Source organism: Corapipo altera, unplaced genomic scaffold (assembly GCF_003945725.1).
Source record: "Corapipo altera isolate COAL_440 unplaced genomic scaffold, ASM394572v1 1, whole genome shotgun sequence".
Classification (NCBI taxonomy): Eukaryota; Metazoa; Chordata; class Aves; order Passeriformes; family Pipridae; genus Corapipo; species Corapipo altera.
Genome location: NW_020884873.1, coordinates 14,626,154 through 14,914,511, shown reverse-complemented (window position 1 = coordinate 14,914,511; position 288,358 = coordinate 14,626,154). Strand labels below are relative to the sequence as shown.

At 42.0% G+C, this 288,358-nt stretch overlaps 1 protein-coding gene and 2 long non-coding RNA genes across 4 annotated transcripts; 2 read left to right on the top strand and 1 right to left on the bottom strand.

The window, feature by feature from the left end:
• The first annotated feature begins 80,903 nt into the window (after positions 1-80,903).
• Positions 80,904-86,175, top strand: LOC113958967. 2 transcript variants are annotated; one of them, XR_003531664.1, is made up of 3 exons: positions 80,904-80,914; positions 83,701-83,923; positions 86,083-86,175. It is a non-coding gene; the product is annotated as an uncharacterized LOC113958967 (long non-coding RNA). The 2 variants fall into 2 exon arrangements; XR_003531665.1 differs by lacking the exon at positions 80,904-80,914 and adding an exon at positions 81,308-81,361.
• On the bottom strand, positions 82,001-107,846 carry ISX (intestine specific homeobox). Its single transcript, XM_027667614.1, has 5 exons — positions 107,675-107,846; positions 99,941-100,183; positions 88,022-88,173; positions 83,797-83,913; positions 82,001-83,127 (listed from the first exon to the last, which is right to left on the bottom strand). Exons 1-5 carry the CDS (start codon positions 107,844-107,846, stop codon positions 82,891-82,893), a joined length of 921 nt encoding a protein of 306 aa, XP_027523415.1. The 3' UTR covers positions 82,001-82,890.
• LOC113958961 lies at positions 99,629-222,561 on the top strand. The gene is made up of 3 exons (XR_003531663.1): positions 99,629-99,863; positions 100,014-100,147; positions 222,287-222,561. It is a non-coding gene; the product is annotated as an uncharacterized LOC113958961 (long non-coding RNA).
• Positions 222,562-288,358: the final 65,797 nt, after the last annotated feature.

Below are 288,358 nucleotides of genomic sequence, written 5' to 3'. Positions count from 1 at the left end.
AAATTAGGAGTACTGTCATTGCTGTGCAGATACTACCGTGTTTGAATAAAACAGGCGACAAGGTGAACTGTGTGGATCAGGCCACAAAAGGAGAAACAGCCAGATCTGACACATCTGATGGTGAGTCTAAGTGGAAAGAGTCATGAGAAGTTTGCAGGGTGCTTGTCTGCCAGCTTTCTGTCTCCAGAGAGTGCTGGTCCAAAAGAATCTCACATCTCATGACATTGCCATGAACAAAAAGGAAGCCCCTATCACATTTCGCACCACATTGATCCTGCTGGTTCAGTGGCATTCACAGTGGCATCCCTGGTGTTTCCAGGGTTAACAGATGTGGTTGTCCTCATGTGGATGTTGCTTCAGAACTGTGAGGACTCCCGTGATAGCCCATGTTCCTCAGCCCAGCTTTGCTCATGCCTTACACAACTTGGAGGCCTCCAATGTGCTTTCCCCTGAGCAGCTGCAGGTTGCCACCACATCCTCACCTCCCACAGCTGTGGAAATTTCTGGGGTCTATGCTGCTGTGCAGGAGCAGCTTGAAGGAGGACTGGCCAAGTCGCTTGGCCTCCCAAACAGCCTCTATATGTACTCCCTACAGCATGCCAACTCACAGAGCATACACAGAGCACCCCATGAGTCCCATCTGAAGACTCACAATGTAGATGGTGGGAAAGGCCAGTCCTGAGGGTGAGCTTGCAGGCTGGTATCTCCTTCTTTGCCCATGTCAGTGCCTTGGGATCAAACCAGTAATTGAACTACTGTGTTGATGCCTTCACTGCTTCAGTTGTGAGCTTAGTACAAATCATTAGATCATTAGTACAAAGCTGGATCATGATCAAAAACAGACTAGTTCTCTCTGCTTCAGGCCCTGGGCCCCTTAATTTGTGGCTATGGAGGCTGCTAGTCACAAACTCTTCCTGCTGTGGGACTATGCTGTATTATGTCACTCAAAGGGAAAAGAGGGGACAAGGGAAGTGTTGAATTCAGAAGGACTGTTGATTTAATATTTCAAAGCTTTACACAATACTCAGGCAGGGGTCTGTGTAGACTCCTCACTCTAACTGAGAGTTTAGATTAAGAAAAACAAGCTGTTGATTCTTTGGCTCAGGTCTTGGGTTGTGCAAACCAACAGGGCATTGATTTATAAAAGATGAGAGTCCAGGGCGGTCTGGAAAGTATGAGTAAGCATACAAAAAGATTTATAAGAGTGCAAAAGGATAATGTTTCTGGTCCTTATTGGTTTCTAGCTGCTTAGATATCACCCATTTCAGTTGGTGTCAGAGGATTAATAACTTTGAGAATCTGCCATCTTACACATCATTTAAAACCTCCTAATGGGGTTAAAAGAGCACAGAAAAATTTTCTGAGGTTTTGCATACCTCAGCACCCGTTACAGTCTTTCCAAATTCATACAGTCAAGCAGACAACACTGGCATGTGTAACAGTGTTGTGAGAAGGAAGGGAAATGTCATGGTTTGTGGTAAAAAGTGACAGGTCTAAGACACAGTGCTTTATGAAACAGGATGCAAGGTTGGTTATTTGAACAGGGAACTAGACAGAGAGTGAGGAGTGACACTGAAATAGTGAGTGTTGAAGTGCAAAGGAGCAACATGCGTGTCAAGTTGAAATCTTCTCACTGTACAAGAAGTACCAATACAAAAAAAAAATCATTGTCTATGATTTCAAGCCTAATTGCTGCTCCTTGAGGGCCTCAGTATAACAGTTTATTATCGATGTAAAAGCAAGAGCTTCCTAGAAAACATGTGTAGTGGTTTGAACCTTGTTTTCCCCCAGAGGCTGAAAAAGTGGTAACCCCCAGGGGTGGAAACCCCTGGAAGTTTTGGAGTTCTGTCCAATGAGCGCTCCTGCAGAAATGTAAACATATCACAAGCACCGGAAGAGAAGAGTTGTAGTTTGGTTGTTAGAAGAAGTAGCCATGTTGTGGTAGAGCCACGAGGAAAGGGGCCCGGAGCCCCTCGGGGCCTCTGGGGCCCCCCAGCCCCAGTCGGGGGCTACAGAGACAGAGCAGAAGCGGCGGCAGTGTCCAGAGACTCTGGATAAGAGCCAGGACAGATAAGAACTGAACCGGAGGAAGCAGCAGAAGAGAGAGCCCGCAGCAGAACTTTGGAGTTCTAGGGGTAGGAACTGTACCAAACCCCCCAAACTCCTTGAGACCTCCTGAAAGGAGGAAGATGATGGACTCTTGCTTGAAAGAGCCTTGAAGTGCTACAGCACTTGCAGAGAGGAGCTGAGAAGCTCAGGCGTCCTGGGAAGCTGGACCGGGACGGAGAAGGAATGCGGGAGGGTTGACCTTGGCCCCCCTCGCTGCTGCTGCTAAGCTAGCAGCCTTGAGACAGAACATGGAGCTCTGCAAAGGGGAATTTGAATCCCCTGAGGAAAGGGACTGCCACGAAGACCCCTGAGCTTCGTGGTATGACGTGGTGACGCGAGCTTGTCCCTGCTACGCAGTCCACGGAAGAGAAAGACCCTTGTTTTGGAGACGACGGGCCGAGGGGCCTGGAGACCCCCTTGTGTGTATTGAACAGAGATCCAGCTACAACAATCCAGTTACTGCTGCATGCATGAGATGAGGAGACCTGCTGCCCTAGAAGAGATTCCTGCCCTGAGAGACTGGAAAGGATCTGTCCTTCTTTCCCTCCTGGACTTTTATTTGGAGGGGAGAAGAGATCTGATCCATTGTAAATACTATATGTCATGGTAGAGATAGTTGTGATTTTGTGTATAATGTGTTATAGTATTTATTTGTACAGTCATTGTAATATATTCCCTTTCCCCCATTCTGAGTCTGGTTGTGTTTTGTCTGGAAAAACCCATCTCACATTAGGTTGAGATGTGGGAGGGGGGATGGAGCTAGAGAATTGGATTTTGGGCTGTGTCAAACCCTGACAACATGGTTGAACAAAATTTTGAACTTGAAAAGCTTTGATCATAGGGATGATTTTTGTCTACTTCAACCCAGCTTACTTAATGTATAGAATAGCTCATGACAACATCTTTAACAGTAATAGTTTACAAAGCTGTTCTTTACTTTATTTGATGGTCCATCAGGGAGAAATTAAGAGTCAGTTAGCAGTGCAATGAAATGCATTCAAATGCAACACATACCACATGAGTCAGCCATGCTGCAAGTTATAAAGAATATCACACATTGCATTTGAATAGCTGCATTGTCAGGTCTTCAGAACTCCAGGAAGTTTGCCTTCAAGTGCTGTCCTGCTCTGAAAAGCAGGATCTAAAAAGCTTACTCTGTGGCTCCATGTTTATTCCATTGTTCTAGTCCTTATCAGATCACAGTGCTTAAAAGAGATCATAGAATCAGAGTGGTTTGTGTTAGAAGGGACCCTAAAGCTCATCTTGTTCCAACTCCCCTGCCATGGACTTACCTTCCACTAGACCAGGTTGCTCAAAGCCTCATCCAGCCTGACCTTGAACAATTCCAGAGATGAGGCATCCACAGCTTCTCTGGAAAACCTATTCCTGTGCCTCACAGTAATTCGTTCCTAATGTCTAATATATTTGTACTCTCAGTTTAAAGCCATTACCCCTTGCGGTATCACTACATACCCTTGTAAAAAGTCCCTCTTCATCTCTTCTGTAGCCCCCTTTAAGTACTTAAAGGCTGCAAAAAGGTCTCCCCGCAGCCAATTCTCCAAACTGAACGATCCCAACTCTCTCAGCCTGTCTTCATAGGAGAGGTACTCCAGCCTTCTTCAAAGGAGAGGAGCTCTACATGGCCTCCTCTGGACTCACTCCAACAGGTCCATGTCCTTATTACATTGAGGGTTCCATAACTGGATGCAGCACTCCAGATGGGGTCTCACAAGAGTGGAGTAGAATCCTCTCCCACAACCTGCTGACCACAATGCTTTTGATGCAGCCCAGGATATGGTTGGCTTCCTGGGTTGCAAGTGCACACTGGCATGGAGGGATGCTTCCTTCTATTCAAGGAAGATGCTTTTTCCTTCTATTTCTCAGCTCAAGATGGGATCAGAGAAGAAAGAAAGATTGTTCTTCCATGTCAACTCAAAGAGGGTAAGTGATATATGAATGATTTAATCTCATTATGTTTTCCACTACACTTGATTTTCTCACCAAGTAACACTGCTACTGGAGCATTCACCACAGAATTTGCTTTTTATTGAAGCTAGTTTTACCTTCTCTGTCTGCTGCCATTTAGTTTAAATTGCATTGCAAGTAAGGCAGCTCACAGATCAGTTGGTCAGCTGTGGTATGGCCTCCTTCTTTTGGTGTCTATTCTCAAAGGTCTGTCCAGTCTCAGACTCCTGGGGATGGATGAAAAATGCCATCAGACAGCAAAAGGTCTGATGAAAGGGTCTGAATCAAAATCCCTGGCTTATAGATGAGAAGGGAGCCAAATGAAGTGAGACATGGAGTATTGAACACATCTGTCAGAAACATCTGTGAGAAAAGCTGAGCACAGTTTTCACTGCGGTGTGATGCTCATTCCTTTTCAGTAGTTGCCGACTGGGTCTCCTGGGTCTTATCTAGCTTTCCTAAATAGCTGACTCCTACCCTTCCTCTTCTACTTTTATGCAGTTTTTCCTCTTATTTCAGGAGGCAGGCGCAGATGGACACAGATGCTGAGATTTAGGCCCTTGTGCTCAAAAGAGGGATCTCCAGGAGGCAGGGGACAGAAAAGACCTGGCAGGAGGAAACGCACTGGGAGGTGTGAGCCTCCCAGCACAGTGATCTTAGAGTTTGTGCTTTTTGGGGTGATATGTTCTACCTCACAGTCTTATGGCTGGGGTATTCTCAGGAGTCTCTTCCTTTAATCTCTATGAGCACTGAGCTCACTGTCAAAGGCTTTTTTTTCAGCTGTGCTATTCAAGAGTCTCTCTCCACCACTCAGAAAGATTTTGTTCACTGGCGTATTGGGACATAACAGTCTCTGACCCTCTTTGTCCAACCTGGCTGGTCCTACAGTCAGCCCCTTCATAATTCACTCTAGTAAAGGCAGCGGGACTGGAACCTGATGGGTTTATGAGCCTTTTTTATTAGATTTGTTTCCATGGTAAAGCAAAGTAACAAGTGCAGATCCAGTGAATTATCCACCTGAAGACATGACTTATAATACTTATGCATCCAGTTTCTCCTGACACGCCTGTGGGTCTCATGGTCTGCTCTGTAGACAGTCTTCTAGGAAATGCTGATAACGAGCAATCTTTGCTTTTCCCAATGCGCTTGTTTGTTTTCTTCCTAATCCACTGTACAGCAAGGACATGATCTCATGTGGGGTCCTATCTACAGTGTCTTAACAGAAAAAACTACGCTTCCTGTTTTAATTAACAGTGAGCTTGGCTTTCCTTTCCAAAACGCAAGGATGAATTTTCCTTAGCTGTAGCTGCACAGCTTTTGCTGACTTAGAGATCAGACAGGAATAGGTGCTTCCTACATGATAGGAAGCACCCAGCTTCCTTCAGGGTTCCCACAGGTAACACCATGGGGAGAGAATAGAATGAACTGCTTAAATCCCTCCATAACATCTAAGGGAGAGGAATTAACTCAGACATAAACAGTGCCTTCAGATACAAGCTACTTATCTGAGAGCTGAGCAGGGGCTTTCTATGGGAACCCCTTAGGAGGCACTCCATCACATGCTTCCCTTCCAAAGCAAGCAGTCAGGTGGTGAACCCTCCAGCAAGAGACAGTGATACAGCTTAAACTAACCTACTTAACCACCTCAGCAGCCTTAAGCAGGTTGTCCTGGCTATTGGCACTGCTCTGACACAGGGAGTCCCCGCCCTTGCTGTGTTGCCTCACATCCACAGACTTGATGGTCAGCTGGGGTTCAAGGACTGCTGCCTTTGCCAGCAACCCCAGCTGCACATGCTTGAGTTTTGCTAGTGATGCTTCCCTGCCCCCATGCTGGCTGTGAAATGCATAAATGGCCCTTGATGGTCTCCATCGCTGTCCTTGGGCCTTGACGAGGTCTCATCCTTGTGAGTGGCTGTAGGTTAGCAGATAGGCTAGTAGTAACCTAGTAAGTGGAATTCACCTGAGAGGAAATAGTCATAAAGAAAAATAATTATCCTCTCATTCAAGGGCAGTTTAGAGGAGGGTGGGAACAAAGGGTAGTTTCCTCCTTTTATATCACTACAAGAAAAACAGGGAAAACAGAACCTCTGTTCTACCTAAGCATCCAGAGGGACAAGTGGACGTAGTGGGGGCAGAGGTGGCAATTCTTCCTTCCCTATCCCTATTCACTGTTAGGGACCAAAAAGGGGGAGGATAGTCAGTGCCTGGAGAGGACACTGCTGAAAGCTGAAAAGGTACTGAAAACCTGCTGGGAGTCTGTAAGAGGCACAGGAGGAAAGGAGAAAAGTGAATAGTTGATGATGACTGGAACTAATGAGACCTGGGTTGAGTCACTCCAACTGAAAATTTTCCTGTGGTTGGGGCATTTATAAGGTTTCTTGTCCATGTGGGCTGTCTTGAGTCTAATAAGCTGTGAGTTCAGCCTGCAGACTTTACATAATTTGGGACACAGGGACTCTGTCCTCTACTCAGACATCCTCTGTTTTTTTAATGAAAATCTTTCATTTATGCCTGTCATGTCAGTTAAAATGAGCTAAAATTGTCCAGTGAGCTCAAGGTATTGAGGGAAGGAAAGGCAGACAACTGGACAGGCAAACACACGTGCATTAACTCCTCTGCACAAAGCGTAGTTTTGTGAATCCCATTTCCTTAGAAAATACTAGATTTTTCAGCAAGTAGAAGACGGACTAAAACACCCTGAGTGCCTTGGGAATGTGAAGGACCAAGAAAATGGGATGCTCAGTTTTTATTGTCCAACTTCCATAATTGTTCTAGAGGAGAAATGCCACACATGATGCCTGAAATCTTCAGCCAGCATCTACCTCCAGCTTCTCCCCTGCAATTATCTTCTAAAGGGAAGAAAATTGTTTTCTGCTCTCAGTCTCTCACTGCTGCTTTCTTCTTCTTCTCCTTTTTTTCCATAAACATCATGAAATCATCACTTGAAAAGAGGAGAGAGGGAGAGATTAATTAAGAAGCTTGTATTCCAGTTTGAGGCTTTCACTGATAATCAGAAACTGCTTGAGTTGTGCTTTCAGGGGTTTGTAATATGAGCAAAATCTCTGGATAGCGAGACAGGCTGTAATTAATTTCTCTCTCCAGGACGATTACAGATATAAATAGTAAAACAAAGACAGACAAATATCAGCAGAGGTGCCACGTTGCATGTACTCCATCATAATGTGGCTCAACAGCAGATTATTTTCTACTCAAGGTCAGTGGTTCACAGCATGAAAAGGATATGGCACAGGATTTCTAGGAGGTCACTCATCCTGGCCTTTGCTAGCACAACACCTGGTAATCATCACTTTCAGCCACTTTTCCAAGTGTCAGGTATAGAAAGGAAACTTTCTCTTCTCACCCCATCCCTGCACTTTCAGAGACCTGTCCTTTGGAGAGCTGGCAGCAGAAACTAGTTAAACTGGGGTAGTTTGAGCATCAGTGCAACAGTATTGTGGGAAGCAGGAAGTCTTAGCAAGGAGATGAAAGGGAAGGATTGTCAGAAGCCTCTAGCTGCTTTTCAGTATCTCAGGTTTCATGGAAAAAAAAATCAGTGCCTTGCTGCCAGGGGTCTGCAGCAAATTTCAAAAGAAAGAACTAGTGTAGTGTTGCCGCACTGAAGAACTTTGCTGGCAGCCTGCAGAAGCAGGCATATGAATGACACTGGTTTGTTTCAGTAGGTGACATCTTCACAGTTAGCCCTGACACTTCTAGTGTCTTCAACATGAAATTGCTGACCGAAGAAGCCTGGGGAGAAGAAGGAGAAAGCTTGGCTCAAAAGAGTTCATGTGTTCTCAGACAGACCAGTGGCCTAGGCAATGCTTTGGGCTACATGCTGTAAGACACAAGGGGGCAGGGCTATGGGAGAACATGTACTTGCTTTCATGTCCTCTGAGGATGGAGAGTTGTAATGTTCTGGAGGTGTAGCTCTTCTATATGCCACTCGATATGAAACTAAGTGAAAGTCAGTGAGATAACAGCCAGCTCCTTCCTAGAGCTCTTTGTTAGCAGCCATCAATGTTCTTTCAAAGAAGGTCAACAGCATCATTGACTATTTTATAGAGAAGGACAATGAAGCAAGAGAATACACAGACCAATGCACTCACAGTTTCTGCTAGCAACAGATACTGTGTTTTCCATGACCCATACTGAGCTCTAATCCAAAACTATAGCTTCTTTTAAGGGCAAAAAAGTCCAAGAGAGCTAAACTATGAGCAGTTTCCAAAGCAAGCTGATGCCATAGCAATGAAAACTGCTCCTGTTTCTCTCTACAGACTTGCCAACGGCAATATCCAGCTCTGTGTGTATGTTAGTAGTAGGAATGAGGGGATAACTCACTTTGAAAGCTTTCTTCTGGAGTTTATGTAAAGTTTTTATCAACTTGTTCTTGCACTGACAATCTGCCTAAAATAAAGGACTTTGCTTTGAAAACAGAGACTCAAGTATCTACTTTTAAATAAGCAGAAAGGAAGCAATAGTTAGGGACTGGCTGAATAATGCAACAGGCTCCCTTGTAGAGGAGAACAGGAAGGATCGAGGTGATGGTGGGTCAGAAATCATTGTTTGTCAGGTGAAGAAAAATGTAGGAGATATTGAAAGGTCCAGAGAAGGTCAGTGAAGATGGAAGTGTCATTGAATTTACAGATGATGAGAGATTGCAGGGACTCTTTAGCCAGAAATGATGACTAGTTGGAGGGAGACTTGTCTGCGACATTCACAATGATTAAAGATGGAAAGTGAAATTGATTGCTCCTTCTTTTCTTTCCTTTCTTTTTTTTCTTTAAACTTTGTCCTGCAACATGGGAACAAGGGGTCATTCACTGAAATTAAAGGGCAGGAGCTTTAGAGCTGATAAAAAGAAATTTATTTTTTTTTTAAAAATGCTGCATGTAATTTATCCATGGAATGTATTGTCCCTCTCCCTGAGGTCATGGATGCCAAGGCTGTGGCTGGATTTTAAAGAGGCTGGACTAATTTCATAACCTTTTACAACATTTGTGGCTACCTGAGGCAAGGCAAAAATGGCAGGTATTGGATCATATGCTTTGGGGCAAAACCTGAAAAATCCTAAGGCAAGGTGGACATCTCCCTGGACAGCTCCTGTCAGAGCATGGCAGGCAGCTGGAGTGAGTTTAAACATGCCCACCCTTGTGCACCACTCTTTTGTGAGGGGTCTCTGTCTCTGGAGTCACCTGGAGGGAACATGGCTTCTCTCACTTCCAGGATGGGATCTTAAAAAAAACTCACCTTCATAGTTGCCCTAAGCTATGAATTAGTGCACCTGTGCCTCAGTTCCACCACTGCCAACCTCACGCTGCAGCAGGCTGCCAGGGCAGAACATGGCTGCAGAGGCAGTGAAACAGCATTTCTACAGCCAAGGAGTCAGCCAGGGTGGAAAAGTCACCATGAGGTCTGAAATACCACAAGGGACAGATGAAAAAGATGTTAGTGATGTACATGCTGCTTTACGAAGCACTTGTGAGAGTCAAACATTATTGTCATACTGACAAGATGAGCCTTCTGTCAAAGGAATATATACCAAGCCCAGTGCTTGGCTATTGAGGTCTCTCCAGACTAACTGGGGTCTGTGTTCAGAGCTGAAGCACGGATTCAGCTCTCACATTCATTTGGCCTTGCCTTTTCTTAAGGAAGGCAGCAACCATCATGTTTTGTACATTGGAAAGAGATGGTTTCATTATTCATTGGCCAGGAAACTCCACCTGCCTGGGAAAATAGTGAACAAAGAACAGATAAAGTTGCAAATCTGCTGTGACATGAGTTCCAGGGTGATTATGCCAATGATGAAGGATTTGCCATTTCTAGAGCTGGGCCCTAAAGATAAAATTAGAGCCTTCTAATGTGCTATAGATGGTGCACTCAGAGGAAATCATGGGCTAAGGTTTAAGTTCTGGGGACTGGGATATGGTTTTGTTTGCCATTCTGTTTTCAAAGGAAGATGGTGATGGAACACATGCAGTTATTTGAAAGAGAGCTTGCCCTCTGGCAAAACACAGATTAGAGAAGCTTATTAGCACTGGATTCTTCACTGGAAACATCAGCGGTCACATTCCTGTGTCCTGGAGAGTCATCAGACATTTCCAGTCTTAAGGGAAACATAGGGCTCTTAATGCCCTTTCCCAGTATTTTCTGAAGTAGGGATTTCATGTCAGTGCCTCTAACATTTCTTTTCATGCCAATGATCTTCTGGCTACTCTTCTTTTTTTTTTACCACAACAGCAACCATGACTAATAGCTGAGGTTCTTTATTGCTCTGCTGTGCCACCAGACATAAGTTTTCCCACCTCACCAGTCAAAATGGGATAGTGTCATCCTATTGACAATGCTGTCAGCTCACTAAAATGTTGCAGGATGTCCTCCCAGTGACCAATTTGGCTGGGCAAAGCTGTTATCTGTGTGGTTTCCTGTAGACTTCTGGGGTAAAATCCCTCTTCAACTGCACATTCTTTACATTCTGATCTTATCAGGATAGCTTCCTGATTACTTCCATTAAAATAAGTAATCCCTTGTTCTCTTCTCTGTCACTTCATCCTTCATGTGTATTGTGCGTGGCCAGCTGGAGAGGATGCTTCAAGTAGTGGTGGACTGTTTCTCAAACTGACATAGAAGAGCAGACTTGTGAATTTTTTCCAAATCCCCAGACGGTGCTCTCCACTGAGATTGCTGTTGATCAGGTGGAGCTCTTTTCCATCTGGGCTACAAACATACACATATACGCAGAGGAAGGATTATTAATAATGCAGCAGTGACTGTGATGAACCATGATAGGTGGTGACAGAAAGTGAGAGATGAATACATTCAAATCAGCATGCTTGGCAGGTATATGAAATATTATTGTGTTAGAGAGGGGACCTTTAGCACTATAATGCCAATACCTCAGGCAAGAGATTCAGCACTGATGCTGTCAGTCAAATTTGATTTTTCCTAGGTTCCTTTCACCCATCATTGTGGTGTAAGAGCTCCTTTTATCAAGCAATATCACTGGTGTATGTCACAGGTGGTTCTTTCCTCTTTCCTACTTTTGTAGTTCCAGGAGAAAGAGAACAAAATTAAAACAGGCAAATAGAGAAGGAGGAGAGTGGGTGCATCTGTGAGACCTGTGTTAGAAAGAGGAGTGCATGACACCACAGGCCGCTTAATAGCTCTAGTTAGATCCGCAGTGCTAAAGCAATTAGCAGATGTGAAAGGCAGGGAACAGGAGAGATTCCACTGCAAAGAGGATCACCCTCATGTAAGCAAATGCAATAACTTTTTGAGACCATGAAGAGAAAATGTAAGGTGAAGTTTTTCAAACAGTCTGTTGATCAGGCTTCTGCTTTTCTTGATCCTTTAGACAGGAAAGGATGAAAATGTTTCTAAATTTGAGCCCTGCCTTCACCATCCAAAAGGCATATTTTATCTCACAGAAAAGCGTAATGTCCTGCTTGTCTTCTTTTTGGGCATGGCTCCCTTTTTTCAGCCTGAAGAAATCAGTGCTGAAAAGAATGGTATGGTTGACAGGTCCCTTGGCAATCTGTGAATGTTGAACTCTTCAATGAAGGTCACACTAAATGATTTGTGGATGATCCGCGTGCAGTTAAACACGTTTGCACATAACGCTTATCAAATAATTCTGATTTTTGCATGTGCAAAAGTCTTGATGTGTTTGCAGGCATTTCATGATCAGAAGTAAGAGCCTGAAATTTGCCATCTTAAGTTGTTCCGGACAGAATAATCAACATGCTCTGCTGTGCCCTGTGTTTGCACCCTCTGTTCTGTGCCTGAATTATAGATAGAGGAGATGCTCAATGCAGTTAACCCTTCCCACCTGGGTGTTTTAAGAAGCCAGTTTTCTCATTCTGCACAGCAAGAAATCACAAAAGCAGACTCACTGAAAGATAGTTTGGGTCTCGGAAATTAGGAATGAAACTGGCTCAGATACAGAGGAGGTTGGGGGTGACCAACTTTTTAGGCCATTGCGCTGGTAGTGATGTTGGGGTTTTTTAGCTGATTTTACATGCAGCATTCATACTACACCCAGCTCTGTTCTGAGAAGAGGTGACTTGGCCCGGGCTGGTTTTGTGTGAACCACTGAGCTGTGCTGGTTCATGTCTCCAAAGGCCACATTCAGATGTGTGCAAAGAGAGGAACCAGTGACCTGGGTGAGGTTGGCACTGCTGCTTGTCACAGGTTGAGATACATGGAAACAGCCATATAAAATCCTCTGCAATCCATAAGCCTCTGTTTTTGAGATCTGTGCTTTGTCGACTCTTTAGTCACAAAAGAAACACTAGCATCTCATGTATGAGCAGATTGGACACTCTGGCCAAGAGCTTGGGCCAGACTGGGCATAAATTGCTGCTGGAGACTGGGAAAGCTGGGTAAGCTAGTCTCCCAAAGTTGCAGCCTGTAAAGTACATCTAGCCCAAAGGTAGAAAAAACTCACTTTTGGACAGATGTATAAAAAGCACTAAGATTCAGTCAAATACAGAGATAAAATCCTAAAGTTGCTACACAGGGGCTTTGTTGTTTTGTAATTGTGAATTCTGCAGGCCCAAAGACTACAAAACCTCTATGTTTCAGCCAATGCTTATGGTATAACTCTTTAAACTGTTGACCAAATCAGATCCTGAGTGGACCTATCTGCAGTTAGACTTTTCTGAGACGTTTAGACAGCAAGGGGGGCTCACTGAAGCTTGTGACTCAACAGGAGGGACCATGACCTGATTATACTATAATCCACTGTAACAGATGATAAAGCTCTTATTTAGATATTGCATTGGCAACATTTAGATACTGTATTAACAATAAATCTAATCATCATCATCCACATTATCACTGTGTCCTACTTCTTGTGCCTGGCTGAGAACCCTCTCTCCACTACTCTGCCACAGTGTCTGACTCAAACATGAGAATGGGGCTACAGTGTTTTAATCCCTTTCCCATCACATCTGGGGATTTGGATTACCTGCAGCTCCTGCACTGCTATGCCTCTTTTGTGGATATATCCTACAATTGAGTTGCACTTGAATGTTCTCAAGTCTTGGCTCAAGAACCACAGGGTGGTTGCTTCCAATTAAAGGCCAGAAGCAGAGACATGGGGTTAAATGTCTTTGTTAAATGTCTTTGTTAGATGTCTTTGATTACTCTAGCACCTGTACCAGTGCTGGTCAGTAACTATACAACAATCTAGAGTAGCTGCATCTCTGATGGACAGGATGAGACTCCCTGAGAGGGCAGCATCTGTTCCCTGGATTTAATCTGTCTTATTTAAAAAGAGAGGATGGCAATCTTTAGGGCTGTTGACTTGGCATATCACAGGGGTCCTATATGCAAATGTAATTATGCATATGAAAATCCCTTGAGAAAAATCAAAATAATTCTTAAATTGGCACACAGAATATACTGTTAGAGGTGGTCAGCCTGCTGGCCATTGCATTTCAATTACCTTTACGTTCAGTTGGTGCCACTGAAGTGATTTTCACTAATTAGTGCCAACAACTGACAGATACGTTTTTCCTTTTTGTTTTCTCCTTTTCAAAACTGATTTTAGTGCTGATGAATAGTGGCAAAGTTACAGTTCTGCAGCCTGCAGGGTTTTGTTCAGCCAGGGAACTAGTCCTAGCATAGTATGAGCAAGGGATGCTTTGCTTAGGAATGGATGCACTGGGGAAGCAGGAATCAGTCAGCTGCATTCCTTTTTTAGCGGTGTGGTGCATGTTCCCAATGTTGGGGTTGGAGTGGCAGCTTTGTGAATTTTCACAGCCCTCTTCCAACTACATGAGGCACATTTTGACTTTCCTAGTGAAAGGCAAAATTTTGGACTGGAGGGAGTAGGTGGAAGGGGATTCTACACTCGTGCTCTGCTCAGGCACTGTTGTCTTGTACCTGACTGTGGTAATGGAGTGTGCATACAGTGTGCTGTGGAGTGAAGAGAATCTTTTTTCTTATTTCAGAGGCAGCATTTAATTGAGTTCCTTATATTCTCCTGGCTATCCTATATAGCACATTTCCAGGGAGTGAGGTCATGGAAATGTTGCAGCCCAGCTAGGAAGGGTCTGTACCTGCTTTCATAAAGGCTGCTCCTTGTGCCTCAGGCTGTATTACAGAATCATAGAATCATTGAGATTGGAAAAGACCCTTAGGATCATTGAGTTCAACTGTTAACCTAGCACTACCAACTCCACCACTAAACCATGTTCTTATTATTTGGATGGGAATTGTTGGTGCTGATGTCTCTTTGGTGCACTCTGATGGACTGGGTAGATAAGCCTTCCGCTTGCTAATTCCCCTTGCTAATGGGACTGATAAAAATCAGGTTGCACAAAACACAAAGCAGCAGGTAGGATAACAGTGCTTTCAGCCACTTGTCATGGATTTGGGCACAGTGACACACAGAACTAGGCTATGGTCCCTTCTGTGCCCTTGTAGGCAGGGGAAAACAGAGACATCAAGTCTGGACTGTGTTTCTTGGATCGCTTGAAGCACAACCAAACGATATACTGGATGCAGGGTCTTCAGGACAGGCCAAATGGTCCCATGGCAAAAAAGAAACAAAGTTCCAATGCTTTTGTACAGCAGCACTTTCCATCGCCATGAAGTTGCTCAACACATACTAATGAATGACAAGGGCCAGTTACCTCAGTCACCAGGGATGCCATAAACAGCCTTGCTGCTTGCATCTCATTCTCTTCTTCCCACCCTGCCACCTCTCTCCCTGAAGCCCTAAGAAAGAAGAGGAGGAAGGTGGATATTTATGAGCACATCAGGGAGAAACAAGTAGCAGGTGTGCTTGAAGCCATGCTTGTCTTGTGACATTTTGTTATCATAATTATTATTTCAGATGCCTTTGGAGTACAATCAACAGTTGTCTCCCCATGAATGTGCTTAGTAAAAATGTCTCAAATGCATGAGAGAATCCATTTATTGCTTCTGTGTTGCAGGAAGCTGAAATTACTGCTTAAATAACCTCTCAGTTCAAGTGAGGGTAAATCAATGCCGACCGCGGAGAACAAACAGTGCAGATTTTACTCTTGCAACCCAAAGCTGCACACCATCACAATTCATCTGATCTTCTGATCTTGCCAAATGAAAATGGAGGTGAATTATCTGTCTTTTTCCAGCTGGTATCCCTATGATGTGGACAGGAGATGCATTATTACAATAGTTTAAGGATTTTTTTCTCTTCGGTTGCCTGCTTGTACATTGAAAAGGGAATAGGAAAAAACATCCTGCTGTCCTGTTTAATGTGCTTGTGTATATTGTCTCTTGCTTAAGGTTTCCTCCAATGAATCATTTAAAATCATATTAAGCATCTGCTTTCTCTGTTAAATATTTCACATGATTATGGACTGAATATTGCTTTTAGGCTTGCCTAAGCCATCTTCCTGAGTCTGAGGGGTTATGCAGTGGCAAATGAGGTCAAGTCCTTGTCTTCTCAGTTTTCGTTGTGGTATATTCAACATATGTGAGTTGAATATATCACAATCCTGCTGCATTGCTTTGCTCTAACCCTGACAGAAGCAGTGTAAATACATGATTGCTTGTATTACATCTTTACGGCCAACAGAGGGCTGGTGCCTATTTAGATTGGTTTTGCCAGAATATGGTAGAAATTGGTCTGGGATGCTGTATTTTCTGGGTGCCAGTCTTCTACAGTCATGTTCATCTCATATTTACCATCTTATGCTCTTTGAGGTCCTTGAAGTTTTGAACCACTTGTCCAACCATGTAACTTGACATATATTTAGCCATGAATTTCACTCTTAAGGCTGGAAGTGTCAAGAAAGATTTTTCTCTATTTCTGAAAATATAATGAGTAATAGTAGATTATAGCATTCTTGTGTGTTGGACTTTCACCTTGGTTGTTTTGCCAGTTTGATTCCTACAAGTCCAGAAGGACAGTGAAGAGCATAATGTAGAGGTCAAGCCTTGTGTAGACAAGATGCCTACATGTTCTAGGGATATTCCAGCACTCTGGGGTTGTCTGTGAATAAATCTTGCTTCCAGCTGTTTGCTTCAGCTTCGTAAGGTTTCCAGACCTTCATAAGATCCTTCAAAATGCAAAAGAGTCCTTGAAGTTGTTGATGGGATGATGAGTCGAGGAAGCTCATCATCTTCCTGACAAGGACCTTTTCTAGAAGAGGCATTTTAATTCTACTGCATATTGGTGCAAGAAGTGGAGGGTGAAATTTATGGTCTGTCATGTGCATGAGTGAGATTAGCGGATCTTAATGGTCTCTTCTCTGACTTTAAATTCAATTTCCCATTTATTTTTCATTAAACTTGGGTTGGGGTGATTTTAGTACTCATTTAAGCAAGGGGTTGAAAATGTGGGATATGATCAGGTGGAGAGGGTCTTGGTAAAAACCCTGGAAAAGCTGTTTAATCAGCAAAAAGTTTCTCCGTGTGATCCAGGCACTTGGAGCTCACTTGTTTGTGACTAGAGGTCACAGAGAGGGTTCCCACAAGTTGTCTTGTGGAACATACTGTCTCTGATCTCCTCTGCTCTGACAGCAGAGCTACAGAAAATTTACAGAGGAAAATTTACAGGATAGAGAGAGTTTTAACCACCTCCAATTCAATTTAAAGGAAAAAATCACTCTGTGGATACCATCTACGTACTTAGCCCTCCCCCCCCCCCAAGAATCTTGAATTAGTAAAACCTGCCTCGAGGCTGTTGGATGATCTTAATTAAACTAAATTAATTATTTATTCAAATAAAATAAGACATTCCAAGTCTCTCCAGGGAGGCTGTAAGAATAATAATGCCTCTTATTAGAAAAACATGTGAAAACCTCACACAAACTCAGTCCATTTAATTTGTATGGGATCCTGTTTTCTTAAACTCTTCAAGATTCAAAATAATGAATTTTCATTTGTGTATGGTAGGACTCCTCCACCCCTCTCTTACCATTGCCCTCTTCCTATTTTGTGCTGTGGAACTGCAAATACTAGGCAGACATTTCTTTTCCTGAGAAGCTTTTGGCAGACTTTACACAAACTTTTAAGATCATTTATACAGACTCGAAACCAGCAATGCCAAGAAGATATTTCTTTTCCATGACACACTGTGAGTGATTCTTGCATAAAATTGCCAAGCACTTGACAAAGTCATAATCACTAACTAATGATCCATAATGCAATTGCTGTAATTAGTAGCATTATTGATATTACCTTACCAGAGTAATTGGACTCACTTAACCTTTGTTTGTAGCAAGAGAAATTGGGATATTGATGCTGACAAGGACTGATGTCAAGTGGACAATAAAGTCTGTACAGCAGTTATTTGCTGAGATGCCTGCAGCTTGATCTCTGCTACTCACCACAGCTGTCTGATTGGTTTGGAGCTGCAAGAAACCGGGGCAGCGGAGAGTCCTTCTTCCACTGGATTCTGCCCAAACCTGTCAAGGCTGTGCCTTGACTGAAAGGTTAGGTGTGGTTCAAGTCCCACGACCTGTGGATTAAGCCTAGTGTGTGCACATTCTTCATAGGAATAGTCAGCTGGAGGTATCTGCTGGTGGGCAGAGCTGGAGTGTACTTGGCTCTCTCCAGGGAGGTGAGTGGGGCAATGCATCCCTGCAGTGGCCTGGACCTAGAGGTACACTTTCAGGGAATGGCAGGGTGCTCCACATGCTGTGCCATCTTGGGTGCTCTGCCAAAAGCTGGAGAGCCCTCTGGTGAGGCTTGCTTTTTCCCCAGCAAGGAAATGAACCGAAACCAACCACACATCAGATGGCAACAGCTCTAACTGCTAAGAGACTGGGCTGGATTCAGCGTGTTGTCATGGAGGAAAGGGCTGGCTCAGATTTCACTGTGAAAACAGCAGCCAGAAAGAGGAGTTTACTCAGACAAGTTGGCTCCACAGAGGGGGTGGAATGACAGATGACAGATGATGGCCATGTGGCACAAGGAGCAAGCTACTTTGAGCTGAAGTCCTGTAGTAAAGCCTTCAGGGAAATCAACATCTTTCTTTTTTTAATGACTGCAATATATTATATTGTCCTCCCCCTATTTGTTGGAATAGGAAACATCCACCAAACCTGTCCATCTGTGCACAGGCTGTCCTCTCTGAAGGCTGGTGATGAGGATAAACACCACCTCTCTTCCCACTGCCCATTGCAGGTAGGCTGGATAATCATGATGTTCCTCTTGGCTTTGTACCTGTACAATTCATGGCTTGAATAATAATAATATTTTCTGGAGAAAGAAACCATGTCTTATGGGACTCCTACCCTCCAGCTGGAGCCCCATTTTGAAGGGTGCAGCAGGGAGAAAGGGCAGAAGCTTTGAGAGGGGTTGCTGTGGAGAGGTGCCTTTCACCTCAGCAAAGCCATCCCTCCCACCAGCTCACCCCAGGGCATTGTAAGGAGCTCCCAAGCTGCACGGCTGCATCCAGTCTCACAGAGCCTCACAGGGCTGGGTGAGGGCCAGCCGATGGCTCTGTCTTCCTTGTTGGGCCAGCTACCTTGGTGCCATTCCAAAGTTATCTCCTAATTAACCTTGACACAAGCCTTAGCTTTCCAAAAGTCTGCTGGACCTCTGAAAAATTCAGTTTTTGTTCTGATGAGATGTATTCAGATGAATTTCAGCTTGTCAGGGCCAACAAACAATCTCAGTCCCTTAAGTGTACAGGTGGATACTTAACTGTACTTGTCCTCTTCATCATAGGGAAAACCTGCTACGTGCCAAAAAAATTAATTTGCTCATCTTTATAAAATGTATTTATGAAAAAAATCTACAAAGGGGAAATTAGATTGAAAACTGACTCCAGGCACCACTTAGTAAGAATTATTTCATGCCAGTATGTGTTAAATTCAATATCTATTCCATTCATGCAGTGTAGTTTATTAAAATGAACAGCATCTCAAATATGCATTTCTGCATTCAGTTACCTCAGCCTAGTCTTGATGGATCTATTACTGCTGAAGGATACAAATTTCTGTCAACTGTGAGAGAGTTTGTGAACATTTGATGGTGAAAAAAAAAAGGGGACAGTTGGAGGCATGAAGTGCCTCAGCCTAAAATTAGCAGTGAGAACTAAGCAGCAGGAGACCCACAGCAGAGCAATATATAGTTTGTCTGGGGCCTTTCTGGTGACAGAGCCTGACTGCCACATCACTGCTAACATATAGTTTATTGTGAGCATTTTCCACTGATAGGGAGGCATTTTCCTGGGGCTGTCTCAGGAGGTGCTGGAGCTGAGGTGCTCTCAGCAGCCTCTAAAAACATCCTATATCATGAGGGCTTGGTTTTGTTTGAGGCTCCTTCAAACAGCCTGGTGAGGTTCCTCTCCAACCCCAACCACATCTTTATGCCACCAGCCCTGCACCAGCTCTGCCCCTGGGACCCTTCTGTTAGCAGACACCTCTCCACCCCCATCCCCAGCAGCACCTCTGGCCAGGTCTGCTCCTCCCCTCCAAAAACAAGGCTGTCCCTACTTCTCATCCTGACCTCTGGGTGCCTGTCCAGCACCAGGCAGCTATGCACCCAGCTTTTTGTTTCTCACACCATCGGGCTGCTTAAAATGTCCCAGTGACTAAACTGAGTGTGTAATGGACTCCCAAGGGGCAGCTGTCATAAAAATCTGCAGCAGTAAACATAGTCCAGAGGGTCTGAGCAAGCAAATGAAAAATAACTAGGTATGTTGGCATATTTAAATGGGCCATCTTGGCTTCTCTGTCTGTACGCATTTCACTTTTCTAAATTTCTTGCCTCCACCTCAGATATTTTGCTATATTTAGCTTGATAACTAGCCGCATTTCCAGTAACCTTGCAAAGCATTTTGAGTTAAATGAATATGGAAGATCCTACCAGAAATAGTATGATGTTATCTTGTGTTACACACAGGCTTATTTTTCTGCCATTTTCCTTCCTGAGGTGAAAAAGCTTAAAACACATATGTGCTTGGTGGTTTTAGAATGCAGCCCGAGCACTAATTATGTGTGTGAGCTAAGTACTTCCATTAGCTTTAAAAAGAGGAGAAACATGAGGCTGAAGGAGGAAGAGACTTGCTAAAAAAGTCAGCAGAGAGTCCATGGCAAAGCAGAGGTTGGAAACATGGAAGCTGGTGTGTTTTAAGTCTGGTAAATCAAAGCTCTCATTAGTACTATATGCCTGCACTGATTCACATGATTAGAGATTTTGCATCCACCCTTTCTGGTGCACGCTGAAGCCCTGACTTCAGAAAATCGAGTGCTTTGCCCCGGGTAATAAAACCATATGTACTCCAAACCGTTAGCCCTCATTGGAAAAGTAGTGCAGGGACTGTGCTGGGGGTATGCTGTTACAGCTGGGTTGTGGTACCTGACATCTGTTGCACTGGTCAGCTGCAGCCAGAGATGCGCTGTGTGCTGCAGCACACCTCTGTGAACTGACTCACTGAGACAGCTGGAGCTTTAGCCCCATAAATTAGGAGTCCCGCAAAATGCTAGGCAAGGACACAAATCAGTGGGTCATTCCAGCACCAGAGATGTCTTTAAAACTAATCCATTTTTGCCGGGGTTAAATCTTCCCAATCAGAGGCAGCCATTTGGAGCCTGGCTTTGTCATACAAGACTAATTGACAAACCTCTGCACTATAATATTATCCCTGTCACCCCACTGAAACACAATAGTAACACTGGCTTCTATAAATCACCCTGATCTTAAAAAGGAGAGTTAAATGAGCATTGCATTATAAACCACAAAGCACATTCATCACTCTGCTACCAACCATAAATATGACAAGTACATCTATCAATTCAGCACCTTTCTTTCAGGTTTGCGTACATGGACATTAGTAACTTAATGGCTCCAGAAAGCTTTCCCTTCCTAAATACACTGAGGAGTCCAGTCTTTCATTTACTGCCGTTACTAGATGTGGAGCTCAACTGTCTATAGCCATATTGCTGTGCTGGGAGCTCCTGCAAGGGAAAAATCCACCTCTTTGGAGGGTGCATCTAGAGTAACCCTCTTGGAAAGAGTTATTCATGCTACTACACTGCTAGTGCTTTAACTGTACAAACTGTGGCAACAGAAGGATGTCAGTCTACTATAGCCATCGAGCTACGCAAACTAGAGAATAGTCTAATGGAAAAAGGATAAACAGATCTAGAGATAAGTTTTCAATGATTTGCTGTCAGACTGTAAAGATTTATTGAGTAGGTACTCTGTGTCTCCTGTAATATCATGTTTTCATTAAAACAGCTTGGTGGATGGCCTGGGGAATTTTTAAATCTATCAGATGAGCGTGAGCTGGGAAGAGCTCTACACAGGTCTGGAAGGCAGGATTTGAAATGGCTAATGGGACTCTGAAAAATAGTATATGGTTCAAGGAGGAAAACCACCAGTCGGAAGATTGCTGGATCCTCTTCTGGACGCACTGTCACCACACTTGAAGATTCGAGTTCTGAGCCAACTGGTGACATACAGTGGAAAACATAATGAGGGAGGAAATAGTGAAAGAACTAGGCTTAAATGAGAGAAGAGATGATTGAAGGCAGAGATGACAATGGTTTCTAAATGCACAAAAAGCCATAGTGCAGAGAACAGGAATACATATTTTTTTTCCTGCCTGCTTTAGTGAGGGAAAGAAATAATGGCCTTACATTGTAGAAAGAGAGATTTAGGTTCGGCAGGAGGACAAAACTTCCTGACAGCAATGGCAGAAAAAGCAGTGGAGTAGGTTGCCTGGAAAGGCAGTGACATCATCGTGGGAGGCTTTTAAGAGCATACCAGGCACAGCAGACAGTGCCTTTTGGAAATGGGGTGAACAAAATGTTGTTCGAGCCCTTCCATCCCTGTTTTCAAATTCTGTGTTTGACTAGCACTAGAGCTGTTAATCCTGTTTGCTCTACAGGATGTAACAATCAATGCTCTGTCTGCCCATTTTGCCATGTGCAGTTAGATTTTAGAGGAAGCAGACCTAGCAGTTTCCCAGTTGCATCTTTTCTACCTCCTGCTGAAGAATGGGTCCAGATGAGTCATCACATCTTCCTTCACTTCTCTTGATCCCTCGGAGCGAACAAAAATGGAGCCCAGCTCAACCTTGCTACTCTGAGGGTAACAGATGGACTTCAGAAGCAGCACAAGTGCAAAATCTCATGGAGGCATTGCTACTAGAGCACTGAGCACACCCAGAAGCAGCTTTTAAAAGTCAAATCTCGGGCACTGCTTTTGGATAGAGCAGCTGACAGCATAAAGACTGGCTGTAAAATATCTAATCCTCCAAAGAGAGTAAAGCTAACAAATGTTATGCTAAGCCCAGTGTACAAGGATCCTGCCACAGCTAGATTCTGGGGGAAGGGACTGGTAACTTGGGATGTATGGAAGTGTCACTAGAAGAGTTTTGAGAGAAAATGTCAAGACTTCATATCTCTAACTTGCTGCCTGTGGTTGTGAGGGTCTGTGCCTGATGCTGTGAGGCTGACAGTGTTCTTCCAGATCATCAAGTCTGAGACCCTATGACACTGGTGCTGACCCCCAGGTCCCCTCCTGTTGTCTGGAGGGGATATTGCTCCCTTTCTGTCCCAGCAGCCCACTCCCACTTGCATCCAGCCTCTGTAACACAGACCACCAGTTCAGCTGTAGCTCCCACAATGTGATGTCACTGTCCTGTGGATTGGCTTAGCCAGCAGCAGGATAACGCCTTCATGAGCCTGGTTGGGAAGGGGAGAAGAGTGGGGTCAATCCTCTCTGCCTAGGTCCCGCACCCTGCATTAAATGGGACATTTTGGTGGGTCTTTTTCTCCTCACCCATAAAATATCTTTTGTAGCCAGCCTGGAAAAAGCAAACAAAGAAACAAACAAAACCTAGCAGCTTTCTTTCCTCCCCTTTTCCCTCCCCAAACCGTGTCCATAAGCAGATACCTGGAGAAGAATAAGTACAGGGCAAATGTATGTGCTGCTCCTTCTAATAACATCACTTGTTAAATGATTTAGGTCAAGTCAATACACAGAAATCACAGCAATTGAATTAAGTGGGTGCTGAGGAAGCTGTACGTTTATTCTGTTTCAGTCAGTGTTGCTCCTGAAGCCCAGGAAAAGTTTTTAGGGCAAATCACAGGTAGTCATTCCAACCCAAGCTGAGGGCAGTAGTGCAGATGAGGAGTTGGTGATCTGGAGTGGAGCTGATTCCAGGGACAGACAGGACCTCGCAGCTGAGCTGAGAGTATTTGAGTGTGTCTGGAACCTGTGAGAAGGGTGTTATTTGTATGTTTCTTGGCCTGATGCTCTTGCTCGTATGCTGCCCTTTTACCCTCCTCGAAGACAACTAGCTATGAAAGGGATTTTGGTGCTTGTGCTTCACTTGCATGTGTGCAGCTTTTAAGCGGGTTAACTCATGCATGGACTCTAAACTTCCAAGAGCTTTAGGGATAGTGAACTTGCCTAATTACTTTGTCACTCTTTAAAGCAAATCATGCCAAAGACACATTCAGCATGTTAAACCAAGCACCCTGAATGTTTAAAATACAAGAATTTAAGATTTCTCTTCAAGCTTAATCACAACCCTTCACACTAGTCCATGATGGTGCACTCATTGATTATGTGATCACATGCTATTTTTTTCCAGATGCCCTCGTACATTATTTTTCATGACTAAGTTTAGTAACCAGCTGCTAGCAAGCTACAAAGGAAAACATAGATGGGAAAAATTGATATTCAAGTGGTTTTAATAGGCCAAATCTGAGCAGGTGCAACTGGGCACAGCAAATTCTGCTGCTGGAACTTTGCTCCTGCAATATTTCCAATCTGTGATGTACAGTACAGAGCTAAAAAGGCTCTTACAAGCCCCATGGAGGCTTTTTAACAATGGAGAGGGATAGGAAACTTAAATAAGGACGTTGTGGGGAGAGGTAGATGAAATGGGTACAAGGATTTGGGGAAAGAAAAAGGAGTGTCATGCAGTTGCTCTTCTTTCCTATGACCAGGAGTAGCATGTTGCATCAGGCAGTACTTAAAGAGGAAGAGAGTAAATCCTTCTCAGAGGTGTAACACTTTGCATTAGGCTCATTATGAAAACATTGCCTCAAAACAAATCTGAACATAAGTTAAGTTAACCACTATAGCCAAAGTTTATGGCTAGCACACAGCTCTTGGCTGAATAATGATACCAAAGCATATTCTTTTTGTTTTAAACAAGGTCCAAATAATTATGGAGGTCTGTCTTAGAGGAAAAATTGACCAAGCTTAGCATATCTTAATTAGCTTCCATCTTCCCAAAGGAAAAAAAATTAAATGAGATGGTATACTTCTTAATTCAACATACCAGAAAAGACCATCTTTGAATGCCTGATCTGTTATAGATGCGTCACGTTTTAACATAACTCAGCCTGGCTTAACACATTTTGACAGGCTATCATAACCTGCTGTGGCATGTTAAGAAGAAATAGTCATCCTTTTGGATGGGGCTTTAGATCAAATAATATTGATATCGAAAAAAACTGGGGAAAAAAAAAGAAACCCTTACAAGTGGATTGTAGGAATGAGATGTATTAGATCAGCTATTTGTCAGATGGTGTAATCTGACGGTCCCAGTGGTCAATGATGTGTTTTTCAGTAGTGGTGTAACTCCTGTCAGTATTCAGTTGTTAGTGTTCCTGAAGTGTGAGAGGTGAGGATGCTTAAATAATTAAACTAGATAAAATCTAGCCACTTTCAAAACTCTACACAACTATTTCTTTGCTTTGTGTTGCTGTAATAGGCATTTCATAACGATCGTAGAATGATCAGGTGTTTGGATGGCCACAAAGTTGTGGAATTAACAGTCATACCAGAGGTCTCATCTGGCTTCAGCCATCCAAAGATTGTGCCTGTGGTGAGTATTCAGTTGTTGATATGCTTGAGGTTGGCAGTCTCAGTCCAAGGCACAGTGGTGGCCAAGTGTCCACAGCAGAGCAATGAACCCTTGGAGGAGCACTGAATTTGGGGTGTCAAGGTTTTGGCCGCGGATCTTCCTAAGCTGGCTATGAGAAAGCTTGGTAGTTACCTGTGCTGCTTTCACTACCTGCAAAGCACTGCATTGTTCCTGCACTTCTTATAGTGGATTGTGACCAGATGGGGACAGAAAGATCCAGTCTTACCACTAGAAACAGTCCCAGGAGATGCTTAGTGGTCAGGAGCAGGCAAGATGGGAGGGTTCCCTCAGAGAGTGCTTTCCTTTTGTCTCTTTTTAGAACTCAGCAGAGGGATTGAGTTTTCCAAGGGATGCCACCTAGACGAGGTCCTCCAGCCACAACTAGGCTGGAAACATTTTTAGAATTTTTGTTGTACCCTTGAGGAAAATAGCAGCATGAGTTCTTTGGCCTTCTATGGTACAAATCTTAAGGCTACTTGGAGGCCTTCATCATGATGCTGTGAAATAGGCTATCCCCAATTTATAACTAGGACATCTCAGGCAGAAGGCAAGTCAGGTGGCATGGCCAAGGGTCCCTGGGAAGCTGGTGGTGGGATTTCAAGGCAAGGAAGCCATCCTCACATCTCATACGATGCAGATAAAGGCTCGTTAGTCATTAACTGGAGCTTATCGGAGCAGATGGCACTGCTCCATCTTCTTCACCAGGAGCCTGCTGCAAAGCCAGCAGTGACATTGGAAAGGCTCCTACTTGCATGATGGGCTCTCGGCCAGTTCTCTTTGCTCCGCCGCCAAACGTTAGGGTTTTTTTGCAGTTTTCGATTTCCTCTCTCTTCACTTACCCCCATCAAGGGCTTGGCTGAATACAGCAATAAGGAAGCAAGGAGGGTCAAGTTTATAAATGACTGTGGGAAGTTTGGTTTCCATGGCTGCCAGCAATTACTGTGCAGGCTCAGATGAGTGGAGATTACAGCCCAGGGCTGCTATTTTGCGCGCTGGCAAGACACAATAACAAATGACAAACTTAATTCACTGCTGCAGCAGGGAGGAGGCATCTCACTCTGTGAACCTGGGGCTTATCTTACAGGAGAAGCAGCTCTAAGTGGATTTCTCCTTTTTTTTTCTGGCTGTGCTGATGCCAGCTAATGCATATTCTTCAGTCAGTAGCATCATTTCACCTCAGAGATCTTAAGTCTATTAGTCAGCCACCCTTTCTATTTCTGGACCTGAGAAATGTTAAGCAAATAAGAAAATTCAGCCCCCAGAGTGGGCTTAGAATTCAGCCTTATTTTTTAATTTTTTTTCCCCAAAGTATCTGATGAGCTTTTTTCTAATTGAAATACAAAGTGAATAGTTGCTTGGCCAAGATGCAGGGTGGCAGCTTGCATTCCACAGGGGCTGGGAGTTCATATCTCTCCAGAACATTTCCACGTGCTGCCTACCATCAATACAAATGCCAGGGACTTTTATTTATAAGATTACATGTCCACTCGTATGGAGCCATTTATTACTGTTAGCAATCAATTAATAATATACAGCCATCTGTACTAGCTCAACTTGGTATCGTGGCTTAGACCACAGTAAAGGGCAGTGCAAGGTGTGCATTAGTATTCCGAGCAGGAAGATTTCAAGAGAGCATCTCCAGCAAGTTTGAGTCTTTCCTGGTGCCTCTGAAGCAAAGGAAGCCATTTGGGGCAAAAAAGAAACTTTGCAGTCTGCTCAGTGCTGAGCAGACACAGTAATAGAATGTACAGCTATAGAGTGAGCTGGCACTGAGGCAGTGCATTTCAGCTGTTATCTTAGTTGTTGCTGCAATGTCCTGGCAAGCAGACAAGTAATGTTCCTTACTTACAGGTACAGGAGATAAATACTGGGAGTAGAGTTATGCATCAATGACCAGTTTCAGAGCAGATATCACTCAGCAAGTAGCTACTCCACTGAAATCAATGGTACTTTTGCTATTGGTGCTTTCCTCTCTGTTGGATGCCAAAAGATGATGGTAAACCGAGCAGTTTGGCTCTTGCAGTCATGCCTTGAAAGGCAGGTTTGAAAATCCCAGGAACGTTATCCTGGATCTTCTTTGGAGCATCTCCACTTGATCAAACTGTTTCTTGAGCTGAGCAGTCTGGGTTTCTGGTGTGGCTGCACCAGCTTCAAAGAAAAGATGAAATTATCTCCTTATTGCTCTCAGAGGGGCCCTGATCAGGTATTTTATCAGACCTTTTGGTGATAGCATCACACTGGATATTTGTGCTTGACTAACTGGGGTTCATAAGTCATTTTTCAAGACATTCCTGTCTGTTACCTGAACTGTAGGTGTCATCTACATTTTCTGTTCTTAGGTATGTTTATGTCACATATGACTGAACTGAAACATATATAGTTCTAGAATACTTGTTGCTCCAAAATTACCAAGAAATTTCAAAATTGTTTGTATCAGTGACATTTCCTCACAGTTTTGTACTTATCAATCTTAGTATGATAGATTTTAGTTACAGATTTGAGTAGATCACAGGTATGAATGTAAAATACCATCATGCCAGCCACCTCCCGCTGTGGGACCCAACCCATAAGACAATTGCGTGATGACAGCTTTCTGGTTTCAATCATATTTTCAGAGTCATCAGTCACTTTAATCCATTTACTACATACTCTGCTGGCTTTGTACTGTTCCAGGATTAAAATCCAACTAGTATGTGGTACCAAGTTGAATGCTTTGGAAAATCTTAATTTTTTTTTTCATCAACGCCCTTGACTTCATCAAGTAAACTTGCAATCAAGGCAAAGAAAGATATTAAGTTCATTTGACAGGGTCTGTTTTCCATAAACCCCTGCTGATGGGCATGAATTATATTCCCCCTATTAGCTGCTCCATTATTTTACCTGGGATCGAAGTCAGCTTGACAGGCCTATAATTACCTGGGTCGTCTCCTTTACCCTTTTAAAATATTAGCTCAACACAAGATTTCTGTCAGTCTTGTGGAAATTCCCTGCTGCTCTATGAGTTATGGAAAATTACCCTTCATAGTAGAGAGCTGTAGCCAAAGCAGCACAGGACAAGCCTGTCTTCTCGCACTCCCCATCACCTGCCATACTTAAAAGGTGTCCCCCAGCCTTGCTGCTATCATTACACGTAGTCAAGAAGGTTGGACTTTGACCACTTGCCCCGTTTTCATGAGCACAGGACCCACTTTCTGCCCAGCACCACTACATGATGCCTTTCTTCTGCTCTATACCATGGCCCTGGTTTTCACAGCATGGACTTTCAGGAGCAGAGCTGGGGTCTCTGGCAGAGCCATGCCCCTGGGGAGCACATCCCAGCTGTGGGTGGCAAAAACTAAGGACATCCCATTTGTGGTGGCTGGGCTGCTGGGACCCAAGAGGTGATGGTGTGTCTGTCTGCCAGCTCTGCCTCCTGCCTGGGGAGAACAAATGGTTCCTCTTTCTACGCTGAGTCTCCTGGCAGGCAAAACAGGGTTGGCTCTTTCTTGGCAGGGAGCTTTGTGGTCTGTACATGAGAGGAGGTAAACATGAATACATTCTTTGTCTTCTTTTTTCTTTTTGTTTTCCCTTCTTTTCCTCCACCTTCTCCACAATCTCTTTTCTGCTTCTGCCTGCTTCTTAACCCTCGTCTTTGTCTAGGTTTCTGTTGCTGTTATCATATCCAGGCAGGGGCTGTATAAAACAAATGCGTATGCGCGTAAGCACGAGAATCCACAGCCTATTGGACCACATGATGAGTGCTGTGTCTTTCATGCTCTGGAGCTGTTCTTGTGCATGTAGGCTGCAATTTTAACCGATGTCAAGGTCCCCTGGGTGAGAGACAGATATCTTTTAATATATAACTAAAAATTGGCATGAATAGCTATAACTTCTGTAAGGAGGTAAGCAGATGTGCAGGGAAGAGTTCATAATCAATAATATCAATAACATCATAGGGCAAATACACAAACTCCTGCTCTCTCTATTTATGTGAGTGCATAGATCAGTCAGCATATACAGACAGAGCAAGAAGGTACTGAAAAGGAGCATCCATGTCAAGCTAGGCTAGATGTAACACAGAGTTTAATAGCTGATTCTTTTTTAGGTATATATTTCAGTAGTGTACCATCCCATCCCAAAACCAAGACATTTTTATAGCAAGGTTCTCACAGATTCCTTATGCTAACATCCTTCAACTTTTTCTCTGACCTGAGAAAAAACAGATCTAGAATTCATAGAAAAAAATCTCAAGCATTAATGGTTATTTCTTCCAAAAGTGGTTGGAGGCAGGGAGAAAGGGTAAAAAAAAGTTGTAGACCAAGAAATTAGGAAGGAAATATGTCAACATAGAATTTTTCCTCATGGGCTATTGAAAAGGGACATGGCCAGTACAGTAGCAGCGAGCGATCATCCTGTCAGGCCACTGAGGTGGAAGAGACACAGAGAACTCACTCAAATTTATGAGGACCCATGTAAGATGCTAAGCACGACTTGCATTTGGATATTAGTTTGCAGGGAAGTGATGTTTCTCTTCCCAACACAGGCCCCATAGAATAGTAATAAGGAAACGTTAAGGACTGGAACCAGCTCAGGGTTATTTTATTAGTGTATGTGGTTATCAGGCAAAGCCTAGCACTGGGGATCCTGTTACACACCACTGCTTCCCAGTCATTACTCCAAGCTTATGAGAGGAGCACATTTCCCTCCTGGGGGACTCCAGATAATTGTTGATTTGGAGGGTGAAGATGAATGGCAATGCTGAACCACTCACACACACACAAAATGTCAGACTTCACTTCCCATGTTTTAATGTAGATGCTTCAAGAAGAGACTGAGTCATTGATTTCCCTCTCCAGGATGAATCCTAAAGAATAGGTAGGCACTGACACACAATTTGTTTCTCTGTCTTTCTGATAGCAAATAAATGAAGCAGCACTGAGAGTAGTGCTGAAGCCACTCATTGACCATGAAGCACCCACCCTGGCACACGGTGGTGTGCGCATTAGGATAATGACACAGTACACCCCAGAGAAGGTGGTATTGTAGGATTAACTCTTACTTGCTTGCAGGAAAATAAGCCTGAGCTGAAACTGGAGTCTCTTGGTAACTTCACTCCCAGTCTGAACTGAGGGCATTGGTATTTAATGAAGACATCGGAAGGTAGCAAAGTCTTAAGACTTGGCACACCTGACACACCTGACACACCTGTCCTTATTAGCATTGCTTGGAGAGGAAGTAACCACACTTAAAGCTCAACGTAAAATTTGTTGAACTTATTTGTAGCTCCCCATGTAGAGCAGACTCCAGAAAATTTCTGTAGGTGCAGAGATAGATGACAAGGCCGAAATACTTTATCTGTGCAAAATCCAGGAGCACAGGCAAGTGAGTTCATGTAGCTCAGGGACTTTGTGGAGGTCAATTGGGACAAGAAATTTTATTTCCTTTCTGGACTGAGCAAGGAACACCTGAGTCCAGTCTGTTATGACAGCTCAGCTGATGAGTAATAATTTCATTTCTGGTGGTTGCTCTGCCACAGATGTACTGCAGATATACTGCTCATCCCAGCACTGCTTTAAAGGAGTGGGAATCAGGACACAAGAACGAAAGAAGGGAAGAAGGAGATTTTGTTCGCACCTGCACTCCCTGCAGGCAGTGGGGTACTGGCTTATCAGTGGTTCTTCACTGGAGAAAGAGCAGGCTTTTGCCTTTTCAGATTAGATGAGCACTGCTCAGTCCAAAGGAAATTATCTGATTTTAAGAATTTCATTTCTATGGTATTGCTCCATTCCCTATATTTAACCTCCACTTATGGGCATCAAAGCAGCAGTGGCCTTTTTCTGTCACTAGCACATCCCAGCATGTCCAGGGACTACTTTGGCCCTCAATGAAAGGGAAATCAGCAATAAGCACTCTCCTGGCAGGCCCCAGGAAACTCACATGCTGCCAAGGCTACACAGCTACTGGTGTCCAAAACAGTCAATGTCTGCCTGCTAGCCAGTGGTCTCTGCAGCACAGACATCTCCAGAAGGATAAGGCCCATCTTGCCCATGGTAATTTTATGTCAGGGACTCCTTTAGGTCAGGATTAACTCCTGTTGGAGTAATATCCACATATGCTGCAGTATCTGCATGCATGACTTGTGTATAACCCTAATTGAGCGAGTGCTTCTTGTAAAATGTGCAGGCAAGGGCCAGTCCTTCATTTCTCAGGTCCAGCACAGGCCCTTTAACACTTGCAGCATGTGTTCAAAACATGAAGTCCAGCAAGATATTCACTTCTACAACTATGGCTGACAATGTAGTTCTGCATGTTGAGGTTTGCAGAGCCCTGGAGTTCTTGCTGCCCCACAGTGGAAGTGCAGGAGTGATTCCTGCTGGTCCATCACAGTGACCTGGTAATGACAGGGCAAGGAGGGAGGAAAGATTCTCACTACCCTAAAGCAAACAGCAAAGAAAGACTGAAAAATTGGGAAAAATAATTTGACAGCTTGTCTTTAATTACAGAGCATCAGCCCTGTGCATTGACCTGGACTAAACAGAGTGGTCCCTCTGGGGTACAAATGTCTTTTGCTCTCTGTGCTGTTTGTCTGGGAGCTGGAAGGGATGTCAGTAAGTCACCAGGAAATACCATGTTCTCGCAGACCCTGAGGTGCCTTAATTTTCATAATAATATTGTTTTCTTCTTAATTATTAATAGTCTTCCTAGATGAAAATAGTCTTTAAAAATGTAGTAAGCAGAGATGTTCTGCCACGAAAGAAAGAAAAATATAAAATTTTGTCTTGTAGCTGCCTGAAGGCTGTATCCCAAAGAAAGATGAAGGAGAAAGAATAACCTAACAAATAAGACATTGGATAGGGACTTCAGGAGCCTCATTGCTCTTCTTGACTGTGCCATGGGCGTCCACTGTCACCTCTACTCCCTTGCTGCCTAACTGTGGTGCAGAACAAGATGTATTTCCCTGGTGTGTGCTTTCTTTCGAGGCTTTAATTTTCTTGCTTCTGACTGCAGAGGAGGCAGTAGTCCAGGGGATTGGTGTCACATAGGGAATTTAACTTCTGTTGAAATACATATAGTAATGTAAAGGAGCATTGATGATGATAGAGAGAGGGTCTGGAAAACAGATGTAACTGCATTTGGGGAGAGGTGGGTTGTTTCTAGACATTTTTCAGGTGATGATGGCTGTTACCAGTCTCTAAGACAATGTTCCAATGCTGTCATAAAAATAAAACTAAGCTCTAAAGGTGAAAAAAACAAAACACCAAAATGTCTCTTGGCTGTGGTCTCAGACCAGTTCAGGTATGCTCTGAGAAAGAGGATACCTGACTGCAGCCCTCTCCTTTATTATCCCCTACAAGTCCTTTAATGCTAAGATCCATGTGAACCATCAAAGAGCCAGCACAAAAATTATCCTTAAGGGAATTCTGTGCTGGTATTATTATTTGTACTAGCCCAGTAACATGGTAGATAGCTCTCAGACTCCCCGTAGAATACTGTCTGCATGGTTCAGGTAGGGAAAGCAAGGCAAATAGCTTAAGCAATTTATCCCAGAAAGCACATGGGCCAGGAGCAGAGTGGGAGCAGCACTTGGATGGTCCTGTGTGTGTGCATTCCTCTGCACTGGCTGTTTAGCAATGCAGTTTGTCCCCTTAAGGGGAGCAGAATTCCCTGCTAGGATTGTTTAAACCTGGCAAAACTCATCTATTCCAAATGACTACCCAAAGTAATCATTTACATGCAACCGAGTATTGTCTCAGAAGTAATTTACTACTGATTACTTCTCTAATGTGCATGCTAGTCGTATGCAGCTGCACAGCATTACATGATAATCAGCCCTGCCCTTCTGAGGGGAAAGCTAACTAGCTCGACACAATCCAGACCCTCTTGCCAGCGAGAAATAATCTGATTATTCTGTAAGATTATTGTTTTTCCTTTGCAGAAAGTTCTGATCCTTCTGTTACATCCAAGGACATCCATCATCCCAGCATGCGTGAAGCAGGCCACTAGGTGGAAGTGTTGGCTGAGCGAGCTAAGGAGATGACAAGCTAAATAAGACAGAAGAAAGACCTGGGTTCCTGGCTTGCTTTCCGTTTAGGAACATCTGTACTAGCAGCCCAGCCTCACACTTGGTGAAAAGCACCATTGGTGAAGGCACTCTGTCATTTTGATAGCGCATTGCTGTTGAATAAAAAAAGAAATAATACAGAAGTTACAACTTAAATTGAGATGGCTAAACACCTGACTGAGGCAGCTCCATAATAGGGAAGCCAATTTCGCAGAGTTCCTGTTGAGTTCAGCAGTTGTGCAAAAATACAGCTGTTCCTTTGAGTGCCTTAAAAATATAAAAGGAACCAGCATAACCCCTCGGCTTTAGGGATCAGCCTGTGGCAATCCTGGCCTGCCATGTTCTCCTGGTACCTCCTTACTCCCTATTTTGCTGCAAGTTCAAAATTCTGGGGAAAACGATCTTTTCTCCAATGATCAGACAGGTTTGGCTGGAGAAGGGCTGGCACATTGATCGATCGGAAGAGCTGCAGAGGTGTGATGCTTCCCTGACCCCCAAGCCTTCTTGAGGTAAAGGAGGTGACCTGGGGATGAACTCTGCCTTTGGCAGTGCAAGGAGGATTGGTCACAATAGGGAGGGGGCCGTCCAGTGTGAGTGGTGTGGGGTTGTCCGGGCACAGATGGGGACTTGTCGGCAATGTGGCAGCTTGACTGCTCCCCCCTCAGATGCCAGAAAGTGCTGCTAAACCTATGTACCACGGTGCTTTCTTCCTCTGGGATATCTCTGAGCACGACTGACTCTTTTTGCTTCTCTTAAAACGCGAAGGAGAGGGGCAGCGGGAGTTTCTTAACAGAGAGGGCAGATTTACCAGTGGAGGGAGGTGTTCCTGCATAGGAAGCTGCTGCTTTACCTCTGTGTTTACTCTCCCAACAGTTCCCACTTAATTAAAGCACTCCAGCAACAATAAATACTTTCGGTGTGCGGTCTCGCCATGAGCTGCCTTACACAGCGGGGTTCACAGGGCTGCTGCATTTCTGTGCTCTGCGGTGGCTGCCCGGCACTCGCCATACCCACGGTTTCTCTTCATTGCCTTTTTAGTGTGCCTGAGCATGATGAGCTTGTGCCTAAAGGGGGCATAAGTGAATCTCCAAAGGATGGTGGATTAATTTGGAGAATGTAGTACATCTCAGTGTACATGGGTATGCATACTGCAGTGTGACAGCTCTGTAAATCCTCCCGTGCAACCCACTAAAGTGGAGGACAGGATGCTGAGAGTTAAACAATGGCTTTCCAGCAAGAGCGCATCATTGCACGCTTGAAAGAAGATGGGGATGATGAAAATAAATGAATGCCCTTAATAGCACTCTTCTTGGAGCTCTGAGGAAGAACTGTAAGTTAAGAAGACAAACTATGGAGTCTCAATCATATGAACCTTAGGAGGACTCATTCAAGTAGGAATTATCAGGTTCCTATGTGGCAGACAGGGAAAACCTCACTGCTTTTTTTGCCTTAAGGGTTGTTGGTTTTGGGTAGCTCTTTCAAAAGAGAGTCTTTCAGGGAACTGGGCTGTCCTTGCCACTGCAATGTCCTAGCCTTCCAGGCACTGAAGCTAAGCCAGGAGGTCAGGGCATCCAGTTTTTGGAGACTGGAGCCTCCAGGTTGCTTCTCAGAGCAGATGAACTGTGCTGTTTCATACAACAGAGAGGTGATGGGTTGGAATGCAGCTAGTCAGCTAATCGTGATACAGCTAGGTAGTATTTTGGATCAGTGCCTTTTTTTCCCCCTACATGCTTCTGTAAGTCAAAGCAAACTTTAGATTAGCCCCTTCAGTTCTTCAGCCCCCCCCAATGTTGGGAGACACTCCTTAGAACATATTAATATACCCCTTCCCAAAAATTTACTTTCTTCATGCTCTTTGTATTTTTGTAGTATAGCCCTCAGTGGATCTTATAACACATTCATTACTTCTTAGGGGCCACACATAGCAGCCAACGGCTGGAGGGAGCACAAAAGAAATGCCTGTCTCTCCATACCATCTTCTGTGCTTCTCCATAGACCATCTGTTGAAGCACAGAAGTGTCAGGTACCAGACTTACTGCTTATCTTGCATGTTGTAAGATGTTGCTCCTTGGACCATCATGGTCTGGTTCCTGGTGGCAGAGCAAAGTACCTCTTGTTTTTCCCACTCTGTATGCCTCGGAACCCCCAAGAAAGAAGGTTGCTGGTGCACCACAACTGGCGGCCTGCAGTACCTCCCTAGCATTGGTTTTATTTTACGTGGTGCTGTAGTCACTGAAAAAGTGATAGCTGCTGCTAGCAGAGCAGCAACTGCTGTAAGCAGAGAACAGCTTCAGGGCACAATGAAAGACATCAACCCTCAGCCCGCCTTCCTTCCTTTGCTCTGTTGAGAAATGCCCTGTCTTGACAAATATGCCACAGTGTAAGCAGAGCTAGTGAAAGATTTGCAAAGCTGAGAGCATGTATCCCTGAATTTGTCCACCTAAATGAGGCTTGTGATGCCCCAGATCTCTACAGAAAAAATTGAATCTCAGCTACTGCAAGCCTCAGATTATTGGCTGAGAGCATATATTCACATGATACCTTTGGAACTGTGGAAATCCTGGAAGTTGAAACAAAGGCTAAGGCATCCCAACACTGGACACACTAAATAACATGACAGACCATTATGTAATGATCCAGGAAAAAAGGTTCTGCTCCTGTAGTGGCTTTGTCAGAGCCTCACCACTGAGGCCTTGTGAATATAACTTTGGCCCAAAAGGAGGGAAAGGCTCCTGCTAAAGGTGCACTTGTGGCCCAGCCACTGACTTTTTCCAGCTGAAGATCCACCCCAAATGCCTGAGTTTAGTGTGCTTTTTCTGCTCCCCAAAAGCAAATTCCCTTGTTTTCTGAAACAGCAAGATTAATACTTAGTGCTTGCTAACCATTTTACATGTTCAATGTGCTATACAAATATTAACTAATGAATCTCATCATGGCATAATTAAATCTTATTTTACAGTGATTGAATGTTATCTTACACTTTATACAATACTGTAATTACAAAGATAGGGGGGAAAAAAGCCTAACAGATCTAAGAGTCAGAACGATTGACAGTTTTATGGTTCCTTTTTTCCTCTTTCCTTGTATCCAAGATGACTGGAGAATCCAGCACAGTTTTCTGAAGGCCAGGACTTGTGAGGAAATTAGTTCAGAAGATGAGCAGATCCCAAATCCTGTGATGGTTGATTTTTTTTTTTTTCTGGAGAGGGTCTTTTCAATGCTGTTGTTTTTCCAAGTTCCTGAGAGATCAACACAAGTCTGAGCCTAGTTCAGCCTAACTCTCCCATTTCTCTCTGAAGGAACCAAAACTAAATGCAGGCAGCAAAGAGTACTCCTTCCTCTGATCCTGATCCCCAAGGAGGGTTTGCTTACTAAGGACAGCCCACTGCACTCCCTCCAGGACCCACCGTGGGGTACGCACCTCTACAGTACCTGGCCCTGCAGCTGCCGTGCTCCTTGGCCTCATAGCAGCCCTGGAAAAGTGGATGCCAGGGTTTTGATGCAGGGAAGTGTGGATCAGGGCACTCAGACGCCCGAGTTGCTGCTGTGTGGGGTGGCCTGGTGGCAGCCCCCTGCAGCACCCACCCATGAGAAGTGACCAAAGCAGCTTGTGTTTGCAGAGACCCCTGCCTGCTGCTCCCCAGGATGGAGCAAGGGAACAAGGTGTGAGAGGGGGAGTGAAGATGGTGCATGAGAGGAAAGGATAGACTTTGGGGATCACCCTCTTACAGCCTGCTCCATGTTATGTCCTGTCATAAAGTCAACATCTGACTCAGGGGTTATGAAACTGCTTTCCAAAGGGAATTTCTTCCTTATCTCTCCTACATTGTTTGCTAGGAATAAAGCTCTTCTGAAGCTCTCTTCTGGACACAAGGATTGCTCTGTTAGCACAGAGCAGGAGGGGCCAAATTGATGTTGCCAAGGCAGAGTATTTGCTCTGAGGTGCCTTGCATGTGAAATATGGGGATGGGCTGCAAACTCATTTCAACAGGGCAGCAAAACTGGGAGTTCCTTGAAGATAAAGCAGCCCCAAAAGGCCAGTTGGACCAGGCTCTGCTTAGCACAGAACACAAGAAAGAGAGTACCTGGCTCCAGACAACTATCTGGATAGCCAGAAAACTGCTCTGCTATGTTTCAAGTATCCAGTGCTCCCAGGAGAGCCAGAGGTTTCTGGGATGCTGAGAGCTGGTGTGACTTCCACTTACCAGAGCTTCTAGAGACTCGTGACTCTGTGCTAGCAGCTGTTTTATGGTGGGCAAAAGGGTCCATCAGCAGACTGGGCGTGTGGTAGGCAATGTCAGCCACGAAAGTGAAAGAAGGACACAGGTGGTTGCAGGAGGGCAACAATACTAATTCAATCTATGACAGAAATAATGTTAAGAGGAAAAACTACAGGATGGAAGATAAAGAGGATGCTGAGTGTGATCAAACAGGAGTAGGAGCAACTAGTGGTGAGGATTGACCCAAACATTTGCTCTTACAAAACCCAGTCTAAGATCTTGCTGAGAGACAGGTGACAAGTAGCAAACAGGGGAAGCAGGCAGACAAGCCCTGGATGGCTTCCTCCTCTGCAGGATGTGCTGACAGCTGTGGTGAGTGGTGAGCCTTCATCCCTGGGGCACTCCAGGCATGGCTGGTGTAGGCAGCAGGAGACAGTGCCCACTGGATCTATTCCAAAAGCAGAAGAGGTCCAGCTGCATCTCAAAGTCACCTTCAGAGAAAAAACATGGGAGTAACTTGAAAAGGAGCCTGTGTTAGTGGGGCTGCCCTGATGCTAGGGGCAGATCAAACCCCATTCAGGGCTTGAATATCCCCATGTGCCTTAGGTTTGGTTAGGTTTCCTGCTGTGCTGATGAAGACACAGTGGCAATGTTCCTGGGAGATGTAGAAAGGGATGTAGGTGCTTGCAGTGCTATCCAAGATGCCAAATCAAGATTTCTCTCTCTCTATCTAGGAACAAAGTCCATGAAATGCTCAGCATTTTAGCATGCCTGTTCTGCAGTGGATTAGTACTGGCAAAGCTTTTGTTATCCTGTTATCCCTGGCAGGTTGTTGTTTGTTTGTTTGGTTGGTTTTTTTTGTTGTTGTTGTTTGTTTGTTTTTAATTTTTTTTTTTAAACCTAAATATCTCAGTTATAATCATTAATATCTGAGTTGGCTTTTGTGTGACCTGATAGCCAAGTGCAAACCTCTTGCACCTCTTGGAGCACCGGAATTGCTTTTTGAAACAGATTATATGCATAAACAATAAAATATCTTGCTCTGGGAAAGTGACCAGTGAGCTCCTCCATCTGGCAAAATGTGGCCATCTCTGGGGAATTTCGCAATCCCGAATGGATCTGGCATCTAAAAGACTGGGTCATGCTCAGAGTCACCCACACCCTTTCTGAGGGGAGAGTTGGAGAAAAGGATGAAGAGCAAAGTGCTGTTCTTCTCTGGGGGGCTGGTGCTGGCTAGTAATCTGCTGGACCAGCTTATGAGGGCTGCTTATCTTCTCTCATTTCTCAAGCTTCAGTTTCTAAAGGACTGGTTTCCAGTTGGCAAAGGGAGCTCCAAGCAACTTTGGTTTCATTGGTAGTCTCTGAGGGTGTCTAAATAGATCCCATGGTGCCACAACAGCTGCTAGCTGCATGGTCACCCTATCCCCTTTGTAAAGGGGGTGCCTCTGCCCCCTATTTTTCTCCTGTTAGTATGGATCCGCGCTGGGGTCCTGCTAATGGTGTAAGAGGACTGTCCAGTAGCCACTGTCACCATGACCCACAGTGACCTTGTTCTGCATGCTTCTCTCAGGCAAAGGCCAGCAGATAACCCTTAGGCAAGGAGGTAACCTTTTGTGCAAGGGTCAACTGACACTCCAAGGTCTCTTCCTGGCAGTTTTTAAGCCCTACTGGACCACAGTGGTGTAACTGGAAAAGCATCCCTCTCTTCTGGACCAGGCTGCCAGTGCTGCTCTGGTGGTTGTTCTGCAGCTTGCATGACTGGCTGGGATTGCCACATTACTCCTGGGCTGTACTCCACCCCTGCCCTGTCAGGCATATCAGACATTGTCCCTGGCACACAGTGGGCTGAGGAGATGCCACCAGGACATTTCTGCTCCTGCTTCCCATGGACCTGTAGACAGCCCAGGTGGCAGTGCAAACTCCATGGCAGGACATTTTCTGCAGGAGGGGTGCACTGGGCATGCTTAATGACACTTTGAGCACCTTTTCCATAGCTTGTAAGCCCCCTCACATGTGCCTCCAGTAACTCTGCTAGCCTCTTTGTGTGGCTTCTTATCAACACTGTTGCATGGCAGGGAAGGTGTCTGAGCTCAGGTTGCCACCCAAGCCTTCAGGTACAGGGACAAAAAGAGGGAGGCTATATCCCCTCTCTCACCTGGGATGTGAGCTTTCTTCCTGGGTCCCCCTTCTCTCCTCAACAAAAGCTCTGCATGATTATGAAACTGTGACAGCAGACAAAAAAATGTCGACTGAGGGAGAGAAGCATAGTGGGCAGCCACATATTATCACAGTTAATCCCTTGTAGTTTTTCCCCAGTGAGAATTTGTGGCTATTAAATAGTGTTAAAAATTGCCACAGGCTGTGTGTGGGGTGCAGAGGGGGGATCAGTTTGCTTAAGACCAACATTGTCTCCCCACTAGGGATCATTCTGTAATGCCTGATGAAGGACATGGTAGTAGCTCTGGCATGAATTAGCTGCAACCCCTCTGTTAACCTGTGCTATCCCACAGAGATGATAGTGCAATAAATAATCAAGCACATCAGTGCATAAACATGCTGCCTTCGCTCTCCCCAGGTCCTATTCCGGTGGAGCAAGCATTGTGTATTCCACACCAGGCTAATCATGGGGAGGAAATCTGCTGCAGACTGGAATCTCATCAAAGCAAACAACAGCAATCTCAATGAATTGCAGCAACCCAAGTGTCTGCTTTAATCACTCACTCATGTGTTTCCTTCAGTAAAATAAAAGAAAGCACAACACATGTAAACTTGATCGCTCTTAAATGAACAGTTTAATCCTGGCATGGCTCTTGCTTGTCTGCAGAAGGAAAGGGGATTGTTTTTACAGACAGGCTTCCAGATGCTGTAGCACTGGAGCTCATGTTGCATGCTGAAGGGTAAAAACATAATAACCGATGGAGGGCAATAATACTAGGTAAAAATCTGGTGCCAGGAAGCTTAAAAAAAGGTTATATTGTAAGTAGGATGGACTGAACAAGTGCTTTGGAAATCAGGGAGTGTGTTACTGGTGCCACACGGGATGGCACAGTTGCAGGCTTGGGTAATGTTGAGGTGTCATCAACCTTTTCCTTCTGGAAGTAACAATTAAGGCTGTTGTGGAGAGAGTAATTTAGAAACAACAGAAGCTACTGCCTAAGACAATCTACCAGCTCCTCAGGCCAAAGACAGGATTCATCCAAATTATTCTTTTAGGTTATCTAGACTTTGATACCTGCTCTTTCTACCACTGGGGTGCATTGGAGAGTTTCTAATGAAACAGAAATTACATTTTTTTCCCCATGGAACTTTGATTGTTTTACGTGCATTTACAGTCCTGCTGCACTTCAGCTCATTTGAGGAATAAACGCACAAATCCATTCCATCACCCTCTCCCCTTCTCGCAGAAGAAATCCAGAGCATCTCTATTTCAAAAAGTGAAAGTTGGACTTTTTCTTTCAATAGCCTGTAATAGACCCATATATTATTTCATTTGCTATTTTGTCCCACTTAACCATCATTCCTCACTTTTCAGAACCTGGAAAATTATTTGGTTTGATTCAGGATTGTGTTAATAGATTTACCTGAGGGCACTGACATTGACTCTAGTGGTATAATGCCTGATTTACGTCCTGTGTGAGAACAGAACCAGGCATGCCACCTCTAATCCTAAATAATTTTCTCACTTTCATATTGTAATATTGATCTGTCCATTTCAAAGCAGTCGAGGCATTCATCTTGTTATCAGATTCTCACAGGAGCACAAGGCTATGTTCAGTCAATAACTTCTCAATAAATGCTCTATTTTTAAGCAAAAAACCCACCCAAAAGCAGACAAACAAAAAGAGTTAATCCTTAGATTTGACTACAAAACAAAGCTAAGTTAATAAACTGTAAAATAGTATGGAGCAACGGGGCTAGATTTCCCTATATTCATGTTGGTTTTAATTAGTGATTTACCCTGGGATGAAGCCCCTGAACTCAGCAGAGCTTGCTGCTAAATAAGATGTTATTGAGCAATAAAGAGGCCTGACTTCCCACCGTGAAGCTCTCAGTACAGATGAGCATATGTGTCCCTTGGCCACTCGTATTAGGGAATGAGGAATGTGGATTTAGGGAGAGTGAATGGTATGTGGGTCCATCCAAAGGAATACTCCCTTTTTAAACCTGAAGCCCTCAAGATCTCACCAGCTTCAAAGATAATTTTTCCAGGTGTAAGCAATTTGAGCATCCTAGAAACTCTCTAAGTAGCTGAAGCAGCCCAGTGCAGGTGCTGAGAGCCATGTTATAGGCAGCTGGCTGGAAGGAAGGAGCCAAACAGGGCATGCACAGACACCTGACACAACGTACTGAGATGCTTGCCACTGACTTCAGCGGGATTGAGATTTCTCCTCCCCCGTGGTGCTGGGCATCAATTGTGCTCCTGGGCAAGTTGCATTGAAACACGGGAATACAGCTCTCCCCCCTCCAGCTGTATCATGGTTGATGCAGCCTAGTACATGGTGGGTTTAATGCCCTGGTAGCTTCTCTCTCCACCTCACTTCTGGCTTTTCTGGTGTATTTGATCATGCATTACTTCATCTTAGCCACACTCCATTACATTTTTTAAATGTTAATCATTGCAGGTCTAGCAGTCCTCATAACAGATGGCGAATTGACCTGTTTATTCCTAATGCTTTGGGAGAAGGTGGAATAATCAGTAAAGATATTTATGGTGAAATATGGTTTCAGCAGGGTGGGACATAGTGCCTACATTTGCAATAGTAAACCAAACAGTGCACAGAAACACTCATGGATATTGGCTATTATTGGCTATCCTGTTGGAGACTTCTCAAGCACACTGCTGGCCTGTGCCAGCTCCATGTTTGCCTATGGGATTACTGGGCATGTTTTGGGAACTGGGTAGTTTCACAGACAATTCCCCTGAGGCATTTCACATACAGCTGCCCTTCTCTGAACGTGGGCAGAGCATTAGGCAGCTGCAGGCTGCTCCGTGGCACTTGGCATAGGGAGTGTGTCCAAAGAAGGGCAATGAACCTGATGAAAGGTTTGGAGCACAAGTCTTATAAGGAGCAGCTGAGGGAGCTGAGGTTGTTTAGCCTGGGGAAAAGGAGGCTCAGGGGGACGTTGTCGCTCTCTACAATTACCTTAAAGGAAGTTGTACTGAGGTGGGGATCAGTCTTTTCTCCCAGCTAACAAGTGGTAGGACAAGAGGAAATGTTCTCAAGTTGCTTCAGGGAAGGTTTGGATTAGACATTAGGCAAAATTTCTTCACAGAAAGGGTTATTAAGAACTGGAACAGGCTCCCCAGGGAAGTGATGAAGTCACCATCCCTATAAGTGTTCAGAAAACTTGTGGATATGTCACTCGAGGACATGATTTAGGGGTGATCATGGTGATGATGCTAGGTTGACAATTGGACTTGATAATCTTAGAGGTTTTTTCCAACCCTAATGGTTCTATGATTATGTGATATTCCCAAACCCTGATTTGCCACTATAGCTGTATCCAGTGACCCTTTCACTCTCCTGGTCACTCCATCTCCCTTCCATTTGGACTGTTGTAGGAAAGCATCACATTTCCAGCATCACATTGCTGGAAAGCACACTCATTCCAGCCCTGGAAAAAAGAGTAGTTTATGTTTCCAACACAAACCTTGCCCCTGAGGGCTTGGCTTGCTGTAGTCAGGTCATGCACTGACATTGGGCTTGCTTGAGCTGAAACGCCATGAGAGTTGACCTGAACACCATCATCAGAGAAGAATTAATACCAGGTTCAACAGAAACATCAAGAGCCCAGGCAGCTGGTGCATGGTCATTATGCTGGGGATGATGTTTTGGTACCAGAAGGAGGTACTGCAGGATCTTCTTCAAGATCTTGACCTCATGTACACTAAATCTCATTCAAAAGGCAACATCTTCCATGATGTAATCCCCTTTAAAGAGCAGACAACACTGGGGTATCTCCAGGGGAGAAATGCATCAGACAGTAATGGACAGTGTGATCCATGAGCTCTAAGGCTGTTGCAAGAGTGTTAAAAAACAAATCTTAACTATGTTGAAAGGGTGTTATTGCACACCAAGGCACTGGTGTTTCTTGGCCACCCCATGCCTGCTCCTCCCAAATTGCCAGTCCTGCTCCACCTATGCCACTTGTTGAGATGTGCAACCTCATGACATCTTGCTGGTAGCACCTACAAAGCTGATAGAAGTAGAACCCTAACCCTGGCCTGCTGGTTCCATGCAGAGCTCCCAGCATAAATAAACATGCTTGTCTAAGATATTCATCACGTCTTTTTTTCCATGAAGTCTTCTAGGGCAGTAAAGAAACGTGCAGAAAAAAAGCAGTTTTTTAAAATAACTTAAGAAAATTTATCACATATAGGTGGTCAAAGTTCCAATGCTACTCACAAGGAATGGTTAAGTATCTATGAAAACCTCTAAGAAATTAAGAACTGCCAAGAAATACATGCCTTTTAACTCACATGCTTATGGTTGCCATAGTTATATCAGACAGCAATTCACACTTTGTCCTGAGCTCTCAGCTCCACTCCAGGCTCTGGGAGGACCTCTGAGATGACCAAGGCAGTCACAGCAAGTCATTTAGCAAGGAGTGCAACACATCTTCTTCTCAAGAAAAAGGACTGAATGAACAGAGAGGCCTTTGTTGCACTGGCCCCTGTGTTCCAATATGCACTGTTTGTGAGGACATCATGCAAATCTCAGAGCTAAAGCCCGTCCAGAAATGCAGAGACTGTCATTTCATTACTTCAGTCTGAGCAAGACTGATTTCATGCTACATTACCTTTCTACATGCTGCAGATGTAATTCTAAATACCTGTGCCATTTGCTCTGCACTACATGCTACACACGTGTTGGAAAGTAGGTTATTTTGCTGACAGTTTTGAGAAGGCTGTAGTTACAGCAGTGCTCCCGTTTGAGCAACACCTAGTGAATAGGGTACAATATATGATCAAACAGCCTTGGCAATCCCTTTTCATTAGTGGGAGTAAATGTTTGACACTGCATCAATCTTCTGCTCCCTCTCCTCTTCCTCTAGGAGTGCCAAGTCATTTTAAAGACACATTAAATTGCCAGAAGACTCCCAAAGAAAGCCAGTCAGCTCGCTGCTCGTTTGGATAAAGTTAATTACAGTGAAAATTAAAATCTACGGTTCTTGATTGGTGTTGTTGAGACTTACAGAATCACATTGTCCTTGGGGAGCTGCCTGCCAGCTCTCCTTCCTCCCTCCCTCTTCCTTTCTTTGTTGTTCTTTGTAATTGTTTTGTCGCCTTTGTTGAGTGTATCTGACCAGAGGCTGAGCTGCCAGGGGCGTGATGTGCTGCTGCCTTGCACTGCTGACTGAGAGCAATGTGGAAGTGCCCAGCCTTCATCACCATTGGCATGACATCTTGTCTCAGTTGCTGCCTTGAGATAGGACAGGGGGATTTTACAAGGAGAGAGAGAAAGTATGTCCTGGGACTGATGGTAGTGCATGGAAGGGGAAAGAAGAGCCTCCACAGACATCAGTGTTGCTTATGAGCCACACCTGCATAAGTGACTTCTGGCCAGTCCCAGGACTGCTCTGGAAGAGTGGTCTAGCTACAGACTTTATTATTTATTTATTATGGTACTTTTTATTTTTTATGATACCTAACACCTGCATTTCCCCAGCCAAGGTTTCCATTCATAAGAACAAAATCAATTACAAATGGTTAATAAAAAGGATTTGTGATGCCAAAGAATGCTGACTGTCATGTGGACTAGTCGTGTGTGCTCTCTCACTGTTTCTTTAGCATCTCTCCCAGGTGGAATCGAAGCATTCTGGGCAAATGCTTGGAGGGGAGGAGAGAGAATAAGCTTGCTCTGTGCTGACATGGTGTCCTCAGCCCTTTCCTGGACTGCTGAGGCCAATGTGCTCAGCATCCGAGTACTTTTAGAGAGGGCTGGTGTGAGAGGTGTCAGAAAGGTGAAAGCAGTACAGCACTGCAGAGAGACATGAAGGCCCCAGCATGTGTGTCTGATGCTGGACCTTAGCAATGACCAGATAAGTCACAGAAAGTAAAATTTCCTCTGTTTTAAAAGCATAATAATTCAATACCTTCATAAAAGATCACAAAAAGATGATTGCTTATCAAGTGGAGAATACAAGAACACAGTCACAAATGCATTTTGGCTTAATTGGGTAAAAGAATGTTAATGACTGGTTTTGATTGAACAGTAAGAATAATTGATTTTAAAAAAATACATAGAACATTCAAAATTCTGGAGCAGAAATTTCTGAAAAATTAATAGCCGGGCATATCCCTTAAAACTCCTCATCAGGGTTGTCTGTCTAGGAGCATATGGGATTTGTCATCCCATCTATGAAGTTTAGGATACTGGGTCATATGGAGAAAATGTGGATCAGTGTGCTGACACATATGTAACATATCTGGTGGTTTTACAAATTCTGAGAAAGTTAGTTTAAAGTATATTTTTGACTTAATACAGCCTTGCCCAGAAGTGCCATTCTTTTTATTTAAGGCTATTGCATGGAGGTGCCATGCAGACATTAGCTGCCTGAAAGCTCTTCATCTCTGCATTTCCCTGAGCCATATCTAAACTCTGACTCTTATGAGGTAACTCCGTGCCATGAAGAGAAGGTATGTGCCTCAATGTGCATGTGTATGAAAGTGGGGCTGCTCAGGGCCAAGTGGTAAGAAGGCGAGAAAGAAGAAACAATACTAAATTCAGAATCAAATTCATGCTGCCTGAAGCCAAGCTTGTTCTCTGGTGGATAAGAACACATCGGGGGATACAGAGTATTTGTTTGGCATGTGTCTCCAACCAGTAGATAAAGGCAGAGCTGCTCAGAATCACTGTATTGTAGATTTTCAAAGGGAAAAGCAATGTCTAAAAGTGCAAGGAGAGAGCAACACAGGATTTCTTTAAAGGGAACTTAAAGCAACCAACATGAAAGCAAGTACTTAAACTAAAAGCAGTTTCCTCTGCCAATTGATTTGCTCTTTTCTCCTTGAAATTCCATTCAGAGACTTAAAAATCACTGCTGACATTTTGCAGAACATCTCCACTCCCCTCCTTGCCCACCCTGGCCCTCCCTTGTGCATTAGGACATGTAAGAATTAAACTGACACAAAAAAAAAAATAGCACCTTGAGCAGTTTCCAGGCACTTCAGGGGCTGTATCCTGACACAGTGACTTTAAACTGTGCATAGTGGAGGGAGGAAACAACTCGGCAGTGACGAAAAGCCATTGGAATAGAGGGTGATTGCTGACTCAGAAATGATTTTGTGCACGCAGGGACAGAGGTGACAGCCAGAAATGCTACACAAACTTGACTGAGTGGTCACACCAGGCCTGCTCTTGAGGAGCAGGTTTTTTGCTGTGTCTGTCTGTTCTTGTTCTTGGTATTTGACTTTTAGCACCTAATTCTGTAGAGACTCCTCCACTGCTTACTCTGACTGAAAGTGTTCCTAGAGTAAAGCAGTTTAATGAGCCTCTGTCCTGTCTTATTTCTCTGAGGGTTCATGCCCTCAGTGGACTAAAACCAAGCAGTTATCCACCTCACCAAGCCTCTCTGGGACACAGCCCTACACACTGCAGCCAGTATCCTGACTAGCATAGTTGTCTTGCTCCTCCTTTGCTGGAGATGACCTGGTGTCAGCCCACAGAAGCAATGTAGACACCCCCTCGTCTTCTCCAGGTAGGATAACCCATATAGGCAGCAACATATTGGGCTTTTGGTAAGCCTGGACTCAAGAGGGTCCTTGGTACCTAGAGCTACCCCTTCATTTCAGGTGTGGCCTTAGGGGCTTTAAAATCATCCCGGGCTTATAAAATCAGAGACTCAAAGGGAGCTGCTGTTCCCTAGTCAATGAAGCTGTCTTGTGAATGGGAGCCTTTCACTCTGTGCTTCCTCTCTCCCCCTGCGAGAAGTGAAGATGATAATAAAATGTGAACATCAAACCTTGCTTTGTGGAGTTCTTTGATCCACAGATGGAAGGTTATATAAATGCAAAGTGCTATCATTATTTATAAGGAACACACAGTCTACAGCTCCTTGCAATCTGGTGCGGTGCAAATAAACAGGAAGGCACAAATTTAGCATGATGACTTCACTGCTGGATCTAATAAGATGCAAAGACAGGCTGGGAAGATGTGAGTTTGTTTGAACACATGATGCTGTTTTACCAGTAATTGACAAATACAAATTATGAAAAAAGAATCTGATGTGCTGAATTCACTGGTGGTGAGAACTGATCTGACCCCTCTTAGTGCAGCAATCTCTGAGAGTTTGCATCAGTTTCATTTCCCTTGTTATCAAAGCCTTACTTCCAGAGAAATTTATATTTTAGAAGCTGACTGCTTTCCTTCCAGGTATAAATTAATGTGGTTAAAATGACTGTCTTAAACCAGTGCTGACTTAAAAGCTGGTATTTTGTGCAGTTGCAACAGGAATGCATTTTAACTAATGGCAGGCTGACAGCTTCAGAAACTGAAATCCAGGAGTTATGCTTAAGAGGAACAGGTGGGAAGCCAGCTGTTCCTCTTCTGCTAGAAATGAAAGAGCCAATTCCTGAGCTTCTGCCTGGCTTTAGGGAGCAGCTCTCCCCCTCTATCTGTCTGGTGCTGTGGGATCCCTCTTTTCCCTGTTTTGACCTTTTTTTTGTTTCCAGTGTGTAGGCGCAATACAGGAAAGGAAATAGGAGCTCTCTGGCAATGTGCCTCAGTTCTTCCTTGGGGGGATGCCAAGCTGCTGGAGGAGGGGACCAAAGGCTCACATCTTGGTTCCTCTGGGACCCAGATGCTGCTGAGATTTCTCATACCTGGTGATCGGTAATTTGGTGCAGAGATTGAAGGGTGAAGGCTGTGGGTCCCCTCGCTGGCTTTGCTTTGGATGCTGTGAAATCCCTGTTAGGCAACAGGGAAGGCAATGCTGCCCACAGTGTTCTGTGGCCCACCTGTCTCCCTCCTCACTGCTCTGGACAGAACCACTCCCAGCAGTGCAACCCAGACTGCTCAAATTACCTGCCCCAGGGAGGCACTGGCTGAGGGCTCCCTCTCCCTGCAGAGCTCTTTCTAAGCCCCAAATCAAATTAAAACACAACACTCTTTGCTCAGTGCTGCTGGGGGATCGGGAGCTGCGCAGGCTGGGTTTGGAGCTGTAAGTGGACTTTGGCGGCTGCTATGAGTTGATCTGGTTATGGGGCCGTTTTACAGCGCGATCACACCAAGCCCATTTGGACCAGCACTGCCTGGAGAGACGAGGTGAAACAGAGGCAGGCACATTCCTGGCATGGCAGTATTTCAGCATCTGGCTCCAACCCCCCACAGAGCACATTCAGGGATTTTAGGCAGGAAGTCAAAGTACAGGGGCTAAGGGACCTTGGTTTTCATAGCACATCTTTGCTTAGGATTGAGAGACAAAGGACAGGTAAGAGGGACCTGCTCAGGTTTACCGATTGGCCAGGCAGGCAATGGCCATCTTATTTTAAAATCTTGTTCTCTAATGCTGTACTCTGTTTGCCCTTTGGACATTAGGCAAAGCATTGCTGTTTGCACGCTTTTCTGAGCATCTGCCTTACTCCCTCATGTTGCAGGGATTTACTTGTGTTGAGCTCTGCAGGACCAGGCAACCACTGATGCTCACCACTGCTACCAAGGGCTCTGGCTGGAGCTGAGACTGGGAGGAGGAGATGCCTTTGCCTGTCTCATCCACCCCTCCAAACAGAGGTGCAGGAATGAGTTTTCATGCTAAGCTTCCACAGGTGGGAGAAGGAGTAGGAAGTTCAGCAAAATTTGTGACTTTGCCTGCTGTTATCAACACTGAGAGAGGGAACGCATTCAGAGATGGATTGAACATCAGGTTTGCTCAAGGAATGCTGTAGATGCAGAATGAAGTATTTCCCAGAAACTGAGGAGCACTTGGACTCAGGGCGTTTGAGGGACTTCTGACCAGCTCCATGTATCTTCTATGCCAAGGCCACTCATATAAGGGATAAGAAGCAGCATGCTTGGACTATGCTTGAGCTGGATGGATACTATGGGTTTTGTGAAGTGATGGTCTTGTCTTTTATGGAAGTGTATGTTCTCTGGATTTTGTGTTGTGCTCTGGAGGAACGAATGAGTCATATATCCAGAGAAGAGACACTTTGCTTAGTGCTTTGATGCACAGCGTTTCAGGACATATTATGTGGAAAAAAACCTTGTCTGATCTTTCAATGTTCATTCTTTATCTCTCCCTCTGTGTCTCCTGTTCAGTGAATAAGTACTAATACTTTTCCTGAGTATAGGACTAGCTGTCAGCATTCCTCAGAGTTTTTCATATATTATGTGTTTTGCACTGTACATATGTTGCATTTCCTGTGGAGGTGTTTTTGCTTCTTAAAGCCCTTTCGATGGGCAGATAGATACTACAATTTCAGTGAAACATGAGCTCTTGTCTCTTATGGCGTCCTGGATGGCTTCTGAAGTCATTGCTCTGGTTAACTTCTCCACTTCCCTCAATACTGAATGATGCCACAGTACTTGGGCTGGGAAAGGACATTGCCAGCTATAGCTGCCCGGAGATATCTTTGTGTACAACAGAAGGTATCTGCCAAAAGGTCCTCCCTTAATCCAGAAGTGGATGTCTGTAATGGCAGAGACCAGAGCAGGGTACTGGGTGCCTCCTATGGGCGAGGGATAACCTGGGCTATACCTATTATATATTCGCCCCACTATCCATAAATCCTCTTTTTACAGCTCAGTGTTCTCAAACAACCACATGCTTTTTCAAAAGGAGAGAGTATATATAACACAATGGGCAGAATCACAAATACTTCTGCTGTTCTGTGAGAGCTGTGATGTGACTGGAAAGTGTGTACAAAGTGAGTATAACAGTCCTCTCCTGCTGTTATATTTTTGTTTGCTGTTCAGCTGGACTGAAATCTGGGAACATCATCAAGCAGAGGAGGGTGGAAGTGTCACAGAAGCTACTTTCATGCTTCACTGGGCATCAGCTTGTGGAGAAGCACCTGTGGAAAGTGGTATCTAGTATGCTTTTGCCTGCTTGCTTGCTTGTTCTTGTCAACAAGCAGCAAGTTGAAATGAGTGGTATCTGCATTCGGAATTTCTTCTTGTTGCCAGTTAGCAGGTCCAGCAATAGAGGGGACTGGAAAAAAGTGGAATATATCTCCATGTCCTCCGGTGTACACAACAGTTGAATATGCAGCAGGGTAAGCAAATCCATGGAACAGCTTTTGTACTGTTATACCTGGGCAAACTGCTTTATCATATGCTAAGAGTAGGCTTGTAGACACATGGCATCAGTTGTAGCACCTTGCACTGGGGCCAATTAACCCAGAATACCACATGATGCTCCTCCAGAAACATGTTCTGGGCAACTTTCCCTGGAGTCCAGGAGTCTCAACAAGCCATTTCTGCAGTGGAATGACAACTGTAAGGTTGCTAGTATTGGCACAGTCAGAAGAGGGGTGCGTTTTACTGCTGCAACATTATGTAACTACCTTCGCCTCACAGGATGAATCCCTGAAGAAGTTCTGGTGAAGTCAGTGGCTTTATAGGAATTGCCCATAGTGTCAATTCAGAGGAGGAATGACCCTCTTCCTCTGTTGGGAGGGGACACCCTTGTTTAGAAGTGGTAGCGGTGTGGCAACCTCCCACACCAGATGGGGATGACAGCAGCTCATCTATGTCAGGCAGGGCCAGTGGTTGCCTTCTGTGGGTTTGTAGCCATCTCTAGTGGAGATTCTCAGTCTGGGTTATTCTCCATCTGCTACTACCAGTGAAAGCCTCTTGGTCAAGCAGTGGTGCCTCTTCTCCTTCCTCTCCACCCCTCATATCCCTCTTTGTTGACTGCATCCATTCAATCTTTTTCAGTTATCTGCTAATCTCCTCACAGTCACTGTTGAGCCAAGATAAACATATATTCTTTTATTTTTTCCCTTGTAAATCAACTCTTCTGCCCCTTTCATCGTTTTACTGCTCTCCTCTGAACTCTGTTCGCTTTAGGCACATGTTTTCTGCCTGTAAGATGCTAAAAGCAGAATGTAACCACTCAGCTCTGGGTGTTGCCTGGCTGGAAAGGGCTATTACCTCCTGCAACACCTCAGGGACATGAAGAAGGTGACCTGCTGGTGAAGGACCTGTAAAATGCTGTCGTCAGCTCTGGCTGTTGCTAGTCAGGCAGCTACCTGCATCCTCCTGGGCTAGCCGGTGCTCTCAGCCTAAGAGGTCTCCTTTCTCCACCTGAGGCAGATCACTACAGGCAGAGCAAAACTGCTTTGCCCACTTCTGCTGCACAAGGTTTTCACCAGAGCCTGTTGCAGCACTGGTGCTCAGCCCTGTCCCACTGCCAGCACTGACAAGGGAGGCTACAGGAGAGAACAAGCCTGCATTTCATAGCAGTGACTCCTTGCCTTTGCCTGGCTGTGGAGGCAAGTTCCACCAGCTTTTTGTCATTGTCATAATTCATGGCCAGCTTGCATACGAATTTTTTATGTGTCACTGCCAAGCCTCCTTCAGTTTCACTGTTTTCTTAATTTTCCTTCCTCCCTTTACATATCTGTTGTGAATCACTTATTTTTTCCCCATTCCACATTCCCTTGCATTTTGCATCCAAGGGGGGAACTAGTTTCTTTCTCATTTCAGAACACAGTCTCTCAGGGTGTGTAGGTCTTCCTTCCGTCTCCTGCTTTTCTGCTACTTGCAACAGCTGTCACTTCAAGACCTAAAGAGCAGAAATACAAGTAAGGGAGAATCCCCAAGAGAGCAGTAAGACATGGCCAAAGTAATGAAGCTAAAAGGCTGGCTTTGTACACTGGGCAGCATTAGCACAGGGCGCAGTCGTGGCTCCTGAGGTACTATCACGGTCTGTTGATGATGGGATTGTAATGATGTCTCTTTCTGTGGGGCTGCTCCACTGTAGCTTGTCTGCTTAAGCTCTGTGAAACGCTTTTCTTCATAAAAATAAATGTTTCTAGTTAAAGGCCGTTGTGAGAGGACACAGAAAGTCTACCAAGTCAGCTGCACAGTTTGAACCATATCTTTAGAGAAATCCAGTGCAAGGGGTTGGAGATGCTGGGCAGCTGTTTGAAAGCTTAGTTTTCTGACTAAATGCATCTGCTGCTGATGTTTTGACAGCTTTCAAAATAAGATGGCGCTTGCAAATATCCTTGTCTCTTAATGCAAAATCTTTATGGATGGCTGTATCTGAAGGAAATATTCCCTGCAGGTTATGGTAGCAAATGATTGCTGATTTGTGAAACTCACGCTCCTGATAAAAAGTGGTGGGTAGGTGGGGCTCTTTCAAGTCTTTCTCCATGGAAATTTGAAACTATTCATTTTGTAGTCCAAATGTTTGTCCCTGAGCCTTCTGCTACATTACAGCTGCATTCCAGCTAACGCCAGCAAACTCCCACCAGTGCCTCCTGGGCACAAGGTCTCCCTGCCAACATAAAAAATATCATGTCTGCTGCCTTCAGAGGGCTTAAGTTGTGCTGCCTGGCAGGTGACACCACACCTGAGACACAGTTGGTGTAGTGATTTAACACCAGCTGGCAACTAGGCACCACGCAGCCCCTTACTTACTCCTCCCCAGGTGGGGTGGAGAATCAGAAAGAAAAGATAAACCTTGTGGGTTGAAATAAGAACAATTTAATAATTGGGGGAAAAAATAATAATACTAATAATAAATACTTATATTACCAGTACTAATTGTAATGAAAAGGAGAGAGGAATAAACTCCAAGAGAAACAAGTGATGCACAACCCAATTGCTCACTACCTGCTGATCGAAGCACAGACCTTCCCTGAGCAGCCATCAGCCCCTCTTGGCGAACTCGCCCCACTATATATACTGAGCATGATGTTCTGTGGTATGGAATACTTCCTTGGCCAGTTCAGATCAGCTGTCCTGGTCGTGCTCCCCCTGAGCTGCTTGTGCAGCTCCTCACTGTCAGATCTTGGGAAACTGAAAAATCTTTGGCTTACAGTAAGCACTACTTAGCAACAACTAGAACATCAGTGTGTTATTAACATTACTCTCATACTAAACCTAAAATACAGCAGTGTACCACTTACTAGGAAGAAAATTAACTCTATCTCAGCTGAAACCAGGACACTGTCCTTTGGAGAGGGAACAGTACAGCTGCCTCTGAGATCAGGATGTCTCCAAGTCAGTGTCATAGTCAACAGGCTGATGAAATAAGAGATGAACAGCACCTAAAAAAGTGGTTTAGTGGGAAAAGTAGGAGGAATTGCTTATTGGCAGTCACAGCAGCTGTCAGGTGTCGTACACAGGACTGAGCTCCACAGACCAGACTAGTGCTGAAGTAAGGTGAGGTAGTTTATCTTTGAACTGGTGTCCTCCTGCAGGACTCTTAGTACCTTGATGGGCCCTCACTGGCAATGTAAATGGACATGTGTGCAACAGGCAATGCACACATGCAAAATTACACACCTGCAAAACTATGAGCCACGTATGCTCATATGTGAGGCATTGCACGACTGATCAGATTGTCGATGGAAGGTAGAGGTCTCTGCTCCACTATTACCATGACACAGCAAAGAGGTGTCTGCAATGCTTGGGTGACTTGATACTCTTCTGTGATCTCAAGGATTTGGGTCATATTAAGCCACTTGCCTCAGTAAGTGACAGTAAGCAGGGCAGGCTTTGTGGGAAGATAGTTTTGGGTCGCAGAGCCTGTACAGGACAACACATATTACAGCTTCTGGTGCTCTAAGTATTCTGTACATTTTTAGAAATGCAAAATGAGACTTTAAGATTTTATCAAAGCACTTATTTGTGCTTTATAAAGAGTCAAGATAGAGCTATATTTTGTGTTTTGTGGCTATACACTAATTATTTGCTACTTATTTGCAATGCTGCTGTGGATACCTTTGCTGTTGTCCCAGGTATTCTTCAAAGACAACATCAAAGATGGGACCTGGCCACTGAAGCACCAGCACATCCTTAAAATGGCCCTGAGGATTCTCCCATTTTTCTGATGACAGTGCTATTGCATATTAGATTGTGTGCTGTACCCACAGCCCTATTAGCAGAATGGGGCTTAATTTGTTTCTCTTGGTAGCAAGTCAGAGCTGCCAGAGTTAATGCTAAGCTAATGCCGAGTTCCCCACTCCGTCTGTGACAAAGCACCTAGTTGCTACTGAATTTCCAGAGAAAGATGAAAAAAATGTGATGAGTAGGGGGAGAAAAGATGAAGAGAAAAGGAAATGTAACTCATATTTCCTGCATGAAGTTCAGATCACTGCATTTGAAAAAAATAAATCTACCTGCTACAAAAGCATGCAATCCCCTGTGAAATGGGGTATGTATGTGTGTGGCTCCACATTCCTGGGTTGGTTTAAGAGATTTCTCTTTACCATCAGTGCCTAGCACACACTGGTAACAGGTTAGGCATGTCCTTTTCTTTCAGAATTGGAGCTGTCTGGGGAAGACTGAATGGAATAATTGATTTTTTTATCAGACACAATAATTGAGGAATAATGGAAAAGGAAAGCTCAGAGGAAGAAGGGCCTGGGAATTGTGGTAATACAAAGGTGAGGAATCCCTTGGGGACAGATCATATCAACTGAAGTGAAAGAAATATATAGGCTTTTCTGTCCTTCTGGCCTCTTGTAATAGCAAAATTAAGAGGAGAGCAGGGAGTAGGAAGGGAAGAATAAAGACAGCTTCTTCTCTCATTCATTTCACTTTCACTTTAACCCTCTGCTGTCTTGTGCAATTGAAAGCAAAGTGGGATGTCCTGCCCCTTTTCCTCTAATCGATGGGTTAGGAAACTGTAATGATCCTGAAGAAAATAGCAGTTCAGCAGGTTGAAGGCTGATGGGGAAAAGGCAGGCCTGGTGAGCCTGGATTTGGGATTTGGAAGATGCCAGTTGAAGAATGTCTAGTAAGAATAAGCTCATGCCATCTCCTGAGAATCATTTGAAGAAAGTTTGGATGGTCTGCACCAAGCAAAGAAACCTCCCAAACCTAGATAAATGTCTACAAAACATCAGGAAAACTTAGCAAAAGCAACTGTCAATTTGCCTGTGCTCTGCTGCCTACAAAACCCTTCTAGTGATTTATGGCACCTTACAGTATCCCAGATCATAAAAATGCACTGTCTTCCCTTGGGGAAACTTGTCACACCGAGCAGTACACTATCATTGCCTGGAAAAGTTTTCTAAGACTTTATAAATTAATTTCTTTCTTTATCCCTTCTTATGTTTCTCTTCCAGTAATTTTGCTGTCCCTCTTTTTGTCTGCTTGTCAGCAATTGTCCTACTTATTTTTAGCCATTGCTTAGTGAACTGATACAAACTTTGCTCTTTCCACCTTTTCTTGTAATTAGATGTCTCTATTCAGGTAATCAATTATATATTACTGTGTCAATAGCTTTTGAGTATTGAAGTGTCCAGAACAGAAAACAATAGTTTAGGTGTGACGTCCATAGAGAAAGAAGAACATGGCTTGCTGCTGCATAATGTATACAGTGCTTCTGTGCACAAACGAGGGGGTTGCATTGTCTTGCCAAAGTCATATGCAATTTGCCCTCTATTATAGCCCTTAATGTTCCAGTGTTGCAGTCCTCTTGTTCCCATTAAGCACCTGTGGTTTGGGTTATTTTCCTCCTCCCTCCCTGATCTCCTCAGATAATTTTATTTATTTATTTTTTTTGCCAAGCTTAATGTTTCATTCGGGTAATTTCTTCCTGTTGTTTCCAAGTTCTCCAGTTCCCAGTTTGTTATTTCTCCTCCTTGGCTGCCTTTGAAAGCAAACTCTCACATCCTCTCTGCTCTTTCCTCCAAACTGTTCCAGATCTTTAATGAAGATATTATTAAAACCAGAATAAACAATGGAACAATAACAGTCTTGCTGCAACACCCCTCCTGATGTGCCCCTTACTGGGCACATACCACCAGGCATGGCTTGCAGCCAGTACTCATGCTTTGTCATGTCCACATCTATGCCCTTGTGAATTTGTTTTGCCACTGTAAGAATTCACAAGTTACTCTACAAAATTCTCACCTTACCAAGGTGGGAAGAATTGCATCTGGTGCATTTCCTTTCTCCATCATAATAATTTTAGCAAATGTGTCAGGAAAGCAAGCCAGCATGATGTACTCAATCATTTCCCATCACTCCTAGAGCACAGTGCTCCTGTATTCCTTGTTTGGCAGTCCACTCGCTTTGCTTGTGCTCCTTAGCTTTGCTTCAGACCATTTATCTCCAAAACTTTTCCCAGTTCCTCACAGACCAATACACATCCTTAACCTGTGGTGTATGCAACCCTTTGCAGTTCCCTTCCAAGCTCATTGCAGTTTATAGGACCAGAGCCTCAGCTGCTATAAATTGTTATAGCTCCACAGAAATCAATTGAGCTATGTGATTTGTTCATCAGCTGGACATCTGGCTGGGATTTTATGGAAGACCATTTGTGTGGACAGCAAATAGGGCACTAAAGATCCCCAGGGCCAAGTGAGCTTGGGGAATGTGGGAGGGTAAAAAAAAAAGAGAGATTGTAGAATAAGTCAGCTCTAGCAGCCAAAAGACCTGGAGGAGAGCCAGATGAGACAGAGAAAGCCATCAGCATGGACTTCTGTACTCTGAAAATGCCATTAATGTACTCGCCGCAGATGTCTCTAAGCTCCTTATTTTGATGGTCCACCTAATTCTTACACAAGTTCTTTTTCTTAGTATTGGGTCACCTCCCATTCTCTTGTATTTCAACAGTATCTTTCCTCATGTAGCAAGACTCTTACTGTACAAGGTGCTGTAAATGCACAAAAAGACCAAAAACTTATCCTAGAAATCTGCACACCACTTGCCACCAGTAGATGCAGTCTGGGAGCAGAATACAACTATCAAAAAAGAGCATGGGCAGCTTGATAGGCTGTGATCCTGGTCCTTAAACGTTGCAAAAGTTGCCTCTGTGGGCCTCTCCTTTCCAAAGAGAAAAATGGGAAACAGGAAAACACACCAAAGGGAGAATGGTCTGAGAAGATGTCAGGGCTGCCCGGTGCATAACCTAGCTGCTATTTGTGAAATCCCATGGCCACTCTCCTAGTGATCCATAAATCACTCAGATTGTCCCAACTGGGCCACAATAACTCACTGCATACCTTCCCTCAGCTCAAGACAAAGTGCCCTTGCTGAGCCCTTGCAGGCAGAGGTCTGAGCAGATCTCAGTGCCCTCCAGCTTGCTGCCAGCCCCATGTACCATCAGGCAGCTGCTGGTGACCCTGAGTAGAAACTCTTGCCCTGGAAAGGGGCCTTTGCTGCTCACCTCTAAGAAATAGTTTGCCCTTGAGACGGAGAAAAGCTGAGGCTTCTAGCAATCATTAGGAAAGCACTGAGGCATATAAGCTGTTGGGTTGTTGGTCATTTGGGCAGTCCCCAAGAGGCTTTTGTGTGGATGAGAGGGTGAGAAATGTGCCTTACACAACATGTGTAAATGGTAACCAATTTTTCTTTTTTTTTCTCTTTTTTTTTTTTTTCTCTTGAGTGCAAAAGGCCTATAAAACAATTAGAGCTTAAAATTGGACTCCTGGCAGAGAACGAGAGAGGGAGTTTATGCCTTGTTAAGTGTAATCAGTCTGGTGATAAGGGGACAATTTCAGCTGTGTGAGATATAATTACATCATAAACTCCACATTACAAACAGGGCAAGCAGAGGTGAAAAGGTAAAGAGGGAATAAACTATGAAGCCCTTTGGTGGACGTGGCAGAGGAGACTCTTCTGGACTCTATTTCCCAGAGAAATTTCTCCAGCTGGACTGGGAGCTGTGAGCTTGCAGGAAGGGCATGCTGGCACCTCAGGGCTAGTGCCTGCCATCATTCTGCTGGGCAGCTGGATAGAGTGCCTTGCCATGGCCACACCTGAGGTTTCACATCTGCCAGCTGGAGTGGAATCTTACTTTGGGCAAGTTAAATATTAATAATGTTTCAGAAAACAGACAAACATTTCTTTGTGGCCTGAAGCTGGAGGAGACCATCTGCAGCTTTGCTGCCAGCCGAATGTAGAATGACAGCCAGCTTCAAAGAAAAGGGAGGCACAAATAACCCTCCTAGGTGGTGGTGGTACACCTAAGGCTGAGGATGCACAGCCTGTTAGCAGGAACAGGAGCTACTGCACAACTCAGCACCAAGCTGGAAAGGACATGGCTGCCTGAACAGAGCATGGTGCTCTGGAGCCCACAGGCCCTAAATCTCAAACAGAATCCTCAAGCTGTTCCACCAAAAGAATTGTACTGCAGACCTCAGCGCCAGTTTGTCCCTTTCCCAGGCTACCTGTGGTAGCAGTGGGAAAGGGTTTCCCACCTCCATGCAGGACATCACACTGGACACAAGGAAGGGACCAGGCTTGCCCTGGGTATTGACTCTGGGTAGCCCCATCAGGGGCCAAATCTCAGAAATGCTCCTCAGAGCACATGTGGCTGCTTGGGTCTGTCCAGGAAAAAATGAGAGACATAAATCTGGTTTAACACTAGCTACTTTAGGTAAATACTTCTGAAGTGATGTTTTGAAAGGAGGAAAACAGAGTAATGAAAGAGAAGCAGCACACTGGGGGAAAGCGGCTTCGTTAGAGAAGTTTTTGGAAATGCAAGATTTCTCAGATCAGATACTTAAATTATTGACAAAAGATTAAAATAATGTTGGGAAATTCTTCTTTCATGGTTTTCTCTCTCAGAAATAGATGGGTGTTTTTTAAAAAGTTGTTTCAGAAACTCTGCTCCCCATTTCTGGTTTTGTAGCTAAAGACCTGATTTATAGACTAGAAAACTGTGTCTGGGTCTGAGATCAAAAGTTCTAGTCTTTTCTTGTCACTGGCATGCTTCATGGTATTAGATAAATCACTTAACCTTTCTGTGACCTACTTCCCCATCTGTAAAATGAGGTTGATAATCATATTTGCTTACTTCACAAAAGTGTTAGAAGAATGAATTATCACTGCTTTATAACCATTTATATCTCACTCTGGGGCAAAGACTGCTTTTTTTCCCCCTGTGCTCATGCAGCAGCACAGGAGTCATGCTCTGTAATGGATCTTCATAAGTTCTATTATGATATAGAAAGATAAAAATTAAATATAGCTTTTGACAGTGCAGTAAACAGAGTTTGCAAGTATGAAAAACACAATGAGTTATATTAAAAGAGCAAGGGATCCTTTTTTTGGTGCTGAAGGAATGATCAATTAAGTATAATGATAGCATCCTGAAATACAACCCTACCTCAAAGTGGGTAGTGTAGCCCTCCTCTGGCAGCCACTCTTCTGTAAAGGACAGAGAAAAATGATTAATGTTTATACAGATCCATGAACAGATTATTATTACTTAGAGTACTTCAAGAATTTGGACAAGATCAAGTTGCAATAGGAGCTTTACAAGTCCAAAGCTGGAGACAGTCCTCACCCCAAAGAGCTTGAGGATAAAAGAGACAAAGCGTGAACTTGAGACAAACCATGTCAAGAGAAGTAGAGATATGTATGTTCAAGGACATGTAACAACCTCCAGAGATGGGGATTCCCAGACTGATGTTATTTTAAGTCATTTATGTCACTGCTTCAGTATGACTATGATTCATGTGCTGTTCCTGTGCTGCAGGTCAGCTTTATTCACACAGGCTTGGTATTACTAGAAACAGACAAAAAAAAGAAGACTGGCCAATCTGGAGAATTAGTGACCATGCAGACAACTGAGGAAGGAGGGAATCAGGGAAGTTTGAACTGGCTTTTGGAGTGGAGACTGTCACCAGCAACAGTCAGCGCAACTTTGCCTAGTGCCCGATGCCGTTGCTATGGAAGAGACTTTCATACATCAATCAGGACTGAGTCAGTCATAAGGAAGGAGCTCAGTACTTATTGACATATTACATTCAGAAGGACTAATTACTCCCTGGTGCTGTCTACAAGGAAAGACTTAAGCTGCAAGTAACAACACAGTTTCATGGAATGGCAATGAAGCAGCTTGGATTAAACCCTGCTGTGAATCATTACTGCCACAGCTTTAGCATCAGACTGATCACAAATACTCCGTGTGAAGTCTGGGGCTGACATCATTAGGCATCTTCCTCAGACATCCCCCTTATGGAACTGGCTCAGTACTTTCTACTCATGCATGACTTCTTGGACTGGCACAGAGGGAGTAAGCAAGGTTCCTAGTTCATGGGCAGAGAACTACAGCAGAGGTAGATTAAAGCTATGTCTGTGCTTTGGGACACAGAAGTGATTCCTAGCTCCTGGCTGTGCCGAGAGCAAACTCACAGAGAATTGCTGCTCTCATGTCTAGGCCACTTTGTCACCCTCCCTTGCCTTTGGGGAGGATAGTTTCTGTCATTTTCCTGATTGAGCAGGGTCATAATTTCCAATGAATTGTAGGGACTCTTCTCAGTTTGGCTTTCCAGAGGGTTTAAGGAAGGTTCACCACACTGGAGGATGGGCCCTCTGCCTTCCATGCCAAAGGATGAGATGAACAGTTGGGTCTGTGAGAGAAACACTAACCAGAGAGGACCTCATGGAGTACTGGTTAAGCCTCGTGCAGTCTGAATGTGATCACCCCTGGACTGTGAGCCATCGTGAGACTGGTAGGACAATCCTTGGTGTTTTTCTGATAGACAGCCTTGTGGTAATAGGCTATGTACCATCAGCACTTCTTGGCTGGAGAAAAGAAAACAAAGAGCAGGCTCAGACAGAGGTAACCAGTACATTAGGGCAGACTGTGGTGGGATGCACAGATTGTGAAGGAGGGTTGGGAAGTCCTCAACATCACAATCACTGTCAGCATCACAGCTGCATCCCAAGGCACAATGCTGGGTCAGCCCACAGGATCTTCCCGTTGCCAGGGTCACTGTGGACAGCCTGGTGACTGCAGGAGAACATGGCCTCCATGAGAGCATGATGAACCCTATCCATGTCTTTCACTGTCAGCAGGAGGGTGTGGGGGTAGAAGTGAAGTGTGAGGCTGTGTAGGGAAGAAGGGGAGATGGTGAGCAGTGATTGCTCAGGTTTCCTGCAGTGCTGCCTGATCCTGAGGCAGGCTCCAGCTGCCAGATGAGGAAGAGCAGGTGCTACAAGACTGCATAGGTTCTCCAGTCATGCCATCCACATACAAAGTATGCCTATCTGCAGAAAATTTGGAGGGAAACAGTTTTGTTTGCATGCTTGAAAAAAAATCCCCAAAGCCAGTGAAAGTGCACCATATTTTTGTCCCCATTATTCCTTGCCCAGCCTGGGTACACCTCTGCTTGGCATTGTAGGGATGCCCCTGGGACAGTGCTTGCATCAGTATTAGAGACCTCTCCCGCATGTGTTCCCTGTGCTGTCCTTTTCTGTGGGGGAAAAAACAAAGAAATCTCTTTACACACCAAAGAAATCTGACAGTAACTGGAAAAGAGACCAAAAAGTTGAAACCTACCATCAGTGTAGGAAAGGATGAAAGAGAGAAATTATGGCACTCAGTCCCGACACCACTATTTCTTGGCAGTAGATGAGTGCCTGTACATCTCAGATAACTTCCCAGAGAAAGAAAGTGCAACCAGAGCTCAGGGGAGAGGAGTGAGGAGCTTGGAGGCAAAGGCCCCATCCTTCTGCTGACCCCTGAGGGAAAACTGATGTCCTTGCCACCCAAACTGGCACATTTGACCAGCTTGTCTCTCCATGCTTTCCAAATGGCCTTGGCAGTGGATGGAGAGCTCTGTCTCTCCACCCTGCTATCTCAGATGAAATCCCTGTCTGCAGGAGGCAATACCTCCAGTAGCAGGGCTGAATCTGACCACAATGCCATTGCTTTGTTCCCTGTGCTGCTATGTGATGGTGAGAAATCATGTGTGGGTTCCATCAATCCCAACTGGACAAGCAGCCCAACAGTCGTCTTTTCCCAATTTCTAAGTACTTAGTCACATTATCTGAGCATACCTAGTGGCCACCTAATATGTGTGTCCAGGCTTTTTCATGCTTGGAAAAGGAAATATTTGACATACTGTTTTGACTGTAACTGTTAAAAGGAGTCTGCCTTTGGATTGAAGCAAAACCCTAAGAAATCCTTAGAAAATCTCCCAGCAGTGTCAGAAAAGTGACAAGAGACTGAAGCAAGGGCTTAATAATGGAGTGACTCTTCCAATCAATTGGTGTGAGTTAATTAATTAATTGCTGCAGTTGCAATGACATTCCCTCTGGCTGAGTAATCGGGGAAATCAGCCACCTGAGGCTCTTAGGGAGTTAATTGCCTTAAACTTTGTTAAAGCAGAATGATAATACCATTTAAAAAATGCTATCAATGCACATTTCTTGTCTTTTGGGACCTTGCAAACCAATTCTTCATTTTGCAGAGCCAAACCTTTAGAGTTTTACTTGGAACAACTGAGTAATGGAGACAGATGAGGTGGAGAAACAGGGAGCACAACTGTGAAATACAAGTTCTCTATCATCTGAAACAGGAGCCATGCTGATGAATTTGAAATACCCTGAATCACTCTCCAAACTTTCAGTGTCCATCCAGACTCCTGTCCTTTCTTAAGTGTTTTGTCCAGCAGGGAGTGGAGCTTCCCTACTCTCTTGGAGTCGTGCTTCTCTTTTAAGCCTTGTATGAAAACCCTTTTCTTTTGTTCAACCTGATTTTATCTTCAAGAAGTGTTGGCAGAAATAAGAGGACTATTCTGGGAAGAGCAGAAACCCTCCTCCCTCCCCTTTCACAGTTACCTATTTCTCAGGTTGAAGCTGAGCTTCTCTGTGCTTTAGACCTCCCTTCCAAGTGAGCCTTTTGAGACCTTTGGAGGACAGTTGGTCTTCAGTCAGTGGAAGTGGATATTTTTGGCTGGAGCCCCTGCAGACATCTTTTTAAGGAGGCAAAGTGGAGGCCTTTGAAAGATGTCAAGCTGTCCTGATACAAAACTAGCCCTGTCCCAGCAGCGGCAAAATCACTGTCAGATGAGCGAAGGCTCAGCCTGTCGTGTGTCTGGCTGTCTGCCTCTTAGACTGGCTGTCACTTCTGCTGTCCCTGCAAACCCTGCTTGTTTGTCTGTGGTTCCAACATGCAGTGTGCTCCAGGCAGCCACCTTTGCTTCTCCTGCCTGGGGCTCCCATCTGTACCCTGCAAGGTTTTGACTTTCTGCCGAGTGATGGAGCAGGAAAAAGAAAATTCCTGCTTGGACTTCAGCACTCTGAGGGCTCCCTAGCCAGGGCCTGCTAGAAAACTCTTGTTGATATTTCTGATTGGAAACAACCCACAAAAAGTGAGCTGGAATAAAGAAAGCAAAGGAAGGAAACAGATTTGTCCGTCCAGTGTTCATCATATGAGAGATAGTGAGTCCATGTAGAAGATACGGGCATTGAGGACTTGATATCAGTTCCCATAATTTTTGTCACAGTTGTTTATAATGGCTATTTCTTCCTTTTCCTCATAAAACTCTTTGAGTCCTGCTGCTGTAGCATAATCTTAGGGTTTGTTAAAAATGAAGAGAGAGCCTAGCGCTTCAGATGACGGAGGAAAGCTAAAAATTGTTAGCCCTACAGCCTCAGAAAAGGGAAAAAAACCACGAGACTCGTGTTATAAATGATACTTTTAAACATTCCAGAGATTTTATAGGGCCATAATAATAATTTTCTTACTGCTTGAGGTTGGCAAAACTAGTATTTCCTTCCTTTACCAGGATTAAGGATTCCAGGTCTCGGCGGTCCTTTTGAGGAGATGACTGGGGGATAGGTGTCTCACATCTTCCCGCTGCAGCCCTTTCACAGGCTCCCAGTGAGGAATGCTGCAGTTCTTAGATGCAAACCGCCGTTTTCTCCCTTCTATCTTATCTATCAGTCACTTCGTGTGTGAGCTCATACACATATTATTAAATATAAATACAAACCCCAAGCACACATTTTTATCCTTAAGTAATAAAACCTAATGGAAGAATTTACAGTCATGGGTTATAAAGCAATAATAGTTGTAAAATCATTTAGCAGGGTTCAAATACAGGTGAAAGGAGAAGTTCAGAAGTTCAGCGTCTAAATATGTATCCTGGCAGTTTCCTATGATAAACAGCAAATCCCCTAATGACACGGTACCAGTAACAAAAGCCCAGAATTACTCTCAGCCCTCCACTTGTATTTTTGAGTAGATGGCTTGTTCAGCTTTATTACTTTTTGAGCATACTTTCTACAGGTCAAGTTATTCAGTGGGTAGAAGTGAGGACAGGCTGAAAAGGTCACTGCATAGTCAACAAGAACCCAATTTCTGTACAGTGCCACTCCAGCCCCATGAAAAGGGAATAAACTTCGCACTTGAAACATAATACACATGATAAATCACAGGTGGAAACCACTGGAATTACCTGGAGAAAAATTCCCGGTACAAGCAGGCCTGGGCACTATTTTTATTGGCCCCTCCAAGAAGACTTAGGTGCTATTGTCATTAAAATGCTTACACGTGCTTATATTGCAGTTTCTGCCATTTCTAGCAAGCAGCAGTTTCTAGTGACTGCTTACTACATGTAGCTATTGTAGGCTGAGCAACAACTTTGCTAAATGTCTTCACCATGCCAAAGCATAAAACACGTGCTCTGTCCTTAAGAGATCGAGTCTGTTGTTTATTGGTGTAAGAATGAAAGCAACTAAAATCTACACCCCAGGAATCACATGAAGCATGTCAGGTGGCTGACTCTAAACTTTAGGTCCCTCTCGCTGTGTTGTACCAGCCCAAAGCACTGAGACGGGAATGAGGTAAGAACCCCATAGCTGTTGTTAGCTCTGCTTCTGCTGCTGCAATACTTAACATCCCACCTGAACTTTGCCCTAATGATGGAGGCAGATAATAAGCTATAAGGTTGCTCACTGGATAAGAAGATAACTTTGCCCTATGCTTCATTTCGTAATTATTTTTTCAAAAACAAATTATTAGAACGTGTGAGATGTACTAAACAGATTGTACCTTCTCTCAATAAAAAAGGACTCGATTTCTTCAGCAAGCTAGCAGAAAGAAGATAGCTATAATACATGCAACACAAGAACTTTAGCATTTCATGGTCTTTGGCACTTTTTAACTTCATTAACCTTGGTAATCTAAACTACTTCCAGAGAATCAAGGCCATGGTCCCAAACAAGTCCCTATTACTGGTATATGTGAAGAAATATTGTCACTTCCTCCAGACCAATCAAACACTCATGTTTTTCCTGAGAATTTAAGAGGTTCCCTGTCATAATAGTGTGCATAAAACATATCTAAACGTCCAGTGCTCTTATTGAAACAGGCTGCCATTTTGTTGTGATATTTCCACACCCTGGGATGCCTGGGGTGCTGAAGCAGGCAGCCAAACAGCTAATCCCCCAGCAAACAGCTCATTAGTCCTTCAGCTCATACAAATGTATCATTGTTTCCCATGTTGTCCTCTGCACTAAGACGGCAACAGGGAACAAGCTGCTCGGAGAAGCTTTCTGGTGGGGTACCAAGGGGATTTAGGGAACACCATGGCAGAGGCCTAGACAGAGGCTTAGAAAAGTGCTGAAACCTTTCACTGGCCAAAATGAGGATGGTATCCATGTTTTTCTTGCTTTCCCATGTGGCCAGGCTGTTCTTTCAGGGTTTTGTTTGAAAAAAATATCAGAGAAAGCTTTAGTTCTTGTGGCAGTAAACACATTAGCAGTTTTACTTTCTTTTGCCTGTTTCACTCCCTCTGTCTTTTATCTGTCTTTCTTATGCTCTGTGCTGTTTCTTTCTTCTTTTAGTCCTAACTCCTGGTGTGATTTACTTTTTCTCTGCCCAGCTACTTCCTCAAGGACAGGTTACAGAAAGTAAGCACGGGGTCACCGGCTGGAAAAAAAGGGCATCTCTGTGGATTGCCCCTGTGCTGCACCCAACAGAGACCTCTTCAGAGAGTTTATGCAGTCTTTTCTGCAAAGAAATGGTGCTAGACACAGAGCAAGCTTGAAAGGCCAGTTCTTTGGAAGGCAGGGAAAGTCAGCATTTTGTCTGCCTGGAAGGCCTTGATCCCTCCCTCCATCTGCTGTCCTTCATTACATGTCAGTGCACCTGGCTGCAACACCTTTGAACATTGTTTGAAGAGGATCACCAGCTGAGAGACTCATAGATCAAGAATCACTGCCTGTCTGGGATGTGAGACTGGTGGGTTGGGCTTTTGGTGCAGCAGGGTAAATCTAGACAGTTTACTGGAAAAAGTTCCCAAGCCCATTTTTCAGGGTTCAAGTGGACTGAACCATACTGGTACTGACAGAACTGTGTCCTTGCAAAGCAACAGAGTACCTGGCCCTGCATTTGTCAGGGATGTGGTTAACCCCATAGCTACTTGCTTCCTGACATTAATTATCCACCTGTGGTTTTCCCCTCTTCTTCTCATATATGCCTTTACCTTCCTTCAGTAAAGTTTTGCAGCTGACTACAAGATTTGTCAGTGCAGTCAGATGCCCTGAGACTGGACCCTGGGAGAAGAAGACAAGCAAAACCAACCAAAATTTTCATCCCTCTGGGATTTCCAGGTAGCCTCTTTTCCCCAGGTGAAGAGTTCCACTTTATAACAGCACTGCATGAGACAACTCGGACAAAACAGTTCCTCCAGCTTCATATACAGCCAAGAAGAAGCACCGCACACACAATGGCTCATGCAGTCAGGGCACATGTTTACAGAACAAATTTAGCATCGACTGAAGCAGATTAACAATTGGTTACAGAATTTTATTCCACATCCTCATTGTCCCCTAGGACATCATGAGTCAGTGAGCAAGCTGTTGACAGCACAAGAGATCAGACCTTACCAGCCCAGCAGTAGCTCTTATCACTGTGGGCGTCAGAACCTGGAGGTGGAGATCAGTGATGCATACTGGGGCTACTGACATTGGTGTTAGGACTTGATGGGGCTTTAATTCCTAGCCTGACAGATGTCAAAGAAGGGGGACAACAGATTGGCAAGGAGAAAACAAGAAAGCATTATGGGTGGGAGAGCAGATACCTAATCCCCTCTCCAAGGCTCTTTGTGGCAGATTCCCAAGGAAGCAATTTGCAGTGGGTCAGTTTAACCCACAAAAATTAGTAATCAGGAAAGACTCTGCATGGGATGGTTTAGAACAACTAAAATATGGAGCCCATGTTTTTGCCTGACCTGCTGAAAGAACCTGAAGTTGTATCTAATAATTGAAATTAAGTGCCAGCCACAGCACCTTCAGGGGGCCTGGTATACTGATAAGTTAAAAATACCAGGTAGATGAATGCAAATAACATCACATTTATAGCAAAGGCTAAGAATATAGTGCTGTTTCTAAGGTAATTGAAAAAAATACCCCTTTCTTTATTAAGGAAGGCAACAAAACTTTTCTTATTGTGTAGACACAGAAGCAGAAGTTGGAAAAGTTGGTTAGTTGTTTGCGCTAAGTTGAACTAACCAAGTTGTTACTTTGTCTAAAAAGAGTGGTAATGTTTCACACTTGTCCCTGAAATGGCATAGCAGTAGATTCCATTGTGACACTTGAGGGTTAAACCTTTTTATGGGCCACCTTATTTTCCCTTATTTAGCTCCATGCTCCATTTCAGCACCACTGACACCCAGACCAGGTTATGACCTCCCTCAAATAACGTCTTGGAACTCGGCAGCTCTTAGGAACTGTAGTTGGTAATTGTGCATGAGATAAGCTGGTTGGGAGGCTAATTGCTGCTAAATGACTTGATTGTCTCATACAGACAGCAGGAAGGTCTCTCTGCTCCCATCCCACGTGTACAGTGCAGAACTGGGGTCACGTAGAGGTGACTGATTAAAAAAAGTAAATGCAAAGGCTGCTGGCCTGCCTAGACAATCAGATACCTGTTTCCAGTATATGTGGCTAACTGGCCGCCTTCGGCTTTTTAATAGGCTGGTGCTTCTCAGAGGGTTTGGGAGGCGCTTTCCCTCAGGAAAAGGGAAATGGACATGGACACCAGGCACTTCCTCCAGCTCAGCCATGATCCCCAGCCTCTAGGGAAATCTACATTGTTTATATTTTGCAACCTTTATTTTGCAACCCTTATTTCTCAATACCCTGGCACTGCTGAGGAGCTTTAAGTGCAACTTTGTGTGGAGTGTGTGGTATGTGCAGGTCGTTGCTAAATTGCACTTTCTCCTTAGCACCTGCTCTGCCAGCTGGGCTGATGGGGAAGCTGGGATTCTCCTGAGCTAGTAAAGCCTGTGCCCTGAGAAATTGATGAAATGAGCTTCCTGTTCCCCATTTGCTCACCTGATGGGCAGAGCAGGGTTGTACTGTAAGCTACAGGAGCAGACATCTCCTGAGGAAGCAGAGAGGCAACTAGCTGTCCAGTTCCATGCACTGGCTTGTGTGTCACCTCTTTCACTATAGGGAAGTGGCAAGAAGCGGCAGGAGCAGAGCAAGGCTCTAAGGAAAGGTCACATCTTGTAAGTGGTGCTGCTCAGGGAATGTAAAAGCAAGGACTGGTGGGATTTGTGTCACACATAATGCTATTCCTGGTAGTGCTCAGAGTGTGCGACCTTGCGCCAGACTTCTCTGATGACTGTCAGTCCCCTCCAAGCATTTTGCCTCACCATATGAGGTATTTTGGAACACCATATGTCAAGAGCTAGGAGGACTCTGTGTTTGGCATGTGTTTCTTGGTGTGTGATGAGACACATGTGTTGCATAAAATTTCTGCTTGCACTGAGGGGCAAATACCAGACTGAACAGCCCTTCACATGGCAGGAAACTCAAGATGTGGGGCAACACATGGTAAAATATTTCTTTTGCAAAGGAAAATTCCACCACTCATGAGACTGTGGTTTTGTTTTATTTCTCTGTGGCATTTTTGACTGACATGTGAGCATTGCCACTGCAGTGGGCAATGCAACCATTGCTTAGAGCAAGTGTTAAAGTTATTATGTTTTTTAGATCAATTTTGCCACAAAGGAAAAAAGTGATGCAATAAGTAAGATAAATCTTTAGTCTATATTAGGATAAATGGGACAACGCTTAGATTAAACTCTGTTACTGAAGCAGCATTGATTCCAGGTGGAAGTTGCAGAGCTCAGCAATAGGAAGGCAGCCGTGATGCCTTCGGTTAATGAACACATTCCTGCTGTCATCAGCCCAGGCGCTGCCTTTACACTGCCCAACTAATAAGAGAGAACAATGTTGCTTTGAGTTTTTAATATAGTCTCCACCTAATGTGTTGCTTCCATCTGAGTTTGGCTTTGAGCATCAGGTATTTTTTCAGCCTCAGAAGAGAACTCTGGGACTTTGAAGCCATTCCTCCTTAGGAAAAAGAAGCCATTAGCAGAGATTTGTGTGGGAGTTTGCATGCACACAGGGTGGTGGCATTCTGCTCATTGTGATGCTGTGAGATGTGGCAAGATAAATCATTTTAATCACAGAGCCAGTGGAGAACGTTTCTTTTCCCCCTTAGATTTCTAGATGACCCAGGTGTAACAGTGAAAAAAATAATCCCTTGAAAGGACATGTACCTGTTTCAGTGGCAAGATTTAATATACCATAGGGTGGAAATATATGGGAAGCATCCGTCAATGTGTCAGCGTCTTAAAATGAGGAGAGGGAAAAATAAAGAAAACAGCCAACAAAGAAACCCCCAAGTGGGCAAAATGGAGTTTGTTTAAGAAAGACTATCCAGAAAGGACATTGCTTTGCTTTTGCTTGTATTTCTCAAGCCATAAACTTGCTTTAATATCTCCTTGTTCTATGCTAACTTCTCAGTGCTCCCAGGAGACTTGGCCTGAAATGCTAATTTGCAGCAGGGAAATTCTGTAACCTTTGTAGGAGACCCTGAAAGCACCTCAACCTGTTTCAGGTACTTTGACTATTACCCAGTGAAATAGTGGATGCCCCATCCCTGGAAGTGTTCAAGGGTAGGCTGGATGGGGCTCTTAGCAACCTGGTCTAGTGGAAGGTGTCCCTGCCCATGGTAGAAGGTTTTGGACTAGATGATCTTTAAGGTCTCTTCCAACCCAAGCCATTCTATGATTCTTTGATTATTTTCTTAGGTGCGGCAGCTCTCTGTGGAGAAAAGCTAAGCTAAAGCAGTGCTGTGTAAGAAGGCACAGAGCAGTGGGTGGTAGTCCATGTCCCGACCTCCTGTGCTTCTCTGGGGAGCCCAAGCACTTGACAAATGCTGTCCTCCATTTTCAGGGATTCTTGCCCACATAATGGTACCAGAGTGAGGTCACTGTGAAAGCAACTCAGAATCCAAATTGTGTAAAATGCTTCCAAGTTTGTGTAGCCAGCTGACTTTCTTGGTGGATGCACACTGCCTTTCTGTAGCAAAGAGCTGGTAAGGAGAAACTCTTTCTAACATGCCCACCACTCCCTCTCCCATTTTGGAGCTTGACTCTCTGGTGAAAGGATTCCTTGAACAGGGTGATGATGTCCTATTAAAGTGAATAAAAACCTGTTAACAAGAAGCAAGATCCTTTGGGGATCAGCCAAGGAAAAGGACTTGATTTCTGTTCAGAAGTTTCCGTGATCTGGACATCACCAGAAAGTTTTCTTCTTGTCTTCTATTTAAGTAGAAAAACTCATCATTGTCAATAGAGAAACTCTGAGGCCTACCTAACCTTCCCAGAGTTTTTTCAAGTCAAACTTTATTGGCACATGTGTTTCAAAATTGATGGCCCATGAAGGGAGAGATTTTATTCAGTCCAAGAACAGGTGGGAGGGGAGTAAGAAAGGATGCGTGTGTGACACAGGCATGCACAGACAGTGTCCAGGCAGCCCTCTGTGGGCTATCTGGGAATTCTCCCCCCACTCCTCCCCATCAAGGGTAGGGTGCTTTTGGTGAGGTGCAGCTCCTGGGCTAGTGTGCCCAAGTAGCTTGCAGGCTGAACCTGGTGGAGTCTCACCAGGTTATTGCTCTACACTGGCCAAAACTAAGCATACCTTGACTGTCACGCCAGCTTGCTGTGAGGTGATGTTTAGCCTGACTAGTGCCAGTGCTTCGTGCCGCATAAAAATGTTGGCATGCCATTTGGCTATTTTGGAGCTGGAAGAACAGGTTCTGTCCCTGGGAGATGTAATCTGTTTGATTTATTTAGCGAGTGAGCTCCTGCTTTTAATTTTTTTTTTTTACACTGGGACCTTGTAATGAGTTTAGTGAGTTAAAATCAGATTATCAAGGGTGGCTCTTCACTGCCAGCAAAACAGAAAAAAATTAATCAAGAGTTTCTTGTCACCTGCTAGAAAATACTTTCCATCACCCCTAGGGAACTGTGCCTACTGGAGACTGTGAGTGATTCTGGAAGCAGCAGGCAGGGAAATCACTTATTTTATTAGCTATATTTTGCAGCCCAGTATGTTTGTACAGTAAATAATATTTTGCATAAAGTCACTGGCTGATGCTGTGCTTTTTATCATGGACTGCTATTTTTTACAGCTGCTCTTTTAAATGTCAGCACTGAGCAATTTTTTGTGTCATCATCTGTGCTTACATTGCTATGTGTAGCAATATAACTGTTCCAAAGCTTTGTACTGTGACAGGGGTGTCGCAGTTATTTGGGAGAGATGGAACCACACTTTGAACATTTTTCACTTTTTGCAAGGCCACATTTATGGTGTTTGTAAAATTCTGTGCGATTTTATGGCGTTTCTAAAATAACATCATTTTATGGCAGTTGGGAAGTGCTGTGATTTCAATGAAAAGTGGACTACACTGGTTTCAATGGGAGAATTTTCCAATGCCACTGAGGGATAAAAAAACACCCCCAAACTTTCTAAGCATAACAGAAAACTTTTTGAGGACAGCAGCAATTAAAGTGTTTTCTGCTTTTAGCATTTAAGTGATTATTCTTCTTGTGGTAAATAGTATTTGCTACTTTGTATGACATGTATGAGAAAAGAGTGCAGAAAGAAAACTTCTGTAGTTAAGAATTTTAGTAAAGGAGAACCTCAAGGAAATTACATATTTATAGTCACACCTATATGTAAAGGAGTAATCATGTTCAAAGGCTGCCAAGTCCCTAATGCTGATAATGGTAAAATTTAGTTCTGTGCAAAGGGCCAGAGAAGGAGCTGTGGGGCTTGTCTCTGCTCAGTATCCTCCATGTTAATTTGTCCCTATTTGCAGGATGTTAATGCTCCTGTTTGTCAGAATTAAACATGAATGTCATTAAATACTGCAGTCATTTTTATTCTTTGCAGCTGTGTAACCTTCAGTAACTATGGACAACTCCCCTCACCTCCCCTCCCCTTCTTGCAGGCTTCGCTCTCAGCCATAATTGGAGAAAAATCCAGAGAGGGGCTGGAGGTAAGGTTTGTTAGAGCTGCTAATTAGCTGATGCCATCACATCAGAATTACAATCCAATTCCTTGGAGGACTCCAGGGCCTCTTCTCTCCAGCTTGGAGACAGATGCCAAATTTACCCTCAGAAAATAGGGGCAGATGATTAGTGCTGACACTCTCCAGCTCTGTCACTGAACTGTCTGGCACAGGGTGGTTGGTTTAAGAGTCTTGGCTGGAATTAAAATTTTCTGTCAAGGTTGCTTTTCTTTTATTCTTATTTTATTTTATTAAAAAGATTCCCAGACTAATTCAACTGAATGGGAAATTTGATGAGGGAAATTTCCTTTCCAGGGCTTCTCATTCTGGGAGGAAGGGAAAAACAACAGCAGCTTTGCTGACAATAAAATTCAATTAGAGTTGAACTAACATTGATTGTTGTGATTTCATTTGTGTTTATCTTTTAATTAAGCTATCCTCATCTCATTTTTAATCTTTTTAAAAATATTTTTCCCCCCTCTTTTTTTACATGTGATTCAGGACCAGGTGTTCTGTGACTGAATAAAATACATAGTGCTATATCCCTTATTTACCATGCTGGATGGTGAAGACAGCCTTCTAAGATAAATACTGTTAAGATACTGAGGACAGTATCCAGACCATGCCCGATATAGGTAGGCATTGTGAAGCCATAGTTTTGTGGCCACATCTTGGCTGCCTGAATTAGTCAATCTCCCTATAGACTCTCTGGAGAGATTTGTGGAATCACAGAACATGATGAGCTGGAAGGCACCCACAAAGATCATTGTATCCAACCCATAGTCCTGCACAGGACTATCCCCAATAATTACACCACGTGCCTGAGAGCATTGTCCAAATGCTTCTTGAACTCTGTCACGTTTGGTGCTGTGGCCACTTCCCTGGGGAGCCTGTTCCAGTGCACAACCACCCTCTGGGTGAAGAACCTTTTTCTAATATCCAACCTAAACCTCCCCTGACACAACTTCAGGCCATTCCCTCGAGTCTCACCAGGGAGAAGAGATCAGTTCCTGCCCCTCCTCTTCCCCTCACGAGGAAGTTGTAGCTTGTGCTGAGGTCTCTCCTCAGTCTCCTCTTCTCCAGGCTGAAGAGACCAAGTGATCTCAACCACTCCTCATACGACTTTACCTCAAGGCCCTTCACCATCACCTTCACCAACTTTGTTGCCCTCCTTTGGACATTCTCTAAGAGCTTAATATCTTTCCTGTATTGTGGTGCCCAAAGTTGCCACAATATTCAAGGTGAGGCCGCCCCAGTGCAGAGCAGAGTGGGACGATTCCCTCCCTCAACCGGCTGATGATGATGTGCCTGATGCCCCCCAGGACACAGCTGGTCCTTCTGGCTGCCAGGGCACACTGCTGAGGTATACTTGAAGTCCAAAAGCCCTACTACTGAAACATAATCCTTCTCAGAGATGCAAGCAGTCAGCAATGATGAGAGTATTTGACACCACCAGCTCTGATGGTGTGATCTTTGCCACTGCTGCAATTCCCAGGTGAAAAGACACAGCTGGACCTGACATCTGTTGATCACAGCTTCTGTTCACCAGGATGTGCACCCTGAGTTTTCTCTGCCTTGAGGAAGACGGGATGCACAGCTCTGGTATGGGGTAAGAGATAATCCCTTTTCAGACTGGGTCATGGTGTGGGCAGGAATGCATAGGCTGTGGAGACGGAAGGAGAGCAAAAATCAAAGAGCCCAAGCAGGATCTAGTGGTCTCCTGGGAGAAGCAGGACTGGGTTTATCCTCCCTGATCACATCTTCTCCATGGAAAATGAAGACACAAGGTGAATTTTGGTTCTAGTAAATACTTATGCTGAGTAAGAAGCAGTTATTGTGTCACAGTGCAATAAGACATTTCCTGGGCTAGTGCTGTGTGCTGCAACAGATCCTACAAGAGCTGAGAAGATTTGGCTTCCCAGAAGAGGAGGTATAAATTTTCATAGCTCCTTCAGCACTATTGTTCATTGTAATGTGAGTACAAATTTAACTTTATTAAATCAGCTTTTCTAAGGTAGCTCAGCTAGACGCAGAAAATATGAGACTCTACCACATGCTGTTGTTTTCGTAAGGACAGCAGTTTTAATACTGGAAAGCAATAAATCGCCCAAAATGATAATAAGTCCTGGAATGCTGTGCTAATGCTGGTCTGCACCTGAGCAACTCTCTGTGCAACATCAACAGACCTCTGGCTGCAGTTTTCTTCAGTGAGTAGGTACATTAGAGGTGTTTTTTTCCAGCATACATCGATCTCTGGTTCTGCCAAAGATGATTGATATTTTCCTGTTGATAACAAGAGGGACTGAACCAGACTCCCACAGCCAGACTCACTATCCTTCCTGGAGCCTTTCCTAGTCCCCAGTAACAGAGAACTGAGCAGTGGACTTCTACAAGATACAGATCAGAAGGCAGTGTTTGCCACATAGTGCTCCACATATTTAATGACCGTTCATAGGAAATTGCTTATTTCATGTGTAGTTTGTGGGTTTCAAGAATCAGCAAAGACTTGTGATGCCTGGGGACTGTTTTGGATATTTGGGGGTTGAAGGTGGATCTGCTTTTTGCATAAGACACCTTGTATCCACCTCAGTCAGTCAGTTCTCACAGAGTCTGGGGTGAAATTAAGTAGACTTGTGAGTACTCAGGAAGGCGGGTGCTTGTACAGGATGAGGTGATATTATGATTTTTTTGTTCTGAAATAGGCACAACAAGGAGATTTGGATTAAATGTTTTGCACAGAGGAGGAAAAGGAAAATCTTGATCCTGAAGGGTTTCTGGTAGCTGGGGAGGCACCACAACTCTCACTTGATACAGCTCTCACAACTTCACGTCACAAGATGATGCCAAGGACAGAGAGACTGCTATTGAGAAATGGCAGGATGTTGGGTTATTTTCTTGAACTGGATGAATGCACAGGAATAACCTGATAAACACAACACAACATCAACATGGAATAGCATATGCTCAGAACATCCAGTGCTGATCATCTGAGTACTCACTGATACTGGGCTGGGTGTTCATTTGGAGTTTGATCCAGTGTGGCTGGTTTTGCTCCTGCTTTCTATTAAATAAGCAGTTTTATCAGTGGAATTTATCTTTTGGTCCAGTAGACTCTAAACAGTTTAATTCAAGAAATTCACACAGACATGTATACACCCACATTTACAAACACACATACACTCATTAGATACGGCTATCTATATATTATTCTATTACTGCTTCTCAGTAACATATGATTAGGTAATGAAATGCCTCCTAGTTTGGTTAGTTATTTTCCATTAATTAATGTAAGTTTACAGCTTTCTGTTCTGGATGGCACAGAGGATTCTTGCTCTCCTCACCATACACCCCTCTCCAGTGATGCTCCACACAACACCACAGGCAAAAGCTGAGTAAATAAAAAGCCATTAAGGTAGCTAAACTGGGCACTGAAAAGGGTAAGAAACCTCAAAAGGGTGGAGTGAATTCTCAGCTCTGCCCTCTTTCATGCTTGCATTTTGTCAGTGTCCTTAATTTAATGATTGCATCATACTTTTTAACCTGCAGGATCAGATTTCATTGGATACACAGGATGGCAGGACTCACTGAAAAATAGCCTTCGGTAGAACTTGTTTATTCTCTTTTTTATTAATTATGTGCTTTCAAATCCCCTTAGCTGCTACCTGTTCTGGTGGTAAAATTATTCCCAGCCTACCGGGCTCTCTCTGGGGATGTCTGAGCCCCATAGACTCACATCCTGCAAGGTAAGCATTCCCTATTTTGCAGGTAAGAACTGAGGCACAGGCTGGCAAGAGCTGGGAGCACTCCTGAGTTTGGCACATCACCATCAGATTTTGGGGATCTTATTTTTGCAGGCGGGCACTGCCAACTAGTGCTATAGTGTGATCCAGCCAAGGCAGACGTGGAAAAGGCACCTTGCATAAGTGAAATCTGCAGTTTAAGCCACTAGCTGAGCTTCCCATAGGAATAGGTAGAGCCAAATCTGCCCCTCACCTTGCCTCAGATCAGCTCTTTGTTCCTGTGCAATTCCAGCTCCATGAACCCACCAGCATCTACTCCAGTCACACCTCTCTGGCTCCCCAGCTGAGTCTCGTCACCCAGCCAGCCTCTCTGGCCTGTGCCAGTCTTTGTCCTATTTCCTGCTCCAGCCACAACCCTTCCCTGCCATCCCACCTTCCCTATGGAATGTTCCTCCAGTACTAGGCTTGCTCCACTGACCTGATCCTGTGTTTGAGGTGGTGGGGCACTCAAAAATCAGGGAAAAAGGGCCTTGGTGGCTTTCATGAGAGTATGGGCCACATGTTGTTCACAGCAAAACAAGAACTGAACTTGTGGGAGGAATTCATGCTGAACCATCAGAATAAGCACCCCTAGGGAGCATCGACTCCACAAGAAATGTAATTGCTATAATCTGAAGGACACAGAATAAACCTGTGCAAACCAACAGTTTTCAAAGACTTATACTTTGGCCAGATGACAGTAGTTGGTGACAATTATGGAAAAGAGCAACATAAACAGGAAAGGCCACCTCTCTACTAGATTTCAAGCTCCTGCTCCAAGTGCTGTTCTCAAAAGGGTACCGAAATTTTGTCACTGTGAATAAAAGGTTCCATTTCGCCAGCCTCAGGGACTGAATTGCTTAGATTTAAGGCATTGGCCTAAGGCAGACAGATAACACAGAGAAATGTCAAATTTTGAAAGTTAAAATTTTTTAAAATTCAAAATGTCTGAGAGCAGGGGGATTACACTGTGGAGTGCTGTAAAATGCCATCAATAAAAGATTTTTCAAACACTGGCAATGCAGGCTCAAATTTAAGACCCCTTGGTGGGGACCTGCTTTTCCTTAACTATAAGAAAAATAATCTTGTCATATGATAGACTCTGAACATCAGACACTTATCTGCTTCTGCTGCAGGCAAATGAAGGAGAAAACTCCTCCTGGGTAGGTCTCTACATCAGCAAGCATTTCATGGCAGTGAGGAGGTGTTTTTGCCCTGCCAGGTGCCCCTAGAAAGAGGGTGCACCTATTCCTGCTTGGGAAATCCTGACGGCATTGTATGGGACAGCCGTAAGTTCAGAGCAGTAAAAAGAAATTAGGCGAGGGAATAAAGCAAAAGTAGCGGTGGCATTAGTCCTGTTAATGCATGGGGGAGACAAAAGAAAAGAGGTAGGGAATAGCAAGGCTTCAGAGAGTGGAAAATTAGTGACAGACAAGGTTGATATTGCTGAGAGTCCTAAAAGTTTTCCTAGCCCCAGTAGTCACAAACAAAGTAAAGGCTACCATCCTAGAGTCAGGACTGTGCTTCCTGCAGAGAAGCAGAAAAAGTGTTAAATTGGCTTTTCCTATTGTTGAGAACAGACAAAATGGTTCTTTTCTGCTATGGAAGCATTCAAAACCATTAAAAGCTGACAAGGCCTGGGGTCTGTAAGGCTGTAAATAGCAGCATCTATATTTAATCAAAGATGATGAAGGCTTCAGTGAATTTTTGTCCTATAAGCTCAGCTTCAGCTGTGTGACAAAGACAAAGAATGCAATGGCAAAGAACATGACTACGAGAGTTTCAAAATGCAGAAAAAAGGGGTAACTACTACAAATTCTTGGCACGTGGTTGCTGGCTCATACTTTTTAATTCTTAAACAAGCTGCAGATTGTTCAGGTGGCTGACATGTACTGCTTGATATGCTGGTTCCAGAAAGGATTGCAGTGCTAATGCAAGCTACCCCATGAGGGGACATTCTCTCCTTGAAATGCCCATGACATTATTATATATATATATATATAATGGCTATTGGAGTAGTGAATTATCTACTGCTTTGAGACAGATTTTTTTTTCTGCAGCTGATTAAAAGGAAAATCTGTTTGAGTTTCCTTTTGAAGCATTTAATCTAAACCCACCTTGTGACTATGACACCAAGTTCATTTTTGATCAAACTGAAGTCCTTTCAGAATCTCCAGCTCTGAAGAACTGAAATTAAAGGCATTTTCCCTTCCCACCCTCTCCATTCTGCTGAGCTTCAGGAGATCAGGGGGTGAGTTTTTATTGTTAGCCACTTGAAAAAAAATTGTTATATGCAAGTATCTTTGGATAGACACTGTAAATAATGGATTTCAGCAAAAGCAAGAACATGTCCTGGAAGAGAGGTAAAGTTGTCCCAGGAACAGAACAGGTTTGCATGAGGGCACAAGAAGGGAGGAAGTGTCACAAGAGCCCTTCTTGGGAGAGCCAAACTATCCTGGTTGGATAAAAGCCCACCTGAATTAATTCACGTACAATTATATTTTGAATTAAACTCTTATTTACACCCAGTGTTTTGCTTTGATCTCCCTGAGATGCACAGACATGGGCTCATTTGGTCCCTGAGCTAGAATTGATAGCATTTTCTCATAACAAAAATAAACCAAACTATCCAGGGGCAAAAAAGGAGCAGAAGAAAATAGAAGTAGACCCTTAGGTGAGACCTATAATCCAGCCTAAGGGGCGATGTGAGGTAACAGAGGAAGGACATTTTGCAGTCACCTAGTAGAGTCAGGTCAGGGCACAGAGTGGGAAGAGCACTGAGAGCTTAGTCGAAAAGCATGAAGAACCAGATGTTTGGCTGCTTTAAATCAGAGCTTTTTTGACCCAAGGTCTAGTGTATACCTGTTTGGAATTGCAGAGCAGGCAGCACCCTCTCTGCACGCTCTCTTTCTGACTGTGATCAGAACACGTGGCAATCACAGGGGTTAAAAAAAAGAAGAAAAAAAAAGAAACCTCTAAAAGTAAACAACCCCCTCCCAACTCCCACTGTTTTTTCTAGCCATCCCCAACAGAACAACAGCAGCAACCATAACAGAAAAGATTTCTAGATGCCCCTGGGCTCTCTAACTGTCTTTTAGTGAAAAGTCAGTGTGAAAATGGAAATCAGGACTGTAAGCTAGGGGGAGAAATTGTTCAGGTCACAAGGGGTTTTAGGGAAGATTAAAAGTTGAAACTGTCATATGGAAAATGTAAGTGGAATATCATGGGAAGCTGTGAGACTGCAGAGGGGTCTCCCCCAAGGGGGCTGTAAATCCTGTCATTTGAAATCAGATGAGGAAAAACCTCTGAGCATCTACCACAAATAATGGCCTCTCATTTTTGTCAGGTATTGGGACAAGACGGGGCTCTCCTGTCACTCTTTTCCAAGAAGCTCTTAAGCTAATATGACCTGGTCCAGCAGATTGTGGCAACAGCCTTCCAGGATGTCCATTGACGGGGACCACGTAGCTCCACACTGTAACCTCTCATTGCCACTTCCGAAGTGATTCGGATACGCCAAGGGAACAAAGCGTTACCATGACTGGATTTGAGCCTGAACTGAATTCTCTGCCAAGCCCTTTGGATAGAGATGATAACCCCATGTTTTGGTTTCAGATGTAGGATGAGTCAGCTAAGAGGTGGTCAGGGTGTTTCTGGCTGGGACAAGTGTAGCACATGGTGGGAGGTCACATGGACCAGTTCACTCCAAGGCAGTACAACTGGAGTCATATGCCAGCAGTGAGAAATCTGATATCTTTTTTTTCCGGCCACTTGCTCAGGGAAAACACAGACTATTACTCTGAAGTTCGGATGAAACTATGACTACGTTTCTATACTCAAGTCTTGCTAGTGTGTAGTCAGCTTCCTTAGATGACCTGCCCCTCAAGCAACCCTTTGTCAGGTTTAAGATACATTTTCTCAAAACAATCATATATATCTGAAGGGCTGTGGAGTTTAGGATGTCCCAAAGACTGGTGTGCCCAACCTGACATTTTCTGGAAACATCAGAGGATAAAATAATATGAAAGTAACATCCTAACGACCAACACAGCCATGAAAGAAGTGGAACTTCCTTACTTCTTTCTTGGAAGATAAGTAGGGGATGCAGAGTAAGGGAAAGATGCCACTATTAGAATGAGATATGATGAAAGTCTAAAGACTAGGAGATGCTGGGGTATAAAAGGGTGCCAATGCCAGAAACTGCCTCACTTCATGTTAATTTGTTCTGGCTGCACCTCAGAATAAAAGCATGAAATTGGTGAAAAACATGGCAATAGTACTAAGTTTCTCTAGGATTTGACCAGCTGCATGTGGAAGAAAGTGCTACACATATCCTGAAACCTAGATTTGCTTTCCAGTGGGAAATTTTGAAATTTCATAAACAAACAAGAAAGCCCAAGCAAAATTTGTTCTGCATCAAAACAAACCATCCAAATATTGAATCTGCTAGCAAAAAAGGAATTTTAAGACTTTGAGTTTTCAATATGAAGTTACTTAAGCTCTACTTCTCACCTCTCTCATCCAAAACAGGGATTCTAGAGGACTTTGGAAGCATGAAGTGTCATATTCTGGGCAGGTGTCATGATATGTAGGAACCCTGGCTGTGGCATTGTCAGACAGACATGGGAGTGGACAGAAAGTAGGCAATAACTCTGGAAAGCTGCTTGGTTTCTATTAAAAGTCTGATGGAATTAAAACGCTCCATATCCTGACCAAGGAAAATGTTCAGGTGATGATCTCAGAATCCTCCTCCAGGCTGTCACAATGCAGGTGCTGGCTTGCATCCCTGGTCTGTTGTGCAAAGAGTCATGCCTGTTAGCTTTAGATGATTACCATGCCCATGTCTGTTTCCAGATAATCACTGCATAGGGCCTTTTCACATCCCAGATACTGCACTAATGTGTGAATTGCACCTAACTTAGAAACCTTAGTATGATCACTTTTTCTTCTTAAAAGTGAGCCCACCTTGACTTGGATGTGAGTAGCTACAATGCAGTCATCTAAAGTTGCATAAGGTGAACACTACAACTGATTTGTGTTGATTTTAATCAGTTAGATGCTTAAGCTCTTTGTTGGAGCTGAAGTTTAGCCCTGTATCTGACTTGACTGTCCTTCAGATGACAGATAAAATGACAGGGATGAAGATGATACATAGTCCAGATCTAAGCAGGTATGGGAAAAAGGTCTTGCGTAAGACCTATAAAAGGAAGGACACAATATATCTAAGTTCTGCTGAGCAGTTGTGGCCTGAAGAAGTGAAACTCATAGAGGATAGAAATTACCTTTTCCCCTGCAATGATCAGCTACTTCCTAGCTTACGGGTCTTCCAAACCTAAAGTGCTTGGAAGGCTGGTACCATCCAGATGAGAAGAAAGCTGTGACCCACTATGTAACTAACAATTAGTGGCTATAGGAAGGCATTAGACCTGACAGCTGCAGTCTGGCTGGAGGGATTTCTAAAGTAAGCAATCTATTCAGAGGCATTAACCCATCTGCACTCCCATGTGCACAGGACAGCCTGCCCAGCAGACCACTGGGTCACAATTTTCTTTTCTCTTGGACCTGTCATGAATGGCCACCCTTACAAGTGATATTTCTGGGAAGAAGACCACATTTTAATGGCTTTGTTCAGTAGCTTCCCCTGTCAGCGTGCAGTTTGTGCTGTGGACACAAGACAGAAGATGGTGTAACCAGTACTTTCCAACAGTGCCTCCTGTGAAAGTCAGTGGAGGTATTAGCGGAAGCAGGATTGGACCCTGAATAAGCAGGGGAGAAAAAAGCACCATATGCTAGAAGGAGATGAGTATTATGTAAATAATAAGGCACAGAGACATTTTGTAAGTGGGCAGGCCAATCTCATTATTTATCTACAATTAAACTAAACTGTGGGGTCATATCATCCTATTACAGCTAGCAGATTAAACTCAGGCTGTCTCTTTTTGTTATTGTTTCTGATGGGGTTTTGGAGCTTTCTTAATTCAGGTCAAAAAATGAGAAGCTTCTTCATAAGCATTTTAATTAACCAGCTGAAGAATTCTCTTGCCCCCAGAGACTCACAGTACCAAATCCAGAGCTCAGACTGTCATATTTCAGCTCAAATTGTGCTTGTGCCCTTTTATTCAAGTCAAAAACACAGACAGCAGATCAAACCCACCCTCCTCCCTCATTGACTACTTGGAAAAAAAAAAGTATCTTGAAAGTTTGATTTTTGACCTAAACATGTTCTTTGCAACCTCCAGTCCATGAGGACCAGAATGTATGAGGAAAGCGACCCAAATCTGCAGAGTAAAGCCTTTTGGCTGGACCTTGGGGCTGTGTACACTTTATCACAGGCATCTGTCCTTCCCCAAGCCATCATCAGTGCGATAGGTCCAACGTTGTCTCATGGCTGAGTCCTTTTGCAGGGCTGCTTGGTGCACTGTCCGCCCTGGGGAGAGGCCCTCAGTTGAATGGTTGGGTTTCTAGGGAGCGTGCTGCTCCTCAGGCAGATGAGGAGCTCCTTCCTGGTCTTTGGTGGCTCTTGCCCACATTCTCTAGGTCGCAGCAACTTTTGGTAGCAGTCTTGCAGCATGCTGACCTTGCACCACAGCCACCCATCATCCCAGCAGGTTTGTTCGGGGAGAGGAATTGCACACCTCCAAAATGGGTGTGGGGGAGGAAGGCACGCCCCCAAAGTCCCCCACTCCCCCACATCCTCCTCTATGTGGAGCTGGCGCAGATCCTGCTCCTTTCCAACTTGTGGGGTAGTGACGAGCCGTAAGGGGGAAGGACATTGAAGACCAAGTACGGTTTTGGGAAGGGCAGCAGCTCCATGTGGTGGGGAGAGAAGGAGAACGTGCTGGGCAGCCAGGCAGTTGTCAGCTGTCCTTGCAGCGGTGAGTAGTATCCCATAGCAGGAAAGGAAGCAGAGAGCTTTCTTGGCATCAAGCTTGGAGCCTTTCCAGAATAAAAACGTAGTTTCAGGTGAATCAATATGGACTTTTATTTAGATACAATTTACAGTCAACCTTATTTGTTTCCCTGGTGCTCAGTAATTAAGAAGAAAAGTTTAGAAGAATAGACTTCCTAAAACCTGGTTGTGTGTGTCACCCAGGGAGCAAGGCAAAATACCCTTTTTTCTAGCCATGAAAAAGCTCCTGTCAGGAAAAGAGCCTGTGTGCCAGCCACATAATATTAATAGTCCTGGACATGGCAAGGGTCAAGGGCAAAAAGTGGTGGTCAGCCTTAAAAGGCTGGATGTTTTAAAGAGATACTGTCTGTTAAGAAACATGGCTTTGTGGCTGCAAATGTCTTATTTTCTCCTCTTCAAAAAATTTCTGATGATAAAGACAGTTTGAATTAAAGTATGATTTATGGAGAAGTGATTTACAAGCAAAATGGGGAAGGACTACCCTGCAAGACACCTCATAGCATATTTACAAAACGGGTTTAATATTATGAAGAAATGTGTTATTTGACCAGATTTGCTGGGATTTCTTGTCATCATATTGCCATTTTTGTTTTTTCTAGTCCTCCTTCTCTGGGATAGTCCCATGTGAAGTGATTACCTGATGAAGGATAGCTCTCCCTCCCTCAGTGGCTTTATACATAATGTTCAGTACTTACTGTAAAATCTGACTTGGGGGCAGGAATGAAATCAACTTCTGTAAGATGCTGAAGGCCACCAAAGTTGCTGAATTTTTCATGTTTCCTCCACTTTGCTCGCTGATTCTGGAACCAGATCTGGATAGAGGTAAGAAAGAAAATTAACAGAAATTAACAGAATATGAAGGAGAAACTGCTCACAGTCAGCTACTTTCCCTACTCTCTAAATGATCGTCATAAAACATTGACATACAGGTCAGCAGAACCAGGGGTTGAATCTAATGGAATATAGTGGGTTTGATGCAGCACCTTTCACACTCTTCATAGCACATGGGATCTCTGGACTATCATGACAGACTCTTTTCTACCACAGCTCACAGAAGATCTAGAATCACCCTAATCAAGGAAAGAGACTGTTGCAGCTCTTACAGGCCTCTCCTGGGAAAGCAGATCCTTCTGTGGTCAAAGCTGTGCAGTAGTCAAGGCCCATGACATTCTGTTTTCCCTGTTTTCCACAGGAGGTGTGATATGTTGCATGACAGGGCTATTTTGTGCTGTTTCCACATGAATAGACTGAGAAAAGATCTACCTAGATGCTTTGCTGGGCTGCAATAAAAATGTGCCACCAGTGGAGATGCAGTAACAGGGTTCTTCCTATATTTAACTGGTAGCATTTTGAAATTCACATAAGGGAACTAAGCAAAAGACCCAAGGGGATCACTCAGCAATCTATGTTGTCTGCCATCTCTTTTGCCTGAAAAACAGACAATTTTCTCAGGGGAGTTTCTTTCATCCGTTAGCTGGTTTGACCAGTCTGACTTCTGGAAGAGACATGCAAGTATTTGTTTTGAACCAGCAGTAATGCACCTTGCTGTATTGTTGTGAAAAGTTGAATTCCACTTCCACTGTAGTTTCTATCTGGCCAAGGGACTGGCTGTTTCAATGTAAGCAATTGGTTCACATGAACACAAAGTGTTAGTGACCAAAATCAGATGCAACTGGATATAAATATGTATGTATTTTAAACCAAATAATGAGCAGCTCAATTATTTCTGCATCTCTTGCCCAGGAAGTAATGGGAATGTCAGGAGCCCTCTGCTGTGTTACTGATAGTTAGCAATACCTGAGGTCATTGAAATGACAGTTTTATTTATCCGGGTTTGCATGTGTTTGAGAACTGCTTAATCTGTATGTACTGCTCCATTCCCTTTCTACCATGCAGGAGTTATGTGGTGGAATAGCACCACTTAACACTGACAAAGTGATTGAGGGAAATGGAGAGATGAAGACAACATTCAGCCTCTGAAGTGCTCCTTCTAAAGTCTGCACACAGGATAAAGTTCTCGCTTACATTTTTTTAATGAAGGCAAAGCTTTCAGTCATTCTCAGACCAAACTGTTCTTTTCTGCCCAACCAACTCTGCAACACGCTTACCCCTAACATGGTTTCTCAATGCCCACTTTTCCAGTGTTCCTGAGCTATGGCACTGAGACAGAGCACAATATTCCCATGTGTGTTCACAAAAGTCACACCAGGGGCAAATGACAGAGATTTCACAAGACTCATTTACAAGAACTAAAATAGAGTGCAGAGGGAAGGTGGCATGCCCCATGTTGTAGGAATGGCTTCCATTTGTTTTACTAATTATGTAGTTCAAATTCATCTTTGTGTCAGTAAATGGTTCCTATGACATACCACCTTTGAAATGTTGCCATGGGACACCTGTTGCAGACCTAGCTTTTTGTCTACTAGCACATGCCATTTGATCTGCTCTGTTTTCTTAATCCAAGCAGGTTGTAGGACCAAGGCAAGATCTTCACAGTGCCATGTCATCAATGATATCAATTACCTTAATAAACCAAATACACAGAATCATAGAACAGTAGACTGATTTGAATTGGAAGGGACCTTCGAAAAATGATCTAGTTCCAACCCCTCTGCTGTGGGCAGGGACATCTTTCACTAGATCAGTTTGCTCAAAGCCCTATCCAACCTGACTTTGAACACTTCCAGTGATGGGACACCCACAACTTCTCTGGGCAACCTATTCCAGTGTCTTGCCAATCTCACCATAAAGAATGTCTTCCTTATCTTCCTAAATCAACCTTCTTTCAGTTTAAAATTGTCACTAATAATCTCATCATAAAAAGATGACTTTGGCAGCATCTTTTTTTCCATAAGCCAGTGTACTCTTCATTAACAGAGACTCATATCATCTTTTTCACAGTTTTGCAAAAAATCAGTGTTTGGCTGACAGGTTGTCCTGTTTACCCTTTAAGTACTGAAACAACATTACATGTCTTCAAGGCCCTTGGAACGTCCTTGTGCTCCCGGACTGATTTAATGTTAACACTGATGATCCAAAGTGCTTCTCAAGTAGCTTCTTAAGAACTACTGGAGATAAGTCACTTAGATGTCTATACTTACAACTGTAGCAGCTGCTGTTCAACGTCGTCCTTACAGAAAGTGTTACCACCTTACCTGACATATGTCCAAAGATAGAGCAGAAATTATAACTGAACATCTTTCCTATTTATGCCATATCCTTGACAGTCCTACTTTTTCGGTAAAATAACAGATCAATATAATTGATTACTTTTGGGTTTGTTTTTTTGTTCTTAATCAAGTTTTATTGAGTTTTTGATCTAGAGTTTTTCTGACCAAAACTTTGGCCTGTATCCTCCTGCTTTGCTTATTCATTTTTTTAAATTTCTTGTTTCTAATGTTTACTCATCCAGCATTCTTCATTTTCTCTTGTATGTAGGCATGTACACATGCAGTGATGTAATTTCATCTATTCACTTAAGCTGTTTCACAGCAGTCATATCTTTTTTATTGGTTGGAGGACACAAGCTTTTTCACAGTTATAAAATGTTTTATTTGGTTATCTGATTGTTGTTCGCATTTTTTCCCCAGTTAAATTATCTTTCTGAGGTGATTTGAGTCATATTGTTTTACCTTTGTGAGAACTATTATTTCCAAATACCAAGAGCACATGTGAATTCTCAGCATGCTATTTGGTTTATATGTGATAAATACAATCAATCAAAATTATAACAACTTGTAACTTGCACCTAAGTTACTGCTAATTTTCGGTTCTGTGGCTGATTTCCCTTTAGCAGCTAAGATGAAGTTAAACACAGAATTTCCTGTGCCGTGTGTAACCCTATCTGAATTGGTTGTTTGCCATCTGCAATTCATACGTCGGGGACTTTTTACTTCCTTCATTTACATTTCAGGTTGATGTCTCCCATAATAACTCCTTTTAAAAACAGAAAAGTGCCCTGTTCTTTCCTGTGATTCGTTGTTCTGTTGGGAACAGTGGCTGGTAGCCCGGCTCGTGCCTTATGCCATCGGAAATGCATTGTTGGTGCACTGATATCTCTAGTAGGCATATTGTGGCTATGCAGTTCCAATTCTCCCTGTCACCTAACTATGAAGCAATATCATCATGGTTAGTCTACAGCCTCAGGCATGTCATACTCAATAAACTGCTTCATGTTGAATTTTGATTGTTAGAGTGGGATATATGCATAGAAGTGCATCAATGATTCTACAATTATGGCAAGAAACTGCCTTGTGAAAAAATCATCTCAACAGTGACTGATAAAGAACACCAAATGTCAATACTCAGGGGTATGTACATTTTAATGTAGCAGATCTCATATGCAGTAAACATCTGGGGTCAATTTTTAGCTCAGTCAGCAAGATTATATTACAACTGAGGGAAACTGGATTACTTTCTGTGCACTGAAATTACAACCGGGATATTTATATCCTGTGATACCAAAATACAGAACACTAAAGAAAGCATTTTCATTTGGGCAGCTATTTCCACATTTTTTGAGACTCTGTGGAAGATGGATATGGATGAGAGTTTGTACTGGATGATTATTAGCCCGTACACAGTTGATAAATTACTAATAAATATTTTCATAAATGGCCACTCTGTCGCTACAGAGTCTGACAGGTTGCTCATAACCATCGGCAACTCCTATTTGCTATGCATTTAGTATGTTTAGAGCTCCTGCTAACCCTTTGATTAATCCCATTTGGTTAGTCACAGTTGGGTGACAAATACTTCTTCCCTATTTGTAAAAGGAGAACAGTGATACTGGCCTTGTCTGTAAGGTAAGAGAGAGGTCACGTAATTCATTAGCATTGTCACCCAGGCATAAGCTATTAAGAATGTACTCTGAATAATGAATTGCTGCAGTGAACATAGCCTTTAGGAGACACAATATACCTGAACTCTGGCTTCTGGGAGGTTTATCTTTGCTGCCAGTTGATTGCGAATATGGACATCTGGGTAGTGAGTCACTTGGAAAATCCTCTCCAGTTCCTGGAGCTGCTCAGCTGTGAACGTTGTCCGGATTCTCCGTTTCCCTTTCCTCTCAACTGTGAAAACAAAGAAAGGTGTATTGCTTTTTACAGGAACAACCTACAGGACTACAAGAAGATTCAAAGAGCACATTGCACAGGATTACATTGATGGTTCTTGAATATCTCCTGTGAGGGAGATTCCACAGCCTCTCTGGGCAACTGATTGCAGTGCTCAATTACCGATCCCTATCTTTTCCTGTCATACTGATCTTACCAAGCTTTCCTCCAGCTCTGATGTATTATTTTATTGCATTGTCACTCTACAGATTTGGATGAATTTTCTCCTCCCAACAAGATCAAAGAGTTTCCAAAATGTGTGAATGTTGAGGAGGGAAGTCAACCATTACAGACTGACTCACCACTGTTCTCTTCCCATACCATTCCTTCAGCAGTAGGGATAGCCAGCAGTTTAACTTTGCAGTTATAAAGAAAAGGTATTTTTCTGACTATACCATTGTGGTGTGTGGACTTTCTAAACAAGCTTAACCTTCATAACTTAACCTTAAAACAAGGCCTTAAAACCCATGGGGAAGTTTGGGTGTTGTGAATTCCTCAGGGGACTCGTAGACTGCTCCATTCCTTCACCTGCTGTGGTATGACCATGCTAAAGACATCCCTCAGCACTCCTATACTGTTTTGAAAATGCCCTCCTACACCAGGTGTTTTATTTAGATCATGAGCTCTGTGTGACACTTGGTGTAAGTTAAAATAAGGTCTAGGTTGCTCTGAAATGATGCTGAAGGGCTGATGTCTTTCAAGGAGGAGGGGAAAAGAGCAGCAGAAGTGAGCTCTAAGGCAGCTCATCTGCGGAATGTGGAGTGCAGTCTTGTCCCAAGGCTGGAATCCTCTCTGATGCACAAGTGGAATATCTTCCAACTGACATTGAATGACCAGCACAAAAAGCCATGCCCCAAGTGCAGTGAGTCACAGGGTTTCTTCCACTGAGCTTGGAAAACTGCAGCCTGGTAGGGGCATAAAAATTCCGATATCATCAGTGGCTATGATGAGTTTGCTATTCAGTGACCTGAAGCAATTGTCAATGAAACCTTGTTGCTCAAAAAAATAACTGCTTTGAATAACTGCTTTTGGTCTTCCATGGTCTGATGACAACTACCAATTCATACTATGTAACTAGATGCATACCCTTCCTAATGGGAACAGTTAAACAGCAGTCCCTCAAAGAAACTTTGTGCTTTTTTTTCCTCCCTTTTTGTTCATTTATTAGCATATGCTTTTCCTTTTGAGGGCTAAAACTGTGAAAAGGTAACTAAATGTCTTGGCCAATATAAATTGGGCTCTGTGCCAACCAGAAAATGGCATTTTTCATCTCTAATCAAAACCTCATCGTGACTCTGTTAACACAGAAAATAAGGAATAAAAATTCTGTCCATTGACTTGGTGGGAAAGAGTCTGGGACACGATACCACTACGAATATTTCATAATTTCTAAACCTTTTGGGTACTTTGAAAGGAAACCAGTCATGCAAGAATAACTGAGGAGTGTCATTTATCATAAACACTGTCAATACTACCTTGTCTCAGAAACAGCCTAATAAAGCTGATGTCCAACACAGTTAAATCCATGTCATTAGGCTTTCCACCAGACTATCAAAGTCTACTCATTAAACTGCAGCACTTGCTTCAGCCCCCAGAGAAAAATGTTATTTACATTGAATCTTGCTGGCACTATTGGAGCAGAGATTTGAAATGAGAAATATTTTTGTGTGTTTATACTGAAGGTATGAATGGGCACTGTCTCCTAAGAAGCCCTGATTACATCTACTTCAACCTTTCCAAAAGATGTCCGTAAGGGGGTTTATTGCTGCATCTAGTAAAGGGAAATATCAGTGCTGATAGTATGAATCTCAGGACACTACATCCCCTGTAGATATGATAGGGTTCATGGCTCATAATAGTGTTTCTTGTCTGGAAGATTTTCACCTCACACAACTATGTGGGGACTGGCTTCCATATCCTCCAGGGAGATACTCCAGAGAGGTAAGATTGAGTACCAAGATGGTATTTTGTCAAGCATATTATGTTCTATCATACAGTAGTGAATCTCTCTGCTGTATTTGTATCAATACTATTTATGGTATCTACACTGCTCTACTACAGGGCAATTCATGTAGTAGATCCTCACAACAAGTGAAGTTTACCCTGACCTTGTCACAGTCTCAGAAATTTGATGCCTCCCTGAGATATCCTGTATGTCTCTCTGAACACTGAGCTGAGTTCCTGCCTCTATCCAGGGCAGAAGACTGGCTCTACAAACCTGGGAGAAGCTGCAGTCTATCTCTGGCATTTCCAGAATGAAGCAAGAAATCCAAGCTCAAAACTGTGACCAAGCGCCTTGTCCCTGTGGTCCCAAGCATACAAAAATGTCTGGGATGCTGGCAGGGTTCTTGTCCTGCCACGTTTTGTATGCCCAGGCAGCCTGTGTACCTTCTAGCAACCAGAAAGGCTTTGGAAGAAAGAGAACAAACCTGCCTACATCCTGGAAGTTTCTGAATTAGAAAAAAATTACCCCCACTACTAGATTAATGAACTGGATTATAATTTCATGACTCTGCAAAGCAAGAAAGAAACTACATTTCTACATTTTAGAAATGTCTAAATTCATTTAGACAATACATGTCTACATTTTAAACCATAAGATGTCACATCAAATAATAATAAAAAGGTGTAATTTAGTATTCTATCAGAATACAAAAAACAATGATTTAGTCCCTTCTGCCTCATACATTAACCAGACTTGGTTAAAAGAATTGGGGTGACTGAACTGAACCATGATGGGATTGAAGTAAATGCCAAAGACTAGCTGGATCAGACCTCGTTGTGACAGGCACCATGCAAACAGCAACCATTAGTTCTTGTCTTAGGCAGGATACTTGGTACACAGTTTATTGGATTAATCAACCTAGACAAATTCAAGAAATCAGTTGTCACAAACAATGCTATACCACATCTGCAGGGCTCAGGTGTGGAATAAACTCAGTAGTGAAGATCACGAGTTTAGAAGGAGCTGCAAAATCTTTGCTGCAAAGAGTACAAGAGAATGAGAAGGCAAAGGCTGTGCACAGCTGGTGTAAATTTGGGAAGCAACTTTTAGCTGAGCTGGGACACCTTATGGTACTTGAGAGACAGATCCACTGCCTTGAACCACACAGTATTTTAAGCTGCTGGAAATGGGATGGGCAAGGTGTCTGTCAGATAATGGCTTACTATATTCTGTGCCACTACCACCTAAGGAGCATCCAGGACTAGAGAGCATGGCTTGAGAGAGAACTGGCTCATGAGTTTCTTGTGTCTCAGATCAGTTTCTTTGGTGTGAAAATGACCTGGATAACTTGGTGATGGGCAAAAGAAACTCCCTGTCAGTTCACTCTGATATCTTTCACATTTTTCCTTCTTGAAAGGTGAACTGTTTTACAAACAAAACTCTTACATAAGGGAAGGGTCTACACAGTGCTCAGAAGTGTCAATCCTACTGAAACCAGACTTTTCAAAGCCAAAATTCATCAGATTGAACGAAATACAGTAACATGAGGTCAGTTATGGTCCAGTAGAGACTGAAGGACAAACTTTGATTTCAACTAGAAATGGAATTAAATTGATAACAAAATAGAAAATAGAAAAAAAAGCTTTTGCCAGTAGGAGATCTAGAAAAGTGTATTTTTTCTATTAGTAATCAGTCATTCTATTTTTATTTTTTTAAACTATTAAGAAATAAAAAAAAATCTGAGACTCTGTGTTAACATCTGCTCTTGCAAGATGAAACTTTCTCTGACTGTAGCTGTGATACTTCCCTTTGCCTTGGGACCTTAGCTTAGAGATCCCATAGCAAACAACAGCATTCAGAATTACAGTCTAATAAAGAATGTGGGTGGAAGATATAAGACTAGAAAGTGTTGGAAGTGTAACACTGGCTTTTCAAATGTGGCTATAGAGTCTCTGGGGAAATAAGACTCTGTCTGAGTTTCCTGAGCTATTTTTTTATGTAAAAGCTGGGGATATTCAAGTGTGCTTTTATGCTCTGTGAAAGTCATTTGCAGGTTAGCTGACTGCTGAAACCAAGCTTGAAAATACCAGGCAGCTAAATATGTCAGCCTTTTCAGATGCTTAGAGATACAGCTGTCTATACATTGCCTTGCTGTTGACATTGGAAGGGCCAGATTCTCCAAGCTGATAAAGCAGTATAGCTCCTTTAAATTCAGTAGCAGCCTCATTTGTCCTCTGCAGATCTGCTTTCTTACTAGGTCAGACTTGGAGCAAGTTGGGACATTTGAACTTTGTAGAAACAGAGATTCGTCTTGAAGGTGCAGAGTGGATGGCTACAAGTTGCAGCAAAGAAAATTCTGATTACAGAATAGGAAAAAAATGTTTTCATCATGAAGAGAGTCTGACATGGGCCTGGAGAAGCTGTGATGTCTTAGTGCTTGGAGATATTCTGAACTTGACTGGACAAAGGCCTACGCAATCTGATTTAAGCTGGCTCTGCATAGATTAGGGGTTGGAAAAGGTGGCCTCCAGAGGTCTCACCCAACTTACTTTTTTATGTGATCTCTGACCTACCAATACCCACATAGGGTAAAGCCACTCCATCATTTCTTCCCTAAAAAAGTAAGGGAGTTTAAGTCTTTAATACTATGCACAACTCAAAGAGTCTGATTTGCAATTGCTTATACACACAGTTTTAGCTTAACATATAATGGCTTATTTTCACTGTCCTGTATAACACAGTTTCAAGATATTAGAAGCAGGAGTAAATCAATGCTGAATACTGAATGCTTGTGCATGTCTGCTAACATTCACTGTTTGCTAAGTAGAAGTTGTGCAGCTGCAACAATGCCATACTTGGGGCAAATTTCTTCTGAGCTATAACCTGTAGTAGGCAGATAGCCTATGGTACACCTTGCACTACTGTTTCTCAGCTGCCCTGCATATCTGAACCAGCTAGAAAAATGCTATCTCAGGGAGATCTCTGCAATTGCATTCCCCATTTGCACTTACCCCTTTAGCAGGCTAAGACTGTTTCAAGCCTACTTGGTCTCATTACATGGGTGCATACACTGGAGGGATAAGGAATTAAAAACCCAGGAGAAAGGCTGGAAGTCAGTGCTGGCACATATTTGCTTTGGAGGAGGTAAACCAGATAGGTGAAAACTGGTGCAATCCTGTTTGTCATTTCTGGACAGGCACTCTCTCATGGTACGGGATAGCCAGATCCAAAGATTTTGTTTCTTCTTTGACAAGGAGAAAGCAGTTACATAAGCAAGCAAGTGGCTTTAGCTACACATCCTCAGAAATACATTTTTGTCTGTGCAACAAAGTTGACTGTATCACTTGTTTCTCAGAAGCAAATTCAGGTGTGTTGAAAAAGAGCCTCATTATATCTGGTTAAGTTTTGTTTTCTCCTTCTTGCCTTTGAAAAAGATGTTTCTCTCTCTTCTCTTCAATTAGATATATGGGTCTCCAAGCTAGCTCCTTTCTGTGGCTTTTCTGAACGTGGTTATCTTGTGGTGACATTCTGCCCATGACAGACAGCCCCATAGAAAAAAAAACACAGTTGCAACTCTATCAAAGGGTTATTACACAGTACTGATGGTATCAGGACAAAATGTTGAGTACATGTGCCCATGGTATTCCCTTTCCCAGTTAAAGAGGTGGTTTATGGCTTTCAAAAGAGCTTGTGCTGCAATATTTAGCTGGGGCTATTGCAGTGTGGCTAATCTTTATTAAAGTGGTTTTTCAGCCTTTGTTGAGAAGCACTAGCATAGGTAGAGAGACTGATCCTAATTGGATAGGTACAATGTGCTCCAGATAAAGCCTCCTGCTAGTGAAATACAGCATTTAGCACACAGCTGCTGACTGTTCAGGCATTGCCAAAGTTAAGAGAGAGAAGCACAACTTGAACTTTTAAAGTCTTGACTTCCTCCCTTCAGTCCACAACTCCTTGACAGAAAGTTGCTTCCACCTTGGTGTTGAGAGCAGTGCCTTAATCACTTGACAGCAAGACTGAAATGCAGAGAGGTACAGACTTCAGGTAGTGTGAGCAGCAATGCTAAAAATATCAGGCCAGAAACCTGTTTAGGCAAGCTGAACAGTGGTGGCCAAGGGAGTTCCTTAGTCTACTTGTCAAAGGAGTTGGCAAGGAGTAGACAGTATGTATGAAACCATTCATGCGAACAGTTTGTTGTGGAGGATTGTGCTCACCATCAGTCTGAGTCCCTGGTGAATTTAACCTTTCTTGTCTGCCAGCAAAGTGATGACAGTGTTTACAAGTCCTGCTGCCTGAAATGATGTTGTGCATAACTCTGGCACAGCCAGTGGTCAGCAGAACATCTGAAGGATGAAGCATGCAGGCCATGGTTCGAGGGGCCTCAGCTGACAGGGGGGTGTGTCAGTTTCCATCACCTGAATATCAGAGAATCATAGAATCGTTAAGGTTGGAAAAGACCTCTAAGATCATTGAGTCCAACCATCAGGTCTGTACCTAGGCTGAAGAGCCTGCACCTTCTTGAACTCCTTCAGGCCAAAGTAGATTTGGGGTACATGTGTACGTTCCCCATTCTGCTAAATCTCAAACTTGAAATGTACTTTCAGTGAATGTTTAGCCATAGTCAAACTTCATCTTAAAAGAAGTGGCCAGCCTAAACCAATAATGGTTCTCAACAAGGAAAACAGGTTCCCCACCACTCTTTCCACACTATCTGGTCCAACATCTTTGTGAAAAACCAGCCATTTGACCAGGGAGAAAGCTGAGCTTATTGCAGGTTTCACAGACAGCCTGTTTTCTACTTTATTCCTGCTCTTTGAGGTTCTTTGCACCTGCAAACATCTAGACATCAATCAGGCATGCTTATTTACATCCCTACCTCAGAGTCTGTCCTCCAAGAAAGCGTAACTCCGTCATTATTTTGGTATGTAGTTTCTGCTGTTCTCCCTTTAAGCATGAAGGCCTTGCTAATACAGTAAGTAAAACACCTGCCCTCAATTTCAAAGAACAATAATTAAAAGTACCATATCCCGGGGATGTAATGAAAAGTTCTAGGACAATTTAAGTGAAGCCAAGTATTCATTAAGACCTTTGAAATAAACTTATCAAGATGTGCCATCAGCTTTACAAGTGGTCACGTTACACAGATTTGACCAGCAGGAACAAATTAACCTCTGAGTCCTGTATAAGGTACCCTTTGGATTCAAAATTTCCAGAAAAGAAGAGACTGCTTGAGGAAAGCATTGAATGCTAATATTTTCTTTAACTAAATAAAAGTCCAACCCCCAAAACCATGAAGAAACAACACAAATGAAATTTATGATATCCCCCAGCTGCTGACAGCTTTGCTTTATTCAGCGCTTACTTGTATCAGTGAGACTTTTATTTTTGAAGGGCAGGAGTAAAGGATTAAGGTTTTGTGCCTTTCATTTAATATCCAGGGTGTCCTTATAAACAGTCAGTCTTCAAAGAGGGAGAAAAAAAAGGACCAGCCTTTAACAATACCTCAGGTAAACCCACCAAAACAAGGTCAATGGTCTGGGTCATTTCTAAATGTATATAGAAGAACACTGCACTTCAGAGACACAGGGCTGCAGGGGCTATTCACACAGATAAACAAAAGACTGGTAAGACAGCTAATGGCAGCCAAACTATATATATAGGCATTCATTTTTTTCCCTTCTGCTTTTCCTTTTCATTTAGAATCCTTCTTTTTGTTCTGCAGGACAGTGGGATGCTTGTGCCCTTTCTTGCAGTCCCATTGGCATATTCTGGGCAGCTGATATTTATCTGGGACTGTGATTATACAGTGCTTCATTATCTCTTGGGTGTTTCAAAAATGCATTAAGATAAGTCAGCATATTGGGGAAAAGACTGTTTTGTGAGAGATAAACCATGCTGTTTCACAGGGGTACATGGATTTGACCATATTGTCCGCAAGTGAATTTATGACTTCAGAGAAAACATGAACACTAAGCTATACATGTTTGCAACTAACATCAGTACAGAGGGAACATGATTTACACTGGAATTTCTCCAGAACTGAGATTATCTCTATACTTTCCATTGTCTTTATGATAATTGCCATCAGAATTTGTCAATATGCTTTGGGATCACAGATGCTACCATAACAATAAAACAATTAGATTAATAAAAAGATCCCTGACCTCCCAGTCTGCATTGTGCAGAGGATTTTCACTATGGTGAAAATACTTAGGTGACGTTGACTATACTTAGGTGACGTTGACTCACTATGGCAGCCTCCTTTACAGCGAATAATGAAGACATGAGCTGCAGGAAATAACACGAGTCCCTGAACCACCTAGGCTTCACAGCCAGAACCTCTCAGTTTCTGGTGGAATTAGGAGCTAGTTCTGTTTATTGAAGCGTGATCTATCCTGTCCTTGAATTATTGCTCAGAGAAGGTATCCCATAAGACCAGATAACCACCAGTGTCTTAAAGTGATGCTGCTGTCTAGCTTGTCCAAGGCACTGGTTGTTCCCTTGCTTGAGCAGAAGGCTGGAAACATTACCCATGTGCAATGTTGGGCACATTGACCTACTGCCTTTGGATGTAAATATTTACAGTGTACACACACACAAATGTATGCAATCAGACCCGTATGTGTAAAAGACATTGCAAAATAATTGTCCATAAGGATTTGAACTAGGCTGGGATCTGTTAGGCTCCAGTGCTTGACTGTTGTGAACTGGTCAAGTCCCAAGGACATCAGTGAGAAAAGAGAACTAATTAAAAGGAAAGTGGGAGCTCAGGATTTGGGTGTTTACATATTGTTGAGATGCTGAGCGACTGCCACAAGAGTTTGCCCTGCTTTAGCAGCAATGGTGGTTGCAAATACCAAAGTGGCTGCAATTACTCATCTCACAGAGAGCTGGCCCAAGTAGAGTCTGTACTGACAGCTCAAAGGCCTCCTTTAGAATGATCTCCTTCTAAAACAGGTTTTATCAATGCTGTTTCCCAAGAATCCAGGTTTTTCAAAAAGGTTCTGCTGAGCTCTTCATGAAAAAAGCCACACAGGTGAAAACACTCCACATTGAGGACGAAGGCTCCCAAATTCAAATGAGGGCTTAGCAAAACCAAATGCCACTGTCAGCATGTCTCTAGTATATGAGAGCTCTTCTCTTTTTTTTGCTTACAATGCAGTCTCTAAGTTCAAAGTACAAGAGGCATTGCTCCCTGCAAATGGTTTGTGATAAGGGCATAAATCTATTTAGCTTAAATGACACTGCATTTCTAAACCGCTTAGTGGCAGAAGCCATTTTTGTGGGAAAACCAAATTTTTAGGGACACTTTATTGTTACAGGGTTTCCTGGAAATATGCTCCAAATTCATGCTGTGGGTCACAGTCAGGGTGTTCTTGTTATCTCAGACCACCTGCCCATGAAGGAGGCTACTGTCATAGCCTCCTCCTCACTTTTCTCACCCTATCAAAAAAATCACCAAAGTCCAGCCCTCCTTCCTCCAAGGTGATCGTATAGTGTTCCTGATTTCTTCTGTTCCCTGACGATTAAACAGATGTGTATGCCTAGATGAAGCCCAGTGCCCTTCCTCACAAATGCTGTAGGTGTTTTATATAGATAGAGGTAGGCTGAGAGAGGGAGGTGAGGGAGCACCCCGCCAAGGGCTTCTGATGTCTTTCATATCAGGAAGGTCTCCTGCTGCTGAGGTTGGTGCCGTTCCCCTGGGTGGTTGTGGGCATCCTTGGCGTGGCTGTGAGGGAGATCCTAGGGACACTTCCATGGCATATGCTATGGGCATTTGGTACTGCGCAGGTATCTTGTCAGAGGACCTGTAACCAATCTCTAGCTACCATGCCGAAAGTGCGTCTGAAGCACCCAAGAGCTGATAGACATGTAAAGAGAAGTTAATTTGCTATCAGCTTGAGCTGTGAGGATTATAGACTGCTTCCAGGGATGATGCAGTCTACCCGTCCTGCAGGTACTGCTGATGATTTCATCAAGGAAAAGTGACACCAGCCACAGCCAGGGGCAAGAGAAAAAGATCCACCAGCATTTTCCCCTAATGTTAAGTGGAAGAAGAAGGTTGAAGCTTAAGATGCTGTAAAGACCAGCACTATAACCAGGCCTCCAGCTCTCTGCTAAGAATGACACAGTGCATGAACAGGATCTGAAACATCATTGTTTCTGCACTGCGGGGAAAATGCCAATCCAGTTCTTTAGGATCATCCCTCCTTCATCAGCCAGTTTCTATCAAAGGCTCTATAACTGCGGGAACCAGTAGCCTAGAAAATGGCAGATCATTAAACCTCTGCTTGGTTTCAAAACCCCACTGCCTCCAGGGAACAGATGGATTTTGTTTAAAATGCCTTTGAAATATAAGTTGTCATTGAAAGGGTCTGCTCATCTTGGCTCAGTTTTGTGCAGATAATTACATGCTTCCTCCCCTGCTTTACTGATGAGGCTGATACAGACCATGGTGCTGGTCAATGAGGCTAAGTGCCAAGTTGGGACAGCCACCTCCCAGCTCTGGTGTGATACTTGTAGCTGGGGACTCCCTCACACATGAAATATGGTATTTTTATACTCAGAGGCAACTCTGAGTGTCAGATACATACAGCCCTGGCTCTTCTGTGAGAAGGCAACAGGATTTTGCCCTGCTACCATCAGCTACCTGCAGCTTACAGGGCAGAGGGAGGTTAAAATACCCAGTTATCTTACAAGGCTTCTCTCTGCATCAAGATTGATGGCTGCCTTGTGCAGGAGGAGGAGATGACAGCAGCTTGTCACAAGACTGATGTATACCTTAGCAGCAGCAGCAGAAACAAAGCTTTTCTTTCAAATGTATTTCACAGAAAGAGTTGTTTCCACTGCCAGCTTGCAGAGTATGGAGCAGGGATGATGTGTGGATCTCCAGGAAGCCAGATGACTAACCCCGCATCTATGGTAACATGAGCCCATTAGTAGTTTTCAATGCACTTAAATGAAACTCCTTTTTTTTTTTTTTCTGGAGTAAATAATAACAAATTGTGCAGGAAACACCTTTCTGCTGCTACTGAAAACCTGTTTTCTGGAGTGTAGTATAAACATCTCTGTTTACCTTTCCTCAAATTCAAAGAACTTAAAGCAATTTTTGTCACATGTTACTAATAAATTGCTGTCTGAATGTTAAGAACTTGTCTTGTTCAGGTACCATGTATCCTGCTTAGCCTAAAGTCTCTGTGCAACATATTGGAAAAGGTTATTTGTACTGTCTAGTGCTTTGGCTGAAAGATAGACTGCTGTTTGTTGACACATCCTGCCAGATCTATGCACATAAACAGTTTGCCTGTGTGCGTGCTGATGACCTCTCCATCACCTGTACAGTGGGTCCAAGGTGTACAGAACACATTGAGCTGATTAGGCACATTCAGCAGCCACTCTCCCTACGTTGTGCAATGCACATTTACCAGGAAATGGGCGTTGCACAACCCTGGGAGTAAGGCTGCCCAACATGGTAACTCAGTAGATTGCCACCCCAAACAGGAGGGCAATAAACACCCAAAGCAGTCCCTATCACTAACGTTGGTAGGGCTGGCAGGCCAGAGGTAGATCTTTAGCTCAAAAGGTGGCTCTCCAAGTTTTTGATGGCAAGAGTGAAGAGTTACCATCGCTGTGACTCATCCAGGAGCTACGACCATCTACTGTGACTCAGACAGTGGAAACATTCTGTGATGTCTGTTGCTAGGTATTGCAATGTACATAATTGTAAAATAACAGGTGTGGTTTTTCTCTAAGAGAAAGTTTGGATATAGAGGCACTCACCATGAAGTGGGTGGTCCACTGGGAAATCACACAGCTGCTCTTCCTCTTCTTCATGTTTTCTTTTGCCTTCCAGGTGTTCACGTCCTATGTCCTCACCCAGAAGGGACACTGGGCTATCTCTAGGTCTTCCGCAGTGAGTTGCCTGCACTCTCTTTGCTCTGGCAATGGGTGTAGCACATGTGGTGGAGAGAAGCATTTTGGCTGAAGGTAAGTCACATTCTAACCGACTCCTGCTGCTGGAATCTGTGAAGGACACAGCACAAGACAGCTTTCAGTAAAGCAACCACCATTCAGCGCAGCTTCTAGTTTGTGTGAAGAAAATGGCCTAGATACTGTACCATTCTAACCCGATCATATTTAAAATGGCCTCAATCCTTCTGCACATCAATGCCAAGATTACCCCATGTTGCAGGGACAGGATCCCGGTGAATTTGACCACTAAATCTAGCCTGTTCTCTGCTTCCTTCCACCTTGAAACTTTCAATGATCCTCATGGGAGATTTTTAAAAAAGGACTGTAGAAATAAGGAGACATGACCAAAGGATCAAGAAACTTCAGCTTCTCTGTCAGTATCCAAATTAGTGGTTGCCTGTTCTGAAGAACTCAGAAATACAGTAGATATGGAGCTGCTCTGAAAATCTGATGGTAGGATTGTTGTGGAATTTGCTGGATGCCAAATGCTTTTAAAAATATGGTCCTTCCCTAAATCTCCCTGTAAGTGCATCTATGCTATAGGAAAATGGGCCAATGAATAGGATAAAGGTCAGTGTCTGACCATCAGTTTGGTCTTCATCCAGCTGCCTGCTGCTCTGGTTTAGGCATTGGACAATTCTAAAGGCAGCCTTTGCCCAGGCTCTCAACATTTCCATCTGCTTTTGTGACAGGTGACACTGGTGATATTTGGGAAGGTACTGACAGCCAACTCATCTTCATGAAAGCACCTGCACACTCTTGTTGACAGGACAAACAAGAGAAGTACATACTGGCCCATTTTCATTAAGTGCAGCTGTAATGTTAACTTAGATTTGAGCATGGATGTTATAAACAATCTCTAAGGTAACCTCAGCAGCAACCAGTGATGACATGTGCTAGGACACCTGCAGTTAGGAAATTGGTCACAGAAGCCACAATCTTTCTTCAGCCACAGTGTTGCCTTACTGCTGACAGCATTATCTCAGTGTGTAGCAGGGGCACCTCAAAGATCTTCCAGATTAGTTTTCTGCCCTCATGAATATGGTATGAGTTCTTATTCTTCCTTGTAAACGGACCTTGCAAAGCCATGCACTGAAATATAACATGCTGGGAAGCTTTGTGGTTCAAAGTAGTGGCTGTCTGTGGCTGTTGGCATCCCAAGAGAAGTATATCAAATACTCCCACTCTCCACCCTCCTTCTTTTCTATATTAAAGCTTTGCCATAAACCCCAATGCTGAATTCTTTATGTGCTGCCTTTGGTAGTTGCAATCAAAGCTTAGGCTTGACTCTTCAGAGACAAGACAACTGTGTTTATGCTGCTTTAATGGCAAATCTAGAATTTGCTCTAGTTTTCCTCCATGCCTGGATTTCTTTGCTTGGAAAGGCAGTCTAAGAGGCAACACATAAACATAACATACCCATTGGGGAATTTTAGTTCCATGGTTTGTGAGACCCTGAAGCAATTGTGACAGTACAGGTTTGTCTTCTATTACTGCCAAAGAACATTAAAATCTTGATGCTATAAAGGACTGCACTCCTGAGCAGTCACACACACCTACATTCTGGGGTTTGTGGCACTTGTGACTGGTCCCCTCTGCCCTCTCATATCTAAATGGAAGCAGATGTGAACCATTACAGGTAGTACTGGAAGAAACTTCACTTTTTAATATACATTTTACAGATATATTTTATATATTTAAGTTGTCATATCTGGCGTTGGCAAAGCATCTAACTTTTTAGACTTGTTGGAAGTTAATTTTCTGAGCAAATAACAAGTTCTATTTGTAACCAGCTTAGGAGCAATGATAAATATAACATCTGGAAACAAAGCACCCAATTCCAATCCTGCCCTCAGTAAAAGCCCACACAATGGGAATTTTATAGAGGATTGACACTGACATGAAGTTATAAGAGCTCTGAAAATTAGCCAAAGCCTCATGTAAATACAGGATGGTTGTTCAAATGTTATCTATTCAAATCATCACCAATCTTTGAGTAACCTTCTAAAGATGATTACATATGTCCAGCCATGCAGATCTTAAAAACCTGGTATGAGGCCCACCTCTGTGTTTGAGGCATATTGTGCAAAATTGGATTAACTTAATTCCTTTAGTATCAACTAACTTTGAGTTTTCTGGTGAGAAAACAGGTGAGGTTTTGACCAATATTTCTGGGATAAAGAAGAAGGATAGACCTGGGAGTGGTCACAAGCATGGGGCTTCGGTTAAATGATTTGCTCAAGAACTCAGAGGATATCAGTGTTGGCATAGGTTCTTAGCACCCAGGATTTCTATCTCAGTAACCCATCCCTAAATTAAGGACTACTTGCATTCCTTTGCTAAATGTGATGCTGTGAAAATTAATATGTTACAGAATTGTTGATGCTTATATCCTACAGTAATGCAAAATGTAAGGTACGCAAGCAAGGTGCTCTTATGGGGAGTTATTAAAGCTTTCTAAGAGTGACATTATCATTTTCTTAATTATAGAAGACTTTTCACATGTCTTCATCCTTCGTATACAACTTGCCTCCCCAAAATTTTTCTCTGAGATGTTCACATACCCCAGTGAGAGGGGTAAGAGCATAACTTATGTATGAGCATGGATAGAGTAATTACAGACCGAAGTAGGGAGAAGAGGGAGAGAATGGAAAACAGTTATAGATAGATGGGAAGATGCCAATGTCTTTGTGAGTTGGTGAAAAGGAGGTGGAAAATCTGTTGTTTGAGACTGAAGAAGCAAATTAGAATGGCATGAACCTTAAGGAGAGGCTGAATAAATCAAGGAGGTTTTCTGGAGGACAAGACTGAAGGTAGATATTACCAAGTTTAAAGCACATAGCTCAGAGTTAGGATCACTAAGGTCTAGTCAAGTTTTCATTGCAACCTTCTCTGGTGCTTGTTGTCCTGACCAACTAAGAAGATTGTTGGAAGTCGTGACTCTTTAGGCAGGGAGCTCTGAAAAATACCCATGAACTGGCATGGGGTAAAACTTCCCTCAGGGAATGCAGTTTTGTTTTGTTTTGTTTTGTTTTTCAGGGATGGCAATAACATTTCAGCTTAGCACAACATGAGATATTTGTTGCTGTCACACAGAAATGACTTTGACTTGTGGCTCAAAATGGTCTCTTTGCCTTGACTTTCAGTTGTATAGAAAAGAATGGAAAATTTCAGGGAAGATAGTAGGGTTTCACTTTGGAAGCAGTAGGTTATTTCAGACGACATAAGTTCCATTTAAGCCTCACTTTTGTTTTTAACCCAGGTGTATCTGATGTGTGGTTTTTCCTTAGAATAGGTGGGGTAATTTAGTGGTATTGGCCAGGTGGTATCTGTTCAGTTAGATTCCTTCAGCTTGTTTCCTCTTTTGTGAGTGGGAGTACTGGTGGAGTACTGCTAAAAGTGAACAATCACAATATTGACATTTGTGTGTGAAGCAATGGTCGTATTCCTATTAATTTCCACATCTTTAACATAATGGAGCATAACACAGGCAGAACGACAAAATTACTGTATCTGTTACTGCTTTTACTGTTAATTCCTCATCCCAAACTCTCCCTGACTTGATAAAGGACCTCCTGCAGGCGAAACCTCACTGGTAGAAACATCATTTCAGATGTACTTTCAAGTACATTGAAATCACGTTCCTAGGAATTTCAGAAGAATGATTTTTTTCTGAAATAAACCTGATATTCTTCTCTATTTTAGATGAAAGAGTTGGGACTAGGGAGGAGATCAGCCCTTGCTAGGTGTTTATTTGGGTCCATTGCAAAGGCCATGGTTACCCCTTATAGCTATTCTGACAAAAGTATGAGAGGAAAAGCATAGACTGCATACTAAAATGTGTCCTTGTTCATTATTTGTTTTTTAACTTGGTAAGAGTCTTTCAGAGATTTCAGTAGGTTTCAACAACTGGATCTCCAGATTGTCCAATAGTTGTGCTTGTATAGCAAACTCCCCAATGTCTAATACTGCAACTGGGAAGCCAAATGCTTCAGAGAAGACTGCACACTCCTTACTCCAAGTCCCACTGGAATTACACTCACAAAAAATGTGAACTTAGAAGTCAGGCCCAGAGATCTTCTCATATATGATCAAGTCCCACCCCAGCTTCCTATGAGAGGTTGGCACTGTACATCACAACATCCTTTTTGTCAGAGACTCGTAGAATAATTTAAGTTAGATGCAACTTCTAGAAATCATCTGGTCCAGCATTCATGAGTTTCCTTGGGAAGCTTTGTCTATGCCCCTCATTTAGGATCATAAGTTGGAAAAGGCCTCTAAGATCATTGAGTCTGAACATTAGACCACTGAGTCCAACCATTTCTGACATTCTGCATCTTCTGTTTCTCCGGTCCTACTCATCTCCTTGGCTCATAATGGCTAGATTTAGACTTCAGGTGTGATCTTGATACGTAGTCTGTCTACATCAGATGATGATTCTTCGGCCTCAGTATTTAAATTACAGTAGCCACAAGTATGTATGTAGTACCATACAGTTCTCATATGCCATATGGATCTTCCTTCCTCTCATATAGATCATGGTTTTGGACAGATACATACCACAGGGGATGTGGGAAATGTTCTTAAAATCCATAGTGAGATATAACTCAGCCCTGACCTTTAGTACTTCCTTCTTTGCTGCAACCGAACTCTTATGAGAAAGCAGCTGAACTTGTGTCCCATCTGGAATTTCCAACAAATTCCCTAGTTCATTTCAGTTCCCTGACCTTGGCCAGCACTGAGCCATACTAGATATGGCTGACTATTTACACAAGTTGTTTAATGCCACTGTTATATGGCATGAAGTTAAACAACTTTGATGAAATACGGCAATTATCCCTAGATGTACAGCATAGGGTATTGTATTTCTGAAATAAATAAAACTTACCTGAATAAATCACATTTCTGTTCAGAAAGCAAAGGGTAATAAGCTTAGGTATCTCTTTGATGTTAGTAAGAAACAGTGAAAAAGTTTCTCATTCATTCTCTTTTTTAAACATCTTCGATCAATTGCAAAAGCAAAGTACAACATTTTTGAAGATTTCTACATCTTTCCTGTTTTCTCACCTCCAGTAACAGTCAAGTGAATCTTCAAGTGTGTATACTGTTCTCATTAGGTAACATTTAACATTGTCTTAAGTATTTTAATCCAACCTTGCTTTCTAGCAGGGGTGAGAGGAGTCGTCATATTCCCTTGGTACAGCTAAGTCTCTCTCTGTCTAGGTGATGAAGCAAAGTTAAAGGCAAGGCCTGGTGGTTCTGTTTACATTTCTTTCAAGGTGAAAAACTGACTGTATGCTCAGGTGGAGCAATTTGGGTTGAGGCTGCACTGGAAGGCAGTAATACAATCCTAGGAACCTACCGTGTCCTGCATACAGATTTGTCAGACCTCGTGCTTGGAGCAGCGCGCTTAGCCAAGACACGGAGTGAAACTGGGCTTCAACATGTTGATCCTGAAACAGACTTCATATAAAAATGTCCTGTCTCTGCCGTGCTTCTCTGTTCCCAGAGAAGCGTCTCATGTAGTTAAAAAGCAATTCTATGGCCTGTGTTATGAACAAGCACTGACTGAGTTTTCAGTGATGTTATCTGTCTCACTTTGGAACCAGTGGCACAAAGTGACTGCTGTGGGCCCTCAAGAAAGGACTTTCAGCTCACAAAAACTCACTCCTACAGCTCACACCAACATTTCTCCCCCTTCACGATGTGGCACCTGTGTTCCTTTGGCACACAAACCCCACTGCATTTGCACCAGCATCAGCTTGTCCTTGTCCACCCCTACAAACTACCAAGCTCTTGCTTGTACCAGGACCAGTTGTCCGGTTCCAGTCTGTAAAGGCAGCTTTAGGAAACCTCTGAGCACTCTAGTTCTCTAACAGTACCAGCGGTGAAACAGCCAAGCAACACTTGCCCTGGCCTTCAACAATCTTGTCTATCTTTGAAACAGCCCTTTCTTTGAGCAGGAGGCTGTACCTTGAGAGGTTCCATCCAACCTCAATTACCCTATGGTTCTGTGAAAAATCAGCAGCATGCTATCCCTTTTCCCCATACATAGGTTTCCATGGAAAGCTGCAGCTACTGGCACAAAGGCAGCAGTCAGATACTGAGTCCCAATGCCTGGGGTTTCCCCAGCTGTGAGATGTGTGGTGAGCTGCCTGTCCCATGGTCAAGAGACGAGTCTGTACAGAGTAAGTGAAGTTATCCTGTGTCAGAGATAAACAAAAAATCTTGTGCAAAGCATAGCAGTGTTAGGGAGCTCTAGTCCAACCGGTGACTAATGTTACACTAGTGAGTACTTTCCTTCCCCATTAGGTCTTGTTTGCTTTCCAGTCCAGGTCAGTATCCAGTTTAGACATAAAAGGAGATGAAACTATGCAAATAGACAATGGTTAGTTGGACTGACAGGTTTTTGGAAAAAGACTCTCTCCCTTACTAATGGGTGGTTCATTCAGTGTCCTGGGAAATGGGGTGCTGGGACATATTACAGAAAATAAAGTGTAGCATTTAGCTTTGTTGAAAGCAGTTGAGTGAGAGGTGAGTGAAAATTTTCTCTCAAAACTACAGGTCATTTTTCATTTGAGTGGATGTGTTTGTATACATAAAACATATCCTTTTCATGGAAGATGTAGATTAAAAAAGAAGAAATATTAAATCCAGAAAATGTTGGGTATCGGTCTTTGTTTAAGGAAAAAAAAGAGACTATCTCTCTTGTTGACTATTTCAGTGGGGGTAAATGTTCACTCTAGGCCAAACTCAGCTAAACTGAGAAAACTGAAGTCAAAAAGGCTAATGCAGTTGCTGCTTTGCTCAGATCAAAGTCATGAAAGTTTTCTACTAGCTGCTTTTATTTAGTTCATGAAAGAACCTAGTGTCCATGATGATAAGCAGAAATGATTAAACATACATACTTTCTCTTTTCTTGTTCCAGCAACTGAGTTCTAAAACTGCTTAGCTACCATCACCCTTACAGATCATTTCTCCTGCTTGGGATGAGTGGTCAGATTTATCAGAAAAGGGTGCTGATATGAGATTTGGCTGTAATTCCAGAAAACAGTTAACTCTTGATATAAGTGAAACTCCAAAAATTCCATTAAGTCTTAGCAGTTTTAGGCTAGTTTCCTGAATTTGAATACCTGTCCTTACTTATGACAGGTATTTATTTGTCTATCTTTTTTTAATAAAATGAGTACTGTTTTTTAAAGGGAAAGACACGAGCCTGTTGTATTTGTTTACAACAGGCACTTCTCACTGTTATTGAAGACAGCTACCTGCAATAGCTGTTCAGGTTGCATATTCACCTCTCCAATGACAGTGGGGCTTTACAATGCACAAAACCACAGAGCCCAGTCTACTGTGAGGTTGAAAGTACATTATTTTTTTAAAGATTATTTCTGTATATGTAATGAATGGCTTGTACCTGATTAAGGAAATACCAGATTCCTACAAAAGCTAAGGAATAAAATTTCTACATAATCAAATCTGACAGCTCTAGAGGTTAGTAAGAAAGGAGAATTTTCATTAAATGTTATAACTGGTACTTACCAACAGCTAGTGGTGACCCTGCTTTTAGGGATGGAGATCTCTCAGTGTAGTTCCTTCTCTTCCTGGTTTCACTGCTTAGGACAGTGCTGGCAGAAGGTTTCTTTAAGATTTCCTCAATGGAAAAGGACAGGCTGGGCTTCCCCTGTCCAGCACAGCCCCGGGGGTCCATCATATTCCTGCCAAAGTGGCTGTGGGGCAGAGAGTCCTCTCCTGCTCTCCTGGCTCTCAGAGCACCCTGAGGAACATGCAGCTGGGATGGTGCGTGTCTCTCCCCACCCATGCCCGGGTGACCTGCTGGAGCACTGGGAGGAGAGACGAAGGCAACCCACAAGTAAGCACACACACCTGCTCCCCTCTGCTAATCAGGCCGGAACCAAGACCTGCACTCCTGTGTCTGGGGAAGACAGTATTAGAAGTGGGGATTAAAAGTCTTACTAACCCCACCCACTGCCAAGCATTTCCCCTACCACTCAGATTTACAGAGCTCTGAACAATCACATGGCCATTCCAGGAGGAGGTGTGCTCCTTGCAGACCCAGGTGAAAAATGCCCGGGGAAGGGTTGCTTCTTGCTGGTAAATCCTGTCTGTGGGGCAGTTATCTTCCTTTTACGCTTTCAGGCCGAAACCTGCAAAAAGCCCACTGGATTTGCACCATGATAAAGTTAAGAAATAATTGGCATGACAAATATTTATGCTTTGTGTCACTTACTAGTGAGAGAGACAACCTGTAAACTTCTCCTGCATACAGCTAGGTGTCACATATGAAAATCTCCCTCACAGCAGTTGCCAGGTTATTCTTCAGCCATCCCTCCCAACCATCAGCTTTGGTTCAGATTCTCTTCTACTTTGGAAACCCTTTGAACTTTCCAAGCAGGTGCTTTTCAACGTCATCCAATCTTATCAGTCAAAAAGAAAAAAAGAGATGACCCTTGCAACAGGTGTAGGAATCAGAATTAGTGCCCTCTACCTCCCACCTATGCAGATAAAACATTATTTCATTTCTATCCTGAGCTGTGAGGCAAGCCAGCTTGATAATCATCCCACCAGTTGCTTACGCCTCCCAGTTAGGCATCCACTGCAGGGGGAGAAGATTTCCGGGTTAATGCTGGTGAATACCAGCGATTCCTCTCCTGAGCCACTTCTATCTTCTTGTTAATTTTTATTTTGAGAAGAATGTGTGGTTAGAAACACTCCTGTTCTTTCCCACTCCCTCCCCCAAGTGGCTTTTTTGCCTTCTTTGGGGATTGCCCCTCACCTTTTAAATTGCTAAAGTTGCCTATCTCTCTCCTGTTGGTTCTCCTCTGCACCTTCCTTATCGGGCTCTTATAATTGTATTGGCAGGCCCTGCCTTATTTGTCCAGTGAACTGACAATTCTTGAGCTGATATCCCATCATATGACCTTTTCATGGAGTGGAAACCAAAATTACTGTGTAACCAGGGGGCAATAAACCACACCTGATAAGATGAAAGGCTTTCGGCTTTTTCCAGGTTCTAGATACTGGAAAAACAGTGGGGGTGGTGGGGAAAAGAACAATAGAAGAGGTTAAAAATGGTGCAGCCAGTCGTGATGAAGAATATTTAATTATCTGATTTTATTAATCAAACTTCTCCCCACGCAACAGGGTAGAAAAGCAAGCATCTTTCAGAATGATGACATTCACGGGGTAGAGTGGGAAGTGTTTTTCTCTGATCCTTTTGCATCCCTCTGCCGCTTTTATAAAGGAGGATCTTGTGCCTTCATGGTTGTGTGATGAGGCGGCAGCTGTTTGTGTGGGTGCAAAAGGTCTTGTGGCCCTCTCCAATAAGTAGGGAAATTGTTTCAATTAGTGCCTCTTTGGCCAAGCTTTGTCCTCTCCAACTTTGCTGCTGGTGTCTGTAATCCTGGCTGGGCACACGAAAAAGGATGTCTTGCCCTTCTTTGCTTGGGCAGAATGAGCGAGTGGGTAATTTATGGGATGAGAGTTAGGTAAGTGTGCTATCTGTATACAGAGGGAAGGGAAAGAAAGGTACTCTGAATCTACACCCTGGATTAAAACTGCCTATTTAATAATAGGTTTCCCCTTTTTTCCTTGTGATTCCTGATTCAAAGCCCATTAAAAAGCACGAGGAGAAACCTGGTGTATTCTTTTGCAAATGCCTTACTTTCCCTACTGCGTTTGCCTGAGGCTCTAAAAAGGGAGCCACTCTTCTTGGTTTTACTGGCCTCCTACAGAGCAAGGGCTTCAAATCTTACTCACTTCTCAGATGTCTCGAGAGTCCTTGACCCAGCCTTCAGTGTATTAATTTAGTATATATGACAATGTCTGAACTCCCTGATGTTTACTGTGCTACCTATTACCTGGAAGTTTCAGGCACAGCTCTAGGGACCTCTGTTTCATAAGTCTCCCTGCTGTCCACTTTTCCAAAGGTGCAAGAGTGAAACTCATGGATTTATCTGCTTCAGTTGTTAAATGAAGCAAGGCCACATTTTCCTTTGCAGTGGAAAGCTTTGGCTTTGGTTTGTTATTAAAACTTATGTGTTCAAGGAGCTAATTTCCTGCTACGGGGGGGAAGGAGGAGGATTTGACAGGAAAGTCTGATAGGTCCCAATACTCCTAATGAGGCGACTCATATCTTTGGGTAAATTAGCTGGGTAAATTAGCAAAGAGAGTCTCAGGGCAAAAAATACACCTCCTATCTCTTGTCCTTGCCCCAGCTCCACTTTTACTGCGTTAAACAGACACTGTTTTCAAAGGAAGAAACTTAGCCTTCTGGCAGAAATACATGTGCTTTCTTGTTGAAAAATTTCTGAAGTAAAGAGAGTTGAGACAGACAGATTCCAAGTTTTCATCTCAGTGATGAAATGATCACACTGGAAACACATAGCCAGCATATCCCCATGTTCAGAATGTGTGTGCTACCTGTCTCCACTGCCACCAACTTGCTCTGGGCAGGCACCTGCTGAGACAATCCTGTAGTCCCATGTCACAAAATCAAATTGTGCATGTTTGTATAACTATTCTGTCTCAGTCTGCAACTTTAAACCTCCCTGCTGCTCACAGCGACAAGTTGATTTTCTCTGCATGTTTAAATTAGATGCTCACATGCAAATTTACAACTTGAAAGCATCTTTGTGAAGGCTTTATTTTTGTTCTGTCTTATTATATTGTTCTTTTTTATTAAAACTGAAGACAATGCCAACTGAGAAATATATTTTTCTTCTTCTATATGGGAAAACAAAACAAGCACTAAAGTAGGAAACAGGATAAATAAACAGGATAAACTCTTGAAAGGGGATTTGAAAGCAGCAGTGTAAGGTTGCAGAAATCCCATGTTTCGTGTACAGAAGTTTCTCCAGAAAAAAATGTAGTTCTGATATCAAAATGTTTAAGTAGTACCAAAAGACTTGAACGTTTTAGTATTTTTAATACAAAAATAAAAAACCAGTGATAAATACTATTAACTAAAAAAAAAAATTAAATACTGTCTTTAGAATGACTGCTAGTTTGGAATTTCTTTGCTTTGTATTATGTTAAAATAAAGATGAGTGGCAAAAAATAGACGCTTGAAATGCAAATGAATGTTTTTCAAATTAAAATAGTTCACCTGACCCCCTTTTTCAAATGATTGAGTTGCTGAAATGTAACAAACTATTTATGTTCAAAACAAGAAATTATTTACTTTTAAATTACCAGAAAATGAAGAAGTTATTTTTCTGCCAAGTTCTAATATGATGACTTTTGCATGGTAGTTTGGGGATGTTTTTATATTTCTGCTTGACCTGGAAACGCAGATGACTCTCATTTGTTACAATTATTTGCTACCCGTCTAATTTATTCTATAAATTCCATGAGGCAGGAAACATATCTTCCTCTGGGATTGCTGAGCTCTGAAGGCAACTCTGTACAGCAGAAGGGAGCTGTCTAGAACAAAATCATGCCATGTTGATTTTCTCAGCTCATCCTCTCTGTGCCAAGCAGACCTAGAGGTTTACAAAACCTCTGAGATTTTTAAAATATTGAGTACTTTCAGAAAGTGAAAAACCCTGGATGTATAGACTTTAAATCAACGTGATATCAATACTTTGGAGTTTTTTGTCCAATAGCACCCATCTCAAATTGGAAGAAGAACTGTGTTTACACTGTCAGTCATGGAGCAGGACTGTTCCTACCCCACTGGTCTCTTTCACTAGATAAAGACAATAACAGGATGATATTCCACCTGGTGCCTCTCCTTTAATCTCCCATTCTCAAATGTGACTCAAAGTCAGAGCTGTCCAGTGTTTATGCACAGCATGGATGCTGCAGCTCACACCACCTCATCTCTGAGGGCTTGTGCTCAGTCAGCTGTTCAGAGCAAGTCAATGAGCTCGGGCAGTCAGAGACACCGGTCGTTGCCTGTGATGGTGCAGCTGCAAATTGCCCACAGCACCTCTGGATCCTCATGTCCCTGTAGATTGTCTTCCATCCTTTATGCCTTACTGGACTCCAACAATCTCCCCAGTGACATCTGAACTGCTCTGGTCGTCTCAAAGTTCAACAGCTGGGAGTGATCTAGCATAAAGCCCATGCAGCCTGCTCCTGGAGTCCCTTTCACCTCAGATTTATTAGCCCTGTTGTCTCTGCAGATTTCTCAACAAGCTCATAAATTAGAAATATTAATAAAAGGGATACTTTAGGTTTAAACTGATAACATTTATTATGATTTTTTTATGGCACAGTTATTATCAATTGACATTTTAAATGGCATCATAATCCATAAAAGTGAAATGGACTCAGAAAAATATTTCTCCCAAGCCAAAAATAATAGCAACAGCAGCAGGAGTGCAGGAGAGGAAGGACACAAACAGTTTGAGCCCAGGTCATTGATTTCATACTTTGGAGGAGTTTTTTAGCAACTTTGTCCTCTGCTTAATCCATTCTTATATTTTGTAGTGCTTTTTCTCCCCTACTGGGCCCCTCATGCCCTTTGTAGAAGTTTTTCTATAAAAAATCTTTAGTTAATCCATGATGGGGAGCATTTTGCTTCGAACAGAGCAGGAGCTGTTATACGTGGGAAGGGCTGGAGACATCAAAGGTTGTCCTTTTCATAACAATTCAGACCTCTCTGAGCAGCAATTGCCATGGAGAATTGTCCAGCATGGCTATAAATTAGCTTTATTCTTGTACTGTTTGGCTGATGGAAAGTTAAAAATAAAGAAGGATGTGCTTAATGAGGTCCACACTAGCAAACATGGGGAGAACAACAATTCTTTCCCCACCTACTGAAGAAGGCTACAGAGTCCTTAGGTACTGAAATAAACCAAATTCTCGAGTAAAAAAAGGGGGAGGAAAACCCTAGGAATCAATAACAGAGTGAAACAGAAAGTCCATGACCTGTAGCTCATTATTTCAAATTGGTTGTAGTTTGGTAGCCAATAAATGTCCATACTGACGCATGAAAATGAACTTCCCATGACCCAGAATGGTTCATCATCACCCAGATGTGGAGAAGGCACTGAATCCTCCTTGGAATCACTAGGGCTATGCTGAACTGCTGTTGTTTTGTAGTGGCACCTGCTATTAAAGAATTAGGTCTTCACTGCATATTCCGTTATGGAGTTGCCCAGCAGAAGATAATCTTTGAAACAGTGCCATGGCAAGCTGTCTCATTTCCCAGTGAGGAAGAGACTGGCACTTCCAAACGGGCAATGCAAGCTATCCTCAGGTAAATGCCAGAGAGAAATGTTCCTTGCATCCTTCAGGATGCACTTCTCTCCCTATATTTAAATTAATCTAAACTCAAGAAGTTTAGATTAATTATCTAAAAGTTAGATGAATGGAGTACAGTACACACATCTCCCACTCCCAAACTGATTATGCAATGCACAGATTGAGAGTGTGAGACTGACTTTTTTTTTTTTCCTGTTTTTAACCACATGTGCACTGGACTGTTTTTTTCCATGTGTTTATGTGAAGAAAAGGCAAAGACAGACCAAGTGAGCATAGCACTCAGGCAGAAGTCAGTGAGGTTTAGCTGACCATCAGTGTATGGAAAACTCTCCTGTTATACTAATGGGGTGGAGCTGTCAGTTGTTGTCTCATTCCTGGGAAGACTGAATTCTCAGTATTGCCTGGGTACAGTTTCATGGAAGTAGCCTTCTCATGCTGGACAGATTTTGAGATTTAAAGAGATGCTCCCACACCAAACCAGAACAAAAAGTCAAACTCTCAAGGACTCAAAAAAGAAATTTGGGGTTTTTTTAGTACATTAGTCTCAGTTCAGTAAGAACATTCCATTTTGATAATGTTTTGTCTTGCTGTTGAATTTTCAAATTATTTTTCAACCATAATTAATTAATTTTTAAATAAAGTAGTAATCTCAGACAAGAAAAATTATCTTTTATAGACTATTGGAACAACATGTTTCAAGAATATGAAGTAATTTTTTAATTTTTTTTTAAATAGCAGTGAATCCAAACACCAGGCTGCTGATGTAGTGCTCTGTGTGTGCAGAGCAAACGCACCTTTGCCGCTGACCCAGTTTCCTGGTTTCAAAGATGAAACTGGAAAATCAGCTGTTTGCAAAAAAAAAAAAAAAATTTAGGAAAAGTTGTATAATGTATGTTTGTCCTAAGCCTTCTGTCTGTCCTGATTGACAGGAGGCATAGTTATATTATATTGTCAAACCCACTTTTTTCAAAACCTTTTCCTTTATTCATGTAGCTACTTTTCTCAAATTCAGCAGTCCAGTCTCTGCGGTATCCTGGAAAGCAGTTACTACATAGATAATTTATGTGGGAATAAAGAAACTCTATACTGCATGTGCAAGAGGGTTTTTAGCTGTCTGGGATGGTCATGGTGTGTACAAGTTTGCCTTTCTCTAAAATTGCTTTGATTTCCACAAGAAAAAAGCACTACTGTATTGTAAAGTTCCCAACTGGCTCTGACACCAGGCAACACCTTCCAGATGACACGCTTAGTAAACAGTATTGTGAAACACTGCTTTAGTTGCCACTAATTAATTCAATGTTCAGGTTGACAGAGCCAGCATTAGAGGATCACTGCTTGAACCATTTCTGCCTCTCAAAGCCAAGCAGGAGAGGGCAGCATGTCCTGTGGGATAGCACTCCGGGGCTGTGGCAGCCCAGGTGGGGAAGCAGGAATAGTCTTACATCCTCATCTTTAAGTCGAATCATCTCCATGATAAAAAGATGTCACAGAGTAAAAAATGGTATTCTTATTCACCTGATTTGCATGCAAAGATTCTCCTTCAGTTACTTGACACAGTAAAGCCAAGAACAAGCTTGATTTTTCCCATAGATGGGTTTCTGTAACCTTGCAGAGTGGGAAAGAATTACAGAAGTAGAGTAGAGTCACATAGAATAGAATAGAATATTTTTATTAGAAGGGACCTACAATGAGCATCTAGTCCAAATGTCTGACCAACTCAGGGCTGAGCAAGTTAAAGCACGTTATTAAGGGCATTGTCCAAGTGCCTCTTAAACACTGCAGCATTGACCACTTCTCTAGGAAGCCTGTCCCAGTCTTTAGCCACCCTCTTGGTGAATAAATGCTTCCTAATGTCCAGTCAAACCTCTCCTGGCTCAGCTTTGAATTATTCCCATGCTCCCTAGTACTGGACACCAGGGAGAAGAGATTAGCACCTTTCTCTCCAGTTCCCCTCCTCAGGAAACTGTAGAGAACTTACAGTATCTATAAGGTAAGACAGTAAATTAAAATCAGTTAAGGACTGGTCTCTAAAGTTCATTTTTTAGGTGACTTATTCTAGAAAGCACAAGAGAAGATGAGAGTTTTCCTGTGTTCTTTAAGCTTCAGTCTTCCCAGCACCCAGACATGCAGTTTTAAAGAAATTAATAATGGGGAAAGTTACAATCATGTCCTCAGAGCCATACAAAGGGAGTCCCCAGAGGAGAATAAACTCTTGTTGACAGAGAAGTGAAAGCAGTAGATAAAAAAAGTCTCGGTAGCAGGAGATTTTGGGCAGGAGCAAGAAACATCAACAGAGCAGACTTCAGATAATATCCTTGTAACCTGTCCTGTCGACACATCATCTTCGTCACTGCTAAAATTCAAGTCAAACTCCGTGAAGAGAGAGTAAAAGAGATTGCATTGTAGCAACTCATTAGTTCTGCTTACAAAACCTGGGGAAAATGTCACTTCCAAATTTAGACAATACATCAAAATTTCACCCTCTGCCAGGGACAGTCATGACAAGCTGGCCAGATGGCAGAATGGCAAAGCAAGCAAACAGTCTGCTGAGACCCTGGAAAATCTTGAGAGAGCACAGACTAGAGAAGGAAAAATATCACCTGCAGGCACACAAAGGAGACGTTCATCCACTTACTGAGGAGGTACGAGACCCTCCTACCTGGCAGAGCTCTTGTATTTCCCAGGCTCCTTCCCTCCACTTCGGTAACATTGCAACTTTCCCTGTCCTATCCCTGGGGATACTGAGAAAATGATGAAGTCCACAATATTCCTAGGCTTTCAGCATTTTGTTTTGTTTAATGGGCTCCAGTGGGAACTCTTATTAATCCACTCCAGAGAGAATAGCTTTTTGATTTTGTTGCTGCTGTTGTTGTTTGCCCCCTTTTGCCTGAGGCAGGTCATGAATTATGTGCCTGATTTTTTCCTCACTCCTGGACTTCTCTGTGATGTCCCATGGGGACCCATTAAGAGCTTCCTTGCTGCATCCCTCTAGAGAAAGACCAAGTGCTGAAGTGGCAGAGGCAGGGGTAGAAAGAGGCTCTTGTGACTCAGGGGATTACGGGATCTTTGGAAGGCAGGAGCAAGTCACCATTAGGGTTTGGAAAGGGGCAGGACATCTCCAAAGCTACATAGGCACAGGGGGTTCTGCTGGGGAATTGAGTTGCATACCAGAATAAATTGTCCTATTATAGGGCAAAAGTATGATTTGGGTGTTTTTTCTTCTGAAGTTGCTCTTTGAGTCGTGGTATTTCCATTCACGTAGTGGTACAAGAACTCAGACTTCAGGGAAATGAACACTTCTGACCTGCAAATGACTGCAGATCCTTCTGTGATGTAGCCCATGAACTACACAAACTTGAGCCAAAATTTAGCTCCAGCTGCTAAAGCTGTCTATGCCTTTGGGGCAGAAAAGCCCTGGTTTGGTTCCTCTGAGTGACATCTAACATAGCCACTTTAACAGGTTTCAAATAAATTTCCTACAAGAAGCCACCTCATGTTTTTATAACCACAGACATTTTAAATACATTTCTGTATTTTCTGATGTGCCACTGACACAGGCTATGAAAATTGTTTGGGCTATATATAGTTGGGCTTTTTTATTTTCTCCCTTGCAGTTTGTCATAGGAAAGCAAGATTTCTGTAGTGATGTGCCCACCTGGTATCTTTTCAAGTGCACTGTTTGATTTTTTTCCATAAAATTACATACCAGAAAATCCATCTAAAGAACCTTATTATCTGAGGCTGCAGAGTCAAGGACTGGAAAGCTAAGGCAATGCCAGACTTGAGATTTCTTCTGCTCATACATTAAGAAGCAGATGCAGTAGGACATATTAAAAACTTTTATAGACGGGTAGACTCCTGCAGAAGGTGGGATGATCTTTCTCGAGGCAGGACTGATGAATTACCTGAAAAGTGACTCATTTGCATGAACTCCTTCTTCTTCAGCTGTGGCCTCCCACTCTGTTCCTTGTGCTCATTTTGGCCCACTGTCTGTATCCTCTGCAAGTCCCAGTAGGTACTAAAACCATAGTGGCTATGACACAAACCATGGCACTGTGATACAGATGGAGAAAGAGAAGGAGGAAGCAGCAGATGAGGATTGTCCAGTTCACACAACTTCTGAGGGGGAAGAAAGGGCATTTTTTCAGGCCAGAAAGGAGGAGACAAGAGCCCTCAGGTAGATGACCCCTTCCTGTGGTTTACTCCCGGCTCATTAAACCTCCTTTGGTGATGAGCTGTCAGTCACTGGTGAGGCACTGAAAAGGGTCACAAAAGTAATGTTATTTTCTGATCCAGTAAATAATTTCACAGCCTACTCTGAGGAGCAAATGAAAATTTACCCCCATTACACATCAACATAGTGCAGAGCAGTTGAGCTGTGTATGACCAAAACAAGGCGCTGAGGAATCCCCTGCGCAGCCAAAGAGAAATCTGGACATGGATCTGTGAGAGTTGTTAGGGGTAGCTGGTGAAGGGTCTGTCTCTCTCCCCCCACCTCTGTCTACACTAGTGATAATGTAACAGGACAGTTAGTTTCCTTTCTGACTGAGTACTGAAGCTTATTTGCAATTTATTTGCCAAAAATAAACACAAATATCTGAAATATTCCATTTAGTTGTCTTATTATGGGAGTACGTTTTGAAAAATGAAAACATTTTCAGATTGTCAGTGCTCTTATTATGGAATCCATGAAAGCTGAGTTTTTAAAAATGAAAAATCTTTTCTGTCTTCTTTATTTATTTAGGGAAAAAAAAAAGTCCCTGTAATTTCCTTTTAGCTTTAGGTACAGCCCTTCCCTCTGCTGGACGCTGACAGCAGATTCAAGCAGATGTTGCTCTATCCGTGACATGCAGGTTTTCATTTCCAGCTTTCCTTCATGGCCAGGAGGGCTAAAGGCATTTCTTAATAAGGAAAGCACAAATGTTGTTGACATCAAAGCAGAACTGGAGCCCCGGGCACATGCCTGTGCATTAATCTGTCCTGAGCATCATGTAGATTTGTTCCTCTGGATCTGCAAAGGCAGGTACAGCCTTGTGCTTTATCCATGGGAACTTTCTTGCAGACTACATACTAATTGCCATCTCTGTACTGGTGACATGTCTAGGTGAATATGCAAGACAGTCACTGCCAGATTTGGCAGGATTTTTTGGTAAATACTTTGTAGATTTTTTTTACATGGTAGTACACTAATAGTAGAGGTGAAAATGAGATTGAGAATCAGCTTATTATTACCCATCACTTTTTATTTTAAAGAGTAAGTTTCTATTACTCTTTTGATAAACTATTAAGAAAATAGAGTGTGAACTCACATTATTTTTACATCTCCACATCTGCCACATTTAAATCAGTGCTTAGTTACTTGACTAATACGTGTCATGTTACTTGACTAACAATAGTGACATGGGAAGTATGTCTAGACCCCACTTCATACTCTGGCATTGGTTATTTAGAAATTGTACTACATAAAACCAAACTCTAGTGCCAAAAAATTTGAATGCAGCATTCAAGCATCCTCCTGCTTATACCTGAAGACATATGGTTTCACTTAAACCAATAAAAAAATTTATGAGCCCAACTTGACTCCCATAAAAGTCAAATAAAAAGTTTCTTTGGCTGAAATGGTGGTTGGAACAAGCTTGTGGCATGTCTGTATTTTTTGTTAATACAAAAGTGTTAGAACTACCAAATGTATCTAAAATATTAATTTTCTGAGACTGTATTTTGAATTCAAAAGTTCTGAAGATGCACATATTTTACTTGCGGCTTAAGAATATAATAGAAATATCACATTCCAATAAAAATCCACCTCAGGCATAACAAGCTAAATGTCTAAATATTCAGTTTGCTCCACCTTAATACATCCCAGCTACACAGCAGTAATAAAATTGCACAAACACACATAAACACAGAGTCATATATAGCCAAGGACTTTTTTTCTCTTGATAATGCAAGGTAGTAGTGACACAGATGGCATAACACAATTCACAGAAAGGATTAACACAGCTAGCACTGAATGCATTTGAACCAGTGTGAAGGAGGATGCAGCAGAAAAAAGGATGCAGTGAGGGACTATGTCAGTGCAGACCTGTTCCTGACAACATCCAACAGCAACAATGTTCCACTTGGGATGCTGCAGCACCATGTTGGTGTCCTCTTTGGATGTGAAAATAGTATACTGGTTCATGTGGAGCATCCACAGGTTATTCTGTGCAGTTAATATCCAGCCTAGATAATGGACATACAGAGCATCAAGAAGAGCTGCACCATAATCTTTTTTATCACCTGCTTCACCTTCAAAAAGGGCAATCTCTGCCTTCCACAGAAATCTTTTGACTAAGAACGTTTCACCATTTGTAACTGAGCTAATAAAATTCAGAATACTTCAATTCAAAGAGAGTACAAATATCCTTAGTGTGTGGACCCTGCCAGACTCCACTTTTTAAATAAATATTAATCCAAGTTGCATATTTCTTCTATTTGCAGCTGCAGCAGGGAGAAAGATGAGAAAACAACATCTTAAATCTCATGTACAAGCTGGTTGCTTAACCTGGTTCATGCCTGCCCAATTTGCAGTTGCTTTTTAGTGCTAATGGTCAGCTTCTCCTTTCGCTATTGTTTTCACAGTGAATTGTTGATAAATCTTCCTGGTGACATTTTAGAAGACCAAATACACAGAGAGTGGTTTAAAGACACAAAGAGATACAGTTTGCATAAGCTTGTGTCTGTGAGGAAGCTGTGGAAAGTGCAGCTTGAGAGTGTTTTAATTTGCTTCCTGAGAGAGAAAGAGAATGATATCAAGGTGGGGTTTTTTTTATGTAACAAGCCAGGCTGGATGGGGAATTGAGGAACTTGGTCTAGATGAAGGTGTCCCTGCCCATGGCAGGTGGGTTGGAACCAGGTGATCTTTAAGGTTCTGTCCAACCCAAACCATTCTATAATTCTATGATATGCTTAGCCACACTCTTCATGACAAAAAACAACTAAAAAATGATCTATGTAATTTTATGATCCATGTAGTCAAATTTCCTACCTGGGGTACTGGCTGAGTATCCTCTGACCACAGCTCAAGTACTGGATTCAAGTGCCCTAGAGACCTTTGCATGTGGAGAAAATAAGGTTAATGCCCTTTCTGCACTCCACAAATAGACCTAGTTCATGGCTGAGAAAAGCACTAGGTTTTGGATCACAGTAATACAGTGCAGTGGGTGCATTTGGAGGAGCACAAACAAAAGGAGTAAACCTATCTACAAATTGTGCTATGTACCTGATTCATGTGTTAGTTGGCCTGGATTATCAACCTGGTAAGGTTTTTGCTTTTTGGCTTACAATTGCAACTGTTACAAAGCGTTCTGATCAAGGCTGATTTAATGAGTCTTTTAGCACTTGAAGTTTCACCGAGGCCAAATAGTACACATGCTAGGTCAGAGGAAAAGGGAATGGCTCTGTATCTTCACAGACCCTCTTGCACATCATGGCTGCATTCAGCCTTGCAGTGGGTCCTTTCCTTGCAGTCCAAGCATATGTCTTTTGAACCAATAGTCTGCAGTCATAAGTAAAGGCTGTAAGCTTGGAAACATGCTCCAATCTGATGGAATTTTCTACTATTGTTGATGCCAGTCATATTATTCACTGACTTTGCATTCTGTGCTTGTTTAATTCTCCAAAATGTAGCTTCCAGCTGGACTTCTCAAGGCACTAGACAGAGTTTGCAGCTCACCTCTCTTTAACACCAAAGAACTTCCTTGTGCTGGGTACTGTAAAAGTATAGAAGAAGGAGACACTTGTCTGGGGAAGATGAGAAGTATCCAATTAATGGAGTGATCTTAAAAAAAAAGTTAGAAAAATCTTTTATGTCTTCATGCTGCTCTTGGTGGAATTGGGCTGTGTTGAGATGAGCTAAACTGTGGCTGTACTTTAAGCAGTTGTATCTGAACTTCCTTTTAGGCGCATCAGGGCATGTTAGCACTATGCAGTTCAGAGATGTACAGGCTGCTTTCAAACATGCTGCCTCCTTCACGTAGAGCTGTGCTGAACTCTGCTGTACTATGATGTTGCTTCTAAGTCCTGTGTAACTATTTGAGTTAACACAGACTCCCAAACAGGCTACTTAATCTTGTTCTGTGGTGTGAGCCTGAGGAAGTAGGGTTTTTTTACAGCACTGGCTTTTGCATCAACACACAGTGCTTCCACAGGTGAGGGAGATAAACTCCCCCCCCCCCCCCCCCCCCCCATTCTCATGCCTTCTTTCTGAGAAAGTGAAGAATTATCTAGAAAGCTACTTCTTTTTCAGCTTTTCTGAGTCTGCACTCTACAGCACACACGGCTGGTCTGCCAGCAGTTAGCAGCATGCTAACAAAAGCACTGAGATCTGAGTTATGGTAGGTTCCCAGCTGAAATGCTCTACCCTGGTAGGGTCCTGGGCTCCCCGTTCACTAGTTATACCTCTTCAAGTCCTTCAGTTAATTTTTCTTCTTTCACCTCTCTTCGGAGAAGATGTGAACAAAACAGTAAACAGGAATTTTCTTTGTTTCTTCCCCCCCGCCTCCCCCCCCCCCGTAAAAGCATTCATCTCCCCCTGTTGCTGGGACGCACATAAATCCTAGAGGGCCATGACAGTGCCATGGCTTGGGAAGGTCTATGGCAACGAGCGCAGCAGGGAACGATTGATGGAGTGAGCAGGGATTTGGGACCGTGCAGGGCGGCCGCCGCCAGAGGGAGTCGGGCGCACGGCCGGCCCGGAGCCTTCCCGATGGGCTGGGATGCGCCAGCCGCGCCCGCCCAGGGCACCGAGAGCTCGGCGGGCGCCAAGGGCTGAACCCCCGGCGGGGCGAGACGAGCTGCTTCTGCCGACCCAGCGCAGGAAGCAAACTAAAACTGTTCGTCTCGCCTCCCCCCTCTGGCCTGGGACTAGGAGGCCTGGGTTTGGGAAGGGGAGTTTTAGTTTAGAAAGAAGTTATGGATGGGCATAAGTCTCCACGAGGAGCAGGGGAAAGTCACACAGCCTAAGTACCCCTGAGATACTGGACGGTTTGGCGACTGTTGATCTGGGGATCTTAGAAGGTAGGGACAGTTTCACAGAAGAGGATGGTTGTTGGTATGGTCCCACAGGCACAGCATGCCTCTAAATACTCTCCTTGGAAAAGAGGTTGATAGTGAATTGGCACATCCAGCTGCTGACATCACATTATTTACAATAGTCACAGCTAAAACTGTTTGTGAAGGCTTGAAGAAGGAGCTCAAGAAACTGAGTGATTGGGTAATAAAACAGCAGATGAAATTCAGTGTCAATAAATGCAAAGTAATACACATGGAGGAAAACAACCTTAACTATACATTCACAGTGATGGACTCTAAATGAGCTATTACCACTCAGAAAACAGATTTGGGAATCATTACACATAATTCCTCAAAAACTATCAGCTCAAAGCTAGCAGTGGTCAAAAAGACAAATGGAATATTAGAAATTATTAGGAAAGAAATAGATAACATAATGAAAACATACTTTTTGTTACCATGCAAATCAATGCTGTGCTCACATCTTATATACTATCTGCAATTCTGGTCTTTGAACATAATAAAAAAAAGTAAGAGGTAGGTGCGGAAAATATAGACCTAGAAACTTCACAAAGAAAATTACAAGGTCCAGTGGAGGGAGGGAACAATTTATTAGACAGTTGGTTTAAAAGAAGCACCATAAGTTTTCAAGAGACAACACCACTGCAGAAGTCATTGTCACAGGAAATTTTGAAAGTCCACATGAAATTAAATTAAAACAAAAGCTGTTGGCATTAGGTCAAAAAAAGGTTGTATTTTTCAAGTGATGTAGACACAACTAAAAGCTCAGGTAATAACACACTTTCTAGCTGCTGGAAAGGCATGGGGATAATCACTCTATCCCAGCCCTGCTTCTGCTTGTTTTGGGGTTTTTTTATCTGTTGGGTTGCATAGACCTTTGCTTTTAACCATCAAGGCCATACTTATATCATTGTCCTGAAGATAGAGAAATATTTTGGTCCTAAGAAAAATCAGTGATAAAATTCATTGATTTCAAGAACAGGAAAACCACTTCTGCCTTTAGCTGGGTCATGTCTCACTGTGTGAGGTGTTGCACTGATTGAAGCAAGACTGAAGCAAGACTGCTGGCACAGCGTGAGCAGTTTATAACAGGTATCTTTGAGCTACCCAGAAAGCAGCAGTAACTGCGAGTGGGATTCACTTCAACTTACTTTAGCTGATGTTGCAAAGTAGGTGATTGTTCTTTAGGCAAGTGAGGTACTTCTTCCTGTCACAGTGTGTCCACAGTACCAGTTTTGACAGAGGAAACAAAGACAAATACATATCATGTTCCCAGAGAAAAAACCGACTGAAACATCAGGAGCATAAGTTCATCTTGCCTGCTCTTCAGCACCTGAAATAGGAAATTAAGATGGTGTTTGGACACCTTGAGGTAAAGACATCAGGGGAGAACATAATTTCCCTGAGGAAAATAAATGTGATACTGTTTGCCTTTGGAATGTAACATGCTTTTCAGGTGTCTCAGTGACAGAACGAGTAAGCAAAACCCAGAAACAGTATTTGCATTAGAAGCATGAGTATTTCTATTTGTTGCTGGATTATTAAATAGGGATCCCAGTTTAGGTCATTAGTGAACTGCTGCAGAGCTGTAACTGCTTTTCCTAGCCAGAGTTTTATCCCTTTCTTTTGGAGAAAGACCTTCTGCTAGTGAAGAAGCATCACTTCTCAGAACTGGGTCCTGCCTACTGGAGTAAGCATGTCTTAGATTAATAGCAGGCAAAACCAGAGCAGAATATTGCAGAAAGCAATACAGAAGAAAGAATTCTTTAAGCTGTATGTTTTAGGATGGCAGGAAGGAAGATGTCTAATCTTTTCCAGGAATATAGATTATCTTTTCCTTTTCTTTCATTTTAAATTTACTTATGTAGTTGCTGATCTCCAGTTCTTCCCCTTGCACTGAGTTTTTTTCTGTTTTCAAGAGAAAAGGTTAATGAATCAGAGACTTTAGCAGTAATGAAAACCTAGTATGTTTGTTCCAGAAATACTTTAAAAATGGAAGACACCATTTCAAAATCCTGAAGATTTCGTGGTTTAGGAACATCCCTCTAATTCTCTCCAGATCTCAAGCCTTATATACCTTATTTTTAAAATGGTCAATCACTGAAATTTTTCCATAGAGAAGAAATATGTACATACACATATGTATGTGTTTATAAGCAGAGAGAAAAATAAAGAGATAATCATCTTTTCAGAAGTGAGTACATAGGATCTGGCAGTCAGCTAGTTTCTTTGGTATGTACAATTAACTCATATTAATTATCATGCATTGAAGTGGTGCTTAGCAGCTGCCAATAAAATTGAAGGTCCCTTGTGCTGTATCTGCACAAACTGAGGAAGAATCCTAGCCTTGAAGCCATTAGTGCTTAACTAGACGAGAGAAGCCATGGCAAGAAAGAGGAGATGTCTCCTCTGTTTAATTTCACTTAACTAGCCTCACAGTTTCTAATGGAACATTTACCCAAAGCAGTGCTTGGTCAGAGATACCTGACCAAGCCAGTGTCTCAAAATGTTCCAGGGCAGTACTGTGCAGAGACGCTAGAACAAGCCCCAGATCCAAAAAAAGCCTCACAGATGTGGTGCTAGGCTCTACCAGAGTCCCTCCTCTGACCCAAACTGGTGTGGGAGAGCTGCCAGGCTGGTGTGGCTTTCATTTCCATAGCAAGTCTGTGGAGCACTGGGAGAAGAACCATCACTCATCTTGCCTTCAGTCACAAAGACAACTAAAGTGGCATGGCTGAGGGCATACAGAGGGGCAGCACTAGAATAAATTACAGACCTGCCTAAATCTTCTGAATGAAGAGCTCCCAGTCCAGCAAACCTTATTCACGAGTGTGGTCACATCTGATTTCATCTATTTACTGTGAATGGTGCACTGTCTCGGGAAAGGAAGCCTGTGTTTCTGCAGTGTATGTTGATTTTGGCAACACCTACTGTTTCAGTACAGTTTCTGGGTACTACCTTTTAAGTTTTTAAAAAAAGAAAAAGGATTACCATTAGCGCTCAGTGTTATTTCAATATGATGGTAAAGTGTGCATTAAAAATGCATAGGTAGGTTAGATACTTAATATTCAACTGGTGTTCTGGCACAGTCTGAGGGCATGAACTGTAGCCAAGAACATATGGATTCTTAAAACTGTTTCCTGTGCTAAATCTCAGCATCAGCCTGTCCATAAGTAATGAGGAGAAGGATGATGTAAAATAATGATATTGTTAAAATACTGTCACCTCTCCCTCCCCCACATTTTTTAAAGAAATATATTGAAAAAAAATTCATAATGCACATGCCCATCTTTCTCATGTCTTTCTTTCTTCCTCATCCTGATGGAATCAGTGCTCTATATTACTTCTTAGATTCAAGAGATTATGGCAATCTTCTCTGTTTTTTCATTAGTTGAGCTGATTCCATGCAAAAGCTGTTTAAGATTCATGAGTGATTTTGCCTCTGCAAAGAATAGGAATGCAGCTGAAAGAGAGAAAAAAAAAGGTTTCCAATATTCTAGTCTGACCACAGGATACAGATGAGAAATATGCACACGATTAACTTGAAATAAAATGGAACCATTTCTTCTTCAAGACTGTTCCCACAAACTGAGGTGTGCTTAGCTTACTGCATCCAAACCTTTGCATCCTACTTCTTGTGCACAGGTATACTTCTGCTTTACTGGGTCTCTACAGAGCCATAAGCTCCTGACAATTTTCATAGATCTTCCTCAATCTTGGACCCTTGTGGTCTGTTGTTTCTGTGGCCAGACCCTACTTCTTCAGGCCAAAGTTTCTTATTTTCTCACACCAGAAGACTCACAGACAGAGCACTGTTTTGAGAAACTGGAGAGAAATGAGTCCCCTCTCTGCTCACAGATGGGCTACAGATGCCATCATATGTGGGGATGCTCTGTGGTTGCCTGAACAACTTTACCAGACCCTGGCAAATGGTGAATTTGGGTGTAGATAATTCCTGTACTTCACACCTATCTGTAGTTCCCAATTCACACCTCTCAGTGGATGCAGAGATAATTTTAACTGTGTGATTTTAGACTGATTATCATAGATATTGCAGGAAGAAAAGTAGAACTAGTAACAGGATCCCTGCTTCAGTGGGCTTATCATGCTCAGAGGTGCCAGTTACAGCAGTTCAATGTAGCACAGTTCAATGGCTTTGTACCTCCTGATCCTCCAAACATCTAAGGAGCCTGATGTAAATGGTTTGCATACCCTGGATTTGCTCAGGAGACAACAACTGCAGGCGCTGTATAATGTCAGCTGTTTCACACTGGGATTTGTTTACTAAAACTGTTTGCAAAACCCATCTCCCTTCCCTTCTGGTTTTCCCATACTATTTCTGCAAGGTATTTGGAGCAGGACTGTGTCATTGAACATAAGCTAGTCTGAAGAATTACCTTCAGACTTGTGTTTAGGCTCACGTGCTTCATTACTTTCTTGGACTAGGGCCTTAGCTTCCTGCAGTCACCAAGTGAACAACCCTAACGTGAAGCCAGTGCCAACTTTGAGTGTCTAAGCAACAGAACTGGCGCTTTGTACCAATGTTCTCTTCTTCATTAAGAGAGATGATTCAAATATCATTATTTCTTGAAAACCATCCAGCCTGTAAAAAGATTCAGACACTGTTGATCAAGTTACCATGGATTTCTTTTGAGACATTCAACCTATTAAGAGAAGGAATGTTTTGTCTGAAATGTTGCACAGAAACCTACCAATAGAAATAATCACTTCCTACCTTTCATCTTTTGTACAAGAGTAGAAGTTTACCATGTTCCTAATTACAGTGAATTAGATAAATTTATCCTAGAAAATGAAGCCATTCAGAGTGATAATATTTTCTGGAAAAGGAAGAGCAAAATGGGCTTCAAACGGTGAGTCCAGAATAAAAGGCTGTGAAGATGGGCGGACATGAGTCATAAAGGAGGGATACTGTAGGTATCCTTCATACCGCTGCTTAATGCTTTTTCTTCTTGGAAAAAGGAAATTAGTAATGTTGTGCACAGACAGCAGAACACCTTCTTCTGAGGACATAATTTATTGGAGTTTCTTAAAGAACCACTTACTACTTCATATAATAGGGACAAAAGCCTTTGAAGCACCCTGGAACATTCATGTTCTATTGACTGCAAGAAGATTGTTTCTACTTTCTAATCCTTCTCCAGAAAGTTTCCAAGATGAACTCTGCAACATAATTGTAACCATAGTAATAATTTTGTTCACTGCTGGTTCCAAAGCAAAAGAAATGAGGGACTGATCTAAGAAATTGTATATAGGCTTTTGTTCTCATTTGCAGAAAAGTCTTTTTACAAATTTTAGTAGTGTGGATTTGAGGTGGATGCTGCCACAATCTAAGAAAGTGGGGAAAGAGGAGCAACCATTCCCTAGCCTGTGGCTAAGAGAATACATGGCATCCAGTACAAGCTGTAAGCAGAGCTATAGCCCCATCAACTCTTCTCCTTATTAGTCTGTCCCTGATGTAACAGCAAAGAAAAGTTGTGCAAAAATAGTATTTGCTTTCACCTTAAGGTCCACTGTAAGGGTAGGGGAAATTAAAGTCAGCGTTTCTATGCATAAAAGTGCTACTTATTGCTATAAACTTTTGCACTGTCTTCTTCAGGGTTATGAGGCGTAACTGTGCCCAGTAGCACAATTGCAGAATCTCTCTCTGAAGTTGTCTGAGGTTTCAAATTGTTTAAATCCTTCCTCAGGTTATGAGATAAGTTAACACAAATATCACCCTTTAATTCCTAATCTAGAGAACACTGAAACTGAGAGAAGCCCAGATTTTGCTAGTCTCTCTGAATGCAGCAAGCTCTGGGGCAGAATACTGGCACTTTCTAACAGTCTCTATTACACTGCATTATTGACTGAGGTGGGATGACTGAAAATGATAATCAAACAGCTGCAGAGGACAAGTTGAGGGGAGGTAGAGGTGTCACATTACTGTGCCTCACAAAGGAGACTTTGAGATTCATTATTTAAACTGCTATGTTCCCACAGGGATTCAGGGAGGATTATGACCTGTCCTTGCTGAGAGCAGGGTGACTTTAGTTAATACTTTCTTGATTTGGTTTCTCACTGTCTGCACTTCCTCCCACACCCCAGCTCTCCAGCCTGGTCCACAGATTTGGATGGGGATTCCCATCTTCTCTGCAGCTGAGCTTCACTTGATGAGAAAGTTGCTGGGATGCCTCATGCACCACTGGGCACAGCTTCCCAGGGGCGGGGATTAGAAAACTGGGGTGTGTCTTGCCCAGATGCTACTATTTTGTCATGTCACCATTTTAAGACAGTAGTATTATTAGCAAACACTGCACAACAGCATTTTCAAGCAGCTGGAGTTAAGCAAGGGGCAGAGAGGATAAATTCATCCTGAATAACCTCCCAAATGAGAAGGGCTACAAAGTTTGCTCTTTAGAGCCACTGACCCAAAGAGAACATATGTTGCAGGTCCAAATGCTGCTTCTCCAAACATAGTAGAAGCAGTGCTTATGGGACCAGTCAAGGTTTTTGAGTTATGTGTGTCATCCTGGTATTTCTGTCACATATCTGGCTGGGATTTCCTGGTTGGGAACACATCAGATATGGGGAGCTAGACACTCCCTGGTTGCATCACAGCTGCTAAAGGTGTATCTTGGAAGCAGCAAAATAATGTTTTTCTGGACTGATTATGCTAAGCAGTGATACTTGACTAGAAATTTTTGTCTGAATCCCTAAAAAACATCAAATAAACAAGGATTTCAAAGGTTACTTGTACAGTACTCCCAGGCAGAGGAAAGAAGAATGTGCTTCAGGTACTATGAATGGGTGGCAGCCATTCTTGAACACCTCCATTCATTGCAGGTGAGACACCTCAGATCAGTAGGTCCAGCCTATGGGAGTTACCCGGTGTAGATAATCCAGCTGGGGTTGTTTTTTCCCATCATGACAAAATGATTTATTAGGCCTGAACTGGTACTTGACCTTTGCTCTGCACCTGAGCTTCTTAGTTCTCTTCATCAGCTCCCAGGTAGCTGCCGGATGACCGTTCATCCTTGCCTTGCTGCCCAAAGACTGGTGCCTCAGGGTGACAATCACTACTGCCACCTCCTGTTTAAACCACTTAGATTAATCCAAATGTATTTGCTGGGCACAAACTAACAATGCTGACACAACCTTTGTGTGGGCTGGTTCAAAAGGATGCTTAGAAGTGGGAAAGTGTGGGAAGAAGAGGACAGAGGACACCACAGATGAACAGCTGCAGTGGCAACATGCAGCAGCACAAGTGGATCTGAAGGAGCTTGTTTGTCCACAGCCTCTGAAAGCAATTAGACTGGAGCCTTGGGGAGCCTGGCACATCTGAGAATAAATGCTACTAAATAGGGATTTGGATATCTGCCTTTATTTCCATATTGTAACATTCATGAACTTCTGTGTGCTGTGTAATCATTGAAGATCTGGATGCTTTGATTACTGGTAGCAGCTCCTTCACCAAATGCTGCATCTCACTTGAGAAGACAATAATGTTGATTTCTAAGGTGAAGTAGGGGGAAGGGTGGTTCTGCTGTGACTTCCATCAATACAGAGATTCCTTTTCTTCCAAATCATGTTGTCTAAACTCAAAATGACACAAATTTTTTGAAGAATTCAGCTTTGAAACCAGCTTGCTTTCCTCCCCCACCCCAGTTTCTGAATTATCCTTACTTTCCTAAGGTGCCCTGTGAATGCTGTATTTGAGAATACTCATTTCAGTGCATCCTAGGACTGTGTGAAATGCAGCAGCCTAAGATAGTGGTCCCTGAAACACTTCTACACAATGAATTGTACTGTGATGAGTTATTTTGTTGTTATCTATGATACCTAAGTTCATAGTCCTTCACTGAGGTTTGTGAACTATTCATTACTTTATTTTTATATTATTTCCTTTAGGAAAATGCAAATGTTTGAGAAATATTCCATAGGTCTGAAGAACATTACTTTGGTTGTCTTTTAGAAAATAATAATTTAACAAAATCAAAGGGTTTTTTAAGCTGCATCAATTTCATCTACATCATCTGGTATGAAATTATTTCCATCAACATGATGGAAATGTTTTGGTTAAGCACTGTCAAAAGAACTTTTAGCTTTAGACTAATAGCTAAGCTACACCGTTTTGGCTTTTAATATTGAAAGCTCATCTTGGCCTGCCATAAAAAATTGAAATTATATGGTCAAAATGGCACTATTTATATAAATATGATCCTTTTCCAGTTTACCTGTAGTTGTGGTTACACTGTCCAAGATGGATCTGGACATACTTTTCCCAGAAGGGGGCATATAAAATAACTTCACAGGTTGGACATTCTTCCTCTGGTTTGAACTCTGATGTCAGAGCCTGACTGATGAATCACATCTTAAATATACTGAACAAAAACATGGAAGACAACTGCTTGCAGGTTCCTTAGTACCTTGAAAAGGTGATATAAATTTCCTACCAGTCATGCAGACATCTCTGCTGTTTCTTCAAAGTTGCTATCTATGATATTCTCATCATCATGTCTGGTCCAGTTCTTCCACAACTTCAGGCATGGTGAAGTGGGTAGCCTTTACCCAACCCTGTGTGCACCCATGGGAAGCTTTATTGGACAGTGGTTAAGCAGTCTCCTTACAGCACATAGCAAGACTGGCTGGAGACCTGTCGAGAGCTTGACCATACATGGAAACCTGTCCTCCCACTGCCTTCACTGCCTGCGACCATTTCTGTCTTCCCTCAAGCAAAAGTCAAAGGGACTAATGCTCTACATCCTTTTTAAAATTAAGAATGGGCAATGTTACCTATATTTATAAGATTCTAGGCCATTTTTATCATTTCTCATGTAGCTATAGTAAATTATTTAATTGTATGGCACCTCTTTGCCCCTCACAGCAAGCACATAACACTTACTAGCTGCAATAGGAGTTATGTGCACATAACTGTGCAAGAAATGAATATAACCCTTTGATTACAACAAGGTTATAAGCAGCAGGAGTCCATTATGATTAGCAGTAAAATGAAGAACTTTTCATAAATCATAAATGCTACTTTATAATTTCCATTCCTCCTTATCTTTTTCTCTGTGTGCATCTACAAATTTATATTTTGTCCTAATTCAGGCACTTTTTGTGCAATTCTCCCAAAAGCTGTTATTCATTATTACCCACAATGAATTTTCTGAATCTTTCTTTTTCAATTTCCAAAGGATCAATTATACCAGCAAGAAAGTAAAAATTAAAATAAAATAAAAAAATAGACTAAGAACAACAAATACATGAAAATCACTCAATAATATTTGCCTGAATTGACTTTCTGCTTCTCTGCCCTAGGGCTAGATCTGACTTGAACATCATTTTGCATCCTTACAAAGTCTGCCACATCCTAAAGTCCTCATATTGCCAAATGGCAACAGGGGCACTTAGTATCAACTTAGCCACTCCAAAGCAGTACAAAGAGTAGAGGGAAGGAAGAAAATGCTACCAGCAGCTGTATTACTGCAACTACTACCACGGTATCTGCCTGAGGTGGTGCAATGTGACACCTTTTCGTTTGGTTGGGAACTTCTATTCTCAAAAGGTATTTTCCCTACCATCCTGTCACCTAGCAGTGATTCTGGGAGACCATGGTTTTCATAACAAAAATGAGGGATGCGGCTCCCGTACAGGCAGGGTCTGAGATCCCTGGTGCCCGTGAAAGCTTTGGGGCAGTGTTGGAAGAAAGGTGCAATGGTCCTGAGGTGAGGGCGGGACTGGGACTGTCCCTTTAGCTACAACTGTGCATTCACAGCTGTCAGAGGTAGGACAGTGGACTAGGCAGACTGAAGCTCTACTGTGTCAGCTCCCGTATTTCACATGTATCTGCATGACTTTGAAATTCAAGCCAGTGTATGTGCTGTACAAATGGCCAAGAATTATATCCTTTTTTGACATTACAGAACACATATATTTGGAGACATCAGGGAATCAAAAAGGAACAGAGAAAATCTTTGGCAGTTCAGGTGGAGTTACACATTTCAGCAAAGAAGGCAGCATTTCTCTCCTGACATAAAAAACAGACGAAGGTAAGTTGTTTTTCTCAGGATCAGATTTAGAATTATATCCTCTAGTATTATGTGCTCACTGGTCATTAGAATGTCTGTTAAGCTTGCTGACATTTCAGTTGTTTTTTCATACCCGCTTTGGTCCTGGTTGAGAAATCAGAGTCTGTGTGTGGTTCTGGAAAGTGGCCATCCTGTGTTTCAGTGACCAAGCCTTCTTATGGAACAGATCTGCTGCCACAAGGAATCACATTATCTTCCATAAAAAGTTAAGAAATAGTTCCTACCAAATGCTGTGTGGGTTCATACCAAGCAGCAGGTACAATATCAGCTTGAAATAGGGGAGCTATCATGAAATCAGAGGGCTAAGAGGCATGTTCAGCTATATGTATACACACTCACGGATATAACCTCAGGATACCACAGTGAGTCAAATCTTACTGTGGTTAACTGTGGCTGTGACATGTGTAACCACATACCTGTCCACATATTGCTGTCATTTTGCACTGTTTACCTTCTTACCCCAAGTGTTCTCCATAAGATTGACCACTTCCCATTCTGTTGCCTGGAGGTTTTCCACAGACTTCAGCAGGTGTAAATTAAGTCTTGTGACTAAAGAAAATATTCTAGCTAGAAAAATGCAGCATAAAACAAAACAAAAAAATATTTAATTCAATTTGAGCACTAACTAAATGTAGTTCAGTGTGAGGACGAATATTTGTTTTCGGTGGTGGTGGTGGCAGTCTTCCTGAGAGGTGGAATCGTAACTTTCCTCTTGGAGTTAAGGGCACTGGATTTTTGCTTTTTTGTTAGACTTCGTCTTCCAAAGAAGCTCTTGCAACACAGCAGTGACATGTGCTTGAGTTGAAGAACATGGTTTGTGATGATGGAGTCTCTTGTTTCGTGCAGCAAAAGCCATGAGAAAAATCTTTGCATTTATCACTTTAAAGTACTTGCAAGATTATAGCAGAATGATCTCACTGTAAAACCAGGTAAGCCAATGCTTACTGGTTCTTCCAACACCTGCAAACACTAGTGCCTATATACTTCTTGTGCTTCAAAAGCGAATGACAAAAAAACCTGAAGTTTTGTCAAGTTCCTTCATATTTTGTGACTTTTATTTGGCCACTTTTTTCATTCTAGAAATGTCAAAATCCCAGAATCAAGGTACTATATGCAAAATGATGTGTTATTTCTATATTTAGAAAACTACGGTACCAGGTATTAAACTAAGTGACAACTGTCTATACATTTAGGATGGCAAAACGTTTTTTATTTAAAAAATGTATTTTCCAGTAGTTGTAGCTTGACATACCCACCTTCTAGGTTAAATTTGCCATGCTTGGTGAATAGTTTCAAAAAGTTTACATACAAAATGTTCAGAAAAGTATTTTCAAGTGAGAATGAAAAGCAGAATGTATTTCTCCCATTACACCTTGTAACCCTTTCCAACAACTCTTATGGGCAAAATGGCTGACAGTTGAAAATTGATTTGCCATGGAAATAGCTGTGCCTAGGTCACAGTGCCCAGCCTTATTGTGAAGGAAATTGATTTTTCTTTAGCTGAGATATAGATGTTTGAAAATCACATACCAACCATGCACTGTAAAGGCTTTTCCTTTTCTTTTTTCTTTTTTTTTCCTAATTTTGCCTTACAATGCTGATCTTGGAAAGACCTGTAGAAATACTTAACTTTGCATTCTCTGAGCAGTTCTAACAGAATGACCACAATGTATACAGCCTGTGTGGGGAGCAGGTCTTTATAAAATAGGATTACATGCCTCTTTTTTTATGACTGACATACCCTGTAACTAATCTCAGTGCATAATGACCTGGCTACATTTCAAATGCATAGACAACTTAAAACTTGTTTGAAGGACCCAGACTCACAGCAAAAGAAACACTCTTCCCAGGGTGTACACACTTCTTTCCTACTGCTGTGATCTATAGGAACCATATACTGAACAGGGAAGAAAAATACTCCTGCATTTTATTCTGATCTTTTTTTGGTGATTGAACGTCATAGATTACTGTAATTATGGCCACTGTTTGCTGCACTCTGAACAGGGTGCAATCTAAACTGTGGGAGCTGGAAAGCTCTAGTTCAGGATGCAGGTTGGCTTCAATAAACAGCCATCCCTCTCCTTGTTCTTGAAGAAGTATTTGGCAGTTGATCAAGAGATAAACATTTTCAATTCCTACGCTGAAACTGGAACAGCGAGCTTTTAGGCAAGTCTGGTTAAAAGAGTAACAAAAAGGCGTCCAATCCCACAGCTATTAAAAGCGATAAGGAAGCTGCCCGCTGCAGGAAAAAGTCTGGGACACTCTTTCTACTGGGCATTGCCTTCCAGTCTTTGAGCAACTCTTGCAGGCATCTGCAAAAGGATGTAGAGACAAGACATTAGCAACAGACATTGAAAAATAGGTAGTAAACAAGGATGTGCTTAACAGACCACTGTTGAAGAGCCTACATGCACATCCATGCATATTTTTTGTAAGAGCTCTAGAAGCACATATCAGAAGGTCTGTCAGAGCACTGCCACTCAGTCAGGGAATCTGAGCAAAGGAAAGCTATGTATGGTTTCCATTCATGTGTTGCCTCTGCCATTCTATGGCACGTCCTGTAACAACGATGGACTTGTCTAGAGGTGCCGAAGCCAGCCAGTTGCCATCTGGATATCTCCACAGTGCAACAGCACATTGCAATACAAGCTCTGGTTTGAAAGTATTTGAAAGTATTTGAAAGTATTCAAACCACATTAATGTGACCAAGCTAATAAGCTCTGCTTTGGGAAACTGTTACCTTACATTTCAACAACTGTTTAAAACATCCTGCCCACTCAGGAAAATTCTCTAATCAGTGGAGTAGAGAGCAACAGTGCTCATACTTTTTTGCTGTCTGACCTGATGACTGACCATTGCCATCTGCCTCATGGCCCATGCTGAATAAGATTCGAGAAAACCTAAAAGATAGGCAGGTTGTTAAGCAACTCGAATGTTGAAAAAGGTAGACATGAGTCTGTCTTTACTAAGCAGGGAAGCAAACTCGGTTTTCCACTGGGAAGAGGATGCCCCAAACCCATCACTGGATATGGGCAAACTTTCTGTTCTCCATCCTTGTAAAGTAAGAATGGGAATACCTTCCTTTAATGCTGGGGAGAGCTCTCTTATTCTCACAAATGACAGGACACCCCAAGTGCTAAACCAGCATAGCCACACACTCACTACATTGCTCAGTCTCTTATTCAGGCTTCTCTGACATACCCACCCCCTCTTCCCAGGAGCCATAGTGCTCATGGACCCTTAGCACGGGTTTTGGATGCTCGTCTGGGGATACCAGCCCAGAAGTTCAGTGCTGCAGCTGCTATGACCTCTCTGGGTTCTGGCCTATAGAGCCATAGGCAGAGCTGAGCATGGAGAGCCATGTGTGAGCTGTCACATTCCTGACTCTCATAGCAACTTCTAGGAAGGAAGAGTGGGAGATGGGGGCGAGTCTGTGGAGATGGAATAAGTCATGATAGGACTGTGTTGGGCATGAATAAGGCACATTTTTCATGATTTATAAAGGGCCATTTGTGATCCATCTCTCAGTGCTTAACTGGAAGGAAAAGCGTGGGTGCATTACAGCACATTGGCTCTCAGCTGGCAGTGGAGGCAAGTATTAAACCGTTTTTGCCTTATTACAGACAGTCAGAGGGCTCACTGGTAACAACACCTGCTTATCTCAGCAAAGAGGCAATTGTGTACTGCACACATATCATTTTATCCAGGGTCTGTGATGACTCAAGGTTCCTTTCTTGCAGCTGATGGCATCATTAGAAGGTTTCTGCTCTGGATTAGAACAGGAATCCTGCAAGGAATAATAGCCTCATGATTCATAGCCTCGAGTTATTTATTTGCTTTGTAAAAGACTTAATCTCTTTGTAGAGAGATCAGGGTGAGGCTGAGTTTAGTGCAGAGGCCACAAACAAGAGTTCAAGGGATGAGAGGGTGAACTGGCAGTGGTTGAGGCATGACCACTTGTGGGACTGGCTCCTTGGGGCAGACTTTAAGCAAGGTGTCAGCTTTGTTTGGCTCTAGGGAACTTACTACCTGCACCTTTTACCAGTGCACATTTTCCACCAACTTTGAAGAATGGTGAAGTGAGTTGGCCTTGGTCCAGTTGAATTTAATCACTCATAGCTCCTCCAATATTTCCTAGGCTCAGTGAGTTGCAGAAAACTGTCGTTAAACATGCAAAAGCAACACTTAGGTTTACCCTTCAAGGAGGGAGAGAACATATGGAATTAGCCCACGCTTTGTGCACTGCTGCACTTCAGAAACTGGATTAGCATCTCTTTTTTCAGTTGCTAGTCTGGCCTGGTAGGTTTGTTAATTGACTAGTGTTGTTAGCATGGCAAATATATCAGTGTGTTACACTGAATGCATCTGCAAGCATGATCCTAATGTAATTTTATACCTTCTGATACTTGATTTCTAGTAACTTCTAGTAGATTATCAGCAATATTTGGCTTCTGACATCACCAGTGATGTTGTACCTGTTACAAAGATGGTTGTTTTTCGCTATCTCTCAGTTTTCCATCACCACAGCCTCCCCTTGCTATACATCAACATACAGTGATTGTGTGATAGAGTGTTTGGGTTTGTGGCCTTACTTCATGCCATATAACTGTGGAGACATAAATATCAGCTACAAAGGCTTCAGAAATAATAGGTTTTTTACCACTGAAAAATCAGTAGGAAATACACAATTCAGTTTTTACATGACAATAAACTCTTCCAGGTATGCCGTTCTGAAAAAAAAGAGAGATATCTTTTTTAACACCAGTTCTTCTATGTTTGCAATTTTATATTTTTAATTTGAAGTGAGAATGCAAGCAGTAAATAGTGATTCTCTTCTAGAGGGAATAACTGCAATGACACTTTTGGAATTGGAGCTAAAGACTTATTTTACACTATAAATGGAAAAAAAATGGAAGGGCAAAGAAGTCGGTTGTAATTGGCTCATGGATTTGCAGTTTCTTAGCTCTCTGTTTTTAACTGTCTTTATAAATATATATATGCACTCGTGTATATGTATTGTTGTGAATTACTGCTCTTTCATGGCTTCCTCTACTCCTTCTCATACTAGAGGGAAAAAAAAAGGTGTAAGGTCAGGCATCTTGTTGACAGGAAAGCCACAGGAGAATCCCAGCCTTCCACCTAAACTCTTCATTTGAACATCTTACATAGTTCTTCTTGGGGCAATGGTAGTGATGCAGGTCTAGTGACAGTGCTTTCGAAGGGAGCTCTGGAACAGCATTTGAAGTTAGAATTAGTTTGGAGTCAGGTGGGTTAGATTTCATCTGAATCTACAGGCTGCAGTAGTCATCTGTGCAATTCCCTTATTCAGCACTCATTTCCAGTGTGCAAGAAATTAGGTTTATTTCTTTGACAGCTGACCTAGAAACTCAGGGTCAAGTTATCCTGCTTATATGTAGAGTTTTATATTGCATCCATTACTGCAGCCTCCAAGCAATTTTCATGTGAAAAAAGTAACTAATTTCCACACAGACTTCAGGGGTCCTCTTGCAGTTTCCTTTTTGGGGTCAACACTGCACATAAACGGCTGTCATCTTTTGAGGGAATGAGGGCATGAGGGGACAATAAAGGTTTTTGTGCTGTTAGTGTCAGTGATGGCAATAAAATTGCCTCCAAGGAAAGCATAGTGACATCCCTTAGAGACCCCCAGGCTTGGGAGTGCACTTGTTCCCCACTTGAACAATTTCCACAGAGACTTCCCTTTCATCTGAGCTGTTTTGTTGTCAATTCCCAGAGACATAAGCTCAGAGGAGCCCAGCTGTCACTGGAGGACACAAATTGAAATTTGGTCCTTCATGGAGCAGGGATTCAATCTTTCAGCTTCTTTGAAAAATGAGACTTTGAATTGATGTCAGAGGCTATGGAAGAGGTAGAGAAGGGACTATAGCAGAAGCTCTGCATGCCTATTGAGGCTCCAGCCATACAGAAGGCAGCCTTTTGTCCTGTCTGGAATTGAGTGACAGCCTTAAACTGGGGCCCAGATATGGTTTCTTCTAATAATCTATGCCAATACTGATAAATGCATAGATTGGATCAGCCATGTCCACTCCTGGAAAGAAGAGATAAAGTTTCCTTGCAAATGAAGAAGAAAAAAAGAGAAATTTTAGAAATTCATGTGACTTGGTTGCCCAGGTTTAGTGAGGATTCTGGTGGGACTCTGGAGCTTTGCACCACCCTTGGCCAATGAGCTTCACCAATGGAACCTCTCTCAAAGACTGTTTGGCCCTGAAATGCCAACAGGTGAGTCCCTTTAAAACAGAACTGCGTCAGGTCTGTGAAAACTTTTCTCTGCAGACTGGCACAGACTCTGCAGGTTACAAACGCTCCAGCTGTGGCAGGAAATATATTACCAGAGAAGCAGAGTGTGTGTGGGTTGGTGGCGAGACTGACTCTCGTGCCTTGAGTCCAGCTGCTGGGGTGGGAAGGGGGAGGCAGAGTAGACACTTGCCAAAGGCCAAAGACTGTTAAGTGTGTGGTAGCACAAGGAGAACCCTGTCTGGGAAGTCTTTTCTGAATCTGCGCGTCCCTCACAGTGTAGACGCCACTGTAGGCAGGACATTCTCCTGAATGTGAGAGCAGAGGGTGAAAGATTTTGTCCTGGAGCTTCTTGCCCTGATTCCTTCAGCTCTTTTGTAACACAGGCAGCTTTTTCAGGGATGCACGCAAAGAAAGAGAGCAGGCTATAAGAAAGAAAGTGGAGAAATGTCACCGTATGCTGTGGGGAAAATAAGGCAAATGTCCAGGCCAAGGAAAGCATGAAGATCAGGATCAACAAAGGCTTGTCATCTAAGCATTACTCCCAAAACTGGCCATAGATTAAGCAGCAGAAAAAGTGGCAAAATTAAGGTGAGAAAGTACCATTATTTGTATGAGGTTGAAAGTATTTGAGCAGAAGAGATCCTGAGGGAAAGTGGATATGAGATGAAAGAAGCGTTGGTCTGGTGCAACACAGGCCATAGGTTTCCACTAAGAGTGTCCTTTTGAAGTCTGACACCTCATGCTGAAAACAGGTGTTACAGAGAGACGTTCAACTTGACTACTGAGATGGAGAACCCACCGTTTCTCTGGGTATTTTGTTCCAGTGATTAATCATCTGTGCTCCTAAGAAGTTGTGCCCCATTACTATGTTAGATTTGCTGGACTTCACCTTCTGGTAATTAGTTCTTTTTATGTCTCTCTCTGCTAGATTAAAGATCCCTTTTGTAGCCAGTATTTTCTCCCCATGTGGGTAATTATACCCTGTAGCCACACCGCTTCTCAATCTTATTTTTGATTAACTGAAACAGATTGAGCTCCTTAAGTCTTTCCCTGAATGGCAGCAGGCTCTTTCATTCTTTCTCCACCCCCAGTCTTTGAATTACATTTTGCATCTCTTCTTTCCATCCTGACCTGTTTTGTGTTACCTTTGTAACAAAAGGGTGGTAGAATACGTTCTTCTGTCAGCAATGCTCATAGTGGGTCATCAACCATGCCAGAACTTTTAATTTTAGTATTTTTACAGTAAGCAGTATGCTATCATGTTTTGTTTGAATGTTACTACTTTTCAGGGTTTGTTCTATGTCTGACACAGACTTTTATAAACTTCTGTATTGGCTTTTGTGTGGCCAAGTTCTGGTAGAGGAGAGAGGGCTATAGGTATGGCTTATCGGAGAAGTTGCTAGAAGCTTCCTCCATGTCCAGCAGAGCCAATGCCAGATGGCTACAAGATGGACACACCGCTGGCTAAAGTTGAGCCCATCAGCAATGGTAGTAATGCCTCTGGGAGAACAGAGTTAAGAAGGGGGAAAAAAACCCTGTGCAATAGAATTTGCAGCAGAAGGAGTGAGAATACGGAGAGGAATAAGTCTGCAGACACCAAGGTAAGTGGAGAGAGAGGGGTAGGAGGTAGTCCAGGTGCTGGAGCAGAGATTCCTCTGCAGCCCGTGGTGCAGACCATGGTAAAGCAGCTGTTCCTCTGCAGCCCATGGAGGTCCATGGTGGAACAGAGATCCACCTGCAGCCCCTGGAGGACCCAACGCCAGAGCAGGCGGATTCAGAAGGAGCATATGGGAAGCCCACACTGGGCCCTGGCAGGACCTATGGCCCCATGCAGAGAGAAACCCACACTGGAGCAGGTTTGCTGGCAGGACTTGTGACCCTGTGTGGGACCCATGCTGGAGCAGCCTACTCCTGAAGGACTGTATCCCATGGAGGGACCCATTTTGGAGCAGTTCATGAAGAACTGCAGCCCATGGGAAGGACCCATGCTGAAGAAATTCATGGAGGACTGTCTCCTGAGTGAGGGACTGCACACTGGAGCAGGGGAAGAGTGTGATGAGTCCTCCCCTTGAGGAGGAAGGAGTGACAGAGACTAATTGTGGTGAACTGACAATAGACTCCATCCCTCAACTCTCTGTGCTGCTGAGGAGGAGGTGGTAGAAAAATTGAGGAGTGAAGTTGAACGCAGGAAGGAGTGGGGGTGGGGAGAAGGTGTTTAAAGACTTGGGTTTGTTTCTCATTACGCTACTCTGATTTTGACGGGTAACAAATTAAATTAATTTTCCCAAGTGCAGTCTGCTTTGCCTGTGATGATAACTGGTGAGTGATCTCTCCCTGTCTTTATCTCAAACCATAAGCCTTTCACTAGGTTTTCTCTCTCCTGCCCAGGTGAGGCGGTGAGTGATAGAGCAGCCTTGGTGGACACCTGGTGTCCAGCCAGGGTCAACCTGCTCCAGCTTCACTGACAACCCAGGGCTCATTCTTTTAGTTTGTGTCAATAATCAGTCTTCAGGTTGTGATATGGAATTGCTCAAGCATCAGACAAAAAATAAGTTAACAATATTAACCACAGTAGTTTGAACACAGTAACTGTTTTCTATTCCATTTTTTATACATGTCATCTTAAGGCTTTTGTTAATACATTACCTTCAAATTTAGAGGGTGTCCAGGTGCAGATGAGTCACTGTTGCAGACACATCATTATTTTTTGGGATATCTTGCCTTTGGAGTACTGAATTTCAAAACTTTAATGTTTTACCAAGCCAAAAGGCTTATGCTAAGGTATGAAAATGCAGTCATCACAGTCAATGTTCTTCAGGTAAACCTAATCTACAGCAGCAATCACCTAATTCTGATATAATTAAAAATAGACAGGAAGACAGAGAGAAAAAAAATATTCTGACTAATATATTTTTTTATGGTATGTGCTGAGGGAAATATCAGAATAAACCAATTTAAGCATGGTTAGGAGCTTAGATCATATATTATTTCTTTCTGTTTATAACACAAAACGAAGGAGTCTTTCTGCCAAGCTTGTCTGATTGCTTGTGACAAGATTTGGAGGGATGCCTTTAGAACAAATGGAGGTTTTTCTCTTCAGTGATCCCAGTCTGGGTGCCTCAACTGGGCATCAGTGAAATGTGACACAAAGCTCCCTTGATCACAGAGCAGCCTTCTGAAAGAGGGCGAGATGAACAGTTTGGAGACAGGGCAGGGGAGACACCTCCACACTAAGGAAAAAGAAAAGCTGTGCTGTGCATCAGCTATGCGATATCTGCCATAAAGCCCATCAGGGGCTGTGGTTGGTTGTGTCAACATGATAACCAGTCACTCAGGGCATGTCTCCACAGAGGGGGGCACAGGGAAATGGGAGCCTGCTGTGAGGTGCGGGGTGTGATCTCTTTCTAGGCCAAACCTGGTGAGCTCAGCTCAGAGCTGGAGCTAGGACCTTGTCCTAGGAGTTGCATACAGAAACACAGAGCAAGTAGAATTACTCCCCCACTGTACAGATGGCAAGTTGACACACAGGTGGCAGTGGCCCAAAAACCCCCAGTGATGGTATACAAAAAATTTATGGTCAAGCAGGGCACTGAATGAGAATCATCCAAGTTCCACACAGGAGATGCTGGAGGGGTGGGAGCGGGATGAGAGGGGAGTGGGGAGAGAAGAATGTCAGGAGCAGGTGAATATCTTGAAGTGACCCCAGAAGACACAACAAAGTCAGCAATTGGAAAGGGACTGAGGACATACAGACAAAGCTATTCTGTGCTTAATCAGCTTAGATGCTCTCTTTATTGTGAGACTTACATATGTATATATATCATATATTATGTATGTGAGACTTGTATATGCTCCAGCCTCACGAGCACTTTTAGGACCACAATTAACTCCCCTAGTTGTCTAGAATTATCAGACAATAGAGGGGACAGGGAAAGAAAGAGAAAGAAAAGAAAACAAGGTAATGAAAGGAAATGAAAAAGCTCTTTGATTAAGGCCTACTTTGAATAGGATGTATTATTACTCTAATACCTTTACCATAGTAGTGGGCCTTTCTCAGGCAGGAGATGCTAGCTGGGACAAAACATGTGCAAAGCTGGTTCACTTCACAATGTGGATTCTTGCCTAGTAGGGGCTGAACTCCAGCCATCAAATGCCTTTCAACTGGAATCTCCGGTTTGTCTCTGAAATATCAGACAACATTCATCCAGCTATGCTGATCTTGCAGGTGAAGCTTTTTACTCTGTGAGTCTAGGAGGGCTATACCAGGACCCCTTCCCTTTCTGTGGCTAATCCAGTGCTCCCATAGGTAGCAGATTCCGTGAAGGAAATACAAACACTACAAGGTTTCTGCAGAATGGCTTTGGAAGGGGAGCACACCCACCCCTACCTCCCCAACAACCTCCCTCTAAACACAAGGAACATTTCCATGCCTTACTCTAGTAAGATGAGAAGCAAGGTTGAGTTTACAATGACTGTGGTTGAGCATCACCAGCTTGCTTGGGGTCTAAAGGAGATCATTGCTGAGATGGATTCTTGGAAACTGAGTCAGATCTACCTGGCATGAGCTATCTTATAGCAGGGGGAAAATTGTCATTAATACTGCAACTGCCCAAGCCTGGTGACAAGAGAGAGACTGTTGTCTTAGTCATTTTCCAACAGGCAAGAAAGTGACTGTCAGCTATACCAACATCAGGCACGAAGCAGCAGAGACTAGGATGTAGGGAAACAACAGTTGATTTTCATGAGCTCTGAGAGAGAAGAATTTTTTCAGCAGGATTCAAATGAGTCCACAGAGCAAAGGGCAAGACCCTCAGATAACAAGCTGTTGGGTTGCAGCATCAATATCAGCAAAATAAATTCTCATCATCTGACCTTACCTTCCTATCTACATTATCTTTCCTATCTGACAGATGCCTTCCCATTAAATGAGAGCAGGAGAAGGAAGAAGGCAGAAGCAGCCAGGGGTGCAAACTGCACCTGACTCAGACCTTCCATGCTAAGAAGTCACTTCTCCTTCTGGATAGAAAAGGGTATTCTCGCTTTACAAATGACAACTTTAAAAAGCTTTCCTTAAGTCACAGAGCAAACTGTGGCCGCAGCTGAAATAAGCAGCAGCTTCCACTTGGCTTTAACTGAACACTTGAGCCATTATTATTAAATAATACTATTAAGGGAAAACCTAGATGCCCTGGCCTTGACAGGAGATCTATTATGTTACATTGTCTGGTAAGTTTATGACAAGAGCTGTAATTATTTAAGGGCTAAGTGGATGAAAAAGAAAAAAGGAAAAAGGATATATTCTTATTATGAGCTAGCTAAGGACTGTCTTGCCTAAAAACAACTTTTGCATAACCGAAATTTTGTCATGAGAAATTTCAAGTTTGACAACAAATTCCAGCTTCCCACTGAGAAAATGCAAATGACAGTGCTAGAGGTGCCTGCCTGGCAGGCATTTGTCAACTTTGTTTTCTGTCTTCAGGGATGCAGTGGAATCAACAAGAGCCATTTTGACAGGCAAAAAGTCAGCAAGCCAAACAATAGAATATAAATTCTGTTTTAAATATTCTAATAAATATGTGTGGGGGTGATTCCTACCTAGAATTTCACTTCTGTGGAAAGCATTTGAATCTAATTCCTCTCTTCCAAGTACTCAGGGAGTGTAACAGCACTGAGCTTTGTGTACAGTGAAGTAAGTGAAGAACTGGGACACAGAAGAGACTGCAAACCAGGATTTCCCAAGTTACACTGGCTGCTGTGCCTGACCCACATTTTCAAAGATGTTTTGGAGCTTTTATCTGAATACCAAAATAGCCAGTCACATCTTAAAATGCAGAATCAGAAAATAATAGATCAATTTACATCAGAAGGGACACTTCTGGGAGACCAACTACAAAATTAGATGAGGTTGCTGAGGATCTTATCTACCTGAGCACTGAAAATCTCCCAGATTGCACAGCTCCTCTGGACCACTCTTGCTGTGATTTCACCACACCTATGGTAACAAGTTTTCCTTATATTAAATTGAAATTTCTGTTGTTGTAAATTGTGACTTTTGCCTCTTCACCTTTTGCTACATGCCCTCTTTAGTATCATAGAACCATAGAATCATTTAGATTGGAAAAAACTTTTAAGATCATCAAGTCCAACTGTTAAACCTGTACTGCCAAGTCCACCACTAAACCATGTCCCTAAGTGCCACATCTACATGTCTTTTAAATACCTCCAGGGATGGTGGCTCCACCACTTCCCTGGGAAGCCTTGACAATCCTTTGGATGAAGAAATTTTCCCTAATATCCAATTCAAATTACTGATAAAGATATTAGTCCAAACTGACTCCAATACTGAGCCTGGGGGAACATCAGTAGTGACCAGTTGTCAACTGGATTTAGTCCATTCACATCCACTCTTCGGGCCAAAGAAGAGTAAACCTGCAGTAGTAGTAGTGGTCATGGAGATGAATTAGATCCTCTCAGCCTTACCTCATCCTGGCTGAAAAGTCCAGCTCCTTCAGCCTCTCCTTATGCAACCCCTGACCATTTAGGTGGTCCTCCACTGAATTTTCTCCAGTTTGTCTGTATCTTTCTGCCCCAAAACTGGACATAGCACTCAGATGCAGTCTCAAGACAGTTGAGTAGAGGAGAATAATCCCTTTCCTGGATTTATTTGGGCAGGGCTGTTTAATGTACAGAAGTAGGCTGGAATGTTCCTTAAGAAGGGGTGGATGAGTGAGAAGGTGTCAGGAAAAAGAAAACAGGTCTGACTTGTAAGAAAGTGTCCAGGAAAGAAGTCCTTATACCACATCTAACATAATATAAAGAACAGAGTTGCAAAGACAGCAGCAGATGCTGCATTGCTCTGTACATTTTCAAAAGAGATCATCAGGAAAAATCGGAAGGGAAAAATAATCCAAGCTTAAGTGCCAGCTATTCAGAAGTAGATGTAGACATTAAATGAACCCCCCATTTTGGCTCAGAACACTATTTTAGTGCAGGACACTGCCTAAACAAATGTAGTTTATGATGACTGCTCCTGTCTGGTTAACCTTAACCTGATTTACAGGTGTGTAATTGTAATGGGTTGACCCTGGCTGGATGCCAGGTACCCACTAAAGAAACTCTCTCACTCTCCAACTGGACAGAGGAGAGAAAAAAAATCAGCTAAGGATTCATGAGTTAACAGCTGGGAGAGGTCAGTTACTGATTACCTTCACAGGCAAAACAGATTCAAAGTGGGGATAGTACTTAAATTTATTACTAACAGGATCAGAGCAAAAGAGTGAGAAGTAAAATAATCTTAAAAACACCTTTTCCCCACCCCTCCTTCCATGTTCTCCCTCCTCCCCCCAGTGGTGCAGGGGGACAGGGAATGGGAGTTATGATTAGTTGTTGTTTCTGCTGCTGCTCAGGGAGAGGAGTCCTTCCCCTGCTTCTGTGGGGTCCCTCCCATGGGAGACAGTCCTTGATGGACCTCTCTGTTGTGAGTACATCTCACAGGCAACAGTTCTTCACAAACTGCTGTCCCGTGGGTCATTCCTCCATGGGGTGCAGTCCTTCACCAATGAGCTGTACCGGCCCGGGGCCCCCACAAGGGCCACAAGTCCTACCTGGAAAAAACCTGCTCCAGTGTGGGCTTCTTTCTCTGCTGGCTGCATGTCCCCGGCAGGACCCTGCTCCATCTTGGGCCTCCTACGGTGTCACAGCCTCCTTCATGCATCCACCTGCTCCAGCATGGGCTCCTCCAAGGGCTGCAGGTGGGTCTCTGCATCCCGATGGTCCCCCATGGGCTGCAGGGGCACAGCTGCTTCACCATGGTCTGCACCACGGGCTGCAGGGGTCTGGAGCACCTCCTGCCCCTCCTTCTGCACTGACCTTGGTGTCTACCTTGTTGTTCCCATGTTCTCACTCTGCTCTTCCCTGGCTAGAATTCTTTCTGCCCAATACCTTTCTGTTCTTAAATATGTTATCACAGAGGCGTTACTATTACTCCTGATTGGCTTGGCCTTGGCCAGCAGCAGGGAGCCCATCCTGGAGCCAGCTGGCATTCGCTCCACCAGACAGTGGAATCTTCTAGCAGCTTCTAACAGAAGCCATTCCTGTAGCCCCCACTCCCAGCCACAGAAACCCACTACAGTGAGATAACAGGGAGTGGAAAAGTAGCATCACTTATTAAGTCTATCATTCCCTATCAGGTTAGCAGAGACTAATCACTGTGACTTTTATGTTCTCTGCGCCTTAGTTTAAAGTCAGCTCTTTGCACTGTGGTGTAAGTCTACAAACTGTTAATCTCTTCATGATGTGTATTCTTGGCCAAAACTGTACAAACCCACCACGGTGGTTTACTGCGGTTGAACACATCAACCTTTTCTCAGTAGCCAACCATTGCTTTACCAGTGACTCCAACAACATGTGGGGAAGTGGCACTAAAAGATGAAAAGCACAGGATTTTCAGGACTGTTAGGTGGATGTGAAGCTGATAAGAGCCAAGAAAGGTTTTAATAAGCGGAAAAATGCAAGAGTGATAACAGGGGCACAGGGGCAGGGAAGGGGAATGTCCTAAAAAAAGAATGGCCAAGGCCATATATGCAGCATATCATGCTCTCATACTTGCTTTTCCCCCTTTCTCTTTACCTCTCTGTCTCCCAAAGACATATCTAGCCTAATGTTTGCATAGAACCACTGCCAGCAGAGAGCCCTGAAAGGTCAGGCCAAACCAGCACATCCCTGGAGTATCCTGAATACTCTCATGTTTTTTTTCTAGGCTGAATGAGAGACCAATCCATTATTAATCTTTCTGCCACTCCAAGATTGTTCCCTGCAGTATATTTTACAGTGCTTTGTCCAGTCTGGTTTAAAACATCGAAGTGATGAGACTTCTACCAGTTTACTTGGGGGAGCTATTTTACAGGCTAACAGACATCACCATTAGCACTATTTCTTGTCACATGCATCAGCAGCTCTCCCATAAATAATTGCTAACACCACAGCTATTCTACAGGCCTAGGGAAGGCAAAGAAATAGAAACAGGGAGTCAATATTCACGTGAATAAAGGAACAGAAGGATAATGAAAATGTCTGTCTCCTCTGGGAACATATGTTTTTTAGTTGGGTTATGGACACTTGAATAAATGACAGAGAGATAACCGGTTACTTCCACACTAATCCCTGAATAAATGTAAGGTAATCTGAGAAAGCTCAGGCACAGTGGGGAACTGGGATGCTCAGGCTGCCAAGTTCAGCTGTGCCAGGATCTAGCAGAGTTGGCTACCAATGTCTCCATTCCCCTGTAAGGCCACCCCTAAGTAAATTACCTCACATCTGTCATGGGGTAAAAGCATAACTAGGAGAGTTACTGCAGAGCAGTTTAGAGAGTTCTGTGTTACTGATATTGCATTAAGGAAACGAACATACGACCCAGTGAGTAATGTCTTATTTAGTGTATCCTAGATTCTTTTGTTGAAAAGCTATTTTCTGCTCTTCAAGTTTTTTTCCTTCTACAGATATCAGCACCTGACAGAATGGTTGAAGCTTTACACTCCTGTATGCAGCCAGGTCTGAAGTGTTCTGTGTAAATGAAAAAAAACCCCGTCCCTCTTGGCCTCTACTGGCAAGTCAACATCTTTGGTAGGCCGCAGTGTACTGTACATGGTTAATAATTCAGCACTGATAATGGCTGTGACACTGGCAGATACTTTTCAAACATCCTCACTGCAATATTCCAATCAAGGTCCTTCTTTGGCAAGAAATTCAATAGTTTAACTGTAACGTACTAGGTAATGCCACCTTCATTTCCTCATGTTCCTTTGATACATGTCCATGTATCTCAACTCTTTAATAAAGGAGACCCACTGAACACATTTCGCAGATGGCATATCTCTTACAGCCCCCCACTGAAACAGCCCCCATGAGTGGGCTGGTGCATGCAGCACTGAATGACACACACCACGACAGCTTTAAAGGCAAGGTGATGCCTCTCTCATAAAAACTAGTAAGATTTTAGGGTCTCTGGCCTTACACAGAGGCTATCTGACCTCAGGACACTGTTCTCTCTTTTGATCAATGTGGAATGGCTCCTCAACAGTTTTCTTGTAGTAGAATCAGTCTAGTTTAAGCAGTCCTGGAGCAAGGTTTCTCCAGAGAGCTTCTTTCACATCTTACTAGAAAGGAAGAAGTTTTTCTTAACATTCAAACTTCACAGGTTTTCCTTCTCTGAAGTTCATCCTATTATGCATTGCCCCATTGTACTAAGCCTGCACAAGTCTCTTCCTCTTGGGATTTTCCTTGATTTTATTTGGAAGTGATTATCATATCTCCTCTTAGTAGTTGCTTTGCCAAGATGTACATAGTTTGCTCTTTTTCCATATCAATCAAGCCTTTCCAGTACCTAAAAATAATTGTGCCTTCTCTCTGAACTCCCCCCAGATTTTCAATATCTTTCCAATGATACTGTGCTCAGAACAGCTCAGGAGATACCATCTGCATTTGCATCTGTGTGGAGCAGCTTCTTTGTTCATTTACTGTGATGCAGAGCATCTTCAGCTGGTTTGCCCACCATGGCCCCATGCATTGCTACAGGCCTGGGGAGGAGTGGCTTGACAGCTGCTCAGCAGAAAAGGACTCTTGGGTGCTGTGTGACAGTTGGCTGAACATGAGCCAGCAGTGTGCCCAGGTGGCCAAGAAGGTCGATGGCATCCTGGCCTGTATCAGAAACAGTGTGGCCAGCAGGACTAGGACAGTAATTGTCCCCCTGTACTCAGCACTGGTGAGGTCGCATCTTGAATTGGTTTTGGACTCCTCACAACAACAAAGTACACTGAGGTGCTGGAGCGTGTCCAGAGAAGGGCAATGAAACTGGAGAAGGGTCTGTAGCATAAGCCTTATGAGCAGTGGCTGAAAGAGCAAGGGTTGTTTAGTCTGGAGAATAAGAAGTTCAGGAAGGACTTTACTGCTCTCTACAACTACCTGAAAGGATGTTGTAGCCAGATGGAGGTTGTCCTCTTCTTACAGATAACAAGTGATAGGACAAGAGGAAACAGCCTCAAGTTGCACTAAGGGAGTTTTAGATTGGCTATTAGAACAAAAATATTTCACTGAAAGAGTGGTTAGGCATTACAATAAGCTGCCCAGGGAGATGGTGGATAACCAAGTCTGAGAAGCATTCAAGAGGTATCTGTATGTGGCACTTGGGGATCTTGTTTAGAGGTGATTATGTTGGTACTGGGTTTGTAGAACTAGATGAAGATCTCTTCTAACCTTTGTGATTCTGTTATTCTACTTCCTTCCATTGTGACCCTTCCAAGAGCCAAGGGAAAGGAGGTTTCAGTGCTGGAGAGCTGTCAAACAGGTAAAAAGTTCCTCTGGATATGTCATACCATGATTCCCCCTAAAAACTTGCTCCCTCAAGGAGCACATGCTGCCTGTTTCTGGGAAGGTACTGTTTCTTCCCTGCTTTAGTCAAATTTTTGGTGGCAATCCTGAAAAGTCAATGATGCAAAGTGTTTATGCAGAAAATGAAAACTAATTTGATTTTTTTTAACCTGTATACCACACTATGAAATCTTTTCTGATTTACTTATTTATTACTTAATCCAATAAGAAATAGATCTGTGAATCATGCTTAAGTGAAAACATTCAATTACCAAGGCCCAGTCCTGAAAACCCAAGCATGTGCTAAGTTTAGCATCAAAACGTGTTTGATATTATAGGAAGAACTATCAAAGGGAAAATACAAATATGCCTTATTATGTTTCTACCACTATTTAACAAGAAGTTTTCTATTAGGGCTGAAAGAGCAGAAAATGTTTTTGGCTTCCACCACCACTGCAATCTATCAAGTAATTGGTCTGTCCAAGACGTTAATTCTTGGTCACTAATTGCTGATGATATCAGAAAAAGAGAATCACAAACAGAAGACATAGGCAAAAGAAAAAGATGAGAAAATAACAGAGGAAAAATATAAAAAGAACCTTCAGGTTTGTTAAGGTTTAAACACTCGTAAAGAGGAGACAGAAGAAAACACCAGAAGAAGACAGTTGCTGCAACATGGGTAGTAAAATACTTTGCCTAATGACTGATTACACAGTGCTGTAGTTCTAGTCAATAAACCAATCCTCCTGGGTCAATTTGCTTTTTGTTTTTTCAGGTTTGCTTTTAAACCTTTAACATACAGTTAGAATTCATCACCTGAGATCTGTAATTAAGACTGGATATATTTTCAGGAGACAAGCTCTCGCACAGCTTAGAATACCTGGCTTCTTATAGGAATCAGTTTTTGGGGGACCTGTGTTGTGAAGGGAATTAAATTAAAGGGACAGTATGGCATCTGATGCCCTTAAGATGTATAACAGCTATTCTTTCTCAATATTTTCCCCCAAAATATTCCAAGCAAAATCTAGAAGCTGCACTATTTCTTTAAGAAAAAAAGAAAAAAAGATTTATTCTCTGTCCTTGCACCTCACTTTTTTCCTACATGTTTTGGGTTTTCCTTTTTATTCATCCCTGTTAGGATTTGAAGCTCTCCCCCAGTTCAGCATTAAATGTGAATTTCATTAATGAGCTGTTTATTTTTCTTCCAGACCAATTAATGAGGGTGATAAATGAGATAGGACACAACACCACTCCCTGTGGCACCCCAGTAGCTACCTCCCCCAAATTAAAACACTGCCATTTATCATTACCATTTGCTAATGTTCTTTCCGCCAATTTGTAGACCCCGTGGCAGTACTCCTACTGAAGCCAATCTCAATTAATTATTCAAGTACATTCATAGGAGATGCAGTATGAAATACTTTATGGAAAGCCAAAATGCAATATACCAACTGAATTTCCAGTAGGCACTACTACTTTAATTCTTTTAAAACCTTTTATATCTGTTTGTGAAGATTTATTCCCTTATTATTTGTACTTCAGTGGCGCCTGGAGGATCCAACTGGGCTGAGGACCCATTGTCATGTTACTAAAATTACATTACTAAAATTTTATCTCCAGCTGTTTAGGGATTCTCTTTCCTCCTCCTGTCTCTCTTATTTGTTTCATTTTCACCCCAAGGATAGAATTTAAATTAATGGAACTGTAATTGCCAGGATCACTGACAATTCCTTTTTTCAGGAAATCAGGTACATTTTCTATATTTTGCATATTTGCTACTTCCACTTTTTCTCTTTCAAAAAACACCTTATTATGAGTCATGTTTGCATGAAAACAGGCTTCTCTCTCTTTGCCTCCACCACGTATCTGCTCCTGCTGTGTATTCCCCACTGGAGTCGGTATCACTGATAATCCTGTGCCTGAGCAGTCTCAGTGAGTTGCATGGAGATGACTGATGTCACACTTGGAGGATTAAGTAGGGAATAAACAGCAGGAGCACAAGAAACTGAGACCCCATCTTGTCTATGCTAGAAAATGTCAAAGACAGATTTGTAAAAGATGTCATGGTGCTTCTTGATACAAAAAAGAAGACCTCTAGATGCCAAACTGAAAACAGACATTCAAAAGGTGGAGAGGAATGGCTGTTTCAACAAGTCCTATTATGTCCTGAGCCCAAGGGCAGATGAGCTGTATTAACAGACCTCATATGCAACTTTAGTCTGTGAAAGACTCACAAGGAACAACCTTGCCAGTAAATTTACAATTTAGTAACTTTTTCTTTTCTTTCAAATAAAGGTTATTAGATTCTTCACACTCTTCCCTGGTTCCCTTTCCTGGGACAACCTGCTAGCAGTGTCTGACAGAGACTTCATCTTTCCTATCATCCAGGAAAGAGTGCACCCTGGGCTGGAGAATATTTCAAGGAAACACTGAAGAATCCTTTCCTTGGTCAAAAATCAGAGCTTGGAGGAAATATTTTAACCTGCCTCCTAAAATCACAGAATCAATCTGAATAAACTGATTTTTCCCTCCCAATCACACAACAGGAGTCTTCCCAGCACTGCTGAAAGTGTCCCATCTCAGTGTTCCTTCGTAAGAAAGCCATTCTATGGTCTCATAAAGGCACAGATCAGCTGCACTTTGAATTTTTGTTAGATCCTTTATCTGTCACAAAACAAGGACAAAGGTTTCCATTCGCACTATGTTCCTAGAGATGCTGCAGAGCCAGTTCCTTAAGCAAAGTACCTAGTGCTGTGATGTCATGCTCCTTCACAGTGCTTGAGGAAAATTAGCTAGTCACCCGCATCTTGCGCAATTTAGAGCTCTAAGCCACTACTGGAGTGGGAATCAGATCTCAGTCCTAGGCCATCCTGACTCCTGAAATGGCCTGTTACTGCTTCTTATTACTCCTCCAATAAAAACAGAAATATTTCATATGGCAGGTTTCACAGAATATTCTGAGTTGGAAGGGACCCACAAGGATCAAGTCCAACTCTTAAGTGAATGGCCCATACAGGAATCAAACCCATGACTTTTGCATTATTAGCACCATGCTCTAACCAACTGAACTAATCTCAGGGTCTAACCCTCTCTCAAATAAACCTTATAATAATCAACAGCTGTTTTTGTTTTCCCCTATGCTGACAATTATGTGCAGGCTACTGCCCAAAGGAGGTCAGGTCTTATTTTAAGCTCTATACCCAGTAAGTAGACTTGGGTTTCTGCATCTAAAACTGAGTATCATCTCACCCCATCTCAGCAAAATTGTGGATGCCCCATCCCTGAAAGTGTTCAAGACCAGGTTTGAGAGGGTATTGAATAAGCTGATCTAGTGAAAGATGTCCTTGTCCATGTCAGGAAGGTTGGATTGAATGACCTTGAAAGGTACCTTTCAACCCAAACCTGTCCATGATTCTGTGATTAAGTTCAGGTTTATTTTCTGTAGAGGAAATCAAAATAGAGGCATCTGAATGTGAGCTACATTTAAGAAAACCTCTTAACTTATTCCCCACCCAGGGCACGCAGTTAGAGTAAACCCGTTTCTTTTGATGCTGTAAGCGGGATATTTACCCAGAGGGGTTCAAAGCTCGTTTGTGCCTGCTTCTCTCTAACCCTGGTATTATTCAAGAGTCAATAATCCAATTCAAAACAATGCAGTGACAATGAGGTGGAATTGTTTTAATGGTGTTTACTTGTTCTTAATGATGTGCTGTGTCCCGTCTCCCTGTTACAGACAGAAACAGATGATAAAGAAGGGGGAACTACACAGTAATGCAGACAGTAAAATCAAAGAAGAGACACTCCTGTCGAGATGAAAGAGAGACTCCTGCTAGTTCCTGAAAACTCACAAATGTAGGATTTTTACTGCCACAGTTGAGGTCTTTCTGCCAACAAGGACCTAACTGTAAAACCAATGCAAAATTTCCCAATTCAGAGCAGTTCAGAATCCTTTTCAATATAACCATTTTATCCCCTAAAGCATGTTTTTTGCCAAACCAGGATAATTCTCTACTTCCTATCTCTTTTTTTTTCACATTCTTTCCAGATTTTTTATTCCCAAATGTGACATTTTTCCCCTCAGAGAAAATAACTGAAAAGGGAATGCACTTATGATCAATGCCTCAGGAGAGGAGGCAAAGAAGGAAAGGAATGGAAAATTGGTCTCTGCCATGATTTACAAAGTCTCAAAGTTGTTTTAGTTGGAACAGTTCACCAGGTCACAGTAAGCCAGATGCTTTGTGAGGGCCTAGGTTGTCTTTATAGCCCCACCATAAACCTTCCTCCAGGGGTGTGAGGAGAGACAGAATAGCACCAGTTTAAAATCTCTGCTTACCTGTTTTGGACAGCTCTGGAAAGACAACTGGAAAAGAATTTTGTGCGATGCAATGTTCTTCTATCTTCCTATTTCTTTAAACATACTGCATTGATATTGTGTCTGTATGGTGTAACAACAGCTTCCTCTATCCATGAGGGATCCTGGCTTCTCACAGACTTGTGGCCAGCTGTACAACCATGATGATTGTCATTGTTGCTTTGCCATTTTTGTGCTCTATTCATTATTTACCTGTGACAGCTACTATGGTCTGTGTGCCAGTGAGTCTGAAAACCTTCTTCCTGAAGGGGAAGCAAGAAGGATTTTTGAGGATTTTTGTGAGGAGGGTGGGATTATAAGAAGCTGCCTGCATATGAGAAACTGTAGTGGGCAGCTGTGTTGTTGATCTTGCTTGTTAAACATATGCCTATCTGGGCTTGTAGTTCCAGCGAAGCTTGGTTGCTGGTTTGCCAGCAAGCTGAGAAGTGTCAGGTCTCACAATGCTTTTTACTAATGTTCTGGGAAATACTGGGAAGGAGCTGTTGGCCACCATCTCTGTGAGTGATGTATGTGGAGAGGTTTTGGAGATGAAAAAGCAGGATGTCCTTGGCACTCTCCCCAAAATAATCCTGGCAATCCACTGGGCCAGGCAGATGTGAAGAGGTAATTCTGTTTGGAAAATTATATACATAAGAGAATTCAAAACCATCAAGACTAGAGAAATATCTGGAAGCGATGGAGTCTGCCTAAGGGAGTCCCAGCTTCTGATGGTGTACAGGAGGGTGCTCACAGGAGGGTGCTGAGGAGCATAAGGGTTTGGAGGACACATCCTGACATTATGAGAACTCTTCATCCTCAAGTGAAGCAAAGTACAAAACCTAGAAATTGCCAAGTTACTAACAAATGCACAAGGGCACACATAGAAGAAAGTGAAAAGTAATTTTATGCATACGTCTACCTTAATACTAGCAGTTTAGGGAGATATGATTATTTAGATTTAAATTAACATAAATACATAAAAGATATATTGGAAATCTGCTGGAAGAAGAAGCAGATGGACAATGTAATACCAATTTGAAAAATTATACTGGAAAGACAAAATGCGCTCTGTAGATGAAGGGATGATACTATGGCCTGAAAGAAACTTTGAGTCAAACCAAATTAACAATCAAGCAAACCTTGTCAACAAGCAATAGAAATCCTACGAATCAAACTCCAGTCCCACATAGGCAAAATACAGCACTAAGGCTGCATTACAGACTGCCTGATGAAGATGATGATAGAGATTGACACACTGAAGGAGATCTAGGAAGGCAGGAATGAACAATAAAAGAAGATTATAATTGCCCTCATTTACTGGGTAAACTTAACTGTGGGGATTGATGTGTGGGCTGAACTTTCAGACACTGAAAATTTCTTTTTTTTATGGAAGCATGATACAGGGAAAAGAGAAGAGGAGAAGTCCTCACCAATGTGCAGGTGACTGTTACAGAGCTGTTGGGAACAGTGACAGTACTATATGTCCAACATAATCATTCCTCCTGCAAGAGAGGAGAGGTCTACTATTGTAGAGATGAATTAAAAAAAAAGCAAAAACAAAAGACTAACTACACACAAAAAAGGGGTCTTGTTATAAAGAAGCTAAAATAGTGGTTAAAATATAAAAATCTTTTATTGGGGGATAGCAGTAAAACTGTTTATAGATGTCATCATGGATGATCATAGCAAACACATACTACCTATCAATAAATTTTAGAGAAAAACCAGAAGATAACAGGGAGCTTTATTAGGAATAAGAAAGCATCATTCAAAAACCACAAAGCTGTGTCCTACTAAAACTGAAAAACTAACAGAAAACCCCACAACCAAGCCATAATAAACCCTAAAGGAACAACAGTCTGAGAATGCTGAAGTTCAGTAAGAGGCACCAAAAAGTGAACAGTGAAAAAGCAGGCACACTAATTATTATGCAAGGCCAAGAAAAGATCAAGGAGCAGAAGGCTTCAAAGACAACAAAATTATAGCAGAAAAGCCAAATTTTACCAACTGCACTAAAAATTAAGAGCTTGGGGAAGCTTCCACGAGAGACGTTTTCTGGTAGGGGTTCAGCTTTCCATGTTGACATGTACGTAGTTGATATCTGGTGGCTATAGTCCACATACACTTCTGAAAGGCATTCTACAAGGTCCTCAGCAACAGAAATCCTAAATTGTCATGGAATAAGCAAATGTCTTCATGTGGACATGTAACTAGTCATAAGACAGTAAAGAGAGCTATAATTTTTTGTAGAGAAGATTGTTGTCAGTGAGCTTCACACAGATCTGTATTCAGACCCATGCTGTTCATGTGTGCATAAATGACCTATAAAAAGAGAATTAATTGTGAGATGTTTGCCAATGCTAAATTATCCTAAGTAACAAAAGACATGACTGTGAAACACTGTAAAAACCACTCAGTACAGCCAGCAACTGGGCCTAAAGTAACAGCATTAGCAGTAATGCATTCTGGGGGAAAAAATCCTAGTTTTACATATATAATGATGGGTTCTGAGCTGCCTATTACCATTAGGAATGAGATCTTCAGGCAATAATAGATAACACTACAAAATGTCAGTTCAGGGTACAGCGGTTGCCAAAACCAATCACGAACTTAGAAACTTTGAGGATGGGATAGCAGTCAGAACCAGAAATATCTTTATCCCACTAGGAAATCAGTTGTGCACCTGTACTTTGGGGACTCAGCACAGCCTGGTCTCTCGATCTCAGAAAGAACATAGCCGAAACAAGGAAGGGGCTACAAAATCTGTAAAATAATCGAAGTCATCAAGTAGCTTTTCCTATGAGCTACACAAAATATACTCACCCTCTTCAACCTAGAGAGAAGACAATGGTGAAAAAGCGTAATGTAGATTTGTTAAACCAGAAAACGTAATGTATATTTGTTAAATGCAGGAAGCATGGGGAAGTCTTGGTCACTTATTGACAATGTGATAATATACTGTAGAAAGCAAACAAGTACTACACCTTATGATGCAATCTTTCCAACCTTGGTGCCTACCAGGTGTTATTGAAATTATGTCCACTAGTACAACCATTACAGTAGAATTAACATTTACTATTTCAGAACTGCTTGAGATGAAAACATTGTATAATTGCTGACATGATTTTAGATGATATGATTTTATATCATAAAAGCACACAACATAAATAACTTAGTAAGTTCCCAAACCTGTCTATCTATGCAGCAAATTGGATTGCTTACCTGAGATTTGGCTTGTGAGAAATTATACGGTTAAAAAACATTCAAGCAACATTGTAGAAGGAACCGATATGTTGCAGTGATTTATTTCATGGGCTGAATTGCTGGAAATCCAGCCAAGCTGAGCTGTAAGCATTCCAGGTTGCCAATTACAGGTTAAGGCCCACATTACACTAGTTAGTTTGGTATCACTTTGCATTGCACAGCTTCCCATTGCAGTATAAATCGAGGCAAGATAGCAGATGCCTATATGGTTCATTGCCTGGTTTTGCAAGGGCACAGCTGGAAATTGACTCTTCTAATACAAAATATTCAGTGCCTGAGTTTCATAAACAAATCCATTGGCTATACTTGTTTTTAGAGGATTGAGAGTCCAATTAAAGTTTCCACAGAGAAATGTACCCCTGCATGTACACACACATAAAAGTGCAGACACACACCTGCACGCAAACAGAGAAAATCTGGGAGATTTTCTGATCCCTGGGATGAATTTGTTCTATGTCTTTTGTGCTCAAATAGCAGGTAGGTTATACTGGACATACACACAAAGGAGAAATGTAGTTCCAGCTGAAATAAACCTTTTAAAGTACTTGGAAATATGAGTGATATCTGCAAGAGCATTTGCAATGGCTTAAGGCAAGGGAACTGGAATGGTGAGCTTACAAAAATGAGAGATGAGGAAGTCAGAGTCAGCAATGACTCTTACAAAGTAAGTCTTATTGGAATCCATGTTTTAAACGCATCATTTTATAGATAGAAAAATGCATGTCAGGGAAAGCCATTCTCCTGCTGGTGGTTACAACTGCAGCAACTGAAGTCAATGAGATTCACTTGGTATTCTGCAGCAGGAGACAAGGACTCCAGGGTCTGTGGTTCAAGTTCTGTGCGTGGACATTCTACCTGTGCTGGAAGGACTTGACTACAGGCTTGTCAACCTTCCCTAAAACATGAGTCATGGCTGTTTCACATTCTCCCATCCGTAGTCGCTTGTTCAGCCCTCTGGAAATATCTATAAATCCAGAAGTGGCATTGCCATTAACATATCATATGCTCTTCCATCTACCTACTTTGTTTGAAATATTCAGCTGAGCCTGATATAGAAATGATTCCTCCTCCAGGTCCTCAGTTAATCATGACCAGCTGGGTTGAATGCTTGTGCAACCCCAACTCTTGTAGAGATGATCCTTGTATTTGTGGGGAGATAGAGAGAGGATTCCAGTCCTTACACAGAGTGTGTTAAATAAACTAACCTACTGACTCTGAAGGCTCCAGCTAACTCAAGGCGTGGGCTCACATTGGAACCCAGACTCCTCAGCTGACAATATTTACTTACAGCTGGAATGTGGCAACTTGCTCTGTAGGAAAGAAAATTAAGGCAAAGCTTAAAAGTGCTCCAGCTCTCCAGCCTCACAACTTCATACACAGTACTGACCTGAGAATTTAGCTTCACACAGCTCTCAAACCTTATAAAAGTCACGCTGTAATCTTCTTCAGATAGACGCTCAAATGTCAAAGACTTATACTAGTGGTCACAAGTGGGCAAACAAAGTAAATAAAGCCTGTCTTGGAAGACCCTGAAGAACAGGCTCAGAAGAACAAGAACAACCTGTGAATACTGTCATTTCACATGGCAGCGCCCAACAGTCCTAGGAGAGGCTGTGTACTTGGCCCCTTGAGTTTATATGTACAAAAGGCTTTACAGGTAATTGAGAGAAGTAGAACCGTGAGCTTCATCTTTACATGATACAATTTTTAATGAGATTATTAGGGAGAGAATACTTGAATAAAACCCTAAGATCACATGTCCAAAGGTATCTGAGCCAGAATTGTGAAGGCTACAAGTAAGAACTGTGTGTTTAAAATACTATAATTATAACTGCAAATTGTACTTCAGCCCAAGGCTTTACAGCAAAGCTGTAAAAAGTAAAATCAATTTTAATCTTTAAGGGCACTTTGCTACATTCTTTTTCTTTAAGGCTAAAACCAACTAGGTCAGTCCAGGTAGGAGCTGAAAAAATATGAGCTCTTTCTCCCTGAGCAATAAATATTATCTTCAGTATCAAAAGCTGGATTGCTACCAAGTACACTGCATGGCTCCTTGGGGAAGCTCAGTCCTGGGTCTGAGAATCTATCAGAGCTGAACAAAGCATCCAGGGTTGGGGGAAAATATTCTGGATCAATAGAGAAGAAAATCTCTCATCCATGACTTTCGGTGATTATCAGGCAGCAGGAACAGTTACTGTTTTCTTGATCTTAATGTGGGTTCATTGCTCTCACTGTGGATGTACCCTTGGATGGAAGCATTGCTTATATGACACTACTGTCTTGGGGTTCTCCCTCTTCATATCCCAGCTTAGGGCAGCTCCCTTGACTTGAATTGATGGTAACCCTACCATTACACACTGCAAACCTGCTAGCCCACGGTACAATACCCTCTTTCAGGATCAGTTCTACAGTGAGGGTCACAAAGCTGAGCACAGAGCTCAGTGCTTTCTCTCTGAAGTTTCTCTCTCCGGTTTTACACTGGAGATGGGGAAGCAGGAATGTGGACATAATTAAACTTCTGTCCTGTAGCTTTCATCCCCTCTGAAGATGGGGGTGTTGCTATGGCTTCAGGAAAAGGATGGACATCCTTATTCCCTTCTGCTAATTCTTTTGTCTTCTTTTACTCCAATAAAAATAAAAATTTATTCTCAAGTTAGAAAGATCATATTTAATCACAATAAGTATTTCATAAGCAAAAAGTCTTCCCATGCTCAGACATGATTATTTGGGCCTCCGGTGGCCTTTCAAGAATGCACTTGCTGGTAATGCACTATTATTAGAGTTGGTTGAATAATGTTAAATGGATAATTTATTTAACAAATGCTATGATTTTTTAAAAACAAATTATTCATTTAAAAATATTATTCACAAATATAGGGGACAGAGTGAGTTATTAAATATATTCATCAACTAAGTTTTTCAAGTTTTGCAATGTATTTGAATAAATTATTCAGTGTATTCATTATTCATTGAGTTCTAATTATTATTTTAAACACTTAAATAGCAATATTAGTGCACTGGCGTAAGTAGCCAGTGACAAAAATGACAGGTCTTCTGATGGATTAAGGCATGGACTAAGGCTGGACTAAGGCATGGTAAAAATGGGCTTCACCCATACCGAAAGGGGTGATTACTATTAATTTAATGATCTTTCTGTTAGAGATGACAGATTTGTGCCTATGCTCCTAGTTCCAGGAAGGGTAGAACTTCAGGAGATTTGTCCCCATACAACTGGGATAAACACCTTGTTGACAATCAACAGTGCAAAGTGCCAGGTCTCACACTTGGCTCAGAACAACCCCCTGCAGCACCACAGGCTGAGCACCACAGGAAGAGTAGCTGGAAAGCTGCCTGGGAGAAAAAGACCTGGGGTGCTGGTTGACAGCAGCTGAACATGAGCCAGCTGCGTGACCAGGTGTCCAAGAAGTCCAATGGCATCCTGGCTTGTATCTGAAACACTGTGGCCAGCACGACCAGGAAAGTGATCATTCCCCTGTACTCAGCATTCGTGAGGCTGCACCTCAAATCCTGTGTTCAGTTTTGGGGCCTTTGCTATAAGAAGGACATTGAGGTGCTGGAGCGTGTCCGGAGAAGGACAATGAAGCTGGTGAAGGATCTAGAGCAAAAGCCCTTTGAGGAGCGGCTGAGGGTAATGGGGTTGTTTATCCTGGAGAAAAGGAGACTCAGGGGAGACCTCGTTGCTCTCTACAACTACCTGAAAGGAGATGTAGCCAGGTGGGAGTTGGTCTCTTCTCACAGATAACAAGTGATAGGATAGAAGGAAATGGTCTCAAGCTGCCCCAGTGAAGACTTAGATTGGATACGAGGAAGAATTTCTTTATTAAAAGGGTTGTCAAGCATTGGAATAGGCTACCCAGGGAGTGGTGGAGTCACCATCCCTGGAGGTATTTAAAAGAGGTGTAGACATGTCACTTAGGGATGTGGTTTAGTGGCAGAATTGGCAGTTCTGGGTGAACAGTCGGACTCAATGATCTTAGAGGTCTTCTTCACCCTAAAAGATTCTGTAATTCTGTGGTTCTATTGAAATTAAAACTGGTACAGTAATGTCAACCTGAGTATGCCAGCAGCCTAAATTGGCAGCTTGGAGGACTCTCAGTGTAGCTCTTGGAGTCTAATTCCAAACCTATGGCTTCAGGAGCATGTGGTAAGAAGTTTATTAAACTTAACTGCCTGGGGAGACTACTGCAAATCAGTTTCTATTGCTTTCAGGGGATGTGCTGCAGGAAGTAAGAGTATTCAGCCACAAACTGTATAGCCAGAGACATCACAGAGCGGTAAGCTGACCCCCACCATACCTGCCCCTAGCACTGCCATCTCACCAGGGCATTGAGCACATGACCCCATAAAAGGCTGGGGGAAGAGTGGGTTGTAATACAGCACACTTGTTGTCAAAAAAATATCAAGGTTTCTTTTATTGAAAAAAAGCTCTTCTTTCAAAGAGATGAAAAGCTATGCTTTGCTTTGGAATTCTTAAGTTCTTTTCTACTACTTTAGTGGGGAGGAAAACCAGTTTGATAGAGAAAAAGGAACCAGAAATTGCCATGCTGTACACTCGAAATGGGGCTTTATCACAAGGAGGCTAAAATTCTTCCCAAGGCTCATCTTTCAAACCAACACCTGGTAAGATCCATCCTTGTTTTCTTGAACTTTCTGAAAAGAAGGTCAGTTCTTCTGAAAGAACAATGTAGTTCATATCCAAATGAATTTGAATGGAAGATACAGAAACTAATGTTGCGAATACACATTTTTATTTTTCAAGGAAATGGTTCTCTTCCTTGTTGTTTTCTCGTGTTGTCTGTCGGCATTCATTTTCTCTGATTTTCTATCACGAATGAACACATGTACATGTATGTGGACATACTGTCCTCTTTTCAGTGTTCCCCGTCTTTCATTTTGCTATTAATTGAAGGTTAGGACTGTGAAGTAGCATCTGATGTTTCTAAAGTGAGAAACTATGGCACAAATCAGGCTTAAAAAACTATTTTTCAATGACATGGTGCATATCTGAAAAACCCAAATTGTAATTTTTGGAAAGTGCCTTGTGAAATAGTTTGCGCTAAGAGGAGCTCTCTCCATGATCCAGCACATCTCTCCTGTGTCCCAGTTGGGGTAGGTCTTATTATAACTCTGACTACAGAAGGCAATTTACTTCAGATGAGACTGGAAACTTAGAAAGGCTTCAGGGAGATGAATTGCCTCCACAAAATGCAAATTCTATACCATCAGGAGTCACCTCTCCCTATACATATATATTTATTTATTTTCTAGTCTGAAAGCTTCATGCTAAACATGAACACAATCTTTGAGCACTGAACTGTAACTCTTCTGGGCTGCCTTCTTGTTGATAAAACTTGAAAAAGCAATTTGCTCTCTTGGGCCTATTTAAGAATTTAAAGTGCAGAAAGGGGAGGGGTAGAAAGACAAGCCACATTCTTTTATCTCTCTCAAATTCCTGCCTGGTTTTTTAAGAAATGAGATAGAAGGGGAGGGGTGGGGAAGGGGAGCCAAACACACACACACAACCACACCCACACCCCCCCCACACACCTGTGCACACAAACCCCGAAGGAATGACAACATTTCCCTTCCTCCTGCATTGTATTCCTGCCCCTTATTTTACAGGAACACTTCCAGCCATCACCTTGGTCTCCAAGAGGAGAAGCAGGGCAAATATCAGAGCTTGTCCCGAACTGTCTGCAAAGCTGTGAACTACAAGCTCAGCGAGAACAGACACCCCTGCCCTGCTCCCCTCCTGTCACACCCATACATACGACAAGTCCCAGTATTTTTTGGGACAGTTGTTGGAATACCTTGGTTGTCAATCTCTACAATGAGGTAGAAAGGAAAATAGGATTTGGGAGGATAGGACCCTGAGGACTTCTGGGAAAAGAAAAGGCTCCACTACCTTTTAAAATTTATTATACTAGAAGGGATTAAAGGACATTGGAGGCTTTTTAAAACCGCTATGTTACGCAGAGCTAGTGCAGAAAAGAGTCGTGGGCTTCCAGTGGATTCTTCTGCGCTTCTTCAGCCCAATGGGGCCTTCAATCAATAGCACAAAAAACTGCCATGCACCCAAACCTGAAGTCTCTCTGTAGCTGGACAAGAGATATGCTCCTCTCATCTTAACAGTTCCCTGAAACTTCTGCACCTCTATTTCCAGCTTTCTGTCAGGGAAGAAGTTTCCTGCCATGGAACAGGACTAGGACAGTTACAAATATTCCTCTCACTTGTTGAATGCTGTGGTTGTGCTGGAGTGTGAACCTAGGTTCAACTCCCACATCAGGCTCCAGGATTTGGGTAAACACACTGACCTTGATTCAGGCGATGTTACAGACACTTCATACATAATAACAGATATCATGTTGCTCTAAAATTGGTGGATTAATACCCTGAAGAAGCTCCTTTGTGTGAGGTGACTCCAGAGAGACAAAGCCAGAGACGCCTGCTCTCTGGAAACCTTTCCTTTGAAGTGTTCAGCACTTTAAGGGAATCTCCAGACACTGTTTCTTGTGCCAGAGACCAGAAGGGGTACTCCCTGAGCCAACAATGCTGCTACTTCTGGGGTTGCACTGGACATCCTGGCCAACCTGTCTGCTTTTATTTTAGACACCTGATTTTCCAAGAGACACTTCTTTAGCAAAAACAACGTAGGTTCTGCTATACAAGCAATAGATGTTCAATCTGCATCTAGACCAATAATTACCCTTGCTTTTGCAAACAAGCTGGTTTTGTGTGCAGATGGTGTGAAGTGGGACAGAGGGGCTGTGCCTGTATGAAACGACAGGAATTGGCATGACTGCAGATGGAGAGCCAGCCTGTAGAGGGAACAGTGATTCATGGCTCTGTTTCACATTGAGTGCATCTTTAAGATTTACTTTTTAATATAATTTACAGCCAGAATATAAAAAGGAAAAAGAAACACTGAAACCCTGAGAGAAATTCATTAAGCAGCATAAGACAAGTGCACAGCTTAGAAGGAAATATTACAAGTGCTCTTTAATGCTTCCCATCCATTTGCTCTTTCCTTTATTTAGGAACAGGGATGGAGAAGGAATTTTACCTGTATTATAACAAACTCTTCGGAAGTAAGCATTCTGCACAGGACACAGAGTCCCTGCAGGCTTCCTTTAGGACCTAGCTTTTAAAACAAAGCAAAAAAGCCTTAATCCAATGGCATGACACCAATAAAAAGCCCTTGTGATTATCAGGGTTAATCTCAAATGGCACAGAATTGCCACCTGAGACACAAGGTCTTGCCTTGCATTTTTTCTTTGCATTGGTACTGTATGAGCAGGCTGGAGGCAGTGCTCTGGGGCATGTCCTTCAACCCTCCAACTTGAGATCACTTTTCCTTATAGCAGACCTCTCTGAAGCCTCATACGCTTTGTTAGCTTCCAAAAACACCAGGATAAATGTTCTGCCTTGTACCTCTCTCCTTCATGAAACAAATGCTAGAAGCTCTAGGAGAGATATTGCTTAAGGCAACTGAATTGGCTAGTACCTTGTGACTATTCTGTATCTTAAAACTCCTTTGGAAAAAAGAAAAATCAGGTAAATTAGAAAGACTACAGAAGGGTAAATTATCTTTTTGTATACCAGCCCTCCCACAAAAGATGGATGCTGTGTATTTTAAGGTAATGCTGCCAGAAAAGTACAAGGAACTCTTCTGTGAACTGAAAGCATTGCCAATATATTTTGTGAAAAGGATCTCTTATCTGGAGTCAATACCTGAATGCCTGGACCTTTGGGGATGAGAAGTGGCAGTTGAGTAATGGAAGATGAATTATGGCAACTAAAATTAAAGGGTGATCTAGAGAAAGAGATGCAGTGAGGAGAAGCATGATGTTTGATGAGTTCTCCAGCTTCCCTTTTTCACCTTCCTGACCATTACAAGATCTGCTTGATCCACAAGGCTGGTGCTCCAACTCTTATTAGATCCTTCTGCTGGAACATCTTTCTAGAACCTGGCACCTCGTTGCTGCTTTGGAGTGCTGGACTCCACTCACAGCCATCATGCCTGCTGCAAGTAGCTCTCTGTAAAAACTAGCTTGAAAAGAGTTGAAGACTTTATCCCCTCCAGTCTCAAACTAATTATTATGGAAGTTCTACAAATTCTTCTCCCACTGAGATTTCATCATATCTAGTGTGCTGCTCAGTCACTTTTTTTTCCTTCTGCTGGTGTTATCTTTACTTCATCTAGGATATGGGCTCACTCTGGTATGGGATCTGTGTGATTTAAAATTACTTCTTTGTCCATTATGTCAGAAATTCGCAAGTCATTGTATGATAATTTTGGCCTGATAAACCTCAAGTACACTTGGGTTTTAAAGAAATCATTATATTCATTTGAAAGACTGACTAAAAGCATCTCTATAAAACAACAACATTCAAAACTAGATGAGCCAAAGCAAAACTGTCCAACAGAAAGGATATGAGATTACTGCTGAGTGTTCACATTAAAATCATGAATACTGAGAATTGAAATGCTTAGGCTGAAACAAGGTTTTCCAGAAGCAGCCAGACCTGGGGAGAGCAGGAGGATATGCCAGCTCATGATTGACTTCTATGGAGATGTAAAAGGCACAGAGACAACAGCTGCTCATATCTAAACACAAATTAACTGCAGCAATGCTGAAAATAGTAGCACGGAGAAAAGTGCTCTCAACCTTCCTTTTCAGCTCCATGTTTCCCTCCATTTCTTCCCTTTCAGATGAAGTGCTTTCTATGCTTATACCCCCATGCTGTGCAGGATACAAAGAATATGCCACATGACATGTTCCACTCCATTTCCCAGACATGCATGTTTGTGCACATCATGTCTAAATGTCACCTTTCCCTACCTCATCTCAGGCCAGAGCATTTGTGAATTTCACTGTGGTTTGGCTTCTTCATCTGACAAGACTTAGATAACTCAAGGCAGTCTTGAATCAGTGGAAAGGCAGATCCACAGTCCACACTGACAGGCAGAGATGCCATTAGTAGGAAGGCCATAACCTCATGCTGCCCAGAATTGTGGGTGCTTTTGGGGAAGTCTGATTTTTTTAGAGATACACCTACTAGGAGACAATATATTTCAGTCACTCTGTTGCTCTATGCTAGTACTGAGACATCTGAAGGTGTTTCTCAGTCCTACTGCACTTTTAGGATGCCTGATCTACTCTACAGATACATTCTTTTGAAGCTCACATGGATAAATGGTTCACCTGATAAATAGCAAAATAGTCCTTATTCTGGAGCTGTACTTGTTATTCATTAATAGTAGATGAACAGCACCAATATATTTGTGTCTAAATTGTTCATCACTTTTACTCAAATGGTAGTGAGGCACTGAAAGAAGTTTCCCGGAGAAGTTGTGGATGTCCCATCCCTGGAAGTGTTTGAGCCCAGGTTGGATAGGGGTGTGAGAAACCTGGGCTAGTGGAAGGTGACCCTGCCCATGGTAGGGGATTTGGAACTAGATAATCTTTAAGGTCTCTTCCAAACCAAACCATTCTATGATTCTATGATCACAAAGGAGTGTGTGCAATGTTGGCTGACCATGGTAAGGTGTATTGAGCAAGAAACATGCCAAGGGCAGCTTCATGTTTCAGTTTCCCTGTCAAATCATTTGGAGCAACATCCAGTTCCATTATATATGTAAGGGCAGATCTCAAATTTTGTGGTGTTTGCGACCCTGTGGCCATGATAGCTGATTCAGAGTATTCACAAAATATGTTGAACTCTTTGGTACAGAGTCTCTCACTGTTTAGCACAAAGACAGGGAACTCAAGGCTCTACACCTACTGTTTGCAATAGGGGAAAAGACTGTATAAAGCTGAGTGGTCTTCTGACTCCCCCTGCACCTGCTCAGTGAGTTTGAAACAGGCTTTTAAATTACCTGAAGGAGAAGAGAAAGCATTTCATCCTCTGAATTTTAAGGCAAGTAATGTCTAGAGAGTGATAGAGAATTTTTACCCTCTGTTTAAACACTTTTTTTTTAATATAAGCATGAAACATGGGGTTAAATGAAGAAAGAGAGATTCACATCCTGGATTACACAACGTCTCCACTTCCTGTAGAGGAGTTCAGGTCCCTGTCCAGCTTGGTTCACCAGAATTTTGAAACTGTATTACATCCCAGATGAATGAACAACTAATGGGATTATTGAGCTGATCTATATTTGGATAGTCTCATCCACCTGATGAATATAGCTTTAATCCTAGATTTAATTCTTTCCAAAAGAAAGTTTTGTCAAAAGCAATACATTTCCTGAAAGCTGAAGTTCCACAAACCTATATTTGCAAGGAAGAATCAACAAAATATTTTGCTGGGTTACTGTTGGAGTGAAAAAGTAATCATCTACACTAACATTCAGAAAACATTTGGTAATTCAGTGAATAAGGTAGTAAAAATAACGAGCAATTGAACAGGAGGATCCTATGAAAAACTGCAGAGAGAATTTGCATATTTGTTTTGGGTTATCTTTACAACCTCTCTTAGTATAACTCAATCAGCTCAAATCATCTCTCCAAAGAATGCCTTGTCTGACAACCACATCAGAGAAGTGGTTAGGTAGTTTTGCATGGCTGTGCTATTGAACTGAGCCTCACATTGATGTTAGAAAACCAAAAAAAAAAAACCAAAACAAAACAACAGAAAGAAAAGGAACTGGGAGGCAGGTTTCTCAAAAGCGTCTGCACACAGAACAAAGAGGACTGCAAGGCAATGCTGTGTACTGCACAGAGACTGGTAGTGAGGCGTGATGTGGGTTAAAACTAATAAATAAGAAAAGGCACATGGCAAAAGCACTACAGGCAGAAATGAAGTTCAGTTCTTTTCTGCATGTCTGCAGGATATAAGTCAGGAGTGTACATGGGGTACACATGCTGAACTCTGAGATTATGCACAGCAGTCCAGTAGCATATTTGCTCTGCTGCCTGCTGGCCTGGATCATAACCTGATGATGTGAGTTTCCAGCCCTAACATCATCCATGCATTTGCCATGGCTTATATGCCTGATATTTCTTTCCAATAATAACTTCCCTTTAGGCACGGTTATTAAGACTTCCATCACTGTGAAATAGCTTCTGTTCAGTGAGGCAGGCTTTTAATGGGATGTGATGCTGTATAGCAGTTTCATCTACTACATTTAAGAAGGTAAATGATGGATTGTTTACTCCCCTAATCTATCTAATTATGGCAGCTTACAGAAAATCAGAGAGAAAGAATTTTTGCCGTAGGTGATGCTGAGAGAGATCTGAGAGCATGTTGATTTAAAAGGCCATAAAGTACTGTCTAAAATAGATACAGAGTAGCTTGTTGATCTCGCTGTAAGAGATAGCATTGATAATTCAATACCCCCTGGGAGATGGCCTGTTACCAGCTTCTCTAAAAATTTCTAGTTTCTTTTGTCTTCCTTTGAAGGGTGGGTAACTCAAGAAGAAATCTGTAGAGCTGTCCTTATAAAGCTACATCCAAGTATGGAAGGGAGAAGACGTGGAAGGGGAGTTGCTGCAGTAAAAATAGAGTCATGGACCTGAGGCGTACCTGAAGAGCCACACAGAGTATGTGCCTCCAGCCTGCTGCCACACGAGCCTTCTCCCATGCCCCTGGCTCTGGCAGCAGCAACGCAGTAGTACAGCAACCATGTGGGGGAGCATGGCCTTTGATTACCTGCTGACACCTCCTGGTCACTCTGCCTGTCACAGAGCAGAGGGCGGAGGGCTGGTGCTTCTTTCCTCACTGATTGCTACTGTGAGAGAAGAAAATGGGGTGTTCTAAGGGCTCTGTTGCAAGTACAGCATCATGTCTGTAAGGATATCTTGCCTTGGTCACTTAGTTGGGTGTTTAAGGAGGTAAAAAGACTGCCTGAAACTTTTTGCCAGGTATCCCATGAAGACTCAATTCTGTGTGGATTGCTTGGGATTTTGGGCAAAAAAGTGTCTCTGCCTCAGACTCTATGGGAGATGCTCTTGTGTATGGAACAACCTATTTCAGTGAAACTTGTCAGACTGAGTGGGTTAAATTCCAGCATTTTATTCAGAATTTGTTGGAGAATGGAAGAGGAGAAGATAATCACACAAAGCACAGTGACATAAACTTCTAATAGGAAATCAGACAAAATACAGCCTCTTTTAGTTTGCTACACAGACTGCTGAAATTTCAACTGTATGCATCATTTTCGTAGAATGCTGCCTTTTCTGCAACCTTACTACTTTCTATACTACTACCATTAGCAAATCCTCTAATTTGTGAGTTTATTTTCTTATAGTTATTGTTTTTGTATATCTCAAAATTTTAAAAAGTCTTCTTTCTTCTCCCCACGCCCTCCCACTGCCTTCTCTTATCATTATTAACTGAGATCAGGTGCTTTTAGAAATAATTGCATCTAATCATCTATAAAATAATTAGTAATTCTAATAGAAGCTGCCTGTGTTGGTTTTCATTGGGGTTCAGGAGAGCAACAAGGTAAAGAGTTTGACAATTAAACCTCTATTATTATGTTCTCCCCTTTACATTCTCGGTTTAATAAATCCTTCACTGAGGAAATGGATAGACTAGAGCTCATTTGAGATGAACATCATGAAGAGCTCAAGATTAGTTTTTCATCAAGGTGACATGGGGAAGCAGCAATATAGAAAAGATTCCTTCTTCTTGCAACCCGTTTGCCAGATGGCCTGCCAGACACAGATACCAGACCGAGAGAAAGAATTGCATCTTCTTGTAAATCAGAACTAAAAAAAATATGTAGTCTGTTGAGTATGTGTGTGTAAGTCCCTGTTGTTACCAGGGACTGAAATAAGGGCTTCCAGAAATATAAGCAGGAAGGGCTCCAGCATGCATTGCCATATGTAGCTCTGAAATACTGAAATGAAAACTCATGCTAAGTGTGTAGCAACCCTAAGATGTGGATATTGTCTTTCCCATTCAAAGGCTGCAAGACACCAGCATGTCATTGCATAGCTTGCAGGGCAGTTACAGTGGTTTCCCTGTGCTTGTGAACCGGGATGGAGTGCAGGAAAATTTTGCTTTTAAGCAGAGCTATTAACTGGGTTAGGAACCTGTGTATATCAATAAGGCTGTAGGCGTTTACACATGAGCCCAAAGCACCTGTATGTCTGAACTTAATTGCACTTGTGGAATGTGATGATCTTTCTTCCTCCTCCCCTTCCCCAGTCAGTAAAAGGTGCTTTGAGTGCTTTGCAAAGCCCCAGTTCAGGAGTCACTCGTTCATTCTGCAGACAGTGAACCCTGTCATCCCTGTCTTGGTGATGCTGTATCATCATATACTCCCCTTTGACCTGAAGGTTTTATCCCTTCAACCACAAATTTTGAAGTTGGAAATGGCATGAGAAAGTAGGGACAGAAAGGAAATGAAGAGACTCACTGAAGTTCAGCTTTACAAAGGGATTTAGATGCTTAAGGGTATTGATAGGCTATGCAGTTATGGCCATTGGAATCACAGCTTCCAAACAAATCTCCAAGCCCAGTCTTTGGAAAAGGTAGGGCTCACTGAAGAGAAGTTTAAGGAGCTAAAATGAAAGTGCTGCGCAGGAAATCATCTAGAGGTAGGCTAGAGAAGGCATCAGCCAAAGCTATTACATGCAGTTTGGCCTGTCTACAAGTGTTTTAGTGAGCTGTGGTCTAACTTTCATCCTAGGACCGTAAACATGGGGAGTAGGAAAATGAAGACACTCATAAGAAAAAGAGAATTTATTTTTTTCCTTGCTACCTATATTGAAAAAAGCATGAGAGGAAGTAAAGCTGATAGCTCACTGGGACGTTAACAGGAAGGTAAAGAAGAGTAAATGTGTTGATGGAAGAGCACATTGTCCCCTACAAATCCCAGCTGCTCACTGTATTCTTCCCCTCTAGTTCCTGAGCAGTAGAAGCAAATACAGTAAAAATCAGCAGCTGGGACTTTTTTGCACGGCAACAGCACAGAGCAGAATTCCTCCCTTCATATTTTATAATTTGTCTGAAGGCTACAGACATCTGTTCAGATGGCCAAGGGGAAAAAAAGCATGAGGGATTTGGGCTAAATTCAGCACCACTTAGGAAATATGCACCTGGCCTGCCATTTGTTAGGTTCTCTCCTCTCTGCTTTATGATTTATATTTTATAAATACCTTCCATTGTGGCTCCCCCCACTTTCCTCCTTCTGTTCCTGTTTGATCAGACTGTAAAGGTTCAAAGTGTACTCCTGTTACTTTAATTAAAGTCATTTCCCTCTGCCCTCCCTGTTAGAACAGATGTATTGGAAATCCCCAGGCACTTCCTCCCTGGGCAAAATTGGACACTAAAATGTAAAACTGCATTAAGACAAATTCCCTGTGTTAATTGCTTTTCTCTATGCAGCGGGGATATGCAGGACTGAAAGCGTTCCTCCATGCTAGCAGGTCTGTTTTATCCTCTGTAGTGAGTTTATGGCGACTACCTGAATTCCTTCTCACAACATCTTGACACTTGCCAAAAAAGCTCAAGATAATAGAAGCTACAACATATATCTGGCATGATTTGTTACCTTTACTGTCTCTCCCACCAATATCCTGGTGATCCCATGTCTCTGGCTAGTTTCCAAACTAAACATTTCATTTTCAGTGGAGAATTGTGCCCACTACATAGAGATTTTTTAGGCACCCTTACCCTCAACTAGGTTTAAGGCTGAGAGTAGGAGAATATAGCCTGAGGTAAAACCAGACTTGCAGCATTAAGCCATGAGAAGAGGCAGGAAAATATATTTCTATGATTAAGCTTAACAGAGAAGTGCTGGCTCTTGTATTTTAGCCAGCTCATGAGATAGCTCATTAGTCTATATGAGCTTGTCCAGGAGAGCATTTAGAGCTAGATATTTCCTGCTATTGGACTTAGCTGCCCCCTCTTCCTCAACCTTGCTTAATGGAGATTTATTCTCCATATGTTGTTTATAACCAGCCTTGATGCTAATTTCCCTCTCTTGCAGCTTCTTTAAAACACTGCACATATTATGCTTTATGTGCCTTTCCCGTCTGCTCTAAAAGGATAGCCCATAATGGAGAAAAAAAATTCATATCTCTGCAGACGGTCATTTCATCCTGGCTAGAACATGTCAAAAGGCCTAAGCACAAACATCGACAGATCCAAGGAGCAAACCAGTTCTTTGGCCAGCAAAGGTTACTTTAGCCAGTCAAAGCATCACTGGCAGGCTGTGGAGGACAGCAAAGACCTGTGTGGCACGGAGTATAAAGCTCTGTTGGTTTTGAGGAAGTAAAGCCTAGTTACATGCAGAGTTTAAGAGGGAAGTAGAAAATTGAGGATTTTGTCCTTGCATGAAGATATATCATGTCTATTGTGTCTATACTGGCCTTTCCTGGAGCTCTGGCTGTGCTCCCCAGGCGATATTCCCAACCTGTGCACTCAGAAACTCTGTATGTTAGCCAAGCCTCAAAAATGCCCAACTCTAGCAGCAGTCTCCAGGAAATGTTGTGCTTTTTGTGTGAGGAGAGCTGCTCTGGTTCACCAAGCCAACACTACTCCAGAAAGGTACATAATTTTTAGCATTAATGGATCCCAGAGTCAAACTGCTCCTTCGCCGTCCATCTCATCAGAAATGCAGAGCTGCGTAACTCCATCTCCTCCCCCAGAAGCCTACACAGGTTTACAGTAAAAAGAAGGACAGCAGCACTAATAAAGACCTTCTTCCCTTCTCTGCACATTCTTTTCTAGAGACAGTTTTCCTCTCTAATTTTACATGGCACACTGGGACTTACCATCTGTTTCAGAGAGCCCTCAGATGACAAAAAAACCCACTCTGTGTCTTATAGGAGAAGAAGAAATCCTTGAGCGCCACACAGACTTCTGACAGAGCAAGGTTTTGGAGAACATTTCAATTTAACGTTGTAAACAGTTCTGTCCCTCCCTAAGTGCTTCCCACAGAACAGGCAAATTTTGCACTGTCAATTTCCAATCCCTGCTCCTGCTCCCCAAAGGACAGCAGATGTCTGTCATTCTTAAGAAAACTCCCACCTCTCTCCTTATTTTTTTTTCTGATGGAAATATTCATTACACACCAGTCCTACCCACCTCTGTGCTGCATTCAAACAGTCATTGACACCTGGATTCCCAACCTCTCCATGGCATCTTTAGTCAATGCACTGTTCTTGAAATATCCTAAACATTTCAATATTGTGTCTAAATCCTTTTAAAGTCTTCCCATTTTCCTATTAAAGGGAGATCAGGCTGGGCTGATCTATGTTCCCTAAGCTAAAATCAGCATGACCGGCCCCCAGACTGTACATTTGAAAATTTAAGGAAATTCAAACTTACCACTGGGTTTATATATTTCATATTTAAAACATCTAGGATGTTAAGCAAGCATCCAGATTGCAAGCAAACATTCAGAACATCACACAAAGCAGTAATTTTTAATTAAAACTTATAAATTAATAATATTATTCAAATGTTGAAATCCAATAGCCTGAAGATGACTGCTACATTAACGTATAAATACAGGGGAAAATCCAGTCATGCATGCTACAAGATCATGAACTCAATGGGAAAAAGTAGTGAACAGGCAAGGATAATGATGATCCAATGGGTAGATATTATAAGGGATTCCAATGACAAGCACTAAATGTGCCTTCTAAAAGATAGAAAATCAAAAGGAATGCACTTACGCATAAATTTTTCATTAGAAATCCCTTAGGCTAAAACTGGTAAACATTTCCCTACTGCCAAAAATTTCATAACTGTTCCATGACTCACCAGCGACTTCAGGTCAATAACATCAGGCCACAAAACCTTCTTGCTGGAGATGAGTAGGGCCCTGGGTGCTATTCTTAAATCTGGGTAATATCTGCAAGTAAATTTTAATTTTTTGTTCAACCAATTTTCATTCTAGAATAAGGTGAACACATTCAAAATGTGTGTTTAAGAGAGAAGAGGATACAAATGGGGCCATGTTCCAGAATAAGCACCATTGACAGACTTACAGGATAAATGATGAGGTTTTGGAAAGGATACAAAGGGCATCTGGTACCTGTGATGGTTGAAAGCACTGATGCAAATGCTGACAAGGTTTGCACAGCTTGCTTGTGTGTATGTTTGCCTTTGCACACTATACTGGAGGTGAGAAGAACCTGCGCTGGCGTGAAGACCTGCAACTTAAATATGACACAGCTGAGAGTCAGTGATCATATATTTGCTGGAGGGTGCAAAAGCTTTGGGCATTTCTGGGGCTTTACAGATAATTTGATTGCTGCTTCTTAGGAATTTGCTTCTTGCAATTTTTTTAAGTAAAAACCAAACATAATAAATTGAAGCTCTCTGAGTAATGAAGGTATCTGGGGGCTGTATTTGATGAAAAGGAAAGTTCTAGTGGAAAGAGGAATAAAATATTCACTTGCACAAGTGCGTGGATATGCAGGGCAGTCACACTTTTCATATTTTCTCCTTCTTTTTCTTTCTTTTTTTTTTTTTTAATTTTTTTAATTTTTTTTTAGAGATTGGCCACCTCATTTGGTGTTTGTGCCAAGAAATGGTCTGTGTGCCTTGTTGGTTTTGCCTGCCTGACATTGTATAGTTAAAGAACATATAGAATAATTGAAATCTGTGCTTTCTATTTTAATGCAAATACTACAAGAGTGAATGATACTTCTGAAAAGACCGGCTCCTGACTCTGATAGAATATCTGCCTTGGTAAAGACAAAACCAACTATTTCTATCAGCATCAGAATGAAAGATGCCAAATTTCTTACAAGCCTGTGGAAATTTTACTTGGATTCTCTGCTGTATCCTATATCAGACTCAGTAGCAGATTACAGCAGATTTCACACTTCTCATGTGTCTTCCTTTTGCAGGTAGGTTGGACTCCAGCAATGGATGATGCTATTATTATTAGTTCTCTGGTAGCCATTGCTCTTTCCTTTGCCCAGTTGCTCATTCTCACAAATGGTAATGCAAGATAACATGCCTGAAGATTTCTACTGCTTTCACACCTTACTGATATCAGACAAAAGCTCTTCTAGCCTTACTGGTCTGGCCCAGAGATTCCTCAAGGGCAATGTGTTCCATTTCTGGAAGGGTCAATAATGATGGGCAGAGGCAGACCTTCTGCTCCAGCAAACAGAGCAACAGTCACTGGTGCTGGTGGTGGCAGGAATCACACATCTCGAGAGCTCTCTCTTCCTTAGCAATGCCCCTTCCTGTCTTCCCTCCCCATGATGAAGAATGTAGATCACAAGTCCCCAGCCACTGTAAAATTCAGGTTTTTTAACTCTGCTGAAAACCATTTAGGTAACACTTTGAGTGTACACTATGCAAAGCACATCCCCTCACTATGGCAGAAGTGCTGTAATAATCTATCTGAATTGACATTGCAGAAACTAGTCTTCCCAATCACAGCACTTCACCCTCCTGTTATCAACCTTAAATAATCCCTGTAAAAGATGGTTTCCTTCTCAGAGTTCTTGCAACGGCATGTGCACTTAAAACACTTAGCTTTTTAGAAGTACCCAAACATGAAGCCTAATTTCAATCTCTAAAGCAGGAAAGAGCAGTTAGAACTCAAGAAGCACAGTCCAGAGAGCTCCATGTTTATCTAGAGAGAGTAACAAGGGATATTTCACTAGGAGACCCACTTAGTTCCTTGTTCCTTTGAGGATAATGATTCACAGTTACACTTTCTCTTCACCAGAGTATCAACATCGACTGAACTGTAGTAAGAGAGGACTGGATACTTACAGCTCTCAGGACTCTCAGGATTTTGCAGCTCTTTTGGCGATACAGATTTGATAGTGCTTCTAAAGCCCATGGGTCATTTTCGGGAAACACAGCTTTTGTCCTTTCATGATTAGCGTGCATGCAAAGATCTCCTTCTGGAATTCAGATGGTGTATACTTTGTCACATGAGCATGGAAAAGAGAATGTTAACTGTGTCTCAAAAGTGAAAATCCTGTTGACAGCACATTCTTTGAGGCAGAGGACCATGCTCTTCTGGCATGTTTATACAACATAATCACCCTGTTATTCTTGTATGTCAAGTGCTGCTGGTTATGCAATCTGCAAGCATAGGAATGGAAACCAATGTTCTAATGGAGATCAGTCCATTAAAAAACCATTTCTATCCCAGCTAGAGAAATTATTTTTCTCCCGCTTGACTCTCACTGAAGACAGAAATTTGGTTGTGATTTTCCAGGTACTGTTGATACGGTGTCAGTTCACAGAGTTTTACCAGAGGCAAATATTAATGAACTAGTTGAACTAGGTTTCCTTTTCATCCATTCATCAAAACATCAGATCATCCCATCCAGAGGCACAAAAACCTATAAATATTGAAGGTAGATAGGCTACTCTGTTAGAAATTTTGTATGTTGTTCTCTTGTCCAAATCACGAGATACCTTAAAAACAGCAGCAGATTTACATTTGCATGGATGAGAGATAAAGAAGAGGAGAAAGCAGTCTAATAGTTATTAAAAAGATATCCCCATTTTGGCTATAGAATTGATCAAGTATCTGTTGCTTATTTTATTGGAAAGGACAAAGGATAAGACATGTCCTCTTAGATAGTTTAAATTAGTCTGTAGGCTTGCAATTGTTGGCCTGATAGTTCAATTTGCATGGTCATGGAATGGATGGTTAAATCATTTAAAAGTGTATTAAATCAGGATGGTCACATTTCTTTAAGGTGTTTTCTTCTTGTCTATGAAATACTTACACTGAATTTACAGACATTCTTGACCTTCACCAGTATCTTCAGTTTTTTGAGATAATGGAGTACTCACAAATGTATGCATGAATTGGCTCTACAAATCATGGTTCATTTATTTACATGATACTCTTACTCATTTTCCTTATTTTAAAGTTGGCGTGTATTCAGGTCTGATACATGGTCCTCGAAACAAAGAATACTGACCCCAGTAAATTTTTTTAGACCCATAGGACCTCATTTGATCTTTGTCTTTCCCCCAGCTCTCCAGGCCAAAAGGGTTTGCATCAGAAAGTCAACATGAAACTTTTGTAAGAAATCAAAGTTTGGGGGTCTCGAAGTAAGCCACTGGGGCCATGTAATTTGCACTGTCAGAAGGGGAGCTGAAGGAACTAGCTGATGTTGCATGAGGAGCAGAGGGAGTCTCATCCATTTATCTTGGATTTTCTTAGCAGAGAGGAAGCTGGACAGAGAGGAGCCACCTGTGTTATTTAATCTATGCTGCATCCATCACTTGCAACCAGCCCATCATTCGTTTTTATAGACTGAATGACAAAGCACCAACTTTTTAAGGGATGAGGGTTTTTTCCTTTCCTCCATCACACCATTGACTGGAGACCATTCTCTAAATCTGTTTGGTCTTGTATTGATATCCTTTAGATTTAGCAGACAGTATTCTCCCTTCCTACAAGGTTTATCCACATGATATATTACTGGGCAGCAATCACATTCTCTATAAGCCCTAAATAAGAGCTAAATAAGCCAAGCTTGATTCCTGTCTTATTCAGGAAAAGGCTTCAATGTTCCCCTTGTATTTTAGCAATCTGTTTCTGTGGCTATTCTAATTTAAATTAATCCATCCTCATCACGCCTAGCCAAAACTAGACACTTTGCCAGGCTATAGTCCTTGGTATTAACCTTGACTCAATATATCTTGAGATGACAGCTGTTTATTCTGCTCACACTGGTGGGCCACAGACAACTTGTATTTGTCAGTCATTCACAAGACTTTCCTCATTGGAATGAGTGTGTGACTTAATGTCTTATATTATTCTTCTTGCTGATTTCAGCTTTAACAGATTATCTTTTATCCATGCTCTCCTCTTTATTCTTTTAGTTTATTGCACGCAAATTTCTCTACCTTTCCTTTTATATGTATCTGTCCTACACAAAATAAGGACAAGCAGCAATGGTGAGCTATTAGGGCGGAGATAAGAAATCAAGAGAAAGACCCTCTGAGTCCCTTAGGAATCACAGAGGATCTATATCATCCATGGAAGGCAAATCAGAGCCAATTTGTTGGCTTTTGCTAACTCTCATTTATTTCAACACATGATTTATCGCCAAGGTCTCCTTTCACATCTTTGAAACGAACACCAGATGCTTTCCACGTTCCCTTATTTCTCCAGCCACTTCAGATTCAGCCAGCATCAATTCCAATATCTCAGGGAGGGCCCTGTTTGTGCAGTATGACAATAAAATCTATATCTTTATTCACAGCATTTAGTGAATTCATAAAATGGAGTCGATGGCATCCTAATGGTTATTTCATCTCTGGGACAGCTGTTAGCAGATCCTCAGAATAAAGATGGATGCAGGCCCTAGGAAAGCCAAGATCCATATCACTGTGGTAGCAGTGATGGCATGCAAATTAGCAAGGAGGCCAGGCAAGAAAGCTGATCTCTAAGCGAACAGAGTGTGAGCACCAGTTATGACTTTTCCCTACAAAGAGGTGGAAAGAGGAAAGAGGGCTCAGCAGCCTCTCTCACTGGGTTTTAGCTCATCAAGGTGGAGGACTAGGAGTTAACTATTGGAACAGGCTTGGATGGAGCTCAGAAGCGTAGCTGTTGTGAATTGGACTTGATGATCTCAGAGGTCCCTTCCAAACCAGCTGATTCTATGATTCTATGAATTTCCTCAAAGGGAGCAGACATAACCATGATTTTGGCTGTGAATTTTCCCTCCCTCCCCATGGCTGGAATACAGTAAAATGTGCACATTTTAGAAGGAGAGACTGAGATAATCAGTTTCTAGAGGTGACAGTAGGAGAGTAGGAGTCGTAGCTCACTTTAAGTGCTGTGTGTTCTCTTCAGGACATGTCATGAAGGTGTGCCTATGATACTGTGCAGCCCAATTGGGTTGCCAGACTTCCCCATGGTTCCAAAGCATTCCATGCTGTCCTCCAGATTTGTACTGCTGCAGGGGCAGCCTCCCTTCCAAAGCTACCACTTCGCTGGCTGTGGGTGTTACAGCCTCTGTCAGATCTCCCGACCACTTTTGCACTGAAAGGCAGAAGTTTGAAATGCAAGGGAGAAAAGGAACCAAAGGCAAAAACAAAGCTTCCGAACAGGTGAGGGCAGATAAAGATGATTTCAGTTGTATAAAGACTCCTCATAAATATTCTTACTTGCTTCCTTTATACTACTGATCTGATGGCACCTCTTATGTGTGTTAAAAAAAAATCATCAAACTTCACATTGATTTTTGGAAGGAAATAGGAAGGAAAGGCAAAAGGCAATAAATCAAAATAGTTGCTCCTGAAGAAAAGACCTCTAGAGAGCAAGTGTCAGGCAAGTGTCAGGCAAGTTCCACTTGTCCCACAGTTTTGAATTGAATGCATAAAGCCCTGTTATGACATCACTAATTTACCATGCCTTTTCAGCCTTGGAGATAACAATGCACCAAGTTACACCCTGTGAAAGTGTACAAGGTGCGAGGCAGAAAGTGGGGAACTTCTATCAGGGTGTCATTAAATGCAGGCTCTGCTGTTCCACAATTGTTCAGACATCCTGCTGTCTTTTAGGCCACTGTCCCCACATTTGACCACTATCATTCCACCAGGAATTTATTTTTCCCAGTGTGTAAGTGGAATTTCCTTTATTCCCTCACAAGTGCTGAACAGAGGTGGAAAAATCTCTTTCCTTGACACTAATGCAGCCCAGTTACTGGTTGGCCTTTTCCACAAGGAAACACAACGGGCTTGCGTTCAACTTGTCCACTGAGATGCTCACAACTCTTTCCTTACACCAGAACTGAATTTCTCAGAAAAAGCAGTAGGTTGTACCATTTGGGGTATTCATTGCTGTGAAGTGAACAAGCAAATGTTGAGTAAGTGATAAGCACCTTTTGCAAATAGGAACTGTGGATTTAAACCCAGGCCCCCAAAAGAAGGAAATTCCTGTGTTCTTCTGTGTGCCATAAGGAAATCGTTCAAGATTCCATTACAGATTCCCAGGATTTATAGCTTTAAATGCTTTTATACAGGGGGAAAGAAAAGTAAGCATCATTAGCATGTTTCAAAAAGACAGTGGAGTGCTTTTTCATCTCCATTACTGAGAAATTGAGTCAACTTTACTCTATATAAATTCTATTTCTCAGACCTTTTGTTCAAATCATATTTGCTACTTAACAAAACTTGATTTACTGAGGGGGATATGCTTAGAAGAGATGGAAGGGAAATATTAGCATTTCATTGGAAATTTTAATATAGACATTAAATGGCACCAAAACCCAGACAAGTTGGTGCTTTTATTAACTTAAACTCCTAGGCACTAATCGTTTTTCTTCTACTGTTGCTCCTTCTTTTCCTGCTTTCTTATTACCCTAGTCCTACACATCAGATCCATTTTCTCCTGTGCAAGATTTCTAAATCTCTAAATAGATGATTTTTCCGCAGTACATCTACTGGAATTACAGATAATGTGGTGTCTAAAAATATGAAAGACAAATACCAATGACTACTTCCAAACAGAAAGCAGACAAGGCTTTCCCACATGGTTTTAACAGGACAGTGTGTACCAAACTGAGGAGATGATGGCCATCGAACCCTGGTCAAGGTACACTTTGTTACTGGCACTTCTCTTCTTAGACCTTCAGTCCAGTCCCGTTGATCATGGCTTGCAGTAAGGATCCCAGCAAAAGGCTCCTTTTTATCTTCATGTGTTGGAAAGGTCACCCAAGAACACTTCTCCTTTGGAAAGAGCCCACTTAATTGTGAAGCCAAAGGAGATTTGTTTGAATGGGTCTGAGAATGTTACTAAAGTCATGCATAATGATATATATTTCATTCCCTACTCTGATGATTGCTTTAATCTTGGTGACTGTAATTTGTGTTTGGTATGAAAGATGATAAAAATGTGGTGGTTTTTATACAGTGAACAGCAGTATCAGGACAATACTGATAGAGAACAGGCTCATAAATCACACATCCATATAAAACCATTAGGAGTCACCAAGTCTGACATCAGATTAGAGATGTGGAACTACTTTGAGCAATTCTGCCTTGAACTGAGGAAAAATATTTGAGTTTTACTTAAAAATTGACTGAAGTGAAGAAATTACCATCGGTCTTGTTCACTGCTCCAAGCTAATGGCAATACTCCATCTTCCAAACTATCATCTTATTTTCAACATGATTGTATCCACTTGCTGCTTCCCAGTCAGGGGTATTTCTGCATGAAACTTGGCAAGAAGTCGCTATGCAGGTAGTTTTTTCTCTCAAAACCAAATCTATTGATTGTCTGTTTCCAGCCTCTAGAAAGAAAAACATTGACTAAACAACAACAAGAAAGGGCCCTCTGCTCTTTTTTAGACCCTTTTGAATTATTTCTTGCTGGTCTGCCAGGACTCAAGATAAATTCTCCATTGACTGTGCCCCTGATTCATTGATCTTTACAGCAGGCTTACCCAGAACCTGTTGCTGTCACTGGCAAGCAGTCACACAGGCAAATAACATATTTACAGCATTGATGAAACTCAGCTCAGCAACTACTACTGAGGGAGCCAGTGATTCATAGCTTCATTCAATGGAGGAGGATATTCCACTTGCAAATACTTTCCAGTTGTTCGTTTAGATGTGTGTGCCAAACACCACGAAAACTAAAAAGATGTTAAAATGTAAAAGCCAAAGAAGTGAAAAATGAAAGTACTGGTGTAAAAAAAAAAAAAAAATCCTGGCAATCAAAAGAAAAGAATCAGAGACTATTGTTACATAGTCTTTGCAAAAGTGCTGCTTTTCCAAGAAGGAAAAAGAAAAAAACAAAACAGAAAACAAATATGAAGAAGCCTGAAAGAAAGAGTTAACAGGTTCAGATCAGTTTTCCAGTACTGTATAATTCTACATCACTCACTATTTACACCTCCCACACAGCCTTTCCCTTGTTTCTTTTTTTGTACTGTAATGGAAATGCACTGCTGAATTTCTACTGTTGATTTTATATGTTGTTTATTAAGAGTGTAGAACATATTTTGAAAGAAACATGTCCCAGGGTACATCAAACTATATCAAACTTTGATAGGTTTTCTCATAGTGTGCTAAGCTGGTGAAGCAGAAGAATTTGCTTATGGTGAGGACTAAAATGATTGATCTGTTTAGTAGCTTGAGATGTGTTGATTATAAGGTGTTGCAGGCTTATGTGGGTGTATGGGCAACTTACTAGTTAGTATTTCACTATACTGCATAGTAGCTAGCATAAGCAACAGGGGTATTTCTATCATGTACAATAATGCATGTTTGAGCTTTAGCACATTAAAATCCTGTATTTCCTGTTTAAGTGAGCTATTTCTAGTGACTTAGAAATAGCCTCTTTTGATATCCACACAATTTTTAGGAAAACCTTTGAGAATTAGTACATGATAATTTACTTCTGAGGTGAAATAAAAATCAAACTGGAAAGAAGACATTTTTAAGGAATTATGAAATGAAGGTAATTAACCCTTAACCACTTTCCACTTAACTAATTAACTGCTTAACCCTAAACTTTTAATAAAAGAAATACAGTGAAGTCTCTGATGGTCTGCAGACTTTAAATCACACTTAAAAGCCTTTCTAAGAACTACCATCCAGATAATCAAGTAGCTATGGAATTGCCGTGGGAATTGCAAGGAGAAATTTTATAGTTAAGAAGGAGATTAGGAGATCAAATAACATTCTCTGTAATTCTATCATTCAGAGCCTTCACAGAATATAAGAACTTTCTTCTGCAGCTCTCTAAGCACTTAAAAAATGAATATATCAAACTTCATCATGGACATATTACTGGCCCCTTCTCAGCTGGACAAACTGAGGCACAGTGAAGTTACGGGGCTGATATTTTTAGAAGTGGACTGGAATGATGTGTGCCATCTCTTTGGGATGTTAATCGTTTGATGCACAAAGGGGGATTAGACATCTCACACTAAGCTGTCTGAGTTCCTGTGCTCCACCTGTGCAGTGGAAGAATATATGACAGCAGGAGACTGACATCCTCACATCATCCTTTTCTCTTTTATTCTTTTCCTGCAGTGATACACAGAGCTTAGCACGTTGCTCTATGCGTTGGCAATTATGATTCCAGATGACCGAGTGGATCTGCCGGTTTATTTCTCAGCCCCTTGAAAAGAGTCTCTGTGATCAGTGGGTGGATCAAAAGGTTGGAGAGCATAATTAAGAGTGAATTGCAAAGTGTTAAAAATATTGCTTCTGATGCCAAAATCCAAGACAATCTTCTGCTTCTCCCCCTTGCCTTTTACCCAACAGCATTCCACATATCCGTAACATATCATGTTGTGACAATCATTAACCACCAACCTTTAAAAATACAGAAAAAAAGAAATAAAATGATAACCTGGAGCCCTGTCTAGTCTCATGCTTTGACTTCTTAGCCAGTCTCACAGTGCTGTCCTCAAGCACAGGTATGTGCAGGCTGCCTGTGTAACATTTTTGGCCTTCTGCCCCGAGTAGATGCTCTGGCCAAGTTTTCTGATCAGTGATCAGTGATCACCAGACCAGCAAATGGGACATACACACCCAGCAGCAGATGGCAGTAGCTGTGCCCAAGCATGACAGCTCTTTGCATACAGAACTGGCTGCAGAACAAAGCAGATTGTTCAGGCCACCTAGACACAGCTTTCCATCCGCTCTGAGCCTCGAGTAGAAAGCATTTTGTTACCTGCTAATACACTCGAGCATCCTACCGAAGGTGCCTGGGAAGCAGAAGAGTTTCCCTGGTTTCTGCTTTCTAGGACTCCATATAGGCCCTTTGAGTTGGGTGAATCCATAGGGTCTGGCACGTGTGAGCAGGAAAAATGGCCTCTTTAGAACTATTCAGTGCAGGGATACACTGTCAGGAGGACTGGTCATATCTGTGACTCTAGAGGAAGCATTATCCTGTGAAGGACCCTAAAGATTTGAGAGCTGCCAAAGCCTGTTTATGTACTCTATGGTCTTCTACTTGTCCATTTATCCTACTTCCAAAACCTCCTGGAAATTCCCAGGAATCATCTCCATGATTCGCTTCCACATTTCTCGGGGGGGGGGGGGGCGAGTAATTGAGCTCGCTGATAAGGGAACTGTTCTTTATCATTATATTAGGATATTTTGGGAATCATCCAACCCCATTTCATCTAATCATACCCTTCTTGAATGTGGTAGATAATTCCTCTTATGCTAGTACTTAATAGTTGTGAATATGGACTAAGCAATTTTTTTTTGCTTGCTTATATGAGGTAGCAGCACCAGCTATGGGTTGGAGCTCCATTATGCAGAGAGTTGTAAAAACAGTATTCACAATAAGCTAGTAGATGGTTGTTGTATCTCTCAGGCCTTTGGCATGTTATTTTTTAACTGGAGGAGAGTTTGAAGACAGATAAAATTAATCTGCTTTATAATTCATATCATTACATAATTTTGATTAACTCACGTAATAAAAAAGTCCCAGAGCATCCCCATGGAAACAGATTTCGAATCCACCTCATAAGATGTCCAGAACAGGAGTCAGTATACTCATTATACTCTCAGCAGCACCTCACAGGGGACTGCTAGTTCTGTCCTGTGACATAACCTTTCCATTTGAGTTGCCCAGTGTTTGCACAGGTATTTTCTGACATTAACAAATGAGGTATGAGTTTGTGTTAAAAAGATTGGTGCGTATTTCCTGAGTATGCCATCCTAAATTGAGATAGTTTTTCCCCTTCTCATACCTGCTGGAAGTCGAAGTCATGTGAGAGCCCTACACAGCCATACTATTTAAATCAGTATGTTCTCATTTGCCATTAACCTTTGCTTTCAGCTCCAGCATTGCTCTTTTCCAAACCTATTGGAATCAGTTTTGTGCATGAGCTTTCTGGAAGCATCGTAACAAACTTTACAAAAAGTAAGCAAGGATAGTTGCTGTGGTTCATCTCCTCATGGACCTAAACTCATTGTGACAAAGAAACTGGCAAGTCAATCTAGGTGAAGTACTTACTGCATAGCATTTGGGAACCCTGGAGGGAGCACATGGAACTTGCAATAGCCCTGCATTTTGCATATTGCCAACTGGAATGGAAAGCCCAGGGCATGCTGGTTTGGTTGAAGATGAGTGTGTTAGATTACAAGGCAGGTCTGGTCCTACCTTACTGAAACCTTGCTGAAGAGAGTAAGTAGACTGAAGAAGCTTCTCTTCAAGTTGGAATTAAGTCTAAGCCTTCAGAGAGTTCATTTAAACAAAAAAATAAAAAAGATATCTTTTTAATATAGCACCTACTATGACAGAGACACCCTCTGGAGAAAATTACTGTTACCCACTGCAACAAAAGCAATAATTCATCTGCAAAATGGGAACATAATACAAACCAGACTAAGAATCCCATGCAAACTATTTTTTTGTCTGTATAAAGAACTCAGAGGGTATTTTTGTGATCCATCTCTATTACATGTGGCAGTAGAGTGTTATGCAAAGGTAGATTAAGTTAAACTTCTCCTCCTCCCAAGTGGCCATTCCTTATAACTAGAAAACAATCCCAAAGTTAAGATAATTGAGTATAAGATTTACTGCTTGCATTTAGACCATGGTTTTAACATTTGTGCAAGCAATAATAAAGAACAATTGATTTGAAGAACTGAAAAGTACATTTGTTGCAGAAAGACACACTTCCATTTTAGAAGGAAAATATGTTTTCAAAAATAACTTTTATAAAAAAACATATTGGTCCACATTTAAAATAGACTGTCAAAGGAATTATAAACAACAATATCATTGCTATTATCAGAGTTTGTAAGTAGCAATAGATGTAAGAACTCAAATTGTGCCTACAATCCCATTCCAGCAGATATGGTAAAAACAATGGAGATGCTCTCTTTTCAAAACCTACACTTCAGTGGCTTTTTCTGTGTTGTGTTTTAACCCATCAGGTGGCTAAACACCACACAGCCACTTGCTAACTCTCCACTCCACCTGTGGGATATGGGACACAAAAAAAGTAAAATTTGTGGATTGAAATAAAGGCAGAATAGTAGGTGAGAAAAGGAACTGATGATGATGATGAAGAAGATGCTAGTTAAAAGAATTATTAGAATGTACAAGAGTGATGCACAATGCGGTTGCTTCCCACCTGCTAACCTATGCTGAGCCTATTCCTGAGCAGCAGTCCCTGGTCAATTATATACTAAGCATGATATTATATGGTATGGAATATCTTTTTGGCCAGTTTGGGTCAGCTGTCCCAGCTGTATCTCCTCCTAGCTTCTTGTGCCCCCCAGCCTACTTACTGGTGGAGTGCAGTGAGAAGCTGAAAAGTCCTTGACTTAGTGTAAACACTGCTTAGCAACAACTGAAATATCAGTGTGTTAGCATTATTCTCATCCTAAATCCAAATCACAGAACTGTGCCAGCTACTAGGAAGAAATTAACTCTATCTGAGGTGAAACCAGGACACTCTGGTGGATTGCATAGTTAGTGATTTGGGGTACCTAAAAATCATCCGGTCAGTCTCTCAAACTGGAGTAAATTTAGTGGTCAAAACCTCTTTCAGTTTTTGAGTAATCTTGGGAATCCGGAGAGGTCCCAACTGACTGGAAGCTGGTGAATGTTGTCCTGATTTTCAAGAAAGGCAAGAGGGAGGACCCTGGAAACTACAAGTATTGAAAAAACATCTGAAAGGCAACGCAGTCACTGGTTGCAGCGAGCATGACTTCATGAGAGGAAAATCCTGTTTATCAAACCTGACTTCCTTCTATGAAAAGATAATCCACCCTGTTGATCAAGCGAAGCCAGTTGACGCAACGTTTTTGTATTTCTATAAAGCTTTTGATACTGGTTTTCGCAGGATCTTCTGGACAAAGTGTCCAGCACACAGCTGGATAAACACATCATGTGGTGGGTGAGCAGTTGGCTCAAGGGTCAAGCACAGAGGGTAACGGTGAATGGGGTGACATCAGACTGGTGACCTGTCACTGGTGGGGTTCCACAGGGCTCTTGGGCCCTGTGCTCTTCAACATCTTCATAAATGACTTAGGATGCAGGACTGGAAAGGATACTTATCAAGTTTGCAGAAAACACAAAACTGGGAGAAGCTGTTGACTTCTTTGAATGCAGGGAGGCCCTGCAGAGAGACCTTGACAAATTAGAGGACTGGGCAAGCACTAGCAAGGGAAAGTGCTGGATTCTGCAACTGGGATGAGGCAACCCTGGATGTATGCACAGACTGGAGAATGAGATGCTGGAAAGCAGTGCCAGGGAAAAGGACCTGCGGGTCCTGGTCCATGGCAAGTTGAATATGAGTCAGCAGAGCCCTGGCAGCCAGGAGGGCCAACCGTATTCTGGGGGGCATCAGGCAAAGCATCACCAGCCAGTCAAGGGAGGGGATTGTCCCACTCTGCTCTGAACTGGTGTGGCCTCACCTTGAATATTGTGTGTAGTTTTGGGCACTGCAATATAAGAAAGACATTAAGCTCTTAAAGAGCATCCAGAGGAGGGCAATGAACATGGTGAAGGGCCTTGAGGGGAAGCCATATGAGGAGTGGCTGAGAGCACTTGGTCTGTTCATCCTGGAGAAGAGGAGACTGAGGGGAGACCTCATTGCAGTCTACAACTTCCTCGTGAGGGGCAGGCATTGATCTCTTCTCTGTAGTGACCAGTGACAGGACCTGAGGGACTGGCCTGAAGTTGTGTCAGGGGAGGTTTAGGTTGAATATTAGAAAAAGGTTCTTCACCTAGAAGTGGCGGTCTGAAAAATAAAAACTAGACATGATTCCAGTATGGGGGAACTGGAATAGTTTATTGAACACGAGAACATGATTTTAAAGGTATCTGAGTTGGACATGTTAATGAAGGGGACGAGTTATGTTAATTATGGAATTACACAAGTTTTTACTGCAATTTCTAAATAGTTAATTTTTCTTCTAGTAGGATTGCATGGGGGATAGAGGGATTACAGGGGTTTAGACATGGTTTGATACAATCATCTCAAAAGTCTTTTCTGATTTCTGCTGGAGCCAGGTTTGATCCATGAGGTAGAACTTTAACAGATCTTGTGAGAAGGGTCCAGCTCCTTCAGATCACGAGGTTTTTGTCAGCCCTTGTTTTCCTTTGCTGAAAGCTGGGTTTGGGCTCCCACACCTAGAGGATGGCTGGGCACTGGAACAGGGTCCCCAAGGAAGTGGTCACAACACCAAGGCTGAGAGAGTTCAAGAGGTGTTTGAGCGATGCTCTCAGGCACATGGTGTGACTCTTGGGGATGGTCCTGTGCAGGGAGAGGAGCGGTGCTTGATGATCCTTGCTTCCAACTCAGCATATTCTGTGATTCTCTGATTCTCTTTAATATTCTTGCATGAATGTCCTAGATCTTCTCCCAGCATGAAAACCTAGCCCCAGATGCCTTCTGTTTCAACCTGGAGGAATAGGGTCTATTCTTCTTATTATTATTAGCATCTATCATTCTTATTCTATTATTATTATTATTATTATTATTATTATTATTATTATTGTTACTGTTATTGTTATTATTATGTTAGATCTATTATTCTTAGTGGAACATCTATCTACTTTTTCAAGACAGGGACAATCCACAGGAGATGAAAAAGCAAAGGCAATGTCTTGTCTCAAATATACAATTGCTTTTGAAATGTTCCTTTTTTCATCTTACAGAAATATTGAGGGAGTGGAGAGGAGAAAAAAAGAACACAGTTCAAATGTCCATCTTAACAACTCTCAGACCTTGGGAAAATGTTTTCTTCTGACTCTGATGTACATTTCTCTAACCCCTTCAATATTACCTTCAACAATATATTTCTACTAATACTGTGACACACTTCCAGTTGTAAGCCAAGGTCCCCATATCTTGTCCTTTTTGAAAACTACTGCGTTATAATATTTCCCTCCAAATAATTGACATTTCTTTTGGTTTTTCTCAACAAACTACCCCCGTGTCACCCTCCTTGGTTTTATAGAACTAGTATGCACACTTTTTCCTAGCTCACTTATTTGATGCCTAGGTCACTTTTGCTGTCAGAATCTATTTATTGAATAAAACTGATTTTTTTTCCCCTTCTCAAGTTACAGTGAAAAATGTGCAAGAACTCTCAGTACAGGGATGTTGGTTACTAGGAAACACACTCTCAAGAGAGTGGAGTAGGAGCACAAGCCTTGGACTACAAAGATTTATTTGGGGAAGGATCCTACAACAAGGGTTGGAATTAAAATAATAGTAATCTAAAAAAAATGCCTTTGCTGAAGGACAAGTTTAAAGACAGAAATGGGTGTCTGTAAGAGTCTTACAGCAGTCTTCTCCTCTTGTCCTAAGGAGATGTTTTACGTAATGGTCCAAACTTTGTGGATACCTTTCAAGAAACAAACTTCAAATATTCTGAAGAATTTAAAAAAAACCCAAAAGATACAGGGATTCAGGGAATCACAGAATGGTTTGAGTTGGAAGAAACCTTTTAAAGGCCGTCTGGTCCAACCCCCCTACAATGAGTCAGAGTATCTTCAACTATATGAGGTTGCTCAGAGCCCTGACTAACCTGACCTTGAATGTTTCCAGGGATGGTGCATCCACCATCTCTGTAGGTAACCCATTCCAGTGTTTTGCCACCTGCATTTAAAAAAAAAGTCTTTCTTACATGTAATCTAAATCAACTCTCCTTCATTTTAAAACCATTACCCGTTGTTCTATCACAGCAGACTTCCTAAAAAGTTCATCTCCATCTTTCTTATAGGCTCCCTTCAAGTACTGGGAGGTTGCAACACAGTCTCCTTAGAGCATTCACTTTTCCAGGCTGAACAACCCCAACTCACAGCCTTTCCTCATAGGAGAAGTTCTCCATTCCTCTAATTATCTTCTTGGCCCTCCTCTGGATCCGTTCCAATAGGACCATGTCTGAGGATCCCAGAGCAGGATGCAGCACTCTAGGCGGGATTTCATCAGATTAGAGAAGAGGGCCAGAAGCATCTCCCTCGACCTGCTGCCCACACTTCTTTTGATGTGGCCCAGGATATGGCTGGCTTTCCAAGCTGTGAATGCACATTCCACTGAAGATTTTTGTTACTTGGCAGGAAAAACTCTGGTGCTCAGATCTGTCATGTCTAAGTATCACACAGAGTCACAATACTTAGAAGATGCTGGTTAATATGTTCAACCTGAAGTGATAAATGGGTCCTTGAATATGGCTTTGGAATACGGCCTTTATCAATATTTGTGATTTTCTTAATTATTGTCAGTTAATTGGCAAAATAAGAGCACTAGGATAGAGTTAAATAAAATAACAATAATTAGGAAAACCAAACCCTAAAAAAATACAAACAAAAATGCTACTGAAAAAGACACCCATCCAAGAATAGTGACAGTATTCTGTACTGTTCGTCTGGTGCTTCCATTTTATGCCCTCTAAAAAATGGGAATGTAAGTTAGGTGGAACCTTCTGAGAGAAGAGGCATCAGCTCCTGAGGAGGTGATGTTCTAGTCTGGAGTATGTGGCTTACAGAGAAAATAAGGGTCATAGGAAAGAGTTCATGGAGAGACAGTGAAAGAGCTGAGAGGAACACGGGAAAGAACCACAGCCAGGCCTTAGATGTGATGGAAGGAGACACTTTGCAGGGACCAGAAAATACTGCAGAATCAGCTGTAAAACCAAAATTTATTGTGCAGATTGAAACAAAGCATTAAAGCAACTGCCTGCCTGCAAAACAACAGTGATCAGGGAGACAGTCGTATATAAGCATTGTTTCCAGGTTGTTTTTCCTAGTCACTGAGTTAACAACAAAACTGTTTTAATTAGTAGTCTAACAAAATCTGGCTTCTTTGAATTTAAAAGATTTTTGGTCTCCTACAGAATGGATTATTACAAAGAGAAGTTCTGGGCATTTTTTTACCTGTCTAACTATTAGCTTTGTCACAGTTCTGCATTTGAGATATATTGTCCAAAGCTTTTCCTAAATGTCTCCCCGGTTCTCCTATGAGAAACCCCAGGAACCCGGTGCTGTATTGTTTGAAATGCCTCGATGTGGTCTGAAAAATATGCAAAATAGGAAATGATCCAGCTAGGAGTCACTGAAGACAAATCTTACCCAAAACATTTACAGTACTGGAGCAAGGCCCAAAGTATCAATGTTTCTGTATTACTTATTCGGATTGACACATTTTAGAAAGAGAGTTGTAGGAGAAAGTCTTCCCTTTTATCGTCTTGTAGTTTCACCTATCTATCACCAAACAGCATTATAGATGGAGATTTGAAGTGAATGAAGAGCCCCGTGCTCAAGTGGCATGAATGTCATCACAGTAATAAGTAAAGCCCTCTTGGAAAATTCCTAGAGAGACTGTCACTTGATAACCTATTATGTCTGCTCTGCTTTCTGTAAGAAAGCACTGCCTCTGGCTATTTGTCTTAGATGTAATTAGTGTGTGTCAGATGCTCTTACATTCCACAACGCAGAGTGGAGGTAACTGCAAGAGCCAGCTGGAGCCTGGCCCTACGAAGTTGGTGCCAGGCAGTTTGAAACAAACACTAGTCTTTCCCACGCAACAGTTTGCAGTGCTAAACACATCAAAGGCAGGCAGGCAGCCAGAGGCAAATTCATGGAGGTATACACATTCATATGATGATATGATGTGCTAGATACCACAAGAGGAGGTAGTCTTAATCTTGACAGGTTGTTCTCCGGTGAGCAGGAGAATAACAAGCTCTCCTCAGATTAAAAAAAAAAAAAAAGAAATACAACTAAGGGTTTTGAAAATAAGAAAGCAAAGTGTTTAGGTCTGTGTGCACCAAGATAACAGTTCTGAAAACATTCATGGCCTATCCTGGGAATAGAACTTTGAGGCCTATAGCCTAGGAAGGCTTCATGCACTCCTTTCATGCTTAGGAAACTGAAATGCCTCTAGAATGACAAGAGCTTCTCTTGGACTTTGACCACAGGGAAGGTGTGTTTTTACACAGCATTGAACACTGATGATCCACCCCCACAGATAAAAAGCAACCAGAATGGTCCCAGAAAAATTGAAGGACATCAGGAGACCAAGGACAATTATGCTTGGGACTACTGTGGTGTAGTTTTTCTCAAATTTTCACAGATACTTGTAAACATGTTTTTTCGGTTTAGTCAAAGCAAATTGTGCAGGAAACCTGAGGGATCTGCAGCTGAACAAAAAGGCCAGGAAAGATAATGTCCCTAAGAGATGGATTCATGGCCATATACAGAATAATTCAGTGTCCCATGTACTCACCTCTTGGCACCTCCAGGAAATGGCTTTACTACATACTCAAAACTGAAAACATACAGAAGCATACAATCAACTCGCTAAATTCCAGCTTTGGTATTACAAGGAAAAAGCTCCTTTCCGAGGCCTTCAGTGTGGTATTTTTTCATTTATTTCCATGCTTAAACTTGAGGGTGAGGGCTGCCAGTTTGGAGAGAGAAGAATCATTGCATTTGAATTTTGCTGATTATTTGACCCTCTTGGGACCATAAATCAAGACCATCAGCATAGTAGAACAATTTTCAAACATTTCAGTCTACAGACCCACAAAAAGAATTGACACATGTTCTACATCAACAGATTCACAGCAAATAGCTGTGAAACCTGGGCAGCAGTGACTAAAAGCACTTAACATGGTAGATGTCAGTTAAACATGAGATATATCTAGAGTACAACCAAAATCAGGTTGTACCCATCAGTGGACAATTGGTTTAGTAGAAGTAAAAAACTTCTTTTAGATAATTCTAGAAGCTTGAACTGCTCCCTGTGCTCATTAGTCATGGACTCATGCACCTGGTGGGACACATAAATGTGAAAGAAAAATCTTCTTTGGTGTTAAAATGCAAAGGGAGGTCAAGGGATGGCTCCACCAGTTTGCATTTGTGACAGTTTGCTGCAGTCAACAGCCATGGGCAGTGGCCTTTGACCAACACGTTGCTGGTCACTGTGGAAACCTGGCATTTGCATGGTGTTGTGGCTGGACTCTGGCCAGTAGCCAAGCACTAATACAGCCACTCACTCCTGTTCCCTGTGTGACAGAGAGAAAATAGGAAGGAGGTGAGAAGACTTGTGGATCAAGATAAAAATAGTTTAGTAAGTGAAGCAAAGGTGTGCACACAAGCAACGCAAAGGGGGAATTTGTCCACTACTTCCCTCTCAGCAGCAGCCATATGTTTAGCTGCTTCCTGGAAAGCAGGGTCTCTGGATGCTAGTGGTTACTTTGAAGGACAAGTGCCATACAAGTATCCTCCTTTTCTCCTTCTCTCCTTGAGTTTTGATTGCTGAGCATGGTGTGATGTGGCACAGGATATCTCTTTAGTCAGTCAGTCAAACGCCCTACCTGTGCCCCCTCCCAGTTTATTAACCACCCAATCCACTCACCACAGAAGGCATAGTGGGAAACAGATACATTCTGGGCATTTTCCAAGCACTGCAGCAATAGCTGAACACTGGTGTGTTATCAATGCCATTTTAATCAGAAATCCAAAACACAGCACTTGTACAGGCTGCTATGAAGAAAATTTACTCCATTCCAGCCAGACTCAGTACAGATGGATTCATAAGATGATACTGAGCAGGAGAAATAAGGAAAGAATCACAGAAATTGCAGTTGTCAATAGGAGCTAGTGAGGAATAAAGTCTTAACATCTTCAGTCCTATACCAAAAATTAGTGCCAGGCCCAGTGGAACATACTGAGTGATATGTAATTGCAGGATATGGACTTCAAGCCTTGGAACTGGAGTAACACCACATCCAACAAGTATAACAAGCTATAACAAGAATTGGAGATGTATAGTAGGACATCCTGAAAAAGTCCATTAATAACAACTGCATTAACTACGGTAAGTGAATGCCTAAACAACAACTGCAATCGGCATTCTAATTTTGTCCTTGTTTTTATGCTAGAAGGAATTTCCAGATCATGGACAAGAAAGCATTGTGGATATAATTCAGCAGAGCATAAGATCTGTTCATTTGCTGGAGGTTCTTGCCCAGAGATACGACATACTGGATCTGCTGATGTATCGGCTTATACAGTTCTTCATCTTCACAAGTTAGGACTGGATAAGACAATATTCTGCAACTCTATATCTTAGTGATACCATCAAGAAATTCAAAAAGCCTGGCAAATTACTGGTAACGGTGTTAAGACACAGCAATCGACTTAGCAGCTCAATAGGAGAGCAAACCCAGTGTTATATTAGCAGGAAAAGTCTGGAAATTGCAAGAATTTAATATCAAAGTCTTATCAACCTTGTCAGTCACCTGCTTTATCCTCTCAGGAGGAATTAGAGTAAGGTGGCATGAGTCCAAGAACATACAACTTTTGAAACTTTGTCTGTCCTAGACAAGGAGAAGTTGCCAGACTGTTCAGCTGGAGGTGTCTGCAGTACTGCACAGACATTTGACATGTCCTCAAGTGTGGTTAAAAATAAAAATTCTGCATAATACTTCATCTAATGCACTAACTTTTTTTAATTTCAGTTTTCTTTTTCTTATATATGTAGCTTTTCTGTATCTTTATTGCATTGCCACCTTCCTTTCATGAGATTCTTCTGTTTAAATAGGTTAATAAAAAGCATAACAGAAGTTGCTACTTTTGATAGGTAGAATATCAGGGAAATTCTTTCTACAGTCCGTTGTGGAGTTTATCACTGGCTTGAGTGAATCCCTCAACAGAATCCTCGCTACCCATGGAACATGAATGGCTTCTCCCCCTTGGCTTGTCCTTCATGCACCAAAAAAAATCTTGGCTTAGTTCTTTAAACTTAGCTCTTTACCCCAGCACTGACTTTTTCCTTATGTACCCAAAATGTCCCCAGAAAACCCCCATACAACATCAAAATGTAAGAAAACTCCCTCTCTGAGAGTTTTATTTTAGCTACAACGTTCATATCAGTCCCATTTAGTACTTAACTATAAAAATTTGGAAGACAACTTTTATAAGCCTTGGAGAAGCCACAACTTGCCATTGGGAGAAGGATTATCCTGAAGAAACAACAGCAAAACTCCTTCCAATTAATTCAGGTAAGTTCAGAGGGAGTGCCCTTAACAGACTGGCAGTAAGCATAAAACCTAGGAGAAGATTCCAATACAGAGATGCAAGTTAGACAAAGGCAAGTGAACAACAAAGACTTAGGACAGTTACACATGATCAAGGCCAGAATCTGAGATAAGGGGATCCATTTGGGGAAGCTGACAGGAACCTCCTTTTCTAAATGTGCTGTGTTCCTCTTTTAAATTTTTTAAAGGTGTCTGGGCTGCTCAGTAGCTGAGTCAAGGCAATTGTTCATGCATATTCCTGCCCTGTGGCAAATGTGAATTAATGTGTGATCTCTCAGCCTTCACATATTGAGGCAAAGCTCAACTTTTCTTTCATTAGCTGCAAGCTAACCCTGCACACAGACCATGGCAAGGGATCATCTGATGTTATCACCTTGTTCAGGAGACTGAAAGCTTCCACTCAGGCACTTAAAAATAAAGGCAATCGGACAAGTGTCAATAGTCATTAGTAACTACTTTTTCAGGGATAACGATTAGGTGAGGAAGTTGAATACCACAGTAGCAGAGTCTCAAGTGAGCTGCAGGTTTGAATAAATCATCAAAAATGGATCAAAACTATCTATTTGAAAGTGAGCTGTTTACAGGCAACTAATTATAAGTACCCAGATTTGAAAGTACTTCGGTCTTTGAAAAAGGTTGTTGATTTTTCCAGGTGGCTCAAAAATTCTCAAATAATAAATCCACGCAATCTCCTCCTGTCTCCTTGGCACTCATTCCAAGAAAAGGCAGAAGTTTTGAAAGTGTTTCCTATGTGATTGCTTACTGAACTCTGTGAGCTCCAGGTGAGTCCAGTATAGGATGAGGTGCTGGCCCCACAGCTTTCTTACAGGCTAAAGAAGTTGTGTCATTAAACAGTGGTAGACCAAGCAGTCCTTGAAGGTCACTTTAAACTAGGCCTGGTAAGACCTTAGCAAGCAGCGGCTGAATTCTGCAGAGGTACCATTACCTTTTCCTTCTAAGGAGTAGACATGGATGATGCTCTGTCAATAGGGTCAAATCCTGCCTTACTGGTGTCCTGAGAATCTTGGACATTTCCTAAGTAAGGCTAACGGATATTTTCCGTAAGGCCATAATTGCAGAACAGCCTCTCCAAGCACTTATTCACATGTTTCACTTGCTGTGCTATTTCTGCTCCAAGGAAGGGGGATATTTTGGTGGGATAAGAAGTAGGAAGCTGCTTCTTTTTTGATACAAGTATTTGCGGAATACAACTTCCCTGTACATTGCTGATCACTGGCTATTGTAGTAGCCTTCTGGCTGCTCCAGTATGACAGAGCAGCCCTTTTAATTTACACTTATGAGGAGCTAGCTGTCCCCACACACTGTCTTATATTTCTATCTTTTCTTCTTTCCTTCCCAGTATGCTCCATGCCTTTCAGCCACAGTCATGCAGATGGGGGACCTGCCCACCAGGTGGAAAACATGCAGGGACTAACTGTAAGCATAAAATCAGCAAGCAAACATTGCATAGTGTGGATTATCATTTCTAGTAGAAGCAAACCAGTGTGTGTGTGTGCACGCGGGTGCACATGTATGTGAAGAAAACATCAGGATTGAACTACCTCTTCTGCTCCATAAATCTGTGGAGGAGAAAATATCAACTTTCCTTTCCCTAACAAACACACCTTTTTGATGGTAGCAATGAATTAATAAGGAAATGGAACCCTTCAGCATTGCCCCTCTGCATAATTTAATTGTTCTCCTCCAATCCTGTTGCTATTGTCTTCAACCAGGAAGCCCAACCAAAGCTCAGATGCTGCTTCAAATACATTCAGGAAGTTTTCAAAAAGCACAAGGAGTCTGGCATGATTCTGTTTTCACCAAAATCTAATTAGAAGTGCAGCCTCCACATCTATGAGACAATGGCTCAAATCTGTTTAGCTAAGTGACAGTAAGGCTTATGGAGTCGACCATTACAGAGGGACTTTTGAGGAGCACTGGAGCTAGACAGCTCTTCAGATTGCAGTGTTGTTGCTCTGTTCTGCACTGTCATCCCCTGCTGCCCTTGAGGCAAGAAGGGTCATGTGCAAAAGAACAATACAAAACAATATTTCCCAAAAGCATAAAGAAAAACACGTTGGTCTTCTCACAGATCCTCCTCGCTTGGGTCTAAAAGCTACCAAAAGCTGCCAGGATTTAAAGCTGCCAGAGCTATAAACTAGGCTTGAAGGGATGATAATCGACTCACCCATGACAAGCTGTGGGATGACATGCAAAGGTCAGAAGGACAGGTTGCTACTAAGGACCCCTCAGCCTGGGTACACTGCAGCACACTTGAAGTCTTAGAGAGATGAGTCAGTACCTCCTGAGGTAATAAGAGCCAATAGGGAAACACCCTGAAATATCTCAAGGGAACTAAAGGATGTTCCTCTAGGGAGGTGACACAGCCAACAGCCCATCTGAAGTGTCTGTGTTGGGATGAGTTCAGGAAAGCATGCGTGGCTGGAGTTTGACTTGTCAAGGGATGCAATGAATAATAAAGGTTTCTACAGTATGTCAGTCACAAAAGGAAGGTTAAAGGAAGTGTACTCACACTGTGGCAAGCAAGGGTACAAGACTGGTAAACTGGTAACAATGGATGAAGGCTGAGGTACTCACTAATTTTTTTGCCCCAGTCTTCAGTGGCAACTTCTCTTCCCACACCTCTCAAATGGAAGGACAATGAGACAGGGACTTGGGGATCCCTCTTGCCATAAGAGAAGATCAGGTTCAGGACCATCTGAAGAACATGAACATGTGTAAGCCTATGGGATCCGATGAGACAAATCCCACAGTCCTGAGGGAATTGGCTGGTGTAGTTGCCAAACCACTCTCCATGACTGTGGGGTGAAGTAACAGCCCCACAACTGAAGTCTGAGGGATTTGGAGTGTTGGGCCATTTCCTGTGAGAGCAGTGAAGCTAACTAGATAGTTCCCATGGACACAGCCTTGAGCTGTGTGGCTGAAGTGCAGGTGCGCTTTCCTCAGTATTTTTGTAGAAATATGTTTGTGTTATGTGTGTGAGAAAGTAGAAGTAGGAGAACCTAATAAAAGGCTGCCTGCTGCTCTGAGCAGGCAGACATCCCTTTGTCTCATCATCCTCGTGTGTGTTGTGTGTCTTCTTCCCCCTTGGACCGGGACCCTTTGACAGATACCCAGCGACACATGACACTCAAAAAGTCTTGACAGCCAGGTAAAGCCTGGAATGGACTGGAAAAAGGGACACATTACACACATTTTTAAAAAGAGTAGAAAGGAAGGCACTGGAAAGAACTGACCTGTCAGCCTCACCTCTGGGCCTGGGAAGATCATGGAACAGATCCTCCTAGGAGTTATGATAAAGCATGTGGAGAACAGGGAAGTGATTCAGGACAGACAGCACAGCTTCCCCAAGGGCGAGTCTTGCCTGACCAACCTGGTGACCTTCTGTGATGGAGTGACTACATCAGTGGGTAAGCCCAACTCTTAGCCTTCCACCCATTCCTAAGAGTCACAGCATGTGCCTGAGAGCATGTTCAAACATTTCTTGAACTCTGTCAGGCTTGATGCTGTGACCACTTCTCTGGGGACCCTGTTCCAGTGCCCAATCATGCTCTCTGGGTGAAGAACTCTTTTCTAATATCCAACCTAAACCTCCCCTGACACAACTTCAGGTCAGTCCCTCAGGTCCTGTCACTGGTCACTACAGAGAAGAATTAGTGTCTATGCCTCCTCTTCCCCTCACAAGGAAGTTGTAACTGCAGTGAGGTCTCCCCTCAGTCTCCAATTCTCCAGGCTGAGCAGACCAAGTGCTCTCAACCACTCCTCATACAGCTTCCCCTCAAGGCCCTTCACCATCTTGGTTGCCCTCCTTTGGGTGCTTTCTAACAGCTTAATATCTTTCTTATATTGTGGTGACCAAAACTGCACACAATATTCAAGGTGAGGCTGCCCCAGTGCAGAGCAGAGTGGGACAATCCTCTCCCTCAACCAGCTGGCGATGCTTTGCCTGATGCCCCCCAGGACACAGCTGGCCCTCCTGGCTGCCAGGGCACTGCTGAGTCATGTTCAACTTGCCATGGACCAGGACCCCCAGGTCCCTTTCCGTGGCACTGCTTTCCAGCATCTCATTCCCCAGTCTGTATGTAAATTCAGGGTTGACTCATTCCAAGTACAGAATCCGGCACTTGTTGCACTTCATATGGTTGGTGATTGCCCAGCCCCCTAATTTGTCGAGGTCTCTCTGCAGGGCCTCCCTGCTTTCAAGGGAGTCAACAGCTCCTCCCAGTTTTGTATCTGCAAATTTGCTTAGTATCCCTTCTCTTCATTGTTTGGTTTGGAAGGGATCCTTAACAATGTTTGAACTCAGTCCACTTCAGAGCCATTTCACTTTCTTCCAAACTTGTTTCATACTATTCCTTGCTCAAATTACTTGGGAGAAAAGAGTCAGAAGCAGTTTGTTTTTCTTGCTTTTTTAATGCAAATATATTTCTTTCTCCAGTCCTTGAAATATCCTAACTCTTTGTGACAATTTACTCTTAAAAATTGAAAATTCTCTCTTTTTTTTTCTTTGTAAAAGAATCGTAAGCTCTTACAGCAAAATAATTTTGAAGGAACACAGATTTATTACTGTTGTCCATTGGTCCCAGTATAATATTATCTCACTCATTTAAATCCTTTCTCAGAAGCATCAGGGTAAACAGGGGTTCACCACCTTCAAGTATTTCTTTTAGATCTGCAATAGCAAGTCATTCATGTATGCTTACCTATGACACCAATAATCTAAAGCAATTAATTTATGTGAATTTCAGCTGTTCTCCAGACTTTATCACCAAAGATTGAGACTGACTGCATGAAGACATTTAAAGGATGCAATCACTCCCTCTTCCTCAGTGATACCATACAGCAATAGCTCAAATAGCAAAGGTTACACTGCATAAAACCACAAAGCAAAACTCCTACAAGCTGCATACTGACAACTGGAACACAACACAGGCAGGTAGAAATTATTTTTCTAACTCATACAGAGTAACCTTATATATCATCACAAGGCCAGTGATGTCAGTGACTGGCTGAGAAACCAGTTGTAATGCAAACTTGACAAATGTGTGAAACTTTTTAGCACTGGTGGTCTTTAAGCATTAGATAGTTCACCTTCTCAATTCCAGTAAGCCCAAAACAATCTTTTATGATTATACTGGTCTTTTATTCCACAGAAAGAGTTTTACATGTGTTGTGGGGCAAAGCTAATCTAAAGGCAGACCTATGAGTCATCTTTGAATGGGGAATCCTTTAAACACATGAATAAAAGTTAGGGGATTTACAGTCTTCCTAGATCATCTGTGCCAGGGAAATGGTTGGGGAAAAAGCTGAACCATCTTTCTACCAGAGGATCTCTCAGCTGCTGGGAAGGACAGCCATAAGAATTTTGCTGAGTAGTATGGAAACTGAGTAGAGTTCCAAAGCTGAAGCAAGTCACATTCTCTGATGAAAGAGAAGGAAAGTTTCACAAACATTTTAAATCAGAGTAGTCTGGCAGTTGCTTTAGTGTGTCAGCAAGTTTCCTATGTGGAGGGCCAAACCACACCAAGCAAGAATCACACAGCAGTTGGGAAGAGTTTTGTCTCCCCGAGCCAACTCTGTGCTTCAGAAGAAGGGACTGTGTTAAAAAAAGGCAGCAGCATCAGTTCTGTATCAATGCAAGACTCTCCCAAAGAGGATAAATGTTGATTAAAGAAAATTTAGGAATTTTCTGGAACAGGCAAGAAGATCTGAGCCAAAGATCCCAAATTTACAAATAAAATATCACAGTAAAGTTAGCTTTTGACAAGGGAAATGCATTCCCCACCTTAGCTATGTATTAATTAACCAAGCATTTTACTTCAGGGAATAGAATATTGCCCTTTTTTGTTTGCAGCTCCTTCTGCTAACCCACTCTCTTTGTGTAGCCTGAACCTGTTGAGCAACCAAAGCTCTAAATTGACTGCTAATTTTGTGTTGGGTCAAATTAATTTTGAAACCAGATTAATTAAAGCAGATGAAGCTTTGTTTATCCATTATTCATGAAGCTCATTGGAACAGGAGAGAGTACATTAGCTTTATTTAGGATATTACTTTGCTTTAATGAACTCTATTTTTTGACTCTTAATGCTCCTTTTGAGCAAGAGTTCAGGTTTGTGTTGTTGGGTGTTTTGTTTTTTTTTCCTTTGGTGGTCTTAGTACAAACAATGTAATTAGCTGATTTTCTTGCTCCAAAAGAGCTACAGCTGACAAACTGCAGCAGTGGCTGCCTCTTGCCATAATCTTGAAGAGGGAGAAAAGGGCACGTGTGCATGCTGAGCAAGGATCTCCTACTCGTCCTCCCCTGTTGCAAATGGAGGCTGCAGAGAGGGAAAGGATCTGTTCACTGAGCATCAGAGTCAGATAACCCACAGATGGTCAGAAGAGGCTGCTGGATAAAAAAACCAGAACCACCCTGAGAGCAGTTGAGTGTCAGTGTGGATGATCCGGTGAAGAATTCTGTTCCCCATGAAGCAGTGATTTGTAGAAGCCGAGCTAGACATGAGGGGCTGTGAAGTACGGGCTAGAAAATATTACTGGAGCTGTTACAGCTCCTTTCACAAATGGTGTAAACCCTCTGGATAAGGTTTAGTTCTAGAAGCTCTGTCTAAAACGATGTATTGAGACCTGAGATACCTCTTTTCTCAGAAACTAATGGTATTTATGAGCAAGTGGAAGACTGGAATTCCTTAGAGTGAACAGAATAAAAATAGAGCTTTGCTCAAAATTTGCAGTAACATCATATTTGTAAATAAAATTAGCTAAGCAAACATAAGTTAAACAAAGGAAAGGTTGTCTTTTCAAAGTAAATTGTACTAAATTAAACAAAATATCAACATGCGAATTAAAGAAGATATAGAGCTGGGTTTGTGTACAAAGACAAAAGGATAATTTGCAAATATGGAAGGCAAAAGATTTAAGACTGCTAACCCCCAAGCCTTTTTCCTGTAAAAGAAACTGATTGACAGATCTCATTGCCACAGGATGTTAATGAGAACTGATGAAGTTAAAGACAGAAGTGGTTACCCACATGACTTAGGTAAACATCCAAGTACAACAGTGAGAACATTATAAGGGATCCAAAAATAAATTTCAGTTTATGAAACAGCAGCAAAGAATCAGGATGAAGCTTTCATAGAAAAAAATTCTATTTTCCTCTTACAGAGCTTGGCTGAAGATATAATGTTAGGCACTGGGAGAAAAACCAGCAACCAAAAAAAACAAAACAGGATAAGAAAACACACACAGCAATCAGCTTATTCTCTTAACTGTGGTATACAAATATCTCATGATCTCCATGTATTTATCCTCACAATCCGCTTATAGAAGTGGGAAAATAATTTGTATTTTAAAAATGAATGGAGAGAAACTAAAGCTGTGATCCTCAGAAGTGTTTAGGCACCTAATTACTCTGTTTCACACAAAACGGTACTAGTAAGGAACTGATCTTTGTTCCCAAGGTATAGTTTCCTTGTCACTGCTTTGTTGCTCTTTTTAAGATTAGGTGGTCCAAATCGACTATTATAGCCATATTTTTTGTGTCTATCAACAAAAAAAGTATTTTTCCTTTGCTTCTGAAGAGAAGGATGGTTGCTAAGCGAAAGAGTACCCAGCAAAGGGAATGTGAAGTGGTTAGAGAGATCAAGGCAAGAAACCAGAATGATGATGTGAGAGCTTATGTTCCCTTTATTCATGGCACTTTTATTAGTGCTGTATTTTCAGATAGCTAAAGTGCTGTTGTAACATCACTACAGAAAGCACCAGGATCTGAAGAAGAGGAAGGAAAGAACAAAAGGCTGTAAAGTACTGAAGAGGGAGGATAAAACTTACACTAAAGTTGCTAGATAGAGTCATGGCTGTTGAAGACTAAACCTCATGTAATGGGGCTATATATCTGTTTTAGTTATCATTATGGTCAATGCTATCCAATAAACTTCTATTAAGTAGATCAGTACCAGAGGGTATAGTTCCTGTTTATGAGCTGGTCATTACCACATCTTGAGCTAAATAAATTTGGAACCTGAAGGCTGAAATTTTTATAGGAAATAAATTCTTTCAACCTTGGCGTTTCTCAGCTCTGGACACAATGAAACCAAGCTAAGTGGGGAACACTGCAGTGTGTTTACAAAGATATGCTCACCTGGCTGCTCTAGTACAGCTCTGCTCACTCTCACACTGTTTTCAGAAACTGGCACAAAACATAAATATGCTACTCAAGATAGTTTTATTTAGGTAGTGTTTTTGCCTTCTCTCTGCACAACAATATTTTTCATCTGGTAGAACAGGACTCAAGGAGTGTGGCCCTCAGGTCAGCTGACTGCTCATCTGCCCTGCTTGGAGACAAGAAAGTGTGATGAGACTGATGGAACTGAAGGTTCACCCTGTGTATCCGGCTGGGAGAATTACAGGCAGGCAGTGGTCTGGCTGGCATGGGCAGCATGCAGGGCCAGAAGAAATAGAATTTTCTTAATAGTGAGAAGTAACTGCACTATCTCTATGTGAATCCCAGCACTTTGATTGGCTGATGGCTGTAAACAGCCAATTAGGCTGTACGTGTTTGCAAATTAATAAATGGTCATTCCACTGTGGCTAAGTTATATAACAATCCTCAGTGCGGCTTGCTGAGAACATTCCTCCACTGCTGACTTTAATTGTTATTAGTTTGCATTATATGTTAAATAGGGGAATATTTTAATGTAATAGCTGTAAGTGCTAAAGCTGAGTGAATAATTCATAGCAAGTTATTTATTCAATAAATTTAGCCTCTTTTACTCTTCATTTTTTCAGAAACAAGTTTATTATTTTCTCAAAAGAGTAGTTATTATTCAGAATTAATTTCTAATCAGTTTATCAGAATGTCTCTTGCTCTGCAGATCCCGTGGGTAGGCTATTTTTTGCTAAACCAGTAAGCCACACAGCACCACTACCTCCCCTCTTCTGATGTGTGTTACTCTTCACCAGAAGTTTCCAGAGAAGACTTAGGTTTAACCAAAAGCAATCCATCTCCTCTTTCTCCCACTGTCCCTGACATGTGTCCTGCCACAACACTTTTACCTTCTACAAAGGGTGGCCTGGGAAAGTGGTCAATGCTCTGAAAGTTGAGGCAAATTTAGGACTGAGAATTTCTATTACTGTGATGAAGAACATGTATGATTGTCCTGTCCACCCTGTCTTCAGACAGTGAATGCAGAATATAGGAGATGCAGAAGAGATTGCTTTAGGATCCAGGACTGGTATGGGAAAGCCATTACAAATTGCCCACTGATAAATGGCATCTGTCTCACAAAATGTTGGAGGACCTCAAAACATATGCTGTTGTTATTTTTTCTTTCTTTTTTTTTTAATTATTATTATTATCTTTCTTTCTTTTTTTTTTTTTTGTAATAGTTCACAGCTAAAGGAAAGCAGATCAGAATCAATGTAAAGGAAGGAATAACCCCCACTCTCCACATAACTGCATCAGGTTGCCCTCTGTGCACCTCTCCTGGCTCAAAACTTTTGAGCTGAGCAGGTTATAGCTTTGCTTTTTTGAGCCTATTTGCAGCAATGCTTAGATCTGCACCTCATGCCAGGTGTCTGCCTCAGGTATTTACACGCATACATGAGATCTGAGAAAAGCTGAGGTAATCAGTGAGTCTTAATTAATAAGCTCTGCAATCTCACAACATTTTGCATTGCTCCCTTGCCTTCCCCCAAGTTTCCCAGGGATTGCTCCTACCCCTCCTGCCGAGGTGTGCTCCACCTCAAGGGCTCTGGCTCAGAGCAGCTTCTGTGTTACTCACAAATCTGCCAGACAGCTCTGCAGCCCTTCTCTTTCCAGTTAGTGGGTGGTCATCAGCATAATGCTGTTTGCTATCATCATGGGGAGGTTTACTGTTTACTGAAGACCAAGTGGGAAAGCAAACAGTTTAGGTAAGCTCTGCTGATAGTGGAGTACAGCTTTATTTAGCAGAATTTGATTCATAGAATGGTATCCCAAGGTACTTATCAAAGTTAAATAATACATAATAGCAGAGGGAGAGAGAAATTAAGAGACATAGGCATGGGAGCAGAGAAGTTTTCAGATGAGATTTTAAAATAGATGGAGAAGCAGCGAGGCAGAAAGAACAACAGGAAAATGGGACTGTTCCAGATGGTGGGAGATACAAGGGGAAAAAGCTTTTGCAACAGCCGCAGTTTGAGCATAATTAGGCACAGAGAGATGGCCGATGTCATTTGGAGAGGAAAATGGGAAGAGGAAGGAAGAGGAATTCCAGGAGATGAACTGGGAAAAGGTCATAGAAGGCAAATAAAGAAATGAATGGGGAGCTGTGGGAGCTTCCTCTGTAAAAGTCATTATGGTGATTTGAAAAGCCAATGCACCTGCAAAAAGACTGGTATGTGTTCAGCATGGCTGGAGACAAGAAGAATTTCTTTTTATCCAGTAAGTCATGAGAAGGAGTCAAGGTGCTGCTAGAGATATAGCAGATTATGATAGTCAAAGGACCACCTGTTTCTATCCCCTGTGACCTGAAGTTGTTTCCATTTTTCAGGGTGGAAGAAATAAGAAGTCACGGTACACATCTCTAACACTAATATGGAAAAGAGAGGAATACTGCAGGAGGAAACTCTGGTGACCAGAGTGCTTCTGCCTGACAGTGCATGAGACAGGGTTGTACTATGACTAGTTTGGGTTGTGAGGCAAGTAATTAAATGCAGATCTCCCAGTGTGGCAGCTGTTGCACTTCTGACCCATGAAGTCTCCTGTGTCAAATGTGCAGTGGTCATTCCATCGACACAGACAGTGAGGACTCCAGTGAATGCTCTTTCAGGGCAGCAATATAAACTTGCCCACTGTTCTGTGGGTAGTCTGAACCTTCTGTGGATAGTTCTGAAGACACTGTTGTATGCTACATCATCTTAAGGGTTGCTCATGGTTATACTGGAGGGAAGGAATATTTTCACTACTAGAGGAACCCTCAGTGTGTTTATATAAAATCATAGAAAGGTTTGGGTTGGAAGGGACCTTTAAAGGTCACCTAGTCCAACCTCTCTGCAATGAAAAGGGACATCTTCAACTAGATTGGGTTGCTCAGAGTCCCATCCAACCTGACCTTGAATGTTTCCAAGGATGGAGCATCCACCATCTCTCTGGGCAACTTGTTCCAGTGTGTTGCCACCTTCATTCTTTTTCCTTATATCTAGTCTAAGTCTACCCTCTTTTCATTTAAAAACATTAGCCCTTGTCCTGTCACAACAGGCCTGCTAAAAAGTTCATCCCTGTCTTTCTTACAAGCCCCCTTAAAGTACTGGTAGCCTGCAACAGGGTTCCTTTTCTTTTCCATGCTGAACAATGCCTGCTCTCTCAACCTGTTATCATAGGACACCCCTCTAATCATCTTTATGGCCCACTCTAAGAGGTTTGTGCCTCTCCTGTGCTGAGGACCCCAGAGCTGGATGCAGCACTCCAGGTGGGATCTCGCAGAGCAGAGGGGCAGAATCACGTCCCTTCACCTGCTGCTCATGCTTCTTATGATGCAGGCCAGGATATGGCTGGCTTTCTCAGCTGTGAGCACACATTGATAGCTCATGTCCACTTTTTCATCCACCAATACACCAAGTCCTTCTCCACTTGACCTCTCTCAAACTTTTCACCACCCAACCTGTATGCATACAGGGACCTGCCACAACCAAGATGAAGTACCTTGAACTTGTCCTTGTTAAACCTCATGAGTTTCCCATAGACCCACTTCTCAAGCTTATCCAGGTCCCTATGCATGGTATCCCATCCCTCAGGTGTATCAACCTCACCACTCAGCTTGGTGTCGTCTGCATACTTACTGAGGGTCCACTTGATCCCACTGTCTATGTCACTGATGAAGATATTAAATAGTATTGGTCCCAGTACAGACCTCTGAGGGACACCACTTGTTGCTGATTTCCATCTGGATAATAAGACACTGACCATTCCCTCTGAATGTGACCATCCAGCCAATTCCTTAGTCACTGAACGGTCCATCCATCAAATCCATATCTCTCCAATTTAGAGAGAAGGACGTTGTGGGGGACCATATTAAATGCCTTACAGCAGTGGAGATAGGTGACATCTGTAGCCCTTCTCTTGCCCACTGATGTAGTCACTCCATCACAGAAGGCCACTAGATTGGTCAGGCAAGACTCACCCTTGGGGAAGCTGTGCTGGCTATCCCGAATCACCTCCCTGTTCTCCACATGCTTTATCATAGTTCCTAGGAGGATCTGTTCCATGATCTTCCCAGGCCCAGAGGTGAGGCTGACAGGTTGGTAGTACCCAGGAAATGGAAAGGGAAGTGGATGCTGGTCTGGCAGGAGAGGTCACAAATCCATCAAGATGAAACACATGCTGGGAAGAAACCTAAAACTTGGAAGCCACTTTATGTGTAGCCTAGCCTCTGTAGGGGCAGTCTCCACACATTCCCTTTAGAGCTATCAGGGCTCAGAACGCAAAAGGAAGCCACAGCCCTGGCAGTGAGGGCATTGATCCAGCAGCCCCTCCAAGAGCCCATAGAGAGAGGAGCTACAGAGAAGCTGCAGGGCATAGCAGTGTCTTAAAATTTGTTTCAAACTTTTGCTATTTGTAGCTTCTGTGCCTGAAAATCAGAGGTCAATCTAAAGGCCACAGAAATAAAAGAGGGAAGGAAGGAGAGATACTGGTTTTGCCAGTACAGAAATCAGATAGCCTCCCCCCCCCGCTTTAGGAAGTGTCTGCTATCAAACTTCAAAGGAAGCTATGTAGACATCCATACTTATTTATTTTTTGGCGAAGAATTTCCAGCAAGAAATAATCTTGTATTCAAATATTATCAGAAGGACTTCCATATATTTTTTTTCACAGACGGAGGGACTTGGAGCAATATTAATCTTTAGGACAAGTAATTTTCCTAATAATATAAATATCCCAAATCTGCCTCACTGTTTCTTACAGTACCAAACTGGTCTACAGAATTGCTGTGCAATGTGCAAGACCTTGCAGGAACAATCATCTTTTCTACTCTGAAAATTATTGTCATATATTGAGAACAAGACAGAGTGGTGGGCAAACCTTGTGTGGTGATGGGCCACAAACAATTGGTTGATACAGAGGAGGATGGAGAAGCTGAGGTTGATCTCAATGAGGTTGACTGTTTCACACACACCTGAATAGCACCCTTAAGCTATCTTAGAGCAGCTTTAGCTGATTTTGTTCAATCTCTTCTCGACTCAATACACACACTGCTTTGGCAGGGAGAAGCTCAAACCTTGGAGCATGGAGAAGAAACGATTTTTCTGTGGAGCTAAAGTCTCCACTTTCTTAGAGGGTTTGCAGGTGGTCAGAATTCCAGCTTCCCTGCTTAGGGCAGGTGTATGAATAACATGTAAAAGAGGGAAACATGAGAAATCCTCTTGTCTCCAGCTTCCTGAAAAGGGAAATTTGGCCCTATTTTGAAATGGCTTGTTTTTCTTGGATTTGAAAATAAATGGCATCTGTGGGTGCACAGTTTATGTGCCAGTAAACAAATTTTTCTAATTATCAGGGCAGCCCACTTTGCTAGAAGGTATTAATATTTTATATAAAACCATTTACTAAAGAGTTTGCATTGTGTTTAGCTTATTAAATTGCATTAATAAAAAGTTTGATTCCTCATTCAACAGTGCTGATAAATAAGAGAATAAAAGGTTGTGCAGTTGAACTTTTATGCCATCAGACATTAAATGATTATTGGTTTATTTTTTACCAAGCCATAGCAGATATCATTTCCCTTCACAGTCTCTTAAATGAAGGGTCTTTCACCTGCTTACAGCCTTCCCCGCTGCTAAGAGAGAAACTGAGGTAGTGCTCCTAAATGCTCCAGTGCTCCTAAGTACTCCAACAGCTACAGTGCATTAAATGAAACCTCTCCACGATTTCCACTGCTGTGTGCAAGACAGACATGCCAGTACCTGGCCAACCCTCCCCAGGCTCACCACTTGGAACCTTGTGTTCCCATGCCTTCCTCAGCACTCTCATGACATTGCTGGGACTTCCCACCACTGGCAGCCCACAGCAGAAGGTGGCACCAGGTATCAGGCCAATATGTCCCCTGCCCCTCTGTGGGAGCAGAATCTACCCACAAAAACAACGGGCTATGTTGAATACAGGAAAGTCCTAAGCCTTCTGAATACATAGTCTTGTTGACCATTTTCATGCTGTCAGTAATAAAAGGGCCTTTTCCTTGGTCATGGTCTTGTCAGCTTCAATCACACTGGGAGGTGATATAAGTTTAAGCTGCAATTTGATTATCTGCTTACAACACCATATCATGAAGATCTTCACGGCATTTTGTAACAGCTTGTGGTAGCTCAGGACACTCCTGGCTTAGGGTCAGTGTTATAAAGCTGTTTTCCATGACCTCAGGGTCACACTTCACTGTTTGTGTTGGTGAAGAATTGAAGAGAGCAGGAAGGAGCAGAGTCTGTCCTGGGTGAGAGGCAGATGAACCAGGAATGACAGATGAGCCATGGAATGAAGAAAACATTGGATAAGGCACAGATGTCCCATTCCCAGAGTGCTTCAAAACCTCTGTAGCATGGACACACAGCACAAGATGACACAGCACAGAAATTGACACATTTTGTAAGAGTAATTTAAACAGAACACTGCTGAGCCATATGGCACTTTTAGGGATGGATGCTTGTTCATGGTGACTGCTAACCTGGTCAGCAAGGGCAAGTGTGGTATCCTGATGACACTACTCAGTCAAACCTCAGAGCAGAAGAAAGAGACAGGCAAGACTGAGCAGCAGCTTGCTGGCTGGCTGTCTCTCTGACATTTTGCTTCTCCTTCCAACATGAAGAAGACAACTGAGAACTTTCTCATTTACCTCTTTTTGTATGTTTTGCAACTAGTCTATTTTGCTTCAGACAAAATCCTCCTTAAAAATATGAGTACTGCTTCCTTTCCATTTAGAGGCAGGAGGCAGCAGCTGCCTGGCCCTGGGCTCAATTACACTCCATAGTGGAGGATGGTAGTCAGTGGCAGCCTCATTCTCCCCCCAGCTTTCAGGGGGAAAAATTCATTTTCTGCACAGCCTCCTCCTTCTCTGTGAAGAAAGAAGCATTTGAAATAGCTTCAGGAAGAGTAATATGCACATGCATTTTGGCTGTTTCCTCTTTCAGTTGTTGCTGAGTTTCCCCATGTCCTCTGCAAACACATTTTCTCCCATCTGTGTGTACTCCCGCTCCACTCAGGCGTCTAGCACAGAACACACATTTTGTTCTGTTTGTTAGGCATCTGCTTTTTTTTTTCTTTTGTCTTTAGCTTTCTAGGAGGGACTGGTCATTCAGGACACCATGCTGTGTGACTGAGCTAATCATAGAGTCTATATAATGGTTTGGGTTGGAAGAGACCTTAAAGCTCACCTACTTACAATCCCACTGCCATGGGCAGGGACACCATTCACTAGGCTAAGTTGCTCAAGCGCATCTTCATGATACCATTTGTTCTTACTGAAGCCTGGGAGTCTCCCCTGAGACATTTGCCAGTAGTGTTGGCTGTGTGAGCTACTACATTTGCTGTAGCTGCTTGATGCCCTTTTGCCCCAAACCAGACACTTCACACCTTCCCCCTTTCCAGGAAGAGCAGGCTCATGTTTTTTCACATACGTGTGCCTGTCTAGGATGGAGTGACCATCTTTTATGATTACAGAGGTACTTCCCACCCTCACAACCACTCAGGAAAGATGCTTCCCTTAGTGGATATGCACAACATTTTTAAGAAATGTTTATGCCAAAACTCCCGTATTATGTTAAGCTTCTGGTACTATTTAAACTGTCTCTCATTAAGAGTATCTGCAGTATCTAATGACTCTGAACTCTTTGATAAGTTTGATTGTAATGCCTGGATTTTTAGAAACCAAATATTACCACATGACAACCCACAGTACCAAGTGCACTTTTGTAATCTGAAATTTAAAGACAGATCAACTGATTTTCACCCTTTTCAACAGGCTACTATTTTGACATATTTTTCCATCACCATGCTATATTGGAAAAAACCCAGGAGTCAGTCACATGAAAAGACTGTGTTTCATTGCAAACTATTTAAACTCATGCTGTTCAATAGTGGTTCACCATCAAATTGCTGGAGCAGATACATCATCTTAGATAAAATAACTCAAGCCCTTCTTCTGTCTCTTGCAGATGAAAAAGTGGCTCAAATTATGCTGCATGCAGCATACTCAGAATATTGTTGTTACTATCTCTAGGACACATTACAAGCTACCCTTCCAGCCTGAGCTGATTCAGGATGACTGTCTCAAGTGAGCAGGTATACTTGTTTCTACAAAGGTGAAGAACTTTAGCTGGAGATGTTTGGGCAGCACTCTCTGCAAAGAGAAAAGAACGAGGGATGGAAAAAGAAACTGGGCTTTACTTACTGTACCTTGAGAAAGGAATGAAGATACCTGAAACTGAAAGCATTGCCTTCTGGGCTTGAGCCTGCTGTAGAGAACTGGAGATGTGCATGTTCAGAGCGAGTGAGCTGCCAGTACAGTTTTATTTAGGCCTTGAAAATCCCACAGATCATAGAACTCTTATAGCCGGACCAGCAGTCATGTGCCCGAGACAGACTTCAGGAGTCTGGTGCAAATGACACAGGTGAGGTTTCTGTTGCAAGAATAATGGTGATGATGGGCCAAGTCCTGTGAGGAAAAATAGTCTTACCATATGTTGCTATACTGTTGAGCTCTGATGCTGGCTGGGACTTCTAGGACTGTTGATAACCATGATAACAAGCTCCTTCCATATTTACTAACACTTGTCTATAAAGAAAGCTTTATAGATCTCTGCCAGCATGGAAGAAACTGAACAGCAGCCATGGTCTTTTTTTTTTTTTCCTTTTTAACTGGAGCAACTTAGATTGTTATGCTACAAACTCATTTAGGGGGAAGGGGAAAAAAGGGGACAAATCCTGTTTTCTTACTGAAATTGTTAATCTGATGGGAACTTCTGAAACATAATAATATAATGGACAAAACAAATGTACTGAATCTTTTTAGGCCATGGACATCAATCATTTGAGCTCTCTAAATATCTGCACTGACAAGTAAGATATCCACCGTCAATCATGAGGGGCTGTGTAGTGGAACAGCATTGTAATGGACTGGTTCTTGGTCCATGCTCCTGTTTGTGCTGAGGACTGGGAATCAGGTGGGGCAGCAATGCCCTTTATAAGGTTTCTTGTAAAGAACTCTGCTCTCTCCCTAGAGGCTACCACAAAATGATTTTGCCTCCTGCTCTCAGGGAAGAAATAATACACAAACTGCTGCTTTGTTTCTCTTTGTTATCCAAGGAAATATATATGTACTTTAAGTACTTTTATGACTCTCTATTCAATGCATGGTGACAATGACAGAGGCTGGGGAATGCTATTCACAGCAGGACACAGTGGGTGCAAGTCGGTCTTTGTGTACAGACTACTTATATTTGCATAACAGTCTCCCAAGCCATAAGCACTTCCCAGCTTTAGGGAGCACTAGGTAAAAAGGGAAGCTGCATGTGCATTGGTTCAGGGCAGTCTGCCTTGCAGGCTTTCATACTTAGGCAGCTGGAGCTTCTCTGGAGAAGACACAAGAAACCAGACAGTGACCTGCATGATGTAGCTTTAAATGGCCAGTATTACATTGTTAAGAGCAGGGGAGAGGAATTCCTCCCATGGACAACTAGCTGAGGTACCAAGGAGAGGCTGTGAAGGAACACAGAGGTATGATGAAGAGAGTCCTGCTCACATCCTCCCCAGCAATTCTATCACCAGTCCATCTCTCCTCTCACTGTTTCTTACAAGGTCTGTCTAGACTAGGCGTGGTCCTGGACTGACTAGCAGTGCATATATAGATAGGAAAAACACAGTGTAAGATCTCTAGTTCTTGCACATGCTTTGTCCGTGGTGTATAAGGAAAAGGGGCTTGTAACAAATGTGGAGAGAGCCTTCCTAAATCTTGGTTCGCGAAGCCTAGCCATGATGATGTTGATGATAAGGAAAGGGGAATACAAATGCCTTTGTAAGCACAGATGTTTGCACAAAGCAGCTTATGTAAAAGACATGCTATATAGTCCAATATTGTGAGGCTATAAATAGCTAGATAGAGAACAACCTTATCTTAAAATAGAAAAAACAAAAAAGTAAGTTTTTCATGCACTAAAATGTCTAAAACCAGCATTAAATGCCTGCATTTACAGGCACAAATCGTACAGTTTACAGTAACATTCACTGGAATCTTTGTAGTCATCATTGTGTATACTACAAAAGCAGCACACATACAGGAAAGAATGTATAGGAAGATATCTAGGGGAGTCACATTTTATGGTAAAATTTCTACTTCTTTCATGGCTGAGTTTATTAGATTAAAGCTGAGCTTTTTGAGTATGAACATCCTCATGTAGGAGCACAAGGCTACCTAGAATGGTGAAGACTGGATCTCATTTATCAAATGCTTGCAAAACAGCTATGATAAATTTAACTTTTTTTTTTTTCCCCAAAGACATTCTAAAACCTCTTATGATTGAAGTAGTTTTAGTACAAGGTCATGCAAATCTACAAAAGTAATTTTTTCTTGTTGAAATGAGCAGAATAGCTGCCAGACATGAAGTCTGCTGTTAATGGACAAATCTATTTGAGTCTTCCCTATATGTAGGCTATTTGTATTAGAATAGAAGTATCTTCTGAGATAAAATACTCATCTTTCAGTCTCTTAGCATAAATATTCATATATGTGATGTAACCATATGCACAGCCAATCCAGTTCTCCACTTCCCATACATGTTGAGTCTGTGTTTAATGATGGAAGTTCTCCCTGAATATACTCTTCAAGCTATCTGCTACTTCTGTTCACCTTGAAGTTGGTTTTTTTTGTGGCAAATATCCATTACCAGCATGGCCATATGCCTTTAGCTATTTGTTGCCTACCACTTTATCTAGGCAGAAGAATGGATTTCTTGAGAAAGTCCTTCTTCCCTTTCTTGAGAACCGAGGAGAGGAGTCTCTTATTCAAAGGCCCCTTTGAGTTGAGCAGATAGGCAATTCAGGCTCTGTATTCCAGTCTTTCATAAAGACAGACTGATGCTAAAGCAAATGACTTCTCCTCTGCCTCTTAAAAGGAAAGAGGCAATCTTCCCCATTCAAACTTATGTCTAGCCATGTTTGATTTGCCTTCTGACTGCACTAAACCCATCTTTAAACAGTGTATAATGAGCATAGTGTGGCTCTGCTATCTTGTAATGCACGATTAGTTTGCTAACAACTTGTTTGAGTAGGCATGTGTGTTGCTTCATGTCTTTAAGATTATGCCTGAGCAGGAATAAAACACAAAAATCACAATTCTCCTCCTGTTACTCCTAACTAGACTTTCTCTGAGGTTTCTCTCTCTCTTATGTCTGTCTTAATTAGATCATGCCAATCCTAATTTGGGAATGCAGATTTTAAGCAGGGAGAAAGGAAGGAAATACACAGACAATATACTAATTTTAGATAAATGTGTCTTTTTTGATTAGGGAGAGAGAAGGAAGGAAATCAAAATTAAAAAAAAAAACAACAGAAGAAAACCTTTACATGAAAATTGTACATTGTACCTGAAATGGTGATTCTATTGAAGAGTACCAGGAAATTCAGCTGGAGAGAAGTCTACAGCCAAGACAGCACTCTGTTACCATCTCTAATGGCCCTCTAGCTCTTCTAGCTCAAGGTATACTACAGAACAGTATTGCACATTTCCTTATAAGTAAACACCAAACATTTTTATAGCACTCAGAAACTACAGGAGAAAACAGCATTTAGACTCTATAGCTTTTCCCTTGCCCATCTATTCTAAAGCTCAACATTACCTGTGTCTATTGTCTTCTAAAGGATTTCTCCAGTGTAAATAGTTGCATGCACGTGTTTAGGATAAACACCAAGTTCAGGGTTCCAGACTGTCAAGATTCTTTTGTGTAAACATGGATTTAGAGGATGATGCCTTGCACATGTAGGATGTAAACAGCAGTTCCCCACCAAGCAGACTTTTGTTACAGCCTGAGGGAGGGAGGAAAGCCCTCGGAGTGATAAATAAGAATTTATGCTAGGCCTTGAATTGGCTTTGAATAAATCCATTCTGTGACTATGTGCATGAGGAAGGATATTTAAGATGTGCAGTCATTGCTGTTTATTACTGTATATTATTTATTTCTTCCTTTCTCTGGCTGCCTCCTTCTATTGACGCAAATTATGCACATGTAGAATTTGGATCTGAGAAATACATAAACAAAGGGGATTACAGTTTGGTCCCCCCAAATGATTCCTCCTTCAGAATCATCTTGCATTTTTCTGCCTCACCTCTTATCACAGAATTATCTGCTCTGAGCCAGGATATTCCATGCTGACAAACCTGGATGAATGTCTGGAGATGGAGTTGCAGTCCAGCTTACTAAAAAGACAGATGAAATTCAGAAACATTTGTAAAAGTCTATTTTCTTGCAGGTTACTTGTGCCGAATAAACTGGATGGGTAGAAGTGGAGAATGAGGCTGTGTGTCACCTAATTTCAGTGATCTGGTCCCCCTTTTCTGATAGCAGTCTTGTTCTTGTCTGCAGACAAATTATCCAGACACCCACTATGATGTATTGGGCAGGTGACATCTGCTTTTCCCCAGGTCAAACAAGAAGGAATACAGGAAAGTCTACCTGGTCTAAGGAGCAAATAGAGCATTGTCAGAAGGACCAAAAGTAGGTTCAGTATGAGTGGGCAGTGCCTTGTCACAGGAGTGACAAAGTGTACAGTGTGAGTCTTCTATGAAATGCTGCGGTGCAGTCACATCCCAGCACAGGCAGATGGGCTGCATGCAGGTGCTCTGCAGTGAGGCTAGGACCACAGTATGGCTGCAGCCAGATCTGGCCCTTAGTGGCATCAAACATAGACCTGCTTGGTTTTACCCCAGGAATACTTTGCAGTGCATGCAATTTAAGAAATGAGATGGGTAAGGTAGGTAAGGAAAGGTAAGGTGCCTTCTGTAGAACAACAGGTCCTAGATTTCTCTGTTTAGTTTTCTTCTAAGAGACTAGTTTTCCTGTTCACCTCAAACTGAGCTTACAGTGGAAGGCACAATGGAATGAAAGTTAATTCCAGCAACTTTTCAGGATGTGCTAATTCACAAAAACTCAGCCTATGGTTAAAACACATTGCCAGGAACTCAGTGGTAGATCCTCCAGATGCCATAGCACAGCCAGGAGTAGCTGGGTCGCAGCAGGCCCTGCAGTGCTGGCAACTTTCTTCTTTAGGGATGCGGTTCGATTAAGCATCTTTTCAGCTACTGGAATTTTGTGAAGGGACTACAGCAGAAAACTGCTCAAGGATGTTCATCTGGCTTTTCTTATACTTTGATTTGTATTTTATCAAACTCGTCAGATTCCCAGGTAGCATGGGAATTTTTTGCGCTTCCCATTTCCTGCGCTGATGGTAAGGAACAAGTAACCTTTGCTGCAGTTGCTAATAACCTTCTCACACGCTGAGAACAGACCAACATAACACCTTCTGTATGGGACTTCACCTCTGAGGTCACTCCCAAACATGAATTGTCTGCTTATTAAATAAATGTACTCACAAGTGACATGTTACAACAACAGAGGTCACAACTTCAAATGTAAAGGCAAGCCCAAATACGCCTACAGTTTCCTGTGAGTTTTGCAGTCTTTTCTGTTGGAAAGTTGTTATGTGTCAAGGAAGACACAAGAACAACTTTAACATTCTTAGCAAAATTCATAATAAAAGCTGTTTATACATCAAATAACCCAAAAGGGAGAAAGGGGGAAGAGGAGGGAGGAGGGGAAGGGCAGGAGGATATGAATGGAAAGACAGTATCTATGTTTTCCTGCTCCTTTCTCCTCTTTGTAAATTTTTAACATCTCATTTGCAAACTCCTGCAATTTTTCTTGTACGAAGACAACAGTTTTCTTCATACTCTAATGGCAATGCTTTCCCTCCCTCTGACAGAACAGGGGTCAAGAACTGCCTTCTTAAAATATCATAGAGGACTTGAACTAAACAAATTAGTTTTATGTGAAGTATCTCAGGTGTACGAGGTCAGAAGAAGAGGATAAAACTGAACTGGTAGAAGACATCAGAAAACAGTAGGACAGAAAAAGGTCCAGAATGTGGTGTTATAGAGCCTAACAAAGAAGAACATTAAAGATGTAGTCTGTGTGGACCTGGTGTCCCAATCTCTATCTTCTGTCCTGGGCCAGCTAGAAATCACTGTTTCACCATGTGGACTGTATTGCACCAGTTCCTGACTATGTCCATAGTAATGATTCTAAGCTGGCTTTTAAAAACAAATCTAAACGAGCTGTCACGGACCTTAAGTTCCCATCCTCTAAGCACTGAAGAACTACTCCCTTGACCAATTATTCTGACCTCAGAAATACTCAGAAATGTTTTTTCTCCCCTTAAGATGGATTAGAAAAAAAGATCCAAACAAATAGAACATCTTTCTGAAATGTACCAATGACTTGAAAGAGCCCAAGCAAAGACAATCCAACTTCTTTGCCCAGTAAGCTCCTTTAATGTTTAGCCAATCTCACTGTTAGAAAATGGCAAGGTTACTTTCAACCTCCAAAGTTATTCTATTGCAGGTGGTACTTACTATTTAGCGCCATCATGAAAAGTTCTTTATATGCATGAACACCCTTATGCAATGATTCTAAGAACACATCATTGACTCACTGTCATCCTGTGGCACATGAAGGAGAGTGAGTAACTGGATAAAACATTATCCTTCCCCCCGTATATCACTTCAGTTTCGTGCAACAAGGTATGCTGGGATTTCCCAAGTGGAAAGCTACTTCTAGATCTTTGCATTCTCAGGTAAAACAGCTGTTCACCTCCTTGAGATTCCCATTGTGTAAGTTTGGTTTTTCCTGACACTGGGTCATTTCTGTGCCTTTTGGCATTCACAGCACCGCTTCATGAGAAGCATGTGGAAAGATTCTCTATGACAGACCACTAAAACACTGTCCCTCTACTCTAGAAGCCAAAGCTACATCAGTAATGAAGCCCTGTGACTCAGATTCTCTTGATAGCAAAGCTCTCAGCCTGGGGTTTCTCTCAAAAAGAATGTGAAATATTTTAACTTTCTGGACCTGTCAGCTCCTATGCTTGGAGTATGCAAGCATTATGAAAGACCTGGAAACTTCTGCCAATTTAATTTCTGACAAATACCTTCTGCAAGAGAACTGGACTCACAGTGTTTTTTCTGACTTCTATTTTGGGTGTTATTGCATGTTCTGTGTTTCACCATGACCTGCCTGAGTCCACATTTTACAGCTTTTAAAGCTAGTCAACCTGCTCATGCTTTTAATTTTGCCACGTACTTTTGGCTTAAAGCACTCTATGAGAAATCAAAAGAAACAAAGTGTATCTAGCAAGACTGCACTGTTTCCCTTTCAAAGATGAAAAGTGTCTTTGTATTGTGTGTGTTTTGCCTCTTATATCCTCTTAGTAAGGAGTAAACTGCAGATGAACTTCAGACTCCTCTCCTCTGAGCTGTGCTGAAATTCTGCCTCTCTTCAAAGCAGCCTTTTGATTCTTCTAAACACACCGCAGCTTGGCCCCTGTTTTCCTTGACATTTTGCCAAGCCTATTACACATGTCTGAGCAACCAGGGCAATAGAAGAATTATGATTTCCATTTGACCAAGTCTAGTTTTCACTGGCTTTGAAATACAGCAATTGCTTTTCTTTTGTTTTATTTTTTCTTGTCATTTTGTTGTTTTTCTTTTCTTTTTTCTCAGAAAAACTGAACAATAAAAAAATCCTAAGATGAAATCCCCTTTTCCTACACCACTTTTTTATAAAACAACTTATTTTTTCCAGAACAAGATTTCATTGTCTGAAGATGATTTTTTTTTTTCAGGAAAAAAATGTGCTAATTAGGTCATATGTAATAAGAACATATGGTATTGCCTCACCATTATCTCCATTTCAACTGTTTTGGAAGGAAGATGAAAGCAGGATATGTGTGTGCGTGTGAAGGAAGGCAGTAACCATGGCTAGTAGAGCATTCCTGCACCATATGAGTGGGAATGCATGTACTTCTGAGGCAAAAGTATTTGCTTTTCAGAAGGGACTATGCAGGCTGGAGGAATAAGCCAATGAGGACCTTATGAAATTCAATAAGAACAAAGTCCTGTATCAAGCAAGGAATAACCTCTTGGAACAATACAGGCTAGGGACTTACTAGTTGGGGAGCAACTCAGCACATGCTTGGAGGAGAACATTGCTGGACACAAACAACTCAGGAGTTTCTGGAGTTGCTAGGGATAATTTACTCATGGACGTGTTGGACAAGCCAGCAGAAAAGCTGGGTAGAGAACAAATGACCAGGAAAAAGAAAGCAGTTTTATGATGAAAGCTGCAGTGGTTATAAGGTAGTAACATGTAAGTTCCCAAGCGATAAGAAGGCAAGCAGCGACATTACCAACCTGCACTGCATGAAAGCATACTTCAGCTTGTCCAGGGAACTGACATAAGGATTGCCTGGGAGGCAGCATGCCAAGGCAAAGGGCTCTGGCTCTTGACTCTCCGTTGGCTGATCTTCCAAGTCAGCTTCTTAAAGCCCAAAAATGGTCCATTCCAATCCTCAGGAAAATGAACAAGCGTAGCAGGAGAGTGGCCTGGCTGCAGTGGGAATTTCCAGCTGAGGCCAGACAAGAAAAGGAAACATTTGCAAGGTGAAAACAGGGACAAACAGGAAGAATACAGAAGAGCAGCATGTATAGAGGATGTGGAAGGCCAAAACTTGCTTGAAATTGAAACTGTCAGTGTATCTGGAGAGTCCCATTTTACTGAAAAATTTTTCCATAAGACTTCCCAGAGAAGAGTGTCAAGGGCAGAATGTGGGGAGGAAGGATGAGAAGTAATATCCAGAGCAGAGGAAGACTGACATAAGGACCACTTAAGCAAAGTAAACCTACACAGCCTGTGAGTCCTGATGGGGTACTTCCAAGGTTGCTGAGCAGGTTACTCTATAGTTTTTGAAATTTCACAGTGATCAAAGAAGTTCCTTAAGATTACAGAAAGAAGTACACCTGTTTTTTATAAGAAAAGGGGAAAAAAGATACATGAAACTGCAGGTCTGTCCACAGTCTCTGGAAAGTTTACGAAGTAAACCATTCTGGAAGCCATGCCCAGACATAGGAAGAACAACATCAGTGGGAACAGCCAGTATGGATGTACCAAGTTATCCCAACAAAACTGATTGCTTTCTCTGATGACATATAACTGATTATGGATGAGTGGAGAGAATTATATGTTGCTCACCTTGACTTTAGTGAGACTTTTACAGTTTCAAATAACATCTTTATAGAAAAATATGGTTTGAATGAACAACTTAAAAACTGTGTGAGAAACTACCTAGACTGCTGAGTTCAGTTTAAGTGTCAGCTGTTCAAAAACTAGTTGACAGTCAGTTACCAGCTATGATCCTTGATGGTCAGTAAGGGGGTAGATGTTGTGCAGTGTTTTCATTAATGACCTCAACAATGAGTCAGAATGAATTCTTGCTGAGTTTGCAGATGATGGCAAATTGTGTAGATTACTCGAAACACTGGACAACAGAATTGTCATTCAGAAGGACTTTGATAAACTGGAAGAATGGCCAGACAGAAGTTTCCTGCAGTTCAGTAAAGACAAATGCTTCATTCTGCATTTGGAACATGACAGCTCCATGCAACAGCACAGGCTGGGAACTGACTGGCTCAGTGGCAGCCTTGCAGAAAAGGGCTTGGTTCTGATGGACAGCAAGTCTGCTGACAAGACAAGTCAGCAACACATGTTAGTGAAGGGTAACCACTTTGTTGCTAAGACTGTAGAGACTCTGGTTTGTTTAGCTGGGAGAAGAGGAAGGGCAACTTGAAGTCTTCCATTAACAAAAACGAGATTGTAGAGAAGTCTGTGCTGGACTTTTCTCAGAGGTGCCCAGGAAAAGGACAAGAAACAAGTTGCAACAAGAGAAAATCCAGCTGAACTGAAAGAAATAAAACTTCACAGTGAGAGTGGTCAGATGTTGGAATAGATTTCCTTGAGAGACTGTGTGAACTTCATCCTTAGAACTGCTCAAGACTTTGACTTGACATGTCCACAAGTAAACCTATCGTAGTTTGCCTTCCATATTAAATTGTCATCTGCATCCATGATTTGCAATGCTGATGAAATAAATAGGTGCTGGGAGGACAGACATTTATATGGGGTTGCCTCTGCTGTGCTATTCCTAGTACTCAACCTACAAAATACTGCCTATAGCATACTGGCTGTGACTTCCTTCAAGTGTCTAAGAGGTTTTGATGAAAGAAAGATCAATTAATGGATATGAAAAGATCTATCAGTTCTTCATACTAAAAGGGAACTCAAAGGACCCTATTTCTTATGAGAATATTTTCTACATGCTTGATTTTATCTTTCTCTGTATCCACTAGATGTTCAAAGGAAGAGACCTGACACGCATTTCTCTTCTGGCTATAGATTCCTCTTGGGTGGACATGATTTCAGGATGAGAAGAGGCTGAACTTCTGGATCTAAACATCATTATGTCCCTTGTCAAAATGTCACAGGAGCCTGAAGTGACTAGAAAACCCTGAGGTGACAGAAGTCTTTGCTATTCTCACCAGCAAACACAACCTCTTGGGATTTTTGTAAGAATAGTGTTCTAATCTAAACTACGGTCAGACTGACAGTTATTCCTCTAGAAAATATGGCTACTTGTGCTTGAGCAAAGAGTCTGGTACAATAAAACTGGATCATCACATTGAGTCAGTTAGTGCTGAGGCTTCTATTCTCCACTACATGCAGACTAAAAGCCTGCTGGTCTGAAGGCTTGGGTGTCCCTGTCATGCATATGTGTTGAACTTGTACAAAGAGAAGCCCTCCCACAAACCTTTGCTTCCTTGCTTATGAGCCCATTTGTGAAGCACCACATTATTGTTTTGCATTTCAAGCAAATGACGGGGACATCTTAATGTTCCTGTCAGTTCTAATAAGGCTTCCCATATTTAAAGAATATTTAATCTGCCTTTATTTGTGCATTTCCAAGTGACATCATAATGCTGCTATCTGAACTCCCCGGTTCTAGTTCATTCAATGTTCAAAAAAAGTGTCACAGTTGGAGTATGAGGGATGACAACAGTGGCCTTGACTCTACAGCAGATACTCTGGGAGAACACTTGAGAATAGTGATGCTGCCTCTCTTCCCCTGCCATGGAGAAATACTGGATGCCCTTGCCAGTGTGACTGCTTTGGCTGTGGTTCTGGATCTATGAGGCAAACTCTGACTGATGAAACAGAATTGTTCTTAGGACAGAGTACAATCAGCAGTGAAAGCCTGTCAGAGGTTGTGGGGCAAGTCTGAGGTCCTCAGCTATGAACTAGCGCTATGTTTTCATTGCCATTGGACCCTGTTCTGTGAACCCATAGCTGTGTTAGAGAGTGACTGTTGCCCTGGGGAGTCAAAATTTTATCCCTAGTAATGGAGTAATTTGGTGTAGGCAAGATCATCACAGATAGAAAGGTGACTGATACTTCAGGGGTATTCTATAAGGCACTTTTTTTTCAAGGAGAGTGAGAAACATCAGCATGACTATTCAGGAATTTAGTCAGATGCAGTCAGCTGAAACAAGTGCAGAAAAGCATGGGCAATATTTTGAACATTAAGTGACATTCATCCCCTTGGAGTGATATAACCAGCTCCCCAAAACATGTGGAGGTAGTGCTATATCAGATTTGTTAAGGCATTGTCCTATTACAGGGACAGATACTGCTTCTGCAGTAACCATAACAGCTCTGAGGAAGATGTAAATACACCATCAGAAGAAAAAATGTCATGAAAGAAAAAGAGAGAAGGATAAATAAAGGTTCTGGTCATTGGGCCATACCATCAGGAGAAGCACAGCAGATGCCAGGCATGCAGCCTAATCTCACACCTAGGCTCAGGAGGGAACCGAGAAGTGCATGTTTGGGAAGGGGGTGGGACTACTGCTTACTGTTACTGAGCAGAAGCCATATGAGGTCACTGGTGAAGGATCAGTGGCTAAGAAATTATTTGACCCCCATTGGTGCACTGCAGATGGACTGTGACAGTTATCTGGCTTCAGGTCATTGTCAGACAGCCAAATGCACAAGTCCTTTAGAAGGAGACAAAGGATTTAAGTATTTCCTGATGGCTTCTGACATTGCTTGTAATTTTATCAAGTGTGCAAGTACTCTGCAGTGACCAGGAACATAACCGGAGGCACGCATGGACCGATCACATGCCCCCATGTCTATGGGAGGCACTCACCTACCCACGCTGCAGACAAGCTGTCCTTGGTATTTCCAACTATCTGAGGTCAATCAAGATTCAAAACACATTTTGAGATGGTCTACTTTCTGGAGTATTGGGATGGTGCTGCTTAAGGAGGGGATATTAATGTTATGTCCACAATAACATTCCATACTAAAATAAAAAGGATTAAAAAAATGTAAGTAAGATAAAGAACTAGACAGCAATGGGAGATAGGGAAAAACCTCATCTGTCACCTATTAGTTAGCTTCACTGCTTGTTTATTAGTATTATATTTATGTGGTGTTCATGGCTGTTTTGTGTGTGGAGTGTTGCTGTGCAACAGCAAAACTTGCCACAAATTAAAATTCACCAAACTTACATGAAAAGAAGAGAAAAAGAGCTACCTGTTCTCAGCATGAATTTTTTTTCAACTGATTTCATCCTAGGCAATTAACTTCTTGTGAGAAAAGACCTATTTTGTGCCACGGGGGAGGGAAAAATACCCATGCCATAAAATATAGTGAAGGTTGAAGCAAATTGAGCTGAATTCACAAAGTACTCAAGCAAAGAGGTCAAGTGAAATTGCTCCATAAAGTGTTCATTTCTAGCCTTTCTTCAGAGCTTCAACCAGCACAGCAAAAACTCTGATGCCCCATTACCCTTATTTCAAATACTTGCTTCTCAGCAGCTCAGTTCCCACAATGGTGACAGAAGGCATTTCTCAAAAAAAAGAAAAAAAAAACCCAACAAACAGACCAAATCCCAAAACTTGTCAACTCATCCAGTTCAATGCAGCCTACCCATGGGCAAACAAAACCAAGTTTTTTCCATTTTTGCCTTGCAGGGATCATCATTTCAGCACTAAAGAATTCCTCCTGAAACAAAACGAAATAAAATAAAGAATATGTTTGATGGTCCATTGTCTATATTTTTCTCCCCCGTGTTTTTAAAAGCAAAATCAGATCAACACAGCTCCCCTTCCTAGATATCACAGACATACCCTGCCAAGATAAGCAGCCCCTCACATATCTGATCAGATGTCATTTAACTCCCTACAATCCAAACAGTAGAATCAAGGTTGGAGCTGCAAATAAGGACTTGAAATCCTTTCTTCTCCATAAGATGGGTCACTTTTTAGCTGCAAGAGTGAAGTTCCTGCACCCAGTATTTAGAGTTGTTGAGGGTAGATGTCAGCCTGAACTGTCTTCAATACCTCTCTATGTAACAAGCTGGGGACTCACCTTTGTGATTTGTTTCAGCAGTGATCTAACTGCAGTAACTGACAGTCACCTGGGAACTGGTTATTCAGAGAAGGCTTTCAGTAGTCTTATCCATTTGGATTAAAGCCAAGAAAACACCATGGTTCATGTCTGTGTCTATAGATATTCTCTTTTCTCACAAGGCCCCCTTCACAACATAGAACAAATTTATCAGCAAGCACAAATGAACTACTCATGCAGAAAATGCTGGGGACAACAGGCCTAGGAAAGCTATCTCATTAAGATTAGTATTTCAGAAAAAAACTACGAAGCAGGGTTGAGCTGCCTGCAACAGGAGAGATTAGAGTTGGCTGATGTAAACTTTTTTAGACCTCTGAGGGTAAAAACCTTAGCCAAAAGAAGTCTTTAAACATGGCACTATATTTTAACTGCAGCAGATTTGTTTCTCTTTTTCTTTTTTATATGACCAAAGGGCCCTGTAGTATGTTTATTTCTATTTATTGCAAGTTGTGTGTTATGTTCACCTGTTAGTTAACTATTATTTAATTGTGTTAGGGCACAAATGCAAGCGCTTGCACATTATTACCAGTGCTTTAATTCAGAATACATGTTGACATGGTTTTGACCTGTGCCAGCCATCACTGTAATAAAAAAACAGGTCTCATTTCAGGGGAGGGCACAAGCTGCAGGTTTTCCAGGTAGGCTGTCTAAAGCAATACTACTTCAGTTTGTTCCCTCTGGAAAGAACCATTTCAGTGACCACAGCTGTTGCTGTAAGGCACTGTGCACCTTATGTCACAGTCTGCATGGCTTCAGAGAAGAAGCTTTCTCTGTCATTTATCCACAGTGCTCTGCGCTCCCTTTGTCTGGTCTGAAGAGTATCAGTTACCAGAGAAAAATTCTCAGACCCCATTTGTGGGTCAATGAACAAATATATTTGCCTTTCTTTCAGGCAGACCTATGTGATGACACCACCCCTGAGGGTTTCTTGCACCCTTCACATCTTCTTGCATTCTTCACATCTTCTTGTAGCTCTCGCTATAAGCAGAGAAGCTACCTGGGTACCAGCCACAACTGGAAGAGCTTTAGATATAGCAGAGAAGAAAAGGAGTGTGACTAAGTCAGGAGAAGAGAAAATAAGGTGTGAAGCAGAGCACGGACTTAAAAGTGTTTTCTTCTTCCAAACTGTAAGAAAATACAGTGGTTTACCAGCATGCTGCTCTTTTTCATGGCACATGGGAAAGCTGCAGGAGGCCAAGCAATGATTTCTCTTCCTGGAGTGGCAGTCAATGCCATACTTCCATATCATCTTCTTATGAGCAGCCTGTGGCTTACCAGTGTAAGCAGGTCTGGATTCCATTGCCAACAGCCCACTCTGATTTCTCATGGAGACTTGAAATCTATACAACAGATTGTCTGGTTTCAAAGCTGTTTTGAGCAGAGCTAGAACAATCATCTCATGTGATAAAGCAACACTTTTCTGGTGTGGGCCTTTTTACAGGCAGTTCAAAAAGTGGAGAAATTTTTCACGAGTGTCCTATCTCCTTTGTAAATACCCAAGTGTGTCTGGCAATCCACAATGAAGAAAAGAACATGAAGAAAATGTGTGCAGAAATACTCTTTCTGAACTGGTACCAGTGCCAGCAAGGGCTGGGGTTTAAGGGCTAGGTTTTATTTCTAGATTCATGGAAATAGTCCAAGAGCAGATTTTTCAAAAGGTGCAAGGTTTACATCTAAGTTCCAGTTCTGGAAGGTGGAAGCTGGGCTGTGCCATGCAGACCAGGGGTCAGAGTTTACCTGTAATGCTCATAGATGACTATTAGTTAAGCCACTCTAAATGCCAACCCACAGTCTAATTAATAATGTTAATAGAATCACAGAATTACTTACATTTGAAGAGACTTCTGGAGGTCATCAGATCCAGTCACCACTTAAAGAAGGGCCAACTTTGATCAGGTTGCTCAAGGTCCTGCCCAGACTAGTTCAAAGTACCTCGAGGTAGTGTGAGAAAGGTATGGTAGATTCACGGTGTGGGATATGAATTAGCATTTCAGAAAGTGTGTTTGGGAGATCTGGGGAAGGAATAGAGAGTGTGAGCAAGAAAAAAACCCCAGGTTTTTGCTAAAAAAATTGTTCATAGATGCAAACGATGGGGTCAATTTTGTTTTTCTCAATGGGGATGTAGCTTTTTGAAGTTTGGGACACCATTTCTGTGGCAAATGCCACATCACTAAGCATAAATAAAGCCTTGGGTTAACATATAGCCTTCTTACCATCTTTTCCTAATACCATTGTCTGATAGAAATTAGAAAAAAAGATACTTTAATAAAATAATAGTTTTTTAGTTCCTTCTATTGTTGTCTTTTTGAATGATTTATTCTGTTGTGGCTATGGGAAGTTGGTGGAAGGTAGCGTTTTCAAATATTTTTTTCACAGAAAAATGTAAACTTAGAGAGAAAAGAGTGTTACGTCACAAGTTGCTTTATTATGGTCCTGTGATGTTTTTCTCAGTATATGAGTGCTCATCTTACAGCTGGATTTAAGGACATTGTAGTTCTTTAGTGCTGTCCCTTTCCAGAAAGCACTAGATAGGATGCTAACTATATTAAAATTAACATAAAATCTCAAACAACGTGTAGTATTGGAGTTACAGTTCAGAATCTATCCAGGAGTTCAGAAACTATCCAGAATCTACACCAAAACAGTCATTTAAGTTGTTTCATCCAGCAGGTAACAACTTTTTATACAGGCATCGTTTCAAATTAGACTGACCTACATTTTAGCTCATTTATAGTTCAATAGGGTGTGCAAGAGACCTCCCAAAATTTTCAGAGTTGGACTGAAGAGTTCAGCAAAGCAACTATAGCTACAGAACAAAGAGAATTCAAAAGAGGGTTAAATTCAGAGGAGGTTGTAATATGGAAAGGGGGCTTTGCTTTACAAGTGCTTTCACTCATTAACAATAGAAACATCAGTTCTAACTGTTCAGCTTTTAATACAGGAACAGGCTTAAATCTTCACCACAATTTCTCTCACAGGATGCAGGCCTCTCCCATCTGCTTCTGTAACAAATTGAAAGAACAACTCTTAAACACTGACCTCTTTTCTAATGGGTTGTAGGAGAAGTTGAAAGGAATGTAAGTTTATATTCAGCAATAGGTTCTCCAATCTCCTGTTAAGTTATTCATCCCCAGTCTATTCCTGCATCAAGTATTAACTACACGGATGATCCATGTATGCTACTGTGCTCATTTACTAGGGTCCTTGTAAGGCATTTATCTCTGCCTGCTAACAACAGGTCCTCTAGCATTTCAAGGAACAAACACCTGAAAATCTGAGGGCACAGGCTGAGACTGTAACCATTCAATTCATCACTTGAGAGATTAAAACTAAAAATATAGTCCACACATGAAAAAAGTGATCCTTAACAAAAATAGACCAAAAAACCAGGAGGTGTAAGTTCCAAACATTTGCTTCAGAATTCAATTCTACAGTTACATTCTGCTTTCATGGTTTTCTTCCAAAGAAAATGTCCAAAGTAACTAGGAAGTATTGGCAAGTGCCTTCCCCGTTTTATTTCCACCTTAAGCCGTTTGGGTAAATGGCGTATTTCTACCAGTAGTTACTTACAAGATGCAAAGGCAAGTAAACCTTTCAAGATGCAAGGGCTACAAAGAAGAAACAGGTATAAGAAGAAGGCTGGTAAAATGTAAAAATCTTACCTGTCCCACCTTGGATTTAGAAATTAAATTTTTCCTAATTGTAGCATGCAGTGAAGTCACTGTTTTCATATGCCAACTGCACAACCAGAGGGATTGTATAGAGTTATCCAGACCTTATTCATATCCAATGGTTGTGGTGGATTTGTCGTTTCAATTATGCATGCTCTGAGAGTAGAAAGCTGAATTTGTAATGAACTTTCAATGCCATCAAGGAGAAAACCAACTTCATGCGCTGAAGTAATGTACAGAGTATTTTTTGCTTTATTCCTGCCTACAAAACTGTTTCCAAAGACAGCAGGAGGGAGATAAGTCTCATATGTACAGAAAAACAACAGCACACTTACTCCATCTCTCATATGCATCCATTGTTACAAATTGCCTCTACAAAACACACTCAGCCTTCCCTTCCTTCTCACTGGGTAATCTCTCTAATCAACTCCCCCACTTCTTGACCCCTTGTCAGTTAAATATGATGACTCTGTAACACCAAAATGCACTCTAGAGATAAAAATCACTTCCAGATTATGGTGTCCAAATATATCTAGCAGAGAACTTAGTTTTAACTTTCAGATAACACTTATATATTTTTAAATATTGGAAAATTATCATCTTCTGATTATACCCTCTGCTCTTAGAGTCCCACTTTCCCTCTGGTATGGTTCCCCCCTCCTCTTATTCACCCTCAGTGGCAAGCATAATCCCAGTTATTCCACTTCAGTAGAATTGACTGAGTGATGGTCAAGCATAAAGTAACTGTATCAGGTCAAAGTAAAATTTGAAATAATTTCACTTCCCAGACAAAAATCCATTTTCTCAACTGAGGTTACTGTCAGCACACATAATCCACCAAAGAAATGAATGTAAAACTCAGGACGAGGTAGATAAGCCTTTGCATCCACATTGCTTCTAATAGCCCCATTTAAGGTGTAAACTTGAAAACAGCTACTGTCATATGTTCAAAATATGTTCCACTTTTGTCCTAGAGTTTGTTTATTGAGTGGAGAGGGAAGGGGTGAAAAGGCACTTCCAAAATGCTCTGCATTCATGAAGACAGCTCCCATATTGTTATTCATTCAGCAAGTCACAGTGTTTTCTTTCTTTTTACCTAGTGAAAACAAAGTCATCGCTTTTCATTTTTCTCTGAAAGTTTTGATGGCCAGAAATGTGACAGTTTTATGAGGCACACTGGATACCCAATATGCTGTTGATAGATGAAAACAATAACAGTAGCTTAAAAATGTGAAATACCAAAGTAAAGTTCATTAACTAACTAGCTTTAATTCTCAGAAAATATTCTTTATTTTGATAAATACTCCCTTAGCTCCCCATCTGATGGAAGAAGGAACAGCAGCACAAAAGAGATGAAACCTCCTGACCCAAAGTTTGAAATACAACTTGAATCTGAAATTGAGACTCTGATGTGACCACCAGGTTACCAAATACATGATTCCCCTAGGGAAAGGAAAAAAATTAAAAATACTCATCTCACTTGGTCACTCTTGAAATCCAGCTAAAAGGCTTCCTGGCACCATAAGGAGAGGACTGAATAGCAATGTGTCCATAAAGCCTTTTGTTTTCACACTGTAAGCTTTGATTCTCAGCTTTGATTCTCAGCTTGGTCAGTCTGATGGCAAACAAAAGACCATTTCTCTTTAACAATTGCTCAGTGGTCTGCATAAAATAAAAAGGTTGTTATCTTGATCTTACATGTAATGGAAATGGAACAAGAGAACCATTACAGCAGTGAGAATAACTTACAGGGACTTATATACTCAGTGAACCAAAGCATTTTTTTTCCTTCTATAAAAGTTAGGACTTGCACTACAGAGGGATCCATTGGAATGGAACACATCCCATTCTTTTGCAAATGCAGTTCTCTTGTTTAGATGTGTGAAACTTATACAATGAACTATAAACATAAGCAATACAAGTTTCATCTGTCTTTGCCAATGAACTTGATAGCCGATGTAGAGGTGAACAATGAATTTATACTAATTTCAAAAGAGTCTGGAATTAGGCATCCAACAAGAAGGATTTTGATGGTGTTGCTCTTCAGTATCTCATGACTAATCAAAGATGTCAAAAGGATGAAGGGAATCTTCCTCTGAAGATTTGTGGGTAGAGTTGGTACCTTCAAGAGCATAATTTTAAAGCATCAGGATTAAAGTGGCAGGTGTTTACTTTTTACCCAGAAGTTCTGCAAAGCACTTTGAAATATTTTTGCTGCCTTCATATAACTGGAGCTAAGATAAACTTTCAAGTCTTGAAATTTTATTTTCATCCTCTGCAGAACTTCAGAACACCATTCATTTTTAACACTGTAAAGGGAGCATGCCTGTGTCAATCCATTTTTAATAGCTGTGATTAGTTGTGTTTCTTCATTCAACAAATAAATTTATTTCTTTTGGATGGAAAGAGTAAGAAAGGGTAAAGAAAATGTGCTAAAAACCATGAAGCCTTTCATGGGCCACATGAAACTTGCCCCAACACAACTTTTAGTCTCCCAGTACCCTAATTTTCCATAGGTGGAATGAAGGTGCTCAGTGCTTTTATGCCCTACTTCCCAAAAGAGAAATTACATGGTTCAGTGTGAAAGAAGTGTCAACATTCCCCCTTCTTTTCTTTCTGCCTGACTCTGGACTTTGTTCAAGAAATTCTGCTTGCTGTTATGTTAGGGCTACGTCTATAATGGTATGTTCAAGTATGCCCAGAAATTTTCAAGATCTGGAGCATGGCTGTCTATGAAAATAAATGACCAAGCAGATTATTCCATGGAAAGCCCTCGTCTGTGCTCTTAGTTTCTGGGCATGGTTGGTCTGACTCTTGCCAGATCTTTTGCAACGGATGTAGATGCTGGAAGCAGTCTCATAGGAAGGTTGAGTATCTCATCTCTTGGTGAAGATGGTAGAGATGCTTCAAATTGGACAATGCAATCCATGTGTGTGTGGGTGTTCATGAATGTTGGATGTAGAGTGAGTTAGTCAACTGCTGTTTCAAAAACGGAAAAGTCCAAGAGTTTAAACCAGTTGATTAAAAACTTCATTTAATTTCATTCTTGTTCTTTTGTGTTACCATTTTCTAAATGGAATGCAATGAAGAAGTGGTAAAATTAAGGCTAGACCACTTGTCTTCAAGTGGTCAGACTACCCTCTTACCTAAAAGGTATTAACTTCTTTTGAGAGATGACTGCAACAGTGTAAGGCCTTCAGGTCAAAGAAATCCAAGACTGAAATAACCAGTTCTATTTCATTTGTCTTACACTGGATGAGAACAAATTCAGAATGTGCCAAAAGGTGCTAAATTTAGTAGCCTTGCTCATCCAAAAAGCAAACAGCTGCCAGTAAACCAAATGCATTCTTTCTTATCAGTCATCAGCATGATAAAAGGAAGGATGAAACAATTTGTCTGCCAAAACATACTGAGGCTTCAGGCACATGCAACACAACCCAAGGGTAAGTCCCAGGCTTAGCAACGTAAAGAGTTAGCAATAACAGCCTGTCACTTCCACTATTCAAGAACACTCTGTTGACAAATTGAAAGAGATTCAGAGAAAAAATGCAAGTCTATTTCAATGAGAGGATATGCTGCCTTCTAGTAAAAGGTTTAAATATGTTCATTGTACTGAGGTCATTAGAAGAGTTACTATATCATGACCTAAAACTACCTATGGAGGGAATGGGAAAATGTTCTGACACTAAGCAGTAAAGTCATATGTCCAGATACCAATTTATGCTGGTTTAATTTTCTTCACGGTAGCTGGTATGGGGCTGTATTTTGAACTTGTGCTGGAAATGATGTTGATAATTCAGGGATGTTTTAGTTACTGCTGAGTGGTGCTTACAGAGTCAAGGCCTATTCTGCCTCTCACCCCATCCCGTCAACGAGGAGGCTGGGGGTGCACAATAACTTGGCAGAGGACACAACTGGAACAGATGACTGCAACTAAGCCAAAGGATATTCCATACCATATGGCATCATGGTCAGCAAATAGAATTGGTGGAAGAAGAAAGAACTTGGATTCCTTGGGAGAAGAGATGGATCCCGACCTCTCTACAGTTCCTTTCAGGTAGTTGCAGAGAGCGACAAGGTCCGTCCTGAACCTCCTTTCCTCCAGGCTAAACAACTCCAGCTCCTTCACCCACTCCTCATAGGATATATGCTCCAGTCCCTTCTCCAGCTTCGCTGCCCTTCTCTGGATGCGCTCCAGCACCTCAATTGTCTTTCTTGAATTGAGGGGCCGAAAACTGAACACAGGATTTGAGGTGCAACCTCACCAATGCCCAATACAGAGGGGCAATCACTGCCCTGGTCCTGCTGGCCACAGTATTTCAGATACAAGCCAGGATGCCATTGGCCTTCTTGCCCACCTGGGCACGCTGTTGGGTTATGTTCAGCTGCTGTCAACCAGTATCTCCATGTCTTTTTCCACCAGGCAAATTTCCAGCTGCTCTGCCCCAAGCCTGTAGCACTGCAAGGGATTGCTGTGATCCAAGTGCAGGACCTGGAACTTCTCCTAATTGAACCCTATGCAGTTGGTCTTAGCCCATCGATCCGGTCTGATGACACTTAACAACTCCCCTGGCTGAGCAGAAGACTGGACTAGATGATATCCAAAGATTCCTTCCAATTAGTTTTTCTGTGATTCCTTAACTCAGATCCAGCATGTTAGAGAAAGACAGCCAAGGCTGTCGGTCCTTCAAAGTATTATCTGTCTCTGCCCATCTATGTGGACACCCAAGATCCTGCTAAGGGAGACTCTAGCCACATAAGGAATGACATAAGGGAGCCTAGCTGGTGTTTTCCTCAGCCCTGCTGAAGAAACATAAATGTAGGAGCAATTATTTTGCAAGTCAATAGCTGGTAGTAGAGCTAGCACAGTGGGCAAAGTTTCAGCTTTTCTGAGTACAGTACTCTCCTCTGAGGAAGAAGAACTGCTCAGGAGACAGGGGGTCCACCTGACAAAGCAGGATAAGAACAACTTTGCCAAAAGGCTTTCAAACCCAGCAAGGAAAACTCAAGTCAGATTCATTGGAGGGATTAAGTTCAAAGAGAAGCAGTGGCACAGGTAAGTGACTGTGAGTGCTCTAGTGACTGAATGTTTGAGGGAGGAGGATGTCTGAGAGAAATCACTGTGACTGCAGGACAATTAAAGTGTCTATGAACAAAGATACACAATGTGGAACAAAGTGTTTGTGTGTGAAAAAAATGCCATACCATATTTAACTCCTCCATACCCAAATTGCCATATTTTTCCATGGACTTAGTGTACTGTGTGGGTCTTTGCTGAGGCAATAATATTTGTTTGGATGTCTTTTTTGCAGATATAAATAGCAAATATTGCAGTTACAAGATGGAAGTGTGTAGAGAAACACTGGGGGAGGACAGGCAAAAAGCATACTTGATATTTGCATCAAGTTGTGCATTCTGTGCAGTTTATCCTGCTCAAAGCATCTTTGTAATCACTACCTACACATGCATTCTGACTCCATACATTAACTCCCTTGGAGCAACTGGGAAACTGAATCCCTTGTAAAAGCTTCTAAGCTCTTCTTTTGGAAGACACACTGCTTGTACAGAGATACATAACTTTCAGCTAGATGATTCATGTCTGTAAAAATACAAAGTTGAAATGCAGATGCAGAGAAATTTAATCCAAACTTGAGTAGAATTACTTGCTCTGATAAGCCTTCATATTATGAGTGGTGATACAGCTCAATACCTCCTAAACTTCTGGCTTTACCAGTGTTTAAGTGATTGCCTTTTATGAGTATATGATATATCAGAAAGTAATAGGCACAATGTTACCTTAAAGAGAGTAGTATTATTCCCCTTCATTCCTGGATATCAGTCTCAGTTTAGAGGCAGGAATTTCCAAACTGAATTGTTCTGGCATAACCACTGGCAGTGATGACTACAGCAACTCCTAGCTGGCCATGCACGTATATGGAAAAGCGCTAGGAAAATTATTCAGATAACATCTGTGTCCTACTTTGAAGGAGTTTGCATACAGCTCTGCACACATCTGTTTAGGAACCTCATCTAAAGGCATTACCATCTTTTTCTCTTCTTTACAGAAAGAAAAAGCTCTTCCCAGATGCTTTCTTCTCTCAGTGTTCTTGTAGCTTGCTCCGTGTTTCCCTTAATATTAATTTGTCTACAGCACCATACTGAGTCATGAATATACTATTTATCTGAAATAAAATCTGAAAGGCAATTACTAGTGCTTTTGATTTACTTGAAGAAAACCTGCAGCGTGTGGGGTTTTTTTCTTCAACTGACACATTTTGAACTGTAAAATATAATTAAGCTCTTTGACCTGTGCCTGAGGTCAAAGGAATATAAAATTTAAAAATGAATACCAAAATCTTTGCCTGCACCCCATTGGTGATGTCAAATCAAGACATAAATGTCTGTACAGACAACTTTTTCTTGGGATTTGTTTGAAGGGGAATGATTATAGCAGGTTAAAGATGTAAAGGAATGTTTCACTTCAGTATTCACTGCTCATGTGCCCATTTTCAGAGTCAAGGGAAAAAGCAGGTACATTCATAAGAATCTCAGTTTACTAAGGCACTTCACTAGAAAATTAGACATTAGAAATCCAGTGGGCAATTCTACAGTCAGACATTTATTTAGATGCCAAGAGCAATAATATCTTGCCCTTGCCTTGCAATCTGTCCACAGAGCTCCAAGACCAAAAACATGTACTAAACTAGAACTAAACCAACCTGATGACTATGAGAGGAGAAATACACTCATTGCTAAATGCAGTGTCATCTCTTCCATCAGCATCTCTTCCATTCTGAAGTGCTGACTTTGATACAAATGTCACAGTCCAGAAACATCAATTCCCTCATAACATTTAGCTTGACTGTGGCACTGATGTGGCCATCTTTCAGTCTCTTCGATTGCTGAAAAATTTAAGTGGAATTAAGGTAGTAGTAGCAATCAGTCCCAGACTGAGACAGTAGGATTACAGTTTCCTAATTTTCTTCTCAGTTAAAAGCCGCCAGTTTATCTCCTGACAATTCCCGCAATGGGTTCTGTGTTATGAAGAATGACAAACCTGCAGCTATAACAGGAAAAAAATAAATGGATGCAAAATAAATTGCATTTAGCAGCAAAGTAAATTCAAGGGCTACTGCAGAATGTGTATTATTCATTTTCATATTTAATTCATCAAACTCCATCTTTCTTTAATTTAAATAAACCTTATAATATCTCTTTTGCCTACTGGTCCAGAGCATTGCAGGTATTCCAGATGTGTCAGAAAACTTACATGAACTTTACTGTTCCATACACAGGCCTTTGCACACACACAGAGGCATAAAATATGCATATTCTCATGCATTTTAGAGAAAGTGATGAAAAAGTACTGTCCCTTTATTACTTTCATTATTGCTTTTCTCATTTTATGTCTCCCTCCTTTTCCAGATTTTCTTTCCAACAACCATCTGCTTTCCCTCTTTCTAGTTTTCCCCATAACCCTTACATTGTTCTATACTTAAAGGAGATTACAAATTTTCCAGGGTCTAAATAGCTATATCCCCTCTGGAAAAATAACCACTCAAACCCTAAGGATTTGTCCTCTTGTATTGTTTTTCTCTGTGTTCATAAACCCTTTCCTGAATTTTCCTCATTGCTTCTTCCTCACCACAACAGCCCTTGATTCTTTATCAGCAGTAAAGCTTAAATCTCTAAGCCCCTACCAGTGCAGTTTAAAAAAACTTAAAAAGCTACTATCATTACCTTAGTATATAAGGTGTCCATGCTAAAAATAGCATTACTTGATTAAAGAAAAGATAACTGAGATGCTCATCCACAGGATTAGTGCCTCAAGAGTAGGCAGGATCAACAGAAGGTAGACAATAATACATCCCTGAAATTCAGTATTCCTGTTGCAGAAAATGTGATGATGTGAAAATATATTATGACAGTATATTGTTGTGAAATATATTGTGACAGTACAATCAAAAAAGGAGAAAGATCTGTGAAGGGAATGATCATCTTGGAAGAAGAGGTGCTCATGTGGTGCTTTTTCTCTAGTACAGGGATTGAAGGAGATATGTTGTTTCAAATTAAAATCTATAAGGTTTTTTGAGAAGAGGGACATCCCTGCAGGTTCAGTCATCCTGTCTCTAATATACTGCTTATCCTGGGAGAGGCAAATCCTCACTGACACAATGGAAAGCTGGAAAAATGCTGAACACAGTCTTTGTGCTGGGTTCAAATTAACTATGTGGTTCAACATTTCCTAGAGGATCTGTTACAGTTTTTCCCCCATGGTTTGTTGTCAGAAGGATTTCCCCCCCACAGGAGGTCATGCAGTCTAACTCTTCTCACCTCACCTGCAAAAAAATACAGCACAGTTTTCTCCTCTCTTTCAGAAGTAGTTTAACAACGCATATTGTAACCGCACTCCCCAGTTACAGTAACAACACAAGCCAGGAACCCTTCCAGCTTTAAAAAGAGTGAATTATGTATGAGCAGATGGCTGTCTACTGAACTGCACCCCAAGGAGCTAACAGACTAGAGAGAAACCACGGTCTTCTTTGGGGACTTACTGGACTCTTGCAGCATTTGTTCACCAAAAAGAGGCAAGTCAGCCCACAAGGATAAGAATAATCTAGTTTCTCCACAGAAGACCCAGTTACTGGGGCATCAGGATAGGTCTAACAGCAAGGATTGCGAGCTGGCAGGTTTAGTTTCATACAGTTTCCACTACACTGCATGCCAATGAACAGCAGACAATGAACAGTTTTCCCCAATGCTGTTGGTGTAGGTGTTCAATGAAGTCATATATGTTCCTGGCCTGAGGTTCCTTTGGCTGTGCAGCAGGCACACCTTGCCTTTTTCTTTTTTTTTTTTTAATATTCATTGTGTCTCCATAGAAGACTAAACTGTAGGCCCAAGATGACTCAGGAGGGGAAGGGAGAGAAAAAAATCGTGAACACTCCTTCAAAGAACAGCTTTGGAAGCAGGGAGCAAGAAGACAAGCATTTTCATCACTCAATATTCCATGGAGAAAGTCACAAGGGGTTTTAAGGAGAACAGCTAGACACAGACTGCCTCCTCCCTGCTTCCTCAATGGTATCAGTTCAGTGGAGCAGGCCCCTGCACTCACCAAAACAGGGAAGCACTGAGTTGAAAAGTGTGCTCTCATACAGAATAGTGAAAAAGCTGTTTTTCAAACACAGAAAATGCCACATTGAATAAAGTCTTTCAGCTAACTCTCAGGTTCAGTCACCCCTAGAAATAGCCATAAGCATAGTTTGGCTAATACCATCCAAATAAGCACAGTGATCAGTGACCTTTACCAAAGATTTTCTAAAGGTACCATTATCACAGTTTCTAACCCTTTAACAATGACATCCAGATCTTTCAACAAGCCACAGACGCTCTTCATTGTAGCACCTATTCAGATCCATATAAAAAAAAAAAAGGCAAAAAACCCCTGTGATCACAAGCATCACAAGAAAGGGGAGAGGGCTAGAAATAAGGAGAAGCCTTCCATAAGTCCCAAAGAGTGAGTTAGAAGCAGCAATTTGTTTTGCTGTCTTACTATTTTCTACTAATTTTGATAAGGAGAGGGTTTTTTTGCTCTCACAGCTTTGGTGAATTCTAGACAGGAGGGCTCAGAATGACAGACGAGTTCTGCTTTTGCTAGAGAGGTATGGAAGTACAAGAATCCTCTTCTCTTCAGACAGGCCCTTTGTGTTTATAACTCAATGACAAAACCAGGAGCTGCAATTGAAATTTTGCTCTTGGGACATTTAGATGTGTCCCACAGCACTTCTGAGGTCAGGTTATACCTGACCTCCCAGCCTTCCTGCAGAAGGAAGCTTCCAACGTCTGCTGCAAGCAGGTGTATTTTCAAAAGCTGGTATGGAACTAGTTCCTTATGACCTCTGGACCTACCAAAGTTGGTGACACCTGTTAACATGTAACCAGAATTACTGGGTAGGGACACATCTGTAGACATATCCTAATATTAGCCTTCAAATCTTATCCCAAGAGCAAACCAGGACTAAAAACAACCTAAAGAAGGGAACAACCATACAGCTGTAGTTCCTACCCTTCAGTTATTGCTTGTTCCCTCCTTTACAACACCACAAATCAATCTACACTGTGTATGGTGTATTTGTTTACAATACCTTCTTCAGTGTTTGATTATCCACAGGTTGTATGGAACTCAGGAACTGAATCCCACCCAGGGACCTGAACCCAAACCATTTGTTTGCATCTCTAGCTTATCAGAGGAAAATTGTTGCAAAGGTCTCTCATCTCAGCAATTTCAGGATTCTAGTTATCTAGACTACAAACATCTCATCTTTCACTTCTCTATAAATCATTACTTTGTAGTGCACTAAAAATGATGGAAATCACATTTGTTTTCTCATTCATTTTTCTATTCACACAGGAGAAGGAGACCATCAGTTTGAAGTTCATATTTTCTCTTCAAAGAGTCACAGAAGCAGAGAAGTGAGATATATTTTAGAATTCACTTTCAATTAAAATCTAAGAGGGTTTCCCCTGCTCTACCAGAGAATTATCATTGCCATAAAGAAAATTTATCCTTATGGCTCCCTACACCAGTCTGTTTTTCAGCTACTAATTAACTTTCAGAAGTTGCCTTAACTTAAAAAACCCCAACCACAAACAAACAAACAAAAAAATCCCTAACAAACAAAAAAATTCTGATAGTTTCCTTTCTGCTATCCATAGCCTACAATCCCTCATACAGTACATAATCTGTCTACCTATAAAATACACTTGAAAGCCAGCAGCTCCTTTTATGGTGTGTCTTGGTATTACTTGGCCTTCAAATTCCACCTGGCTTGGAATGAAGACACCTATAGTTGCAGGATGCCTCATCAGAGACTTCAGTCTTCGTATGCTGGAGCTGCTGCTGGTCTCCCCTTTCTCTTGAAATAGCCACACCACACCGTGGTAGATTTTTTTAACTGTGGTTTTATCTTTAGTAAGCTCACAAGTGCCTCACTAAACCGGAAACCTGAACAACAAATGATTTCTAAAATTATCTTTTTTAAAAAAGTATGTTCACGTCATGTACTACATCTGTTAGACTATCTGATGAATTTAGTGAAATTAATGTAAATAAATTTTAGTCTAGGGCACTGGACTGGAAATCCAGAGCATTTTTCTCAATTTTGGTCGGATGAAATTGTACACACTACTGTCACCTCTATGCCTCAGTTTCCCCATATAGTAATATGATAGTAATGAGCTATTAAACTCACAAAGAGCTTTGAAAGCGTTAGAGAAGCAACCTACCATGTAAAAGCTCAGTATTACTGAAGGAATTTTTAAAATTGGGAGTCCTGTGTTTAAAGGTTCATGAAGAATTAAAAGGTGCTGAAATTTCTTCCATTTGTGTGGATCTTATTTTCTAAAAGATGAAAGAAAGACAAAGAAAGAGACAAAGGGGTAATCAGGCATATACAGGTTATTGGGCTGTGGAAGTGGTGGGTGCCAGGTGCCTGCATTTCTTTTCCAGTTGCGTGAGGATTATGAGTAAGTTTTGACGTGTATCAGGTTATCTAAGCAGAGGAAAATTCAGTGAATTTCTTACAGCTGACATGATCTCCCATCAACCATGTGCTCAACTGCATTCCAAACCAAAATTCCCCCAGTATTTATGTACCTAAAAATACACACCACTGCCTAATGGTGCTCTCAAAAGTGCAAATGAAGTGCTTACACCCCACGGAAATCACCATTAGTCTCTTTAGGTGCTTTACAAAAACCTAGTAAGTGCCTACCTTCACCTAAAACAGCCTAGAAATGAACCATTAAGTGAGTCAGAAGTCTAAATCCCAATAAACCATCAATAGTACAGGAGCCATATTCAGACTGAGGAAAGTAATCGTCAAAGATGGACTGAGATTGCAGCTCTGGGGTCTTAGCTTGAATCAGGAGTGAGGCAGGGGCTAGTCCCAGAGTTCCTACTGTAAGGTCCTTATGTTATGATCGTGACTGCTGCTGTCTGCGTAGCACATCCAGGGGTTTCACAGCTCAGAATGGCTTGAGACTATCTCACTGATCACTGCCAGGGTTAGGAGCAGCAGACAAGGTTTGCAGTAGGTTGGGTTTGCAGCAGACAAACCAGCTACACCTGACAAAGTGATCATGACTCTGAACACCTCTGAACATGGAGCATGGGCTTTGTATACCTGTGCATCTTTCTTGGGACAGAAGAGGAAGAATAGGAAGAACCAGTTCTGTGGGAAATGTTCCTATGGAGGTTCACTGAATCTCTGTTGTCAGTGGCACTTTTGAAGGCATCATGTAGGATGCACTTCGAACTGAGTGGCTTTTCTTCAACTTCCTTTCTCATAGACAGACTTGTCCTTTACACCTCTCCATATCCTTCCCACTGGTTTTCGTTTCCCTCTACCAGTTTGCTGACTGCTTTGTGGAATTTAGGAACTTTCTAGAAAGAAAAAGCTGTTTTTTCTAAATTCCAGTGCTTTATGCAGCTGAAATCAGTGTCCATTCAGAGCATGTTTATGAAGAATTTTGGTTTGATTTGCAGTTTGTGTAAGCATGCATCAGCCTTGCAAAATAGAAAAGATTGCTTATTGTTCTACATGTGTAGAGCAAGATTTCAAGACAACTTTATCCTGTGCATGTACAAAAAGGTATATCGGCCCAATTAATTTTCATTCTTTCTGTATTATTTTCTAGTCTTTGTGTTATACTGGTTTTGAAAATCAAGTAAGCAGTTTCCAGACCTCTTCCAGAAAATTTAACCTCTCTTCCAGTCTGTTCGTGTTGTTTGTTTATTTTTGACAGTCTTCTCTGTCGGGACAATGAAAATATGCTTGGCAGTTTCAAGTATAATTTATATATTGTTGTAGAAATTTCCTATGCAATCTAACAGGAAATTGTAATTTTCCTGTATGTCTTGGGATCACCCTGTAGAAGATGCTAATGCACAGTTTCTCTACTGTGATAGATTTAGTCTGTTGGATGACTGCAGCGACTTTCATAAATAAAAGCCTATATCTCTGATGTAGCTACTGAATCAATGCAAAGGGAGTTTTATGCCAATTTTGTAGCTTCCTGATTCTTGAGACATTCAGTTGATAGGAAAATTCTGATTAGAAAGTTAAAACCACAAATGACCATCCATACTACAGCAGCCTCCCATCCTCTCTTTCTGTGAGGTAAAAAATGAAAATTGCAATGTTTGCAGCAGTTGGTTCTTCACAGAAAGGGTGAGTAAGCAGTGGGATTCTTTGTAGGAGTTAGAGATATTTCCTCAGAATGTGCTCCCAGTTCCCAGGATCTCATTGCTTTCTCAGGCTGTGTAAACTTTAAGCATCCATTACTGTCTTCTTAGGTGTTTGCTACAATCCTCCCTTGGGACCTGCTATTGATGCCTTTTCAGTGGCAGTATAGCTTTTGATACGACTTGACATGGATGCTCTTATGAAGAAGGAAAACTTCCTAGAAGAAATAATAAAAAAACTTGCATGATTTGCAAGCTTTTGTGAGTTCAGTGCAGCAGAGCCCAATGGGAGGAAATACGGCATCTTGCTAATTAATGGCCTGAATTGTTAGGCAACTTTCAGCTCTCAGTGGGCTAGTCAACTCCATTAATCAACTCAACCCTGCATCCATCTCCTCTGATACTTCTGATGGTGCCACACTGTATTAATAATCAAAATTCCAATTAAATGAGACTTTGCAAGTCTGTCTTTCCCATGTGTAAATAAAACCTGAAGTCACAGTGGCTGTTTTCTCTCTTTTATAGGATTTTGTGGTTATTGTTCTTTACCATGTGTTTTGGAGTGGAGCTTATTTGCTCAAAATCTCATTATAATCCACAACATTCAGCAAACACAGTTGTCCTATTGTTTTGTTTTCATTTATTTTTATAATGAATATAAAAATAAAAGGCACCATTTTGATGAGCATCCAGACCACTCTGAACCTCCATGGGTTTAATCTCCAGGTGTTGTCAGAATCTTTTTCTTAAGCACAAGTCCACCATTTTTGTGCTTTTTGATTCCCTTGAAACCTGAAACTCAAAATGACACTGACTTAAAAATAGCACAGTCAGCCTGGTTTTAAATTGTGCAAACAGCTTTCAGGAGGCAGGGAAAACAAAGAGGAATAAAAGAGTGAAGGGCTAGGTTCATTTCCAGACTGCATGCAGACTTGATTAGGGGTCATCAGCTGAAACCTGGTCAGTGTCTACAAGTCCAGAGCACAGATTACACTTTTGCTTTATTTGCTGTAAGGGTGAAATTATGCTGAGAATATATTAATCAAAGCTCTCTAACACATTCTGCAGGGAAGTTAATCATTAGCTGAATCTCAGTCTCTCAGATAATCTTTGCATCTGTGAAGACATCTATTAAGAGCCTTCTTCTGCCCTGCGTCACCCCAAAATCTTTCTAACAGGACTCCCTTGACTAGTTCACAGACTCACGTCCTGGCATGGAAGAAGGCAAGATGTTCACATCTTAGACTATTCCTCTCAGAGTCTTTTCTCTAATATTCTATGATTAATTATTGAATATTAAAATTCTATCTTAATTATGAGTTCTCACTCAGACTACTCAGTAACTAAACTTTATGATGTTGGATTTAAGAAATATAGTAATTGTCTATTACTGAGACTAAAAATTACAGTCGCTGATTTTTCTTTTACTATGTCTCTGATTTGTTACGTGAATTCCTTAGCTGTGAGCTGCCTAAGACTGAGAACATATTTTGCTATTTGTGTCCAAAGGTTTCTTCGCCAAGCAATTTGTATTTATCACAGGAAAGCTGGGGTATACATCCATCAAATCTCTGGGGAACTTATCATGAATATCTGCTCCATTTTGGAAATATTGCTTCTTTGGTGGTCATATAATCTCTCACTCAGCTGGCCAGGGTCACATCCTCAGTCACCAAAGGACTTCGAAGCCAGTCATCCAGTCAGAGAGATCTGGGCCCTGAATTCTCCAAGTACCAACCATACCTGTCTGCCCCCTCGTGTGGAAACCACAGAACTCACAGATGTCTCCTTCTGGGGCGAGGACTGTCCACTGCACAAGGGGAAATGCTTTCACAGAGCCAAAAGAAAGGAAGGATGCAAAGAATCAAGCAGCAGTAAACGAGAACAAATTGTTGGGTCAGTCCAACTGGTTCTGTACTGTAGCTGTGGAAGGCAAGTCTTATAACTCCAGCTGATATCAAAAGCACAGAATGTGGCATTTTCTGCTTTTCTAAGGCCATGGGGAAAAGAAAGAAACCTACACTAACCAAAGGGATGCTGCAACTGTATGAAGTCCCTAAATTCCACACAGTTTGCTTCATAAGGAGAGGCAAAAACTGAAGCCATCATTTGTCCATCACACTGAGCTCCACAGTGACAAGTTGTTTGCATTAGTCTTGCCTCTTTTGCCTACTGACATGCCAACACTGTCAGTCCAGCAGGAACCCAAAGCTTTTCCCAAGGTCACCCATCGCCCACACTGTTTACAAGCTTCTCCTTAGACATGACCTCTGGTCAAGCTCCAGAGATTGAGATGCGGGGCAGATTCAGGACTTTCTTCTCACAGCTGTGGTCTTTCAGCAATTTGGGACCACAGGAGAAAAATCTTCTATAATCTGCTTTACAAGTAAGTTTCTGAAACATATTGTTTGTATTTCTCAAGCACAGCATGGCTTTGAGATCAAACTTCAGCCAGGATGATGGAGTCTGATTAACCACTTAATATTGCCCTGATGTAATTCAGGTTTGAGCTAGAACACATCTTTCAGAGGACACCAGTTTTGATTTAGAAATAGGATCCTACCATCCCACAACACATGGGAGTCAAAGGAGAATATTAGTTCCAAAGGGGAGAGAAAATTATGGAGTGGAATAAAAAGCTTCACATATAATGTGTCCCATCTTCAACAACTGTAAAACAACTCGATCTCTGAAGTCAAAGAACTAAACTGATTTATGCCATTGCAAGAATCTGAATCCAGAATTTTGGGATTTTTTTTTAAGGAAAGCTTTGCACTTCATTGTAATGCTGATGTTGAAAGAACAGGTGGGGGTTTACGTTTCTGGAGTTTGATGAAGTGTGTTGTACTTCGTACCTGATAAGAATAATTTGTTTATTTATTAGGTGGGTAGATGAGAAGATTTATGTCCTTAATGATGCATTTCCCTTGCTTTATGTATTTGGTATTGCAAATGACAACTTTGTAAGTAATGCAACTTTACTTAATTACAACCCATTTTCTTCAAAGCAAGTAGGGACATGAATTTTCAAGGGGACTTGCCTCCCTGGAAACCCTGAAGGGATAAAAATAACTGATGCATAGCTAAAAGGACAAATAAATGGTGGTAAAAACCAAATTGGAATAATGCTAGATGTCAAGTCAGCTGGTTTTTTTGCCATAGAGAGACCAATTCCCCTCTATTATTTTGAAGGAGCAAGGATTATTATTGCAATTAATGATTTTTTTTTTTTTGCATTTAAAAATCCAGTTAACAGTTCCCATCCCAAGAAGTGTTGGATGAAGCTCTGAGGTTTAGTGAAAGTTGTCCTTTTTCCCAGTGAGGAGGTTGGTACTAGATGATCTTTAATGTCCCTTGCAACCCAAACCATTCTAGGATTCTATGACTCAAAGATATTAAACATCGTACAATTTATTAATTTGGATTAAATATGTATTTTCTGTAGGATCCGTGGTATGCCAGAAGCATTCAAAACATGAACTGACAATGTAGAAGCACTAAACAAACCAGCTTGTTGAGTACAGCTAACAAGCCAACTGCATTAACACAGGCTTCACCACAGGTGACCTAGGAATACCCAGAACCTGGAGTAATGCCTGGCGGCTGAAACACATGCTTTACTGCTCAGATGCCTAAAGTGGTTACTCAAAACTGAGCCTAATGTTTTCCACAGGACTGGCTCAGAGTTTTGAATTGCAGAGAAATCAGCTTCCATAAGAAGCAGGCAGTCCAAGGATGCAAAGGGAAAATATGCAAGGAGACATAAAAGAAATTTGAGCCATGCTCAAGTAAACTTGATTCACTGTAAATGTCGTTGCAGATGAAGCTCCTCAAGAGCCTGCAAGAGCAGGCGGGATGTGATGGATGAGCTTTGTACAGAAGGATACATCATTTGAAGAAACCTACAGTGATGATTTCAAGTGGCATTCATTTTAGATAAGTTGGTGAGTTGCTGGCAAGATAGAAAGGTCGTGTGGATTTCTTACAAGAGAGAAAGTATTTTCATGTTGTACCATCCAGCTGGAGCATGAATTTCATCCACAAAGCCACAGACAGCATATGAAAGTGTTGGTTCTTTTGTTCTCTTTCCCTCTTTTGGCAGAAACGGTTAGAAGGCATTTTTCTTGATATTACTCTTTGTCAAAAATAACAAGTCCTACAGAAAACACTCTGTATCATTTCAGACATTGAAATATAGCCACAAGGCTTGATAGAAAAACAACTACTGATACATGATTAAATTATTTCAATCTATCATGTTAGGGGATCTGAGAAAGTGCTGGCTAGCACTTATCTGATGCGTGTCAATACAGTGTTGTTTGAGCTGTTTTTTTATTAACATGAAAGTTCCCCTTCTCTCTCTTGGCAGTGTCAAGTAACACAGCCAGTGTTACTTGGCAGTGTAGGGGAGGTGTACACAGATTCGAGGGGTCTGTGCCTCTAGCTGTAGTGCTCCTGGTCGGTGGGGCTTGTAAATTTACTGATATAGTTTCCATAAAACCCTCTTGATTTCAGCTGTGATTAGGTTCCGGAAATTCACTTGTCATGGTAGTTTTTCATTCTTTGTCTCTGACCAAAGGTAAATCTTTATCTGATATCTAAAATGTATTACAGCATTCTCAAATCTACAGTTCTTTTAATCAACATTAAAGATATATTTGGTACTTTAATTAAAAACTGTTGTTATATAGCACTTAGGCATTTAGCTGGAGCACTTTACTTCATCATGCTGGAGTGATTACTCTGAGTTGTCATCCAGGGTGTCTAGGATAGGTATTGTATTATTCATGTTATAGCTAATCACCTTCTGGTGAGTATAAAACCCCACATTTGCTAGCACTGTGACGCTAACACTTAACTCCATAAGAAGTTTCTACTAGACACTCTCCTTGTGACAACAAAATTCTCATGAGTCACAGGGGAAAACAAGGGAGTGAGGTTTTGTCCAGAGTACTGTGTGTTGACTACTGCCTACTGTGTAGGCAGACACTGACATTTGCCTGTAAGCTGAACTAGGAAGATACAAGATCAAGATGATTGACAAACTGGGAGTGTGTTACTGTAGTCCCAGATCTGAGGTGATATTGCAGGCCTCTTTCAAGGATGTATTAGTTGGAGGGCAGCAGCCTGCTAAGCTGCTGTAGTTATCAGCAATTTAATCCTATGTCACCTCTGGCTGATGGGGTCATTCCAAACTCTCAAAGATCAAAGTTTCTCATCAGGCACAAGTGAAAGAAGGTATGGACAATACCAGGGAATTGATGTCAACACTCCAGGAACCCTCTCTGACCCTGAGGGAATTGTTGAAATCCTGGGGAACCCCTAGTCAGAGTGATAACTCTGGTTAGAATTCAGGCGCAGCTGTCTGAGAATGAAAAATCCATGAGAGGCACGGAGAGGAAAAGTTAATGTAATATTAAAACTAGAAATATCCATTCTGTCAAATGAAATGCCCTGCTGTTTGATCCCATTTACTGAAGTAAGGCTTGGGTTTTAAATTACATGTCAGATATAATTTTGCACTGTGGACGTGAAATGTGGGACTGTCCTTTAAGGGAAGAAAAGATCAGCTCAGCCCAAAGTGGCTGACTAATAGTGAGTTCTCTTGCATAATAGTTCCAAATCTGGCAGCCAGCCACAGCTTCCAATGAGTGTTTGGAAAGTGGCCATGGACACTGACAGCAATGTCCAGCGCTGACTCAGGTGCCTTAGAGGCATCCCTGTTTTGTGGCAGATTCTGCCAGGTGGACCCAAAAAGCAGAGCACCTCCACACTTCCCTTAGGATGGTATGGCAGCACCTGCAGTGAGCTCATTTCAGGGAGGAGCCACAGCGTTCGTGCAGGAAAAGATTTCTGTGATTTTCATACAGTTAGAGGAACAGGAATCAAGTGACCACATCTCATTGTGGATTTTCTGAGTTACATCCAGAGTCACTGGCCTGCGAGCATAATAGCATAAAACCAAGCTTGCTTTCCTTTCCCGTGGAACAACACTTCTGAATACATATTCAATCTTGCTTCAAGAGGTCGTCTTCCTCTTACAGGCCATTTCTCTTTCTTATTTTATTATCCAGTCTTATTGTATCTTTGCTAAATGTGCCTGTTGGGATGTGAAAGCAGCATTAGCACCTGTGTTTCTATTGTTGTACTTTCTGTCTCTCTCTGCCTGAATTTTCATGCTAGAAGAAATTTTAAGGGTGATTATCTACCTTAGTGATGTGATGGGAAGATTCAATCATTCTGTTCTTTAAATTAGAAGCCTTGAACACCTAGAATAGAAGGCAGTCCCCATGGGCAATTTTTAATTAAGTTTTCTCTCATTGGTTATATATTATAATCCGTACTAATGTCTAGGTTTCAAGGCAGATCTGGGCTGCATTGTGCAAGGTGCTGTATGAATCTGGGGAAAGGAATTAAACTCAGCTGATTTTAGCCATCCAAAATTGAAGCACCTATGCTGTGCCTATTGAAAGTGTTCTCTCTACAGCATACAGCAAACCAGCCCATTCTGTGATACATGTTATAGAAAGGTGGGATCAATCTTCTTCTGGGGGTGCCTCTATCCATTATCTGTAGGAACCTAAATAAGAACCTTGTGTTGGTATTTTGGTCTAAGGATGCTCAGGTGAGAATCAGCCCTGGTGTGTGGCCTTTTTCAACACAGCAGGAAACAGCCCTTAGCCCATCTGAATTCCAATTTCTTCAGCAAACAATGGGGCAAGAGAAACTAGAAAAACAGTACCAAGCAGTGAAATTATTGTCATGTTTCGAAGTAGAGAGGGAAGCAGCACTCAGACCTTCTGTCTCCTTACCCCAGTGCTGAGTCACCAACTCAACAGGAGATTCAAACAATATCTCCGTGGCTCAGCAAAGAATGAAACCTGGTTTACCCAGGATGAAGTGGGATCTCAAAGGGCAGTATTTGCAAAGGTTTCTATGCGATTGTGTCTTCCTTTTACCATGAAGGAGGCAGAACTTGAAGAAGCCTTGCAGAACTTTGCTAAGATCTCTGATTTTCTCCCTACAGGAAGCTCTTCACACCAAAATTAGGTTTTGGCGTGTTGCTCTCCATGTGATTGTCCAAATGAAGCTCTGATTTTGTCACAGTCTGATATCTGCACCAGGTACTCCATCCTCAAGGGCCTGTCCTTGACAGCTTTTTAATCAGATGAATGGTCAATTACAGAGTTGGATTGAGTGAGTTAAGCACAATGGATAATTTATTTTTCATTTTTACTCTATTTACAGATTTTTCTGGGAATAGACAAGGATTTCCTCTAATGTCTTTGTTATTTGGAATGATTCATGCATTTTACTAGCAAATAATTCTTAGCCTGTAGATTATTCAACAGTAATTTGCTGAGGATATTTGGAATGCATGCAGTGTTGGTTAGATACATAATTCACTTCATATTGTTACTGTGCCCTGATTGTATAATTTATATAACAAAATACAGGGCAAATTATGAATTTTACAATTGCTTGAACAATGAGAAATTTACTCTCAGTGAATATTTGCAGATTCAGTCTCAACATTCATTTTTCATGAGCGTTCGTTCTGGCAATGATGCTTTGCTACAATATTTCTGGAAAGCAAACACCAAAAGGATCTTAAACACAGACAAAAGGGTTGGGGAAACAAACTTGCATTCAATAAAAAGTGATTGCTGGATTTGTCCAGGACTGCTGCTGTGTTGTTTTGTCTAGTCCCTCATCTCATTGCTGGTCTGAAGAATGAAAGTGTCTGTTAGTGGAAATGAAAGGAAGTGAGAAAAACTGAAAGTCACTGTGAAGCCATCCCTGGCTCGGTGATTCAGGACTCCCAAGTCGTGCACTGGATGGCTGAAACAGAAACTGCCCCCAGATATCTTCTCTGCCTTTTTGGGAGGTCTCCCCTACACACTAAATCTGTCTTCATTTACCCAACATAGACATTCACTCTCTTTCCTTTTTTTCTAATAATTATTGCGCCTGCACCCTGTAGAGTAGTAACAGCTGGACCCAGGCCACTGCCGAGACTTCACAACTACCTTTGGGCTCCCCAAGGGTGCAGGTGGCACTCCTCTGCCTGCACAGACCCCACGCTCAGGAAGGCTTCAAGGAAGAAAGGGAGAGGCTCCCTGCTGCGGCTGAGTGAACCTCTAAGCACGATGGGACCGCCGGCAAATCAGACTTGGGCCACACTGACAAGTGTAGTGCAGCACTGACAGCTTTGGAGCAATCCCTTGAGAAATTGGAGGTTGCTGGCTTGGGATTTGTTGTTAGGGTTTTTTTAATTCCTTCATAGTTGAGCTCTACCTTGTCACTCAGGCGAAGTATGGCAAAGCTTGAAAGCCCTGAACACATTATTTATTTATTTTTACAAATCCTGCAATAAGTCAGTTTAGTTGTTCTGAGGTTGTTTTATAATTTTGGATATTTTTTTCTGTTTTTCCACTCCTTTTAGCTGGAGAGTCCTTTGGTTCTAAGCCTCAGAGTAGCCTAGGCAACATGGCGGATAAAAGTCATGGCACTCACTTGAAAGGCTAAGTTCTCCCACCTGCTGCTGGTCTCCTGCTGACTCTTGGAGAGGCAGAGTGGAAAGGCTGGGGGAGCTACTGTATTGATCCACCAGGAAACTAGAGCCAAGATTTTTAATCAAACTTTGCCATCTGCCTATATGTGCCCATGTATGTTCATGAAAAGCACTGGCCCATTGCTGAGCTACCAGAAAAAAACCAGTCCATATCCTCCAAATATAGTTAAATCCCTGCATTGCTAATTCTGAGTACTATTTTACAAGCCACTTGCTAGTGCCCAGGAAACCAAGTTCTGCCTTGCTGCTTCCTCTGACTCTGGAGAATTTATTCCTTCTGGATTCTTTCCTTTTGCAGAGCTGGTAGTATAAATATAATCAATTTTCATTGGGAGTAATAGAGCCTTATTTGACCCTATTTGCCTAAAACGCAGATAACTGGGACTAAATTTTTCCTTACTGTGATGGCACTGAAATTGGAAGAATTGCATCAACATTGCAGCTGGCCAAGGTTGTCCATCTGAACAACTGAAACACATATCATGTGCCTTTATGGGCTTGCCACTGCACTCAAGGCTTCACACTTGCATTGCATGTGCCGGTGCATCAGTGATACTCCCTTTGTGGCAGAATTCATGGCACGGCACACGCCATCAGTGATGAGAAAATTGGTGTAGTAGCTGATTGCCATCTCCTTAACGGAGGTATAGGAACACGTCTGCTCCAGACAAGGAAGTGAAAGAGGGGACAATCTCTTTTGCCAGCCTGTGTGGAGCAGCAGCAGCCTCTCCATGCAGTGGTTGCTCGCTCTGTACACGCCCGGCTGCAGACTTTAATTAACTTCCCTGACTGAGCAGAGCCGCTGCTAATGAAGCGGCTAATTCTGAGAGCAGGGGGCATGTTCCATCATTTAGTGCATTCGTGTGATTCCAGAATCCCATAATACCCTGTTTTTCTCAACAGTTACTTCCTTTTCTATTTTTTATATTTATAACTCTACCTTTTCTCCTTTCCCACATGGGTGTCTGTGTTCTGGCTTCAATTACATTTCTGCAAAAATCTATCTGAACTGGATACAAAGCTCCAGTTCAAGATTTACCAATATCTGATCTCAGGAGAAAAGTACCGTGTGAAGTACAAACTCCAAACTGGATTTATGTGCTCACTTGGAATTAACACAAACCTCTGAATGAGATTTCTCTCCTTCCTCAGAATGAATTCTGTCCATAACTGCTCTGACGACAATAAAATAAACTAGTTTTTTTCCTTGTTGTTGTTCACCATTTTCTGTTGTCAAAACACCACTATTTTCGCCAGGGAGCAAAGGTGGTGCATGCGAGTGGAGGTTTAATATCTGATACAGCCTCTAGCTGGGTCTCCAAATAGATGTAAACTTCACCAATGTGGCATCCTGGGGTTTTTTTCCATTGCTGTGTGGGTTTTTTAACTGCATCTTATTCTCAAGCTAGCTTGTCCTAGAAACTTCAGATGAAGTTTAGTAGAAAGGTCTTGGAATCAATTTTGAGAGAAGGAAAAGCTCAGAGGGAACACACCTCTTGGAAACGCAGAAACTTCAAAATGACACAAACTCCAGAAGATACTGAAACAGCGAGCAAGGGCTGAAGGAAGCCTGTGGTTCCAGCTGAACAAACGTGATTAAAGTGGTGTCTTTCATTCAAACTTTCGGTAAATCCCACTACCTCCATTTCTGCTTATTGTTCTCTGTTAATCATCGCCTTCATCAGGCCACTCTGAGAAGCTCCCCACTGTTACTGGAAGATGGGAACATCCAGTTTTTGGGAGGTTGGCCACAAAGGAGGATCTCACCACTCACTTCACTTTGGTGTCAGAGGCAAAATAGCAGGGCCCAAGTTAAGGGAACTGATCACATAATACCCAGCAGGAGGCATTAGGTAGCCTCTTGGAGGCCACATGACTATAAAACATCTTGTGGGACCTTTGTGAGCAATAGTCTGGAGAAAAACTTCTGCAGACCCCTCACCCTTCCTTATCATCATGCTCCCTTTCAGCTAGGGAAGAGAGCAAGGAGAAGAAAGCTTCTGCTGAGTGAAGAAAATAGAAAATGTTTGGACCAGCATGAAAATGAAATGACAGAAGCTGCAGCTGGTTGTGGTGAACAAGCTGGATCCCAAGGCAAGGAATAAAGGAAAGACTGAGCTGGAAGAGGTCCACAGGCAGCAAGAAGGGAGGCAGTAATAGAGATAGCTATTTGCTCAATTAATTGTCATTTGTTTAATTTGTAATTTAGAAATGAAATTATTTTTTTGTGATTCATTCAGAGGAAATTTCCTGAGGTGCAGTGGGCCATTTGCTAAAATGAAAGATGATATCCTGTGATTAGCAAGATGATTATTGCACTCTGGGCTGAAGGGGGCTGTTATGGCGAGGCGCAGCTTAGCAGCATATCTCTCTAGTCTTAAACCTGTCAAGGAAACTTCCCTATCCGACCATCCAGGCACCACTCTGGCAGTCCCTTGAGCTGGAATCAAGGCCCCTTTACAGCTACACACAATCAGACCAGATTTCCTTACCTGCTCAACCTCAGGTTCCCACAGCAGAGTCTCAGAGGTCCCCATCCTTGATTTAATCATGATGCAATAACAAAATAACATCTAGAGCTGGTGCCTCAGGGGGAGGACCCAGAACAAAGGAAACCCTGAGCTTTTATCCCCTCACAGTCTAAGTGGGGTCCTTGGCTCCCGCTGTATCTCTGTCAGGTCACCTGGGTGGACCACGTGTCCCCAGGCCATTTATTGTGCAAAGAGCCAGCAGTTCATGGCCTCTTGCCTGGGGCTCTCACCACTCAGAGCCCAACCTGCAGCTCCCCTGCAGTTGCACGTCGAGCTACCTTCAGTGAATGTATTTCTCAACAAACCCTATTTACTTAGCCTGCAATGTTAGACATGATGCTGGGGCAGGGGCGGGTCTGGCTGGGGTTGGTTGCCCCCATTTGGCAGGTTGTATGAGACCAACATCTCCATGCTTTCTCAATGTCCTGACTGTCTTAGTCTGATTTCTGAAGGTGAAGACACTGCATGACAGATCAGGAAAGACAGGAAAAATGGGAAGTGTGAAAAATGTAAGAAAAGTGAGGAGAAAGGTAAACAGAAGGTGCAGCAGCCAAGGCTGTGGCAGGGAAGAGCTCCTCTGTACCAGAGGCAGAGGGGGGCAAGCATTGTGTCCATCCCAGCTCCCACGCAGAGATGAAGGCATTTGTGTATATCAAGGAGTTGACTTTTTGCAAACTGGAATCATCCTTCAGCTAGAGGATCAACAGAGGAATAGGACAAGGAAGGCCTAAAAAATGATTTGAGGAATGTCTTCTATATGTTCTGATTGAGGGCTCAGTGCCTGAATTATTGTTGGTTTTGTTGTCCTTATCAAGAAGGGGGGAAGACTTAACTTAAGAGATGATAATGATCTTTTATCAAAAATTGAGGGAGATTTGAGAAGAACATGAACCTACACAACAGCTAAAAAAAACAGATCCTGATACTGGTCTTGGTTTAAAGCTTATTGACTTTAAAGAAATAAAAATAAAGGACCAATAATGAAGTGCAAACAAACATGAAATGCAGTGTCATCTTATGAACCATTAGCAAAACTGGTTCTTTTTAATTGTAACTCTGTATTGAGTCTATTGATTCCAGCCTACTTTAAAGCAGTAGTCTGTTCAAAGACACTTACGTATTTACCATTTTCTCATCAGAGGAACAAAATACTGAAAGCAAATATTGACTGTTGTATATGGAAGTTAAAATGTATGCTGCAAGCCTGTGTTTTTGTCCTTCATCTCTTAACACAGAGAAAGAAGTATTGCTGCTAAGCCAGAAAGAGATGATATTTTTAGCTGCAGAATATTAATAAATCAATGAGTTTCCTATATTTCATGAAAGCATGAAGAATATAGAAATATCAGACTGTATTAAGAAGGAGATACCTATTAAAAACATCTGTAGGAATACAAAACACTAGAAGATCCGACACCATTTGAACTTCAGCTTTTTCTCACTTATAGACCAGGGGTGTTTGTGAGCTGGATCACACACACAGTCCTCTAGTGACAGAATAATGTACTGAAAGTGCATATAGGATCCTGCAGGATTCCAAAATCATTCTAGATCAGAAAACAGCAAGGTCAGGACTATTAAAAAAGAGAGAGGCTAGTCAATAACTTTCAGAAATGGATGGACATCCCTAGGCACAATTCTGAGTGCCCAGTTTCTACCTGGGATAAAGAATAATTTTGTGGCAATAGTCCTGCACTCTGTGTATCAGAACATCATTTGCACCTGGACAGAAAAATTTTTTACTCTCATCTTAAGCAAATTTAGCACAGTGTTAGAAACTATATAGGGGAAAGGCAGAGACAAGCTGAACCCATTATTATTTACTATTAATATCATTACACTTCAAAGCTGCAGTAAATTGAGACATCACGGTTTCTCCTGGCTATGCACTGGACAAAGACAGACAGAAAGGTCGTATGTCTTTCTTACCCCCTCCCCTTGCCTTCTTTATTTTCTCTCTCTCAGTGCTCCTTCTGGGAAATACACAGGGTAATAACCAAAAGCCCTATAGCTAACCTCTTTGAAGTCAGAATTTTTTAAGCTTACATAAGGCCAGTAGTGCTTGGAAATCTGAAGCTCTGAATTTTACCAAAGGAAGTGAGGTAAAAGTATCTGTGCATGTATTACCCACAGAGTGAGCAAAATAGTGTAAGGTTTGTGAAGGGATGTGTATCTACCTGTGATTTCTGGATGGAAAGGATGAGCACCACAGCTACTGCCACCCACTCGGAGCTACAGCTTCCAGTTTTACCGGTGCTGATGCTTTTAATTCCCAAATATGCTCTCAATCACTCCCTACACTAAAGGACACAAATTGTTCTTTAAGGTAACTGTAGAAGATGTAAGAAAGAAACTTCTCAGAGAGCCCACACATGCTTCACACTATACAGAAACATCTCAGAGAAATGAAAGAAGAGCTAGACTGGCTTTGAGCAATTCTGAGCCTGACTGAGTCTCCTTTTTCTGATGTGCCCAAGTGGGAATGCACAAAATAAAAGAAATAGAGACAGAATGCTGTGATGCCCACATACATCAGTGAATGTGTTGAGACTTCCTAAGGCAGAAGTCATACCCAGGTCATCATCTTAAATAGCCATTAGTGCATTTGCACTGCATAGACGATGCATGGACTTATCATTGTCTAAATTCCACCTCTTCCACTAGGTAAAGTTTTCTTTCTTTGGTTGTACTTGCTGTCTCTGAAAACTCTTTTTAACACTCAAGATAAATGTGAGACAATAAAGCTCAGCTTTTACAGCACTTTTCATGCAAAATGGACCCTTAAGCAATTTGCTGAGTTAAATCACAGTTACAGAATTAAATAATGTAAATTTAATTTTTTCAGTTTTAATGTATTAGTCCTTGTTTTATTGCTACTGTCCAATTTGAATAATTCTTTCCCTTCTTTTTAGTGCTATTATTTAATATTTATATAACAGTGCTGATCGGAGGTCTCAATAAGACTGACTAAGTGTTGTACAGGCTGAGTAGTCACATGTTATGCTCTTCAAGAGCAGATTCAGAAGGATGGGATGCCATCCAGAGGAACCTGGACAACCTTGAGAAGAGGGCCCATGAGAATCTCCTGGCGTTTAACAAGACCCTGTGCAAGATGTTGCACCTGAGTTGGAGCAACCCCCAGTATCAACACAGGCTGGGGGATGAACAGATGGAAAGCATCCCTGCTGAGAAGGACTTGGGGGTGCTGGTGGATGAGAGGCTGGACATGAGCCAGCAATGTGTGCGCACAGCCCAGAAAGCCAATTGTATCCTGGGCTGCACCAAAAGCATGGCAGGCAACATGGCGAGAAGGAGGATTCTGCCACTTTATTCTGCTCTTGTGAGACCCCACTCAGAGCACTGCATCCAGCTCTGGGATCCCCAGCACAGGAAGGACATTGACCTGTTGGAGGAAGTCCAGAGGAGGGCCCTGAAGATGATTAGAATGATGGAGCACCTCTTTTATGAAGAAAGGCTGAGAGAAATGGGTTTTATTCAGCCTGGAAAAGAGAAGGCTTCAGGGTGACCTAATTGCAGACTTCCAATACCTGAAGGGAGCCTACAAGAATGTAGAGAGACTATTTACAAAGGCATGGAATTACAAGGAGAAATGGCTTCAAACTGAGAGAAAGTAGGTTTAGATTAGATATTAGGAGGAAATTGTTTACTGTGAGGGTTGTGAGGCTTTGGAACAGGTTTCCAAGAGAAGTTGTGGATGCCCCACCCCTGGAAGCATTCAAGGTCGGGTTGGATGAGGCTCTGAGCAACTTGGTCTAGTGGAAGGTGTCCCTGCCCATGGCAGAGGGATTGGAACTAGGTGATCTTTATGGTCCCTTCCAACCCAAACCATTCCATAATTCTATAATTCTATGATCCTGCAGAGCTGAATTTTGGTTTTACTGATATCAGTGGTAAAACAAGGGTTTTGCTGAAGTCCTTAGAGGATCTCATCCAGTTATTGATACCTGGTGATCCAGTCATCCCTAGTCTGACTGCAGATGAGACTCTCATGGTTTTAAAGATCCAAAGATGATTTTCTGGATGTTGTTCCTGGAGTTATAGCAGTTCTTGGCTCATGCTCAAGGCACAAGGACAGCAGTTAGGTCTTTGGTGTGCACCATGCCAGTGAGTGGAAGTCTGGTGAAAACCTGGCTGAGGAAAGAGAGATGAGATCCTTGAAAGTCCGGTCAAGGTGATATGCGTGAAGTAATATTAAACACTGGAGTCTCGTAGGCTGCTGAGCACTGGCAGAGAGTTGTCAGGAAACAAATAAACAAATAATGAGCTCAGCCTCTGTCTAGACAGGTGACCAGAGACATGGTCAGAAATGTGGAGGTCTTCTAGCTAAGGGATTGGGCACCAGCGTGCGGTGGAGAGGAGTGACTAGCTCTGGTTCAGACATGAGACCTTCTGGGGTTGCAGGCTCATGCACAAACTTCAGTGCTTGAATCAAGCCCATGCTTTAATTCCATGACTATTTCTGGAGTGCTAACTTTTGGCTCCCTGCAGTTTGCTAGCAGAGCTGCAGACTTCTGAAAAATTGCTTCAAGTGTACTGACCTTTCTATTCTGAGCCAGCTTTCACCAGTCCCTTGGAAACAGTAGTGTGCCCCAGGGGAAACCACTGCCCTAAATACTCCTCTGGCTGTTCTGAAGTTCCAGCTTCCCCAAGGGTGCAGAAAACCCGACCTTAGCACAACCTTTCTGGAGAGGCAAACCCAGAGAGAAAAGAAACATTCTGGCTGGTTCCAGTGAAGTAATCTTTCATGGGCAGTTGTCTGCAGCCAGGAGACAATATACTGAGCACCAGACCCAATTCCTTACAGCAGAAACTCCTCTCTATTTATTCCATCTTATCATTTGCTGGGTAACAGCCAAGTCCCATGCCCAGTGGTCTTTCACAGGCCTTATCTATCTCTTCTTCCTCATGTTCTTCACCAAAATCTGGTCAGAAGTTTTTCAACAGAAGACTAGTTATTTTTTTCCTTTTGCCAGTTAATGAAGTAAGAGTGTACCAGGAAACTGTATGGATTTTCTAACAGTCTGAGAAAAATCAGGTTTCCTGTCAAAACTTCCTTTTTTTCTGGCCACCCACCCAGGAAACATTGCAGATTCAAGCATCTGCGATCTCTAGGAATTTCAAAGGGAGAGTGCTCAGACCAGGCAGAGCTCTCCAGAGCAGGTACCTCAAAACTCTGATGTTTAAATGACTTGGGAAGCACTACTGATTTTAATAAGGAAAATCATAATAAAATTTCATTAGTCCTGTCCCACAGTAGTTAGGGAGCTTTAACTTAATGGATTACTCTGCCCTGATAATTTTCCCCACATGATGCTCATGTAACATCTGATCATTCTTGTGGCACAGTTACACTCATTTTTTTTCGTTCTTCCACAGCTTGCTCCCCCTTCATTTGCAGGAAAATCACCTTCTTCCCCACCATTGTCCTGCCCTGGCAGCATTTTACCAAAGCCCTCTCAGATCACTAGCCTGTTCTTCTCCCTGAAAAATCTTCTCCATAAAGATCTGTGCCAGAATAACATTTTCAAAAAGCTCATTTCCCCACGTGGTTCCAGATGAACCTTTAGAAAATCAGAGAGCAGAATGAATGTGCATTTTCCTGTGAGAACTTTCCCTTGCTGCTCTCTGCAGATCCTCTGTTGCTGTCTATGTCATTTCCCTGGAGGCTGCTGTCTAAATGACAAAAAAGTGAAGGGACAAGAGTCATTTGAAAAGAACAAAAGCTCCCAGAAAACCCTGGAGGGCCTTTCCATTGCTGCAGAGAAGTACCTCCCAGGAGTCAAAAGGAAACCTCTTAATATCCAAACCAAAGTGAGGCTTTCAAATCAAGCAAGGCTTCCCTCAAATTTAAGGCTCCCCTTAACCTTTCTTCATTTAATGTTGCAAGTTCAAGGGCTCTTTTTGCTCCAGCCATCAGAAGACAATTCAGAAGCCTTTGGCCATGAGCAAAGCCTCTGCTTCCCTAGTGGGGGAAATACAGGGAGTCCTTTCCCTGGGAATTTCAAGCGGCTTTGACCAAGGGAGCCTTTTTCATCTGACTTTGCTTCAGATCCAAACTTAGTGCAGCCCTTAAACAGGGTACCAGAACATTATCTGCATATTGGAAGCCCTGAAGAAGTCAGAAAAACAACAGCAGTCATTCAATTTTGATAATCATGGCTATGCAAGACTTAGATGCGATTGGTTTTACAGAGAACCACACTTGTCAGCTTTGAGACCAAGCTGAGTTACTGAGATTGAATTTACACACTGAAATTAAAGTTGTGTATATTTTTTATTTCAAACTCCAGCAAGTAAACGAAAGAAATTGTGGAAAGAATATACTGAATTGGCTTGTGTCACTTTTGCTAATGGCTAGGACATTGTTCCTAGTTCCTTTTCTTAAGCAGCCAGTTTTTGCATTTTTCCTCAGGAAAACCTATGGCAATCAGTCTTGTAAATTAAGGCATCCTGCTGTTGGGACATGGGTTTCCCAATAGCCCATTCTTTTTTTTTTCTATTTCCTTTTGTATCTTCTGTTCTCATTCAGCTTTTCGTAGTAATAGACTCTCTGAGACACTGTAAAACTGCCTTTGATTGCCTGAAGGTGAAGAAGGAGTGTGAGACAGAAATGGGTCCTGTGCTATGGTGCAGGTGCTGTGGGAAAGCCTCTGCAGGAGTGGCAGTCTCAGACTTGAGAGTTGTCTCAGTTCCTTGACCTCTTATGAACAAGGGCTCTCATAGCTTTTAACTCACAGCGGTCTGAGCAGTGTTGTACTGCATCATGGGGCTGAGGACAGTCCACACCATCATATGAGGGCAGTCCACACCATCATATGGTCTTCAGCCCAGGTCCTTTAAAGCTGCTGCCCTGCCACTGCTTCTCTCCCACCTCAGGATGCTGCGAATTAAGGCTGTATATGCAAGTCCTGGGATGAGAAAGACGTCAAAACAGTGTGAGACAGAGGCCAGCTGTGCAAATCATCACCTGGCATGTGTGGCTTGGCAGAGCTGCAGAGTGCAGGAAACACAGCAACAACAACAAGCACCAACCGGTCTTTGTGGCCCTCTTCCCTCCTGGGCCACACCTTTGTTTGAAGCTTCATAGGAGACCAGGAGAGGCTCATATGAACTGTTTCTAGTATTTCAGGCTCTCAAGTTCATGGTGTTGTTGCTTTGACTGTTAAGTCAAGCAATGTCTTTATATCTAATTTCTTTTCCATTATAAATTATAGTAGGGCAATATCATGGTTCCTTCTGCAACATTCTCAGGCACATATAGTATCTGATTTACAGGAAATAAAGACATAATGTCATCTCTGACTTGGTTACCTTCCTTTCTTAATACTTCAATAGATGCCTAATGTAGCTTTTATGTTTCTAAAAGTTCATTAGTTTACAAATGAGTAGCCTGAAGTGTATATTGCTACCACTGAGTGACTTTCCATTTCTAGCAATACATCTGTTTGAATTTCTAGCAATACATTCTGTTTGGACTAATGTTTACGAAATATAAGTGACAGGAATGACTCAGCCACAAAAAATTTTGAGGCATTCATGATCGTTTTGTCCTCTTATAGTCTGCTCTTCCACCCACACCTCCCACCACTTCAAAAAGTAAAACCTGCCCCACTATTTTCCCTTCAGCCAGAGGGAAATGTGTCTTTTCCTCTAGGAAATGAGTTGGGCTTGGGAGAACAAAGCAATGGTGACACAGCATACTTTGAGAGATGCTGTATAATTGCTGTGAGCCTTAAGTGACTTGTAAGGTGTGAGGCTAAAAGATCAATGTCTTCAGCCTTCTCAGGTGTGAAAAGACACCCTAAAAACTGAACTCTCAGAAGAAACTCAAAGGAAGTAGGTTCAGTAAAAAAAAAAATAATTAGACAAATGTATGCATTTGACTGGGATTATAGACACCAGTTTGATATTGCTGACAGCCCATATTCAGATTCCGTTCATGTCCTGAGAGTTTAATTAGTGTTATGAACTCCATTCCTATCTACATGAGAAGACCTCAGGTAAGGTTAACAAAGTACAGAAAAGTGCTCTGTGAAAAGACAGAGAAAAGTTTCACTGAATTTCTGCAATTTGGCCACAACACCTTCTGGGTATTTTCATTTTCTGGGTAATAAAAGGGAGCAAATGAGGCTGAAGAACAATCCAAAGCAGCAAAGGGTTAAGAGTAAAAGGTGTATTGCTTGGTAAGGTGTGTTCTTAGACCAGACACCCCACATCAGCAATTTGCTGGAACAAAGCCAGTGGGAACCATGAACACCTAGTACCTCAGTACTGCACCTTCCTTGGAAACACATGGGGTGCGAGATACCAACCTTATGTAAGCACTGGCATTGGAAATGCTTGAGGGAGATGCAGTGTGAAAATCTCCCAGAGGTCTTTGCCTAATTAAAATGACTGCTCTCTTACACCTGTCAAAACTTTTCTCTGCTGGTCTCGGTGGATCAGATTGGCTCTCACACAGCTTCTGTAGCACAGCTGGTCTCTTTTGCTGGTCTGAATCACAACTGATATAATCCTCCCTCCTCAGCTCTAGAGAAACCACGAGCAATAAAGTCTTTGTGGTGGGGGAAATGAGCCTTCATGGCACAGACTCCCCATCCTCGGAGGTTGGTGCTGTGTGTTTCCAGATCCATGGAATGTGCTTTGGCAATTCTGGGAAACGAAAGAGACAAAGGAACCATTTGGCATGCCTAGGGATTCATCTCACATCTTCAAGGCATCTTGTATAGATCTCAATCCTTCTGTAGTCAGCAGAGAGTGACCACCACCTCCCACGACTTGCAGTATCCTTCCCTGTACCCTCCACAGTTGTTGCAGGGATTGTCTTCAGAAAGCTGGAGCACTGTAATGTACTATCAGAGAGAATTGGGTGACTTCACAAAACAGAAGTATGAGTAGATGGAGGAACCCTGGAGAAACAGCTTTTTAATTAATCTGAATTCTTTCTCTCGTCAAAACATATATGAAGATGTTGCAGTCATTAGAGTGCCAGAAAAAATACTGCAAAAATCCACAATGAAGTCCAGCTCTGCTCTGGTGTTCATAAATATGTTGATGTCACTGAAGGCAGAGTCTTCTTTACTAACTAAAACTATAAAAGCTTGACTTCCTTTTCAGTAAAACTGCTGCCTGTGAAAAAAAATTCCAAAGTGATAAGAAGTCTCAAAATCATACAAAAGGGTGACTCCCCTTTTAAATACTTAGAGAACCTGCCCAAACATTTGCTGGGCTGTGCATGAGTATGACTTCGTAGCTTTGCATGCCTCAGGGATTTTGCAGGCAGGAAATGAAAGGTGACATGACTTCAACTGAGTAACAGTTCCCTGAAAATTCACAGTTTATTAATTCTTCTTGCTTCAAGATTAGCAGAAGGGAGGTTGGTTGTTTGTTGTCCTTTCTGTTCAAAAGTCAAAGTGTAGATCTATACTAGCAACTAAGAAGAAAATTAACTCTATCCCAGCTGAAACCAGAACAGACAAGACCTCAGTCAGGTGTCACTCAACTATCTGTGGTAGACATTTCTATGGGTAGTCCCTGAGTTTGACAGAGTTAGTAGCTAGAATGATACTAGGCAAAGTGCAAATATAGCTGCCTGGCTCTTAAGGTCTCCCTAAGCAATTCTAGGCATTGTCACAAAAAGCACACATACTAAACAATCTTGTTCCAACAGGTACAGCTATGTTTAGGTCTAGATACATCCAGCCATCTTTAGGTGTAGATACATCCAGCAATTAGTTCATGTGTACTCTTGCTGCATATTTACTGCAAGAAGTCAAATAAAAGCCATTTCTGGCCTGACTATACCATCTTCTCTTAGGAAATCTTCAAACCTTGGGTGCAACACCTCATTGATATGGCTCTGTTTTATATCCAGCCAAACTAAAGGGAACACATATGTGACTACACACATTGCTACAGGCATACTTTACATTAATGAACATTAACATTTCTGGGTTTCTTTTACCTAGAAATTTTGTTTGAAACAGAACATGACAATCTAAGTAAATTTGACATGTGAGATATGTTAGGAAGCATTTTCTCATGCAAAACCAGCAAGGAATGTAGTGCTAGGGAGTGGTGGGGAGATACTGACTGCCTTTTGAGATACACAGTGCTCAGCTCTGGGCATTTTGAAAGCCAATTAGATATCATCCATCAAAAATGGCTTAAATCCTGAGAGTGGATCCTAAATGGGCAAGATGACTTTTAGAGGCCCCTCCTAAGCTTACTTTCTCTGGACATGTTATATAAATTGTTATTTTATAAATTATGTAATTGTTTTAAAGCTGTTGAGTGCGTCTACTAAGTGATTGGTCAGGCTCTGTTCAGTAATACCTGGGATGCACTGGAATGCAACAATAAGGGATACACCTAATGGTCTTGGGGCTAGTGCCAAACTGAAAGAGTTGGAAGCACCCTGAAAAACAGGCATGCAATGCTAAGGGTGCTGACAAACTTAAGACCTGCTATAAAATCAGTAAAGGCACGGGAAAGGAATGCTAACGGATGGCAAAACAAAACAGAGAGTAATCGGGTAGGCAGCAGGACAACAAGGAAATATGAGAGCTCTTTAGTGGCTCTTAAACCAACTGTAAGTTTAGAGCCTTGTGCATTTGATCATGGGATAGGTTTGCTGTGTGAAAGAAGCGCTGAAAGAAGCACTAACAAGGTCCAGAAAGCCATTTGCACCAGGGGCTGGGGGAGGGAATGAGCTGGAGCATGCAGGGAAGCTGCTTTGAGGAGAATAATGAGAAATGAGAAATATGTAGCAAACCTTGAAAGCAAGGCAGAGCTGGTGTAGTCAGAGATGGGAAGATGCGTAAATCTTTCAGCATGCAGAAAGCTGTTAAAAAGGTGATATGAGAGAGGGACAGCTGAGAGAATTACCAGAGAATGAAGGGCAGAAACTGTTTTTCCTTTATTCTCTCATACACACTTAGTTGGTGGGTTCCTACCATGGGAGCTCTGTACTCTTTCCTTCCTAGAAGCTTTCTTCTGTTCTCATGGTGCAATAAAGCATCCCAATATGCTGCAAATATTATGAGAAGAGGCTCTAAACTTCCACTTAGAAAGCTTAATTATCAAGTAGGACCCTGGAAATAAGGAACCTATCTTTTCTTTGTGCTGCTTACTCCCTGACATCTCTGAAGGAATGTGAGGAACAGATGGTGGCAGTCAGGAGGAGCCAGCTTTTTCATGTCCAGAGCAGACCGCCCACCCACTACAAAGATGAGATAAAGAGACAGGGGGCTCAATCTCTCATCCTGCCTCAAATGAGTTGTCCTCTCCCCTTGCAGTCCTTGGTAGTGGGGTAAACTGAGCTGCCAGTATGGTGCAACTGTGGGGAACTCTCTTGTTAAGTGGCAGCTACTAAAGTGGGGCTGCTATTTAAAAGGGTGTGTCTGATTACTGTGGGCAAAACACAACAATGGTGATGTTTTCCAAGAACTGCCAATTGCTCAGGAAGCTCATCAAGTGCAGGCTGCCTTGCTCTTCCTCCTTGAGGCATATCAGGCATGCCTCAAGGCATCATTTGTTGTGAGCAGACACCTAACTCTTCGGTGACTTAGACACAACTGCTCAGTATGCAGTTTTCTTCCCTCTGATCTTTTCTTCTCTGCTGATTATTTCCCCATGGAAGGGTGTTGTTTCCTACAAAGCCATTTAATGCAAACCAGCAGGGGAGGAGCTTTACTGAGAAACTAGTAACCCTAAGGCAGAAGAGAGCTTGCAGTTTTCTATGAATTCACACCCTGGATAACCAAGACTACAAGTTTTTCTAACTAAATTATTTTAGAAGCATATGTGGGTGAAAACAATGCTGTATGGGCTGAAAGCAACAAGAAGTGCATAATTTCCACATATGTTGTACTTAGCATCTTGTACCAAAATGGCTTAGCCAGTCTTCCGCCCTTAAGTGTGACTTCTGGGGTCAAAATAGATAATGTAGGAGAAATATGAATGGTAACCTTTCTTAACCTCTCTTTACTCATCCCAGTAGCCAAATACAGCTCTGAAATTGGCAGAGGAATTTCTCTTTCACCAGAGATTTGGTTATTACCTTCCCCTTGTGACTTCATTGGTGACATGTCTGTGTCAAAACACCTAATCAGTGGGCAGCTGCCCATGTGAAAGATGGAGCTGACACTGTCCAGCCTCCAAGCCATCTCTGGTCTCATGCTTGAACAGTGCTTGTCATGTACAAAGTAGAAATTCTGGCTTTTACACAGGGCCTTCAGTCACAAACTTTTTACAGAGCTCAATAGTAATAAAAACTCTTAGTGAATTAATATATCAGAGTTCTGGAGATGGGATAGGGCTTAAAAGTGGCAAAGATCACAGCCCAAGGGAAAAACATTTCTGCTTGAAAAGCCACAATGTTTGTCTAAGCACTGCCAAAGATTTCACACCATCAAGAAGTGCACATACAACTGTTATTTGCTGGCATTTCAGGAAGATTTCAGAAACTTTATTGAATAGACAGGAAAAGAAAAAAGAAATACAGAGAGAAGCAATGTCGACAGCAGTAAACATGAAAAAAATCAATACCATTATTTTATTTAACCTGTGGTGTTTCCATAGAGGGACCATGTGACTCAGGTATGATCTAGCAAGCTGTAGAGCCTTTACCTCCATTCCTGGTCAACCTGGTAGCTGTCAGAAGCTACTAAAGCTGGGTGGATGCAATGGGATCCAGAAGGTAATTCAGGTGATCCATCTCGAAAGCTCACATTAGACTGGGGGTGTCACATGTGACGCATCAGTACAATGGAAACTGTGTCAGAAATGCTGTACTTAGCCAGGAGCTCAGTAAATCTCCTAATAGATACCTCAGCCATGGGCTGACTCCACAGTGGTGGAGTCCTAGATGGATGTTGGACTTCTGCACACCATCCTGGTTTCTGTGAGAAGAAACCCCAGACACATGGGCTACAAAGACCTATGGTATGTGCTGGTCGGATCTCCAAGGCAAACAGCTGGGATATGAGAGCCACGGGCCTTGAATCACTTTCTTACTCTGTTCAGATGCCACCTCAGGCAATAGGGTTGATCCTTATATCCTGACACTACTTCTGCTAATCATTTGATGAAGTCTGAGGCACTCCTTGACTTGCGGAGCAGTTTCCTGTACTTAAATATATTACTTTAAAGGTATTAAAATCTTAATTAATCTTAAGTTTATTCCTTTTAAATTCATGGTAGAAAGATAAATATTATAACTGACAGGTTTTCTGGCTTGTGGATATACCATCATCAGTTCCCTAATTTGCTTGGTGAGGATGGTGAAAGACTTCTTTTATAAAGACCTCTAAACTCTAGAGATGGACCAGGTTAGATCCGAGACAGAGTGGATGTGTTTCCTCCTCTTCCAGCAAAGTGATTGTCTCCCAAGGTTGCTAGGAAAGGGAATAATTTAAGGACAGCCTATGAAATACCTGCTTTGTTTGTCTGTATAGATGCTTAGGAGCCAGATAACTGAGACAGAGCACTGAACCCAGACTAGCATGTACCAATCACGCTTCAGCAGTGTTTAATAGCATGGGCCCAGGCTGGAGTTTATACAGTTCCTACAAAACAACCACATATGTGTTTCTTCTCCAAGTTTTAAACTCTGTGCTGTCATACAGCAGCACCTGGTCTGGTTTTTAGTTTGCTCAAGCACTGTGCAATAGTTGCACTAACAAACCACTTGTGTGTCTCCTTCCTCTGCTGCAACAGGAATGCAAGCTAGCAATAGAGGGAAAGCGGGACTTTCTCCTTCAGCTCTCCTCAGCAGGGAGAGATTGAAGCAGTCTCTCCTGCACAGCATTCACAGCAGACAGCCCACTTCCTGTGTGCACGTCTGTCTCGTGTGGAGGGAGAGTGAGGACCAGGACCCCAGCACGTACTCAGCTGCAGCCCTGAAGAAATCCTCGCTCTCCCAGCTCTAAAAGAATACCTCATGTATAATGAGAAGTATTTAAATATGCCATTTTAAGGGCATTAAAATCTTAATTCATCTTCCTTTTAAGACCATGGTAGAAAGATGAATATTATAACTGGCAGGTTTTATAGCTTGCAGACATATCATCAGCAGATGATCTCACAACTAAGACTGAAGTTTTAGGCAGTTAAACTGGCTTGACCATACATGGGTAACTCAGCACATAGCAGTTGGCATCCAGCCTGAGGGTATGAAGTGCCCCGTCACTGGAACTGCTGCTTTTAGAAAGATGAAAGCATGGAGCAGCACAGAACTGAACACAGGAATGTTACTGTGAGAGTAAATATACTTATATGTGTACTGGGCATCTTTCTTTCATTCCCAAGGCTTCCAAGATCTGATGTAATCCTTTTTAATCACTTCTCTTGTTCTCCCATACATTGAGTTGACCACATAAGCACTCTACATGTGTTGGCTGCCTCGGCTGAGGAGCACTCAGGTTTGTCACTGTTTAAAGCTGTGAGGCTGTTCCTAAAGCCTCCCAGCCCTCTGTTGCCTGAAGGGGCTGGGAAGCTTCTCCCCAGTCTGATTGGCGTGTATTGGGACTACATCCACCTGTGTCACAGCACCAAAGTGAGTCTGGTGGCACTGAGTTGCTCCTGGTGGCAGGGTTGCTTACTCCAGGGCATGCCTGGCTATCTCTACTTCAAGTGCATCATGCCAGGTATGCTTTCCTAAGGAAGAATGGCTTAATTCCCGTTTTGGCTGTAGCTGCATTTATAGTCGCCTGTATATCAAAGGTTGGCATGTTGTAGCCATTAACACTTCCCAAAAATACAGTAACACCTCCTGCTTTTGAAACAGCACCTTTCTGACACAGATCTAAACGTGTTCATGACAGGGTGAAAATTGTCAGCCCTTTGCCAGGCAGGCAGCGTTAGCTCTGCCTCACAGAGAAGCAAGAGCAAAGGGAAATGAAAATCCAGGTCTTCAGAGGCATTAGGTGGTCTGAAGTGCACTTAAGCACCATGGCTCATTCACTGCACTTGGAGAGAGGTGTGAAAATCCCAGTGACTATTGATTACCCTTAGATGTCTTGAAACTCTTGAAAGTCTGGCTCTTGACTTCCAAGTGACTTTATATAGGTAAGTGGCAACTGCAGACACAAAACTGGGGTGAGAGAATGCCTGTCTCTGTGCTTCAGCCCTCTGCAGCACTCTCGCCTTACAGACAGGGATGGCAATTTCCTGCAGCAATGGCGCTCATTAGGCCTGGTGTCCTGCCCGAGATTCACCTTGGGGAAATTATGTTCTGGATAGTCAGAATACCCTCCCTCTTCTTTAACAAATGGATGCAGTATTATTATGTTGTTATTACATACTGATTTATAAAGCACCTTTCACATACATCACAGTGCTGTGTGATCTAATTACAAAACACCTGAGATGGAATAAGAAGTATCCAGGCAAGAAAATTGCTTGAAGCCTGACCTTTAATGCACTACAACAACCAGAGGTTTGGAGTGAGTGGGAGGCTCAAGATGAAGAAATCCATCAATCTTGACTGTATATAGGAGCAAGAGCCTAGGTACTATCCTAACTGTACAATTAGGAAGTGGCCAGGTGGAAGAATTATGAATAAAATGGAGAAGCTTTCATTAATCACTGCCTCCTGCATATCTCAAAGCCCATGGATATCAAGGGGAGCTGTGCTCTTGACTTTTCTGGGCTCTCTGATGTCCCCAGACTGAATAGTATGGGTTGCTGGTACCAGAGTCCTGCTGTGTCACATCTCAAATTCAGTGTGCATGTGATGATTGCTACCCATATACCTTTGCAACGAGTTTGAGGAAAAATGCAAAGTATAATTAAAGTACTTAATTTTTTTTTTATTCTGACTTGATTTTTATTTCTGTCTTAATTTGGAAGATTGCAATTCACTTTCCTGAAGTCATCTCCTCAATCTTTATAATTAAACCTCATTTAAATATTTTGGTCACTTTCGTAAACTAATTATAGTGACTTATGGTTGAGAAGGTACTTTAATCTTAAGTCTCTGTTTGCAGATGCTTAAAACTTTTAGAAAATAATATCCTTTTGGCTTAAAATTTATGTTTGCAGAGATCAAAGCTGACCTAGGTGTGGAAAACAATCATGTATGAGGCCTTTCTGTCTCTTTTCTGACATGCAAAGAGATATGAAATGGTAATTTTCTCCTCCTTTCTTTATTGCCTTCACAATTACTGGGACTGTATCACATTAGTTCTACTGGTATTTAGGGAAGGCTTCTCAGAAGATTGAAGAGGTGAGGAGGAATCTATGTCTTCATTAATAAATGTGCTGTGTTTTTTGGCTTTTTAATACAGGTATTTTTTCTTAGAATTTGAGGCATATTAACAATAACAAATCTATAACAGAACAAAGAGAGAATTTTATGCAGGATGACTGGAAGGGTTCCCCTCTTCATCACCACAAAAGTTTCATTGTTTTGGTCTTGAACTAAAGACTGTTAATCCTGTTTTTGGTTGATTTCAGCAAGCCTCAGGTCCCATGTCATGAACAGACTACTTAACCTGAATTCTGTGTCAATAGAAAGAGGTTAAATCGTCTGTCTTTGTAGGTTACAGTAAAACTTCAAAGCTATGTTTGTATTAGTTCTCCATTTTCTAGACAGGTCTCCAGAAAAAGGAAGGAGCAAGGATTGGCTGGCATCTCATCTCTTCTTTGAGATCTAATGTTGTCCAGCACAAGGACCTAGCTCTCTGATTGTATTTCACTATATCTAGAAAATGGCTTAATACATCTGGAGGATGAAACCTGCCATTAAACTAGTGAGGATGTACCTGGTTTTTGTTCCAACAGGGTTCAGAAAATGCCTTTTTGGTCAGTGAAACAAAACTGCAGTCTCTGTTCAAGCTCCTTCAACAGCCTTTGCTCACCTCCAGAGCTGCAGCCTCACACCAGGTTATCCCAGATGTCCCATCCATTTCCTTCACTTCCCAGGAAGAGTGGCTTTTTCAACTACAGGTGATTTATAGCACAGCCTCTTTCCAGGTCCCCAAGCTTTGTAGCATCTCAACCAAATTGAGGAGCTGTCTTGGGTATCTGATTTTGTTGCTTGAGCTGCCTGACCTATCCTTACGTGTCCCTTTTAATTAAATAACACTTGACTTGGTTTCGTAGAGATAATAAAAGATGATGAGGATAGTACAAGGTAACTTTACCTTGCCAAGATGATTTGGGAAACTTGAAAATCCAATCTGTGTGTCTGAAAAATACTTCTGTTTGGGGGCTGGAGGGGAAAAACCATCTCTGAGTTTCCTAACATTCTCCTCTAGGGAAAATTAAAGGTGTCTAGCGTTTTCTTTGTTCTCCCTCTGCCATCCCATCTTTCGCTTTCTGGCTTCTTTAACTTCCAATCTCCTTTAAATTGCATTAAAGGAATAGGAGAAACCATTTCTTTTCTCTTTTCGCCTTGGAGCTAAAAGCTTTCTCTTTTCTTCACAGTGCTTGTTAAATGCAATAGACAGAGTGAAAGCTTCATAAATCATAAACAAGCAGAGGACCTAAATAAAAGTGCAAACTGCAAACTAAGGAAAGGAGAGACCCCAGCATGCACATTAGGGCTAGCATCAAGCACACAGGACTTATTTTAAATTGCACTAGCAGGAGGCAGAGGGCATGTCAGTTTTGCGTCTAAGCCAGGAACAAAAACAAAAGCCAGTGGGCCACAAAAATCAGTTAACAAATACATCTGCAGTGTTATGGCAACAGATAGATGCAGCTTTCCACTCTCCAATTTTGTTCATCCCTCTATAATGACCACCTCCTGTTCTTTCTGTGCCTCCTTATAGCATGCTAGAGCTCCTCCATTTTTTTATCAAGTTGTAATTTGCTCCAGGCTCCACTGAGTGCAGCAGCAGCAACCTCCAGAGCACTCCAGCAGTGAGAAACACTGGATGTGATGCTATTGGATCAGCCTATACTCAGGGTTAGACGTTGGAATTCTGGCAGGGAAATGCTTGCTTCAGGACATACTGATTTTCCTCACGCCTGCTTACAATGCTGTGAGATGTCTGAGAAGGTGACACAGCAGAAAAAAAATATGGAAAAGCAGTCCACATTTCCTCAAACATAAGTATTCATTGGTAGCAAGGAAGCAGCGCAAGTTAATGCAGGAATCAGCTCCCATTCATCCTGCTGGTGGTGCCCAGCCTTCCCATGGTCGATCTCTGTTCCATTGGAGACAAACTGGGCTCTGCTTCTCCATCTCCCAGAACAAGTCTGCACAAAGAAGGGAAAAGCCAGCTCTTGCCCACCACAGCTCAGGTAGGGCTGGCTCATCTTGTCAGCCAAGAACATATATAATGAACAGGTGTCCTCACCAGGTGCTGCTGACCACGTTTTTCTGAAAAACTTCTTTATGAGGAACTCTCCCTGACGTTAGAAGAGCACATTTCTTCTGTGCTGCAGAAAGATTCACTTTGGAATTGCACTTGTAATGCTATGCTTCTTATCCTTGCTCTGAAAGTATAATTGTTCTTTAATCCCACCTCTTGGAGGTGGAAGCTTTCCAGACTTGGGTCTAGAAAATATCTTGTCAGGAACTGGCACTACAGAAATGTCAGCAATAACACAATATACTGTCAATTTGTTCCAACTTTATATCCTAATAATTAGTTTTTAAATCTATGACAGGAGTTTTCTCTTCATGGTGTGATTATCAAACTTCTTGAATAACCCTTCTATGAGCAGTTTTATCCTTTGCAGGGGAATGGTTTATATCTGTTTATCAATCCACCACTATCCATTGTACTGTTAGTTCTTACAGTAAGTTAAAGAGGATGGATCTACAGTGACAGTCACATTGCTTTGTTCCTACTGTCCTCATCTAAGCATATTTAGATTTTAAGCCTCAATAATTAAGATGTTATCTACTCTACTAAAGCACATCTGCCTAAAATTCCTTGGATCCCATTAGGTTGTTTTTAAGAAGACAAAACTGAAATTTAAGGTCATCTATCTGTTGATTTTCCTAGAGTTCAGAAAGGTAATTTTTTTTTAAAAGTGCTCTTCATTAGCACGCAAATCACAATCATTTTGTGTTCCTTCAGCAGTGTTTGAATTTGAAAATATTATACTAAGTTATTTCAGTACAATTTAAAATCATGGGTCAACTGATAAGAATGTTTTGGTTTGTTTTCGCATTCCTCTCCCTGATAACTATTTCTGCTGGTCCTTTGCTTTTACCACCCAGAAAGATGCACCACAGGGCAGCTCTCTTCTCCCATCAAATCCCTAAGCAATGGTGGGAAAAGAAGCATTTAGTCCTTTGCAGTCAGTTTTCCTTTGTCTTCCCTCTTCATCCCTTTGCAATTTTAACAAACCTGCTATCTCCCCCACAGGCTGCCTATTTCAGCTGCACTGTGAAAATTGCATGTCTCAATTTTGCTCCTAGAAATCTTGACTTGACAAATGCTGCTCTTTCCTGGCATCTAATACAACCTTCAATAACTGATGAGAGGGGTTAACTTTTGGTCTGGGGAGTACAAAGTTATAAATCAGTTGTTGTTCCAAAGGGCTGAGTTTGCATCAGGTGTTTCACCTTTTTTTTTTTTAGAAAAAAAACCCCAAAAGCAGAACAGATAATCTAATACAGCTGTGGCTGGGAGGAAACAAGACATTTGTAACAACTTTTAAAGCATTAAAAAGGAAGCACGCTAGGAACAAATACTGTATTTGTGTTTTGAGGCTAAAACATGACAGTTTTGAAAGAAGAGATTTACTGAATCAGGTTTGATGCCTTAAAATAATGAGAGGGTAGGAACTTCCAGGGGAGGAGGGGGAACAGAGTTGGGGTATGTGGCCTCATTTAGAGAAAACATAAATGTGCACAGAGCATAAAGGAATTGAACATTTAAGCCTTGGTTTATTTTCATGGAGGAAAAAGCTCTATAATGTTAAACATTTATCAGGATGGCTTTTACTGATGTGGTCGTGCTGAGCCTAGAAGATGCTTGGGTTCAGAGGTTTGAATCATAACAGTGGGACGCTGAATTATTCCCTTTAAGAAGAGAGGGTACAGCCTCCCAGATAAGGGCAGGAGGGACAGCGGCATAGGGGGAAAGAGGAGGAGGTGGAGGAGGACAAGAAGGAGGGCTTTGTGCTCAGTGCCAGTAGAGCCAGAAACTCTAGCTGGGGCTTTTCCTGTGTGCAAGAGAGCTGTGCTAAATCCATGGATGTGTCTCATATCATACAATGCAGCCAGGCTAGGCAAAGGCTCTGCCCCCACCCTTTAGACTATACAGACCCTTCTGTTTGAAATGCTTTCATAAATGCCTATAGTCAAGTCAGTTTTGTCCTCAGCTTCCTGGAGATCCCCATCAGCAAACTGGGGAAAGCAGGCATGTCATTGCATGAGAAAACCTGCATCTGACCAGAGTTTTCCTGAAAACAAAATAAAACTTGTGTTTTTTGTTGGGTTTTTTTGCCGTTTTTCTTTTAAATTTCTGGACACTTCATTCTGCAATCCCCATAAGAGAAAACACATTGATGGCTCTACACAAAAATTAAGTGATATGCGTCCACTTCTCTTGTTAAGCACTGAGAATCTTAACTCATATCTGCTTTGGTGCTATCATCTTTTTGGTAAGCATCTTTTTGTTTTTACCAGCAGGGACATTTGGGGAGGCAAGAGGCAAAGGGTTTGCCAAGGTCATTGTTCAAATGTCCCTGGCTCAGTCATGGCACACACAGTATTTTCGTGTCCTTCATAAGGCTACAAAACACCTGTAGTTTGGAAGGAAAGAGAAATTGCTGAAAGGAATGGTGGATAAGCAGTGACAGACTCTGGCTGTCCAAAAGCAGAGAGCAGTTCAACCATGGACAGTGACTACAGCACAGATGACAACATAAACACAGTATATGAGATTGAAGTAGACACACAGCATTAAAAAACATCCTCCCAACAACGCTGGCTGCTACTTTAATTCTTTAAACAGTGACAAAAATGCTATTTAAGGAGGGTAAAAAGCAAATTGGAGTTAAACGGACATATACAACTGCCTCATGTATCCACATGAAATCACACACCTGTTGATACATTTGTACATATTATCACATATGTTATTCACTACCTTGTTCTTGTTCAGCTAAAGGCATGTTTCGCGTACACACTCTTACATTCCTCTACAGAACTTAATTTAGTGTTGTAATGCATAAAACACTTTTATGTTCAAGAAACAGACTAAATCTTGACATTTCTGGGTGAAGTTGAGGCAGTGGGAACTAAACTCACAAGGATAAACTACTTAATACTTTTGAGTAGTTTTATGCAAATTGTGTTCCTAGAGCTGGGAGTGATTCAACTAAGCCAGGGAAGTCCTGTGATTGGAGATACTTCAGGCAGATTCTTTATTATCTACTGTCAAGTCAATATTTACTGAGTGTATGAAAAATATCCTGGAGGAGTTGTGTTCCATTACTGTTTTGGACAGAAGTAGACAACTTGTTGTTGTTTCCATATAAACACTATATACTTCTCACTCTTGGAACAGTCATGCAATTCATATTCTATCTCTGAAACATAATTTTCATTATGTCAGAGTGATGATGCCAAGATACCCTATACTAAGGTTACCCCTTGGTACCCTTTCCAAAAAACATATTCCAGACCTTTCATTTAGTATTCTAGGTGGGAAATACTTGTAACTCTTATGTTTCCTTTATGTGCTAAATACACAGGTGATCTGATGATGACAAAAAGATGGCTACTGTCAACTGGCTATATTGAATATCCCTGTTCCTCTGGCTTATTTTTTGGAGCAACTTTGTCCAGAATGGGATAACTAATTTAATTTTCCACTGGTGGTACTTGAGTGATGAGAGCAAAAAGGAGGATATCTTCTGTAGCTAAGCATTCATCACTGCTCAGGCAGTAGCCCTTCCACGAGAAGAGTGGTTCTAGAACAGAGTCTGGAGAAGGAGATTGGTGGCACAGGGGACAAACAAACCAAAAAACAGCAGCATTTCTTCTTCTGATAGCAAGGGATGAAGTTTAATGCCAGGCAATCTGCATGTAGCTTGAAGTTTAATAGAATGCAGAAAGGTTAGGCTTGCTTATTAACCGAAGCTGCTAAACCCTACACAGTCAAGGGAGAGCAGCTGGGATTGTACTCTTTTTTGGCACCTCCTCTGGATGCCTTTTGCCATTATGGCATTATGTTACCCCATCAAAGAATGTTATAGCTCAGCTGAAAGCTGTTTGACTTAGTAATATTTAATTTACTACAAGAAAGATAAGATCAAAACAGATTTCTCATGGCTGTACCCATTCAGGTCTTTGGGGAATTGGATGCACAGTCCCTCTGGAGAGTCTATCTGTTTTCAATTTGAGGAGTTTTTCCTTATATCTGATGAATCTCTCCTGTTTCGTTTTGTGTCCATTGTGTCTCCTCCTTCCAGGTACCACTGTGAAGAGACTGGTTCTGTCTTCTTGGTGTGTAGGAATAGTGGTAAAGAAGACTTGTCTACATTTTATTTTCATGACAGACATGAACAAGGAGAGAGTAAAACTGAGCTGTGAAAAATACAGTCAAAAGCTCTGGTACTTTCTGTATCAATTGCAGATGATATTAGAAGCTGTAAGTATAAGGTGGCTTTCAGCTGTTGTTTTTTAGGAATAGAATATGGGTTTATATTGCCCATCAAAAATATGCCATGAGCTTTGTGCAGTGCAACAAACAAGATGCAGATATATATTCCAGGGCATAAAGACAATATATACTATATATAAAGACAATGCTACTGTATTACTGCAGTAGTATCAATTAAGAAAAAATACCAATATACTTTACTCTGTCTTTTTTAAAGACAATGTGGGTACCTTGAACCTTTTCCTTCTTCAAAAGCTGTCCTGCCAAAGATAATTTGTTCAGTGTTAATTTAAAGAAAAGCAGAGCTGGATGCCCCATTGTTTGTGTCATGATACACAGTATTTTGTAAGATGAACAGAGAATGCATTGTAATCAAGCTCAGTGCTGCAATTTAGTACTACTTCAAGAGCAAAATGGGCCTGAGTCTTCCAAGCCAAGGGAATTGGTCTTGCAGCTTTCTTTCATCACTCCTGGATGAAAGACATTGTTGAGTGAAATGCCTAGATCCACTCAGTGGAGAAAGGCTTATTGCCTCTGAGAAGTGATTTGGAGGATCTCAGGAAGACACTAAAGGCAGTCAAAGCACTAGTCATAGGACCTGGGTGAACATATTAGGACACAGGAATGCAGCCTTCAATCTGTATTTGTCCACTCAAATGAGTGGCTTGAGGACGCGATTATTTTCTGTATGAACAATATTTACATTCATAAGTGAGAAAGGAGTCCAGAGGCAAAGTACATACCTTGTCCATGGGGTCTTTTCTGCTGGCTAGAAAGCAAACAAGGGGAGGGATAAACATGCTGTGTTTTGGATCTATGCTTGACAAACAAGTTCCTTGTCCTCTAATTGCTATTTGCAGCAGTACAGACACCTGAGGCAGCTGTGGAAAATCACAAGGATGAGAAAGGCTTTTATGTCGTACAAGGGCATTCAGGGCAGCATTGAGCTTGTGGGTTTAGATGCAAAGTCTAAAATTAATAAGAATCCTATTTTGAACACATTGATGGGGACAGCATGAGTCCAAAGAAGGAGCTGTAATTTCCAGTCTGTTTGTGACTGACAGCTCTGGTGAGGATCGGACACGTGGTCCAGGCAAGTGTCCTTCATGCATAGGTGTGATGCAGACCATATTTTCAGCATCCATGACAAAGGCAGTGCATGTACTTTCTCTTTAAGCCAGCCTAAACAACACTATGGCAGCTTGAGTCAAGAAAATAAGTTTCTTTACTTAGATCAGCTCTAATTTTTTTCACTTTCACCATTTTTCAGTTTAGGGGTGAGGCAACTGAGACTCAGTTCTTTGGTCTAGGTAACATTGTGGCCAACTGCTAAACTGTTCCATGCCTTACTTTCTCAATTTGTAAAAGGGGGAATGCTATGTGAATAAAATCTCGGATAGAAGAGAACTATGATGAAGGCAATTGTTATTATTCAGTTTTGCAATGCATTATGACATTCTTGTTTTCTTTATTTCTTCAAATGTCACTCAGGCTTGAGCAGCAACAGAGCTGTTCAGTGCCTTTGTTGAGCTGCATAGATGAAAGACTACTGATATATTCAGACTTTGTCTGGCATATCCATAGGAATTTCCTAGGACTGCTTAGAGAGGAGAGATAGGTGTTTTCTGTACTCACCTCCCATTCCTCAGAGAAACTGGACTGGGCCTCATGCAGTATAAAAGCAGGCTCCAAGATGATACAGTTGAGTAGTTCCTTCCTATGACTGCGCAGAGCAGCAGGTTGTCAGAGATTGCAGGCCAGAGTGGAGATTGCACAACCTCTCTGGGAAATCTGTTCTGATGCTTAACTGCCATAACTGTTAACACTTTTTTATCTTATGTCTACTTGTGCACTTTCTTAGCTGGTATCAGGTGGCATATTCAGGGTGACGGGACTGCCAGTTATGTTTGAATGCCAGGACTTAAGTAGTGTTTCCTTCCTCCCCAGATGTTTGTGCACTTCCAGGCTGTGTCCTGTCACTGGGAAGTTTCAGGCATACAAGGCAGAAGGATGTTACAATGAGCTGGACCTGATCAGGACCAGGACACTGAATTCATGGCTTTGTCAATGAGATGCTCCAGTAGTAGACACTGTATCTTGTACAAAAAAAAGTGAGAGAAAAGATTATGATAAGTTACCTTGGCCTGTAACAAGCCCTCTCTGAATCTGGCTGCTTTCCATGAAGCTCCTGTGCTGCTCTGGGTCATATTCCTGACCTGTCTCCTCTTGCTCTGTCAGAGAAATGGGGTTTCCCCCTCTCTTTTCTACTCTGCTTTTCTTTTCCAGCTTCTTGACACAAACAATTTTTCAGAAATATCTGATATCTAATATTTGTCCTCAGTGTTTTCAAATCATCTACTGAAACACTTTAAATCCATTCAGTTTTAATGGTTGAATGCCATTTCAAGTTTCTCATTTGGTAATTTGCTACCAGATGTGGAGGAAGGAAAAGGGAATCATCAGTGGAGCAGAGAACTTATACGGTGACACTGTGAACATCCATATAGAGAAAAGTCAGGCTCACCCCAGTACAGTCCCGATGGAATGAGCAGGAACTCTGACAGGAAAATTACAAATTCTTCATACTTGTACACAGTCTACACTTACCCCTTCAACAGCTCGTAGTCTCCAGAAGAAGATTTCAGTTGATTCCCAAATCAACTGTGTTAGATTTAGCTTTGCATATATCATTTTCCCTAGATGACCAAGGCCCTGATTTTTTGAAACAAGCTCTTTTTCATGTGAAATGTGAAAATGACATTTCAAAAATAAAAGAGCTTTTATATATGCATTGGTTGTGCACTTAAGGGTTTAACCAAGGGCTTAATGCTATAACGACCAGAAAGCTGGAGTCAAGGAAACAGTAAAATTAGGAAAAGTGCATGAGTATGGTAACAGTTTATTAAAGTACATGCTACTTGGACTTAATCAGGAAATTCATTTATTCAGGACATCTCTTGGAGCAAACCTAATTTAAGCCTAATGACATTTAATAGTGATAACTATGGCTTTGTGAGGATGATAATTCCATTTAATTGGGATGCCTCCAGGTGATGCAATGGTGTTTCTGTGTGTCTGTGACAACTGCAGGCTGGTTCTGACTGTTTATATACCCAGCAGCAGCCTTCAGTCTCTGTCTAGCTGCCAGGCGCCAAAGCAGCCCAAGAAAAAAGGTTTGAAAGTCTTTCACTGCAGCTTGAATTTGGTAAAAAACATGTATTCACTTGCTGCCAGCAATGTTATTTGGTCTCTTGGCTTCTGTCTCCCTATGTGCTTCTTCCCAGGAGGGCTGTATTCTTGGCCACCTTCACAGCATCCTCACCTCATGTCCCGGAACCCATCCCATTTTGTGTAAGTTTGCGGTACAGCTTCCTAAAGACTGACATGAATATTGCAATAGCATTTGATGTCAGATGGAAATTCAGGCTCATCAGGATGAAGGCCATCCACAGGGGTTTCCCAGAAAAGAGACTTCTAAGGCAGATTGCCAGCAGTCTCTGTTTCAGTAAAAGAGACTTTAACCTTCATAGCTCTTTTGGAGCCATTGTTGTTGAATTAACAACCTCTGTATTTGTCTGTGCTGTCTCTGTAACACCAGCATTCAGCTTATTACTGCAAAGCTCTTTGGAGTATCTTGAATATAAAAGTGTCCAAGAAAGCCAAATTTCATTCTTTTAAAACTCCTTTCTCAGCCCTAAAGGAGTGTGATTGTGAAAAAAATTGGCCATTTCAGTTCCTTCTGCAGGACTTACTACATCCACAAAGCATAACACTTAGATCTTGTCTGCACACAAAAGTGGCATTGATTTAAATAATCAGGTTTAAAATTAATTTAACTGAACTGGTGCAACCTTTTTACATGGACTTCAAGTCAATTTAAATAGAGCCTTTTATCCTTATTACTCAAGGGTAGAGTCACATAATCATAAGTGATTGAGTTAAAGTGTGTCAAGAAGTTATTGTCTCTTCAGATGAAGGCTACTGTCCTCTCTGCTAGAAATTTCATAACCCACCCCCACTCTGGCTGAGCTGGAATTGAGTTTCTCACCCCATTGCACCCCATGACTTTGCAGGTGTTCTCAGTTCCCTGCACTGCAATTAAAAAGAAAAACTAATGGTCCTTCCACCACTGAATCCTCAGCTTTCTGACCTCCACAGTGAAGCAGCATCAAAAAGAGCAAGGGGAATGTTTCCACTTCAGGAAGCCTGTACAGCAGCAGTAGGAAGAGGAATCTTTAAAAAGAAAATTATAAACCACAGCAAATTCTTTACTGGTATAAAGAACTGCAGATATCTTGATTACAATGAGCTTTAACTAATTTGTATCAGTAGAGAATTTGATATTGAAAGCTTTGACATAATATTCATGACGTACACAAAGGGGAGGAAGCCAAGAGAAAAAGACATGCATCCAAAAGTGTATTTGCACATTCTGTGGATGTTTTCTTTCTTCAATACATGGGTGCCTTTTAAGAAGGGGCATAATGCCTATGCTCTTGAATTAAGGGGGGCATAATGCTTATGCTTGGAAATGTCACTGCATATAGTGCAGAACTTCTGCTGAGAGGAAAGAAACACAGGTAGAAGAGTACTGTGACTAGAGAGATGTGCAGCTGAGTAAGAAAAGAATTTTAATAACACCATGAAAGCTGGTAAGAGTGGTTAAAAAGAATCCCACCTCAAGTGAAACGGTTGCTGATATTTCAGTTTTCCACATGTTCAGTTGTATGAGCGAATGGATCTCTCCTGAACATTTCAAAATACTGCATTTTTAAATATATGTGTTAATTTTTCTCATTTTTTAACTAGAATTTACTTTCTATTCCAAAACAGAAAGGCCATCTTGACCTCTTAAATAAAACATTTCAATTGAAAAGAAGCCGACATGTAATGCCAAAGGAAAATGCCAGAGGAGCTAGCCTTTTTCTGCAAAGCTTCATTTCGATGAATCAGCATGTTCTGACAAGAATTTATACAAAATATTCCTGTTCTGCTCCAGGCCTGAATACTGGTTCTTTACTGCAGCCTCTACAATGCAGCAGATCATATCCAGCTTGCTGGATGTATTTGGCTGATGGTTAACAGTGTGCTCCTGTAATAAGGCACATAAAAAGGGGAGGCTTACACAACCTTCAATATGGCTGGACATTCATCTGAAATTAATACACATAAATATATATACACACATATGCATATATATACAAGCATCAGTATGGGTATATATGGATGGATTGGGCTGTCTCTGGATTAGTAGCATAGTCTCTACAAGAATAATGGAACTACCTTTGTTTTTTCCTTTAATTTACCTGAACAAAAGGAACACATTCTCAGCCCAGGTTAGGAGTCACCAGAACTACCGAAGACTGTCTCTCCCAGCCTCTAAAGAAGAATGTGCTAATATTGAGGAACTTCACAGAGGATGTGACCTCCCCTACACTCAGTAGCTCTGTCAGAGCAATATTTCACTGGTACATTATTATGAACAGAAATGCACACTCAAGCCATTTCTGTTTACTCAGAATACTGTTTACTGAAATATGTTCTGCAGTTTACTGTTCCTTATGGAAGATAATATTGTATATACAAGAGCAAATTGAATATATGTAGTGCAGTAATTGCCATCATGCCCAGCAAGATAGATAAGGTTATCTATCTACTCAAGATAGATAAGGTTTCTCTAAGGATTTACCCCTCAGTACATTCACCAAATTTAATTTCGCATTGTTACTTACAATTTCTTCTATCATATTACTTATAAAAGAATAAAAATTGCTGTGAATACATTCTTTGAAAAAATGTTGCACATGCTTCCCACAGTCTCCACCCTTGGGATCTTTGGAAAGCAGTTTTATTTTTCCTTCATGCAGTAATGGGTTTCGTCACTGAAGAGCAATCCAGGGCCATTATTCTAGAATGAAGTTTGGGGGAAGCTGAATGCTGACTATGCAAATCCACACCTCTCATATACTTTAAGTACCCTGATGTTTTTGCTCAGTATTTGGTAACACAATTAGGTGCTAAAAAATGACCTAGTTACCAGATACTGCTGGAAAGAGGTCTGAAGAGCAGGCAGCATTTAAATGAAGATATGAAGGTGCATCTATGAGAATGGAAAGGCTTAGGGGAAAAAAAAGACACAGTTTTCTCCTTTTGTGATTCATATGGGATTCTGATACAACATGGCAGGAAGCAGAGACTGAAACAAAACACAATAAAAAAATATAGGCAAGCTTGTCTGGGCAAGGGTTGTGTTCTCCTGGTGTGAGAGCATTTGCTATGCACCCACACATACTAATCTCCCCCACCATCACTCATTGTTTCCCTATGGCCCTACACATACTCCTCCCTCAAAATGCCTCATACTTTGTTTGCATTCCCATTCTATTGCTTCCTTCTTTTCACACAGCCTTCCATCTCTCCATGTTTTCATCCTGGAGCCCCAGTTTTACCCTAGGAGTTAGCACTATGAACAAGTACCTGTTACAGAATGACATCTATTAAATAACTTTTTTTTTTTAATCTGAAAGCTAGCTGATTACAGCACTGTAGATGTCAGTCCATGTAAAGCACAAAATTTAGCAACCCAACATAAATATTCCAAAATAACAAAATAGCATACTTAGTATGCACCCTTTCCTTCTGGAGAGAATGGGAGGAGAGCGAACTGCAGGTAACAGGCATACAACACGTCATCTGATGGGCCACCAGGAAGGATTTGTATATCACTGTTCAGAGGGATGAAAGAACTGTATGAACTGGAAAGCAAGGAGGAAGCACCACTTACCCAGTTTTCAGTAGTTTCTATGTCCCTAGTGGTTTGACCCACTGATCTGCACTGCTCCTGCACCACTGTTTCCTTATCAGGTCCTGCTTGAGCCTGCTCCACCCAGGATATTAAGGAATCGTGAGCTTCTCTGTCCTGCTGTCTCTTCCTTTCTTGATTCCAGCAAATCCACTTTCATCTTCCCTCTGGTTCTGTCTACTGGCTTTGAAGTCCCGTCTCCCTCCTCCTAAGGCTTCCTGACAGCAAAAAAAAAGAGAAGCAGGATTTTACAATAAACAGCAAGAGAGTTTTGTGACACTAATCAGCATTTGCAAATGAAGATTAACAAAAGTGCAAATAAGCCTATGTGATAACTCCACAGTCTGACCTAATCTTAATGAAATCTACAAGATCTATTTATATAAATAAAAATTAATTTTCTTGCTTTCAACATAGTGCAATTTGTGCATGTAGATCACAAGTGACACACACAATTGTTTTGCCTGCATAAGTGCCCCAACTTTAAAGAGCTTACTGACAGTTCCCTGCAAAGTGAAGACATGCAGCTGACAGAGCTGTCACATCTTTATTCTGCTCCAGCAGGAGGGCTCCCTTGCTTTTCTTTTAAAAATACATTTCATTTAATTCCTTACTTCCCTGAGGACATCAGGCAAGACTGAATGCTGAGAGGAGGGGGATCTCTGTAAGCTGGCCTGATGGCATGCAATGGAATAAAGACAGAGAGGGAAAATGTTGTCTGAAGAGCTTTGGGATTCCCCATTGGTGGGAAGCGTGACTTGAACTCACAGTTTTTTGCATTTTACCAGCAAGGACTGAACACTCTGCACATGGAAATGTATATTTAAGTTAAAAACATTCAAACAGGACAATCTAGCAAAGCTCTGACACACTACAACGTGTGCATGAGGCAGAAGAACCACAAGGGAGGAGCTGGTATCTGAATCAGAAGACATAAGCTCAAGGAAAGATTCAGTTGCCTTGTGTACAAAACACTTCTCAACTCATGTGGTGGGAAATTTGCACATAATAGGTGTACATCTATCCAAACTAATATATAATAGGGTGAATGCAGAACAAGGGTTCCAAACTGAGGACAAGGAGGTCTCTGAGGACCAGCACATATATGTAACTGCACAATTCTTTACGTCACTCTTCCACACAGGCACTTCACGGACATATGAAAGTCAGGCTTCTGTGGTTACTTTATCTCTAGTCCACATGTTGTGTTACAACTTCAACTATAGTCTACTTATTAGAGTCTGGAAATAGTGCTTAAAGTGTTCTTTAAGTTCTACAGAGAAATAAAAAGGCCCTTACCCTTTTCTCAGGCATATCACAACTGACAGGTACAAGCATATTAAGTAGGAAAGAAACTGAAGAGTAAATAAGGTAGTTGTAACCTTCCCTAGAAGTTGATTTTGACTGCTGACACCTTAATATCTTATGAACTAGTGAATGGAGGGCAAGGGAGAGAAGATGGTTGTAAGAATACTATTGAAGGCAATGATTTCACTGCAGACATTTTAACATCTTGCCTGCTGTTCTGCCTGCTCATACGTGGCAGACTTCTGCTAATATGGTTTGACAATAAACTTTGAGAGCTGTCAAGTGCTGAGATATCTTTGCGTATCTGCATTCATGTTTGCTTACTGTAACCCGTCAGATAACTTTCCATCCCACAGGTTAAGAAGAAAAGAAGTAGTGCTCGATAGTTTTCTACTCGATATTGCCCTTGCATCATTCATGATGGGCTTTCATAGCAAATTAAATTTTGAAGAGTCACAAGCCATTTACCACTGCATTTGCCTACCTTTCATAGACAGCTACTGCTTATTGCTGTGGGCTATCCATCTGTTTCTCTAGAGATCTGCCTGCCATATATTTTTCCCATATCTACATCTGCAATATTTATGTTTACCACTTTTGTGCATTTGTTAATCTAGTTCTATTCCCTCTGTCTTTTCTTGTGTACGTGTGTTTATGTAAGGAAGGAGCAGTATGTCGCTGTCTTAATGAATCGACAAAACCAACTCAGTTACTTGAGATCAGAGACATGAAGAACACATGAAGCCTCAGAAATCATAGGTACACATATAGTGTCTTCAAACACTCATTACAGAGACCAACTGTGGCCCTCAAGGGGAACCAAGTGCATAGGCATCATTGTTTTCCCATGAAAACCTGTTTCAGGGTCTCTGACTCTTGCTCTGAAGGCACCACAGGCCTTAAAGTCTCTGTCAGTGAAGAGAAATGGGAGCATCTGCCTGCCTGCTCCATGGGAATGTGGAAGCAAAAGAGTTTACAGAAGTCAGTTGGACAGGGCTATCCAGCAAGATGTGGAGGATACACTTGGGTTCAGGCCTTTTAGGAGGAATATTTCGTATATCTTTTGCCTGTGGGAATTAGAAAGTAAGCAAAAAGTTAATTTTGGTACTGACATCAGCTGCCCCTCAAACTCCAAGGTCAGTCCTAAGACTTGAAGTCAACAGAAGGAACAAAATGAAAACAAGCCACTGGCAAGGACCGAGCTGGTCACTAGCAGTATGAAGAAATCCTCTTTTCACCAGCTGTGATGAGCATTGCTATTTCATGTTTATTTGTTGTGATGGCTTTAATCATATGCTGGCTGTTTACAGACATAGTGGAGTTATTATATCTGCCTAGAGGTGGATAGTACAAAATCAAGGGAAAAGAGAAAATCAGAGCTCTTTATTCAAAGATATCCCATAGCAAAGATGACATTTATGAGGGGGACTAGAAAGATGAGAGCATGGTCCTTTGGAAGAGAGAAGTTGTTTGGTTGTACTGGCCTCCTTGAAGAAGAGAATGAGGCAAACCAGCAGGTAGCAGATAAAAAGGGAGGATGCCTGAGCTTTCATCTTGCTTTTGGTTGCATCATCGAGCAGTTTATATGAGTTATTTAGACCCACAGATGGTAACTTCTACACATCTGTTTCCTTGGACACTATGGTTTCCAAGCTATGGATTTGTGATCCCTAAATGAATATAGTTAGTGCCTCTGTTACAGGGAATGTAAGATTTGCTTATACACCTAAAAATAGGCCAGGCATCACAGACTACAGATTGAGAGCTACTGCACCAATACATACTTACATGTAATATTCATCATCACTACTTTGTAGAAATAAATGTATGTTAAACCCCCTCCCTGACATCTCTGTGGAGTAAAAAGAAATCATTTAATTCTTGCTTTCAAGATTTCAAGAAATGGAAGGTAGATTTAGAAGACATAGTAAGCAGTTGTTTCAGTGCAAACCCAGAAGAAATCTGTTACACGAAAATTGCAGGTTACTGCCTAGGGCACAAGAGTCTGACATGTCAGTCTCCAGAAATGAAAACATGCTCCTGAGATTTCAAGTTTTTCCTGAAACATACGTAGTGTGATTTTATCTAGTATTAACACTTTTTTAAACTTAATGTGTAACAGAAATAACCACTTACCTTGTAAAGAGCATTTGCACTAATTCACTGCTACGTTAGTTCTCACTAATTCAGTACTCTGTATGCTGTTTTGTACCTGTTGAAACTAAATGGGATAAAAATATATAACATCAATGTAAAATAAATTATTAACTACTCCGAATAGTGCTTACTGATGATTTCTACACAGAGCATTGGCTATCTTTTCACTTAGAAATTGGTATATAATTCAAAACTTTCAAAACATACCTGCACACCAGCAGATTCACAGAACCATTAAGTGGGATAGAAAAGCACAACAACCTCCTTTTTTCTCACTGAAGAGTAGGAAAAAATACTTCCCATTTGGTGTGTTTACAAGCAGTTTTCAACAGCTACAGGTTGCTAGATGGAAGCATAAAACTGAGTAAGACCAAAAAGTTGGGCGCAAAAGGTAATAGTGAATGGAGTAACATCAGATTGGTGACCTGTCACTAGTGGGGTTCCACAGGGCTCCATCTTGGGCTCTGTGCTCTTCAACATCTTCATAAATGATTTGGATGTAGGACTGGAAGGGATACTAAGCAAGTTTGCAGATGACACAAAACTGGGAGGAGCTGTTGACTCCCTCAAAGGCAGGGAGGCCCTGCAGAGAGACCTTGACAAATGAGAGGGCTGGGCAATCCCCAACCATATGAAATTCAACAGGGGAAGTGCTGGATTCCGCACCTGGGTTGGGGCAAACCTGGACATTCATACAGATTGGAGAATGAGATGCTGGAAATCAGTGCCATGGAAAGGGACCTGGGGGTCCTGGTCAACAGCAAGTTGAACATGAGTCAGCAGAGCCCTGGCAGCCAGGAGGGCCAACCCTGTCCTGGGGGCCATCAGGCAAACCATCGCCAGCTGGTCGAGGGAGGGGATTGTCCTGCTCTGCTCTGCACTGGTGTGGCCTCACCTTGAATATTTTGGCAGTTTTGGTCACCACAATATAAGAAACATATTAAGCTCTTAGAGAGTGTCCAAAGGCGACGAAGATGATGAAGGGCCTTGAGGGGAAGCCATATGAGGAGCTGAGGGCGCTTGGTCTGTTCATCCTGGAGGAGACTGAGGGGAGACCTCATTGCAGTCTACAGTTTCCTCATGAGGGGAAGAGGAGGGGCAGACACTGATCTCTTCTCTGTGGTGGTCAGTGACAGGACCGGAGAGAATGGCCTGCAGTTGTGTCAGGGGAGGTTTAGGTTGGATATTAGAAAAAGGTTCTTCACCCAGAGGGTGCTTGGGCACTGGAACAGGGTCCCAGGGGAAGTGGTCACAGCACCAAGGCTGACAGAATTCAAGAAGCATTTGAACAATTCCCTCAGACATATGGTGTGACTCTTGGGGATGGTCTTGTGCAGGGCCAGGAGTTGGACTTGATGATCCTTGTGGTCCCTTCAAATTCAACAGATTCTGTGATTCTGTGAAGATTGATGATGCTTTGCCTTCTGTTCAAAATTCGCATCAAATGAAAAGCTTTGGAAAACTTCTTTCTGCCTTTCATCTCTTCATCATTTAACTGAAGTTAATGAGGCTTGTTTATATTCTGGACAAGTCAAGAGTTTCTTGTAAAAATTCAAAGGGGAAAAGTCCTCGTGTTTCCCTTTAGGGGGCAAAAAAATTGAAGGTCAAAGTACTTTGGCACAAAACCAAACAATATGATTCACTATCACTGTTTTTGGCAAGTTGCCTGAGAGTTCTTTTACGACTCTGATCTCTCCAGCTTCTGCATAGCAAGTTTGCTGTTTGAACCAGACTTTTTAGCATCCATTTATCTATTGTCTGTGGTTGTGGAACTGCGGGAGCAAACTTCTTTTATGAATTAGATGATGATGTAAAGAAATCAACTACATCATGAAATAGCATAGTAGACTACAAAAGCAAAATGCTAGAGAAGTCAGGTTTAGAGGTATTTCATACCTGTCACTCTCCCAGAAGCAGATGTGAGTATCTTATAACTGGAGGTCCCATTTTTCTGATTAAAAAAAACCCAAACTTTTTGCGATACAATTTCTGACCAGCAGTTTCAGCCATTGAGATGAGTCACCCCCTCATACACAATGATCCATTAATATTTATATTGATATAGGGACAATTTGAAATGTTAATGAGCTGGGATACATGAAACAAGCT

Excerpts from the sequence above, each read along its gene's own strand:
- ISX (XM_027667614.1), bottom strand. The coding sequence starts at position 107,846 with ATGATGGACCCCCGGGGCTGTGCTGGACAGGGGAAGCCCAGCCTGTCC. Across the intron at positions 88,174-99,940 it reads AGTGGACCACCCACTTCATG|TTGAGAGGAAAGGGAAACGG; the intron begins GTGAGTGCCTCT and ends TTGTTTTCACAG. Across the intron at positions 83,128-83,796 it reads CCCCCAAGTCAGATTTTACA|GCTCCAAGCTTGATGCCAAG; the intron begins GTAAGTACTGAA and ends TATTCTGGAAAG.